This window comes from Saccopteryx bilineata, chromosome 2 (genome assembly GCF_036850765.1).
Source record: "Saccopteryx bilineata isolate mSacBil1 chromosome 2, mSacBil1_pri_phased_curated, whole genome shotgun sequence".
Taxonomy (NCBI): Eukaryota; Metazoa; Chordata; class Mammalia; order Chiroptera; family Emballonuridae; genus Saccopteryx; species Saccopteryx bilineata.
Genome location: NC_089491.1, coordinates 293459264 through 293747621, shown reverse-complemented (window position 1 = coordinate 293747621; position 288358 = coordinate 293459264). Strand labels below are relative to the sequence as shown.

At 37.9% G+C, this 288358-nt stretch overlaps 4 protein-coding genes and 3 non-coding genes across 12 annotated transcripts; 5 read left to right on the top strand and 2 right to left on the bottom strand.

The window, feature by feature from the left end:
- Positions 1 to 56711: 56711 nt before the first annotated feature.
- Positions 56712 to 56830, top strand: LOC136327352 (5S ribosomal RNA). The gene has a single exon (XR_010729598.1). It is a non-coding gene; the product is annotated as a 5S ribosomal RNA (ribosomal RNA).
- Positions 56831 to 129267: 72437 nt separating this feature from the next.
- PDC (phosducin) lies at positions 129268 to 142740 on the top strand. The gene is made up of 4 exons (XM_066255137.1): positions 129268 to 129351; positions 136658 to 136743; positions 138630 to 138781; positions 141817 to 142740. Exons 2-4 carry the CDS (start codon positions 136683 to 136685, stop codon positions 142339 to 142341), a joined length of 738 nt encoding a protein of 245 aa, XP_066111234.1. The 5' UTR covers positions 129268 to 129351; positions 136658 to 136682; the 3' UTR covers positions 142342 to 142740.
- A 25244-nt stretch (positions 142741 to 167984) lies between these two features.
- ODR4 (odr-4 GPCR localization factor homolog) lies at positions 167985 to 204570 on the bottom strand. 2 transcript variants are annotated; one of them, XM_066261357.1, is made up of 14 exons: positions 204395 to 204570; positions 201293 to 201412; positions 197048 to 197182; positions 193458 to 193553; positions 191557 to 191663; positions 190564 to 190600; positions 189673 to 189813; positions 188859 to 188954; positions 188056 to 188121; positions 184639 to 184767; positions 183926 to 184014; positions 179906 to 180093; positions 170108 to 170218; positions 167985 to 169427 (listed from the first exon to the last, which is right to left on the bottom strand). In XM_066261357.1, the coding sequence occupies exons 2-14, from the start codon at positions 201389 to 201391 to the stop codon at positions 169360 to 169362; spliced, it is 1362 nt and encodes a 453-aa protein (XP_066117454.1). In that variant the 5' UTR covers positions 201392 to 201412; positions 204395 to 204570; the 3' UTR covers positions 167985 to 169359. The 2 variants fall into 2 exon arrangements, with proteins under 2 accessions (XP_066117454.1, XP_066117453.1); XM_066261356.1 differs by having other exon boundaries at positions 204399 to 204548.
- A 32-nt stretch (positions 204571 to 204602) lies between these two features.
- Positions 204603 to 264361, top strand: TPR (translocated promoter region, nuclear basket protein). Of its 2 annotated transcripts, none has more exons than XM_066261350.1 (52): positions 204603 to 204785; positions 205154 to 205447; positions 206839 to 206943; positions 207668 to 207741; positions 209768 to 209864; positions 211097 to 211200; positions 211527 to 211691; positions 212135 to 212227; positions 212590 to 212670; positions 212752 to 212839; positions 213565 to 213705; positions 214121 to 214212; positions 214509 to 214706; positions 216600 to 216707; positions 217639 to 217865; positions 218478 to 218641; positions 219471 to 219604; positions 219691 to 219839; positions 221407 to 221569; positions 222997 to 223131; positions 223622 to 223762; positions 224741 to 224906; positions 225854 to 226020; positions 227198 to 227350; positions 227780 to 227896; positions 229384 to 229587; positions 229693 to 229877; positions 230300 to 230447; positions 232019 to 232156; positions 232248 to 232379; positions 233582 to 233712; positions 235267 to 235477; positions 236306 to 236449; positions 236830 to 237028; positions 237972 to 238177; positions 238375 to 238436; positions 239035 to 239243; positions 240260 to 240532; positions 240763 to 240911; positions 241542 to 241622; positions 244686 to 244880; positions 245697 to 245828; positions 246037 to 246127; positions 254547 to 254728; positions 255813 to 255881; positions 256003 to 256094; positions 257330 to 257436; positions 258688 to 258783; positions 258917 to 259073; positions 261608 to 261726; positions 263561 to 263656; positions 264226 to 264361. In XM_066261350.1, exons 1-52 carry the CDS (start codon positions 204716 to 204718, stop codon positions 264279 to 264281), a joined length of 7290 nt encoding a protein of 2429 aa, XP_066117447.1. In that variant the 5' UTR covers positions 204603 to 204715; the 3' UTR covers positions 264282 to 264361. The 2 variants fall into 2 exon arrangements, with proteins under 2 accessions (XP_066117447.1, XP_066117446.1); XM_066261349.1 differs by having other exon boundaries at positions 256000 to 256094.
- LOC136327428 (small nucleolar RNA SNORA66) lies at positions 214980 to 215109 on the top strand. Its single transcript, XR_010729646.1, has one exon. It is a non-coding gene; the product is annotated as a small nucleolar RNA SNORA66 (small nucleolar RNA).
- On the top strand, positions 219880 to 219983 carry LOC136327950 (U6 spliceosomal RNA). The gene has a single exon (XR_010730003.1). It is a non-coding gene; the product is annotated as a U6 spliceosomal RNA (small nuclear RNA).
- Positions 264362 to 264388: 27 nt separating the features above from the next.
- PRG4 (proteoglycan 4) lies at positions 264389 to 279162 on the bottom strand. 4 transcript variants are annotated; one of them, XM_066261351.1, is made up of 12 exons: positions 278973 to 279162; positions 276595 to 276717; positions 275248 to 275367; positions 272686 to 272859; positions 271686 to 271805; positions 268623 to 270266; positions 267919 to 267996; positions 266985 to 267121; positions 266536 to 266692; positions 265880 to 266077; positions 265316 to 265441; positions 264389 to 264578 (listed from the first exon to the last, which is right to left on the bottom strand). In XM_066261351.1, exons 1-12 carry the CDS (start codon positions 279046 to 279048, stop codon positions 264481 to 264483), a joined length of 3051 nt encoding a protein of 1016 aa, XP_066117448.1. In that variant the 5' UTR covers positions 279049 to 279162; the 3' UTR covers positions 264389 to 264480. The 4 variants fall into 4 exon arrangements, with proteins under 4 accessions (XP_066117448.1, XP_066117449.1, XP_066117450.1 ...); XM_066261352.1 differs by lacking the exon at positions 276595 to 276717; XM_066261353.1 differs by lacking the exons at positions 271686 to 271805; positions 272686 to 272859 and having other exon boundaries at positions 278973 to 279160.
- Between the last annotated feature and the right edge of the window lie 9196 nt (positions 279163 to 288358).

The window sequence follows — 288358 nt, the reverse complement described above, 5'->3', positions numbered from 1 at the left end:
TTCAAGGCTTTATGATCAGAAAATATGCTTGGTACAACTTCAATTTTTCTGAATTTGCTGATGTTGTTTTTGTGGCCCAACATATGGTCAATTCTTGAGAATGATCCATGTACACTGGAGAAAAATGTATACTCAGTCACTTTGGGATGAAATGTCCTATAGATGTCTATCATATCCAGGTGCTCTAGTGTTTTGTTTAAGGCCACTATGTCTTTGTTAATTCTCTGTTTGGATGACCGATCTAGAGCTGTCAGCGGTGTATTGAGGTCTCCAAGTATGATTGTATTTTTGTCAGTTTTTGTTTTAAGATCAATAAGTAGCTGTGTTATATATTTTGGTGCTCCTTGGTTTGGTGCATATATATTAAGAATTGTTATGTCTTCTTGATTCAGTGTCCCCTTATCCATTATGAAATGGCCATTTTTGTCTCTGAGTACTTTTCCTGTCTTGTAGTCAGCATTATCCGATATGAGTATTGCTACACCTGCTTTTTTTTGGATGTTATTTGCTTGGATTATTGTTTTCCAGCCTTTCACTTTGAATTTGTTTTTATCCTTGTTACTTAGATGAGTTTCCTGTAGGCAACATACAGTTGGATTTTCTTTTTTAATCCATTCTGCTACTCTGTGCCTTTTTATTGGTGAGTTTAATCCGTTTACATTTAGTGTAATTATTGATACTTGTGAGTTCCCTATTGCCATTTTATATCTTGCTTTCTGTTAGTTTTGTGTCTTGTTTGATCCTTCTCTTTCGTTTTTCTATCTTTTGTTTTTATTTGGTTGTATTCCATACATCTTTCCTCTGTTGCTATCTTTTTTATCTCATGTGCTTCTGTGGTGGTTTTTTCAATGGTGGTTACCTTTGAGTCATGAAAAGGGTCCCTACCCTGTTCATTGTAGCGAACTATTTTGTGAGTACTTTTGCACTCCATCGTCCTTTGCTACTGTTAATCTCCATCTTCTCCCCCTCTTTCTTTTTGTTGTTGTCACAGTTTAAATTTGGTTTTATTGTGTTCTTCTTGGAGCTTTTACTTGTGGCTCTGTTTTTTTTTTTGTTCTTTGTATCTGATTGGAGAACCCCCTTTAGTAATTCCTGGAGTGGGGGTTTTCTGATGATAAATTCCCTCATCTTTTCTGTATCTGTGAATGTTTTTATTTTTCCTTCGTATTTGAAGGATAGCTTTGATGGGTATAGTATTCGTGGCTGAAAGTTCCTCTCTTTCAGAACTTTAAATATTGGGGTCCACTCTCTTCTAGCTTGTAGAGTTTCTGCTGAGAAATCTGATGATAATCTAATGGGCCTTCCTTTATATGTTGTATTCTTCTTTTCCCTGGCTGCCTTGAGAAATTTTTCTTTGCTGTTGGTTTGTGTCAATTTCATTATGATATGCCTTGGAGTAGGTTTGTTGGGGTTAAGAAAACTTGGAGTTCTGTTTGCTTCTTGAACTTGAGGCTTTAGTTCTTTCCACAGGCTTGGGAAGTTCTCATCTATTATTTGTTTGAGTATGTTCTCCATTCCATTTTCTCTCTCTTCTCCCTCTGATATATCTATTATTCTTATGTTATTCTTTTTGATGGAGTCAGATAATTCTTGTAGGGCTATCTCATTTTTTTTTTAATTTTTGAGTCTCTTTTTTCTTCTCTCTGTTGTGCCTCAAGTTGCTTGTCTTCTATCTCACTAATCCTCTCTTCTATCTGACTTGTTCTATTAGCTAAGCTTGTTACTTCGTTTTTCAGCTCGTGAATTGAGTTTTTCATCTCTGTTTGATTTGTTTTTATAGTTTCAATTTCCTTGGACATATATTCTTTGTGTTCATTGAGTTGTTTTCTGATCTCCCTAAATTGCCTTTCTGTGTTTTCTTGTATATCTCGGAGGATTTTTAGGATTTCTATCTTGAATTCTTTGTCATTTAGCTCCAAGGTTTCCAATATATTAAATTTTTTCTCCATAGATTTTTCCTCATCTAGCTGTGTTACCTCTCTTTCCTTTGTATCCATGATATTCGATTTTCTCTTCCTTAATGGCATCTGAGGGTGGTTTTGTTGATAGTATTAATGAGATTTAATAAAGAATAAAAAGTTAAAAAAAATCGAAGTTGTTTTTTAAAAAAAAATTAATAATGAAATAAAGAAAAATAAAATAAAATAAAAATTTAAAAAAAAGGAAATTATTCCCCCCCTCCTTTTTTCCTCTCCTCTCCTCTCCCCTCTTTCTTGAGAAAATCTTGTGGTGGACTGTGAATTATAACAAACAATGCCTGTGATGGAGGGCCTGAATTGGGGAAAAGTAATAAAGGGGCAAAAAAAAAAAAAAAAGAAAAAAAAAAAAGAAAAAAGAAAAAAAAAGAGCGTATGGACCCACAAAAAGCAAATAAGGAAAAAATTTGGGTCAAGAATAAAATGATTTGCTTTTAGGTGTTGGTTGTCTAAGAGTTATGATGAGAGGAATAAGAGGAAAACGGAAAAATGGGGGGACAAATTAAAAAATTACTATTGTATTTAGTGGAACAAGAACTAGATAATATGGATAGCCAGGGATGGGAGCACTGCTAGTGAGTTAAAAAGGTGAAGTAAAAACCCCCCAAAATGCCACAAACATAGGTTTGAGTCCCAGATAAGATAATTTGTTTGTTATTGAGGTTTGAATGAGAGGAGATGTAAAGGAGAAAGGAAGAAACTAATATAGAGGGAGAAAAGAAAGAGAGAGAGAGAAAAAAAGAGGGAACCACTAAAAGAAGAAAAAAGAAAGGAGAGAGAGAGAGAGAGAGAGTTAAGGGTTTTGGAGTGCAACCCTCATAGAGAGAAAGGAAGAGAAGAGAAAAGATAATGGGAGATGTAACACTTATGGGTAGTGTAGTTCAAGGAGAGGAGAGAGTAAGACCGGCAGAAAGTTAAACCACCAAATTGGAGGAGGAAAAAAAAGTATCAAGAATGAAGATAAGAGAAACAAACGAACAAATATAATAAAATGAGATAGGTTATAAAGTCTGCAGATTATTCTTGATTTTGAGAGGTTATCTTCTTGCTTTTTCTTTTCTCTCCCTCTTCCTGGTCGGTGACTCTGTACCCCGGGTTCTGCCCTTTGGCACGCTCAGGTAGAGGTTTGCAGTTGATAAGTCTCTATGGCAATGTCATGTATTGTGCTTTAGTCTCGTTGGCAGTCAAAGTTCATTAGCATTTATACCCTCCGACAGTGAGAGAGTCCGTGTTCCTGGAGCCTTTCTCCTAGTCTTTCCTTCCTCAATTAGTAGCCTGATAATCCAGCTATGGGGTTGCTGCTGCCTCTGCCTGGATAGTAAGAGGCTCAAAGAGCTGAAAACTCCCCACTCTATTTCCACTCAGCACAGGGCTCTGGGTAAGGCTCAGTCAGTCAGAGCTGCTAGCATAATCAGGTGGGCTTTCTGCCCACTCAAAGACCTCTGGCTCTGCCACTCTGTCCGGTAACACAAGCGGGTGCCCACTTCCGGGGCGCTTGGAGGAAACTCTCACTCACTGTCTGCGACCAGGATATCCGGCCAGCAGTCTCACGCTCTGAGTGAAACCCCCAACCTCAGGGAAAAGTTGCAGCATTGGAATTGAGTCTCGCTCCGTCCCCGTGAGCGGCTTTTGCAAGGCGCTGGGGCGGCTCGAGATTCTGCTTTGGCCCACACAAAGGCCTCTGACTCTGCCCCTCTGTGCGATAACATGGGCGCGCACTGCCGAGGCACTCGGAGGAATCGCTCACTCCTTATCTGCGCGCGCAAACCAGGATATGAGGCCGGCTGCGTTTCCCTCTGAGTGAAACACTCTCCAGCACGGAAAATCTCCACCGTTGGAATTAGGTCTCACTCCCTCCCGTGCGTGGCTTTCCCAGGCGCTGGGGCTGCCCAGAGACTCTGCCCTCGGCCCACAGAAAGGCCTCTGACCCTGCCTCTCCGTGGGGCAACACGGGCACCCACTCTCAGGGCCTAGGAAGAAATTCTCGCCCACTAACTGCGCACCGACCAGGAGACCGGGTAAAATGGCCGCTCCGCTTGTCTTTCTTTGTTTGGGTTTGGTGCGAGTGTTAGCTTGTATTGCCCGGGTTGCCACAGGATCAGATTTTCCTCGGCTTGGATCTCCGTGTCACAGCCTGGTTCGGCCGTTCGTGTCGCAGTCTGAATCTATTCACCCCCTTTGCCCGCCTCAGTTTCTATATTCACAGTTACCAGAGAAAGCCGCCCTGTTTAGGTTAGTGAGGAAGGCGGAGCATTTCTTACTCCCTATTTCCTTCGGGGTTTGGTTATATATTTAGCCAATTTTTCACTCAATCATACCTTTGGGTGTATTGCGAAGCATCTGGAAGCTCCAAGTATAGGTTTTTCTGTTTCTGGTTGAAGATCTTGTTGAGTTTTGGGGGAGATTTATCGGTATCGCTTCCTACCCCGCCATTACTCTGACGTCATCTGCTGTTCTCAGTCTTTTATAAGCCACAACAATATAAACATTCTGTTGACTGGATCAAAAATTCTAATAAAGTTAGATTAAGATGAAGGGGAAGAAGATGAATAAGAAATAAGAAAGCCGCCCTGGCCGGTTGGCTCAGTGGTAGAGCGTCGGCCTGGTGTGCGGAAGTCCCAGGTTCAATTCCCAGCCAGGGCACACAGGAGAGGCGCCCATCTGCTTCTCCACGCCTCCCCCTCTCCTTCCTCTCTGTCTCTCTCTTCCCCTCCCGCAGCCAAGGCTCCATTGGAGTAAAAGATGGCCCGGGCTCTAGAGGGGCTCTGATCACGACAGAGCGACGCCCCGGGTGGGCAGAGCATCGCCCCCTGGTGGGCATGCCAGGTGGATCCCGGTCAGGCGCATGCGGGAGTTTGTCTGACTGCCTCCCTGTTTCCAGTTTCAGAAAAATAAAAATTAAAAAATTAAAAAAAGAAAAAAGAAAGAAAGAAGAAAGCCAAAAACTCATCTGTATTACAGGAAATTAGTAGAGAAAATATAAAATTGACAAATTGTAAAAGCATGGTAGCTACAAATATAAAAATTAATCTTCAAAGAAAAAACTAAATGCTAAAGGGAGTTGTAATATTCAGGAACAATAATGGTTTGAATAGTTTTTCTCACTATAAGACTTATTTGATAATCAAATTTGGTGCATTTATAGTTTTAATAAAATTGTATTTAATTTAAAAATAAGTTACTTCACATCTTCTTGCTCACAGTATGATGAAACCTGAATATATCACTCTAGAGTAACACAAGAAAAAGAACAGGAAGAAGAATTTTGGAAGGGTGGTGATGATTATGTTGTTTCTAGATTATGTTGATAGGTTGGAATCAGCCTCATAAATCCAGTGGCCTGCTGGTCATTTTTTCTTGGTTGTCTTCACCACTACCTCAGGTCAGTCTTGCTAAAACTCACTTCATGACTATCCCCACCCTCCCTGGTACTCTCTCTCTATCAACTGGTAGCAGTATCATTAACCATTTACCTCAACCAAGAAATATAGAGTCACCCTTGACTATTTCCTTTAACTCATTCTTGACAGACATTTCACAAGTTCTGAGGACATTACTACCTAAAATTTTTAATATGCACCTTTATCCATTTCCACTTGTCTAACTCAACCTGTCATTATTCAAAGCCTGAATTACAATAGTCTGTTTACAGTTTTATCTCCATTAATTCTATCCTTTATTCAATCACCAAGTGATTGATTATGTTTTCTGCTCTACCAAGTTAGTGGTTCCTACACTTGGGTATGTACTTGTGCATGACCTATTTTAGAAAAAGAAAATACTTAGTGATGTTAGTGTAAGAGTAAAAAGCCTCGAGAAACTGAATAATTTAACAATAATAACAAATCAACTATTATTAGAACATCACAATTACATTCACTCATCCAATCAAAGACTAGTTACTGAGCATTCACTATTATGTGCCACAGGGTGCAGGGAATTCTACAGTGACCCAAGCACCAGAGTCCTTGCTTTCAGAGACAGACAATTAACCAAGAAACAAAGAGGTAACAATAAGTACTATAAAAATAGCATTTAAGTTTGTGTAGGTTATTTTATTGAGGGAGGGCAGTAGAGACCTCAGTGATTTGGTGGCAGCTGAACAGAGAATTGAAAGGAGTGAGAAAGGCATGAGGGTGTCTGAGAGAAAGAAGCTCCAGGAAAAGGAAACAGAATGTGTAAGCGTTCTGAAGTGAAACTGCTCGGAGTTTGAGGAACAGCAAGGAGTTCAGTTGGTTGGAGTGGAGTAAACAGGAAGGAAATAGTAGAAGATGAGGTCAGAGAGGAAGCCTTATGCTGGATCGTCTACCTCATGGGCCATAGTGAGGACTGGATTTCACCTCAAGGTGATGGAGATTCTCTGGAGGTTTTGAGCAGAGGTGAGACAAGCACTGTCTACCTATTGTAGATCTGTCTACTCTTTTGATTCATATATATTATAGTGTGAGCATCTCTTCTGTCTTGTTTCTTTTGACTTTGTAAAGAGAAGAATCTCAACATTTGTTGATTTTATAGGGTGAATTCAGAAAGAATAGAATAGCAGATGGAGGTCTTCAGGCCAAAAGGGGGTCCATTTTCTCTTAATGCATAAGCAGCCTGAGAGAGAGAAGACTGATTTTCTTTAGGGAACTTATTACTAATCAAGAGATGCTACTCACTTACAAATCTTTGACTTCACACTGAGAGAGCCAATATTAATATGCAAAAAGAACAGCCATCCCCTTTTCCACTTCGACTCTGGTTTATATTTGAAAGAATCCCTGAGTTGACTGTCATGAAGAGTGCCATGCCTAAATTATTTCCTTCCCATTGTGGACTAGTTTTTCCTCGTGTAGAAAGAAAGATGATAGATGTCATTTGCTGATTACACACTTTCATCTCCAAGACTCAGAAGAGAAATCCTGTTTTCTGATCTCAATAAAAACCAAGATGAAAGCCTCTAGTTGGCGTGGCTGGGATCATATATTCATCCCTGGCTCAGTCACTGCAGCTGTGGGAATGGATGAGTCACTCAGAGAGGCCAGATACACATCAGGTGGCCACCTAATCCTGGAGAGAAGGTGCTGTGATGACCTGAGCAGGACGGGGAAAGGAAGTTAGACTGAAGAAAGACATAAAATGTATAAATCTCTACTACATAGGGCATCCCAAATCTTTGACAATTTGATGGCCTGCCTAAACTTACAGCCTTATCTCCTACCACTTTTTAAAATCAGATCACCCTCCAGAAGTAGGGCAGAGTGGTTCAGAGAATGAGCTTTCAGGTTAGCAGATCTAGATTTACATATCAATTTGCAATTTACTAATTATAAGACCTTGGGCATTTTTTTTTCTAACCTAAGTTTTAGTTTCTTTATTTGTTAAATATGGTAAATAACGAAACTAAAGGAAACGGTAAAAAAATAACAATACTTGACATAAGGTCTGCCATGTAGCAGGTGTGAGATTGTAGGGGGTTAATAAATAGTCCCTCTCCTTTCCTTTCCAGTTGGTTTCATTTCAAGAGATACTCAGAAATCAGAAAGTGGAAATTCTTTTAAAATATGTCAAATCATGTATTTCCCATCTCACACGGAGTCAAAGCCAAAGTCATTCTAGGCCTACAAGCCCCTGCAACCATCTTCTCTCTCCCCATACCCTGTTACCTCCCTGTCCTCATTGTGCATGGGTTCCATGGTGCCCACGTTACACAGCTGCACTGGCCTCATTACTCAGGAACTCTCCCATTTCAGGTCCTCACCCTTGCTTTTCCCACTGCCAATCACATGTATGCACTCGAGGCACATGGATGCACATGGAGGCACATAGGGGAGGAGGCAAATGGTCTCTTCCCTCATCGGACAGACAGTCTAGTAGGGAGATGGGCATTAAATGCACAAACAAGTATGATATGAATACAAAGTGTGGTCAGTGTTATGATAGAAAATACTTGTATTCCTACTCCAAGAGAGAATAATAAGGCAGAGTTACTGAACTCAAAATGTTGGACAAAGGAAGGGCCCTGCAAGAAAAGGTTATTTAAGCTGGGAGTGGTATGCAAATAACATACTCTGAAAGTGCAGACCTTGTGCAAGACCATTATTCAGTGTAATAGAAATAGAATAATGAAGAGTTACCTGAGAGCCAAGCAGACAAGTGAACAAGGTCTGGAATGCTTAGTCACACCCAGTCGCTGGCAGATGGCAGTTGGTTCCCCTGGTTTTCAGATCTTTGAAATATACCACCAGCTTGCCTGTGTCTCCTGCTTCCAAATAACAGATCGTGGGACTTCTTGATAATTGCATGAGCCAATGCCTAATAGATTGTGTATTCAGTTGGTTCTGTTTCTGTTTCTCTGAAGAATCCTGACTAATACAACTGCTAATTAGACTACACACACTATTCAGTTTTCACTAGTTTTATATGCATTCATTCGCTTGTCTGTATGTGTATACTTCTATGCAATTTACCGCCATTTACAATTTCAGGTAGCCCCATCACAGCCAACATACAGAACTACTCGTTCAACTCAGGAGCAACAACTAAAATATCTAATTGAAAATGGGCAGAGCCCTGCTGGATAGCTCAGTTGGTTAGCGCATCCTCCCAACGCACAGAGGTTGCCAGTTCAATTTCCAGTTAGGGCACATACAGGAACAGGGGTCAAATACATGGTAATGGAAAAAGACTAGACTTTGGATAGTAAGGACAAAATAGAGTATACAGATGTATTATAAAGTTGTACATCTGAGTTTATATAATATTTTTAACCAATGTTATCCCAATAAATCTAATATTTTTTTAATGGGCAGAGTATTTGAATACATATTTTTTCAAAGAAGATATAAAGATGGCTAATATACATATGTACATATATACAGGTACATTAGAAAGCTGCTTAACATTACTAACCAAGGGGGAGATGCAAATCAAAATTACAATGAGATATCACTTCAAACCTGTTAGAATGACTATTATCAAGAAAAACAAGAAATAAATGTTGGTGATAATGTGGAGAAAAGAAAAATCTTATAGACTTACACTGTTGGTGGGATTATAAATTGATATAACAGTATAGGAAACATTAAGAAGATTCCTCAAAGTCATAATATAGAACTACTAAATAATCCAGCAATTCCATTTCTGTGTATTTCTATCCGAAGGAAATGAAGACACTAACTCAAAAAGGTACCTGCACCCTCATGTTCATTACAGCATCATTTATAACAGCCAAGACATTGAAACTGCCCAGGAGTCCATTGAAAGATGAATAGATAAAAAAAAAGGGGGGGATATATCTATCTATCTATCTACCTATCTATCTATCTATCTATCTATCTACCTATCTATCTATCTATCTATAATTCATCCATAAAAGAAGGAAATTCTGGGCCCTGGCTGGTTGGATCAGCAGTAGAGCTTCCACCCGGCGTGTGGAAGTCCTGGGTTCAATTTCCAGCCAGGGCACACAGGAGAAGCGCCCATCTGCTTCTCCACCCTTCCCCTCTCTTTTCTCTCTATCTCTCTCTTCCCCTCCCATAGCCAGAGCTCCATTGGAGCAAAGTTGGCTTAGGTGCTGAGGATGGCTTCTTGGCCTCCACCACGGCACTAGAATGGCTCTAATTGCAACAGAGCAATGCCCCAGATGGGTAGAGCATTGTCCCTTGGTGGGCATGCCTGGTGGATTTCGGTCAGGCTCATGCAGGAGTCTGTCTGCCTCTTCCCCACTTCTCACTTTGGAAAAATACAAAAAAAAAGAGGAAAATTCTATTCTGTCATTTGAAACAACATGGATGGATTTAAGGACAAAGCAAAATAAGTGAGATGAAGAAAGATAAATACCACTCTATCTCACTTATATGTGGGATCTAAAAAAAATAAATACTAAACTCATAAATAGAAAGAACAGATTGGTGGTTGCCATAGGCAGGGGGTCGGGGGTGAAACGCGTGAAGGTGATCAAAAGGTACAAACTTCAAGTTATAAAATAAATAAGATCTAGGGATGTAATGTACAACATAATGGCAATATTAGTAATAACATATTGTATATTTAAAAGTTGCTAAAAGAATAGATCCTAAAAGTTCTCATCACGAAAAAAAAAAAAGTGTAACTATGTGTGGTGATAAAACAAAACAAAACAAAACAAAACAAGATCCAGAAATGTCCTATCAGCATAAGGAACTCCTCATGCTCCTCTGTTACATCCATCTAAGACTCACTCTTGATGCTTGTCTCGGTCACGTGATACATTGCCGCTAAAATTAAACCCATAAACTAGCAAATGAGTGAAAAACAAAATCGAAAGTTTTTTTGTGAAGTGGAAAAGGGCCAGTGAGAAGACAGAAGAAGAACCTATGACCTCGAGGAAAAAGAAGGCTTCATTTAACAGACAATACCAGGAGTCCTACTTGAAGTATGGATTTATCGCAACTGGTGATTCTCACGCACAAAGGCCTCTCTGCATAATATGTGGCAACCAGCTAAGTAATGAGGCAATGAAGCCTTCAAAACTGCTTCGCCACTTGGAGACCAAGCACTCTACTTTAAAAGACAAGCTTTCTGAGTATTTCGAAAGAAAAAAGCATGAACAAGAAGGACAGAAACAATTACTGGTGGCCACTACATCAGTAAATGCGAGTGCACTGAGAGCATCATACTTGGTGGCTAATCGTATTGCTAAGGCTAAGAAGCCATTCACCATTGGTGAAGAATTGATCCTTCCAGCCACTAAAGACATTTGTCGTGAACTTTTAGGAGAGGCTGCAGTTAAAAAGATAGCACAGATGCCTCTTTCGGCTACCACCGTCACACGGCGCATTGAGGAAATAGCAGAGGACATTGAATCACAATTGTTGGAAAAGATTAATAAATCACCATGGTACGCTCTTCAGGTTGACGAATCTACAGATATTGACAACAAGGCAATGCTACTTGTTTACGTGCATTATCTTTATCAAGAGGATGTGCATGAGGATATGTTATGTGCACTCATTGCCAACCAAAACCACAGCCGCAGAACTATTTAAATCGCTGAATGACTATAGATCAGGAAAACTGAAATGGTCTTTTTGTGTCGGCATATGCACAGATGGAGCTGCTGCCATGACCGGAAGGATGTCTGGTTTAACTATTCGGATTAAGGAGGTTGCATCTGAATGCGAGTCTAAGCATGGTGTCATTCACAGGGAAATGCTGGCTAGCCGAAATATACCGCAGGAATTTAACAGCGTATTGAAGGATGTCACGCCCTTCACTCGCGCCTGTTCAAGCAGCTTTATGAGGAAATGAACGCGGAGCACAGACACCTTCTCTTATACACAGAAATAAGATGGTTATCCCGAGGGAGGTCCCTGGCCAGAGTATTTGAATTACGAGAGCTACTGCAGAGATTTCTCTCAGAAAAAAAGTCACCGCTAGCAGCACATTTCAGTGACGAGGAATGGGTCGCAAAACTCGCTTACTTGTGCGACATATTTAACCTCCTCAATGAACTCAGTTGGTCACTTCAGGGGAAAATGACAACTGTCTTCAAGTTGACAAAAAAAGTAGCTGCATTTAAAGCCAAACTGGATTTGTGGGGACGACGCATGAACAGGGGTGTATTTGACATGTTTCAAACATTCGCAGGAATTTGGGAAGAGAGTGAGCCCAAGCCTTCATTGTCCCAGCTGGTGCACGATCACCTGTATTTGCTTTTAAAAGAGTTTGAACACTACTTCCCAACCACAAAAGACCCACGAATTGCCAAGGAATGAATCCGCGATCCATTTGTCTACAAACCAGGTGAATCCAGCGTGTCTATCCAAGAAGAGGATCAACTACTGGAGATCGCAAATGAAGGCGGCCTTAAAAATATGTTCGAGACTACAACTCTGCCGGTGTTCTGGTTTAAAGTCATGGCAGAATACCTCGAGATCTCCACAAAAGCACTAAAAACTCTGTTGCCATTTCCGACATCCTATTTGTGTGAAGCGGGATTTTCTGCAGTGACAGCAACCAAAACAAAATTACGGAATAGACTGGACATAAGCAACACACTTCGGGTGTCACTGTCTCCCATTACCCCTAGATGGGACCGTCTAGTTGCAGAGAAACAAGCTCAGGGCTCCCACTGATTTAGCGTTATGTTTGTTGAGAGAGGCTATCTCTCATTCTATATAAACATTATAATAAATAACCCTTAACTTACAATATTCATAACAATGGTGAGTTGTATTTTTCATGCACTTTATATTTGTTTTTGTGTTGTATCTTATTTATAAGGCATGTTTAAACATTACCATAGTGACTGGAAAGTGTTTGGAGGCAGAGAGGATGTTACTCATGTTATGTTGTTGGTGCAATGTTAAGAGGACGCTTCTAATAAAGTTGCATATGGGTACACAGTGGATTCATGTTTATTTTTATTGTTGTAGGTTCATGATTGGTAGCAAGCCTGAACCTATCATATTACATATTGATGTCAGACATGAAACATCAGAATAACAAATTTAATAACAAAATTAATACAGAATAATGAGGATTTGCTCGCTCCTCCTTTAACTTAGCCCAGGGGTCCCCAAATTACAGCCCACGGGCTGCATGCGGCCCCCTGAGGTCATTTATTCAGCCCCTGCTGCACTTCCAGAAGTGGTACATTGGTGGTCAGTGAGAGGAGCATAGTTCCCATTAAAATACTGGTCAGTTTGTTGATTTAAATTTATTTGTTCTTTATTTTAAATATTGTATTTGTTACCATTTTGATTTTTTACTTTAAAATAAGATATGTGCAGCATGCATAGGGATTTGTTCATAGTTTTTTTTATAGTTTGGCCCTCCAACAGTCTGAGGGGCAGTGAACTGTCCCCCTATGTAAAAAGTTTGAGGACCCCTGACTTAGCTCAATAAATATCATAAGTTCAACAATTATATTTAAAAATACCACAGTTTTTACGCCGGTAGCATAATTTTATTTTGTGCATTTATCCGTCCCACCCTAAAGGCTGGTCCGTGAAAATATTTTCTGACATTAAACCGGTCTGTGACCCAAAAAAGGTTGGGGACCACTGCTCTAGTGCATGGCAACAAGAACTGGTGGGTCGTGAAAGCTGCTATACCATTCGTGATGAGCTTCCCATGGGACGTCACTCTGAGTCAACAGGACTTGACAAAGGGGGATTGTAAAATTCTCTAAGCACTAGTTCACTGGTATCTTTTTTTTTTTTTATAATTTTATTTTTTTAATGGGGTGACATCAATAAATCAGGATACATATATTCAAAGATAACAAGTCCAGGTTATCTTGTCGTTCAATTATGTTGCATACCCACCACCCAAAGTCAGATTGTCCTCTGTCACCTTCTATCTTGTTTTCTTTGTGCCCCTCCCCACCCCCTATCCCTCTCCCATTCCCCCCTCCCCCCTGTAACCACCACACTCTTATCAATGTCTCTTAGTTTCACTATTATGTCCCACCTATGTATGGAATAATACAGTTCCTGTTTTTTTCTGATTTACTTATTTCGCTTCGTATCATGTTATCAAGATCCCACCATTTTGCTGTAAATGTTCCGATCATCATTTCTTATGGCTGAGTAGTATTCCATAGTGTATATGTGCCACATCTTCTTTATCCAGTCATCTATTGATGGGCTTTTTGGTTGTTTCCATGTCCTGGCCACTGTGAACAATGCTGCAATAAACATGGGGCTGCATGTGTCTTTACGTATCAATGTTTCTGAGTTTTGGGGATATATACCCAGTAGAGGGATTGCTGGGTCATAAGGTAGTTCTATTTTCAGTTTTTTGAGGAACCACCATACTTTCTTCCATAATGGTTGTACTACTTTACATTCCCACCAACAGTGTATGAGGGTTCCTTTTTCTCCACAGCCTCTCCAACATTTGCTATTACCTGACTTGCTAATAACAGCTAATCGAACAGGTGTGAGGTGGTATCTTAATCCCAAACTGTCAAGTTTCAGGAGGCAGTGTGGGGAGGGAACCAGAGGTGATGAGCATGAGGCAAAGAGGGCTGGTCCCATTGAAATTTTGCATAGGAGGACGGGAGACGGGAGACCGGTGACAGGGGGAAATGGTGAAAGGAGAAGAGCATCACCTTTCCTGTGGTGCTGAAACAGGAAACATGACAACAGGGGAGTCACATACACTTCCCGTTTCCCTCAAATCCCCGGCGGTCAGACTATCGTATGACTAAGGGTATGCCCTTAGTACCATGCCCCTTTGGGCTTGCACTTTATGCCCAGCAATGGCCACTTAGTTACTGTTTTTGCAAAGCCATATATGGAAAGGGGAAAAAAAAGACAGTGTTTGTGCTCTGAAAAATTTAGAAGAATCTGTTCTTTTTAAGTCATCTCAGTTTCTATTTGAAGTTAGTTCACTTTAGGGTAGACAATTTGCCTCCTCCAGCTACTACATCTGCAGAAGAGAATAATCATATCTTCTATTCCTGAAGGCAATTCAAAAGGTCAAAAAATTTCTTGAATTGCCACTTTTACTATTTCATTAAAATACTGTTTTATCAAAATATTCTATTGAGGAAGAGGTTTTGTGAGGCTCTAGGTGAACAAAACTATTTTAGACACAGTCCCTGTTCTCAGTGGGCTCACAGTTTAACTGGAGAAAACAAATACTGAATGTATAAAGTATGAAAGATATACCTTATCCTAGCAATCAAAAAAAATTTTTTTTGGTTCCTGGACAGTCTCTTTTTCAGTAAATATTCCTGCATTCTACCTTACGAGCCCACTTGCATGGTCATCACCTTGATGGTCATCAGACTGTGGAATCTGACACTCCGCTCTGTGACCAAAGCCCTCCGTCCTTCAGATGGCTTGTCTGAATGCTCCCAATGCGATCACACCTGGACCTCCTGGGGTTCTCCAATCCTTCATATCTCTTTTCATTAGCTTCTTTCTGACTTCTGTTCTTTTCCAGAATAAACATAAAAGTTTATCACCTCAATAATTCTCTTACCAAAACCTTAAGCTCTCTTGTCCCTCTTTCCTTCCCCTTTCTTATAATAAATGGTCTGGAAGCAACTAAATATCCACTTGCTTCATATTTTCTCCACACTTACTCCATGCTCTTGACCAGAATTTAGATGAATAAGCCACACAGCAGAGAAAGCTGGTACACTTACAAATTCATGATTACTAAATTCAAATGTGCCTTCAGTAGTCCTGGTAACCCCATTGTGTTTCTCTGACCAACTTGCTCTTTCCTTTCCAACAGGCCTTTTCCATACCTTCTCTCTCTCTTCAGACTTCTAGCCTAGTCCCATTCTTCCCCTTGCTCCTTGGAAATGACCTACCTTCACCTTAATAGAGAAAATACAGGCCAGCAGAGGTGAACCTTAACCTTAACAAGTTCCTCCTCTCGTTCCTAGCAAACGTCCCTGCACCTGTGTCCACTACAGCCTCCTCCACTCTTATTTCAGCCAGTGTGCCCCTTCTGCTATTCAAGGCCTGGCTTCAACCCTCTTTTAAGCCCAACACCATCCATTGTCTCTTCTTTTTCCATCTTTGGCTTCTTCCCATAACTTTAACCCTTCCTATCAGCACTTAAACATGCATGTCCATTTCAGAACCTCTTCCCTGAATCTCATTTCTTCCCTTCCCATTACCACTCTTCCTCCTTTCTCTAGTTGACCATAAAAAAATTTTTTTAAACCTACAAAGTTTTTAATTTTGAGGGGTTTTGTTTTTTGTGAGAGGAAGGGAGATAGAGAGACAGATTCCCACATGCGCCGCGCCCCAACCGAGATTCACCTGGCAACCCCTGTCTGGGCCAATGCTTGAACCAATTGAGCCATTGACTGCGAGAGAAGAGGGAGAGAGGGGGAGGAGAAGGGGGGAGAAGGAGGGGAAGAGAAGCAGATGGTTGCTTCTCATCTGTGCCCTGACCAGGGATCAAACCAGGGCATCCATACCCTGGGCTGGTGCTTTGTTCACTGAGCCAACTGTCCAGAGCCACAAAGCTATTTTTCACTGTGATGACTATTGCCCCATGCCGGTCAGTCATGTCATCTCCCTATCTATCCCTTTTCTAGTAAAGACCATGCTCTCAGCTACAGAAGTAAGTATATGTCCCAGGCTTGACCAATGGAGGTCATTGTCTGGCCTTGGCAACTGATGACGGGGTCTGTGACCTGTGTAACTCAGGGCCCGATAAAGTAAACAGAAGCCACAGTAGTTATTTCAAAGAGAGAGGAATTAATTCAGGGAACTCTTTCCGTAAGCACAGAAAGGTTGAAAGAGCACAAAAGAGATCCATGTCTGCAGGTGCACAAAAGACCTGGGTAGGGCCACAGAAGTTCATGGGGGTGATCCCTGTCGATCTGGCACTCCAAGCTGTTGGGGAAGCTCTCCACACTGGAGTGTGGGCTTTTGAGGAGATGTGACTGACAGGTCATAGAGAGCCTGGGAGGTACAGCCTAGAAGGTCACGTGCAGCAGAACTACTGTTACTCCATCTGCCAAGGGGGGTTGTCCTGGGAGTTGCTGGTTCATCTTAGGAACTCAGCAAGTTCGGGAAGAAGCTGGAAGCCGGAACCACTTTGCCCTGCTGCCAGTGATGATCTGAGAACTTAAAAAAGGGAAAAGAAATTCCTTTCTTCCCCTCCTTTTACCTCCTATTTTTCCTCTTGTGCCTCTATTGATAAAACTTAGTAAGAAACTATTTTTTAAAGGAATCTGAGAAATGCAATTAGCTAAGTCCCAGCCCCAGCATCACAAAGCAAAATATAAAAACTTATTTTGGAGGATATATCCTATTATTTCACACCAAAGCAGTTAAAAAAAATGTCCAGGAAAAATACCATCTACTTGATAAATATTTAGCACTAATACTGATGTTCTCCTAACATTCAGCCAAGCTACCTGAATGTTTCAAGTTGCCATGAAACTTCTGGGGTTGGCAGGAAGAAATACAAATGACCAACAGATATATGAAAAGATGCTCATCTTCATTAGTTATTAGAGAAATGCAAGTCAAAACTACAATGAGATACCACCTCATACCTGTTAGATTAGCTATTATCAACAAGACAGGTAATAGCAAATGCTGGAGAGGCTGTGGAGAAAAAGGAACCCTCATTCACTGTTGGTGGGACTGTAAAGTAGTACAACTATTATGGAAGAAAGTATGGTGGTTCCTCAAAAAACTGAAAATAGAACTACCTTATGACCCAGCAATCCCTCTACTGGGTATATACCCCAAAAACTCAGAAACATTGATACGTAAAGACACATGTAGCCCCATGTTCATTGCAGCACTGTTCACAGTGGCCAAGACATGGAAACAACCAAAAAGTCCTTCAATAGAAGACTGGATAAAGAAGATGTAGCACATATACACTATGGAATACTACTCAGCCATAGAAATGATGACATCGGATCATTTACAACAAAATGGTGGGATCTTGATAACATTATATGGAGTGAAATAAGTAAATCAGAAAAAACCAAGAACTACATGATTCCATACATTGGTGGGACATAAAAACAAGACTAAGAGACATGGACAAGAGTGTGGTGGTTACTGGGGGTGGGGGGAGAGGGTAGGGGTGGGAAGGAGGGAGAGGGGACGGGGAGGGGGAGGGGCACAAAGAAAACTAGATAGAAGGTGACGGAGGACAATCTGACTTTGAGTGATGGGTATGCAACATAATTGAATGACAAGAAAACCTGGACATGTTTTCTTTGAATATATGTACCCTGATTTATTGATGTCACCCCATTAACATTAATAAAAATTTATATATAAAAAAAGAAACTTCTGGGCTTGGGTTAGTTTCTCTGCTTTCCATGACAACCATTGGGTGAGCTTTCTGCTGTGCTCATTCCAGTGCAGGTCCCCAGAAAAGCCCTCAGGAGTGTGTGTATACTGTTTTTCACAGCCCTGCATGGCAACAGGATTTGGTGTCTCCTTCATTTGAAAAGCTCCTTTCTGCACCTCTCCCAAGGCCCTCTAGAAGAAAAAACATTTTCCACACATTCTGCTTCGGTATCTTAGTAGCTGATTATGACTGCATGTTTGTTTCCAAAATACTGCCCGTCAAAACTTGTACAATTTGGAAGCAGGCATATGGGTTCAGTATGCGAAAGTCCGCATTTACATAAAAATGTATCTCCCTTTCCCTGCAGGCATCAAGTTGAAGTGCCCTGCCCTTTGGAGCCACTCAGGGTTTGAAGGGCAGGGCAATGTCAGAACACACTCATCCCTCCTTGGGATGGCTGAAGACCTGATGGTCTTAATGCTCTCTAAGGGCAAGTACGTCTTTTCTATTAGAAGACAGGGAGAGAAGTCCTACACCGCTTACTCTAAGAAATTCCTTTGGAGAACTGGCTGATGCTGTAACCTGCCACTGAGGATAAGATCATGCCTAGAAACAGTGCAAACCAAACAATCATGTAAACAAAATGCTCTTTATGAATAGCAAACTATACAGTGATTAACATCTGGTAATGTTGACTATGTAATAGATTTTCCAACTATGATATCGTGCCTCAAGAGTGTACCCCAGAGTGTTTATGGGTGTGCCCAAATATTGATCCTCTCCACCCTCAGGTTAGCTGGATCCCAGGCTTCCTTTGTGTTCTACCATGTCCCTTAAAAAAATTATAATGTTCTGTTTGTACCGTGATAGAATAGCAAAGAAGCCCTGTTGTAACTGGCCATGTTTTCCTCTTTTCTTTTTTCTTTTTGTGCCAGGAAATTCTGAGACAAATGTGAAGTTTGACTACATAATTATCAGAGTTAGGATATCGTCATTGTCTTTTCTCCCTTTGCTCTGATTTTCTATTTTATTAACCTCAATCCACATGTCTTTCATGCAAATAAATAAAATCTTTTGAAAAGTTATCCAGATAAAAATTTCTATTAGTGATATTAGAGAAGCTGAAATATGAAATGTAACCAGATATATGAAATGTGACCCTGACATACCTGCTTCATGAATAAGCGATCCTAGGAAGAAAAGTGGCTGCTGATGAAAATCATGTGCTAGACTGTAGTTAAATGCATTTTCCTACCTAATTCGCAGTTGTTTCTTCTACACGGTCAGTCGTGATATTGATATACATTTAATGAATCTTAAATCAACAATGTTCAGTTGACATGTGCAGAGTATTATTAAGCAGAAGCGCAGTTAACGTGGTGATATACAGCAGTGGGGGGGGGATGAAACTTGTGGAGCTTCCAGGATGAAGAACTTGAAACCGTTCACTGTTCTTTAAACAATCCCCTTGATTTTATTCTTCTATATTCTACCATCATAGAATCTCTCCTTTTCACTGCAATTTATTATAGATAGCATTACTGATCAGGTTTTGATATCCAATAAACGATGGTGAGAAATAGATCTACCATAGTCCAGAGTACTGAAATATTCCATGACTCCATTTCTCTGTTACTCTAGTACACAATGACATTGAGACACTATAAATTTGCCTAACTGCTACAAAATAGGTTAGAGTGAAGGTAAAATAGAAACATGATCAATGATGGAATTCATTGCTCATAGGAATTTTAAAAATTTCTGATCAAAAGAGGTCCAACTGTTCCTGGTTTTGAGTTCATAAATAAGCTCTATATGATGCAATAAAAAAGGAGTACTTTGTTAATGCTTTTTAATGTAGGGTACTACATAATTACAAAAATCAACTCTGTAAATCTGGATGGCTTAAATCAAAGAAAAAATGTCTACAAGGATGGATAGACTACATATTCTTTAGAAAACAGTCCAGAAATGTTTTTCTACCAAACTTCTTTTAAGTATAGAGTAGCAAAAATATGAGGTTTTTACTCATCAATGCTCATTAATCCTTGCATGTTCAGATAGTCAATGCTATATATTGAAAGAAAACCCATAGGCTTTAACAGTAAGCAGAGCTAGGGGCAAATTGAAATTCAACATGCATAATTTTAACTGGAACATAAGTCTAAATATAAGGATACTGCATCTCCCAATAAAGGTAATATTATATTTACATTTAGCCCTTTTCAAATTTTGCTTGTGTTATTAATGAGAACATAAATCTGTAACAAAATTTGTAAAGTCATCACTTCCCTTCCAAATGCCCAAATATCAAACATTAGTGTCATTTTGGACGTTGGAGAAATTACGTAACTTTTCTAGCCTTTAGTTTTCTTATATGTACAATAGAAATGATAACGGTGCCTACTTCACAGGGCTGTTTTGAGAATTTAGTAAAATTGCACCTGTAAGGCAATGATCACAGGGTCTGACACATACTAAAATATCCAATAGGTATTAGCTGCTAATATTGCTGTTGTGATCATTATTTTTATAATGATATTTAATATTATTCTGTCGCTATCATCTCTTGGTAATCTTATGTTTAAAACCATCTCAGATCCCAGCTGCTTCCATAATTTTCTTAATTTTTCAGTTTCAGTTATGAAGACTCTGAGTAATATCCAAATGATGATGGTAATGATGATGATGATGACAATAACTAGACAATGATGACAATAAAAATAAAGTCCCAAACAGCTTATTATGAATGATTATGAGAATCTAGAGAAAGCTTATATGGTATTATAGCCAAGAAACACATAAATGGTTCAATTCAGTCTTTGCCCAGTCATTCCTTCTCCCATGATTTCCACAAAGAAGAAATATGCACAGGATTTATGGGAAATGGCAAAAAAGTTACCAGTTCATTACGAGTTGGTTCTGTACTTAAAATCTAATGCAACGGTCCCCAACTGTTTTTGGGCCACGGACCGATTTAATGTCAGAAAATATTTTCATGGACCGGCCTTTAGGGTAGGACGGATAAATGTATCACGTGACTGAGACAAGCGTCAAGAATGAGTCTTACACGGATGTAACAGAGGGAATCTGGTCATTTTTTAAAAATAAAACATCGTTCAGACTTAAATATAAATAAAACAGAAATAATGTAAGTTATTTATTCTTTCTCTGCTAACCGGTACTAAATGGCCCACGGACCGGTACCGGTCCGCGGCCCCGGGGGTTGGGGACTACTGGTCTAATGCCTAGATCTCTAGTTAGCAAAAGTAGTAAATATGGCCTAGTGAAAAAGATTGCTTTAAATGCCCTTTCATCAGTTTAAACACAAATCCATTTCTCAGACTCTAACTTCAGGTTGACCACTTAGTACAAAAGACTAAAGAGGTGGGAGTTTGTGGATGCTAAGAAGGGCCAAGGAATAGGGCAGAATAGCAGAATAGCTGAGGTTACCTTTGGATAAGAACCTTTGACAGTCTCTCTGGCTCTTGCTTCATAGACCAAGAGGAAGAAAAACAGAGACTCACAATTAGGTTCAGGGCCTTATACTATATCATCACACCATCCATAAGTAAATGTGGTCCAACAATGTCTGAGATTTGCCTTCAATCAAGTCAATATTCCCTTGAAAGATTAATATTTTCTTGGAAGAAGAAACAAAAAATCCTCTTCTACTCTGTTTCTCAAACAGTGACTTTCAGACTATTTTAAAAATAAATAAATGAAACGTAACTTTACAACACATCAGGAAATGATAATTGCTAATTTTTTTTTAAAGTAATGACATTTTGAGTTTTTAAGCACTCCAGAAAATTATGTTTTTAGAAACTAGCTAGAGAGGCCCAACATTCAGAAACTATGATCTCTCTACCTAACACAAAAGCTCTGGATAATAGAAAAATTTTTAGAAAGACCTTGTTTATTGGTTTAGCTCTCAACTAATCAACAAAACATAGTGATTAATCATCAATGAGCCTGACCTGTACTGGCGCGGTGGATGGGGCTCAACCTGAACTGAGGTTGCCGGTTCAGGGCTCCAGGCTTGCCTGGTTAAGGCATATACGGGAATTGATGCTTCCTGTTCCTCCTCCCTTCTCTCTCTCTCCCTTTATCTCTCTCTTTAAAAATAAATAAGTAAATAAATAAATAATTTTGTATGAATTTAAAAAAAAGAGAAATAACCACAAAAATATCAATTAGTATTTCTATGTATATAAAGATAGAAGGCCTCCCTAGAAGAACATGGAAACTCCAAGAAAGAACAAAAGTTAAATGGTATGTGTGTGTGTGTGTGTGTGAGTGAGTGTGTGTGTGTGTGCGTGCGAGTGTGTGTGTGTGTGAGTGTGTGTGTGTGTGAGTGTGTGTGAGAGAGTGTGTGTGTATGTGTGTGTGAGAGAGAGTGTGTGTGTGTGAGAGAGAGAGAGAGAGAGAGAGAGATCATCATAATGATACTGGATAGAAACTAAAAAACCAAAACGATGACAAAAATTCACGTGGAAAATACCCTCCAAGACACTCGGTGCCCTGGCAGTCTTCTGGCTCATCAACCACATTACAGTCATAGAAATGATCCCTAAATATACCCATAATGGGCAGTTTTATTCTAACTTTTGTTTTGAATATTAAAAACATTTTCAAAAGTCCTACAGACTGTAAGGCAAGGTGCCCAAAAGTCTAACCCAAGATTTTCCTTATTTAATCACAGAAAATAAAAAAAGAACATTTCCGCCCATTTTTGAGTTGGTCTTGATTAGAGTTGAATCACTACAGTTTGAGTGTTTTACAGATTTCTGGAAATATCATAGTTCAGTAGTTCAATTTAAAGTACTTTTACATCATGAAAGGGAAATAAAATTGGCTCAGACTTCCTCACTCATTCATCCATTCAAGATGTGACCCTCAAGAAGACACTATTTATAGGGATATGGAGATAATTGATGCAGTGCAGGTAGAAAGAAGGTATGGGTATAAAGAAGAGGGAGCAGGTCACTCTGCCTGCGGGAAGGGGAAGAAGGTTAAGGAATAAGGAGAAGATGGACAAGCTGTTTCTAAGTATGACTAAGAGGACCAGGGGGACAAGGCAGGGTAGATTGGGCAGAGGTAGAGAAAAAGGCAACCTAGGTGGAGGGAAAATCTGTATACATGTATGGAGGCATGACAAAGTATGGCATGTTTGGAAAGTTGACAATCCTTTTCACCTAGAAATCACAAGAGAAATGGGGGGGGGGGGATGCAAGGGAGAGAATGGGAAGAAATAAAGGTAGAAAATTAAGCAGTAAACAAGTGGTGGAAATAACCCATAGTAAGAATCTTAAAATTGATTCTCTGATAATTTCTGAATGGGGAATTAGTGGTAGTTCATTTGAAGAATGTATTTTAAAATCAAGAAAAAAGACTAGTAAAGAGGCCATTGTAAAAATTAGTGTGCAACTGAACTTTAGCTATAGAAATAGAAGGAAGGAGATGTTTAGGAGATAAAAGAACAGAATAAAGGAATATATTAGATGTGGGGAATGAGGAAAGAAATAAGCTAAACTGAATCCCTAGTATGATATCAATTAATGAATTATTGAAACACAGGAAAGACTAAATTGTTAGGGTAATTTATGTGTTCAACTTTGCATATAGTGAGTTTGAGATAGTTTGAGATACCTCTGGGATAACCAGGTGAAGCAATTTCATTGTCAATTAAGTAAAGAGGTCTCAAGACAGGAGAGAGGTTTGAGCAACAAAGATTGGCGAGTCAGTGACATTTAGTTGGCTGTCTAGGCTATGAGGTTGAAAAGACAGCCCAGAGAGAAAATGTAGACAGAAGTGAATCACTGTCATTGCATAATAGCTGAGTCATCAGATGAGATATCAGTTCTGTCTACTGACTGTACTTAAAAGAAAAAAAAAAAAAAAAAAAAGGCTGGACAGGGCTAGATTGTCCCAAAAGGCGAAGAGTAATCTCTTTAGTGTCCCTCTGGCAAAGATAAAGAAGTTAAGTTTCCTGGTCTTTTGTTTATTTGTTTGTTTTGGTTCTTCAAATTCTTCCCATCCTTTCTAATCTCTTAGATTTCAGTGCTTCTACCTCATCAACTGCCTCTTTCATATGTGATCTCTCTACATAACCTGTCCATCCTACAACATTTTTTATAGGTCAGCCTTTGCAAATACAGTCAATTCTCACCATCTTACTCTCCCCAACCTCACCATACACACACCTCTCAAAAATAATCAATGAACTTCAGATGTTTTTCAGAAAGGACAGTGCTACACAGTGAAAAGAGCCAGTCTTTGGAGCTAGACCAATCTGAACTCAAACCCTGGTTCGTACAGATAGTATTATGTAAAACCATATGCAACCTACATTTTTGTAGGCTAAGATGATGGAATATCAGCAGTTTCATATGGTTGAATCTAACAACTTTGTGAGCCAGGGGTGACTAGCAAGTCAAAATAATCTCTCAGAACTTAATTTCCATTGTCTCATATGTTCATTGAGCCAGTGAGCCCTAATGGTCCCAAAGCTGCATTCTCAGGTCAGCTTGCTAACTTTGGAAGGAGTGAAAGATGGCTTTAACTAATCTGATTATCAATTCCTTCTTCCTAAGGTAGAAAAAAATCCTTCTCTTTGGGTTGAAGCAAAAATGTCCTGAGAGGAGGAAAGAATTTGGGGTCTAATAAACATAATTTGATGAATCCAATTGCTTAAGTCTACCTGCTCAGAGATGGAGAAGTTTTCTTTCATTTGCCCGTGGTTTGCTATTGATCACCCTACCCTTTCTTTACTCTTTTCCGAGAGGTACATTGCTTCTTTAGACACATAAAAGCTCTGAGTGGGATGAGTCAAATATTATTCAGACCTAAGAACTATTCATTTGCTTCAAAATGATTTAGTTTATTTCTTATCTCATTCCATAATTTGGATTTCATAGCTTAACTCTCAGAGGTAAAGCTTATTTCTAAGTTCTTGGGAGACAGCTCACTATGGTCTCATGTACAATTTAGTGGTGTCTGGACATTTTCAAAGCAGGAGTTCTGTTGAGGGGGGAGGAGCAATGGAGAGAGGGATATAAAACACTTAAGAGGAGTCGCTGTAGTTGAAGCAGGAGTAGCACTGGGAGCACAGAGGGCCCCTAGGCCTATCTCTCTCCCCCATGATGCACCTAGGGCCCCACAGAATACACCAGGTACCCCTTAGTATTATCTGAAGATCCTTCAGCTTATTCTTTTGACTGACTTTTTACCAGCATAGGCATGTGCATGTGTGCATGTGTCTGCATTATGTGTGTACAAGTATGTATCCATGTGTAGTTTTCATAGACCCAATATCAATGGAACAGAATCCATTGATAAAATATTATTCCATTCAATGGCACTTTAAAAATGTTAATGATAAGTTGGAGAGCTATTTATTAATGATGGCAAAACTTAAATTTAAAGATCAGAAAACCAGATATGGGCTGACCAGTAGTGGTGCAGTAGATAGAGTGTCGACCTGGGACACTTAACAACTAACAACTTTGTGAGCCAGGGGTGACTAGCAACTCAAAAATAATCTCTCAGAACTTAATTTCCATTGTCTCATATGTTCATTGAGCCAGTGAGCCCTGGACTCAGATTCAAAATCCCAAGGTCACCAGCTTGAGCACAAGCTCATCTAGGTTGAGTGCAGGTTCACCAGCTTGAGTGCAGGGTCACTAGCTTGAACTTGGGATAATAGTCATGACCTGATGTTCTCTGGCTTGAGCCCAAGGTCGCTGGTTTGAGCAAGGGGTCACTGGCTTGGCTATAGCGTCCCAGTCAATGCACATTTGAGGAGCAATCAATGAACAATTAAAAGCATCACAACTAAAAGTTGATGCTTCTCATCCTCTCCCTTCCTGACTGTCTGTCTGTCTTACTGTCTCTCTCACTTCTCTCAGAAAAATAAAAAAAAGAAGATAAAGAAAACCAGATGTGGATGTAAAAGGGGGACTGTAATAAATCTAACCTATGAAAGTAACATCACAGGGTGATCTAACCATAAATTCCTCACTGAGTAAGTCACGGTGGGTATTCACACCCCAGCCTATAACTTTTTATTAAAACGTTTATCTTTGCCTTAAGCATGCCCTGTCCATTGTCCCTGTGCATCTGGGTTAACACATCTGTGAAATGGCAGAACTAACTCTTTTTTCCCAACCCCTTGAAGACATAATCATTTTCAAAAAAGCCAGATAATCTCGTTAACTACCCTGTACCTTGCTTACTCCCATCTTCATGTAACTTTTTTTACTTTCCCTCCTAAATTCTCAGGTTAAAAAAAAGAAAAAAAGAAAGAAAAGGAAAAAACTGCAAGAATGTCCTTCTCCGGCACATTAGAGATCTGGCAATTGTTCTCAGATAGGCTCAAATAAACTAGTCTACGGGTTTGGACATTTCTTACGTCAACACAGAGTATTAATAAATTTAGAGATCTGTACACAGTTACTGTTCATTAAACTCCAAAACAGCATTCTCTCCAGCTCACATCCTGACTGTAGCTACTGTTTACTGATTAATGTTAAGTGGGCATGCAACTGTGTCCTGGTGCAGGAATTGACAAATTCAGACTCCTACAGTGGTTATTCTTAATCTAGTATAGGCTATGGGCTTCTAGAGGAACTAGATAAAAACTATAAACAGTTCTCTCCAGAAAGAAAATCTGCATGATTACAAAAACTCAAAAACGTTTGTATTGTTTAAGGAGGTGAGTAACCTTCTAAAATCCCTCATAAGATACTTATTAAAAGATTCTTTCTATCATAAGGAAAGTTCATCTGTTAATTGAATAAGACTTCATGGTAAGGCCCTGGCCAGTTGGCTCAGTGGTAGAGCATTGGCCTGGCGTGCGGAAGTCCCGGGTTCGATTCCTGGCCAGGGCACACAGGAGAGGCGCCCATCTGCTTCTCCACCCCTCCCCCTCTTCTTCCTCTCTGTCTCTCTCTTCCCCTCCCGCAGCCGAGGCTCCATTGGAGCAAAAGATGGCCCAGGCGCTGGGGATGGCTCCTTGGCCTCTGCCCCAGGCGCTAGAGTGGCTCTGGTCGCAACAGAGCGACGCCCAGGAGGGGCAGAGCGTCGCCCCCTGGTGGGCATGCCGGGTGGATCCCAGTCGGGTGCATGCGGGAGTCTGTCTGGCTGCCTCCCCGTTTCCAGCTTCAGAAAAATACAAAAAAAAAAATAGTGATGCTGGTTTAAAATTCAATTATGGTATCAGTAAAACATGCTAAGTTATTACTGCATGAACAAACAATCCCCAACTATAAGTGGTTCATAGTACAGTAAAACTTTATATCTCATTCACCTATGTAATGTTGATTTGCACATGTATTTGGTAATTGTTGTCACTTAGATACACAAGTTGATGGGGCAACACTTTCTCATTGTTGACACAGGAAAAGCCAGTGTGGTTTACCACACTCTTTCAGATTTTCTGAGTGGAAGTGACCAGTGTCCTTTCTACTCACATATCATCAGGCAAAGGAAGGGATACTGCGCATATGATTTTAAGAAGGAGAAGGGAAATAAAAGAGTGAGGTAATAAATATGATTGTCTTTGTTTCAAGAGTTAGCAGCTGTAGGTGTTATTCACTATTTCTGAGCATCTATAAACATGATCATCTGTTCTATTTCTTTGTAATCAAAGACCTTACATTTTAAAACCTTGATATGCTTCATAAGGATTCTCATCAAATATTACTTATAATACTTAAAATTTTTCTTGAAAGTTATATTCTGACTCAAACCTTCCAAAATTGGAAAAGTCAACTCCTTAGCTTTTTGGAACTGCCAGTATAAAAACACACCACCATAGTTTGGAAAGAGATGGCATATTTACTGTCAATTTTTATGAAGTAATTGAGTCAGTGATGCAAAACTTAGTGTTGTGGTGCTTGCTTTCTACCGCTCCTGTCGGGTGCTGACATAGGTAAATATTTGACTATCATGTCTTGTTGAAGTCATGCCTGGCCTTCGAATTCTTCTCATAGGACTTTGTGTGCATTCTGCACTTGCTCCAGTGGCCCATAATTGTCTACATGCCTTTCTGCTCTATTAGATTGTGAGCTCACTCATTCATTCATTAAACAAATATTTCATTTTAATGTATTTTATATTCCTACTCTTGTTTTTTTGTGTGTGACAGAGACAGAGAGACACAGAGAAAGGGTTAGACAGCAAGGGAGAGAGATGAGAAGCATCAATTCTTTTGTTGTGGCACGTTAGTTGTTCATTGATTGCTTTCTCATATGTGCCTTGACGGGGGGCTATAGCAGACTGAGTGACCCCTTGCTCAAGCCAGCAACCTTGCTCAAACCAAATGAGCCTGAGCTCAAGCCAGCGACCTTGGGGTTTCGAACCTGGGTCCTCTGTGTCCCAGTCCAACACTCTATCCATTGCGCCACTGCCTGGTCAGGCTTATATTTCTACTCTTAACACTGGGCCTAGCACAGATGGGAGTTGATAAATTATAAATAAATTAATTAAAGAAAACCTGTTTTATGATTAGTGTTATTTTTATAGTAGTAGCTGTTATTTATTGAAGGGAAGCCAGGATGCTTAACTAATTTATTAAGTGTTTTTCATATAGTCTTGGTTTCCTGTTAAATGTTTTACATGTTTTATCTCCTCTAATCCTCATAGTAGCTGTAGGGTATAGGCATTATTATTCTTACTAGATAGAATAATCTCTGTCCCTCTATTTTCAATTGCATCTAACTGGTATTCACGCCCGTCCTGAGAGGGTTTGTTATTAGAAGCCTTCCCTCCCCTGACTTATAGGAGTGTCACTCTGATATGGGTTGAACTGTGTCCTTCCACTGCCCTTCGATTCATCTGCTGAAGTTTTTTTACCCACCCCCACACCCTACCACTATTTCAGAATGTGAACTAATGGGAAATAAGATCATTGCAGATATAATTGGTTAAGATGATCTCATTAACTAAGGTAGGGTGGGCTTGTAGTCTGATTAGTATACTCATAAAAAGTAGAAATTTGAACAGAGACATACACACAGGGAGAATGCCACATGAAGGTTGGAGTTATGTTACCATATCTCAAGGGCCTACTAGAAACTGAAAGAGAGAGTTAGAAATGACCCACTCCTAGTTCCATCACAGGGAGCATGGTCTTGCAGACAACTGTGATTTTGGACTTTTGGTCTCCAGAATGATAAGACAATAAATTTCTGTTGTCATAAGCTATCCAGTTTGTAAGATGTTATTATGGCAGCCCTAGGAAACTAATAATATACGCTCTCAGTATCTCTTCCCTCCCACTCCACCAGCAACTGAAAGACTTTAATTAGTTTTATTGGAAGTATAGTGATCTGTGATGTAAGTAAAGAATCATATTTTCTCAACTCCTCATGAACCACATAACTCACTACTTGTATCCTCACAAAGAGCCTTTTCTACTTGTATATATGAAAAAATAAAAAATATCAGTGAGCTTCTTTCAACCTCCTGCTTCTCCATCCACAATCTCACATGCAGCTAAATCCACCTTTTGCTACCTTTCTCCAACAATGGAAAAGGTGTCCTGTTTCTCACCCACAGCCACTCCTCTCACATCTGGTCTAGGGTCCGTCCTTGTCCTCGTGAACCATCTTGCATTAGTTCTCTCTTTCCTCCTACATTTCAACTTCTCAATTCCCTCTTACTCTTTTCACTTAATTTTTAAATATTCCCAACTCTCTTACCTTAAAAATGGCAAATATTTATCTTTTTCTTCAAAATCTACTTTGCAAGAATACCTACATCTATCCTGTACAGTTATGAGTAAAGTTATTGCTCTAGACATGTACACCCCTGCCTCCTGATTCTCACATCCTCTTCAGCTCCCTGCATCCATCTCTGACTCCTCTCACTCAATGAAACACCATCACTAAGGTGATGCCTTGTTACTTAATCCAGTCACCATTTCAACCCCTTCTCACTGGATCTCCCAGCAGCCTTTAGCTCTGTTGGCACTTTCTCTCTTTTCTCAATGCTTTTGCTGTCGATTCTAAGACGACACAGTCTCCAGGTTTCCTTTCCATTCTACTCTCTGTTGGGAGTTTCTCTTCCTCTGTTCACTGCTTGAATTTGGATGGTTTCTGACCTCCACACTTTCCTTCCACGGCCCTCTTTCCCTTCATTATATCTTCTGCATTGGCTTCAGTTACCATTCTCTTGCTGATCATTCCCATATCTTAACTACAATTGTTCATGTTTTACTTGTGGTTAATTTGCAGTTAACATTTATTTCCACATTCTTCCAGTGTTTCTGTGTACCACAGATTACAAATTTTAAAAAAATAAAGTCCCTACTCCCTTGGTTCTAGAGTTCAATATGTGAATTAAATTCCACCAGGTAAATGCACCTGCCAGAGATTTGGAAGGCAGAAGTGGGTGAAGACCATCTTCTTGCTGCTTTGACAGCTTCTTCCAGCGAGCAACAGTGTGGAAGTTGGTTTTCCTGCATCACTGCGCCTGCTCCACGGATGATGAAAAGCAATCTGGCAGCAGCAGCGATAACTTCCTGGTTCGAGTTTCCTGATTTCTGCATCACAGGTACACGGGTGTGTTCTTGGACTCAAGATCTCTAGTAACAGTTTCTTCCTGGTTGTATCCAAGTTAAGAGCTTTCCTAGAAGGGCAATTCTGTCTAAAATCTATTTCTCCAGCTGATCCAACAATTTGTGAATATCCTTGAGTGTCACCTATTTATCTGGATTGAATCCCCTTCTTTCTAAAACAACTACAATGGTTTCTGCTTCATGCATTGAACTTCACAGACAGAGAATTTGATTCTTAGAATCAGGGCATTATTGCAACAAAACCAAGAATGGATAGTATTAGCTTGATGGCTGGGTAGTTGGTGACTAAAACACAAATATGGCAGAACAAAAACTTAAGGATACTTGTTTACTTTTTTTAATATAAGAGAAAATTTATTTAGAAAGTTACAGAAGCAAAAGAAGGGTCCTTGGAGCTTAGGAGAGAGAAATGTAGAGGTAACACACCTTGGGGGGAAGGAGAGGGAAGAGGAAAGGCAGAAGCATGCTCCCAGGGGTGCTTGCTTTACCTTGAAAAAACTTTGGAAAACTGTCACTTGCAACACACCAACCATATGTTAACAGAGCTTACAGTTCAAGTGGACATAATCGGAAACCCTCTTATCAGTGTGAGTCAGTTGCTTCTTGCCTGTCTTTCCAAAGCTGTAAGCAAGCCATGGGCGCGCCTACCATGAGAGGTGGTTCTGGCTGTGGAGAGGCGGGATGGGGAAACACACGCGGCCGCCCAGCCCTTCCTGGGCATCCCCAGTAAGACCTTCCAGGCAGATAACGGGAACTTGCTCAGGGAGAAACTTCTCACTGGCAAGCATCGGATGGAGAATGCCACCTCCCTACGCGAGGCCTCTCTTTCAGACAGCTTCAGTCCGGGGGTGAGTGGCGGTGTGAACAGAGCACCAGGTGCAGGAAATAAAACACCCGAGATGCCAATCACCCTCTGCCTGATGGCGTGCTTTCTGTGGTCCCTTGAAAACACAAGAAGCATACCAGAGGAATTTTATGGCTAAAATTAACTCGAAAGCCTGCCTTACAAAAGCCAGTGATTAAAAAAAAAAAAAAGAAAGAAAGAAAGAAAAAGAAATCTCTAAAGCAATCTCTGGATCCCCAACCTGCCCCAGGAGGAAGCAGGTGTGAAAGATGTTTTGCCTCTTAAGGAGGGCATAGCCCCACCACCCACTTCTGATAAAATCCCAGAAAACAGTGGAGGGGGGATCCCTTCCTGACAGCAGAGTCAGAGGCTGAAGGCTGAGTAACCCAACTGACTGTACTGTCCCGGTAGGGAGTTTTTCTAGTTTTGGGAATTAGAAAATCGCTAGACATCAGTGATTTCTACTGATGTCCATTTCTACGCATTTCCAATTCTTTCCTTTTCTGAATAGGAGTTTGTAATGCATTTATTTGCTTCCTATTCCATCTTTGTAGACTGGCTGGGCAGAAGTTTGTGGAGAAAATGTTTCTTTTTTTTTTTTTTTAAGCAAGAGAGAGACAGAGAGAGAGGACAGAGAGAGGGACAGACAGACAGAAAGGGAGAGAAATGAGAAGCATCAATTCTTCGTTGCAGCACCTTAGTTGTTCATTGATTGCTTTCTCATATGTGCCCTGACCAGACGGGCTACAGCAGAGTGAGTGACCTCTTGCTCAAGCCAGCGACCTTGGTCTCAAGCCAGCGACTTTTGGGCTCAAGCCAGCAACCATGGTGTCATGTCTATGATCCCACGTTCAATCCAGGGACCCCACACTCAAGCTGGATGAGCCAGTGCTCAAGCCTGCGACCTCAGGGTTTCCAACGTTGGTCTTCTGTGTCCCAGGCTAATGCTCTATTCACTGCGCCCCCACCTGGTCAGGCGAGAAATTGTTTCTTCAGTTTCTAAGTAGCAGTATCATTCAGATCCACATCAGCTCTTTCCGGCTCCAGGGCTGCAGCTGCCACCCTGTCTGCTCACCTACAGTGGGTGATCTCAGGGAACTACTCTAGCTTCCTGATCAAGAGGAAGGAGCAGACTTACAACGCCCAGCCTAATAATCTGAAGGCCTGCAATGACTCCCCTTTCGCTACAACGGGCTGATTCACAGCAAGACAGTGGGCGTGGAGCCCACAGCAAAGGGTTGGTGGTCATCAGGAACAAGATCTGGAGGTCCAGCCAGCGAAAGCCAGCCACCTCCTACGTGCAGACCATCACCAGCAGAATGTCCAGGGCAGCATCCGGCACATGACCCGCAAGAACAGGTAACACCGAGCTCTGCATTAACCCAAAGGATTCGAGTGTCTGCAGGGAATATTTACCTAAGTTTATACCTGAACTTCAGTTTGTATGCAAATCATAATAGTCACTTATCTCTCCAAAACAATGCAGAGATAAGGGGGAAAGCCCAAAGATGGTCAGGAGACCAAGGTGTGCATCTTGGTATGACCACGTGCAGGTCTGGTGTAAATCATTTATTGTCATCACCTGACAGAAGCTGGTGTTCTGGCAGGCCAGCAAGGTGAGGCTAAATTTAAGAAAGGTCGTGCTTTTAGGATGTTTTTTAGAAGTGAGAGGAAAGTAGGAAAACTGGTTAGCACTCACTTCTTTTTTCATACTCTCTGTGTTTATTTTTTTAACGTGCTTGTTTCAGAAACAATGATAAAAGATCCGAGGGATAAATAGAGTTTTGTTAAATGATTAAATTGCATTATGAACAACTTATTTAATGTTTCCCCAGTAGAATGATGGGGGGAGGAGGGATGTTTCCACTGAATTTGTCCTATTCAATTACTATATTAAGACTAAAAAAACTATTTCAAGGTCTATGTAGTTTCCTATTGGCTTTCATAAAAAATTTTTGTTTAAGTGAATGATCTATTTTTTTGTATTAGAAAAAAAGTGTTTGGCTTGTAAAATCATCATCAAAAAAAATTAATTCTTTCAAAGGAAGAAAAGAATGAATAAATAGTTTAAAAGAAAATCTAATATATTTGTTAAGAGCCATAATACATCAAAGTGAAAAATTCCTGTTTCCTTGAACAACTAGAGTGCAAGTTTATAAAATGCAAATTAGGTGGTCAATTTTCAGCAATTTTGATTCCAAACTGTTCAAAATACATAATAAGATGAGTCTATTATTTTCTTGAAATTTTCCCAATATTTCAAAAGTAAAAGCTGCGATCAAATGAATTTTCCTGATTAAACCAGTTAACCTAGTTCACTGTATCACTGTGTGTTTTGACATTGTATGGATCAGGCTTTTCAGAAGAGGAATTAAAACCTAAAAGAAGCATTGAGATCCACCCTGAGAGATTCCAGGTTTGACTCTACATTGAAAACAAGAGATAGAAGGGCCTGGCATCCCTGCCAGGAGCACGTGGGCAGTTCTGGCTTCTGTTAATGAAAGCACAGATAAAGCACGCTGTATAAACATGCTGAGCAACTGAATGTGTGGTTGCCCTAAAATAGCAACAACATACCAGTTGAACTGAATATCCCAAAAAGGACAGACAACATTTAAATGTTCCTAATTAGGGAAGGTTAAAATAAAATACTATCATTTTTTTTTCAAAGAAGCATCTTTAATCCAAGGGATCCCACTCAAAGAATGCATCTATAAAGTGATCCCAAAATGATTTTATAAGCAGTGACAGAAGAGCAGTAAAATGTGAGCCCACATCAGAAAAATAATTAAAAATCAGTACAGCCAAGTTCCAGAGACGTGGCGTCACGGCACTGGGATGTGGTAGGTAGAACTATTGTTCACTGGCCTACACTATGTTCAGAATTTGTGTTTAGATTTTAATTGCTATATGTCACCAAGAAATAGACAAACTAAGAAGCAGAGCTTTGCTGAGCCATAATGCCAAGGTGGGCAAGCAGATAAAGGGAATTGTAGAAGTAAGGTTGAAAAAAAGACTCAAAAGAAGCTTGCTTAAATGTTTTATCCTTGGGCGGCTAAAGAGAAGAGAAAGGAAAGAAGGGTGGGGGGTTTGATGGAGAAGGCTTTGAGATCAGTGTTTCAGGTTGTTCCAGGAAAAATGACAACTGGAAACCTTTCTAAATCTGTGACTCTTAAAGGATGTGATTCTGAAAAAAAAAGGAATAAATATATATATATTTATTTATTTATTATGTGTAAACTAGTTCTTAAACTTTGTTTCTTAAATTTTGACTTTATAAAACCCAGATATGAATTAGCTGAATTAATGTTATTTTGTTAAGATTAAATTAAATTAATTAGTTGCTTTATCTACCCACTGTTGGTTGTGATTTACCAGTCTTCACACTCAGTCTGAAGGCCTCTGCTTTCTGTTAGGCTTTAAACCTCAAGTCAGTTCCTTATGGATGGCATAAAAGGGTCTAAGGGCAAAATCAAGACCTCAGATGGGCTCTTTTAAAGATTTATTTCAAATTGCACAGAAGCAGCCTTGAGTCATCAAAACTGTGAACAAGTGAGGAACGCAGGAAGAAATAAAAGAAAGTATTTGATGTGGCAGTTTTGACATTGTAACAAGAACTTTTTCTGTTGTATTTTGGTAAAACCTTTAAAAAAAAACACTATTTTTAAAAATTATTCAATAACTTAGGCCACAGACACTTTCATCTCTACCCACACCTAAACCCCATCCTTGAGTTTCACCATTTGGATATAGGTTAAATTTGTGGAATGAAGTAAGGGTTAAGGATGGGGTAGGGTCAGGATTGGGGCTGGGGGTCAGATGAGGCTATACCTGGAGATGGGAGAAGAGACTACGTGGCTCAGGTAAACTCTGGTCAGTGATGGGCTGAGGGTCAGAGAGAGGTAAGCTAACACGTGTGTGAACCCATAGTGGAGCCATTACCCACATGGTTCGGTCAAGTACAGAAGTATGTATATATTCAAAGGAGAGCGGGAAAATAAGAATTCTGACTTTATTTATATTGTCCCCCAAATCTTAAGGAGGATTCCAGATTCTGCATAACAATCTTTAGGTGCTGAGTGGGTGAGACAGAACCATTTGTGGTGCACATGAACAGGGAAGAAAGCCTGAGAACACTCCCGTATCAATCATTTTTGGCTGGTCACTCAGACATTGCATGGTAACTTTATTTTTTTATTTTTATTTATTCATTTTAGAGAGGAGAGATAAGGGGGAGAGAGAGACAGAGAGAGAAGGTGGGGAGGAGCTGGAAGCATCAACTCCCATATGTGCCTTGACCAGGCAAGCCCAGGGTTTCAAACCGGCGACCTCAGCATTTCCAGGTCGATGCTTTAACCACTGCACCACCACAGGTCAGGCATTGCATGGTAACTTTAAAAGATACATATCTAAATTTTGTAGTTGCAAAATAGGTATGAAAGTCTGGATGCCCATGAGAACTCAGTAATGGTTAAGAGAAGATGATGAGAGTAACAATTCATTAGAAAAATTATAATAAACTATCCTCTTTATGACACCTGGTAATGGAAGCTAAATAGTTAAGAAGACCCAAAACTACTGACACAGAGAGCTGTAAAGATGTTTAATCTTGTCATAAAAGCATTACCTTGTGTCCAAAATTTGAAAATGTGATAAATCTTAAATATAAATCTGAATCAGGGACTCCTTTATTTAAGTACTTTGTAATAGCAATACTTCAGATCCACCTAATTATGCATTAATCAGCTTGGCTGAAGTGATAACTTAAAAGTCTCAAGGGCTCAAAGCAAATACCAAATTTTCCTCACATTACCTACCAGTGATTGTGGGTTACCTGCTGTGGCTCTGTTCCACGTGTTGTCCTCTCATAGGACCAGGAAGGAGCAGTCCCTATTTGGGACATGCATTCTTATGGCAAGAAGTGTTGAGCCTCATTTATGTTTTGATATTCAATCCAGGTGTTCCCTCTCTAGAAAGCTCTCTCCAGTTCCCTCTGGGTTGACAGCCTCTTCTAAGAGAGTCCTGTGCAAGGCTCCATCTTGGCACTCAATATACTGTATTGTCATTGTTAGTTCACTTGCTTTTATCCCCCAACAACTCAACTCCTTTCGAAAAGGGACAGTGAGTTGTCTCTGTATACCTAGCAACAACCCCATGTCTAGCAACATGCTATTCTTTTAATATTTTTTTCGTGCTATATTTTTAAATGATTGAATGAATAAAGAATGAGTTTGTGAGAGATAGGTGGAAGTCCTTTGAATCAGGAGATAAGTTTGGAGACTGAGAGTTTGGGAATCTTTTACCTGACATTTTTCTAGAAAAGCTCAAAGCTACAGTGTCTGCTACAGAGGAAGGTTAGTAAGAGTGGTGTAGGAGTATGAGAATTGTCTAAGATCTCAAAAAGTTACTACGGATAGGACCAAATAAGAATGGATGTGCAATATTTTTAACATAATCTAGGGCATTTTATAAAAAAATTTTAAGCTGTGAGCTTGCATTTTTGTGATTAACCAAAATATAATTTTATTCTAAATTTTATGAATGACCTCCTTATAAACAAATATCCCATATGATTTTATTGCCCACATATTCATTTGTATTTATGATCATGTTGTTATGAGATGGAGCTATTTTAATTATCCCTGACTTTATCAGACGTTCACTCAGAGAATCATGACTATTAGGGATCTATTTATTGTCTGTTTATCTATCTATCTATAAGATTTTTTTTTATAGAAATTTGACCTTATACATTGTGGGAGCTTATTATGAAGCAGTCTCTGTAAATCTCTTTCTATTAGATGTGGGAGCTTAAAATCAATGAGGCAGGCAGTCAAGGAGAAAAGATACTACAAATTAAGGAAGGCCAACAATAAGCTTATGGGGGAGAATCCCTAAATACAAGCTGGAAGCCACAAGAATAGACTGAAACTGGTGTTAATTCTTATTGCCTCTGCTGAGTATCCTGAAGTAGTTGGAAGCTTCACTATGGAGCTAAACAAACACACCTGTCCCAGGGGTCATAGAAGCTGTAGGAGGACCCAAGGGAAGGTGGAGAAGTTGTAGGTCCAGCCACTGACATACACAAATGAGTGTATGAGCTAACATATAAGTGATGGTGTGTGTGAGCTACAAAATAATTGCTGCTTCACTTCTACCCTCCAAAATTGCACAAGACTATCTCTTGTGTCTAATCCTAATAAGACACATACAAGAAAGGTCATTCTGGGAAATATGGTTCAGGCTAGCCAAGTTGACACATTACAAAGCCACCACCCTAGTTTTTGAAAATTAAGTTATGAATGATATGTGTATGCCAAGTGACATCACAGCCTTGGGTATAAATAATAACAATTACAATGTATTGGCTGAATATTTTCTGGTTCTATTATTCAGCATTAACTCATTGAGTCATCAAAACTCAGGGCCATAGTGACTACTATTGTTCCCATTTTCTAGATGTGGAAACCGAACCACAAAATGGTTTAAGTAACTTGACTAAAGTCATAGAGCCAATGAAGTAGTAGCAGAAGCAGAAATTAAACCATGCAGGCAGTCCAGCTTTAGAGGCTCTACCCTTATACCTTACACTCTGTCGGAGACAATGTGAGAAATCTCTAGCAGAATGAGCCAACAGATGGCAAAATGTCATCAAAGCCGATCAAGTGCAAGAGGACCTAGGCCACCCTAGTCAACCCTGATTTCCCATAATGAGCAACACAATATTGCTCCCCTAATTCAATTAATAATTAAATTTTGCTTGAATTTATTTTGTATAGATTTATATTAAGATTTATGTTGTGTAAAAGCTATATGGAAGGATAAGGAATTTATACAGCATTTATATTTGCATGCATAATTTTTATGATGAAAATAAAATCAATACGGCTCTCAACTAGTGAATGGTTCAACTCATACTGGGGCAAGCTGGGTTCCGGTCAGAGAAAGGAGATCTGAAGAGCCAACATCTACAAGCACATCATTAATAAATTAAAAGATAAGTCCACTAACAATAAATGAATGCATCCTTAGTTAAGCCCACAGACAAATGGTTTTGAAAATCCCTCACTTCTTACTAAATGAGAGATGCTTTTTCCAAATAATATTGTTCTTAAATTAAAACATGCATGCATTTTCCCTCGCCCCTTCACAAAGAGCCAGATTTTCACAACAAATGGCTTCTTCTTTGTCCCTGGGGGGAAAATGTCCCAAACTATACTCATGGAGGCAAAAGCAGTGAGAATCAAGGTACGTCAGGATGAGTATGGCTGTCTGGTTCGAGTCCTTCTGAGACTATTCTTGCACAATCCTGTCTGTAATTTAGCATTTGAAAATTAAAACGCATTTGGAGTTTTCTGTGACAATGGCTTTGTATTGCACAAGTCCCAAAGTGCTTTCCATCACTTACCCACTTCCCTTTTACAGATTGCCTACACTTCCTTTATGGCATGTTATGCGCTGGGAGACACATCTTGTCTATAACGCATGTCTCACCTGTCAAACACGGAAGAATCACATTTGGCATCAAGCCTGCTCCTAACAAACTCCCAGCAGCTCTATCCTGAAAATCTAATTTGTATATATGAAAGCCTTAAACTACAACTCTAAAAATATATTTAATTTTATATCAAGTGTATTATCCCCAAACTAAGGATCTTAAAAGGTTGGTCTGGAGATTATCTGTCTGCCGTGGCCCTGAGTATCCCAGCCTGAGTTGGAATCATGACCACACACACTGCGGGACCAGCCAAGCCCAGGTCCGCCACGCCTGCTGCTTGGAATCCTCTCTCTGTTACTGAGTCTGCATCAATTTCCCACAAGACTTTCCCAAACTTTATTACTTCCCCTTAATCAAATCAGCACCCTCCCCTTCTCACCAAATGCAGACAAGCCCCAGCCACTACTCTATCTTATTTCAAAACACCGTGGGTGTAAATGCACTTTCTTAGTCTTCATTTTAGTGTCGGGGAAAATACTGACCAGCTCAAAGGAAATCCTACCTTCATTCCACCAGGCAGTTCACTGTTTTTCCTTAAATGTTTCCACAATATAGTTAAGATTCCTTTTTCTTTCATTTCCTTCTTTTATTTCTTCTTTTTTTTTTTTTTTTTTTTTTACTTAACAACAGGTACTTCTATTGCCTCTGGTTAATTATAAAAGTTCTGCATTCTAATTCTCCCTTATCCACTATGTGACATTGTTCAAGTCACCTAATTTTTAAGATACTCAGTCTTTTTCTCTGTAATGTGTTAATTATATTAAAATATAACAATAGTTTTTAAAGACATAGCACATAGAGTCCTTATTACATTCTAGGCACTCTTATGGGTAAAAATATATTAATTTTTAATAATAGAGAAGAGTGATTAAATAATTTTTAGCAAATAATGTAGCCACTAAAAATAATGAGATATGACCCTAGCTAAATAGCTCAGTTGGTTAGAGCATCGTTTTGATACATAAAATTTCTAGGTTCAATCCCAGGTCAGGGCACATAAAGGAACAGATCAGTGTTTCTGTCTTTCTCTCTCTCTTTCATTCTTCTTCTCTCTAAAATCAATAAAAGTCATAAAAAGACATTTAAAATCAATAAAAATAAATAAGTTAATAAATAAATAAATAATAAAGTGTATTTTATGTCCTTGTTCCAAATTATAAAAGTATTTAACTACTTCTTGGTTATATTGGGTAACAAACATTGGGATTAGATTTCAACTGGGTATTCTAGAATTGCTTTTTTTTTTTTTTTTATTGTATTTTTTTCTGAAGCTGGAAACGGGGAGAGACAGTCAGACAGACTCCCGCATGCGCCCGACCGGGATCCACCCAGCACGCCCACCAGGGGCGATGCTCTGCCCACCAGGGGGCGATGCTCTGCCCCTCCAGGTCGTCGCTCTGCCACGACCAGAGCCACTCTAGCGCCTGGGGCAGAGGCCAAGGAGCCATCCCCAGTGCCTGGGCCATCTTTGCTTCATCTTTGCAATGGAGCCTTGGCTGCGGGAGGGGAAGAGAGAGACAGAGAGGAAGGAGGGGGTGGGGGTGGAGAAGCAAATGGGCACATAGGATGTGCCCTGGCCGGGAATCAAACCCAGGTCCCCCGCACGCCAGACTGACGCTCTACTGCTGAGCCAACTGGCCAGGGCCTAGAATTGCTTTTAAAATAAACCAATTTTAAAATCTTTTTAAAAAATAATGAAGTATAATAATATGGAATTGCAATGATAATATTATGTTAATTGGAAAATCAAACTTCAGGACAGTATGTATAACATGTTTATTTATATTAAACTTTACATTAGATATATACCACTGGGGAACAATCTTTTTCATTTTCTGTTACATGAGGTTTTAGAACTGTTTCTATATATTTCTGCATCGCTGATTCCAAATCTAAAATTTGTTTTTTGGTGCATGCTCTAGTTTTTATGCAATTTTAATTTCTTTTTGTTACAGTTAATGGGATGCATTGTTTTTTAAATTGGAGTTAAAGGGCAACAACTCTTGGATTGAACATAACCACACAGCAATTAATGTTTTACAAACATTACTTTTATATAATTGTAGTTGTTTTTAAATGTAAACAATTATTATCTGATAAAAACACCTTCTTGTTTTAAGATTGAATCATGGCTTCTTTGAGTAGGTGTAAATGTAAGAATAGTCCTGACACCTTCTGTTATATATGTGGCTGTTACACACTTCAACATCAAAGGCCCAATATTTCATCATTTGTGACACATGCATATATTACCTATTTTCAAGTTCCCCTTGGCGATCAAGACAAGAATTGGGCTCTTCGTATTGTGTGTCATGATTATGAGAAATGCTTCATGACTGGACAAAAGGAAAACGCAAAGGAATGCCTTTTGGTATTTCCATGGTTTGGCGTGAAGCTACAGACCACAGCAGTGACTGTTATTTCTGTCTGATTCATACAAAGGGTATTGGCAAGAAAAAATGGCATATGATTGCATATCCTAATATTCCTTCAGCAATACGACCTATCCCACACTCTGAGACACTCCCAGTTCCAGTTTTCAATGGTTTCATTTCTTCTAAAGACGAAGAAAGTGAACATGGTGATCAAGTGCATTGTGATAAGATGCATGAGGAAATGGTTTTAGAATCTCAAGGGTCTTCTGGTGCCAAGCAGTCATTAACCCCCCAGCAGTTTAGCCAACCCAAATTGAATGACTTAGTAAGAATGACATAAAAATTGTCCTTGACTTTCTGAAATAGGAGGAGCATAACTGGATCATTTGTGTGGATCTTAAAATGGGAAATTTCCTGCTAGGAAAACAGAGAGGTTTCATGAAGTATCCTTGCTTTCTGTGTTTGTGGGACAGCCAAGCTCAGGAGAAACACTGGACACAGAAGGAGTGGCCAAAATGTGATGCTCTGGAAGTAGGGATGCAAAATATTGTGAATGAACCTGTAGTTAATCGAGACAGGATCATTTTCCCCCACTTCACATCAAACTTGGCTTAAGGAAGCAGTTTGTTCAGGTTTTGAATAGAAAAAGTGAATGCTTTCAACATATTATTTCTGCTTTTCCTGCTTTGTCTTTAGAGAAAAAGCAGATGTATTCGATGGACCTTAAATTCGAACCCTCATACATGACAAAGAATTTGCCAGGAAGATGAATAAGGAGGAGAAAGCAGCATGGCAGTTACAAAGAACTTCCTTGGCAAGAAATAAAGCAGAAAACTATGAACTTCTGGTTCGAAGGATGCTGTTGGCTTTCTACAACATTGGATGTAACATGAGCATTAAGAATCACTTCCTGAACAGTCACTTTGATAAGTTTCCCGAAAATCTTGGAGCTGTTAGTGATGAGCAGACTACTGCTGGAGCACCCAAACGAGATTATCCTCAACAAGTACACAAACGCAAGAGCCACAAATTCTAATTTTTGCCTGAATAGAATTTAAATAAGTTTTGTGCTAATTTTATGATTAAAATACATGTTTTAATATGTTCTATTTTGAAATTGTAGACAAATTCTGATGCAATCATGTCTTTTAGTGTATTAATGTATTTACTGCATTATATAAATTATTATATTTTTACAAAGATGATGTCCAAGAAGACATTCTACTTCATTATATTAAATAAATGTTGAAAATTTTACAATAAGATGAAAACCTAAAATCTTGAATTGCAAAAAATCCTGTAGCTTATAGAGAAAACTAATGTCAGATTTGAGATCAACACACTCGAATTAGGTAAGAACAAGTGGTTTTGTGGATGCAACAAAAATTTTGTTTCCCAGTGTAATCATTCTCTTTATCTCTTTATACACAAGTATACACACAGACACATATATGACTTGAATTTTTATAAAGAATGTGTTTGTACAGCTGTATGGTTTACATTTTAAAATGAACATGAAAAAAATAAATTAAAAGAATGACTATAGAAAATAAATTATGGAGGAATGCAAGACGGCAGCAGAGTAGGTAGAAGTTACACTCACATTCTCCCATGTCCTAAATGGAATTATAACTGGATTACAGAATAATTAACTTGAATAACCAACTGAAGACTAGCTGAATGGAAGTCTTATAACTAAGGATTTACAGAAGAAGCCACATCAAAATGGTAGGAAAGGCAGAGATATGGAAAGAGCTGGCCCCATGCCCATGTGTGATGGCTAAGAATCTACAGGGATAACTCAGCTACAAAGGTTCCCCTGAGGAGTGTGGGCTCTCAACTCCACATGAGGATCCCCAGCCTGGAGCACTAGAGCCAGGAAGAGGAGCCCACATAATATCTGGCTGTAAAAATCAGCTGGCATTCTGTATGCCAGGGAGAGACAGGAGTCTGCTAGAAACCAAGGTGCTCTTGTACAGGGCTCAATGTCACTAATCATCAGATAAATGCAAATTAAAGCCACAATGAGTTATCACCTTACACTGTAGAGTGGCTATCATCAATAAAGCAACAAATAAGTGTTGGCAAGGATGTGGAGAAAAGGGAATCCTTGTGCACTGTTGATGAGAAATGCAGATTGTTATAGCCACTGTGGAAAGCAACAAGAAGTTAGTTCAAAAAATTAAAATTGGAACTGCCTTATGACACAGCGATTCCACCTCTGGGAATTTAACCAAAGAAACCCAAAACACTAAGAATATCTGTACCCCTATGTTTGTTGTAGCATTATTTACAATTGTCAAGATTTGGAAGCAACCCAAGGGCCCATCAATAGATGAACAGATTAAAAAAAATAGATGAGTAGATTTTAAAAAGTGGTCATACGTATATACAATTGAATATTACTCAGCCATATAAAAGAATAAAATCTTACCATTTGTGCCAGCATGGATGGACATAGAGTGTATTATGCTAAGTGAAGTAAGTTAGTCAAAAAAAGACAAATACCATATGATTTCACTTATATGTGAAATCTAAGGAGCAAAATAAATAAACCAACAAGATTTAAACAGATGCACAGACACAGAGAACAGACTGATTGCCAGAAGGGAGGGGTGTTAGGGGGACTGGGAAGTCAAATTGGTAGTTACAAAATAGTTACAGGAACGTAAAGCACAGCCTATTGGAAATATAGTCAATAATACTGTAATAACTACATATGGTGCCGGTGGTTACTGGAAATATCAGGGAAAACACTTTGTATTATATGGTAACCTATTCTGTGTACCTGAAACTAATATAAAATAATACTGACTGTAAACAATAAATGAAAAATTATTTTTAAAAAATCTTTAATATACATTTTTAAAGCAGAATGATTCATTGTATGTAAAAGAGAAGAAATGTAAGGAAGTGATTGATATTTTCGATCTGAGAAGGCACAAGAAACTTGTTTAAGTGCTGAAGTTAAGGTTGGAACATAGAGATTCTAAATAAGTAAAAAAGTTTGTAATTGAGCACTGAGATTAATGCACAGAAAGACATAAGTAATTCATTACACGTTTGGAGAAGAAACAAATCCTGTATGTTATATAATTCCTCTAATGAAGTGAGTAATGAAAAAAGAAGGAGAAAGGCCCTGGCCAGTTGGTTCAGTGGTAGAGTGTTGACCTGGCGTGCAGAAGTCCCGGGTTCGATTCCCGGCCAGGGCACACAGGAGAGGTGCCCATCTGCCTCTCCACCCCTCCCCCTCTCCTTCCTCTCTGTCTCTCTCTTCCCCTCCCGCAGCCAAGGCTCCATTGGAGCAAAGATGGCCCGAGCACTGGGGATGGCTCTATGGCCTCTGCCTCAGGCGCTAGAGTGGCTCTGATCGCAACAGAGCGATGCCCCAGATGGGCAGAGCATCGCCCCCTGGTGGGCATGCCGGGTGGATCTCAGTCGGGCGCATGCAGGAGTCTCTCGGACTGCCTCCCCGTTTCCAGCTTCAGAAAAAAAAAAAAAAAAAAAAAAAAGAAGGAGCTAGTCAGATAAGCCCATTTGACCATAATTTTATTTAAAAACCTCTTTTAACAAGATAAACACATTGTTGACTAAATTGGTTTATATTCTTATGATTTTTCAAATATCTATGTTGGGAAAAAGATAAACCTCTTTGCCCAAGGGAGTCAAATCTAAGCTGATAGCTCTCTAAGCTGTTTGTATAGTGCCTCAGGGTCAATACCAATTTTTAAAACAGAAATGAATGCTAAGCAACACCCATGACTATATTTCATCCACATGGATCTCAAGAAAAGTAAAAAGTGAAACCCTGGACAAGTAGGAATATGCTAGTTTCTCTATGTGCTAAGAAAGCAATGGTCTCAGCTAAATGCATTTGTTAAAAAGGGGCCTTACACATTAGTTTCCTCACATTTCAAGAAATCACATGTTTTCAGATTGACTACAAGGACACAAACTTATATCAGAATTTAATAAAATACTCAGTAAGTAGATTGCTTGTTACGTGTGACCATGTCCCTTTGGGGACATCAAGAAGAAAGCATCAAAGCTATTCATCATTTGACCTCTATGGTAAATACGGAGGACAGAGTTTACAATTTCATCATAAATATAGCATATTTCTTGAGTTGTCAAACTTGTCAAAAATAAGGAGAGACGATTAATCCTCTCATTTCAATACTTTGGTAAATCATCTTTTGGATCATGTCAGCAGAGCTTGGAAATTAACAAGATCTGTGCCTAGCACCAGGGATGGGACAAGCAGAAAACCAGTTGATACCAAGGCTTATTACTAGTACAAATGGTCAAACTTAAAAAGCTTTGCATCTAAAATTGTCTATTTCTTAAGAATGTGACATTTTCCCTTATTTTAGTCTAGACCAGAAAAATATATGGGAAGAGAAACTATTCAATTTATATTTGGAACATCCTCTGAACAGTTAAGAGAATAACAGTAAAAATAATATAATATTAACTAACATTTATTAAATACTTATGATGTATCAACATTTGTGTTAGTCTTCATATATTTGACTTTTCACAGAAACTCTTTGAGTAGAATTATCATTAGCCCACAATCTTTCTTTGGAGTTAACTAAAATAATCAAAGAACACAAATTTAAATAATATAAACTTTATCATATGGACTATGAAACTTAAAAATTAAAATTATACTGCATTGAGGCCCTGGCCAGTTGGCTCAGCAGTAGAGCGTCAGCCCGGCTTATGGATATTCCACATTCAATTCCCGGCCAGGGCACCCAGGAGAAGCACCCATCTACTTCTCCACCCCTCCCTCTCTCCTTCCTCTCTGTCTCTCTCTTCCCCTCCTACAGCCAAGGCTCCATTGGAGCAAAGTTGGCCTGGGCGCTGAGGACGGCCCATGGCCTCCACCTCAAGTGCTAGAATGGCTCTGGCGGCAATGGAGCAGCGCCCCAGATGGGCAGAGTATTGCCCCCTGGTGGGCATGCTGGGTGGATTCTGGTCAGGTGCATGTGGGAGTCTGTCTCTTTGCCTCCCCGCTTCTAACTTCAGGGAAAAAAATTATAATGTATTGAACTAGGTGTGATATCTTGTTGTATAAATAAGGGTAAAAGGTAGAAAATATACATATTTATATAACTAATACTTTGAAAACCTATACAGTGTGTCCGTAAAGTCATGGTGCACTTTTGACCAGTCACAGGAAAGCAAGAAAAGATTATAGAAATGTGAAATCTGCACCAAATAAAAGGAAAACTCTCCCAGTTTCATACCTATTCAGTGGAGTTCGATGTGGGCTCATGCACAGATTTTTTTTTTTTTTTTTTTGTATTTTTCTGAAGCCGGAAACGGGGAGAGACAGTCAGATGGACTCCCGCATGCGACCGACCGGGATCCACCCGGCACGCCCACCAGGGGGCGACGCTCTGCCCACCAGGGGGCGATGCTCTGCCCCTCCAGGGCGTCGCTCTGTTGCGACCAGAGCCACTCTAGTGCCTGGGGCAGAGGCTGAGGAGCTATCCCCAGCGCCCGGGCCATCTTTGCTCCAGTGGAGCCTCAGCTGCAGGAGGAAAAGAGAGAGACAGAGAGGAAGGAGAGGGGGAGGGGTGGAGAAGCAGATGGGCGCTTCTCCTGTGTGCCCTGGCTGGGAATTGAACCCAGGACTTCTGCACACCAGGCCGATGCTCTACCACTGAGCCAATGGCCAGGGCTCACGCACAGATTTTTTAGGGCGCCTTAGGTAGCTATCCCGTATAGCCTCTATAGACTCGTCACTGACTGATGGCCTACCAGAATGGGGTTTCTCCACCAAACTGCCAGTTTCCTTCAACTGCTTATCCCACCAAGTAAATGTTATTTCTACGTGGTGGTGCTTTGTTATAAACGTCCACATCTCGACTAGCATGGCCGTGGGCTGCTCCGCTGTATACATGGTGTTACATCATCATCTGCACATGTGCACATGTTGCCACATCATCCTACAGAAACTAGGAGGGTTTTCCTTTTATTTGGTGCAGACTTCACATTTCTATCATCTTTTGTTGCTTTCCTGTGACCAGTCAGAAGTGCCCCATGACTTTACAGACACACTGTATTAGCCAGGTTAGAAGTAAAGTCCTTTCTTAAGAGATTCTACTTATCCTTATTATCATAAAATTCAATAGTTTAGTTTGTTTATATAAAATTCTTTTGACAGTATTAGTTATTATATAACTTTAACAGTGAGACCATTAATACTTGTTTCATTTCTTAAAGAAAATCATATTTACTCATGATATTGAGCTTTACGACATTTAGCCTTCCGATTATCATTGTTCTGATCTTATTAACCTGAAGAGTATAAAATCTGTCCAAGTTCTTCAAAGTTTGCCAAAACCATTTCCCTTTAAAAAATGTTTTTAATTTATTGATTTAGAGCAAGAAAGAGAAACACTGATTTGTTGTTTTACTTATTCATGCTTTCATTGGTTGATTTTTATATTACCTTGATCAGGGATTGAACCTACAACTTTAGCATATAAGGATGATGCTCTAAACAGCCAGGGTTCTGTTTTCTTAGTCAATTAAGTTATAAGGAAAAATAAATGGTGCTTATGGCAGAAATACTTTCAAATCACAATGAAGAATCTCGACCCTCTCAACATAACATTTGCTAAATCCCAAATTTATAGAGATTAAATTATGTTTGTTAGAGACAGCTGCAAAGGGGAAAGCTGTGGAGGTCACAAGAGTACTTTCTCCTCAGGCTTTGACTGCTATCACAGAACCAGTGAATGTCACAGCACAGAAAGACACCACCAAGAAAAGCAGAGAATAGCTATCTTTTCAAATGGACATATTGCAAAGGGGGAAAAAAAGCTTTTTAGAAAACTTCTGATTTATGTTCTCTACAAGATTCAATGGAATAGAGTTTCTATATGGAGTCTAGAAGTGAGAATGAGTATGATACCTGTGAGAAATTCCAATTGTCCATAGAGTAGTATCTGTTGAAATTTTTACTAAATGACTTTATAGTTGTCTGATTTGTTTGGTATTACATTGGAAAGTAATCAAATAAAGACCAATTTTAATACTCTTTATTTTTTTTTTTAATAAATTTTTATTAATGGTAATGGGATGACATTAATAAATCAGGGTACATATATTCAAAGAAAACATGTCTAGGTTATTTTGTCATTAAATTATGCTGCATACCCCTCGCCCAAAGTCAGATTGTCCTCCGCCACCCTCTATCTAGTTCTCTGTGCCTCTCCCCCTCCCCCTAACTCTCTCCCTCCCTCCCTACCATGTCCTCCCTCCCCCCACCCCTGGTAACCACCACACTCTTGTCCATGTCTCTTAGTCTCATTTTTATGTTCCACCAATGTATGGAATCATGTAGTTCTTGTTTTTTTCTGATTTACTTATTTCACTCCTTATAATGTTATCAAGATCCCACCATTTTGCTGTAAATGATCTGATGTCATCATTTCTTATGGCTGAGTAGTATTCCATAGTGTATATGTGCCACATCTTCTTTATCCAGTCTTCAATTGAAGGGCTTTTTGGTTGTTTCCATGTCTTGGCCACTGTGAACAGTGCTGCAATGAACATGGGGCTACATGTGTCTTCACGTATCAATGTTTCTGAGGTTTTGGGGTATATACCCAGTAGAGGGATTGCTGGGTCATAAGGTAGTTCTATTTGCAGTTTTTTGAGGAACCACCATACTTTGCTCCATAATGGTTGTACTACTTTACAGTCCCACCAACAGTGAATGAGGGTTCCTTTTTCTCCACAGCCTCTCCAACATTTGCTATTACCCGTCTTGTTGATAATAGCTAATCTAACAGGGGTGAGGTGGTATCTCATTGTAGTTTTGATTTGCATTTCTCTAATAACTAATGAAGCTGAGCATCTTTTCATATATCTGTTGGCCATTTGTATCTCTTCCTGGGAGAAGTGTCTGTTCATGTCTTCTTCCCATTTTTTTATTGGATTGTTTGTTTGTTTGTTGTTGAGTTTTATGAGTTCTTTGTAAATTTTGGATATTAGGCCCTTATCTGAGCTGTTGTTTGAAAATATCATTTCCCATTTAGTTGGCTGTCTGTTTATTTTGATATCAGTTTCTCTTGATGAGCAAAAACTTTTAATTCTGATGTAGTCCCATTCATTTATCTTTGCCTTCACTTCTCTTGCCATTGGAGTCAAGTTCATAAAATGTTCTTTAAAACCCAGGTCCATGATTTTAGTACCTATGTCTTCTTCTATGTACTTTATTGTTTCAGGTCTTATATTTAGGTCTTTGATCCATTTTGAATTAATTTTAGTACACGGGGACAGGCTGTAGTCGAGTTTCATTCTTTTGCATGTGGCTTTCCAGTTTTCCCAACACCATTTGTTGAAGAGGCTTTCTTTTCTCCATTGTGTGTTGTTGGCCCCTTTATCAAAGATTATTTGACCATATATATGTGGTTTTATTTCTGGGCTTTCTATTCTGTTCTATTGGTCTGAGTGTCTATTTTTCTGCCAATACCATGCTGTTTTGATTATCGTGGCCCTATAATATAGTTTAAAGTCAGGTATTGTAATGCCCCCAGCTTCATTCTTTTTCCTTAGGATTGTTTTGGCTATTCGGGGTTTTTTATAGTTCCATATAAATCTGATGATTTTTTGTTCCATTTCTTTAAAAAATCTCATAGGGATTTTGATGGGAATTGCATTAAATTTGTATATTGCTTTGGGTAATATGGCCATTTTGATTATATTTATTCTTCCTATCCAAGAACAAGGAATATTTTTCCATCTCATTGTATCTTTTTCGATTTCCCTTAACAATGCTTTGTAATTTTCATTATATAGGTCCTTTACGTTCTTTGTTATGTTTATTCCTAGGTATTTTATTTTTTTTGTTGCAATCGTGAAGGGGATTATTTTTTTGAGTTCGTTTTCTAATATTTCATTGTTGGCATATAGAAAGGCTATGGACTTTTGTATGTTAATTTTGTATCCTGCGACCTTACTGTATTGGTTTATTGTTTCTAATAATCTTTTTGTGGAGTCCTTCGGGTTTTCGATGTATAGGATCATATCATCAGCAAAAAGTGATACCTTTACTTCTTCTTTTCCGATATGGATGCCTTTTATTTCTTTGTCTTGTCTGATTGCTCTGGCCAGAACTTCTAGCACCACGTTAAATAAGAGTGGAGAGAGTGGACAACCCTGTCTTGTTCCTGATTTAAGGTAGAAAGTCCTCAGTTTTATGCCGTTTAATAGGATGTTGGCTGATGGTTTATCATATATGGCCTTTATCATGTTGAGATATTTTCCTTCTATACCCATTTTGTTGAGAGTCTTAAACATAAAATTGTGTTGTATTTTATCAAAAACCTTTTCTGCATCTATTGATAAGATCATGTGGTTTTTGTTCTTTGTTTTGTTGATATGGTGTATTACGTTAACCGTTTTGCGTATGTTGAACCATCCTTGAGATTCTGGGATGAATCCCACTTGATCATGATGTATTATTTTTTTAATATGTTGTTGTATTCGGTTTGCCAGTATTTTGTTTAGTATTTTAGCATCTGTATTCATTAGAGATATTGGTCTGTAGTTTTCTTTCTTTGTGCCATCCTTGCCAGGTTTTGGTATGAGGGTTATGTTGTCCTCATAAAATGTGTTTGGAAGTATTGCTTCTTCTTCAATTTTTTGGAAGACTTTGAGTGGAATAGGAACCAAGTCTTCTTTGAATGTTTGATAGAATTCACTAGTATAACCATCTGGGCCTGGACTTTTATTTTTGGGGAGATTTTTAATAGTTTTTTCTATTTCCTCCCTGCTGATTGGTCTGTTTAGGCTTTCTGCTTCTTCATGACTCAGTCTAGGAAGGTTGTATTGTTCTAGGAATTTATTCATTTCTTCTAGATTGTTGTATTTGGTGGCATATAATTTTTCATAGTATTCTACAATAATTCTTTGTAAATCTATGATGTCTGTGGTGATCTCTCCTCTTTCATTTTGGATTTTATTTATTTGAGTCCTGTGTCTTTTTTCCTTGGTGAGTCTTGCCAAGGGTTTGTCAATTTTGTTGATCTTTTCAAAGAACCAGCTCCTAGTTTTATTGATTTTTTCTATAGTTTTTCTGTTCTCTATTTCATTTATTTCTGCTCTGATTTTTATTATCTCCTTTCTTCGGTTGGTTTTGGGTTGTCTTTGTTCTTCTTTTTCTAGTTCCTTAAGGTGTGAAGTTAAGTGGTTTACTTCGGCTCTCTCTTGTTTGTTCATATAGGCCTGAAGTGATATGAACTTTCCTCTTATTACTGCTTTTGCTGCATCCCAGAGATTCTGATATGTCGTATTTTCATTTTCATTTGTCTGTATATATCTTTTGATCTCTGCGCTTATTTCTTCTTAGACCCATTCATTTTTTAGAAGTATGTTGTTTAGTTTCCACATTTTTGTGGGTTTTTCCCCCTCTTTTTTGCAGTTGAATTCTAGTTTCAAGGCTTTATGATCAGAAAATATGCTTGGTACAATTTCAATTTTTCTAAATTTGCTGATATTGTCTTTGTGGCCCAACATATGGTCAATTCTTGAGAATGTTCCATATACACTAGAGAAAAATGTATACTCTGTCGCTTTGGGATGAAGTGTCCTGTAGATGTCTATCATATCCAGGTGTTCTAGTATTTCGTTTAAGGCCACTATATCTTTATTGATTCTCTGTTTGGATGACCGATCTAGAGCCGTCAGCGGTGTATTGAGGTCACCAAGTATGATTGTATTTTTGTTAGTTTTTGTTTTAAGGTCAATAAGTAGCTGTCTTATATATTTTGGTGCTCCTTGGTTTGGTGCATATATATTAAGGATTGTTATGTCTTCTTGATTCAACTTCCCCTTAATCATTATGAAATGACCATTTTTGTCTCTGAGTACTTTTTCTGTCTTGTAGTCAGCATTATTAGATATGAGTATTGCTACACCTGCTTTTTTTTGGGTGTTGTTTGCTTGGAGTATTGTTTTCCAGCCTTTCACTTTGAATTTGTTTTTATCCTTGTTGCTTAGATGTGTTTCTTGTAGGCAGCATATAGTTGGATTTTCTTTTTTAATCCATTCTGCTACTCTGTGTCTTTTTATTGGTAAGTTTAATCCATTTACATTTAGTGTAATTATTGACACTTGTGGGTTCCCTACTGCCATTTTATAAATTGCTTTCTGTTAGTTTTGAATCTAGTTTGATTCTTCTCTTTTGTTTTTCTATCATTTGTTTTTGTTTGTTTGTGTTCCATACTTCTTTCCTCTGTTGCTACCTTTTTTAAGTCAAGTGTTTTTGTGGTGGTTTTTTTAAGGGTGGTTACCATTAAGTAATGAAAAGGGTACCTACCATATTCATTGTAGTACCCTATCTTATAAGTATTTCTGCACTTCATCGTCCTTTGCTACTGTTAATCTCCATCCTCTCCCCCCTTTTTTTCCTTTGTTGTCACAGTTTAAGTTTGGTTTTATTGTGTTCTTGGTGGAGCTGTTACTTGTGGTGTTGTTTTCTTTTGTTCTTTGAATCTGGTGGGAAAACCCCCTTTAGTAATTCCTGGAGTGGGGGCTTTCTGCTGATAAATTCTCTCATCTTTTCTGTATTTGTGAATGTTTTTATATCTCCTTCGTACTTGAAGGATAGCTTTGATGGGTATAGTATTCTTGGCTGAAAGTTCCTCTCTTTCAGGGCTTTAAATATTGGGGTCCACTCTCTTCTAGCTTGTAGAGTTTCTGCTGAGAAATCTGATGATAATCTAATAGGCCTTCCTTTATATGTTGTACTCTTCTTTTCCCTGGCTTCCTTGAGAATTTTTTCTTTGTCTTTGGTTTGTGTCATCTTCATTATGATGTGCCTTGGAGTGGGTTTGTTGGGGTTAAGAAAACTCGGTGTTCTGTTTGCTTCTTGAATTTGAGGCTTTAGTTCCTTCCACAGGCTTGGGAAGTTCTCGTCTATTATTTGTTTGAGTATATTCTCCATTCCATTTTCTTTCTCTTCTCCCTCTGATATACCTATTATTCTTATTCTTATGTTATTCTTTCTGATGGAGTCAGACAATTCCTGTAGGGCTTTCTCATTTTTTATTATTTTTGAGTCTCTTTCTTCTTCTCTCTGTTGTGCCTCAAGTTGTTTGTCTTCTATTTCACTAATCCTATCTTCAATCTGGGCTGTTCTGTTAGCTAAGCTTGTTACCTCGTTTTTCAGCTCGTGAATTGAGTTTTTCATTTCTGTTTGATTTGTTTTTATAGTTTCAATTTCCTTGGTAATATATTCTTTGTGTTCATTGAATTGTTTTCTGATCTCCCTATATTGCCTTTCTGTGTTTTCTTGTATCTCTCTGAGTATTTTTAAGATTTCTATTTTAAATTCTCTGTCATTTAGCTCCAAGGCTTCCAATATGTTAAGTCTTTTCTCCATAGATTTTTCCACATCTATTTGTGTTACCTCTCTTTCTTTTGTAGCCATAATATTCGATTTCCTCTTTCTTATCGGCATCTGAGGGTGGTCTTGTTGATAGCACTAATTAGAATTAATAAAGAGTAAAAAGTAAAAAAAAATAAAAAAATAAAAAAATAAAAAGGTAAAACACCCCACAAAAAAAACAGTAATAATTTATTATTTCCCCCTTTTTTCTTTCTTCTCTTTCCCTCCTCTCCCCTCCTCAGTGAAATATCGTGCCTATAATGGAGGGCCTGATTTGGGGTGAAGAGTTCAAGGGGAAAAAAAAAAGGGAGTAGGGACCTATTAAATGCAAAAAAAAAAAAAAAAAAAAGGAAGAAAATCTTAGACAAGCATAAGATGATTTGCTTGTAAGTGATGGTCAACTAAGAGATATAATGAGAGGGATAAGAGGGAACCAGAAAAAAGGACCAAAAAAGAATAATAAAGAAGAGAAAAATAATAAGTAAAAATCTGTTGTATTAAGTGGAGCGAAGACTAAATACAATGGAGACCTTGGGTTGGGAGGACCCAAAATGCCACAAAAATAAACAAACAAGAAAAAAAATAAAAACAAAAGCAAATAAGAAAAATAAAGCCAAAAAAAGCCTTGAGTCCCAAATTAACTAATTTGTTCGTGATTGAGGATTAAATGGGAGGAAAGTACAATGAGAGAAGAAAAAACGAATAGAAAGGAAAAAATAAGAAAAAGAGAAAAACGAAGGAAGAAATAAAAAGGAAAAGAAAAAAAACAAAATAAAGCAAAACAAACAAACAAAAAAACAAAAGAGGAGAGAGTGAGAGTTAAGTGTTTTGGAGTATAACCTTAAAGGAGGGTGAGGATGAAGAAGAGAAATAAAATGTAACACTCATGGGTAGTGTAGTTCAAGAAAAGGGAAGCATAAGATGGGTAGAGAATAGAAGGACCGAGGTGGAGGAAATAAAGGCAATAAGATAGAAGAAACAAACAACAACAACAAAAAAAAATTAGTGGAACAAGTTGTAAAGTCTGTGGATTTTTCTTGATTTTGAGAGGTTAACTTCTTCCTTTTTCTTTTCTCTCCCTCTTCCTGGTCGGTGACTCTGTACCCCAGGCTCTGTCCCTGTGTCACACTTAGGGATTTGCAGTTGATGGGATTCTATGGCAATGTCCTATAATTGGCTTTAATCTTGCTGGTAGTCAAGGCTTGTTGGCGTTTGCAGGGTCCAACGATGAGAGAGTTTGCTTTCCTGGATTCTCTCTCCTAGTCCCCCCTTTCTGAATTAGCAGCCTGGTGATCCAGCTATAAGGCTGCAACTGCTTCTGCCTGGGGAGTAAGAGGCTCAAAGAGCTGGGAAATCCCCACTCTATCCCCACTCAGTGCAAGGCTTTGGGAAAGGGTCTGGTAGTCAGGGCCTCCAGTGTAATCAGGCGGGGGTGGGAGTCAATTGTTGTCAAGGTGACTGTTCAGTGCCTATCATTTAGTTGGACCTCTCAACCCAGGCTTTCCACACTTTGTAGCCTGTTTTTGCTGGGAAGAAGAGGCACTAGTCTCTGCTTGCGACTAGTGTAGTATAGATCTTATTATCTGCCAAGTCCTTCTTGTTAGCGTTTATCCCTGAATATGGAGGCTCTATCAATCAGAAGTTGCCCCCGCCCCTTTAGCGAGAGGCACTAAAAAATATCACGCCTCTTGTCTTGGGTCGCTGAACTGAGAGAGATCTTAACAATTAGAACCGAGGGTGCACAGATTTCATGGGTTAAGCTAATTTCAGTGATTGGGTCGCAGCTGAGCTCCCGAAGGTATTTTAGGCTGCCTGCGCGCTCCCCTCCCCCAACGCTTGATTGTTAGCTTGAATGGCTGGGTGAGGTGCCCCGCCCACGGAGAGAATCCCCCAAGTAGGGGAAGACCACCCTGATGCCTCTCCCGCTTGCCCTGCCGCTGGCATCTGGATCGCACCAGGCACAGGATAATGGGGCACCCTGGGTGTGCGGGCCAGTAGGGTGCTCTGGGCGCGTGGAATGCCCAGGGCACGCATGCAAATGGGGTGCTCCGGGCACCGGTGGCTGGCGACTCTCACTCGCAGTGCGCGGGCCGCTGGGAACGTTAGCGGTGCTCGCTCTGCAACCGGACCTGGCGCGCGCCCGCGGCTGCTCGCGGCGGCTCGCGGCGGCTCGCGGCGGCGGCTCCCTGCAGCGGCTCGCGGCGGCTCCCGAGCATGGGCTGACTCACCACCGGCGCACAACCTCGCGGCTTGAATGAATGCCCCTGCGGTAGCTTCCTCCACACCCTCGTCTCTCAGATTCAAGTGATAACAGTCCTTTCGCTATCAGTTTGTGTGGAACTCCGGAATGCTCCGAGGACAAACCTTTCTGTTTCTAGTTGATAAATTTGTTGTGATTTAGGGGAGAGCTGTTGGACGTGCTGCTCACGGCGCCATTTCCGTGACGTCACCCAATTTTAATACTCTTTATTAAAGAGGAGAAGGATTCTTAAGTTTGACTCAAAGCTTGAAATCAAAATTTCAAACAATTTGAAAACAAAATAGCAGTCAATATATTTTATACAGGGTAAATTTCCTATGATGTTTAGTAGATGGGGATGAAATTTATTTGCAGTCATGATATGTATGTGCTGGATAAGACCTGTTTCATGCAGCAAATATCTAGTTTATAGATTTTTCACTCTAATAAATGTGGCAATCATTCATTTTAGAATTGAATCAACTGGATTAAGGCAAAATTAATACCTGCACATATTGCTTTAGGGTTCTTTTCCTTAGGTGTAGTATAATTTAGAGCTTCTTTTTGTTGTCATTGTTGTTTGTGACAGAGGCAGAGAGAGTCATAGAAAGGGACAGAGACAGACAGGCAGCAAGAAAGGAGAGAGATGAGAAGCATCAGTTCCTCCTTGCGGCACCTTAGTTGTTCATTGATTACTTTCTCATATGTGCCTTGACTGGGGGGGGGGGGGCTCCAGCAGAGCGAGTGACCTCTTGCTCAAGCCAGTGACCTTGGGCTTAAGCTGGTGAGCTTTTGCTCAAACCAGATGAGCCCGCGCTCAAGCTGGCAACCTCGGGGTCTCGAACCTGGGTCTTCCGCATCCCAGTCTGATGCTCTATCCACTGTGCCACTGCCTGGTCAGGCTGAGCTTCTTATTTTCTTTAATCCATCCAACCTATAGTATGGTTAGTATAGTTAATTTCTAGGGAATGGAATATAAGTGTGATGGGAAAGGTGTCAAACTATAAAATTGGCATAAGCAGGTCTATGGCCATACCACCCTGAACGCACCAGATCTCATCTGATCTCGGAAGCTAAGCTGGGTCGGGCCTGGTTAGTACTTGGATGAGAGACCGCCTGGAAATACCAGGTGCTGTAGGCTTAAAAATAAAAAATTGGCATAAGCAGGCAGATGTCTTTGTACATCACATGTATATTAGAAAGGCAATGGAGAGCTACCGAAAAAGCTTAAGCAGGGGACTAATGATAAACAGTTTGTGTAGTAGAAAGACACTCTTGGAAGCACAGTGGTGTGAAAGTTGAGCTAGGAGTAGTGGAAGAAGCTCATGAGTAAGGCAGTTAGTAATGAGAACCTGAAATAAGTAATTAATGTAAGAAACAGAAATTTGGAGCATATCTGGGAAATCATTACACACATAAATATATAATTGTATTTATTAGAATCTACATGTATAGTTCCTTTTTTAAAAAAAAACCCTGCTAATTAGCCATACAACCTCTCTCCTCTTTTCTTACTATATCCCCAAGTTTTGATGCCTCTCTGTGACTCCCCATGAATTTTTTTTTGACACTTCTGGTTTCTAATTCTCCCCAGAATGTTAACACACCACTTAACCATCATGATAGAGGAAAACTACAAGCTCTTCGAGGAAAAGAGCCAATTTTTGTTTGTTCCAAATGTTTTACTTTTTTATAGAGACAGAGAGTCAGAGATAGGGATAGACAGACAGCAACAGAGAGAAATGAGGAGCATCAATCATTAGTTTTTCATTGTGACACCTTAGTTGTTCATTGATTGCTTTCTCATATGTGCCTTGATCATGGGGCTACATCAGACCGAGTAACCCCTTGCTCGAGCCAGTGACCTTGGGTCCAAGCTGGTGAGCTTTGCTCAAACCAGATAAGCCCGCGCTCAAGCTGGTGACCTCGGGGTCTCGAACCTGGGTCCTCCACATCCCAGTCCAACGCTCTATCCACTGTGCCACCGCCTGGTTAGACCTAAATAGTTTTCAATTGTCTCTAGTAATACTAAGTACTCACTATATTTCTGTCGAATAAGTAAATAGTTAGCTTCCTTTCGATCACATTTGGAAAGTCTACTGTAGGTATCATCTGGAGTTCTTTGTTGTTAAATACAGAAACCATCTCCAATGACGCAAGGAATCAAGACATTGAGGGTTATAATAAGAAAAGAGGGTAAAAGTCCCAGGCTTGGTTAGCAGGTGTTGTTGTTTCTTTAATTAAGAAATAGGAGGCCTGACCAGGTGGTGGCACAATGGATAGAGCGTCAAACTGTGATGCGGCGGACCCAGGTTTGAGACCCCGAGGTCGCCAGCTTGAGCGTGAGCTCATCTGGTTTGAGCAAGGCTCACCACATTGAGCCCACGGTCACTGGCTCTAGCAAAGGGTCACTCAGTCTGCTGTAGGCCTCTGGTCAAGGCACATATGAGAAAGCAATCAACGAACAACTAAGGTGCCACAACAAAGAATTGATGCTTCTCATCTTTCTCCCTTCCTGTCTGTCCCTCTCTCTGTCAATACATACATACATACATACATACATACATAAAATAGGAGTACATTGGAAGGCTAGTTGGAGATCACAAAAATTACGGAAAGGCTAAGGAAATTTCAAGAACCAAAGCCAATCTTTGAGTGCAACATTTAGGAAATATCAAAACTTGATTGGAGCATTAAGACATCGACAATGAAATGAATAAGTCCCATGTTTTATCACCATGTTCAAGATCATATTAGAAAGAGCATGGAATTGGCACAATTTGTATGAAATGCCTAATTGTAATTAAGGCTAAAAATTCAAAAAGTCTGGGTACCTTAGAACACAGCCCAGACAGAGTGGAGTCTCTACAAGTACTTGTTCATGTTCAAAAAGTGTTCAATTTTCAGTTGAGGATGGCAAAACTGACTGATTATGTCCTGTCAGATTAGACACAAGGAGGAAAAGGTTAATTCCCTGAAAGTAAAATCTCTTGTTAGAAATAGAAGATTTCAGGCAGCCACAAGACAATAAATATTCGCTATATCTTTAAAATGCTAATACAGTAGTTTTCATTAAATTCAGAGTACTCAGGAAATAACATTTTTTTTAAAAAAGGGAAATTTCTAAGATTAAATTACCTTTAACAAAAAAACTAGGATATTAAACCATAATTTTCCCATAATTTCTTTATTCCCTCATTTCTTGAGTTTTCCTATTTTGTGCAAATTGGTGTGGCTTCTGAGATCATATTTATATGCCTTGCTTTGTCATTATAAATTTCAGCTACTCATACACTCTTTCCTATTCTTCTCTTTTTTTTTTTTTTAGACAGCAAGAAAAGAGGTTATTTTCTAGTATGATGATGCTCTTTCTCATGTCATTCATTCTACTTCATTGCTTCACTCTGGATTTTATTCTCCCCAGCACACACACAACCTAGCCCAGACACAGGTTATTAAACTTCGGGGTGTGGTGTAATAGTGAACATTTCCCCAACTGAGTCACATATAGAAGGCTAGTTTTTCTTACTAAAGTTTGACAATTTGCAATTTTGAAATCTTTTCCCTTTTCCAGGTCCACATAAAATGGGACGTGACAGAAGACTGTGATGAGTAAAATTCACTTTTTACAGAAATAAAAATGCTACATTAATGTATTGTTTGTGTGGTGTCGATATAACAGCTGTGAGATCTATCCAAAGCCCTGCAATTACTGATTATCATAATGTTACCTCTAACCTGGTGAGAAGTAACAGTGTGATTTAACACTAGACTATACAGGACCTGCTAAATGAGAAGATAAAATTTCTAGCCATGCAACACTGATATCAAGTACAAGAAAGTGTTTTGTTTTCCTCCCTTAGAATATAATTTGTTTAAACTCTCCAGAAAATTATGTGAGCTCTCATGAGTCTCTTCTGATTTGGGTGAAGGGAAAGTGGTAGGATTCTCTTCTTTCTTTTTTTTTTTTTTTTTTTTGTGTGTGTGTGTGTGTGTGTGTTTTTCTGAAGCTGGAAACAGGGAGAGACAGTCAGACAGACTCCCGCATGCGCCCGATCGGGATCCACCCGGCACGCCCACCAGGGGCGAGGCTCTGCCCACCAGGGGGCGATGCTCTGCCCCTCCAGGGTGTCGCTCTGCCGCGACCAGAGCCACTCTAGCGCCTGGGGCAGAGGTCAAGGAGCCATCCCCAGCGCCCGGGCCATCTTTGCTCCAATGGAGCCTTGGCTGCGGGAGGGGAAGAGAGAGACAGAGAGGAAGGAGGGGGGGTGGAGAAGCAAATGGGCGCTTCTCCTGTGTGCCCTGGCCGGGAATCGAACCCGGGTACCCGCACGCCAGGCCGACGCTCTACCGCTGAGCCAACCGGCCCGGGCCCTCTTTTTTCTTTTTAATTTTTTTTTTTAACTTACTGATTTCAGTGAGAGAGGAAGGGAGAGAGAGAGATAGAAACATCAAGCTGCTCTGGTATGTGCCCTGCCCCTTTTTTTCTTTAGTTAAATGAAAATAATTATATACCCTAGATTTAAAAATGGAGCAAGTTGAGCATTTCCCAGTTTAAACAAGGAGAAAAGTTATTAAAATAGTAATGACATGGCATTTTTTCTACCTGTCTCTCAGCCACAAATGGAGAGACCCCTGATTCTCCCTGCTCGGCCCTGGACGCGGAGGAGTTTGCCATGTTCATGCTGCGCGGTCAGCACACAATCCACAGGGCTTCTCCCCCTCCACTGATTGGTTTCAGCTGTGTCCTCTCTGACTGAGACATTCTCTCCCGCTTCTTCTATTTTCCAGGTATTGTGCCTGGTCTATAACTCACACTTGCTCCAAAAGCAACCACACATGGAGAAATTTCCCTTATCCTACAGATTTGTTACACTCTGTTGCATAGGATACAAGTAAGTGTTTGCTTTGTCCCCTCAAGTTTTAAAATGCACCTCTTTTTATCATATTCTTGGATTCTGGCACAAGTCTACGAGGCCAAGGGTAAAATAAAGGAACAAGCTCAACAGCACATCCCAGCTTTACTCAAAATTACCCTTACATTGTGACACTGACCCTTTGACATGGGACTGACTCGCTCTTTAATAGAATGACTACTGTCTCTGGGGGCCCCAGTCATGTATGCAAATAGACTCCTTTGGGCATTTCCAACCCAGTCTGAATCCTATAGGGAACCAAGGAGATAAATAAGCTCTACAAACTAAGATTTTTTGCTTCACAGCAAAGAGAAAATTCTCTATAGAATACAAAAGTGTTAGCACAGTAAGCCTCAAGTGTCCACCTCCATCCCGCATCTGGTTATGCTCTTGCAGACCATCCTGAGGAGGTCTCACTGTCTGATCCACTGGGACTTACCAACTTCCGTCTTGACCTCAGTGTGGTATATTTCATACCACCTCTTGAAAGTTTGCTCCCTTTCCTTGTTTTTGCTAGTCATTCTCTCCTGGTATTCTCTTTGCTGTGTTTTTCAGAATGGGGTAATGATTTCCATGTCTCTATTTCTAGTCCCGATCATTTTTATAGCAAGGAGAATATTTGTTACTATATACATATCTAACTGCTTATTATATATGCAAACCTGGGTTGTTTCAAAGCATCTCAATCTGACATATTTAAAACCAGCATCTATTTTCTTTTTTAAAAAAGATTTTATTTATTCATTTAAGAGAGGAGAGACAGAGAGAGAGAGAGAAGGGAAGAGAAGCAGGAAGCATCAACTCCCATATGTGCCTTGACCAGGCAAGCCCAGGGTTTCAAACTGGCAACCTCAGCATTCCAGGTCACCGCTTTATCCACTGCACCACCACAGGCCAGGCCAAAACCCGATCTATTTTGTATTCATATAGTTTTCATTATGTTTCTGTTACTATCACCATTCATGTACTTGGCTGTTTAAGGACCTCAGACAACTTCAGTGTTTCTTTCTCTATCAAACTCAACATCAGTTATCACACTATGCTGGTTATATCTCCAAAGTGCCCCTGAAATACAATCCTTGTGCATTCCATTGCTATAGACCCAATTTGGTCACTCACCATGTCTTAAATAATCAACAATACTTTTTGTCTAGTATCTTCCCATCCACAGACATCCTTAACGGTAACCCCAAAGTTATCTTTCAAAATAAATACCACTTTGTATTCCTCTACTCATTAAAACCTACTAATTTTATAGCCCATGACAGTTTTTCCAACCTGCCTACAACAAGTCTTTTCCCTTTCATATCATTCAAGCTTCCTACATTCTAGTCAAAGGGTCCATCCACCATTTTGGAAACAACACTATTTGCTTTTCTACCTTTCCACCTTGCTCCATGCTAGTAACTCTCCTGGAATGCCTCCTTCCCTTTTTCTATTAAGCATCTTTCATATTTGTATTTGAATTCCACCTTCTTTCTAAAGTCTTCTGTCACTGTGCCTCACAAACCTGTGCTCTCGGAGCTTTGCATTCCCTACTGCAGCAAATCATGCTTATATATTCCAAAGAGAGCAACAGCATCTTATTCTCATTGCCCAATGCACATCTGGAAAGAACCAAAGCAAGACAGCAAAAGCAGAGTAAACTAAAGATGTGGGTTTTTAAGTGAAAGTATATACTCAATGAATATTTTTGTTAAAGATTAGTGTCCTAAACAATCTAGGATTTTCAGCAAACAGTGCCTATTAGGAAGATATGGATTTAAGTAGTAAATGATAGTTAAAAAATTAAAATCTGAATTTTCTATGGATATTATGATTGCCATAAATTAGATATAATGGCTCTGATTTTACTTAATAATTCAATTGTTTATGCTTAAATGAAGTAATTATAATTCTCAAGGGTATAAGAAACTAAAATTGACTAACTAGTTAAGCAAAAAGGGGATTGTATCATGAGTAATCTATTTTTAATTGAACATAAGGATAGGCGTTGGCTGCCTCAAGTACAACTGAACAAGGAATTTAACTCAGACTCTCTCAACTTTCACCTTTGCTTATCTTTAGATACCTTCATTGTTCTTTCTCTCTCCTCCTCCTTCCTCTTCTCTCTCCTTCATGCTCTCTCTCCCCACAGTTGTGTTTTTCCCTCACTGTCCCCCTTACATTTCTTGTTTCCAAGTGTATTTGACAGAACATGACTGCCAACAGAGCCCAAGGTTGAAGTTCAGTCATTCAGTCAATAACTCTTCTCTCTTTTTCTAGCAATCTATTATCATATTCTTTTTGACCCAGTTTGGGTCAGGTGGCTACCTACAATCTAAATTATTACTATGGCTGAGAGCCAGAATCTTACTGTAGGAACAGCACAGCCCCAGAAGAGAAGGGCAACACCCAGAAGAAGAGAATGAAAGCTTACTCGAAGAGGGTCGGTGCAGTTTCTGAACAGCCAATCAAATAAGAGTTCAATTCACTCGGTCAAAACCAAAAGAAAAAAAAATCATACAAACCCAAAGCTAGAGCTTCAAATAATTAACAAATAAACTGCTTTCGGTTTTATCTCTTCTTTACCTGAGGTTTAGTTTAAATGCTTGTTGACATCATTATTAATATGGAATAGATGGATCAGAGAATATATTTTAAAAGTTGGCCAATCAACACCTGAATAAGTTGACAGAACAGAAGAATTTATTCTTTGAGGCACTATTCCCATCAAATGTCCAGGACAAAACTGTTACATGATCAATTACTTTTTTTTTTTTTGTATTTTTCTGAAGATGGAAACAGGGAGGCAGTCAGACAGACTCCCGCATGCGCCCGACCAAGATCCACCTGGCATGCCCACCAGGGGGCGATGCTCTGCCCATCTGGGACATTGCTCTGTTGCAACCAGAGCCATTCTAGCACCTAAGGCAGAGGCCACAGAGCCATCCTCAGCGCCCGGGCCAACTTTGCTCCAACGGAGCCTTGGCTGCGGGAGGGGAAGAGAGAGACAGAGAGGAAGGAGAGGGGGAGGGGTGGAGAAGCAGGTGGGCGCTTCTCCTGTGTGCCCTGGCCAGGAATCAAACCTGGGACTACCGCACGCCAGGCCAACACTCTACCACTGAGCCAACCGGTCAGGGCCTGATCAATTACATTTTGAAAAATCAGCATGTTACAGTTCTCTCCTGCAGAGTCACAATACATACTTGGTTCTAAGGGCTTTAGAGAAATAACTCTGTATACACAGCAGGAAATTGTTCACATTCTGAACTTATTCCTTTCTAATGATTTTTGAATTTATTGTTTTTCTGGTTATCATTTTATGTTATCTTTATGACTATTTCTGCTGAGCCACAAATCCTTTTATGTTCTTAAATCCAGTCCTTGGATATTCCCCAGACTTAGGATGCTAGGAGATTTGGGTTCATGAGACAATTTCCAGGCGGTCTGGGAAGTTTAGTGTGTTCACTCAGAGAAATTTAAAGTGCTCTCTCAGGAACACGGTTAGTATTATCACCTTTAATCAACCTTTTGTCTGAGTTCTTTAACAAATCCTATCTTATTTAAAGTTCTGGGAACTTTCTCATCCTTGTCTAATTCTGAGGCAACTGGGATTTTGGAGAAATTTGATGCAATTTAAGAATAATAAGCTAGTGTTCATCCTTAAGGGTTACAAATACATCTTGGTAAATATGTAAGAATGTTAAGTTCACTTTTATTTTGAACAAAGATTTTATTGTTCAAACTTTGGAACATTATTAAATCTTCATTATGTTGATTTCTGACAAGGAATAGAAAAAAATTTATCGCATAAACTATTTTTTATAGGGCAAGTGAGGGGCAATAAAACTGTCCACTACATTTTGAATTTCTCATTAAACTCCTGATCTAATGGGGATTTCCAACTCTACACACTCCATATAAAGCTTTACTTCTTTTAAATTTTTAAATAGTTTATATGTAAGGTGACATCTATTTAAAAGTTAGGCATGCATTATATTTCAACATATATTAAGTCATCATATTATAAAACATGTTGACACAAGGCCTATAGTGTCATAAGAAACTAAGAATTAATGTATTTTGCATTAAAAGGAAAATGGAATTTTGCCAAGACAGCTACAGTGGCAAGACAATTTTATAGTTAGGTTGAGTAGTTTCTCCTTTACTGGTGTTTGGGACAATATTACTTATGAGTCACCGAGCACAGAGAAGGATCTTAGTGACCTTGACTATACTCCTTGCCAGGTGTTTTCTAATATGTCATTTATAAAAAAGGGTCACGGGGCCATCCCACAATGTAATTATTTATTTGTGAGAAACTTAAAGGGAAATATTTGAAGATTAAAGATTGGAAAATCCCAAATGCTTCCATTGTGGTGGAAAAATCCCATGTAGCTGAACAAATAAATAAAGGATATATCCAAACAAAAGTCACAAATAAGTCATCATGTGATCATAGATATAAATCATGCCCATGTAAATACCGTAACACAAAGAAATCCATGGGTGGAAGGCAGAGAAGTATTTCTAAATATAAATATATTTACAATTAGTAAAGAAACAGGAGGCCTTTGCTATCATCTGTGCATGTGGCTCTAAAATTAAAAGGTATAAATGTAATTGCAAAAAAGTTTCCAAATAAAAATTAGGGTTCCTATAGAATCATGTGACTTCCTCCCTAATGCATTTGGAAATAAGTTGTGGTGGTTAGATTTTTCTGTCTCCTGTACTTATGAGAACTTGAATCCAGTTGTGTTCTTTCTGGAACTAAAAATTTATTGGCTAAACTTCTGAAATTACTTAAACCTCATCTGCACTTGAATCTAGGAACTTTTTAAATTCAAGTTCCTCATAATCCGAGTGTTGGAGGGTAGGGAAAGCAATTTTCCAATATTTATATGTTCAAATAAAAATATATTTGTTGGGTATTCCCTACCAGTGTTGGTACTATGGAAATGAAGGACAAGTTTCTTCTTCTCAGAGGGATCTCTTTCTACTGGGGAAATGAAGCAAGTAAACAAGTAGTAAATTTAAGCTACTTAACTAAACAGTGTAAGAGCTAAGAAAGAAGCAAATAAGGTAATATAATAGCATGCAATGTCTCTAAAAGGTGATGTTTGAATTCTGACACAGCTCCAGCCATGTGAAAAAAACCTGGGCAAATGGATTTCACACACAGGGAACAAACAGCAAATGCTAAGACCTCGAGAAGCAAAAGAGTTTTGAGTTTATTCTTGGAGTGGGAGAGAGATCAGAGTAACTGCACCATTGGGAGCAAGGAGAGAGGTGTGAAATGAGCCCGATGAAGAAGGGAGAGCCAGGGGTATTGTAAGGAGTTTGCATTTTATTGGCAATCCAATGATAAACCACTGAACTTCCTGGTTCAACTCATTGGTTAATATCATAAAACAAAATAATAACTATTTCAAGATGTCAACTAACACTTAAAGAAGATTTTTAATTACTTTTTGGAGGATATTTTTTTCATCGTGAAATTTAACATCGTTTCTTCCATTCTCTATCCCATTGCTGAAGATACAGGAAGTTAGTTATGAAGTTAGCTATAGCTCTTATTTTAAATGATATCATTTGGAAGATTAAGAGTTTATATTTTTTTTCTGGAGTGTTCTCTCCCCTATCTCTTATGTGGCTTTAGATTTATTAGCATGGAATGAAATGAGAGTTGTACATTCATTGATTCTAAATTCAAAGTGACCACCGTACTCCTATATTTCTGCTGGCCAATGATTGGTCCTAAGTGTCTTAACATAATAAGACACATTTTAAAATAAAAAAAATTGCCGCAAGTAAAAAAAGCTCTTTCTAGGAGCAAAAATTAATGCTGAAGTATTTATTAGAGATATCTGGCTTCAGTCTAAAGATCAGATGTCATTTACACATTCATAAAATATCATTTATCATCTCCTATTGGCCAAGAACGGTGATCTTTGTCCTGATGGAGCCTTTGTTTTACTTGACAAACAGAAATCACTCAAGTAATCATACAAACAGTTATAAATTGTCTTAGAAAAGACATGCAGTACAAGCGCCATGTCTAAGAGGGACTTGTCTTAGCCTGGGAGGGTCAGGAACATCTTCCCCACCCTACGGAAGTGCTTTCTGAGCTGAGATCTGAAGGAGAAACAGAGGTTAACCAGGTACACAGGAAAATCTCCCAGACAGGAAGAACAGTAAGTGAAAGGCTCATTGCCTAAGTAATGACTGTTATGAATCTCGAAAGGAAAGTGTTATAACTAGTTCAAACTACTAATTAAGTTTTCAGTAGAGCCTAGTCAGTTTATTAGTCATATTTTAAGCATTTACATTAAATGGCAATGTAATTTACTAGGCAACCATCACTGACTCCAAACAGTGGCATATAAACATTAAAAGTGAGTAAGAAACAGCACTGGTTTTTTAGTGTTCTCTTATCTGAAGCATTTGAACCAGAGCCTCATTTAAAAGTGTAAAGACCCATGCTTTGTACCGTATTACATGTTATTAGAGTACAGTATACAGAAATAATTGTGGGGAATGGGGAAATACAAACCCAGAATCACTGCTCTTTTCTCTTCTCTTCTATATTACTATAGGTGTTTGTCAAAAACATGATTCTCATCATACCATTCTTCTGCATAAAATCCTTTACTGGTGCAGAATTGGCTACAGAATAATGTGTCCTTATCAAGGCATTTAGAGGTTTTATGACCTAGCTGCTGACTTCCTTCCCAACTTCATTTGCTCCCACTTCCCACTGCACCTCCTGGGTTTTAGCCACATCAGCCACTGCAGAGATCCAGTTTCCACAGGTTGTGCTCTTTCTTTCCTCTATGTCTTTATCCAGACTCTGTCTTCTGCCCTGGGAGTTTCTTCCATGTATAGCGGACATGTGATTACCTAGCCACCATCTATTTTGAATAGCTACCCTGTTTTGGTTGAAATAGCCACACTTCCCTGATTGCTGGGGTTTAAGCTTGGCTCAACTCTAGCTAATCAGCGTGATTTTACACCCTGTGGACAGTTTTTCATTCAGAGGACCCAGTTAGAGACAGTGAGACATAAGGTGAGGTTTATGTGAGAAATATTTCCTGACTCTTCGGTGGGGATTCTGGAATTGATACCCTTCTCCTCTCTCATAATTGATGTGTACTTGGTACCCATTCTATAAACATGAAAATGAATCTTAAACTGAAGCAGAGTTTAGTAAGGCAGAGGAGTGAAGGGGTTACAACAGGTCCTTCCTTAAAGACATCACTGAGCTGCTGAAACAAGCCCACACCAAAGCTCACTGGACCTCTGGTCTTTCCAGTTATGTGAATCACTTTTATTGACATATTTTTTGGTACTTGCAACTGAAAGCAGCTAAATGTTATACCACATTTGGTCAACTAATAATAGGCCTTCCTTAATCTCTCAAAGTTAAACTTTTTTTTTAATTTTCAATGAAAGTGCCTTGTTTATACTCTATCAAAACCTATACAACATTGGTTTAATTATTATTAGTCTGCTTCCCAGAAGACTTTCATGTTATTTGCTGCATTATGAATTTGTTATAAGACTGGATGGACTCAGAAAGAGACTACCATCTCTTCCTAAATCACATGTATTTAATATGGAGTTTCTCAACCTCAGCACTACTAATATTTTGGGCCAGAAAAATTTTTGTTATGGAGGGTCAGTCTGTGCAATGTAGAATATTCAGCAGCATCCTTTGCCTCTACTTACTAGATGCCAGTAACATCATCCCCCGCCCCCAATTTTTGACAACAAAAAATGTCTTCGGGAATTGACAAATATCTCCCGAGAGGTAAAATTATTCCCATTTGAGACCTACTGACTTAACATAAAGTCTAAGAGTTTTGATTTTATTACAAACACGTTCTTGGCCTTTTGAGGCAAAAGCAATTTATCGAAGTGAATTCTGATAGATCATATATTCACCCTTTAATATAGACAGAAAGGGCTAATGATCCCACAAAGAGCAGAGCATATCGGTTTCATGTGAAATTGTTGGTTTGGAACGTAAAAAAGGTGTGCTAGGGCAAACTCCACCTTTCCTAGGGTAGAACGTGATCTCACACACACCAAACCTGCCTTTCTCATCTGCCAACCCCTCTCCAGAAATTTGGAATGGGTCATTTTCATCATTGGAAAAGGAAGGACCAAAAAGGGGAAATTTTCTTATATGTGAAAGATATATCATATTAGGTGCCCGTAACAGAGCTTGGCACCAAACTTCTTTCATCACCTCCTTGTTTCTTACACATACCCAACCTAATCCCCAAATAATTTCCCACTGACAGTGAGATCTTTCAAAGTGTTACTAATTATAAACTCCTTTAGAGGCAAGATGATTTCACTGAGAGGGAACATGCAGGTACTTGAGCCCACACAACCTCCTTGGCCTCGAGGCAAACGTTCTGTCTAACCGCCTTCTCTAATAGAATGATGAAACGGAAGCCAGAGAACTGAGTGAACCAAGCAGAAAACCTTGTTGGCTGGTTGTTTTCTAATAAATCAAGAATTCATAGAAATGATGCAAAACAAATGCACCTCAGTATGATCTGACATAACGATCTCTACTCCTTATCTTTGGTCCAAATACATTTGTGTTTATCCAATCACTACTTGAGTATATCATTTTGATAAGTGTGAAAATTAAGTAACAAAGGTAAAATTTAAAACTTAAAAACATATATTTTGACTTTTTTTGCCCTACCTCTGAGGTTGAAACAAACATCAATTTGCCTCTTAATCTAAGTAGTGTTTTAAATATTAATTTTTATTTTAGAATTAGCTTGGGGATAGATACTAAGTTTAAGGTTTTTTTTTTAATTTCACTAGGTTTCTGTGAATATTTTAAATAGTTACCAGAGCCAAAATACGAAACGATACAATAATTTCTCACTGTTCTGGTTCTATAGCCTGAGATAAAGGGCTGAGACTTTGCTCAGCTGGGTCAGAGCAGGCAACCTGCCTAGTCACGTACCTAGGAAGGCAGACATTCAAACCCTGGTTTAACACCAGATCCTGAATCTTTACCACTATTATATACTGACATTGCTCTTCTCAGCCCTCCTCCTCAAGTTTCAATTTTCTCTTTACAATCACCAATTAACCCTGTCAACATGTCAGTTTAAATATTCATTCTCTTAGAAGATGAAAGCAAAATAATCATGAAGCAGTTGTTTTCTTTCTGTTATCTGTCTTAGTTCCCTTACCCCTAAATGTAAACCTAGCTCTTCTGATTAAGAGAAAGAGAGAGATAATAAGGAAAAAGGAGTTTTTGCTTAGTATCATTTTGCTATTCTCCATTGATTATGAATTCAGGATACCATGAACATATTCTCCGAAGTTTCATGCTTTTAATATATATATATATTTTGCAATAAGGTAATATGTGTTATTATCTAATTTTGCACACCATTGAAGAATAAAGAGGTTCAATGTCTTGTCCAATGCCACACAGAGTGATAAGTGGCAGGACAGGGTGTAGACCCAGGTTCCCAGGCCCCGATCACCCTCTACCATGTGGGGAAAGCCAACACTCCTCCAACCCCACGCCTGCCACCAATCTCATGTCACTGTGTCACTGCGTTTCTTACTCTCTCATGAGGGTAAGTCAACAATTAAACGAGCCGTATGAAGTCCCCGTTGATAGCTCACAGTAGTATCTTCCTCAGTATGCTTATTAGTCACAGAAATCTTGATCTGCCTGTGAGAGCTAGGTGGGTATGCAGGTAGTTCTCTGCCACTGTGCATTGGCTTAGACATGGGACCCAGAAGGTGCTATGAAGGTTTAGATTGGATTTATATCTGCTCATTATAAAGAAATACTTTGCTGTCATTATGTATTTATTAACTTTCTGTATTTTCCTTTCATGATGGCTATACTGAGAAATATAGTCAAGTCAATTTCTCATCTGTAAAATAAGGAACTGGACCTTGCTCCCACCTTGTGGGAGAAGATTTTTTTTTAATGTTTTTTATTTATTTATTTTTTTTTTAAACATAACACAAGGAAGTTGTTAAAACTGGTGTAATAGCTCAATAAAATAAGTATTCCAGATTTTGGGAGGGACTTAGAGAAAGACAGTCAGAACCGTTCACCAGAATCCCTCCAACGTGATCATAGTGAATTAATGATGTGCTTTGTGAATGTGGTTAGCCAACGACATCAGCCTGATGGAGCTTTCTTGCTGCACCAAAATCCCATTGAGTTATTTGGTCCCCTTGGCTGATGAAGAACCATTAGGCAAGGAGCCCTGGCATAATCCAGAATGATGGGGTTTTGGGGAGGTTTTTTGTTTTGTTTAATTTTTTTTCTTTCTTTCTGAAGCTGGAAACAGGGAGAGACAGTCAGACAGACTCCCGCATGCGTCCGACCGGGATCCACCCGGCACGCCCACCAGGGGCGATGCTCTGCCCGCCAGGGGACGATGCTCTGCCCCTCCGGGGTGTCGCTCTGCCGCAACCAGAGCCACTCTAGCACCTGGGGCAGAGGCCAAGGAGCCATCCCCAGCGCCCGGGCCATCTTTGCTCCAATGGAGCCTTGGCTGCGGGAGGGGAAGAGAGAGACAGAGAGGAAGGAGAGGAGGCGGGGGTGGAGAAGCAAATGGGCGCTTCTCCTGTGTGCCCTGGCCGGGAATCGAACCCGGGTCCCCCGCACGCCAGGCCGATGCTCTACCGCTGAGCCAACCGGCCAGGGCTTGTTTAATTTTTAATTGAGGTCCTAGACAGTTTGCTCAGTGGTAGAGCATTGATCCAGCGTGTAGAAGTCCGGGGTTTGATTCCAGTCAGGGCACACAGGAGAAGTAACCATCTGCTTCTTCATCCCTCCACCTCCCCCTTATCTTTCTCTCTCTCCCCCTATTCTCGCAGCCATGTCTCAATTGGTTTGAGCAAGTTATCCCTAGGTGCTGAGGATGGCTCCACGGCCTCACCTCAGGTGCTAAAATAGCTTGGTTGCTGAGCAATGGAGCAATGACCCCAGATAGTCAGAGCACCTTTTGGTAGGGGTTTGCCGAGTGGATCCTGGTTGAGGTGCATGCAGAAATCTGTCTCTCTGCTCCCCTACTCTCACTTAATAATTAAAAAATAAATAAAATAAAATAAAATTTTAATTGGACTTATTGAGATGACATTGGTTAATAAAATTATGTTGGTTCCCAGTGTACAAGTTCATAATATATCAGCTGTACATCCTTATGTTCACCATCCCAAGTCAAGTCTCCTTCCATCACCATTTATCCCCATTTTTATCCTCTTCTACCTCCCCCCACCTACCCTTCCTTCTTGTCGTCACCATACTGTTGTTGTGTCCGTGAATCTTTTCCTTTGCTTAATCCTTTTACCTTCTGTACCCGTCCCCAAACCCCCTTCCCCTCTGACCGTTGTCAATTTGCTCTCAATATCTATGAGTCTTTTTCTATTTTGTTTGTTAGCTTATTATGTTCATTAGATTCTACATATGCGTGAAATTATAAGGCACTTGTCTTTCTCAGACTGGCTTATTTCACTTAGCATAATAATCAACAAGTACATTTATATTGTCACAAAAGGTTTAACATCTTTCTTAGCCAGTTCTTCCTGTCATTATTAAACCCAGAGTTTCTTTTACCACTTTCATTTAAGACATTATATTAAAAAAAAAAGTCAGGTATTTTCATACACTACTATTCTATTCATAATGAGATAAAATATCTGAGTAGTGGAAATCACCCACAAACACTGTATCTTGCTTATATACAATAGTGTGCATAAAATAAAAAAGTCTGTCTCAAAATCATCTTAAAAATAGTGAGCTCATTCAAAAACATGTTTTCACATCTGATAACCCAGGCACAGAGCCACGAAACTAAGAAGTCCTGGATCTAATAGGCAAGTTAAATACTGTATTTCCCCATGTAAAAGATGCACCTTAATTTTGGGGCCCAAAATTTGGGAAAAAAATGTATTCCATAAAGTTATTGAACTCAAGTTTTATTCATCATAAAATTCACACATCTCCTCATCACTGTCAAAACTCCCATCCATTAGCTTGTCCTCGTCTGTGTCTGATGATGAATCACTGTCTTCATGTATTGCCTCGTCCTCAGTTCCATCTATGGCATTTGAAATGCCCCACTTCTACAACCACTGTATAAGATGCACCCAGTTTTTAGACCCCAAATTTTTTGAAAAAAGGTGTATCTTATATATGGGGAAATATGATAAGCCATTCATTGAGAAAAAATTTGTGATTAGTTAGTACATACTTCCCTTTAAAATGTTATCTCATTTTGTTTTTAAGGAAAATATATACTTAGAAACTACAGAAACATAAAAAAATTATTCATAATCCTACCACCCCCCAAAAAAACCATGATTAATATTCAAAATCTGTTTTTGTTTGCACTTCCCATCATAAGATTATTTTGAAACATCTGTTCTAGAGGCGACGTTGATTTTAACACATCATCGGAGAACAGCTAATATTTGGCATATGAATGTGCAAGAGGAAGAACTGGTCATTTAAAAATACAGTCAATGTTTATTAAATTCTGAAATGTAATGTGAAAACACCGTCTGAAAAAAATACAGGGATGTTTCTTCTTTTTCTATACATCCACTCACATTTATTAGGTTCTTCCTTACCCCCAGCCACATCTCACATTCTCAATCATTATACAACATCAACTCTTATTTATTTTTATTGTTATTTATTTATTTTAGAGAAAGAGGAAAGAATAGAGAAAGAGAGGAATATTGATTCATTGCTCCACTTATTTATGCATTCTTTGGTTGATTCTCATATGTGCCCTGACTGGGGATGAAGCCTGCAAACTTGGTGAATGGGGACAACACTCTAAACAACTGAACTACCCAGCCAGGGCCATCAACTCTCATTTTAGCAACTGATTTTACATTTCCTTTCCAGTTTCCTTTGTTCACCCAAGATATAGACTTCTAGAATGGTGGTCCCCAACCATTTTTGGGCCACGGACCGGTTTAATGTCAGAAAATATTTTCACAGACCAGCCCTTAGGGTGGGACGGATAAATGTATCATGTGACCGAGACAAGCGTCAAGAGTGAGTCTTAGACGGATGTAACAGGGAATCTGGTCATTTTTTAAAAAAACATTGTTCAGACTTAAATATAAATAAAACGGAAATAATGTAAGTTATTTATTCTTTCTCTGCAGACTGGTACCAAATGGCCCACGGACTGGTACCGGTCAGCAGCCTGGGGGTTAGTCTTCCAACAAGCAAGAAACAAAGAAAATCCTGCTTTTATCTTGAAAAACTTTTTTTGTGCTTGACCTTCTCCTTGCCAATTGCCTTACTTCAGCCCTCTCATAATCTCTCCAAGATAACAGAAATAGCCTTTCATTGGTTTCCTGATAAACAGAAGACTTTTTTTATTCATACACAACATCCAGGCTACAATACCTGAGAACTTGCTGATTTTAATCCTTCATAATGGACCCTTTATCTTAAAAATAAACAAAACAAAAAAAACTAACACTCTTTGGCATAGAAATTCACAGCTGGTCCCCATTGATATCTTGAGTCTTATATGACCCCACCTATGCTTCTACCCCTAGACAAAGAGGATATAGCATTCTCAGGAACCATAAATGCATCCTCCGCTGAATATGCCATACTCTTTCACACTAGTACCTTTGATCATCTATTTCATTCAGCCTACAAATTTGTTCTCCTTCTTCTCTTCTCTACATGTATCTTCTTATACTATAATAAGCCCACTATAAATATCACTTCCTATATGACTTGATTTTCTTCCTCACTAAAACTTAACCATCCCTCTCTTTAGACTATAACACTCTGTCCATGGCACTTATATAATATTAATTTCAATATGGTGATAAAAGCACTCTGATAGAGATAAATAAATCATATAGTGGCAAGGAGAAAAGAAAATATATCTCTTGATAATCTGAGTCCTATAGATTGTATGTTCACTAAAGACAGTGACTTGGGGCCCTGGCAGGTTGGCTCAGTGGTAGAGCATCAGCTGGGCATATGGAAGTCCAGGTTTTGATTCCCGGTCAGGGCATACAGAAGAAGCAACCATCTGCTTCTCCATCACTCCCCCTTCTCTCTCTGTCTCTCTTTATCCCCATCCTGCAGCCATGGCTCATTCAAGCAAGTTGGCCCCAGGCACTGAGGATGGCACCATGGCCTTACCTCAGGAGCTATCAATAGCTTGGTTGCCAAGCAATGGTCCCAGATAGCAGAGCATCACTCCCTAGTCAGCTTTCCAGGTGGATCCCAGTTGGAGTGTATGTAGAAATCTGTCTCTCTGCCTCCTCACCTCTTACTTAATAAAAAAAAAAAGACAGTGACTTGGTTTTGTTAATTATCCATTTTAGACTTTTACTATTGACATATGGTGTGTGTTCAATATGCTTTTCTCCTTGGAAAAAAAGTTAATTACTAAACTTTACTGATGTTTTAACATTGTATTTCATGTATTTATATTTTTCTACAATTGTTTAAAGCTTTCAACCTAGTCTGACCACTTGGAAGACTATTAAATTCCTAGCAGTGAGGTATCCAAAAGATTTATACTGAATTAAATTTCTAAAAAACTAAATTAACTATCTTTACCTTGAAATCAGTTTCCTGAATTAAAGGTTTCATGATTTCTGTATAAAAATGCCAAAATTTGTGTAGTCATTACTCAGTTTATTTGGAATTGATTTGAATATGTTAATAATTGAGGGAATTTTTTCCCAGAGATGATGCATAAGGCTGATGAGTATTCTTGAGTTGACGCAAAATATTGAAATAGTTCTCATTTAAAGTTACAGTGAAAATCCCATTAGTTATATGGATCTCATTAGTTATATGCTAAAAATAAAGCAGAAAAAGCAACCAATAAACCTCACCATTTTAGAGTTTCCAATGTTATCATTGTTTATAGCAAATTAACAACCAGAATAAAATCTTAGCATTCTATGTATAATTTTTATTCCTTCATTTGAGTTAAATAAATAAATAAATGATGTAAAACCAGGTACATTCTATTGTTTTACAAACTTTATCTAAAGTTAATAGATTTTAATCTTTTTTAAAATCACTGGAAATTTTGTAAAGTGGCTTCAGGGGTTTGGAGGGTTTTTAGTTTCCTTCATCTAAATTTATAATCAATGCTATTCTCAATAATTTAGAATTTTTGATTGTATAACTTCAACTGAGAATAGTTTTCCTTTTTCTACCTAACACTTCTAATTAGAGTCGTTTGCAATTTGAAGTGTTTGATCATATTACTTTGTCCAGTGTCTAAAAATAAAGTGTGACATCTATTCTAAGGAAGCAATTCCAAACTAAAAAAAAAAAAAAAAAAGTGCAAAGTTGTTCATCACATTTTGATGTATTTACTCTACAAAGTTGAATATAACTTTAATAACTAAAAGTAAATACCATATTAGACTGAATGTGATATTATAGAATTTATGAATATAGCAATGTGAAAATGCTTGTTTAAATTAAAATTTTAAGAAAAGAATATAAAATTGTATGTTTATTATGATCATAAATGTGTAAAAGAAAACGATTATTTGGAGATGGATATCACTGGGGAACAAAATTTTTGTTGCATCTATAAAAACACTTGTTCTTACCTAATTCGAGTGTACTGATCTCAAATATGACATTAGTTTTTCTCTGTAAGCTACAGTTTTTCTGCAATTCAAGATTTTATATTTTCATTTTATTGTAAAATTTTCAACATTTAGTTTAACACAGTGGTTCTCAACCTTTGTAATGCCGTGACCCCGCAATACAGTTCCTCATGTTGCAGTGACCCCAAACCAAAAAATAATTTTGGTGGCTACTTCATAACTGTAATTTTGCTACAGTTATGATTCGGAATGTAAATACCTGATATGAATTATGTATTTTCCAATGGCTTTAGGTGACCCCGCCAGGGTCGTGACCCACAGGTTGAGAACCGCTGGTTTAACATAATGAAGTAGAATGTCTTCTTGGCATCATCTTTGTGAAAATATGATATAATAATTTATATAATGCATTAACTACACTAATACACTAAAAGATATGATTGCATCAGAATTTGTCAACAATTTCGAAATAGATCATATTAAAACACTTATTTTAATCATAAAGTTTGCACAAAATTTATTTAAATTCTATTCAGGCAAAAATTTGCGTTTGTAGCTCCTGTGTTTGTGTACTTGTTGAGGACAATCTCATTTGATGCTCCAGTAGTAGTCTGCTCATCACTAACAGCTCCAAGATTTTCAGGAAAGTTATCAAGGTGATGGTCAGGAAGTAAATCTTAATGCTCATGTTACATCCAATGTCGCAGAAAGCCAACAGCATCCTTTGAACCAGAAGTTCATAGTTTTCTGCTTTTTTGTTACCATGAAGTTCTTTATAACTGCCACAAAAGACTGCCATGCTGCTTTCTCCTCCTTATTCATCTTCCTGGCAAATTCTTCATCACGTATGAGGGTTCAAATTTGAGGTCTATTAAATATACCTGCTTTTATCTTCTCTAAAGACAAGGCAGGAAAAGCAGAAATAATATGTTGAAAGCATTCACTTTCTCTATTCAAAGCCTGAACAAACTGCTTCATTAAGCCAAGTTTGATGTGAAGTGGGGGAAAATTGATCTGTCTCAATTAACTACAGGTTCATTCACAATATTTTGCATCCCTACTTCCAGAGCTTCACGTTTCAGCCACTCTTTCTGTGTCCAACCTGAGCTCGGCTGTCCCACAAACACAGAAAGCAAGGATACTTCATGAAACCTCTCTGTTTTCCTAGCAGGAAATTTCCCATTTTAAGATCCACACAAATGATCCAGTTATGCTCCTCATATTTCAGAAAGTCAAGGGCAATTCTTATGTCATTCTTACTAAGTCTTTCGATTCAAGTTGGCTAAACTGCTGGGGGGTTAATGACTGAATCAGAAGACCCTTTAGATTCTACAACCATTTCCTCATGCATCTTATCAAAATACAACTTGACCACTGTGTTCACTTTCTTTGTCCTTAGAAGAAATAAAACCATTGAAAACTGGAACTGGGAGTGTCTCAGAGTGTGGGATAGGACATATTGATGAAGAAATATTAGGATATGCGATCATATGTTGTTTTTTCTTGCAGATGCCCTTTGTATGGATTAGACAGAAATAATAGTCACTGCTGTGGTCCTTAGGTTCACACTAAACCATGGAAATACCAGGCATTCCTTTTCAGTTTTTTTTTGTCCAGTCAAGAAGGATTTCTCACAATTATAACACACAATATAAGGAGCCCAATTCTTGTCTTGATCGCCAAGGGGAACTTGAAAATAGGCAATATATGCACGTGTCACAAATGAAGAAATATTGGGCCTTTGACGTTGAAGTGTGTAACAACCACATATATAACAGAAGGTGTCAGGACAATTCTTACATTTATGCCTATTTGAAGAAGCCATGATTCAATCTTAAAACAAAATAAGAGGGTGTTTTTATCAGATAATAATTTTTTACATTTAAAAACAACTACAATTATGTAAAAGTGATGTTTGTAAAACATTAATGGCTGTGTGGTTATGTTCAATCCAAGAGATGTTGCCCTTTAACTCCAATTTAAAAACCAATGCCTGCCATTAACTGTAACAAAGAGAAATTAAAATTGCATAAAAACTAGAGCATGCACAAAAAAATGCATTTCAGATTTGGAATCAGTGATGCAGAAATATATAGAAACAGTTCTAAAAATCTCATGCAACAAAAAATGAAAAAGAAATTGTTCCCCAGTGGGGAAACCTTAAGAAAGAGATGCAAAAATGTTAGCGATGGCTGTGTTCAATTGATGGATTTGGGGAGATAATTTTTCTCCCTTTATTTCCAAAATTCTCTATAAGGTTGTTTTATTATTTTCTAGGTTATATTGAGGGTGCGGTGAGGGAGAGGTAGACACTGTTACTGAATAAAAGGAACTAAGAGACAAAATTAAATATAATGTGTGGGCTTTGTTGTGATCCTAATTTGAATAAACTAACTGGAAAAGTACTTTTGGAGGGCAATTTGAGAAATTTGAATATGACTTGTGTATTAGATGTTATTAAAGAATTACTATGAATTTTGGTAGATATGACTATCACATAGAGTTAAGTTTTACAAAGGTCTTTATCATTAAAGATACATATTGAAATAGTTGTAGATAAGAGAGCATAATATCAATAATTAGTACAAAATGCTGAACTCCAGCAAAAAGAAAATAAAGTAGGGGAAAGATGATTGTTAAAATGTTAATTTCTGGAGCTAGATGATGAATACTAAGGGATTCACTAAACTATTCTTTCTATATGATTGAAAGTTTTCTGTATGATAAGAAATTTCTATAATAAAATGTTTTTAAGTCTAGTATTTTTAAATTAATTTTAATGGGGTGACATTGATAAATCAGGGTACATATGTTCAGAGAAGACATCTCCAGATTATTTTGACATTTGATTATGTTGCATACCCCTCACCCAAAGTCAAATTGTCTTCTGTCACCTTCTATCTGGTTTTCTTTGTGCCCCTCCCCTTCCCCCACCCCTCCCTCTTGTCCCCCTTCCCCGTAACCATCACACTATTGTCCAAATAAGTCTCATTTTTATTTCCCATCTATGTATGGAATCATATAGTTCTTAGTCATTTCTAATTTACTTATTTCATTCAGTATAATGTTATCAAGGTCCATCCATGTTATTGTAAATGATCCGATGTCATCATTTCTTATGGCTGAGTAGTATTCCATAGTATATATGTACCAAAGCTTTTTAATCCACTCGTCCTCTGACGGACACTTGGGCTGTTTCCAGATCTTCGCTATTGTGAACAATGCTGCCATAAACATGGGGGTGCATTTCTCCTTTTGGAATAGTGCTATGGTGTTCTTAGGGTATATTCCTAAAAGTGGGATAGCTGGGTCAAAAGGCAGTTTGATTTTTAATTTTTTGAGGAATCTCCATACTGTTTTCCACAGTCACTAATCATTAGAGAAATGCAAATTAAAACCACAATGAAATACCACCTCACACCAGTCAGAATGGCGCTCCTCAACAAAACAACACAGAATAAGTGCTGGCAAGGATGTGGAGAAAAGGGAACCCTCCTGCACTGCTGGTGGGAATGCAGACTGGTACAGCTACTGTGGAAAACAGTATGGAGATTCCTCAAAAAATTAAATCTAGTATTAATAAGTCTACTCTGTCACCAGAAAGCAGAGTGGTGCTGTCAATTTCTTACTGGTGCTTTAACAAGTTACCATAAACTTAGTAGTTTAAAACAACAAAATTTATTATCTTTCAGTTTTGAGATAAAAAGCACAAAAATCAAGGAGTCAGCAAGGGTGAATTCTTCTGGAGACTCTAGGGAAGAACCCATTTCTTACTTTTTATAGTTTCTAGAGGCCACCTGCATACCTTAGCTTATGGTCCTTCTTCCATCTTCAAGGCCACTAGTGAAGCATCTTCAAAACTATCTCCCCCCTCTTTCCCTTCTTCTCTCATCGCCTACAACTACGTCTTTCCCACCTCCCTCTTCTAAGAACCATTGTGATTATATTGGGTCCATCCAAATAATCCAGAATAGTCACCCTGTCTCAGGAGGCTTAATGTAATCACTTCTGTGAAGCCTGTTTTGTCATGTAAGGGAACATACCCACAAATTTAGGGAATTAGAATGTGAATATATTTGAGGGTTACTATTTGCCCTAATATATTTATACACTACAGTTGATTTATTTTAATTCTACATATCTTATAAAATATCGAAAATAGAGGTAGAAGTATTTATACAAAGTGAAAGAAGGTCAGAGTTAGGGAGAATATTGCCTTTCCTCCTCACGTTTCATTTATATGATTATGACTTGCCCTAAAGGATGTATTCTATAATTTGATTGTCTTCTTTATTTAACATCTACAATAGGCCATAAGTAAATGTATAAATATGTATAGAAAACATTTTTTTAAAAATATTGCCCAATCATAACAAATTTTGGAGTATTTATTATATAACCTTTTGTTTTTACCTTTTTATAAATTTGGAATTTATTATAAAGATTTGGAATTTTTTTTCTTACTTAATCTTATGTAATGACCATTTTCACATACAGTAATTTATTATTTTCAAAAACATCATTAATGGCTTTGTGATATCCTATTTGCTATAAATTATAAAACCATTTACTGGTACTTGTTTCACATTTATTTATTTCCTTAAGAGAGACTACTAAAAATAGCATTATTGAGTCAAAGAATATAAACAGTTTTTATGGTTTTAAAGTATGGCAACAAATTGCCCTCTTGAACTCCTTGGCCCTTTCTGTATGTAATTTAAAGTAGACCCAAAAAATAACTAATTATTACATACTATTTTCTTATAATTCATTCGTATTAGCAGCTCTGTGACTTGTTCTGGGTTTTTTTGTTTCTTCTACTTCTTATGTTTTATTTTTCTCATTCCCTTCTTTTTTTTTTTCTTTTTTTTTTTTTTGTATTTTTCTGAAATTAGAAACGGGAGGCAGTCAGACAGACTCCTGCATGTGCCTGACTGGGATCCACCTGGCATGCCCACCAGGGGGTGATGCTCTGCCCCTCTGGGGCGTCGCTCTGTTGCATCCAGAGCCATCCTAGCGCCTGAGGCAGAGGCCACAGAGCCATCCTCAGCGCCCGGGCCAACTTTGCTCCAATGAAGCCTTGGTTGCGGGAGGGGAAAAGAGAGACAGAGATGAAGGAGAGGGGGAGGAGTAGAGAAGCAGATGGGCACTCCTCCTGTGTGCCCTGGCCGGGAATCAAACCCAGGACTCCTGCATGCCAGGCCGACACTCTACCACTGAGCCAAGAGTCATTCCCTTCTTCTCTCTACCCAGCATATTTATAGATTCCAACATAACCAGTATGGAGATAAATGAAAAATAGTTTTTTAGGCAGTCAAGATTTACTCTTATCTTTCTTTGTAATGACAAAAAGAGATTCATGATAATGAATGGGTCAGGCCGTTAATCATTACTATAACCTAATCAAATGTTAATTGTTCATAAAAGTATTAAATTCAGACTAAAAATAAGTAACATAATTTTCCAAATTGAATATATTCTTTATGTCTTTTAGCAATGCTTTTTGTTTTTGCTTCTCTAGATTTCCTTTTGACCTCACTGTATCTATAGATCAAATATTTAAAAAACATATTCAGAATTAGTTTTAAACAATTTATAGCCCTGGCTGGTTGGCTCAGTGGTAGAGCCGTCAGCCTGGCGTGCAGGAGTCCCGGGTTTGATTCCCAGCCAGGGCACACAGGAGAAGCACCCATCTGCTTCTCCACCCCTCCCCCTCTCCTTCCTCTCTGTCTCTCTCTTCCCTTCCTGCAGCCAAGGCTCCATTGGAGCAAAGTTGGCCCGGGTGCTGAGGATGGCTCTGTGGCCTCTGCCTCAGGTGCTAGGATGGCTCTGGATGCAACAGAGCGACGCCCCAGAGGGGCAGAGCATCACCCCCTGGTGGGCATGCCAGGTGGATCCCAGTCAGGCACATGCAGGAGTCTGTCTGACTGCCTCCCCATTTCCAACTTCAGAGAAAAAAAAAATTTATAGTAGTCAAAGGTTTTAGACTTCCAATATTATGAAAATGTAAGGATTACTAAGAAAGGTAACATGACCCCGTGGCAAGAGCTTTGATTCAGAAGCTGGATTTATTACTAAGGACTGAATGACCTCCAAAAGGTCACTTGAAGTTCACAATTTCTCAATCTATAATATGGGGTAATATAGGATAGACATATATAACAATAATATAATGAAGATAATAGTATACTCCATTTTAATTAGTCAAATATATTTATTGAGTGGCCTTTTATATCCCCAGCATTGTTCTGAATACAATAAAAAAAGTGTGCATGGTCTCTAACTTTATGAAATTCATAAGAGTCTAATGAGGACAGTAACAAAAAGTATGATGCATGTGCCTGAGCAGTGGTGGCACAGTGGATAGAGTGTCAACCTGGAACACTAGGGTCTCAGATTCAAAACAATGAAGTCTCCAACTTGAGCACAGACTCATCTGAGGCTTGAGCACAGGCTCACCAGCTTGAGTATGGGATTACCGACATAATCCCATGGTCCACTGGCTTGAGCCCAAGGTCACTAGATTGAAGCCCAAGGTCTCTGGCTTGAGCAAGGGGTCACTGGCTCAGCTGGAGCCCCCCACTCAAGGCATATATGAGAAGCAATCAATAAGCCTGACTTGTGGTGGTGCAGCGGGTAAAGCCTCAACCTGAAACGCTGAGGTTACCAGTTTGAAACCCTGGGCTTACCTGGTCAAGGCACATATGGGAGTTGATGCTTCCTGCTCCTTCCCACCTCCTCTCTAAAAGTATTGAGCTTTAAAAAAAAAGTGAGAAGCAATCAATGAACAGCTAAAGTGCCACTACTATGAGCTGATGCTCCTCATCTGTCTCCCTTCCTGTTTGTCTCTCTCTTTCTCAAAAAAAAAAGTATGATGTATGTTTAAAAAGGCACTGGAAGGGCTGCTATGAGAGCTATAGAGCAAGGGGATTTAACTATGGAGGGAATTTCCTGAGATGAGAAGCTAAGAAAGACTAGTGTATTCACCTCACATGTGTCAGAATGGATATCATTGATAAATCAACAAAGAAGTGTTGGTGAGGGTTTGGAGCAAAGGGAATTCTTGTGCACTTTTGGTGAGAATGCAGAGTGATACAGCCACTATGGAAAACAGTAGGGAGTTTCTTCAAAAAGCTAAAAATAAAATGTCCTAATGACCCAGTAATTCCACTTCTGGGAATATATCCGAAGAAACCCAAAACATTAATTCAAAAGAATATATCCACCCCTATATTTGTTGCAGCATTACTTATAATACTAAGATTTAGAAACCTGCAAGTGCCCATCAGCAGATGAATGGATATGAAAGCTATGATACATCACACTGTTGGCCATAAAAAGAAGAAAATTTTACTTTTAAGAACAGCATGGATGGACCTAGAGAGCATTATGCTAAGTGAAATAAGCCAGTCAGAGAAAGACAAAGTACCATATGATTTCACTTATGTAGAATCTAATCAACAAAATGAACTAACAAGAAAAATAGAGAGACTCATAGATAGAGAACAGGCCGTCAGCTGTCAGGGGGGATGAGGGGAGTGGGTGGAGGGATTGAGCAAAAAAAGGACCACAAATGAAGAGAAAAAAACTCATGGACACAGACAACAGTGTGGTGATCGCTGGAGAAATGGGGCAGGGGGAGGTGGAGGAGAGTACGGGAATAAATTGTGATGGGCGGAGACTCGAGTTGGGGGCAGTGGTGAACACACAATATGGTGTACAGAAAAGGTGCTGTAAAACTGTGTACCGGAAACCCATATAATTTTGTTAATTAGTGTCACCCCAATAAATTCAATTAAAAATAAAAGTAATAAAACTTTTAAAAGAGTTAGCAATCTGCCTACAGAAATATAGTGAAGGAAACATGATTTATGTACTTCCAGAGTGTTTTAAAAAGTAGTTACCAACATTCTAGAACTTCAAGATGACAGGTTAAAAAAAAAAGTTAGATTTCCAGATTTCTTGAAAAATGAGAGGGTCTAACGCAGGGGTCTCAAACTCGCGGCCCGCGGGCCGCATGCGGCCCACCGAACAATTTTGTGCGGCCCGCAGACTAATCCACGAAGTTCAAAATATTTTGGATAAAATTAAGTAAGCCTAGGGTCCTACTTGTATTTTTCATTTCTCTAGCATCCTAGCTAGATATTAGCTTAGTTAACAGCAGTTGTGATGCGAACTACAGTTTCTGGTCGTTTTGTGACACTGAGTAAACTGCATCTACGATTGTGCTTGTTGTACTGATTTTTTTTTGTTTTCAACTGCAGTGAGAAAAGTGTTGCGTAACAGTTGCCTTTTGTAGACCTAGTGCGGCCCGCTGAACGGCTGTGATCTTGCTCTGCGGCCCACATGCTGAGTTGAGTTTGAGACCCCTGGTCTAACGCATGGCAGCAATCGGCCAAACCAATGCTTGCATGAGCATATGTGCACACCCACTGGCCACAGACTCCAGCCATTCTCTGGCCTGTTTCACTTTACACTCACCTGCTTCTGTCTGGATTTGGGTTTTTAATATCTGACCTAGAAAGAAGACTGTACACTGAAGAACAGAAGGAAGTCTTGTGCGTCTAAAGCACAGAGGCAAAGAAGAAGCATACTGGGAGCTGAGGCTCAAGTGGGAAAATGTGCCTGCCTGGGGGCTGGCCGGGTATGTTTCAGGTCTGTGAATACCACTGAAGAGTCTTAAGCAGGAAAAGTATATGCTCATATTTGGGTTTCAAAAATACTTCCCTGCCCTGGCCGGATAGCTTGGTTGGTTAGAGCCTCGTCCCGAAGTGCAGAGGTTGCCAGTTTGATCCCTGGTCAGGGTATATACAGAACAGATCTATGGTCCTGTCTCTCTCCTGCTCTCTCCCTTCCTCTCTTTAAAATCAATAAAATGAACATTAAAAAAATATATGTATACTTTCCACCTGACCTGTGGTGGCAGAGTGGATAAAGCACCGACCTGGAACACTGAGGTTGCTGGTTCAAAACCCTGGGCTTGCCTGGTCAAGGCACATATGGGAGTTGATGCTTCCTGCTCCTTCCCCCTTCTCTCTCTCTCTCTTTCCTCTCTCTAAAAATGAATAAATAAAATATAAAAATATACTTTTCTGTATTCCTGGAATACTTCCAGGTTCCTGGAAGCAAAGTGATAAAAGAATCGCAGAAGTACTTTGAAAGCTGAAGACGAGAAGTTTCAATTTGACTTCTTTTTCTTTTCTTTCTTTCTTTCTTTCTTTCTTTCTTTCTTTCTTTCTTTCTTTCTTTGTTAAATTTATTGGGTGACATTGGTTAATAAAATTATACAGACTTCAGGTGTGTAATTCTATAATACATCATCTGTATATTTTATTATGTGTCCACCACCACTGACTTATTTTTTAAGTTTCTCATGAAAACCGAGAAGGAATTTAAAATTTTGTGCAGACTAGGTTCTAGTCTGATTAAAAAAATAAAAAGAGTAAGGCCATTGTGACTAAATATTTTTTTTAGAGACAACAAAATAATAGTGAGTCATATCTTGAAAAAACATTAACCAAAATCATCCTAACGTGAAGGGGGAAAATCTTGTATAAAAATTGAAAAAACAGACGATAAAACCTGAGTGATAAAATAAGATTTTCCCGTATGTTACAGAAAAGTCATTGCCTTGCTCAATATGGTACATCCTAGTATTATTCAAATAAACTTGAACTCATACAGACACACTGAAAAGGTTATAACTCAGAATGACCCATGGGGCTTATTTCCTGTTAAATTCTAGCCCTGGTTCTGCTCTCTAATTCTGTTTGAATATGTTTCAGCAATGAATCATTCTGTCAGTCTGCCAGGAGTCTTTTCCACGGAGCAAGTGGCATGTACTTCACGTACTTTAGCAAAAACACAATTGAGAACTTGGCTTGGATTGCCCCCAATTACCTTATTTGCTCTTCAGAAATAAGTTGCACTTTTTTGTTTAGCTGTAATATGCCTCTCTAAGACTAAATGACAAACAGTGGAAGTTAATTTAAAACAACAAGAGAACATTATCCAGGAATGGCTTTGATCTGCACTTTGGGGACCTGGCCTCCTTCACAGGTCCACTGACTGGGAAGCATGTGGAGCTGCCTCCTGTGTCCAGGATGAGCCACCACCTTCTAGATCCAGTCTCCCGCAGTGTGGCCGATGGCATGTCTGAGAACACAGTACACACTCCCTTCTTGGTGATTTTTGTCTCCTAATGTATTAGCGAATTATTTTATTATTATATTTTCACCTACTCCCTGCCACCTGTTTCTCTACCTCCAGGCTCAGATCTGAATTCCATGAAGAGCTGCACTCTTCATGTAATGATGATGATGATGATGATGATGATGGTGGCGGCGGCTAATATGTACTGAGCTATTATGTGTCAGAGATTATTCAAAGTGTTCTTCATGCATTAACTCATTTAATACAATAACCATATCAGATAATTAGATAAATTATCCTTTTTACAAACAAGGAAGGGTGGGCCATGTAGTGGTGGATTTGAAAGAACTCTTGCTATTTTCCAACCCCACTTTAGCTCTAGAGCCCAGGATTTTAAACTCTACATTGCAAACATCCTGCTACACTCTGATTCACATTTCTTCCCTAACTCTATTAGAGGTGTTCTTTTCTGGGAGGCGTCTAGGCTCCTTAAGGACACATCCTATCAGTCTGTGAGTCCCAGTGAATACAGCTCAATAGCAGTGGCCCCAACTTCGCCTCAAGCTGGGATCCCTCCTTCTCCTACCTTCTGGGTAACAGTGACCCACAGACCTTCCTTCATCTTTCCTTCATCTCCATCAAGTCATATTGACAACTTGATTTTTTGCTTCTACTTAGTGTCCATATTGGAGATAGCATCCCTTCCTCATCTGGGGATGAGAAAATAAAGAATCCTCTCTCTTCACTGAGTCAAAAACAGGAAGCTAAAGGAAACCCTGTTTTCCACCTAAGTATCTTATGGAAGCTTGGCTGGCAGCAAGGACCATGTGTACCTCAGGTCCAGAGGTCCCAGCTGCAACTATTTCCCCCCAGAGAAAGCTGATTAAGCCAAATCCAAGGAGTCGTCTCTTGAATAGTCCTTCTCCTTAACCATCTCACTTGTATACAAGCAGCACATATAAATTGTTGAGTTCATCCATTTCCTTCCATACTCATCCTCAATAACCTTGTCAAGTCAAAATCATCACTCACCTGGATTCCTGTAAACAAGTCACCTGGTTTCCCAGACTCCCTCACTCCCACTATTTCATTTCATTTTTCACACTCTAGCCAAAGAATCTTCGTAAAATGCAAATCTAGTAAAGTTACTTCCTTGCATAAAATCCTCCAATGATTCTTCAGGCTCTTAGGATAAATCAAAGCATTTCAATTTTCTGGGTTTTTGTTTTGTTTTGTTTTGTTTGTCAATGATCTCTCCAGATTCATCTTTCATCATCCTTCCTGAAAGTGGCTCTACCTTTTCTTCTATTCCATCACTAGTAACTTCTCTTTGTTTCACTAAAGTAATACAGGGGTCAGTGGGCAAAAGTAGGTTAATAAGAATAGTAAATAAAGCAATAATTGATAAATAATCCACAACTATACTCAACTTTTGCCTACACTTGCATATATGTTTGCCTACTGGTGTTGGCACGTCTTTTCTCCTCCAACTCTCACTGTCCCTGGTCCTGTGTCAGGCTAACCTCTCCATGTTTCATGTGTTCTCATATCTCTCTATCCTTCCTCATTGTTTTCATGGCTGGTTACATTTTCATTGCTTTGCTTGTACAGTTTGCATCTCTGGCTAAACTGTAAGCCATGTGGGAACAGGAATAGTTTTACTTTGATGACTGTTGTGTCCCCAGCACTTATTACAGGGCCTGGCAAGTAACAGGCACTTGACAATCATTTATTGAAAGAAAAAAACACATGAATAACCTGCTACATTACAAGTAGGTTCCCAAAGTTCTATATGAAAGTTAAACTTTCAAATTAACATTTGGAAGAGTTTGCTAATAATTTGGGGGTTTATTCCAATCTGTCCATCAGTTTAAATAGGAAATAGAATGTATTTTTACACAATCATCTCTCCCCTTCTTTCCTAAAAAAATGCTACTAAGTGTCATATAAGTGTTATTTGATCAGATAAAAATATACAGTAAAACCATGATCCAAGGTAGAGAAGTTAGAAATGGTAATAGGAAAATTAGAAAGATTGGAAAATAGAAAAAAAAGTAAATGTTATTTACAAAGTATTATCTAATTATGTGGTGTTTATTGAATGCCGACCAAGCTCAGTATCTGAAATTTAGTAGACACATCAAAAATATGTGTTGACTTTCTTAATGGAGGGAATACCTTTTCAGAGCAGTTGTGTCCCAGTGTCCCTGAGAGAGAAGCATGCTGACCGTCAGCAATGCAGACACCTCTCTGCCTGCAGACTCAACACTAAGCACTAACTTTGGAAGTTTTGTTTGTAGCACTCTTGTGGAATAACACTTTTGTGGGATCTACCGCCTATAGTATTACAAGCTGTGACTAGGACAGTGTTCAAAGCATTGTGAGTCTTACAAAAGTTTTGGAGTTGTTCTCGTAGCATCTTTCTGGGAGGAGTGGTTGAGATAGAGTTAGCTATGTCCAGAGCTGGGAGCTAGAAGTAGTAGAAGAAATGATGAGCAAATAAAGTGGTAAATGTGTGAATGCCTATGTGGAAATCACCCAGTCTCCCTTCCCTTTTCCCAGATCCTGCAAATACTGAAGCGAAGATAATGAAAGCGGGAGAACTTATAATATGACACAGATTTGTGAGGACAAACACTTTCTGTAAAAAATGACTTGAAAAATGCTAACATGAGGCTAATCAAATAAAGCTGACTGTCTTAAATTCTCTAATCTGAGGACAGTCCCTGCTGAGGGCTCTGTCCCTCCCTCTTCCACCCTTAGGATTTGAAATCTTATGCCCCTCCCCTTTTAACAATTGTTTTCATATTCCATTGAGATATATAGATATATAGATATATAATTTTTTTTTTTTTTTACAGAGACAGAGAAAGAGAGAGAGGAATAGCTAGGGACAGACAGGAACGGAGAGAGATGAGAAGCATCAATCATCAGTTTTTCGTTGCGACACCTTAGTTGTTCATTGATTGCTTTTTCATATGTGCCTTGACCATAGGGCTTCAGCAGACCAAGTAACCCCTTGCTCAAGCCAGCAACCTTGGGTCCAAGGTGGTGAGCTTTTCTCAAACCAGATGAGCCCATGCTCAAGCTGGGCTCGAACCCGGGTCCTCCGCATCCCAGTCCGACACTCTATCCACTACACCACCGCCTGGTCAGGCCTGTTGATATATTTTTAAACTTTATTTTAATCCTGTAAATCCTTTCTCCTTGTGTCTTTCATGGGACTTTATATACTGAAAGAAACCTAGGCAGAAGACAGTATACTACTTGCTGTCTGTCTCAAATAGCAAACCTGATCATTTGTCCAGAATACAAAGCTTTGTTCTTTTAAACTTATATGCCAGGCATGTCATACTACCTTTGATTCTTCTGCATGCATTCATAGCCCTTCTCAAAATAGCACTCAGAAATCTATTCTTATAAGTAAAGAGAATTCCAAGAAGTGAAGTGAAACTAGAGGAGAGAATCCAAGTGTAGCATGTTCACAGAACACCCACACATCAACCAGAGCCTATTATTCGCCCAGATACATATAATCAGTGTCTCTTAAAAGCAAAGCAAAACAAGAAGCTCCGATTAACTTTCCTCAAAATAATATGTCTTGGGAATTCTCTCATTTTTTTCACAGAAAGTATTTGTCATAGAACCTGATGAAATTGCAAGGAATTTTTCTGTTCCTGAAAATTCAAATTTAGTAACCAAATTTAATAGCTGGAAAGAGACTAGATATCAAGCCAGAGTAGGGCAACTCTATGTCCTCGATTTCTATGTGAAAGTTCCACACAACTGTGTGACAACCAGATTTCAAAACAGGATATTCAGCCTGTGCTTTTAATAGTTATTTCTATTTTGCAGAGTAGAAAAATGCTCTAATTCTGCATTCATCGGGAATAAAGGTAACTGTTGTTGTGAATGCCCAAATTTGAGAACATGTGTTTACTATAAAGGGCAGCTTCTGCCAATGTTTCCAGAAAAATCACATGTACGTGTAATTGCTTCTAACTGTTTATACTGTTTACAACCCATTCATTCCCTCCTTTCAGTCTTGGTTCTGTTCCTACCATGAGCACAGGTTAGTAATAACTCAATAGCAGTTTTTACACTTTTACCTAAGGCACCTTCTCTTGCTGTGGGCCTCAGTCAAAGCTGGCAGCCTTCCCAGTCATCTGGTAAGTGGCCAAAGCAGGACACACAAAGTAGGTTCATATGCTCTTTCCAAGGTGTGCTAAGGATTGAGTCTCTTAAAGATTCTTGGTGGTACAGACCTAAAGCACAGTGACTTGTTTTTCTCTTAGGTGACATCTCCCAAGTGCATGTTGAGTGTGACAGCAGGATCTGACATCAATATGGTCTGGTCCTCCCATCATTCAAGTGGATTGACTGTATGAACAATTAGGGTCGGGAATTGGCTGCGGGATTTAAACATGACATTTTCTTTCCATGGCTTCAATAAGACCTCTGTTCACTTGACTTGGAATTTTGTTTTCTATTATGTGGTGGTTGTTCCACTCTCAATTTTTTCCTAGGAACTCATTCATAATCAAGTAGGCATAGACAGGTAGTAATCCAGACAGGCCAGACTGATGATTGCGCCAGCCACACTGCCTGTTACGGTCATGTCTCGTCGCTGCAGCCCCGCGCTGCTGCTCATGTCCATGCAGTATTTCACACAAGCATTGCTGGCCTAGTGAAAACAGCTGTTTTAAACAGATGTTTAAAAATGAATGCTGTAAGGATGTATCTGTACCCTTATAGGCATTCTAGACCTTCTAGATTTGGCTATTTCTATAATTTCTAAGATAAGATATTTTTTGTGTTCTAACATCCAACTTTCTTTGACTAATAAATGCATTTTTAAGTGTGTGTGTGTGTTAACCAAACAAACAGACAAACAAAAAAACCTGTTTGAATCAACCCAGTTGGTCTATTTCATACAGAATCTCTGGTACTTGAACCACATTGACAAATTCAATAAAACTCAAATTATACTGTTTCTTCCTTAGTCAAGCATCCACAAAATTCATTCCCACACATATTTCCCACTTAAGGGTTAGTAAACAGTGGCATGTTCCTGCCTGACATTTTCCTGTTGGGTAAAATTTTACTTTCTGCAATGAAGAGAGCATTGACCTGGGATGCTGAAGACCCAGGTTTGAAATCCCAAGGTTATGGGCCTGAGTACAGGCTCACTGGCTTGAGCATGGGATCACAGACATGACCCCATGGTCGCTGGCTTGAAGCCTAAGGTCGCTGGCTTAAGCAATGGGTCAGTGGCTCGGCTGGAGCACCCCGGTCAAGTCACATATGAGAAAGCAATAAATGAACTAAAGCGCTGCAACTGTGAGTTGTTTCTCATCTCTCTCCCTTCCTGTCTGTCTGTCCCTCCATCATCTCTCTCTCTCCCGTGACCTCCCTTCAAAATTTTTACTTTCCAAGATTGATTTTGGACTCTAAGGCATTCCAGGGTATAACTCTAATAATTGGCCTATGGATGAAAAGATATGGAACATAAGAAAAATTGGCCACTTCTTTCTCAAAGTGAATTCCCTCAGATGAAGGTATACAAGCACAAAAGGAAATCACTTTCAAACAGCAAAGAAGAGTCACGCTTCTGTCAAGACTCAGAAACAATTTATAGGGGTGTGAAGGTTCAAATTACTGTTGTGCCTCTAGTTCACTTTTTCCTAATGAATGCTTTTAAGCTTCACGGAAGAAATCTAGCAGAATTCTGATAGTAGTCCTTAGTGCTGTCCATCAATTATCTCCAGTTCTCATATTTGGCAAAATTGGACTTCCTTGCCCCCTGAAAGTTATAAAAGGCCAGATCACTTGCTTTGACCAAAAATAGATGAACAGAAAATATATGTCTCTCACTTCCCTGCAGAAGCTTTAAAAGCCATGTCAGACTCTCCACACTTTCTCTCCTTCTCTCTGCCACAGTCACCAGCAGTGGTCCAGATGGTGACTGCTGCATCGGCTGGGTCCTGGAGGGAGGGTGACGCGGAGCAGGACTGCCAAGCAGCCTACAGCACGTATGTAGTACGAGTGAGAAATAAGCCCTCTTGTTTTAAGCCACTGAGTTTCTGGGATTGTTTCATTACTACAGCGTGATCCAGCCTATCCTGGTCAAGGCAAGTCTGAGTTCTACTGGTAGTTAAAACTCAATTTGATTCCTGGCTCTCAATCAAATGTGTACAAAATAGAGGAAATTCTTTCAACATATTCATATAAAGTCCCTGAGCTTATGCCCATTTTTAAAAACTGATCATTTAATATTTTGAGCCTGTAATACCTTTGCTATTATCCATCTGATGCCCTCAGGTGTCTCCCTACTTTGCTCTCCTTGAAATCTTCACATATTTTATATTATTCCACGGTAGAAACTATTCTAAGTCCCCAAACTTTAGCTTTTACTGATATTTGTTTTTCCAGATGTCCTTAGGGGATAACTTCATTAGCGGCTTCATCAAAGGGCACCATACTTGATATCTCATCTTTCCCTAAGGATCTGTGTCCTGAGATTCCTCATCACTTATGTTCCTTGATTGAAAGTAGCAGACACTGACTCTGGCCAACTTTAAAAAAGGGGAGCTGGCCCTGGTTGGTTGGCTCAGCGGTGTAGCGTCAGCCTGGCATGCGGGGGACCCGGGTTTGATTCCCGGCCAGGGCACATAGGAGTAGCACCCATTTGCTTCTCCACCCCCCCCCCTTCCTCTCTGTCTCTCTCTTCCCCTCCCACAGCCAAGGCTCCATTGGAGCAAAGATGGCCCGGGTGCTGGGGATGGCTCCTTGGCCTCTGCCCCAGGCGCTAGAGTGGCTCTGGTCGCGGCAGAGCAACGCCCTGGAGGGGCAGAGCATCGCCTCCTGGTGGGCAGAGCATCGCCCCCTGGTGGGCATGCCGGGTGGATCTCGGTCGGGCGCATGCAGGAGTCTGTCTGACTGTCTCTCCCCATTTCCAGCTTCCGAAAAATACAAAAAAAAAAAAAAGAGGGAGCTTATTGAAGAATATTAGGGCCCCACATAGAAGACACTAAGGTAGGAGACAAGACTTGGCATGAGAAAGAAACAGAGGGAGCTCTCAAAGAGAAAAAATGAAGAAGGAGGAGGAAAGAACTACCCTAAAGCTGCAGTAGCGCTGTGGCCATAAAAGACCTCTGGCCTTTCTGTCTGTCCTTAGCAGGACTAAGACTCTAAAGGTCCCATGAACTGAGCGTAGATCCCAGGCTCACCTGTTAGCAGTTCCAGTGAGTGGGAGAAACACATGGACCTGCAATTCTCTCCCAACATGATTATACACAGTGGGAGAGAAGTAGATCCTCAAAGAAATCAGATTCTACTAAGGAGAAGAATGGATGCTTATCAATAAGAATACCAAAAAAGATAGTTGTTCACTAGGGAAGTGAGAAAAGGAGAGAGTAATATAGGCTTTAATAAAAGAAAGGTTCATGGTTTCATCCTGTTATTAGGTAACTGTAAGCACTCCAGAAGTATTCACTTGACGAATGCATTTTTTTTCTTGCAGAGTCATGTAATTAAAAGTAATTTGGAATATTACAAACCTTAGTTAAAATCAGGGTCTGTCATTTAATAAACAAACATTTGGGGGTAAGTTCCTTAGTTTCTTTGAATCTCTGTTGCCTTGTAGAGCTGTCTGAAGTTTCTGAGTTAATATTTGCAGAATTTTTGGCTGCACTAAATAAACATTCATTTTCACTCCCTGGGTATTAGACAGGGTTCTTCAGGGCAATGAACTAGTAGAATGTGTGTGTATATGTATGTGTAGAAGGAGATCTGCTGGAGACTCAGAGAAGAGTCAACGTTGCAGTTCAAGTCTTAAGGGCTTCAGGCTGAAGACTCTGGGAAAGAGTCAATGTGTTGTTGCAGTTCAGATGCAAATGTCTGCTGCAGAATTTCCTCTTGCTCAAAGGAGGTCAGTCTTTTGTTCTCGTCAGACATTTAACTGATTGAATGAGGCCCCTTAGGAGGGTAGTCTGCTTTATTCAAAGTCCACCAAGTCAAATGTTCATTTCACTCAAAAACGTTCTAATATAAACATCCAGAGTAATGTATCATTACATATCTGGGCAGTGTGGCAAACTGACACACAAAATTAACCATCACAGCCCAAAAGATGTTATTATTCAGGAAAACAGTTTTTCCTTCCTTCTCTGTATTCAGTAAAACACTTTATAAAGCTGTTAAAACCAACTGAGAAAGAGTTGGCTGAGACTGGGCCTATGGGAACGATAGGGGTGGCAAGTGTGAGACATGGAGCAACAGGTCCCAGAGGGTAGGTGCTCAAGCCTTATCCCCCAGGGAGTCCTGCGCTGTCACAAGAAACAGATATGGTCAGGCCACCAAATAAAATAACATTCACCAACAACTCCTATTAACAAATCTTGAACCTGATCAAAAATGAGCTGATCATCTGCAAGCCCATGAATGCCCATTCCTAGAACAAAGCTGAAATATCACCCTGGCCCCAGTGTAGGACAGGCATACAAATACAGATAAGTGAAATGCTGACTGCCAATATTCCAATGCATGAGGATGACATAGATAAGAAACACACAATTTCTGCAAGGACTTCTCAGGAGATACATTGAATCCAAGAAGACTAAGAGCTATCTTAACATGGCACATATCTGGGGATGACTGAACGTTCAAAATCAAGATTCTCATGAAATACATCCCCAGGTTGAAGGTGGTTGGATTCCACAAGAGGCTCTTGAATGACCCTGCTCTGCTACAAGTTGCACATCTAGGCCAAGAAGGAAAAGATCATTCAGACTCTGCCCAAGGAGGAAGAATCTAAGAAATAACTGTTCTTCTCTTTTATATGTACATAGTGGCCTCATCAATAACAGATGATCCAAAAATGCAAGCCTTTATCTGGGGAAAAATGGTTTTAAGGAAAGAAACAGAACATCTGAGGAATTTACTAATATTAGTGGTCAAAATAATATCATTTAGTGAAAATCAATGTAATATTTAAGCTTAACCATGTAATACTGCTATTATTTGACCACTTTTGATTTTCAAAATGGCCATTTCTTATGGTTCTGTTTAATACGTATAAGAATCAAGGTGAAGCTATGGTATCATCAGAAAACACCCGTCCTCTAAGTTACATCATCATTCTAAGTCCAAGAAAATATATGTAGCTGCTAGTCATGAAAGGGGAACAGAATCAAAACTTTAACCCTCACAGTTCGACATTATAAAATCAGGCCCTGGAGATGAGTACAACAAATAGTAAAAATAGTGCTGGTGCAAAGTGTTAAAAGGGATCACAGATGTTCATACAATGGGAAGAACTCCCTCTTGAAAGCTAGAAAAGTGGTTAGGCTAACAAGGGCAAGTTTATTTATAAGCAAGGGTTGGGGATTGAGGGATGAGAAATGCGTATGTGTGTACACGTACCTGTAAGTGTAGGAGTATGTATGTTGATGTGTGCAGCAATATTATGTGTGTGAACGTGTGTATGTGGGTAGCAATAGATAGATGTGTGTGTATGTATGTATAAATGTAGGTGTAAGTATACGTGTGTGTGGTAAAATTTTTCAGTCATGATGTTGACATTACAAAGAACAAAATGCTTAGGCCTTGTCATCTTGTTATGTAGGTCCAGGTGCTGTCCTAACAAGGTATAGGTGAGGTCATTTTTTACTTTCGTGATTGGAATGAGATTCCATAAAAGAGGAAGTTCAGTCCGCATTACCTCATTCCCTCATTAGCGTAGGTAGGAGTGAGGAGCCACTGTGCCACCTCACCCGCAGGTGTTGTAAAGTACCAAAAGTTACAGAATCAATATTAATGTTTTAAGAGGCTTAAAGAACATTTTATTAATTTGAGTTAAGGTGTGCAGAGAAATTTTGTAAATGATCTCTGTACCATATGATTGGCATAAAACCAGGATGGCCCTTAGCATTGTATTATAAATGCAAAGGGGAGGAAAACATGGATTCCCTGACACCTGTGGGGAAAGTGGTGAATGGCTAGCCAGGTGCAGGAAGAGAAAAGCCAAAATAAACCTTTTCTTATAGCAATGAGCCATTTGCGGGCATTTGTCCCCATGGAAACTACCTCTCCCATGTGAATGCATATAGTTAAGGTGTGTGACTCTGGACAAAGAGATGGAGGATAAACATTAGAAAATATAGGAATGTCTCTTAATATGTAGAGAGACATCTTTCTATCATTGTGTTGACTTGTAAGTTTTGTTTTCTCCAAAATGATGTATGGCTTGCAAATTGAACATGGTCCTATCACGTTAAAGGACATATGACTATAACCAATAGTGGTAAAGGGCACCTAATTGCAATTTTTGCTTCTGTACTTCCCGCTTGCAAAACTATAAAAACTAAGTAGAACAAAGGGCCGGCGCGGTCTCCCTCAGATTTCTGTTGGAGTTGCCACCGCTTGGCCAAGCTAGACAATAAAGCTTTGGTGTGGAATCGATGGATTTTGTTCATGTCTTCAATGTTTCAAGTCCCTCCAGATTAGGCTTAACAGGGGCTGTCCTGAGCTCTCCCACAGACACACAAGCCAGAGGCTGTATGGCGTCCTTCTTCCTTCCTTCACCATCCCTCGACATGTCTTCATTCCCTCTTTTCCTCGCCTCCTTCCCAGGAAACATTGGCCGCCCTCCCCACGGGAAAAGCTGCTTCCGCCCTGGGACCTGGTGACTTCTGTGCCTTCTCCCTCGCTGGCCGGGGACTTCCTCCGGAAGTGGTGCACTGTTTCCTCAGGGTACATGAAACCTGATGAGATTTCTCAGTTAAACTGCTTTACCACTTTGTTTTGTCTTGTTTTGTGCTTTGCCACACAGCTTTCATCTTTTCTCGGTTGTATGCATTCCTTTTAAATAAGAAGGCTTAATGTGTGAATTGTTAAATTAATCAGGCAGAAAAAAGAATATGTAATTCTACAAAGCCTACTGGCCTAAGGAATTCTTAAGAACGGCATCATGTTTCTCCAAAGCACTTGTTATCTAAGCCTGTTACTTCACAATGATTGTGGCGAATAGCGTTCACAGTCTAAAAGATTAGATTCAGGAAATTAAAGGACGGCCAAAATCCAAGAAAATATCCTGTTTTAGAAGCGGCACAAAGAAAAATGCATCATGTTAGTATTGGACTATAATCCCCAGATTATGAGTCTGAGTATGACCTTAACTAGTTTTTCTTCTTTCCTTTTTTTAAAAAAAAAATATTTATTGATTTTAGAAAGAGGAGAAAGAGAAAGAGGAGGGGGGTGAGCGGGAAGCATCAACTCTTAGTAGTTGCTTCTCGTATGTGCCTTGACCCGGCAAGCCGGGGATTTCGTACCAGTGACTTCAGCATTCCTGGCCGATGCCTTATCCACTGCGCCACCACAGATCAGACTCAGTTAAAGGATATTTTACCAAAATTTGAATTAATTCATGATATAACAGATTCAAAAATGTCAAATTTCGAGTGAACTTAACAAATATTTAGCATTTATTATGTGCCAACACTGTGAGAGAAATAAATGTAGTATAAGAGAGTAAAGCTTTGAGGAGTTCAAAATTTTGGGGGGAGAGTAGAAATTCCAATTTTGGTAGCTTCCTTATGAAGGCTTGGTTCACAAAGTTCCGCCAAAGCTAGACATTCCAACACACTTAACTCACGGCTTCTGAGACTGCTTTAAAAATACCTATGCCAGGAACATGAACACACCTCTGAAAGCAACAAGAGAAGTAGCCATCAGAGAGAGCTTGCAGCCCCTGCTTGGGTTCTGCAAATATTGAAAAAACACCACCTTGAGTTCCAGAAGGACAAAAATGTATATTCTTTCAACCAGTTTCTCTCACACACAGGCGTTCCAATCCCCAAATGCTCTCACATCTCTCCTTCCTGTGGTCATCATGACTTGGGATCCTGGATCATTCAGTCAACACTGCCAAACGCAGGAATCTGTTCTCTTGGCTTAACTAGGTTGACAACACTTGACTTTGACTTTGCTACTGTAGGTTTCAGAGCAGGAGGGTTCAGTTGATCCTTTCCCTTCTGATTCCACAGGTTCCCATCACATGCGATTCTATCTGACTGGGCGAGAATTGTTGGAAATTTGACACTAGCGGTTAAGAAATAGAGATGGTCTGCTGCCTGGTCAACACAATTATATTGTCCTTCCTGAATAACAGAACAAAACAAACTAAAGATTTGGCTTTCAACCTAGGGAACCCTACATATAGCGAAGAACAAAAAAGTGTGTGTGTGTGTGTGTGTGTGTGTGTGTGTGATTAAGGACAATTAAAGGAAAAAGAAACAATAACATTGTATTGAATAAAGTATCATGGGAAAGGGGGTAAAAGAATGGTCAAAATGGTATGAAATATGAGGTTTCCTGAAGGAAGAGAAATGCATTCAAGATAAAGGAAATGGGATGGGCAAGAAGACATGAAAAAAAAACTTACTAAATTTTATACAATCTTAATTTTTATATCCCTAACAAGCATATAACAACTTTAGAATACAACAAATTCTGGAAAAGGATGTTTATTTATTTACATTCCTCTTTGATTTCATGCAGAAGGGAAATAAGAATAATACAAATACAGACTTGAATGTTAATTCTGAGTAGTAGTTTTACTTCTGAATTCTAGATTTTAAATGAAATCAACATTGGCAACATGTAAGTTAAACTTATAACATTGGCACAACCTTAATTTGGGAAGAATGATTGAGTTGGCCTTTTGACTTAAAAGCAATATTTTACTCCTTTCCTCCCCCCCCCTTTTTTAATAGTATCTTAAAAATTTAACAAATATTTATGCTGTATATTTTAGAAAAATGATAGATGATTATGTTATGGTATATCAAGAGCACAAATTTCATCTAACTATAAGGCCTAGATCAGTCCAAAGTGAAGCTGCACAGCCATAGGATTGAATAAATCTTCGTTAACTGAGAATGTTAAAAAATGAACTAGCTAAAAATTTAGAAGAGTCAAATGAATTGTTAAGGGCTGTCCTAACTTAAATTCTATGATTCCATGGTGCTAGCTTAGAGTTTTCCACATGGGCATTCTCCTTTGTTCATACAGAGTCTCCCACAGAAGTCAAAATTCCACTTGTCTTCAGCAGTGAGCTCCCTCCTGACACTGCCTAGCATTCCACAAGTTTGGCTCTAGAGGCATCTATATCCCAGCCTCTGGAACCCTTATTAAACTCTTAGATTCCTAGGTCCCATCTCAGACCTACAAAAGAAGAATCCTTACCAGTAAATCCCAGAAATCTACATATTTAACAAGCTTTCTAGATGACTGATACAACACTATAATTTGTGAACCACTGTTCTAATCCTTGACATTCCTGCTGAAAGGCAGACAAGGAAGGACTGTTGGCAACTATATAGTCATCTGTTCCTTCAGGAGTGAGTCAAGCTTACAAGCATCTCAAACACTAGTTAAGCATCCAACTAACCACCTTTGGAGAGTAAATTTATAGCATGTAATATCTTCCCTGACCTTTCCCTTACAAGAGACAGCATTCTATTTTCATGGACATTACAATTACTAACAGTAATCTTTCTCAAGATTCCTTGTCTCACCAAAGAACATTGAGTGAATAAGGCCTCAGTTATCAGTAGTGTCTGGTCAAGATTTAAATCTACAAATATTTTAGTCTTTTTTATTGTGATGTGCTTTTAGAAAAGAACACAGTATTCAGATCACATCTGCAATCTAAACCACAGAACACAAGTTAGGAAATCCAAGGGAATTAACTCACTTATCTCCATTTTACTGTACAAACATTAGCTAATTGATTATATTATCAAACCATAACTGTTTTAACATCTGTCTTATGGTTTATAATGGCATAATCAAAATTTGCCATTAGAATCTCACCTACCATTTTTCCATTTCAATTTATTTAAGTGCAAGCCAAAGATTTAATTATGCTATATTGAAAGTACAGAATTAATAGTAAAAATCTGGCTAACCTGGGCTAACTGAGGGAAATCTAGTCTAAATTGATTAAAAAGATTAAGCATTAAGCATTTTATAAAATATTATTTTCAATACTGTATAGAATATAAAATTTCAAACATGAATTGCTAATAGTGAGCATATAACCTTTTTAGAAACATGGAAGTAAAGAAAAATCATCAATGTTACTTAAGTTTTTGAAAATTCATTCTATAAACAGGCCAGGTCCATACATACATGTTCTTGTATATGAACACTCTAGAAAAAATACATAAAGGTAGGCACAATAAATTGTCACTAAGTTCTAAGAGATAAAAAAAATAGATTCTAAATAAAATTCATGTAATAGAACATTAAGAACATTATATAGTCACTAAAAATCATACTTTCAAAGAGTAATAAATAACATGGGGAAATGTTAATGATATAATGTTAAATAAACAAGTGAGACATAAAACCATGATTCTATGAAAAAATGTATGCATAGAAAGGAATATTGGAAGAAAACTCTTCAATGTACAGTGCTATTCTTTACTTGGAGGCATTACATACAGGTTTACATGGGGTCTGATTTGTGTCATCAGGGTCACCATCCTTCTGATATACTCCTGTTCATTCCTGTACTTCTTAAAGTATTGATTTTTGAAGCCCCTAACAACATCATATTCCACATGTGTTTTAATACAATAGAATGATCAGTTACTGTGATCTGACTATTCTTTAGACAACCAGAGATGCATCTATTTATTGACCATTTACTCTGTGCCAAGCACTGGGAACACAAAGATAAGATTCTGCCTTAAGGAACTGAGAGTCTAGTAAAGGACAGAGATAAAGAATATTCTGATAAAAAGCATACAAGGTACTGGATGAGTACTGTATGTATAGGGGCACAGATGAGAGCAGGCGATATTTTTTCTAGGATTTGGGGTAAGTCAGCTGAATTCTGACACATGAGTCAGAAGGGCTTTGATGTCACACCTGTTAAGTGTGATGCATGTGAGATATCCTTATGGAACTGTCCAGGAATCAGTGCGAGACATGAGAGTAGATTTGGAGGTGAGACATGGAGAAGAGAATTTGAGAGCCACCAACACATGGGTGACAGGTAAAGCTATGAGAATGCCTGGAGTTAGTAAAAGTGAACATGAAGCAAGAAGCAGGAATTTGATCTTGTCTGTACTGAAAAAGTACGAAGCCTTCAAAAACATTAGTTCATTGTGAAATTAATTAAGGGAAGTTCAAAGAAAGAGTGCCCCATGGATAAAAGGTCAAGAAGAAATGGTCAGAGATGTAAAACAGAAACCCAAACAGAGCTGATGAGGAAGCCTGGTATGGAGTTTTTAAAGGGCAAGGGTTGACAGTACTAGGGGCCCAGTGAGGTGAGACATGAAACTAACTCATTGGGTATAGAAGTGAGTTTCTCTGGGTGATGTTTGCCAGAGCAGTTTCAGTGAATCTATGTGTGTGCTTGTGGGGTTGGGAAGGTAGAGGCCAGGGGCACTAAATTTAAAAATAAATGAGGATAGACAATTCATAGAGAGGAAATGTATATGAAAAATAAATATATATTTAAAAATTGACTTCTTCAATATGTAAATGCAAGCTAAAACCAGGTATCAGTTCTGCTTACCAAGTTAACAAAATATTCTAAAAAAGTAACACTCCATACTGACAAGGGTGCAGCGAGACAGCACACACTGCTGAAAGGAAAATACTGTATTCTCCACTTCTCCTGTCCTCTACCTGGCGTAACTGACCACCCCTCCCATTGTGGTCTCCTGGTCTACTACCTGTAACATTTCATTGCACTATATTCTTCATGTATAACTTTCTCTTTATTAGGCTTATAAGATTTTTGAGGCTAGAGACCCCATCGGAGTAATCCCTGTTCTCATTAGTCCCCATCTCCCACCACAGTGCCTAACACATGGGAATTAAGAGATGTTCCTTAAGTAAATTCATAAGGATCAGAGTGCTTGTTCTGATACAAGTTATTCTAGCTGAAATGGGCAAAATCCCCCCCCCCAGTTTAAATGTTATCATTCAAAGAAATTAAGCTAGGAAAAGTGGGTTGGTTCCTTTATGAAATTCTAATGATATCTGTGTAATCAGATATATAGGTGGGGACATATACAACGTGTACCATGTGTATCCACAAATATTGATGCTGTCCTGCCCCTCCTTCCACTTCATTATGTTAATATTCTCAAGGTAAGTACTTCCATCTCATCATCCTTTGAGTATAAATTTTAAAAGTGATTCAAAGCTTCCTAGCCACCCCTCTAATGTTCAGCTGGTGTCTGACTAAACCTATGTATAAAAGGTTGATTGAAACTGATGAAAATGGAAAGAGTATAAATTCGCTTGGTATGTGAAGTGGGAAAATAAAGCATGAGTAGCCTTTAGTGTATTTTTTATGTGCTTCATATTTCCTAAACTGTAATTTTAATGAATCATCAGAAGTAATTGTGTCTGTGTGTACTATTCAGGGAGTCTCAGGAAAAACACAGTCATCACTGCGCCCTCAGGAACACGGGTGTAAGACTTCATGATGCCTCTTCCGTGAGGGCTGCAGCGTTATCGCATCAGTGTTACCTGGTGCTCCTCTCTAGGAGGACCAACACCACCTGGAGAGGAAACTGAACCAAGCCAGCTTCTCCAAAGAACTTGGCAATTTCCTTGAAGTATGCCAAAACTGTACTATTCATCCTTGGCTTGCTTGTGAATATACTGAAATGAAAACAACTTCTCTAATTAGGCATTACTGTCCTTTATGTGCTAAATTGGTGGTGCTCAACCAGGGGCACTTCTACTCCCCAGGGGACACTGGCCATGCCTGGGGACACTTTTGGTTATCATAACTCAGGTTTGCAGGGGTGAGAGGTTGCCACTAGCAGCTAGTTGATAGGGACCATGGGTATGGCTAAACACAGTGAACAGGGTAACCCCCACAACACAGAATTATCCAGTTAAAAATGTCATCGGTGGTGCTAAGGCTGAGACACCCTGTGCTAAAGGATAGGACCTGTATGACTTTCAGAGAGCTCTCTTCATCTGCATCCCAGTTGAGCTACCACCCCTTTCATGAGGCCTTCTGTCAACCCGCCATACACCTGCATGTTACACTTTCCATAATTTAGGTTTCATTTGATGGTGACCAGTCTCAAAGATTTTTTTTGAGGAATCAAATCTTCATGTTCATTGCTGATTCTCTTCTCTTCCTTTTTCATCTTCGGCTTGCGTTTTAAGACAAATCAACAGACGCTCTACGCTTGTTACCTTCCCTTTCCAAATTTTCTTTTTTTTCAAGTTTTTCAGGAATTTTACTGTAATACTGGTTTCATAGATAATAAGTTTTAAAGTGGGAAATAGAAACTGACTATTCCATTGTTTTTTCAGCCAAAATGTTTGAGTAATACTTTTAGTAACCCATATTGCCAGTGTTCATTGTTTGGTCATTCTAATGAGCTTAAAAACAAACAAAAAGGCTGATTTTTGGCTTCTGATCAGTCATGTAATTTTCCTTCTATTTAAAGTCTGAAAATTTGGCTTCCTATTTCTAATGTCAGGAATTCGTGTCCCCATGAGCCAGTCGGGGTAAGAATGGGAAACATAGGGAAGGGAAAAATAAAATAAAAAATTTAAAAAAGCTCTGAATGAAAACTAATAGTTGAATGAAATCCATTAGCAACACTTCTATGAACAAAGTGATTTTTTTGAAAAAGAAAGGTATTTTAATAAGGCACTTTCCTTTGGTCATTTGTTTCTCATTCTTGAATAAACTTAATTATGTTTGTCATGTACAAAAATAGAAACTATAAATGTAAGGTCGGTGGATAATGGGGGATGGTCACGTGGGGAACCCAGACCAGCGAACTTTGGCTAGGACCGCCCACAACCAAGCGCGCCAAAAGAGGCTTCACAGGAACCCTTTGGAAAAAAGCGACCGTCTGCCAGCCAGTGAGATTTCACCATGTCATATTAGCCTGACTTCCCTAGAGGGACCCCTTTAAATATCTCCCCCGCGGTTTAATCCTTGCGACTTCCCTGGCCTCCATCTTTCCTCGGGGCCAGGGAACCTTGCTGGGTGGGATGCACTGTACTCAATAAAGCCTTTTGTTATTCCACACTTGGTGGCTCTGGCCCCTTTCTTCCTTCTCATTGGGGGAAAATACCTTACAATAAATACATATGAAAGAGTTTGCCAAGGATGTATATTGTTATACAAAATGATATTAAGGCTTTTGATAATCATTCTTATATTACCTACCCATTGTTTTTTAAGGGAGATAACCAGGTTACTTGGTTGTACATTTGTAATAAATGAAGAGTCATAATGAAAAGATCTGAATTTGCCTTAGGCTGAAAGAGATGATATGTGACAGTGTCACCAGCAGAGGCCAGCTAGATGATAGTTTTCATTTGAACTGAAATCTACCTTCCTGTTACTTCCATTTTGCTCATCTTCTGAAGCAACACAACCAAGTTCTATCTGTTTTCCTCTGAAAGTTCCTTCGGATACTTGAAGACTGCTGCCCTCTTTTTCTGGTCTTGTCTATGAACTCATTTGATACATGAAATATCTAGCCTAACCAAAGACAAGAAAAATTCAGAGAGAAAACACTGTAGAGTGTTGACACTTGAGTGTAACCCAAGTCTTTTGGGATTTAAATACAATCAGACTTAAACTCCAATCCCTATATGTTGAAGTGAGCCTCCTCTTTAATGGTGAGAACCTGAGACTCACTTTTCTCCTGGTTACCCTGGCTCACAGCTAATGTTTTTAACGAGTATTCAGTCATGCTTGATTATTGCCTTATGTGATGTTCTTTTTCTCTTCTGCCTTGAACACGAACCTAAACACGAAACACAGACACTTTTCTTGCATTTTCCCAAAATCCAATCACATAAGGCATTTATGTTTGTATCAAACTTTATAGTAATTAGTGGGGCAACAAAGATGTTTACAGTATAGCAATGCAGATGATAAATATCTATAGTAGGCATCTTTGTAAAATTAAATAGTAAACATCCAATTTAGCCTCCTGACCTTTTAAACATTATCACATGGATTTCATCCATTCTTTTAGCCCCAGCATTTACCCATTACATTCTTAGCCTTGACTTCCACCCTGTCTCATTACCTCCTGTTGGACAGGGTCTGGGTTCAATATATTTGCATTATTAATGGCACCAATATTACACTGGTCATCCTGGCTCAAAACCATATCAGAGCATCCAGGTGACCCTTTCTTTGCCATTAAATACTGTCTACTGTCACTTTAAATTATAACTCGCATGTAACCCCATGCTTTCATTTGGCCATACCCTTTTCAATATACATGTGGCTTTTGCTTTCAGTCTTTTATGAAATCCCTCATACCACTGCCAGATTCAACTCCCAAAGACAGAGAATTCATAATTCCACCTTTGCCCCAAATCTCAGACCAGACCTGCTGGGTTAGGTCCCACCTTTACAGGTCAGAATCACATCAGCTTGCTTTCTCAAAAGCTAACTAAACACTTCTCAATACCAAACCACTATCTCCTTATTAGTCCTCCTCCAAGGAAACACACATTTCTGCTTCCACAACTTTGTCCATAATGTCCCCCATTGTGGGCTACCACAACAAAGTACCACAATAAAAGTGGCTTAGATAACAAATGTTTTTTTCTCAACAATCCTGGGGGCTAGACTCTCCTCTTCTTATAAGGATAGCAGTCATATTAAATTAGAGCTCCACCCTAATGACCTCGTTTTAACTTTCTCTCTTTGAAGTCCCTATCTCCAAATATAGTCACAATCTATATTTGGGTCAGGACTTTAACATATGAATTTTGAGAGGTTAAAATTCAGCCCATAACATCAACCTAAGTTTTTTTTCTTCCTCCTTCTCTTTTCCATATTTCAGCAATTCTTAAGGGCACGTTCAAATCCTTCTTCCAGTCCTACCATCTAATGATTCTTTTTTTTTTTTTTTTTTTTTTGTATTTTTCCGAAGCTGGAAATGGGGAGAGACAGTCAGACAGACTCCCGCATGCGCCCGACCGGGATCCACCCGGCACGCCCATCAGGGGGCGACGCTCTGCCCACCAGGGGGCGATGCTCTGCCCCTCCAGGGCGTCGCTCCATTGCGACCAGAGCCACTCTAGTGCCTGGGGCAGAGGCCAAGGAGCCATCCCCAGCGCCTGGGCCATCTTTGCTCCAATGGAGCCTCAGCTGCGGGAGGGGAAGAGAGAGACAGAGAGGAAGGAGGGGTGAGGGGTGGAGAAGCAGATGGGTGCTTCTCCTGCGTGCCCTGGCCGGGAATTGAACCCGGGACCCCTTGCACGCCAGGCCGACAATCGACCACTGAGCCAACCAGCCAGGGCCATCTAATGATTCTAACTCAACTTTTTCCCTCTTCTTCTTCTAACCTCTGACATTATTCACTTTGGCATTTGCATAGTTCCACCTGCCGGGGTACAATTCTTCTGTCTCCAGATAATTCAAGCTCTTTTAAGCTAAGTTCTTGATAGACACTTACTGAGTAAGGATTTGAAATTCAACAATATTTAGTTTCCTCAATCAGAATGGTCTTTTTTTCAAAAGACCTTTCCTCGTCATATTTACTTTGATATTGCTTTTATAACAGCTAAGTGCCTACAGAATAAAAAGTCACTACTCTGTTACCAACTAAAAATCAATGGTTCAGGTGTTTGAGAAGAAAAATTTCTCTTCTATACAAGTACATGTGAGATATTTCCACTAAATCTTAAACTTTCTAATATTTTACCCACTTAAGTAACTTCTTCAAACATATTTTTTTCCAAGATCTTTGTGACCAAATACCATTAAATATAACCCCAGCATCTCACTCAAATTCTTTCTTATACATTAGGCTCTGATACTTAGGATTTTTTAACTTAAAAAATTCAGCATTTACCTCATGAATAAAATGCAAACTAACATTTATATTGCACTTATGTATAGAGTATATTTAAACCTGTCTACCTGTATTGTCCCATTTAGTTCTTAACAAGTCTAGAAATGCATATTATGATTCCTACCATTTTGTATTTGAAAAAAATTAAAGCAAAGAAATCTTAAATAACTTGCTCAAAGTATTATGGTGTATTAAGTTAAAGTAGTCTAATGCTAGTGCCCAGTGGTTTAACTACTACGTATGATTCCATTTACAACAGGAAAGAAATCTTTGTCTCTCTGTAGTGTCCTTTTCTATTTTTCTCCCATCCAAGTACTAACCAGGCCTGACCCTGCTTAGCTTCCGAGATCAGACGAGATCGGGCATGTTCAGGGTGGTATGGCCGTAGACCTTTTTTATTTTTCTATTAGGTAATTTTATTTATCATTCATTTTTAATCGAATGTATTGGGGTAACACTGGTTAACATAATTATACCGGTTTCAGGTGCCCAATTCTACAACACATCCCCGTACACCCTCTTGTGTTCATACCCCCAAGTCTAGTCTTCATCTATCATCACTTATCCCCCCTACGCCCTCCTCCAACACCCCCATCAGCAATCACCACACTGTGGACCATATCCATGAGTTTTTTCTTTTGGTTTTTTTTTTTTCCATTTTTGCTCAATCCCACCACAATCCTCACTTAGTGCTCCCTACCCCACCAACAGCTGTCAGCCTGCTATGTATGAACCTGTCTCTATTTTGCTAGTTAGTTTGTCTTGTTCATTAGATTCCACATGTGAGTGAAATCATGTAGCACTTGCCTTTCTTTGACTGGCTTAGTTCACTTAGCATAATATTCTCCAGGTCCATCCAGGCTATCTCAATGGGTAAGGTTTCTTTCTCTTTTATAGCCATGTAATATTCCATTGTATAAATGTACCACAACTTTTGTATATGCTGACTGGTATGTGGACTGCTTCCAAATCTTGAATATTATAAATAATTCTGCAATGAACATAGGGTGTATATGTTCTTTTGAATTAGTGTGTTGGGTTTTGTTGGGGTGTTTTTTTTTTTAATTCCCAAAAATGGAATCACTGGTTCATATGGCATTTTCATTTTTAATTTTTTTAGTTAACTCCATATGGCTTTCCACACTGGCTATACCAATCTGCATTCCCACCACAGTGTATGAGGGCTCCCTTGTCTCCACACTCTCGCCAACACTTGTTGTTTGTTGATTTATTGATGATAGCCATTCTGACAGGTGTGAGGTGTTATCTTATTGTGGTTTTTAATTTGCATTTCTCTGATGATAATTTATGTTGAACATCTTTTTGTGTGTCTATTGGCCATTTGTATGTCCTCTTTAGAAAAGTGTTTATTCAAGTCCTTTGCCCATTTTTAATTAGATTATTTGTATTTTTGCTGTTGAGTATTATAAGCTCTTTAAGGATGTAAAAGACCTGTACTTGGGAAATTACAAGACACTGAAGAAATAATTGAAGAAGATACAAATAAGTGGAAACAAATACCATGTTCATGAAGAGGAAGAATTAACATAATTAAAATGTCCATATTACTCAAAGCAATCTATAGATTTAATTCAATTACTATCACAATACCAATAATGTATTTCACAGAACTAGAACAAATATTCCAAAAATTTATATGGAACCATAAAAGACCTCAAATATCCACAACAATCTTAAGAAAGAAGAACAAAGTGGATGAATTATGTTACCTGCTATCAAACCATACTACAAGGCCGTAGTAATCAAAACAGCATGGTACTGGCATAAAAACAGACATATATATCAATGGAACAGAATAGAGAGCCCAGAAATCATACAAATATGGGCAAGTAATATTTGGCAAAGGAGGCAGTACAATGGGGTACACATAGTCTATTCAATAAATGGTGTTGGGAAAATTGAATGGATACATGCAAAAAAAAAATTAGAACACCTTCTTATACCACACAGGAAGAAACTCAGAATGGATTCAAGACTTAAATATACTTAAAACCATAAAATTCCTAGAAGAAGACATAGGCTGTAAAATCTCAGACATTTCTGACAGCAATGTTTATTCTGATATCTCTCCTCAGGCAAGGATGCAAAAGAAATAATAAACAAATGGACTACATCAAACTAAAAAGTTAGTAGTGTTCTTTTTCAAACCCTAAATTTTATATTTATAAATTATTTTCCTAATATAAATCACATCCTTTGAGAAGGATTTTTAATCATAGAAAAATATGATTAAGTATATTTGTTCTAATATTGTCACCTTGTGATTCAATCAGTTGAGCAGTATATATATATATCCATTTATATGTTCTTGAATTTTGTGGTGTCCTTTGTAATCAGTTCTCTGATTTAAGGTCAAACCAGACAGCTGGCCTGTATGAGATTATGCTGCCCTCATGTGACAGACATTGTGAACTGCAACTGGAGTGGACTCCCAGAGGAGATTAAGAAACCCAATTCGGAGGAACTGAGAGGAGCTACTTCCCAACTGTTCACTGACCATTCTCGAAGTGGAAGACTATGCAATTAGTGCAGGTACTTACAATACTATGTATTCACAGGTATTACATACATTTACAATTCAGTAGTAGGAAATATCAGAAACGCTCTCCTGTGAACTCATACTAATGGAGAAAGTTAATATATTAAATTAAAAATTATATTGAAAAATACTGAAAATTCTCAAAATTTCACCAGGGGTATATGTAATATGCCTATTTGATTATACAACCTGACAAGGCCTGCCATTTTTAAATCTTAATCTGGAAACATATGCTTTAAATATACACTTAAATCCTCTATTCATAATTACAAGTATGGAAAAAGCCCGTGTTGATGAGATAAAATGGGAGAGACCGTGCCCTTCAACAAAACCCAAGGCAGGTCTCCAGAAGGGTCCTCTTTTCCTCCTTGAGAAACAGTCTGTTGACTTGCAAAGGCAGTGCCCAACATTCCCCGTTGGTCCTAATCCCACATGACAGTCTGTCTCACTGAATGTGGAGTTAAAAACTAGAAACAGAGCATCAAAATTCCACCCTGGATGATACTGGCAGCTCTAGAAAATGCGACTCTGAGGCTACTGAAAGTCCTCCAAATTATCCCTCAAACTGGCCGGCTTCCTGAGCTGAGGATTCCTGCCATTTAATACATTTTTTTCTACTGACAACATGATGTCCCTGGCAATTTGATTTTGAAATATTAAAATGCAGCCTGATCTGGAGACTATCAATCACAAATTCTTAAGCATAGATGGATTTATCAGAATACTTAGTGTCAAAAGACAAGCTAAATAAGACTTGTGAGAAGAGGTGTGGCTGCGGGCGTGTTTTTGGGACAGGATGGAAGGTGACTTAACCAAGAGAAGACAAGCATTGACGGGGCAAGGGGGACAAGGCTGAAACAGGAAGGACTACTTGAGAATCTTTTTTTTATTTTTTTATTTTTTATTTTTTGTATTTTTCCAAAGCTGGAAACGGGGAGGCAGTCAGACAGACTCCCGCATGCACCCGACTGGGATCCAGCCGGCACGCCCACCAGGGGGCGATGCTCTGCCCATCTTGGGGCGTCGCTCTGTCGCAATCAGAGCCATTCTAGCGCCTGAGGCAGAGGCCACAGAGCCATCCTCAGCGCCCGGGCAAACTTTGCTCCAGTGGAGCCTTGGCTGCGGGAAGGGAAGAGAGAAACAAAGAGGAAGGAAAGGGGGAGGGGTGGAGAAACAGATGGGTGCTTCTCCTGTGTGCCCTGGCCAGGAATTGAACCCAGGACTCCTGCACGCCAGGCCGACGCTCTACCACTGAGCCAACCAGCCAGCGCCCTACTTGAGAATCTTATGTGGCACTGGCCTTGTTGACCAAAACGAAACTACAGAAGTAATCCTATAAGGAGGAAAAATTTTTTTATCAGAGTTTACAAGTTAAACAAAGGGTAAACAAAAATTTGTTTTAAAGGACTTTGATGACTTTACCACAAATAAATTCTCACCTTTTGAAGATGAAACGTTCTGCACACAGAAAGACCAAGCGATGCTAAAATGCCGACGTCTCCGGCCAGATAGCAAACAGATGGTTCCGTCCCTGCTCCGCCAGCAGTAGGGAAGGGCTTCACTGTATTTCCAAAGAAATTTATATCTGTTCACTTTATATCTTGAAATGTTTAGAAAAAAACTAAAATAATTTTTTAAAAGGAAAAGGAAAGAAACCAACAACCAAAATAATGTACAGCACTGCCAAATAAAGAAAAGGAATTGTGACTCTCTTGAAATCAAATTCTAATCCTCCCAAATCATGAAGATGAGCAGTGGGAAGTTAGCCAGGTAAGTGATGATGTAAATAAGTTTTCTTCTCTGCGTATCTGAGAAAGAAGTTGGCAGTTGTTCCTTTTGTGGCAACTTGTTCCAGTTTACACACATATCTGCAGCATAACAGTTGTTCTTTCCACGTGAAATATCGGTACAGTATCTGCCCTGATATCCTGGTGAGCCACTGCAGGATGTCAGTGATTTATGATAGCCTTTGAACATCGAGAGAAAACATTCTGAGATTCTACTTTACATACCTTCTGCTTAAATTCTTCTTTTGTGTGACCAGGAAGGACCCCAAGGAACAGCAGGAATACAGATGTAGATGTGGGGGGAAAGAGCGTCAGACTGCTTGACTGGCTCTAACATCTGAACCAGGGCAAAGACAGCAGCCGCAACTCTTTCCAATACAGTGCCCGACACTTGGTCCTCTTAGTCTCTACCCTTTCTCCCACCAAAAGACAACATACATTAGGTAAAGGATCAGTTTTTTATTTCCGATCCCTAAGGATGTTATTCAAAAAAATGTCCTTTAGTAAAGACAAGGTGGCACACTAGCCAATCGAAATAGATCCTGGATGTACACAACAGGTCTTGGGTGACCGTACAGTTTTCTACACCCTCTTGTTCACTCTCAGTTCCATTGTTCATTCTTCTTAGTTTATTTCAATTTTAATAAATAATTGTCATGATTTAGAATAAAATCTATGTTTTGAAAACAAAGCCAAAATAGTGTTTACAATTATAGCCAAAAAAAAAACTACTTATCACTTAGTGAAGCTTATGTTAGTCATAGAGCCACATAAAATATTTAAAAAAAGAAATTCAAACAAGAATTTATAACCATGACACTATCAACATGGTCGGTTAACATATAGATTTCTTCTGATCACACTTTCATAGCACATTTACCATAATAAAACATATTAAGAATTTTAAAGTGGAAAAGAAGAATATTTATATAGACTATACAAGAAGGAATACTAAACATCAGATGTAGAAATAGTACTAGAAAAAGTCAAGACATGTACAACAGGAATGAAAACAAAAACAAAAACCTTATCTGATGTCAAGTTAATGTTCAAGCCCTGGTTTCAATTCTGATTGCCTTCTGGATCTGAGCAACTCAACCTCTCTTACTCTGTTTCTTCATCTATTAAACAATAACAGCTCTCCCTCCACTTGGATTGTTGTAAAGATCAAAACAAAACTCTGTCAGTAGAGGTACACAGTGTATTATTAAAAGTGATTTAATATTACCTAAGCATCAGAATAATAACAGTAATAATAATAAGCTAAATCCTAACACAGGTTCATCATTTATCCAAGAAAGTTGTTTTCTTCATTTACTGTGCCTTAAGATACTAGAAATGTGACAAGAATGTAAAAACTTGACAAATGCTTTAGGGATTAACCCAGGATTCAAAAGGCAGTAGGCTAGACAATCTCTCATATCACCATGACTACACCTTGGTATCTCACAACTGAAAATGAACGTTATTTATAGACAAAGCCGCCCAGTTAATTCTCATAAGAGGATTTAGAAGACTGCCAATCAAGGAGAAGGCCCAGCAGGTAGGGTTTACTGAGCTGATAAACAGGTTCTGTCAAAGCATTTGTAGAAGTGAATTCTAGAATCACTGGCTCTCCCACACCCTCTTCTTAATCCAAAAATATTTCATATATATATATATCCTCCATCTGAAAACAAAAAAGAAGAGCCTGGTATTGAATAGATGTATTTCACCGAAAATATACTGTAGATTATACAGAGAATATGTGTATTCTATACACCCAGATTTGGGAAGTTGTACTAAGAATTCAGAAAGCTGACTGTTATTCTCAAAGGTATCTCAAAGTAAATTAATTATATTTCTTTGTCAATTATAACAATATTCTTCTATATCCAAACCTGACTCTTTCCTTAAGCTCCAGGCCCAAATTTCCTTGTGTATTTAGGACAATCTACCCGGACCACCCAAAGACACTGGAAACATCACTGTCCTCAAACCTCCTTCATGAGGGTGTGGTCTCAGAATGGTATCACTATCATTCTAACCACCTGGTTAAAACTTCACATCATTGTTAATCCCTTTTTCATCCCCACTCCCACTACAGCCATTAGTAATAAAAGCCTTGGGTTTCTAGCTCTGAAATATCTTTTTTATTCATTCAGTCCCCTATTCTATTTCTATTGTCACTGCCCTAGTCTAGGAATTCATCAAATTTCAACTAAATCACCTATCTGTACAACGTCTTAACTGTTCTCATTGTCTCCTCTTTCCAAATGTATTGTATACTTTTCACATTTCTAATGGAGAGTCATCTAAACAGTAAGGCAGCAGGAGTAAAAGTCCTTAGCAAGGCATTTAATAATCTAGGCCACATCGGTTTTTCAGATTTATTTCTAAATTAATGTCTTTGCAAACTCTCTTCTCCAATCATACCACACACTATTATTATTTCTTGAATGCTGTATGCCATAGTTTAGGGCTCTTAGTAATGCTGTTCCCTATATCTACAAAGCTCTTTTCCCTCTTCTCTAAATAGTAACATATTATTTATTTTTCAGAGCCAAGTTCAGGTACTTCTTTTTTCACTTTCTCTCGTTTGGGCTACACCATAACACTAAGAGTTTACCATTATTTCCTATGCCCTTATAAAGCCTGGTTTGTATTCCTAAAACAGCTCTTCTTTCACACATGCATGTGTTTTTCTCACTAAATTGTACATGAGATACTGTCAGCACGTCATTTTTAGCTTGGTATTTCCTATGACCTCTAGTAGTGTGTGTGTGTTTTATCCATCACTAGCTCACTGCATGTTTATCAAAAGTAATGACTACCATTAAAGGAGTGCTTATTATGTGCCAAGCTCAATGTCCAACATTTTCACTATATTAATCAAGTCACTCAATCCTCAAAATAAATCTGAAGTAGATAATATCAGCCCTGTTTTATAGTTGAAGTAACAAATATCCAGATAAGTTAAGCACCTTCCCAAAGGGGACTAGTCTAGAGTCAGGATTGCCGCCAAGGTCTCTCATAATGTATAACTTGTGCCCTTAATATAATTATATATAGCTCTGGATAGTTAATAGTTAACCACTAAAATAATAATAATAATAATAATTGCAATAGATAAAAAGGCTGCAATATGAATACTGACTAAAAATATCAAGAAGCTTGGTGCCTAAAAGGGACCATAAGACTATTTTAAAGATTAAATAAATTGAAGTATGAAAATGCCTAGGACAGTACCTAGAACACAGTAAGAATTCAAACAAGTCTGTGAAGGATTTTTTTTTTCAGGTGTGAATAGTATAGAAAGTATACTTAAACTTATTCCCTTAGTCATAAAACCCTTGGTGTAGGAGACACGCTTTAAATCCATTATGGCTTGAATGTCAGGTAAAAGGAAATATTGTTTTACATTTAAACATAAATTTATAAAATATTTCTTAGTATATTTGCTATAAATGGAAAATATTTATATAAATATATTACCAAAATTGTTTGGAAAAAGTTATGATGATCTCATGGATGACATCGCAAAGATGTTTACGTACTTAGCTTTTGAAGCTGGTAGCATCTCCCACAGTGTGTTCCTCTCCCCCTTTGCTGGAAATAGAGCGCTGGAACCTTTAGATTCAGGGGTCCCCAAATTATGGCCCACAGGCCACATGCAGCCCCCTGAGGCCATTTATCCGGCCCCCGCCGCACTTCCGGAAGGGGCACCTCTTTCATTGGTGGTCAGTGAGATGCATCTGCATCCTGTGCTCCTGGAGTACTGTATGTGGTGGCCCTCCAACGGTCTGAGGGACAGTGAACTGGCCCCCTATGTAAAAAGTTTGGGGACCGCAGCGAGAACCTGGACCATGAAGTTCATCAGGCAACAATAATCATACCAGCTTCTAAGCATTGAGCAATTCTGCAGTTCCTATGTATCACTTCTTACTTTTCATAAAACACCTATGAAGTTGGTTTTGCTATTATTTGTGTTGTTGATGACATTATGATTATTCAAATGAGAAAAACAACATGCAAAAAATTTAAGTGATTTGCCCAATATCACACTGTGACATAACCAGAATTTAAGTGTGTGTCCATTTGACTCTGGAACCTTACCTCTTAATCACTCAGTCTGTTTCACTCAATCTATAGTCTACTGTTGCTTTGATTTTTTTTGTCTTCCTTTCATAAAGGGAAATTTTAGTGTGATTCATTACATTATAAATAGTAGCTTCTTTTTCAAAACTCTCTCAAACAAAACACTCACTGTCTAGGAGATCCGACTTCTTATAATTTAATACAATGAGCAAACATAAACAAATTATAATATATAGTCTGAATCCCAATACCATAAAACCAAAGGGTTCCGTGTACATTTATCTACCCACATAGTCTTTTCCTAGACTAGTACCAGCAGTGACATCACTGGGGGGCAGATTAACTTCACACCAGATGACTCTATGGTGATGTGTTCTGGGTATGGTTTTTATCTTGCTTTCCATAAAGGTCATATCTGTCATACATCAAATAAGGGGTTTTTTTTTTTTCAGAACTTCAGCTTTTTCCACATCAGCTACATTGTCCAGACTTTACATCTACATATTTGCATTGCTGGTTTCACGGTGATTCTCTTTCTCTAATGTGATATCTACCACTGCTTTCCTTATGATCTGGGCTCTTACTTTTTAAAAAATGATCCTGTAAATAATTGTTCACTTGAAAATCCCATCCCCTGTAGGAGACTTTAAGTTTTAAATATTTATGTTGGACCCGCTCACCGACATAACAACGTGTGCAATGAAGAGATACGCTCAGGCTTTACCATAAGCATCTCTGGACTCTCCTGTCTCTACCACATAAAGACGCAGAAAGATGACAGAGAAGTCAGAGGGTTTAATTTAACATGATGGTGGTTTAGGGCCCCAGCATCTGATGATGGTAATTAGAGATTTTTCTTGCCCAACTCAACATTTTGAAGTTGAGACAAAGCATTCATTTAAACCTAACTTTCAACCATTCATAAAATTAGAAGTTATTTTCATTGTTTCATCAGACATCTTAAATGATTATCCGGAAATGCCAGAGGTACCCACTAAAAGGCACTTTCCTCCTTAACTACTTTGGAGTGTTGTGTTTTGGGGCTGATACCTTCTCATCATGTTCAGCTTTGTACTTCTGATTCTTTGGCCAGCCCTAGAGCCCCTGAAGTCTAGAGCTATTCCAACGGGAGTTAAGATCTAGGCAAGTCAACTGTACACGCTCTTTTTATATATTCAGTCCAAAAAAATTCTACATATATTTATATATTATTTAAATTAAAATACAAAATGGCAACACAGTCGAGAAAGGTGTATATGAAAGAGAAACGATCCTTTTGTGAAAAATAGAACATGCTGCATTCTGGTTCGTGTGTACGGGCTCCACCACGTTAGCTGATTTTCATTTTTAGGTTTTGCTTTGTTTACCAGCTGGAGAAATACAACTTTCTCCAATTAAACATCTAGAAAATTTTGTATATATTGGTTTATTTTATTGCTGCTGTTAGATTGAGCCTTTAGTTTACCTTAAGCCACAATTTTGGTCAGGCAAAAAATAGCAAGGCATTTTCTCCTGCCCTCTACGTAGCATTTGTAAAGTTATTCTTATACTATTCTCTGCTAACATTTCTTCTGTCTTCCAGTAAAATTTAATGCCATCAATTCATTAAAACAAACAAACAGACAAACAAAAACATTCAAGGTACATTAATCAGAAAGGAGATAATACTTTTCCAAACATACTAGTGGTAGTAGGCTGAATAATAACCCCCAAAGCCATCCAGGTCATGTACCTTGGGAGAGACCTATGAATGTTACTATCTATGGCAAAAAGGATTGTGAAGATGTGATTAAATTGAGAATTCTGAGATGGAGAGATTTTCCTGAGTAATCCATGTGGACCCTAACTGTAATCACAAGTATCTTTAAGAGAGAAGTAGAGGAAGCTTTGACTACAGAAAGGAAGAAGGCCATGTGATTACTGAAGCAGAGATTGGGATGGTGTGGCCAGAATCCAAGGAATGTCTGCAGCCTCTAGAAACTGAAAGAGGCAAGGAACGCATTCTTCCCTGGAGCCTCCAGAGGGAACCAGCCCTATAGACATCTTGATTTTAGCCAGTGGTGGGATTCAAATAATTTAACAACCAGTCTCTGCAACTAATGACCATTTTAAGTATAAAAAAATATATACCGCAAGGTAGTTTATTATTTCAGGCATTTAATACCTAAATAAGAACAATAAAAGAGGTACACAAAACTAGATTATAAGAGTTTAAAATATTAATAAAAAATATTAAATAATACCTGCCAAAAAACAATAAAGCTGTTATTTAAGATATTTCCATATTGCTTCTTGATTGGCATCTTCACTTGCAATTTTTTTCACCTGTGGACAGAATGAACATGACTACAGATGCTCAGAATACCCTGTTGCACTGATGAACGTTAAAAAAGAGTAAGGAATGTAAATTTGTGATTTCCACATTGGGCAGCTGCCCAGGCACACATTTTAGAAAAAATCCTGATTTCAAAAGCCATTCTGACAACCAGTTCACTGGAATCAACAAAAAAATAGGAATTGTTCTGTCAAACAGGTGCAAACCGGCTGAATCCCACCACTAATTTTAGCCTCATAAGACTCATTTCAGACTTCTGGCCTTCACAGATGTAATCAAATCAATTTCTGTTGTTTTAAACCAGAAACTTTGTGGTAATTTGCTATAGCAGCAGTAGAAAAGTAAGACAACATTGTACATAGACATGCCTGCATTTCAGAAAGAGGAAAATTATCATAAAGTATGTTCAAGTCAATTTACTGACCTTTCAAAACTAGTATTCTCAAAGATAAGACCCTAAACAAGGGAACTCTCAGTTTCTGGTCCGGCTTATGTGACTCTTGAAAGATGCCATTCTGTTCTAACAAGTAAAAATTGAAAAATCTATTGACTGTTCTTAGCTCTGTCAGAGAGAACTGTTGTCCCCAAAATTGAGCAGAGAGAATGGCAGTTAGAATCACAACTTACCAGAGCAGAAACTTCCAGAAACGAATACGAGTTGTCAACTGATTGTCATTGGTGCCAAATCAATGCCAACATGACTCACCAATTTGGGATACAGTGAAAAGGAAATTTGATTCAGTGCAACCAGTTCAACTGTGATACAGCATGGCTGCAGAGATGTTTTACATCTTAATTCTGTAACAGCACAGTTGTGAGGCAGCCCTGGCCCTTGGGCAGGTGGGGGAGGCAAAACCCCTTTGGGTTGGAGACAAGCCAAGCGAGGCAGAGGCATAAAGACCGAGGCGTTCGCAGTGGGCGAAATCCCTTTACAGCTAGACAGCTCTGCTCTGCTCCGCTCTGGTCAGGTTCGGCAAACTGCCTTTAGAGGGTTTTTTTGTTTTGTTTTGTTTTTCTCTCTTTAGAGGTCCTTTCAGCACCAGCCAGGAAAACACAGTCTTCGATAGAAAAAGAAAGTATGCCCCACAACCCAGAGAGTAGCTGACTTATAGAGAGAGAAAGCCCCGCCCCACTCCCTGATTGGAATGTCCTTGTGCAAATGAGGACTCCAAACTTTCAGTGTTTGATTGATCCAAATAACACTGTCCTGATCAGCCGGGATAGAGCCACTCTGATTGGACAGTGAGGTGCTACTTGGTGTACAGCTGCACAGTTCTGATTGGATAGGGAAAGTCTCAGTTTTATTGGTTGAAGCACAATTCCAGGAATTCCTTTTTAAGGGTTGGCTCCACCACAGGAACACAGCATAGGTTCAGTGCTGGAGGCCGGCAGTTTAATGCAGGCTTTTCCCTCCAGTGCAGTTTTAGTGAGAGGCTCCTGTTTAGAAAGGTTGCCAGACTCTGTTTTTTGTTTCTTTTTGAATTTGAGCCCAGTTAGCCATTAGGAGACCTTCTGGTAGGTTTCTTCTAGTTTGGGGTCAATACAGGGTAAGAATATTTGAAATGCAATTGAAAAATTGCTAAAGGCTCAGCGTAGACAAGTCTGAGTGTTAAAAATTTGAGGGTGGACCCCTGTTTTAGGAAGTTTTACCTTCTGGAGCTCTACTAGTTTCTCACAGTGAATATAAAGAAAAATCCCTGTTGGCTTCTGATTGCAGAATGATGAAAGAAACCATTTTGAAATATGCCAAAGTATTCTGTTTTGTTAACAAGACCTGTGATCAAGAGACTCTATTTTACTGAAGCCTGCCCCACTTGGGTTTACTCAGAGCCTAATTGACCCCCTTTAGCGTTCCATTGACCCCCTTTAGGAAGAAGAGGAAGATACTCAACTCTAGCCTCCTTCCACCACCTGTCCCACCTAAGGTGTGGGAGTGGGTGACAGAGAAACCCTTGTAAAGTTCCCAGTTCTTAGGTTTAGGCTCACTAAAAGACTGAGACCTACCAGATTTCCTCATGTATAAGACGCACCATAATTTTGGGGCCTGAAATTTGGGGGGAAAATGCAACATATAAAGTTATTGAACTCAAGTTTTATTCATCATAAAACTCATACAACTCCTCATCATTGTCAAAACTCCCATCCATTAGCTTGTCCTCATCTGTGTCTGATGACGAATCACTGTCTTCAACAATGAGCATAAAAACAAGCGTCAAAAAGTGGGTAATGCAAGTAAAAAAATCTACAACCACTGTATAAGACGCACCCAGTTTTTAGACCCCCAAATTTTTTGAAAAAGGACGCATCTTATACATAGAGAAATATGGTACACTCAGAACTGTAGAACACTTCTCCTCCCCCACACTTTACCCCCATAGCACTAAAGTTATTTACCAGAGTTCTTTTCACACAGTGCATCATGTTGCACTTTCAAGAAAACATTGCAAGACATACTACATGGCAAAATGCATAGTTTGATGAGACAGAGGGAGTATCCGAACCAGTCTTGGATGTGGAATAATCAGATTGTGAATTTAAAAAAATCATAATAAGCTAAGTGCTCCAAATGGGAAAAGTAGACAAATGCAAAAATAGATGAATAATGTAAGTAGACATATAGAAATTCTAAGAAAGAATGAAAAAGAAGTTACAGAAATTGAAAACACTGTAACAGAAATAAAGAATGCCTTTGATGGGTTTATTGGTAGACTGGACATGGCTGAGGATATTCAATATCCTTAAATACTGAGAATATGTCAATAGAAACTTACAAAACTAAAAAATAAAGAGAGAAAGATGGGGGGTGGGAAAGTAGAATATCCAAAATCAGTGGGACAAGTGCAAAAGAAAACAAAGTCCTAGCTAGTCAAATCATATTCAACTGTAGAAAATCAAAGATTACAAAAAGTTCTTGAAAGGAGCTAGAGAAAAACACACCTTAACACCTTACCTATAGAGCAGTAAAGATAAGAGTTATATCCAACTTCTTCTCAGAAATCATGCAAGAAAGAAGAGGGTGAAATAAAACATTTAAAATGTTGAGAGAAGAAATGAATTGAGATATTTAGAAAAATTAAAACAATGTTTTTATGTCAGCCATGAAGGTAAAAATATTTTTCAAACAAAACTATAAGAATAAAAGAAAATACGAGCAAAATATGAGAAAAGAACACCTAAGAATTGTGAACCATCTATATTTCAATCTTTAAGACTGCTTCTTAAAGTAGAAACCACAAAATATTAGAGATGCTTAAGTGGCGACTACCACACAGATAGTAGTTATACGAGATGCTCATCATGGAAAAGAACCTACATCTACACAGAAAAAGTAGTTCCTGTCGGTAACACAGTGCATAACTGTAGAGAAAAATATTATAATACCTTAGACTTACTGCTCACTTACCGTGTATAAATTTCTTTACATGGATATTGGCTCGTTTAAAGGGATGAACACAACAATTCCTGAAGCCACACAAGTGGTGAGCCCAGGCATCCTGGCTGCAGAGTCTACATCCCAAGCACTGGGCTGTTTCCAGTAAACCCTAAAATGGAACTTTATTATTTTCTTCCCTATCTGTATGTGCTTTCCATGTAAGTAGGTTATTACCATGTAATAGGTACTAGTTTGAAGTACCTATTCAAATGACTATCACCACTTAGGCTTAAAGAAGACAGACATATATTTTCAACACCTCTAATTCAAATTTGTTTTTATTTTTTCCAAATAAAAAGAACTTTATTTGAAACTCTTTAAACCAGATTATTTTCAACTTCTATTATCTCTTGAGACTGAATTTCATACAATTTCTAACTTCTGTATAAAGAAAGTTTCTTGCATTAATTTGCTTAAGCTTATTTCTTTAAAACTTAAGGGGGTGTTTCTTATGTTGAATATGTCCATATTCCTAAGACCCAAAGCCTACAAGATTTTATAAATGACAAGTATATCTATTTTAAGGTAATATTTTCCCAGTTCCTAAGATTCTATTCAAAATGTTTTTTGCTCATATAAGCACTCATATAAGTGCTTCCAATTACTTTGATATTGATTATAATTTCTCTGGAAGTTTTCCAGCTTTATTATTTCTTTTTTAACTTAATCTTATTTATTTCTAATGTGGCTGAATTATGTGTTTCATACTAGAGCAAAATAATGGGCTTTGTTTTAGTTCTTAAACCATTCCTGATCCTACTCATTAATTTATTTGTTGCAAGGATTATAAGCAATTTGTTGACCAATTATTTAAGAAATAATCACCAATTTTAGGTTCTTCAGTATAGTGAAATACAATTTTTTTTAATTTAGAGAGAGAGAGACAGAGAGAGGGACAGATAAGGACAGACAGAAAGGGAGAGAGATGAGAAGCATCAATTCTTCATTGTGGTACCTTAGTTGTTCATTGATTGTTTCCTCATATGTGCCTTGACTGGGGGAGCTCTAGCTGAGCCAGCAGCTTCTTGCTCAAGCCAGCAACCTTAGGCTCAAGCCAGTGACCTTTGTCTTAAGCCAGTGACCTTGGATTTCAAGCCAGCGACATTTGGGCTCAAGCCAGCGACCATGGGTTATGTCTATAATCAAACGCTTAAGCCAGCGACCCCGCACTCAAGCTGGTGAGCCTATAGTCAAGATAGATGAGCCCGTCCTCAAGCCAGTGATATTGAGGTTTCAAACCTGGGTCCTCTGCATCCCAGGCTGACACTCTATCCACTGCACTACCAATTGGTCAGGCTATCGTGAAATATAACTGAGATTACTTTCTCTAAAATGCATCAATTCACCAAAAACATAAGAAGATCCTGCTATGCACAAGGCACTGCTGAAGCACAGAGTTGACCGTAGAGCTAATAATTTAGTGAAGAAATACTAAACAAGTACTACAATGAAAGCATCAGATAAATCATCTCCAAGTCAATATATCCTTTACTCATTGAACATCAAATGTACTTGTTTTTCTAAGTTTTGTCATTCTTGTCTGGGTCAAAAATGAACCTCTTGGCCCTGGCCGGTTGGCTCAGTGGTAGAGCGTCAGCCTGGCATGCAGAAGTCCCGGGTTCGATTCCTGGCCAGGGCACACAAGAGAAGCGCCCATCTGCTTCTCCACCCCTCCCCCCCCTCCTTCCTCTCTGTCTCTCTCTTCCCTTCCCGCAGCGAGGCTCCATTGGAGCAAAGATGGCCCGGGCGCTGGGGATAGCTCCTTGGCCTCTGCCCCAGGCTCTAGAGTGGCTCTGGTAGCAACAGAGCAACGCCCTGGAGGGGCAGAGCATCGCCCCCTGGTGGGCGTGCCGGGTGGATCCCGGTCGGGCGCATGTGGGAGTCTGACTGTCTCTCCCCGTTTCCAGCTTAAGAAAAATACAAAAAAAAAAAAAAATGAACCTCTTTTCTTATCTAACATTTTCTTTATCAACTGCTCACGTTTCAATTAAACAACTGTTATATAATTTAGCTTAAAAGAAGGAGGAGGAAAAAGAGAAAAATGAGAAAGGTAGATTGAAGGAGAAAAAAACCACTGAGATAACATTTGATCTAAAGTTTATTAATGGTTTTACTATTAGTTCAATGAATAAATAACTATGGTAAAGGTAGCTAAATTATAGACTCACGATTATATTTAACGTCTGCTCAGTTCCAGAGAGTTGAACTACAAAGTAATTCTAACTTTATGAGAAGTATTTTTCTTAATACAGAAAAGTCACCTTTTCCGGGTGGGGTATTTAACACACTACACTATGTGTAATAGCACTGACAAGCCCTTTTCCCACACATTTTCCACCAGCAATTTGAGGTTCAATAAAATGTAAGCCCTAGTAAGTCAACTACATATTACAGAAGTAATGACAAGTAAAAATTCAATGATTCAATAAAATAACTCTTCAATGTTATTTTTATTTATTTTTTTATTTTTTTCCTTTTTTTTCTCTTTATTCTCTCGTTAGCATTTACTGCCAGGCATCTCTACCAATGGCTGGTCTAACTTTACTTTTATACACACACATTAAGTTACAATCACATGATATTCAGAATACTTCAATGTTATTTTTATATTGGTTACATTTTTAAGCCAAAATAAAAAGAAACATGGAGCTAAAAGAAACATAATCCAATCCAATAAAACAAATTGTATATCTCTTACTTATTTTTTAAGATTTGACTATTAACAATATGCAGATCCAATAAAAAAACATAAATTTTACTAATAGGTTCCAAACTATAGACTCAAAATGAAAATAAAATATTTAGGTAAAAACTCCAAAAGATAAATAATACAAATACTTTTTACTAAGTATGTGTTTACTCCTTAAAAGCCTGATCATATAGATGTCTCAGAATGCAAAATTAGTTACCCACAAAAGAAATGAGTCTTGAATATCCAGAGTAAAAAAATAAGGTTTTAAGAAGTAAACACTGAAATTATTTGAATTACATCAGAAGAGAAAGGATACATAGAAATGACAGAAACAAAGGAAGCAGAAATAATAATGGATTATTGTCTGCTTATTGTGCAACAATTACTGGTGTGTGGTTGACAGATATTAAATTCTCACACTGAGTGCTGCAAGTCAGTATTCTTATCATTTAACTATAGAAAACTGAAGCTCAGAGATTGTCACAACAGTAAACAAAGAGACCAGGGCTTCTCTTACTATAAAATAATGTTTTTAACCATTACTGTATAGTACCTACTTAAGCAAGCAAAAAAAAGTAGAAAGTATTCACTCTTAAATTTTTGGTGGCTTTTTATTTTGAGATTAATTCAAGCACTCCTAGGATTTATGGTGATAAGAGACTTGACTTGGGGTGGTGCACACACAATACAATATACAGATGACATATTATAAAATTGTATACCTGAAACCTATATAATTTTATTAACCAATGTTACCTCAATAGATTCAGTTTTTAAAAAATAAAAAAAAGTCTTTTCCAGAAATAAAAAAAAACACAAAAAATAGAATGAGAGAGAAAGATAATTAAATTGTGATAAAATGTTAACAATTGGGGAAACTGGGGAAAAATATGTTAAAGTTCTTTGTACTGTGCTTGCAACTTTCATGTTTGAAATTATTTCTAATTTAAGTTACAAAATCTAAAAGAGTGTGTATTTTTATATATAAATATTTTCCCTTACTCAGAATCATTAGAAAGCAAGTTGAAGATATGATGCCTTGTTACCTTAAAATACTTCTATGTGTATTTCCTGCAAAGATCAAGACCATTCATAGCCAGGGTATAGTTGCCAAAAGCAGAGGACTAATATTGATATAATACTATTATTATATCTACAGACCTTATTCAAACCCACCAATTGACTTAATAATGTCCAGGAACAGAGCCAGGAGGTACGATAATGCAGGATCCTATAATCCAGTATTATGTATTTCATTTAGCTGCCATATCTCTTTAATCTCCTTTGAACGGAAACACTTCTTCCTTCTCTGTCTTTCACAACTTTCTCATGACAAACCAGTTACTTTGTAGAAGGTCTCTAATTTTTGTTTTGTCTAGTATTGCCTCCTGATGAGGTCCAGACTTGGCATTTCTGGTTAGAATTCCACAAGAGTGATGCTGTGTCTTTCTCAGCATCAGACGGTCCATGATGTCAGTTCGTCTACTTGCCGAGGATATGAACTAATGACTTCAGGAGGTAGCTCTTATCAGATTTCTCCACTGTAACCTGTTACTTTCTTCTTTGTAAGTAATAAGTAAATCGTGAGGCAGTACTTTGAGATTGTGTAGATATCCTGCTCCTCCTCAAACTGTCACACAATAGTTTTAACATCCATTCATGATTCTTACCTGAAAGAAATGTTACCATGATAGTTATTAAAGCATAGCAGTTGGAAACAGTAAAAAAAAGAAAAAGAAAAGAAAAAGAAATATTCAGGTCTTGATTGGCTATTCATATAAAGATGTGTAAAGGTTGGTTTTTAAAACCACTTGAGGGCCTGACCAGGTGGTGGCATAGTTTATAGAGCATCAGACTGGGACACAGAGTACTCAGGTTCCAAACCCCGAGGCTGCTAGCTTGAGCGCAGGGTCACTGGCTTGTGCGTGGGATCACTGGCTTGAGCGTGGGATCATAGACATGACCTCATGGTCGCTGGCTTAAGCCCAAGTTTGCTGGCTTGAGCAAGGGGTCACTGGCTCTGCTGAAGCCCCCCTGTCAAGACACATATGAGAAAGCAATCAATGAACAACTAAAGTGCCACAACAGAGAATTGATGCTTTTCATCTTTCTCCTTTCCTGTCTGATGGTTCCTATCTGTCCCTGTCTCTGTCTCTCTCTCTGTCTCTGTCACACACACACACAAAATAAAATATCACTTGAGAGAAAAAGAGATCATGGGAAGAGCTTTGTGGTGTAATTGAAGTTGTGCTTCCTGCTGGTGATACTGCTGTAGTCAGAGGTCTGGCAGCTTTTTCCTTGTCGTTCTTACAGAAATACAGACATGAAATACATAATTTATTATTAGAAAAGAAATATTTTAAAATAATAATTTTTTTGAGTAATAGCACATTTCTTTTTTAATTTTTATTGAATTTATTGGGATGACATTGACTAATGGAATTATATACATTTCAAGCATATAATTCTATAATACATCATCTGTGTACTGTATTGTGTGTTCACCACCCAAAGTCAAATCTCCTTCCATCACTATTTACCCCCTTTATCCTCTTCTACCTGCCACCACGTGCCTCTCTCCGTGGTGATCACTGTACATACTGTTCTCTGTGTCTATGTAACTTATTTCACTTAGCATAATGCTCTCCAGGTTCCTCCATGTTGTCACAAAAGGTAACATTCCTTCTTCTTTTTTTTTTTTTTTTTTTCATTTTTCCGAAGCTGGAAACGGGGAGGCAGTCAGACAGCCTACCGCATGCACCCGACCGGGATCCACCCGGTATGCCCACCAGGGGGCGATGTTCTGCCCCTCTGGGACGTCGCTCTGTTGCATCCAGAGCCATTCTAGCACCTGAGGCAGAGGCCACAGGGCCATCCCCAGCGCCTGGGCCATCTTTGCTCCAATGGAGCCTCGGCTGCAGGAGGGGAAGAGACAGAGAGGAAGGAGAAGGGGAGGGGTGGAGAAGCAGATGGGCGCTTCTCCTGTGTGCCCTGGCCGGGAATCGAACCCGGGACTTCTGCACGCCAGGCCGACGCTCTACCGCTGAGCCAACTGGCCAGGGCCACATTCCTTCTTCTTTAAGGCTGAGTAGTATACCATTGGAGAGCTACCCAAGTTAGTCCATATAGAGCTACTGGTACATCATTACTTCTCATTGTTGCATAATAACTACTAAGATTATACCATAATCTATTCAGACATTTCCTCCTTTAAGAAGCTTCTCTTGGGCCCCTTGTAATTCATTATTGTGACTCTTGCTCTTTGGGGGTAGGGGATAGGGGGGAGGCATCTGCTATGTAAGAAGTCTAATTATTCTGGGACTGACATGTGTAGAGAAAAAATATCAACGAGTCCTGGCTGTTCTAGCCCAGGCAACATGGGACATGTGAATGAAGCAATCATTCTGTTATTATTGTTCAACAGTTGCCATGTACAAAAGAATCAAGGTCCCAAGCCTGTGGTCCCAGTGAAGCCATTCCAATCACCCCCAGCCTTTGGAGCCACTTCAGGTAGGGCCCCAGATAAGATGAAGTATGGACAAATCATCCCTGCTGTGCTTTGACTGAATTCCTAACCCATAGAATTGTGAACATAATAAATGTTGGTTGTTTTCCAAAAGTAAAATTATTACCATGACTGTTGCTACATAATAATTGCCCATCTACCTTCAATATCATTGGATTTTTCATTTGAAATACTTAGTTTCACTTGCCTCTGTTTGCATTCCATTTTATAGTTCCCTCATTCTTACTGGCTTTATATTACTCTGTGTGTTTAGTTTACATGTATAAAATATTATCATCGTGCCCTGGCCGGTTGGCTCAGTGGTAGAGCGTCGGCCTAGCGTGCAGAGGACCCCGGTTCGATTCCCGGCCAGGGCACACAGGAGAAGTGCCCATTTGCTTCTCCACCCCTCTGCCGCGCTTTCCTCTCTGTCTCTCTCTTCCCCTCCCGCAGCCAAGGCTCCATTGGAGCAAAGATGGCCCAGGCGCTGGGGATGGCTCTGTGGCCTCTGCCTCAGGCACTAGAGTGGCTCTGGTCGCAACATGGCGACGCCCAGGATGGGCAGAGCATCGCCCCCTGGTGGGCAGAGCGTCGCCCCCTGGTGGGCGTGCCAGGTGGATCCCGGTCGGGTGCATGCGGGAGTCTGTCTGACTGTCTCTCCCTGTTTCCAGCTTCAGAAAAATGAAAAAAAATAATAATAAATAAAATAAAATATTGTTAGAAAAGTCAAACTGTACAAAAATTATACTTGGAAAGGAGTCACTCCCTCATCCTTAATTTTTCATTTCTATTCATTCCTAGTAGGTAGCTAATCGTATTGGATTTTTGGATATTCCTTCCTGTGTTTCTTTTTTGGCAAAATTACACTCATGTAATTGTTGTCTCTCGACCATCTGATGCATCCTGCAAACTATAAACTGACTACTCTTAGTTCATAGAATGTTCATTCTATGGGATAGCCTTGAACTGACATCTCATTGCAAAAGTCTAATTTCTGAAGACTGTAATAATACTTTTGGTAAGCATCCCCCAGGTAAGCATAGGCAGTCAATAATTTGTTGATAAATGAAAGTTCATTGTTTAGAATGGCACATGGAAGAAGAGCGAAATGACCAATATAGTGGAACAAAGACTAGAAAAGATACAATAAAGCAGAGGTCATTAACAGTACTAAAGACCATATTCAAACTGCTGAGACTTTTTGTTTTTAGCTAGATAGATAGATAGATAGATAGATGATTTTAATTTTAATGTATGAGACATTTCAAGGCACAAAAAGGGACAAGAAAGTAGTTGGTGAGTTTAAGAGGAAAAATGTACCTACCAAATGTTGTTGAGGAGTTATTACAGTTAAATCAAGAGAAACTTCTTAATCAGGAAAACTAGCTTTTTTCTTTTAGAAAATGGCAAAAATAGATAGCAGTTCATGCTGAAAAAGAAATAACATACAATGGGTGAACAAAGATTGCATTTACCACTGGACTTGAAGCTCTTTTCTTTGTCTATTTTTGCCTTAGTGTTCATGAATAGCCTTTGTTAATTCCCTTATGTCAATCCTATTACTGGTGCAGAGCTATTTCTGCAAGGGTCATCAATATCCAGGATCTTAAATCTGAGCTTAAACCTGTCCAAGTTCAAGAGGAGTTCTGTGTACAAAGATTCTTATCCACTGAACATAAGGACACCACGCACAGAGAACCAAACTGTGAGTCATGGATAGTCTTCCCAATAATATAATTTTTAAAATTTTACCTTTAGGGAAAGAATAACGATTTCACTGTTTATATAATATTGTGTATTCTTTTTAAAAATATTGCAAAGGAACATTAACTTACAATTTTACTATAAAGACAATTAAATATTTGCACTAGACATCTTCATTAATGAAAATTCAGAATAAACACACAATTTTGAGTCTGATAATTCTAGAAAGTTGAAATAAAACCATGAATAGAGAATTAATTTTGAAATTTAAAATTCTCCAGTCCTTCCATTGAGTGAAAGGAGAGTTGAAGGAAAGAAATGAAGATTCATTGCATTTTGTACTTGGAAAATTGACTCCTATGCTGTAAAAGGGAGTATTACATTCAGCACTGAACTCTCTCAGACTTCTGAATCATTTAACTAGTCGTGTGTCCTTGGGCTTTTTCCTTAATATTACATTTTCTGTTGTTTTGTTTGTAGCCTTTAAAGTAGAAATAATAATATTGTTTCAGAAGCTTACCTCAAAATTTATTGAAAAAAAATAATATTTTTAAAAGAAAAGAATACAGGAATTTTTGCTGCTATTTGTTAAATTTGGTGAAATATTTCTTTCAGTTGGTTTTATTTTTCTGCTATTTTGCATGCATGGAGGTGATTATTAATACAGTAAGCTTTACAGTTTGTGTCATGAAAATAAATGAAGTAAGACTTTCTTACTGTTTTCCCATGAAATATTTCCATTAGTTGCAAAAATAGCTTTAGTAACATCCATTTTAAATACATATTTTTTACCATTATTCATGTGACTTAGAAACACTTAACATTAAAAGCTAGAAAAAAGTTTAGAAATCATCTTATTAAGGTGATTTTTTGCCTAAATATTATAGTTATAAACTGGATTTGATATTACGTAAGTTGTCAAAATATATATAAACCATTAGCAATAATGTCTATAATGGAATTCAAACCATATGTGTTAGAATAATGTATATATAAGATATTAAGATATTCAGAACAAGATATCTGCTCTGAATTTTCTGGAAGATCCTGACATTTCTATTTTCTTCAGAATAAATAAGAGAATATTTGTATGTAGTAGGAGCAAACCTGGGTAAGTTTAGAGTACATACATCTATAAACAAAATTTATATTAATTTGACTGTATCTATTATAAATATTTGGTTTTAGTGTTTCAAATTTTTAATTATTTACTAATTATTTTTATTCAATACCTATTAAGTTCCTACTACTAACTACTACTAAGTATTAATAGGTTCTACATAATACATTTTACATTATTTAGTCCTCACACAGCCTTTGAAGTAGAGATTGTTATTACTCCAATTTACAGATATAAAAAATAAAGCACAGAGAGTTTTAGTGATTTGCTCAAGTCACACAGCCAGTAATTGGCTACATTTGAGTCCAAGTGTTCATGTGCTTATACAGGGTGGGGGGAAAACAGGTTTACAGTCAGGGGTATGCAAAACACAGAGTTTATTCATGTATTATTACTTACTAGTTATTGTATTATTTTTCATGGGAATCACTGTAAACCTACTTTTGCCCCACCCTATATGCTAATCGTTATGCTATTCTGACACTTGGAAGCATTGAAAATGCATGATTCCTGCCCACAAGCTTAGTTCCTCCTTGGTGGAAGAAGTATGACGTGGGCAAAATCATTAGAGCTACACGTATGTTTTGAGAGATAATGGAGGTCTCCACAAGCCAGTAATAACTCCCGTAACTCCCATGATTGGACATGGTGCTGTCAGACCTATTTGATGACAAATCCCTCCCCCCACCACCCCCAATCATTCTCTAGTAAGGAAGAAAAGACAGAGGACAGGCGTGACAGGTTTAAAACATCTGACATTAATATATTAGCTTTGGTGAGAACATTAGCCTGGTTTAGCTGATCAGATTAGCTCACAGTCACCTTGGAAAATGCAGGAGAGCAGAGAGCTAATGAGATGTGTGCTTAGAGGTAGAGAAAGGTGGACCACGAAGCCCTTTCTTCGTGGGGAAGAAGGTGGGCAGCATACAGTGTGACATCTTGTGGGGCACAGATCAAGACACAGAATCCAGGTTTCCGTCAAAAGTGAAGGGGAAACACAACTTCTCTAGATGTCCCCCACCTAGCAGTCTTGATTGGTTTCAGATAGGCCTTAGAGATAATTTGCTAGATTCCACTTTAGTTGAATTAAAAATTATTTTAATCAAGCACTTTTCAGTACTTGATTCCCAGTTATTGGTACCTCATGGCCAACCATGTTCAGATACAATAATGTCATTTTTAGCACAGTATTTTCTCTGGGACAGCATCTTATTTTGTTTCCAAAAGGAAACATATGCATTCAGGTATAAGAAGGAAGATTATTTGTTTTCCATTGTACAACAAAAGAACTTATTTTGAAAATTTCACATTGGAGCTACTTCAGTGCTCTTTGTTTTCTGTGTTTTTATGTTGATGGAAAGAGTCCATGCACGCCATTGGTAGAGAGGTAATTTGAATGCTTGGTTACTTAACCTTTTTACTCTGTACTTAGGGAAACCACTCTTAGCATACGTCATCTAAAACCTTTCATTACAATTTTTTATAAAAGAAATGAAGACACATTTATCTGAACCTCAGAACTACTAAATAAAATGGAATAAATTCTCCTGAGCCATCTTTCCCCTGGCATCCATGCCTTTTATTTCTCAACAGAACATAATAGTTATTGAAATTATTATCATCAAGACATCAGAACAAGCCAGGCACTGGCCAAGAAAATAAGTGGCATTTGTATTACCTGACAAGCAGGGGCTTCCTAGCCTATTATTATGGTAGGATCTTCTGTGCTATCCCAGCATGTGGGTCCAGCTGCAGGGAAGGAGCGAGGGAAGAATCCACAAAATGGACTAGTTAATCTCAGGTGTGCCTCATTTCCCTAACTGTTATCCATACAGGACAGATGGGGAACCCCGAGAAATCCCATCGCCAGAGCCTTAGGACGTATGGAAAAGGCAGGTCACGCAGGCCCAGAGCAAACACAGTGGCCAGCACCTACATAATTTAGATCATTCTTTACAAAAGTCAAAGCCAAGTGCTATAGAGTGAGTTGTGTTCCCCAAAATTCATGTGATGACTGGCCCCCAACGGTAATTTTTTGATATAGTAGTCCCTCTTATCTGCAGTTTTCTTTTTATGGTTTCAGTTATATGTGGTCAATCACAGTCTGAAGAAATTAAATGGAAAATTTCAGAAATAGACAATTCATAAGTTTTAAATTGCACGGTGTTCTGAGTAGCGTGATGAAATCTCATGCCATCCCATGTCATCCCGCTCTGTGCCACTTGGGATGTGACTCATCCCTTTGTCCAGCATTTCCACGCTGTACATAAAATATAATGAGATACTTAGAAAGAGAGGAAGAGAGAGACCACGTTCCCACATTCACAAAACTCTTTTTCACAGCATACTGCTATAATTATTCTACTTTATCATCACTTACTACATCTAATTCAAAAATTAAACTTTATTATAGGTACGTCTGTATAGGAAAAATCAAATAATAGAATATATAGGGTTTGGTACTATTCTTGGTCTCAGGAATCTTTGAGGAGGGAACTACGAAAGCAATCAATAAGAAAGTAATCAATGGCTAAATGAAGTTGTAAGGGTGGGGCCCTGATCCACAGGATTAAGTGTCCTTACAAGAAGGGACACCAGAGAGCTCCCTCTCTCTCTACCATGTAAGGACACAATGACAAGGTGGCTCTCTGCAAGCCAGGAAGAGAGGCTTCACCAAAAGCCTACCCTGCCAGCCTTTGATCTGGGACCTCCAGCCTACTAATTGAGAGACAATAAGTTCCTGTTACCTAAGCCTCAAAATGTGTAGTATTTTGTTGTAGCAGCTCAAGCAGACAAAGATACCAGGAAACCATGCTCAGTGTAATCAACTCACTCTGCGGCTTTTTTTTTATTCAATATTTTACAGACTTATAGAACACTTTACTGTGTGTCAGGATCTAAGCACCTTCCAAATACTAATTCAATTAATTTTAGGATACTGGTGCAAATTTTGAAGAAGATAAATTATTTGATGACAGGAGATATTAACAGGAGTATAGATAAAATACTATACTGAGTCTTTCTCTACATGAGCAAATATGCCTCATGTTTCAATATGTTTCTTCCAAATTCTGTCTCTGTTCATTGGCTCTCCCTGTAGTAAAAAAAAAAAAAAAAAAAAATGGATTTCACCAATCTTTGCACTTAAAGTAAAATAAAGGTATTAGGTCAGAATGGACTCTGCGTTTTACTAAGTAGGTAATGCAGCTGACTTAAGTCTTAAGATTTGTGAGTGCCATGCTAGGAGAGTTTCATTCCTCATGCTTTTCAGAGCCCAGGGAAATGCCTGGGATAGTCTATTCTTAACAGATACTAATTCAATCAAGTTTTCCCCAAGTAACTGGATTATCTTTTCAATAAAGAAATCCTTTGAAATTGGCAAAATTCCTTTCATAGAATGAAATTTCCTTTTTTGTCTACAGTGCTAGAGTGACAACTAGGTTGTCAAGAAGCAAGTGAGGCTTATGTCTCTTCAACATTTGAAATAAAATTTTTTTAGATTTTTTTAAATCTTATGTATATTTATTGTAAAAAGTAGCTACGCCAGATAACCATCTACTCTTTTTTTTTTTCCAGAGACAGAGAGAGAGTCAGAGAGAGAGGGATAGATAGGGAGGAGAGATGAGAAGCATCAATCATTAGTTTTTCGTTGCACATTGCGACACCTTAGTTGTTCATTGATTGCTTTCTCATATGTGCCTTGACCATGGGCCTTCAGCAGACCTAGTAACCCCTTGCTCAAGCCAACGACCTTGGGTCCAAGTTGGTGAGCTTTGCTCAAACCAGATGAGCCTGTGCTCAAGCTGGCAACCTTGGGATCTCGAACCTGGGTCTTCCGCATCCCAGTCCAATGCTTTATCCACTGCACCACCACCTGTTCAGGCTATCTACTCTTGCAAAACAAAAGAGACTGCTTGAATCTCTACTTTTTTGAGGACTAGACAGCTATTGAAATAATCAAATAAGTTTCCATTATTCTTTTGAAGCAAAGCAATAATATTCATTTTTCTTAGATGCAAAAATTATTTTTATTAGGCATTTAAATTTTTTTTATTAATTGATTTTAGCAAGACAGACAGAGAAAGAGGAACACTGATCTGTTCCTGTATGTTCCCTGACTAGGAATTGAACCAGAAACCTCTGCACTTTGAGACCAACTGAGCTATCAGGCCAGGAAAGCAAAAATTATTATTAATTGCAGCAATTAAAAGAATGAATTGTGGCCCTGGCCGGTTGGCTCAGCGGTAGAGCGTCGGCCTGGCGTGCGGGGAACCCAGGTTCGATTCCCAGCCAGGGCACATAGGAGAAGTGCCCATTTGCTTCTCCACCCCCCCCTCCTTCCTCTCTGTCTCTCTCTTCCCCTCCCGCAGCCAAGGCTCCATTGGAGCAAAGATGGCCCGGGCGCTGAGGATGGCTCCTTGGCCTCTGCCCCAGGCGATAGAGTGGCTCTGGTCGCGGCAGAGTGACGCCCCGGAGGGGCAGAGCATCCCCCCCTGGTGGGCAGAGCGTCGCCCCCTGGTGGGCAGAGCGTCACCCCTGGTGGGCGCATGCGAGAGTCTGTCTGACTGTCTCTCCCCGTTTCCAGCTTCAGAAAAAAAAAAAAAAAAAAAAAAAAGGAATGAATTGTTACTCTCTTGACAGCTGTTTCTTGAAAGCTTTTTCTTGTTCAAGTGAATAAAATTAAATTGTCCAAGACCTTTGACCTCCAGTGATTCTGGGTAGAGACTTTAGTGAGAGAAACAATACAATTTTGAGACCAGTCCAAACATTGAAAGCAGAAGCAAAAATAAAAAGGAATTATGACAGTTTTTGTTTGCCATTCTGTGTCTTAGGAAAGTACCAAACAGACTAAGTCCAAGGCTGAAGTGTAAATCAATAAAAAGGCAAGCTGGATCACAGCATAAACTGGATGATATCAATACTTAAAATAATCACTGGACAAATGAGGAGCCGCATCAAAGAATTGATACTTCTTATCTCTCCTTCTTGTCTGTCTGTCCCTCTCTCTCTCTCTCTCTCTCTCTCACACACACACACACACACACACACACACATATACTTAAAGCTGACTTTGAAAGAGACAAAGGGAAAAGATAGAGAAAGAAAAAAGTGTGAAAAAATAGCATATGCACTACTAGTAAATCTTCCCTGGTTTGAAAATGTCAAGAAAATCACAACTATATGGACCCCCTAGAGAATATGTTAGTATGTGTAATAATAGAGTTTACCAGATAATGGAAAGATAAATAAGCAAGTAGGTTGGATTTGAGTGTGAACTAAGAATAAATAGGTTCTATATGAGGGTATCAAGGAGTTTCTGACAAATATAATTCCATGTGCTTTTGGTAGATTTTGTGATATATCTTACAGTGTCTCAAAATTCTATAGGTATAATTATGGGTTGTTTGCATTTGCTTGGTGGGTAACATCCCCAAAACTTGCTAAGGAATGAAGAGATGTTATGGTGTTAAATTTTGAATAGCGCTATTCCTTAGCTCATCTTTCTTTAATGACAATTCAGAAGTTGAATTTGTCAAACCATATTGAGAAAAAGTGGCTTGATGGTAGCCTGTTAATTTTCATTATAGTGTAATGGTTTAAGATTTAGTTCTAAAACCAATCCTACAGCCATTCCTTGCTCCACCACTTACTATGTGATCTTGAGCAAGTAACTTAAATTCCATCCTTCAGCTTCCTCAGTGATAACGTGACACTAATACTTGCCCAAGCCATACATGGTTGTGTGAGAATGAAATAGTTTTTGACACTTAATACAACTGGAAAAACTACCTGACACATAATAAATGTTCATAGTAGATAAGTATATAATTGTTATTAATTAAAAATTTTATTATATAAAATATTGGGATATACTATTATGAAATTCAGTAACAAAACAGTAATAAAAAAGAAAAAATCAGTAATAAATTATGTTTACTAAGTACATAGACCTAAACTGAAGAATTTTTAAATTAAAGAAAACAAACTATGAATTATATAAAACCCATAGGTCCAAATATCTTTAATAACATAAATGTTAGTGTCTTTGTACAAGCAGATAGAAACATACTAAATACTTCATCATTGCTAATAATCATTAATTTCCATGGAGCCTGACAGCAGAAAAATATCTGTTTGTTTATTTATTTATTTCTCATCTGTCATCACTTCTTTGTTCATCCTATAGATTATATCAAATCTAATCCCCCAAAATGGAAGAAGCCAAAAGCCAAAGTTTAGAAGAAGACTTTGAAGGACAGGCCACACATACAGGTAAGCAAAGCTATAGGAAGAGAACTAATTATTAAATTTAAATTAAATAGGGAGCCTGACCTGTGGTGGCGCAGTGGATAAAGTGTCAACCTGGAAATGCTGAGGTTGCCGGTTTGATACCCCGGGCTTACCTGGTCAAGGCACATGTGGGAGTTAATGCTTTCTGCTCCTCCCCACTTCTCTTTCTCTCTCCCCCCTCTGTCTAAAATAAATAAATAAAATTAAAAAAAATAAATTAAATAGGGAGAGCTCTAATGTTCTTACTGCCACTCTTTAGTATGATGTATGTTATACCTTTGAGTGGTCTGATGGAATCATTTACAAATAATTGAGTAGGTAAATTAATTTGAGATCAAATATTTTACAAACAGTTTTATTTAGATGTCCAGGAATGAGAAATTTAATTATAAACACTAATTATTGAGAACATTGGAAGACCTCCCTCAATACAGTAAAATCAAGCCATTGTCCTCTCTTTTGATTTCTCCCATTATGAACTTTCTTTACAATTATAAACAATGGTAGAATAAAAGGTTAATGAAGTTTTTAATTTTTTGACTATGAAAAAGAAATAATAGAGGTAATGATAAAACATTCTTAAATCAATATTCCTCCAAAAAACCTAAGACTTACATTTGCCATAGGAAAAATGTGGAAGCAACAATAAGCATCAAAAAGAAACTGTTTAAGTAAATTAATATCTATACAATGGAATACCATAACTCCAGTTTTTCTTAAAAAGAAGCATCTCTTTAATGTGCATAGATGGAAAAAAATATCTGAAATATATTATGAAGTAAAAAAAAAGCAAGGTTAAAGAAAGTATGCATATTACTATTTCTTTTAAAGGCAGAAAAAAATATTCTCTTTTCTGTAAATATAAATACATTATGCTGTGCATATTTTGTATGTGCAAAACACATATCTGAAAGTGAAGACATCGCAAGTAAACCAAAAACAGTAATTGCCTGAACATAATATATACAGGGGTGGGAAAATTAGGTTCACAGTTGTATGAAAATTAATATGATAATAAGTAATAGTATGAGAACTGACTGTGTTTCGTGTACTCACAATTGTAAACTTACTTTTGCTCCATACTGTATAAATAAATTTATATTAAAATTATATAAATAAAAATTATTAGGAAATATGTGGAGAAAGAAAAAATACATCCACATATATAATAACGATATTAAAAGTACGGATATGGCCAAGCTTTGGTGAAGAATGTATGAAACTGCCAAGTTTCAAGAATTTAGATCTTCTTCCAAGCACTGTTATTATTTATCAGGGCAATTGAACGTCAGCATTCCAGTTGTATCATCCTTGATTTAAATCTGCAAATCCTATCCTTTCTATAGTGGTAAAATAGTCTTAGAATCTTATAATACAAGGAATAGGATGGTTATGTAACGATTTTCTTAAAGCATTTTTGTGTTGTTAATTGAGGTTAGGCTTCCTTCTGACTTTTTTTTTATTTTTTATGTGCTATTGTTATTGTTGCTTTGTTACTAGTACGGTGCCGATTTTAGTTTGTGGCTGAAGCTCGTTTCTTATATCATAAAAGTGCTATTTTTCTAAAATTGTAGCTTCCTCTCTATACATTTAAAAAATATCTTTACCCCCAAGATTTGACAATAGTTCAAAGTCCATAATTTCTATTTTCACTAATGCAGATGTACAGAGAGATTCTTTGCCAAAACCCATTTAACAGGACTAGCAGGAGAACATTTTTATGAGGATGGTCAGAAATTTCAGCCAAAGCAAGATGTTTGTTTCTGATACAGAAGCCTATTCTCATGGCAGTATTTACACAAATTTCAATTGTATAAAGTCCTTTTGAAAACAAAAAGGGAATAAAAAGGTTTTAAATTGTATTGCAGGACCCAAAGGAGTAATACATGATTGGAGAAAGTTTAAATTAGAGAGCGAAGATAGCGACTCAGTCCCGCAGAGCAAGAAGGAGATTCTCAGACAACTGTCTTCGCCTCAGAGTAGGGACGACAAAGACTTGAAGGAAAGAGTCAGCAGGAAGGTAAGCTAAGGAAAAACCAGTAATAAATCATTTACAGTGTGTAAACATGAATCACGTCTTTTTTACAGCACAATTGCATTAATCTCACTTACTTACTTGTTATATAATATGTATGTCTATGTGCATAAAGAGTAACATTTGGGTATCAGAGCGGTGACATTATTTTTTTCCTTTGGCTTTTCGGTCATTTTTGAATTTTTATAATTAGCATGTATCAATTTATATAACAACAACAATATTAAGAATAGAAACCATAGACTGATTTTCACTGCAGGAAAAATCACTTTAGTAGATGACCTCCAAAGCAGTGTCCATGCGTTGTCATATATTGATTCTTAGTGAACACCCTTGCTTCCAGGCTGGTTGGCCATTGTAAACATTTTCCAGTCGAAGATCTGATTTTCAGGTTTTGGTTCCTTCACTGCGTCATTAAATGATGTGGAAGAGACAGTCAAATTTTTCCATCTTAGGAACTGTAACAACACCTACTCTACTTGCTTTGAAGGGATATGGAGAGAGAGAAAAAATGTAAAAGTGTTTGGAAACATGTAAAATGCTACACAAACAGGAGACATTATAACCAGGAAAGATGTACTAAGGCTAATCTTTAGAAATGTATATAAATGTCTAAATATCTATAGACCTGAATATGTAAATGGAACAAGTTCTCAGAAAAAAGCTCAAACATCAAAGTAAAAATTTGTGACAAAATTCACAGAACCAGAGTAGCAACTTAAAATTTATACAAAACATTTAACAGCTTTTAGCGTTAAAATAAGTTAAATTGAAACAATAATCTTAAAGCAGAAAAAAATAATAATACAGTAAAAAAAAAGAATGAGAACATTAGAAAAATATAGGAGGCAGAAACAAGAGAAGGACATACGAAAGCATCAGATACCTTTACTTAACCTTAACCTGAATCCCAGTATCTTCTGTGAAATTCTGTAATAATACCTACCTCATAGGTTTGTTGTGAGGACTGAGTAAAATAATCTATGTAAAGTGCCTAAGACATAGATTTTTTAAAACATAAATACCAGTGTGGTTTTTGGTGTTGTTATTGTTTTTGGTTTTTTGCCTTCTCAATTATCTACTTTAAATATAGTCAGCAGTTGCTGTTTGAGAGGTAACTTGATGCTAAGGCTGATTGACCCCCTGGGAACTGTCCAAACTCCGTGGATCTGGGCTGCTCCACCTCTCTTTAGAACGTTTATTGCTCCTTTATACCCTGTCTTCTCCTTCCTCCACCTCCTTTGTTTAGTGTGGTGGCGGTGGTGGTGGGGGGATGTATTTTTAACACTCCATTGAATAAGGTGATGATAACATAGCTATTAAGAAAGATTCTGCAAGTAATTTTATTTTCCAGCGGCAGTGATAAGTAACTGCCTTGGAAGATGAAAGTTAGGTCATTTCTCACTGTAGTCTAAACCCGTGGATAGGAATGGCTTAGAGGGCTTGTTTAAATGTGCCTCACTCAGCCTCACCTTTACAGGTTCTGATTTGATAGATCTGGGGTGGAGCCCAGACATTTGCATTTCCCAGAACTCCTCAGGTGATGCTGAGGCTGCTGGCACAGCACGGACCTCCTGGCTAATCTGATAAACTCTAAATAGCAGTAAAAGCTGTCTTGGTTGAATTCCAGTCTACATATCCAAAAAAAAAAAATAGTTAATGATATGATATAATCTTTTAACAACTATTGTGGAGGAGACACTAATGTCTAAAGGCATTTGTTGAGAACATGTTTAAATGTGTGTGTGTGTGTGTGTGTGTGTGTATTTTAATAAAAGTCATTCCAGAGTAGACCTTACTGAGTTATTCCTTTATCCCATACAAAGTGATGGGTAATTTAGTGGCATGTTTCTGACTGACATTGTGATCATCTCATGGCCCAACTATTTATATATTCAGCAATATTTATGTATGCATTTCTATCATGAAATAATTATTGAACACTTATTATGTCCCAGACACTATAGCTGCAGCAGATATTGAAGAGTAGTAAATGAGACAAATAAAATTCCTGCCCTAGTGGAGCAAAATAAACAAAGAAACAAAGTAGAATCAGACTCATAGATACAGAAAACAGACTGACAGCTGTTAAAGGGAAGAAGGGTTGGGGAGTTGAGTGAAAAAAATTAAGGGAATTAAGCAAAACAAACAAACAAACAAAACTCATAGACAGACAACAGTAGGTGATTACCAGAGGGAAAGTGTGTGCTGGGAGGTAGAAGGGGGTAAAGGAGGGGAAATGGTGACAGAAGGAGACTTTATTGGGTGGGTGAAAACACAATACAATATATAGATGATGTATTAAAGAATTGTATACCTGAGCCTGGCCAGGCGGTGGCGCAATAGATAGAGCTTCAGATTGGGATGCAGAGGATCCAGGTTCAACAACCCAAGGTCTCCAGCTTGAGCACAGGCTCATCTGGTTTGAGCAAGGCTCACCAGCTTGAGCCCAAGGTGACTGACTCGAGCAAGGGGTCACTCAGTCTGCTGTAGAGCCCCCCCCCCCGTCAAGGCACATATGAGAAAGCAATCAATAAATAACTGCAATGAAGGTGCTGCAATGAGGAATTGATGCTTCTCATCTCTCTCCCTTCCTGTCTGTCTTTCTCTCTGTCTCTCTCTGTCTCTGTCACACAAAAAAAGAATTGTACACCTGAAACTTTTATAATTGTATTAATCAACATTCCCTCAATAAATTCAATAAAGTTTTTTAAAAGAAAAAATAATATTAGACAATTAAACAAATAAATACATAATACCATATCAGGTAGTGTTTATTGCTATGAAGAAAAACTAATCTCATATAAGGAATAGAAAGCAAAGGGCAGGGACTCTTTTAGGTAGAATAATCAGAGAAGGTGACATCTAAACAGAAGCTTGAATGCTGTAAGGGAGAAGGCCACCTTGGGGGTAGAGGGCACAGCAAATGCAGACTCTTTGAGTTGAGGATGGGTTTTATGTGTCTAAAGAATACGAATTTCTGGCTGAGCAATCTCTGTCATTCTTTCATTTATTCCCAGATGAGCATTCAAGAATATGAACTAATCCACAAAGACAAAGAAGATGAAAATTGCCTTCGTAAATACCGTAGACAGTGTATGCAGGACATGCACCAGAAGCTGAGCTTTGGGCCTAGATATGGGTTTGTGTATGACCTGGAAAGTGGGGAGCAATTTCTGGAAACCATTGAGAAGGAGCAGAAAATTACCACGATCGTTGTTCACATTTACGAAAACGGCATTAAGGGCTGTGATGCCCTCAACAATAGCCTAGCATGCCTTGCAGCTGAATACCCTATGGTCAAGTTTTGTAAAATAAAAGCTTCTAATACAGGTGCTGGGGAGCGCTTTTCCTCAGATGTACTCCCCACTCTGCTCGTCTACAAAGGTGGGGAACTCATCAGCAATTTTATTAGTGTTGCTGAACAGTTGGCTGAAGAATTCTTTGCTGGGGATGTGGAGTCGTTCCTAAATGAATATGGGTTACTACCTGAAAGAGAGATACACGCCCTAGAGCAGACCAACATGGAAGAAGAGATTGAATAAAGGTTCTTTATGTCAATATCTCATATTTCTCCTTTACAGATTGAACACTGATTTGGTAGTACCCGTATTCCTTTAGAGAATACCAAGGGTGGACATGGCTATTCTAACGTGGTAACAAAAACCACATTGGCACTAAAGTCATGTGATTAGCCTTTCTTAGTATTAGTACTCAAATTGAGATAATGCTTTAGTTTAAAACATTGTAGCCATCAGAAACATGTTAGCAGACAAAGAGAATATGAATAAAATTGTGACAGTTTTCAAAAATCCCTTTCAAGTTATGTGTTAGCTTTTCTACTCCTTATTTTTTCTGCAGTGTTATTATTCAGACTTTACAAAATATATTATTAATTATCATTTTGCCTACATAATAAGAATAAAGTCTCACGAGGAAATAAATATTCTATTTGAAGTCTATTTTTTTTCAAGCATTATAACATCAAGGCCCTAAAAACATTGTACAACCTAAAATACAAAAAAAAAATTATGATTCAGAATGATCTTTTATTTCAACCAAACTAATGCAAAGAAACGTAGAAACATTGTACCGTATTGAAGTTATTTTTAAAAAGTATCAATTATAAATAAAAATTCAGAAATTAAAACATTGTACAACCTAAAATACAAAAAAAAAATTATGATTCAGAATGATCTTTTATTTCAACCAAACTAATGCAAAGAAACGTAGAAACATTGTACCGTATTGAAGTTATTTTTAAAAAGTATCAATTATAAATAAAAATTCAGAAATTAACCTTACCTATGGAAGGAAGGCAGTATAGAAGCAAGGTCTTTTTATTCTTTGGAAAAAAGAATAACATTTAGTAGTAATAATAATTATAATGATTTATTGATTACCAGTGATAAGCTATGGGCTAGTAATTCATATATACCATCTCTAATTCTTCAACACAATCCTACAAATAGGTACTATTACTCTCATTGTATAAATATGACCCTGAAATTCAGAGAAGTGGAAGTTCTACTTCTAATTCTCCTAAAACACTCGGAAACCTCTGCTCCTACACAAACACATGAAAATACAAACTAAAGCTTGAAAAATATTTTGAAATACATGAATGGGCTGAAGAGCAAGATAAGAGAAATATCTAGGCGTCTGAATCAGAATGGAAAATAATGGTGAGTAAGAGTCATAGCGATATGGACTGTAATTGAAGACATGCTGCTTGATAAGTAACCAAAATGGGCTCCCTGTGAGGAGTGAGCTTAAAACAGGTTTATATATTTTCCCCTGGTGGAATCAGATACTTGTAAATAGTGGATAATTTAAAAACTCATTATGTTGAAACCCGATACTTGTCTACAAATTCTAGTCTCCACTCTTCTAAATTACTATGTTATAGCTTCTCCTCTTTGCTTAAACCTTTTCTACCATTTCCCCCCAGTTTAAACACTACATTTTGTTCATAATTCATTGAGAAAACAGAAGTTATCCAATGAGCCCTACCCTATCTCTCTACAATGTGCACCTACCTACACGCGAACAGTTTCCACTGCCAGCGCCACGGAAGTGCTCACACAGCTGTCCAAGGCCAGCTGATCCCATGATGCCCTGCACCCTATCCTTCCCAGCATACAGTAACATTTCTCCTGCGATTAAATGATTCCCTCTCTCTCTTTACATCATCTGTTTCTTGTATTATTCATATTGGCTTATAGATGAATTTTTGTTTTTAAGACAATTTTAAATTTTATTTATTGATTTTAGAGGGCTAGGGAGGGAGAGAGAGAGAGAGAAGTATCAATTTTCTTTTCTGCTTATCCATGAGTTTGTTGGTTGATTCTTCTATGTGCCCCGACCAGGTATCGACCCCACAAAACCTTGACACATCGGGACAATGTTTTAAACAACTTAGCTGCCCAGCCAGGGCATAAATAAGTTTTTTAATTATCCACTATTTACAATGCCCACCTATAATTTAAAATTTCCAGGTATTCCTCACTTCTCTGCTTTTCTTTACAATTATGTCTCTCGAAAGAAGCATCTAAAGTCACTATCTTTGTTCCTCATCTCTGATTTTTATCCCACTCCAATCAGACCTTATTGACAAGTCCCCAACATATAGTTGCTGCAATAGGTACTGTTTCTGCTCATGAATCAAAAATTCCACCTTCTAGTCCTCTTTCTTAATTAAGAAAGGCATTTTAAATCTTCTATGGCCTACTTACAAGTTGATGCATATCAAATGGAAAAGTTCTAGGAGAGAGATAGCAGGATAATTTATGTAGAAAATAAGGAGCTTTTAAAAAGTAAACATGGCCTGACCTGTGGTGGCGCAGTGGATAAAGCGTCGACCTGGAAATGCTGAGGTCGCCGGTTCGAAACCCTGGGCTTGCCTGGTCAAGGCACATATGGGAGTTGATGCTTCCAGCTCCTCCCCCCTTCTCTCTCTCTCTCTCTCCCTCTCTCTCTCCTTTCTAAAATGAATAAATAAAATTAAAAAAAATAAAAATAAAAAAAAATAAAAAGTAAACATGTTTTTGCCTATCAAGTAATTGCTAACAAATTTATTAATCCCTTAGGTCCTCTGTTAGGAAATTACTAGATTTTAAAAAACCATAGCAAAAAAAGGAGAAGGCTAATATGAGATTTTTGTAATTAAAAAAGGACAATTATTTAGATTGACATTAATTCCACGGACTGATATAGTTAATTCTTTAAAAAGATGATGGAAAGGCAGCGAGAAAGGACAAACAGGTATCTCAAAAGAGAACAATATTTTAAGGATAAAGCATAAGTTCATTTTGATCACTAGTCTTTATTAACCACAAAAGAGCACAGCTTTGTAGGCCCAGGGGTAAAAAATTATAGCTATACAGAGCAAAGAAGAATAAAAACGGGGGCTTTAAAAGATTCCTGTTCAATGAAAGCTTCACTCTTGTAAGAAATAACCAACTATGCATTAATTGAAAATAAAGAGCTAGCAAGCTTAAGCAGGACTAAACCCAGGAATGTATTTAACCCATAATTGTCAAAACAAAAGTAACTAGGTGGTACTGTTGTAGGGAGTAAGTGATGATAGCAACCAAATAAGCACTTGGTGACTAATGGAAGCCACAGTGACACTTTGATGGTAACACTTGCCAGGAAGGATCGGACAAAGGCAGGATTTGACTAGAATATTTGAAACCAGCTGCTGCTGAAATCCTGGGTTGCAAACTCCCCTCGTGCAAACACTTAATCTGCTATTATAGCAGCAGGAAGAGAGGAAGAGCTCATTTTTGTCTCAGCAAAAGAATAGCGTTTTATATGTAAAGGTTTAAAATGTCATAACATGTCTTATAACAAACCACCCAAATAATACTGGAATGGACTTGAAAGAAAAGCCAAGAGTGTTAGTTGTAAAATAATATGAAAATCATAAGAAAATATATAAGGAATAGCAAAATTACCTTGGAAAGTGCAAAGCTCATTTACTCATTCATTCACAAAATATTTACTGACAAATTACAATGTGCTGTGCTGTGTCCTTGACCTTCAGGGGTTCAAGGTAAAGACAACAGATGCTTAAACAAGCAACAGACGATAAATGCCTCCATATTTGTACCTCTCCCTATGTCTATATTAGTAGTGGTGTTTATTATCCTGAGCACGGGTACCAGACTTCCTAGGTTTGAATTCATTCACTAATTTTGTAATCTTGGACATGTTAGTTAATTTCTCTGTACCCATATCCTCATCTGTACAATAATAATAATAACTGTTCATCCTTATTGGTTTGTTATGAGGAAAAAATAAGTACATAGAGTACACTACTTAGAACAGTGCTTGTCACATGTTAAGTCTTACTCAAATGTTAATTATTATGGTTATTATTACTAATGGACACATATGAAGCAAAATGGTACACAGAGTACATAGATTAAAGATCTTAAAGATATGATTATATAAATAAAGATAATTTCAGAATTTGGGATGCAACTCACCTATCCCAAACATACCACTCACATTCCTCTATAAAAGACCTTATTAAAAATTCTTTATAGTCATCAGAGTAGTGGCATGGTAGGAAGCGATACCAATAAATCTCCCCCAAAACTCAACAAGATCTTGAACCAGAAACAGAAAAACCTATCCTTGGAGCCTCCAGATGTTTCACAATACACCCAAAGGTATGGTCGAGAGAAAAATTGGCTAAATATATAATCAATCCGCGAAGGAAATAGGGAGTAAGAAATGCTCCGCTTTCCTCACTAACCTAAATAGGGCTGCTTTCACTGGGAACTGAGAGTATAGAAACTAAGGCGGGCAAAGGGGGTGAATAGATCCAGGCCGCGGCACAAACAGCTGAACCAGGCTTGGCACAGAGATCCAAGCTGAGGAAAAACTGTGCCTGTGGCAACCCAGGCAATATGAGCTAACACTCGCGCCAAGCCCAGACAAAGAAAGACAAGCGGGGCAGCCATTTTCCCCGATCTCCTGGTCGGCGCGCGCAGATAGTGGGCGAGAGATTCCTTTGAAAGCCCTGGGAGTGGGCGCCCGTGTTATCCCACAGAGGGGCAGAGTCAGAGGCTTTTGTGTGGGCCGAAAGTGGAATCTCTGGGCTGCTCCAGTGCCCTGAAAAAGGTGCAGACGGGGAGGGAGTGAGGACTAATTCCAACACTGGAACTTTTCCGTGTGGGCGGGGGTCTCACTCAGAGGGTGAGACGGCCGGCCTGATATCCTGGTCTGCGCACGCAGATAGTGAGCGAGAGATTCCTCTGAGTGCCTCGGCAGTGGGCGCCCGTGTTATCCCACAGAGGGGCAGAGTCAGGGGCCTTTGCGTGGGCCAAAAGCAGAATCTCCAGGCTGCCCCAGTGCCCTGAAAAAGCCGCACATGGAGGGAGCGAGAGCCAATTCCAATGCTGGAACTTTTCCGTGCGGGCGGGGCTTTCACTCAGAGTTTGAGACTGCTGGCCTGATATCCTGGTCTGTGAGCACAGATAGTGAGCGAGAGTTTCCTCCAAGTGCCCCGGGAGTGGGCGCCCGCCCGTGTTACTGGACAGAGTGGCAGAGCCAGAGGTCTTTGAGTGGGCAGAAGCCCCGCCTGATTATGCTAGCAGCTCTGACTGACTGAGCTTTACCCAGAGCCCTGTGCTGAGTGGGAATAGAGTGGGGAGTTGCCAGCTCTTTGAGCCTCTTACTATCCAGGCAGAGGCAGGAGCAACCCCATAGCTGGATTATCAGGCTACTAATTGAGGAAGGAAAGACTAGGAGAGAGGCTCCAGGAACATGGACTCTCTCACTGTCGGAGCCTATAAATGCTAAAGAGCCTCGACTGCCAACAAGACCGAAGCACAATACATGACATCGCCATAGAGACTTATCAACTGCAAACCTCTACCTGAGCGTGCCAAAGGGGCAGAACCCAAGTAAAAGAGTCACCAACCAGGAAGAGGGAGAGAAAATTAAAAGCAAGAAGATAACCTCTCAAAATCAAGAATAATCCGCAGACATTATAACCTATCCCATTTTATTATATTTGTTCATTTGTTTCTCTTATCTTCATTCTTGATATTTTTTCCTCCTCCAATTTGATCGTTTAACTCTCTGCCAGTCTTACTCTCTCCTCTCCTTGAACTACACTACCCATAAGTGTTACATCTCCCATTATCTTTTCTCTCCTCTTCTTTTCTCTCCATGAGGATTGCACTCCAAAACCCTTAACTCTCTCTCTCTCTCCTCTTTTTTCTTTTTTCTTCTTTTAGTGGTTCCCTCTTTTTTTCTCTCTCTCTCTTTCTTTCTTCTCTCCCTCTATATTAGTTTATTCCTTTCTCCTTTACGTCTCCTCTCATTCAAACCTCGATAACAAACAAATTATCTTATCTGGGACTCAAACTTATGTTTGTGGCATTTGGGGGGGGGGGGGGTACTTCACCTTTTTAACTCACTAGCAGTGCTCCCATCCCTGGCTCTCCATTTTATCTAGTTCTTGTTCCACTAAATACAATAGTAATTTTTTAATTTGTCCCCCCATTTTCCTGTTTCCCTCTTATTCCTCTCATCATAACTCTTAGTCAACCAACACCTAAAAGCAAATCATTTTATTCTTAACCCAAATTTTTTCCTTATTTGCTTTTTGTGGGTCCATACCCCCTTTTTTCCCCCTTTATTACTTCTCCCCAATTCAGGACCTCCATTACATGCATTGTTTGTTCTGTTTAGTACAATATAATTCACAGTTCACCACAAGATTTTCTCAAGAAAGAGGGGAGAGGAGAGAAAGAAAGGGGGGGATAATTTCCTTTTTTAATTTTATTTTATTTTTCTTTATTTCATTATTAATTTTTAAAAAACTTCAATTTTTTATTTTTTTTATTTTTTATTCTTTATTAAATCTCATTAATACTATCAACAAAACCACCCTCAGATGCCATTAAGGAAGAGAAAATTGAATATCATGGATACAAAAGAAAGAGAGATAACACAGATAGATGAGAAAAAAATCTATGGAGAAAAAATTTAATATATTGGAAACCTTGGAGTTAAACGACAGAGAATTTAAAATAGAAATCCTAAAAATACTCCGAGATATACAAGAAAACACAGAAAGGCAATTTAGGGAGCTCAGAAAACAACTCAATGAACACAAAGAATATATTTCCAAGGAAATTGAAACTCTAAAAACAAATCAAACAGTGATGAAAAAATTCACAAGCTGAAAAACGAGGTAACAAGCTTAGCTAATAGAACAGGCCAGACAGAAGATAGGATTAGTGAAATAGAAGACAAGCAACTTGAGGCACAACATAGAGAAGAGACTCAAAAATTTAAAAAAATGAGATGGCCCTACAGAAATTATCTGACTCCATAAAAAAGAATAACATAAGAATAATAGGTATATCAGAGGGAGAAGAGAGAGACAATGGAATGGAGAACATACTCAAACAAATAATAGATGAGAACTTCCCAAGCCCGTGGAAAGAACTAAAGCCTCAAATTCAAGAAGCAAACAGAACTCCGAGTTTTTTTATTGTTTTTTTTTTTTTTTTCTGAAGCTGGAAACAGGGAGAGACAGTCAGACAGACTCCCGCATGCGCCCGACCGGGATCCACCCGGAACGCCCACCGTGGGGCAATGCTCTGCCCACCAGGGGGCGATGCTCTGCCCATCCTGGGCATCGCCATGTTGCGACCAGAGCCACTCTAGCGCCTGAGGCAGAGGCCAAGGAGCCATCCCCAGCACCCGGGCCATCCTCGCTCCAATGGAGACTTGGCTGCGGGAGGGGAAGAGAGAGACAGAGAGGAAGGCGCGGCGGAGGGGTGGAGAAGCAAATGGGCGCTTCTCCTATGTGCCCTGGCCGGGAATCGAACCCGGGTCCTCTGCACGCTAGGCCGACGCTCTACCGCTGAGCCAACTGGCCAGGGCTCCGAGTATTCTTAACCCCAACAAACCTACTCCAAGGCACATCATAATGAAATTAGCACAAACCAATGGCAAAGAAAAAATTCTCAAGGCAGCCAGGGAAAAGAAGAATTCAACATATAAAGGAAGGCCCATTAGATTATCATCAGATTACTCAACAGAAACTCTACAAGATAAAAGAGAGTGGACCCCAATATTTAAAGTCCTGAAAGAGAGGACCTTTCAGCCATGAATACTGTACCCATCAAAGCTATTCTTCAAATATGAAGGAGAAATAAAAACATTCAAAGATACAGAAAAATGAGGGAATTTATCATCAGAAAACCCCCACTCCAGGAATTACTAAAGGGGGTTCTCCAATCAGATACAAAGAAGAAAAAAAAAACACAAAGCCGCCCTGGCCGGTTGGCTCAACGGTAGAGCGTCGGCCTAGTGTGCGGAGGACCCGGGTTCGATTCCCGGCCAGGGCACATAGGAGAAGCGCCCATTTGCTTCTCCACCCCTCCGCTGCGCCTTCCTCTCTGTCTCTCTCTTCCCCTCCCACAGCCAAGGCTCCATTGGAGCAAAGATGGCCCGGGCACTGGGGATGGCTCTGTGGCCTCTACCTCAGGTGCTAGAGTGGCTCTGGTCGCAACATGGCGACGCCCAGGATGGGCAGAGCATCGCCCCCTGGTGGGCAGAGCGTCGCCCCTGGTGGGCGTGCCGGGTGGATCCCGGTCGGGCGCATGCGGGAGTCTGTCTGACTGTCTCTCCCCGTTTCCAGCTTCAGAAAAATGAAAAAAAAAACAAAAAAACCACAAAGCCACAAGTAAAAGCTCCAAGAAGAACACAATAAAACTAAATTTAAACTATGACAACAACAAAAAGAAAGAGGGGAGAGGATGGAGATTAACAGTAGCAAAGGACGATGAAATGCAAAAGAACTCACAAAATAGTGCACTACAATGAACAGGGTAGGAACCCTTTTCATTACTTAAAGGTAACCACCATTGAAAAAACCACCACAGAAGCACATGATTTAAAAAAGATAGCAACAGAGGAAAGATGTAAGGAATACAACCAAATAAAAACAAAAGATAGAAAAATGAAAGAGAAGGATCAAACAAGACACAAAACTAACAGAAAGCAATCTATAAAATGGCAATAGGGAACTCACAAGTGTCAATAATTACACTAAATGTAAACGGATTAAACTCACCAATAAAAAGGCACAGAGTAGCAGAATGGATTAAAAAAGAAAATCCAACTGAATGCTGCCTACAAGAAACTCATCTAAGTAACAAGGACAAAAACAAATTTAAAGTGAAAGGCTAGAAAACAATACTCCAAGCAAATAACATCCAAAACAAAGCAGGCGTAGCAATTCTCATATCTGATAATGCTGACTACAAGACAGCAAAAGTACTCAGAGACAAAAATGGCCATTTCATAATGGCTAAGGGGACACTGAATCAAGAAGACATAACAATTCTTAATATATATGCACCAAACCAAGGAGCACCAAAATATATAAGACAGCTACTTATTGACCTTAAAACAAAAACTGACAAAAATACAATCATACTTAGAGACCTCAATATACCGCTGACGGCTCTAGATCGGTCATCCAAACAGAGAATCAACAAATATATAGTGGCCTTAAACAAAACACTAGAGCACCTGGATATGATAGACATCTACAGGACATTTCATCCCAAAGTGACTGAGTATACATTTTTCTCCAGTGTACATGGATCATTCTCAAGAATTGACCATATGTTGGGCCACAAAAACAACATCAGCAAATTCAGAAAAATCAAAGTTGTACCAAGCATATTTTCTGATCATAAAGCCTTGAAACTAGAATTCAACTGCAAAAAAGAGGAAAAAAATCCCACAAAAATGTGGAAACTAAACAACGTACTTTTAAAAAATGAATGGGTCAAAGAAGAAATAAGTGCAGAGATCAAAAGATATATTCAGACAAATGAAAATGACAATATGACATCAGACTCTATGGGATGCAGCAAAAGCAGTGATAAGAGGGAAGTTCATATCACTTCAGGCATATATGAACAAACAAGAGAGAGCCCAAGTGAACCACTTAACTTCCCACCTTAAGGAACTAGAAAAAGAAGAACAAAGACAACCCAAAACCAGCCAAAGAAAGGAGATAATAAAAATCAGAGCAGAAATAAATGAAATAGAGAACAGAAAAACTATAGAAAAAAATAATAGAACGAGGAGCTGGTTCTTTGAAAAGATCAACAAAATTGACAAACCCTTGGCAAGACTTACCAAGGAAAAAAGAGAAAGAACTCATATAAACAAAATCCAAAATGAAAGAGGAGAAATTACCACGGACACCGTAGATATACAAAGAATTATTGTAGAATACTATGAAAAACTTTATGCCACTAAATTCAACAACCTAGGAGAAATGGATAAATTCCTAGAACAATACAACCTTCCTAGACTGAGTCAAGAAGAAGCAGAAAGCCTAAACAGACCTATTAGTAGAGAAGAATTAGAAAAAACCATTAAAAACCTCCCCCAAAATAAAAGTCCAGGCCCTGACGGCTATACCAGCAAATTTTATCAAACATTCAAAAAAGACTTGGTTCCTACTCTACTGAAAGTCTTCCAAAAAATTGAAGAAGAAGCAATACTTCCAAACACATTTTATGAGGCCAACATAACCCTCATACCAAAACCAGGCAAGGATGGCACAAAAAAAGAAAACTACAGACCAATATCTCTAGTGAATACAGATGCTAAAATACTAAACAAAATACTAGCAAATCGAATACAACAACATATTAAAAAAATAATACATCATGATCAAGTGGGATTCATCCCAGAATCTCAAGGGTGGTTCAACATACGTAAAACGGTTAACGTAATACACCATATCAACAAAACAAAGAACAAAAACCACATGATCTTATCAATAGATGCAGAAAAGGCTTTCGATAAAATACAACACAATTTTATGTTTATGACTCTCAACAAAATGGGTATAGAAGGAAAATATCTCAACATGATAAAGGCCATATATGATAAACCATCAGCTAACATCATATTAAATGGCACAAAACTGAAGGCTTTTCCCCTTAAATCAGGAACAAGACAGGGTTGTCCACTCTCTCCACTCTTATTTAATGTGGTACTAGAGGTTCTAGCCAGAGCAATCAGACAAGACAAAGAAATAAAAGGCATCCATATCGGAAAAGAAGAAGTAAAGGTATCACTTTTTGCAGATGATATCATCCTATACATCGAAAACCCCAAAGAATCCACAAAAAGACTACTAGAAACAATAAGCCAATACAGTAAGGTCGCAGGATACAAAATTAACATACAGAAGTCAATAGCCTTTCTATATGCCAACAATGAAACATTTAAGAACGAACTCAAAAGAATAATCCCCTTCATGATTGCAACCAAAAAAAAATAAGATACTTAGGAATAAACATAACAAAGAATGTAAAGGACTTATATAATGAAAACTATAAACCATTGTTAAGGGAAATCGAAAAAGATATAATGAGATGGAAGAATATTCCTTGTTCTTGGTTAGGAAGAATAAATATAATCAAGATGGCCATATTACCCAAAGCAATATACAAATTTAATGCAATTCCCATCAAACTTCCAATGACATTTTTTAAAGAAATGGAGCAAAAAATCATCAGATTTATATGGAACTATAAAAATCCCCGAATAGCCAAAGCAATCCTAAAGAAAAAGAGTGAAGCTGGGGGCATTACAATACCTGACTTCAAACTATATTATAGGGCCACGACAATCAAAACAGCATGGTATTGGCAGAAAAATAGACACTCAGATCAATGGAACAGAATAGAAAGTCCAGAAATAAAACCACATATATATAGTCAAATAATTTTTGATAAAGGGGCCAACAACACACAATGAAGAAAAGAAAGCCTCTTCAATAAATTGTGCTGGGAAAACTGGAAAGCCACATGCAAAAGAATGAAACTGGACTACAGTTTGTCCCCCTGTACTAAAATTAACTCAAAATGGATCGAAGATTTAAACATAAGACCTGAAACAATAAAGTACATAGAAGAAGACATAGGTACTAAATTCATGGACCTGGGTTTTAAGGAGCATTTTATGAATTTGACTCCAAAGGCAAAAGAAGTGAAGGCAAAAATTAATGAATGGGACTACATCAGACTAAGAAGTTTTTGCTCAGCAAGAGAAACTGATAACAAAATAAGCACACAGCCAACTAAATGGGAAATGATATTTTCAAACAACAGCTCAGATAAGGGCCTAATATCCAAAATATACAAAGAACTCATAAAACTCAACAACAAACAAACAATCCAATAAAAAAAATGAGAAGAGGACATGAACAGACACTTCTCCCAGGAAGAAATACAAATGGCCAACAGATATATGAAAAGATGCTCATCTTCATTAGTTATTAGAGAAATGCAAATCAAAAGTGCAATGAGATACCACCTCACACCTGTTAGCTATTATTAACAAGACAGGTAATAGCAAATGTTGGAGAGGCTGTGGAGAAAAAGGAACCCTCATATACTGTTGGTGGAAATGTAAAGTAGTACAACCATTATGGAAGAAAGTATGGTGGCTCTTCAAAAAACTGAAAATAGAACTATCTTATGACCCAGCAATCCCTCTACTGGGTATATACCCCAAAAATTCAGAAATATTGATACGTAAAGACACATGCAGCCATGCAGCCCCATGTTCATTGCAGCATTGTTAACAATAGCCAGGACATGGAAACAACCAAAAAGCCCATCAATAGATGACTGGATAAAGAAGATGTGGCACATATATACTATGGAATACTACTCAGCCATAAGAAATGATGACATCGGATCATTTACAGCAAAATGGTGGGATCTTGATAACATTATATGAAGTGAAATAAGTACATCAGAAAAAACCAGGAACTGAATTATTCCATACGTAGGTGGGACATAAAAGTGAAACTAAGAGACATTGATAAGAGTATGGTGGTTATGGGGGGAGAGGGAAGAGGGAGAGGGGAAGGGGGAGGGGGAGGGGCACAAAGAAAACTAGATAGAAGGTGACAGAGGACAATCTGACTTTGGGTGATGGGTATGCAACATAATTGAAAGACAAGATAACCTGGACTTGTTATCTTTGAATATATGTATCCTGATTTATTGATGTCGCTCCATTAAAAAATAAAATTATTTTTTAAAAAAAGAATAAAAGAGGTATACAAAACTAAAAATAAATAAATAAATAAATAAAGGTGTCCCCCCGAGGGGGAAAAAATTTTCTTTATATTTGAATTAAAAGAGAGACATTTTTAAAAACTGCCATTTCAAATGGACTGTAGATACCACAACAAACATGAATTAAATTAATTCTGAAAACAGAAGTACAGAATAAACAGTAACAATATAAGAAATTTATAGAACTTTTAGGAGTTTTATACTGACTTTATTGCACAATACAATTAAGTTTATATAATTAGTTGTTTAAATATATCTAGTAAACTATTATGATGAAAATTTGATATTTTTTTTGTTCTCTTTTTCAAATATTCTACCAAAGTTTGAGTGTCTAATATATAGAGGGAATTATGTTAGATAATTGAGGCGAGTGTCCAAAATGGGCAAGATATAGTCATTCCTTCTTCTCGGGGGATTTACAAAGCTAGGAAGGGAACACACACATCCCTGAAATTAAAAGAGATGGGAACTTATTTTTGTTTATTTATATACTGTTTCAGGGCTGATATCCTGGAGCCTGGTTGATAATAGATTTTAGGGAAGAAACTGTCCTCTTATGTCCCTCGGATTAGCAAACATTCTCCATCATTATCCAGTCAGTTCTTCTCACTTTCACTACCAAATCCCCTTTAGAAATCTTCAATTTCCATGCACCATTCTCTGACGACAGCCAACTAGCTTTCTGCTCTCTCGATCATTTACTCCCACCCAATACACATGGTCTTTAAGACCTCCGATTCTGCAACCTTCCATTTGTAATACTTTCACCATTTTCAGTTTCCATTCTTCCTATGCAGGGTAGACACCAATCCCCTTCCTGCTAGCATATTCCATATTGTTCGTCACTTTATTCTTCCAAAGCACTTGTCTTTTAAATTTCCAAATTTCCAAACATTTCAACTCAAGTTTTGTAGCTTGTTCAGCAATTTCCCCTTTTATTTCCCACAGCCATTATTTCCCACCCTTATTATTCCGCCTCGGTTTTCCGCTTCCCAATCCTTCCCCCTCTGAACAAATGGCCTTGCCTTCAACATCACAGGAAGAACTGAGCCCACACAGCATGAAGTTCCCCAGTTATTTAGCCCACATGCATTAATCCATCATTCTCTACTCCATTGTTCACAAAGACGTCTCTCTGTACAAGGCTAATTCTGCCATCTGTGCTCTTGATCAGATTATATCACATTCAACTTTCACAACTTTGTTGCTTATATTATATAATGTTATCTTCCCATTCTACATCAGCCTCTTACAACCTAAAAACAAGTTTCTGGTTCTGCAGAATTCTCAGTAGCTGTGATGTTCTCTATTGTTTCTCTTTCCCTCACTGACATTCTATTATTTAAAAAATCCATCCCCTTAACCTTTTCTGTCTTCCTTTCCATTTACTTCTCCACTCATCTTCCTCCACCACTCCACTGAAGGTGATTCTGATAAAAAGCAACAATGGCCTCCCTGCCAGGTAGGCTACTGGCAAGAAGCAGAGTGCAAGCAGAAAAGGTAGGATTAAGACAGTTTAATAGAGAGGCTATTTATAAGGTGTAGGCAGGAAACTAACAAGAGATGAAGACCACAGACCTAGCCATAGGTGAAAATGACTAATTACCCCACAGATCGTGAAGGGTAAAAAAACCAGTGAGACATGTCGCTACTGGAAAGGAGCTGACCAACAGGAGCCTTCGCTTTTTGGAGAGAACATGGCCCTTGCCAATCTGTGATCCAGCATGGAGAGAGATAGGACAATAAATAATGGGAGTTCTCTGCTCTGTCTTCAGTGCCTTCCATTGCCCAAAACCAACGACAGCAGAGGGCAAGGGAAGGCTGCTGATGAAAAGTGTAAAATCAACCTCCTTGGGCACAAAGCAGAACAGAGAAGGAGAGATAGTGCATCTTCAGAGGCGAGTGGAGAATATCCAACACAACTACCTTGTCACCAAACTCAGTCTCTACAGTACTCATCTTACTTGATTTTTGGCTCCATTGAATACTGATGACCACTCTCAAGTTAAAATCCTTTCCTCACTTTGTTTTCATGATAGTGCTACCTTGATTCTTCTATGATTTGAAACTTTTCTTTCTCTGTTTTATCTTTGGTCTTTCTTCTTTGGCATACTTATGTTCTCTTGGGTTATCTTTCTAGGCCCTTTGTATTCTGCTATCCACTTTAATGGCTTTAGGTACTACTGATACCAAAGTTCTGAACCATGCTACTATTGATATTTTGGGCCATAGAATTGTGGGTCTTGTCCTGAGTATTGTAGGACATTAGCAGGATCCCTGGTCTCTCACCTCAAGATGTTAGTAGCACCCCACAGTTGTGACAAGTAAAACTGTCTCCAAACATTGCCAAGTGTCTTTTGGAAAGCAAAATCATCCCCAGTGAAGAATTTCTTACCTCTACCTATAAAAGATTTATCTTCTGTCTCCTGAGTTCCATGCTGGTGAAAACTTAATCACTCATCATCTTTTAACTGGACTACTGTAACTCAATTTCTTAACTTGTCTCCTTGACTTCCAGTTTTCACATTGGACACCAGAATGATTCATAAAAGGTTGTGGATGGGTGAGAAAATGCCGAGGTCACCAGGTCATGCAACTGAGGGTCTCCTAGAACAACTGTGAAATGAATACAAAGAAGTAGAGTTGTAAACATTTTAACATCTACTCTGAAATGTTTGAGGATATAAACACCCTTCTTGATGACCTGTGACTTGTGGGAGTGAAGTGGCTGAGTACAGAAATAGTGTACCTCCCATTAGTAGAAAATTATATTCTTTAAGAAGAATATAAATTTTACAGCAATCTTTCTTGAGTCAATTTTCAAAAGTTTGATCTCTAATTGAAACTTTTAAACCTGAAAAGATTATAAACACTACTATGGTATTGACATAAATCTCAACAAAGGTATGGAGATTTTATGACACTAGTTATTACTTTTGTAGCAGTTAGATTTATTTCAATAACTCTAGAACCTTTAATAAGAAAATTATGAAAAGTTATTTATGAACAAATACATTTGTATACCTTGTTATGAAAATAAAGTACTTCAAAAATAAGTTGAATGCTAAATTCCTGAAACATATATGAAGTCAAAACACAATGTAAATCATGATTACTAAAGAATTCATGTGAAGGCAATACTATCCATGCTTTGAAACAGTGGCTTTGGAGACCCCAAATAACATACCTAACATTTTTATAGTGTACTATAATATATAACAATTTCACAATTGACTTATGAGTTATGCAAAGCAATGGTTTTAATATGTTCAGTTTAAAGATGGAGAAAAATTTTCTCCAGCTTTACTGAGGTATAATTGACAAAGTTATAAAACATCTAAAGTATATAATGTGATGATTTAATACACACATACATTGCAAAAGGATTTCACCTCTTCCCAGTTAATTAGCACAAAGGATGAAGTGATTGAAGTAGTTGTGGTTAGTTGACTTGCACAGGTTTATACAGCTAATAAGTAACATACAATGTTCAAACTTAACCTTGGGTCCGTCTCCCAATCCTAATACCTAATATCATACCCCTTACCTAGCAGCCTTGAACACAAAAAATACAGTAATAACAAAATTTAGGATTCTCTAAGATTAGAAGATCTTTCTTAATATATTTCAGATCCATATGTCAATTCTTTTTTCTCTTTATTTTTATTTTTTTTATTAAGTGAGAGGCGGGAGGCAGGGAGGCAGAGAGAGACTCCCACAGGTGCCCCAACCAGGATCCACCCAGCAAGCCCCCTACCAGGCAATACTCTGCACATCTGCGGCCGCTCCTCCACAGCCTACCTATTTCAGCACCTGAGGCAAGTCCTCAGCACCCAGGGCCATATCGCTCCAATCATTTGAGCCATGACTGTGGGAGAGGAGGAGAGAGAGAGTGAGCAAGAGACAGAAAGAAAGGGGAGGCTAATGGAGAAGCAGATGGTCACTTCTCCTGTGTGCCCTGACTGGGAATCGAACCCAGGATTTCTGCACTCCAGGCCCATGCTCTATGACTGAGCCAATCAGCCAGGGTCCATATGCTAATCCCAATTCTTTAGGGGAAAACCCCCCACAGAGTTATCAGATAAAAACACAGGTTCATAAGTCTCATAACTCCAACAACTAATGCAGTGACCATGGCCCCAGCAGAAAAAACAATTATATAGTAACCGCAGTTTTCACTTATGAAATTTACTTATTTGGGCAATAGCATTCAAGAAAAACATTAAATTTTATATTTGAGGTTCTCCTTTATAACAAGAATCAAAGTTGTTGTTTTTTTATCTTTCAGGGTTTTTTTTTGTTTGTTTTTTTACCATAGTATAAAGATGTTACTAAAATTTTATTTTTATAAAACCAGGTGTTTCACCGTAGGCAATTTTATTTCTCACTCCGAATTCCCAATCCCTGAACACATACTAGCTTAACAAAAACAATAACTCATTTTTAAAGGTTGACGTTTATTCATTGCTGACAACACATAATTATCTTCCATACAGGGTTCCTGTTCTAACAAATTACTGCACTTTCAACAAGCAATAATAATCACGTGAAATTGAATTTACCAGGTAACTTGAGTGACAAATATTCATAGAATAAACTGTGCCAGTCCAATGGAAGCATAAGACTACCACTGCACATCTACCTTTTATTGAAAATCAATACCGATATCATTTTTGCCTATAGTTTTCACTACGTTGAGCATTTAAGGGGAAATAGAACTTTTAATTTTACTTTGTTTTTGCTTTTGTTTTGGAAGGGGAATGGGGAGAACCTTTAAACCCCCTTTGTCTTTTCCTGTGGTCAAGCAGCAGTGAATTGCTATCCAGTTGAAACTAGAGTGACTTTACTAGTCTTCTCAGTTGCACAGTGAAAATTTAAAGTACAAAGATTTCCAAACATAAAAATACATAATAACAAGAAACGTAAATGATATAAAATCACTAGTTAAAAGGCTCATTTTGTCAAGTTAGACTTTTAAAAAACCCAGTTACTTTCTGTTTAAGAGATATATTTAAAGCATGAGGATACCTCCCTGGCTAGGTAGCTCAGTTGGTTAGAGTGTCATCCTGGCATATTGAGGTCGTGGGTTCAAACCCCAGTCAGGGTACATACAATAATCAACCAACCAACAAATGCATAAATAAGTGGAACAACAAATGAATGATTTTTTTTCTCTCTCTCTCTCAAATCAACCAATACATTTTTAAAAATAATAATGAAGCATAGGATACAGAAAAGTTGGAAGTAAAATGATGCAAACACTATAGCAAGCTATGTTTAAAAAGAAGTACCACTAATTTAATATCAGTTAAATGAGCTAAAGAAAAAAAAGCATTACTAAATACAGAATGGTTATTCCATAATAATAAAATTTTACCAGCAAGATCTATCATTTTAAACCTATATATACCTAAAAAAATATGATAAAATATACATGGTACAAATTGGTGTAGTACAGGGAGAAAGTGACTATTCCATCATCAAAAATTTCAATAGAGTTCTTTCAATCCTTAATAGATCAAGTAACACAAAATTAGCATCAGTGTAGCATTCCTTCCACATCTTTGCCATAACCTGGTTCTTCAGAGATACACTTTCCCTTTCTTGCTTTCAAATGTGACTGATTATTCTTTCAGAATCCAAATTTTTCTTGGAATTCTCCTTTGCTCCAGATCTTTATTCCCATTTGCTTCTGTACAAAGTCTATGTACTTTCTAAAAAGCTCTATATCACCTTTCCTCCATTCTTGTAACTGTCAGATACTGCCTTTCTAATCACTCACCCTTATTTATCAAAAAGTAGATAGAGTAACTCACACAGCCCTCCTTTGTTCCAAGTTCTATTATCATTCTATGCTAGCAGACCACCTGCCATAATCTGGACTCTGTTCCTTGACCTCTATTAACCAACTTCACTTTTGCCACTCACTTCATTTGCTATCATTTAGGTGTTCTTTCTTCCCAAACCACCATTCCAAGATTTTGATCACAATCATGTCTTCTTATTTGTCAACTACTATGAAAATTTTGGGTCTTATTTGTTCTAGCTCTCCACTGCACTGATGTCTTTTCATGATATTTACAATTCATCAAAGTATTCTCTCTCTCTCTCTCTCTTCCCCCTCTCTCTCTTCACTTCCTTTTTTATTTAGGTTAGACTTCATGATTCATCATTTAAATAATGTTCTTTGAACAATATTCTTGCCAATAGCATAAGTTCCCTAGCCCTTCTTTGCTTTCAACTTATTTTTTAGAAAACATTTCCAAATACTGTTATTCAACTTTTCTAGTCTTTTTTTTTTTTTATTCATTTTTAGAGAGGAGAGAGACAGAGAGGGAGAGAGAGGAGAGAGAGACAGAGAGAAGGAGGGAGGAGCTGGAAGCATCAACTCCCATATGTGCCTTGACCAGGCAAGCCCAGGGTTTCGAACCGGCGACCTCAGCATTTCCAGGTCGACGCTTTATCCACTGTGCCACCACAGGTCAGGCTCAACTTTTCTAGTCTTAAATCTGGAAAGACTACTAGGTGAAAAAAATCACATGATTTTATTCCTTTATAATTACTAACCTAATCCTACTATGTTTCTTTTGTCAACTTGATTTCCCATTCTTTGCAACAATATTTTAAATCTTAATTCTCTTCTTTCTTTACTCTCAGCCTTCATAGAAATTTGAAAGCCATCAAACGAAATCATCTTCGACTTTCCACTACAAATCTACAAGCCCATATACACCTGCACCGATTTTCTCTCTCTAAGCTTGTGTACTAGATGTTCCTTCTTTCATTGCCAATAGCTGCCTATGCTTTAGAAACTATCCCCTCACACTTTCTCAGGAATATTATACCCACATTTTCCTACTTCTTATACAGCCATTCTTCTTGCTCTATATACTCAATCACCTTTTCATCATTTCCTTGTATGTATATGCCCCACTGGCTGCTAGGTTTAGCAAGTCACTTTCCTGATCCTCAGTTTCTGTATTAAAAGAGCATAATAAAAATGAAAATACTTTGTAAATTGTAAAGCACTATACAATAAAATGACTTAGTTTGATATCGTTAAAATTGTTCCAACCTAAAAGTCAAAGGAATTAAGCAACTCCTCAAAGTTTTATTGTTTTTTTACTGAACAATCTAGGGGTATTAACTACTCAATTCTCCATAATCATTAGCTATTATTTAATTTATAATTGAAATCTAGGAAATATTTAGTGCCAATGTGAAAGCATAGAAATATATTTTTAAACCTTGCTACTTTTGTTTAGATATAGATATTGCAGACTAGCATCTTAGTTATTGATATTCAGAATTTTAATCATGAGGACAGGCATCTGGTGTGTATCTACAACTAAATTGGATTTGACTAAAATAGAATCTAAGAGCTGATTAAACTACCTCATCCCTATCATTAAATTCCCCTTCACAATTTTGTTCACAAAAGATTTCCTAAACAAACTGAACACATTGAGTGAACAATCTTTTCCTAAATGATCACCTTTTTAATTAAGAATTTTTGCACAAGGCTCTTTTGGGATCTGATTTTCAGGAATTTCACAGTACAGTATAAAGTCTAGCTTCATTTGATGACTTCTTCTAGCTGGCTAAGATCAAATATGAGCAGCAGATGAACTAAGTAAGAAACTGTTTAGTTTTGGAACAAACTTTATAGGGAATATAAAGAACCCAGAACACTTTGTCCAGCCAGCATGATATTCTCATGGAGAAAATGACCTCTGGACAGAGATCAAATCCAGGAAATTATTAGTAAAACATAGCATCAGGGTAGGTTAGGATCAAGAGTTGTAGGTGTAAAAAATCCTTTAAGACTTCACAAATATTTAAATCAGTTCCTCAAAGACCTACCCCTTAGCTAGACAAAGACTTCTAAGAACCTGTGAGCATTTACTGTAGTCTACTTAGCTAGGCAGTGGGTATCTGAGATTCCTCAGGGTGCTGTTCCTTAGCACCATCTCGGCTCAAAGTAAAGATAGAGGCCTGTCTTGAATAGATCTGTGGTGTGCCTTTTGTCTAATGGAGGGCATTATGATTTGAATTATAGGAAATACACAGTATCTTAAAAAGAATTTCATAAATTTAGTCTAAAAGAGAGAAACAGTTAAAAATGAAAAGGCATTGTGGGGCCTTCAACCTTCAAAAAGTAGGCATCAGGTTGAGAAAGCTACTCAGCCTCAAACATAAGCCATATCTTATGAAAAAGGATGAAAGTAAAGACTCAAAATTTCATAGGAAGGAGCCTTAGATCTGAGGACCACTCTCAAGGAGAATTAGGCCCTAATCAACATACATTCGCTCCTTCTAAATCATGATGAATGAGACACATGTGCCCAACCTAGTTTAGAACTGTTATGGACAATTCAGTGTTTTGTGCCTCTCATCTTCCCTCTTTTTCAGTAAGAGTGTCTACTGCCTACCTTGTCATTTTATGCTAGATGAGCATGGGGAGGAAAAAATTTTTCTAGTTAATGTTTTCAGCTGTAGAGTAACTGCGTAAAGATGGATTATATGTACCTAAAACTGTTTTAAATGATGAGATTATAGGCCTTGAACCTGAATTGGATACACTGACATGAGATTTTTAAGGTGTTTTGGGAGGTGGTGAGTGCATTTTCCACGTCAAGAGTGTAAAGTGTTATAGCCAGAGAGTACATGAACTAATCTCCAAAGATGGCTGCCATCAAGCCATTTTATTCTTATATCTCTATGCCCATTGAGAGGTAAAGGTTCTTTTGCCCTTCCCCTTTAACCGAAGCTGCTCCTGTAGGTTACTTTGACTAATACAATGTAGAGGAAATGATGTTCTGAGACTTCCAGGCTAAGGCCTCAAGAGGGCACAGTTTAAATATGTCTCTTCTTGGAATGCTCATACTTGGGATGCTTCTTCTTGAGTCCCAGGCATCATGATAGAAAGAACCCCAAGCCACATGAAGAAGAACTGAGGGGTCAGCTGACTTCCCAGCTGACAGCCAGCAACACCTGCCAGCCATGTGTATAAGCTAGCTTGTATGTTTCTAGCTCAGTCAAGCTCCTAGAAAACTGTAGCTCTAGTCAACAGTGCGTGGAGCAGAACCACCCCCCTGATCCCTGTCAACTAAGTGTGAGAAAGAAGAAATGGCTATTGCTTCAAGCCAGTTCAGTTTGGGAATGGTTTGTTAGTAATAGACAACCAAAATAATACATACATTAACGCCATTAAGTAAATAAAATTAACATCAAGAAACCCATTTCAAATCAAGAACTAAAACATCACCATATTGCTTCCTCTCTTCATTTGGTCCTCCTTGCCTTCCCTGTCTTGTCATCACTCACCCTGAAATTATAACCACAATCTGAATTTGTTACATCACTCTTTCACATTAAAAAAAAATTGTATTGCAAATATATGGATTTTTAGATACATACTTAACATAGTTTGAATGTGCTTGTTTTTTAAGCTTTATAAAAATTGTGTCACATTGCATGGAGGCTTCTGAGACTTAATTTGTCATTTTATTTCTCAAGCAATTTTCCTGCTAAATAAAATTACAAAACCAAACTTTTTTTTTAAATAATTGCTTAATGTTTATTAATTCTTACTGCATACAAGGCATTGCGCTAGGGTGCTTTATATATGCAAAGTAATTAATGCTCAATCCTATGAGATACTGTTTCTGCTGCATCACCCAATTCTCCAGTTGTAGTACTGATAGTATGTTTTCTTCTTTCATCTATGAAATTTTACTAAACTTGTAAATGGATGGTTTTTAAAAATTAACCTTTACCACTGACCTCTTATTTATCATTACCTATTTAATGTTAATTTTTTGAAATTTACTATGAATTACTTCATGCCTTGTACATGATCAATTTTTACTAATCTATAACGATTAAGAATATTCTCTAATTTTTATTATTCTAAGTATGTTCATTGAATCAATATTGTTAATTTAATCATTCAAATCTGTATTCACTTTTTACTCTGCTTGGATTATCAATAATTGAGAGCTGTTGAAATCTCCCACTGTTCAATTTGATTTAGCACCATAGTTCAGCAATTTTGAGATCATGGCCCTGGCCGGTTGGCTCAGTGGTAGAGTGTTGGCCTGGTGTGCAGGAGTCCCAGGTTCGATTCCTGGCCAGGGCACACAGAAGAGGTGCCCATCTGCTTCTCCACCCCCTCCCACTCTCCTTCCTCTCTGTCTCTCTCTTCCCCTCCTGCAGCCAAGGTTCCATTGGAGCAAAGTTGGCCTGGGCGCTGAGGATGGCTCTATGGCCTCTGCCTCAGGTGCTAGAATGGCTCTGGTTGCAACAGAGCAACGCCCCAGATGGGCAGAGTATCACCCCCTGGAGGGCATGCCAGGTGGATCCCAGTCGGGCACATGTGGGAGTCTGACTGCTTCTCTGTTTCCAACTTCAGAAAAATACGGAAAAAAAAATTTTTTTAGATCATTTTGTAGAGTATATGCAAATTTAAAATTGTTATATATTCCTAGAGAATGGATCCTTTTGGTAAAAGAAACCAAGTTAAAAATTTAACTTCAGTAATAGTGTTTTGAGTTGTAATCATTAGGGGTTAGGAAATAATTTGCTTGCTATTCTTTCGTAATGGTTCCCTGGTCCCCTTTGAAATGTGGGGAGAAGTTTGTCTTTGCAGGAAGGCCTGGGATGCCTCTTTAGAAGCAAACATCTAGGAGAAGTCAAAGATTAGAAAAGGGGGATAAATCACAGTAGTTTCTTGTCAGGGTTTAGTCGCAGAATATTCTGTAGAGTTAAGGCCCTATAGATAACTAGGAACTTAGTTCACAAATCTTAAATTTTACTTTGTCTCCCAAGGAGAGCAGGGAGTATCCTTTGCAGATGATTCCAACACAAATGGCTCTCAGAAGCGCCTGACCCTGATGTCCCACAGATAGCACCAAGGACACCAATTGTACCGGTGATGGATCTATGCTAATTGGACCTGTGCTAACATCAGAAGACTTTGCCAAGAACTACCACAAACCAGACTCCCACCTCCTGCACACTGCTACATGACTAACTGCATGCTTTTTCTTTTGTTTTTTTTTTTTTTTCTCTTTTGTGTGTGTGTGTGTGTGCATGTGTGTGAGACAGAGAGAGAGGAACTGATAGGGACAGACAGGAAGGGAGATGAGAAAAATCAATTCTTTGTTGCGGCAACTTAGTTGTTCACTGATTGCTTTCTCATATGTGCCTTGACCGGGGGGCTACAGCAGAGCAAGTGATCCCTTGCTAAAACCAGCAACCTTGGGTTTAAGCCAGTAACGTTGGGCTTCAAGCCAGCGACCATGGGGTCATGTCTATGATCCCACGCTCAAGCCAGCAACCCCGTGCTCAACCCGGATAAGCCCATGCTCAAGCTAGCGACCTCAGGGTTTAAAACCTGGCTCCACTGCATCCCAATCCAACGCTCTATCCACTGCACCATTGCCTGGTCAGGCCAATAAATCACTAACCCTCTCCCAAAGTGGATAAACTGGTCAGTCAGCCAAAACTGTCCAGGCAGGATTTGAATACATTGTAGGTTCCCTGCCTTCTCAGGTTGCTGGCAATCTGAGTAAAAGCCACTGTGACTGATTGGCAGTGATGGGCAACTTGAACCCCAGCTTGTTCTAACAACATTTTCACATTATTTAGTTGCTTTCTCCATCTTTAACACATCATAAAGTCTAATTTTAACATCACTAAAGCTATACATATTTTTGCTATTTGACTCATTTTTTAAAAAAATCCAGGCTATAGCAAGATTAAAAAAAAAAATGATCTGTTGTTTTAGTCTGATTTTAATTATCTTTCTCCCTCCTCCCACCCATACTTTCTTCCCTTTTTTGTATTAAGTTAGTGACTTCCTACTCCATGTTTTTTGGGGTTTTTTGTTTGTTTGTTTTAGGTTGTTTTTTTTTTTGTATTTTTCTGAAGCTGGAAACGGGGAGAGTCAGACAGACTCCCGCATGTGCCCGACCGGGATCCACCCGGCACGCCCACCAGGGGCGACGCTCTGCCCCTCTGGGGCATTGCTCTGCCGCGACCAGAGCCACTCTAGCGCCTGGGGCAGAGGCCAAGGAGCCATCCCCAGAGCCCAGGCCATCTTTGCTCCAATGGAGCCTTGGCTGCGGGAGGGGAAGAGAGAGACAGAGAAGAAGGAGGGAGGGGGTGGAGAAGCAAATGGGCGTTTCTCCTATGTGCCCTGGCTGGGAATCGAACCCAGGTTCCCCGCACGCCAGGCCGACGCTCTACCGCTGAGCCAACCAGCCAGGGCCCTACTCCATGTTTTAAACTTTACTTCCAGAATGAGTTAGCCCATATCTATTCTTTAGTAGTTATTCTTGAAATTTTACTACACATATTAACATAATTTTAAAGTTAAACAATATCTTACCTATTTTGGAATAAAGCACCTCACAACCCTAATTCTAATTTCCCCCTCATAAGCTATTGTTTTTCAATTATATCCCATTTTAAAAGTACACATTGTTTCATAAAATGTTTATTTAGTTTTACATTTGTTTGCAACTTTACTTCTTGTAAACACTTCATTACAACTGTTTTCCATAAACACTTGATTTACATGTTTATCATTTCATTTGGTTACTAGTTCTTTGATTTCTAATAATCCTTCTGAAATCCTTTTCCTTCTTGAAGATAATCCTTTTGCAGTCTTTTTAAGGAAGGTCTGTTGATGGTAAAATTTGTATTTCACCTGAGCATGTCTTTATTTCCGTCTTGCTTGGTACAAATTCTAAGTTGATCTGTTTGTCTCAGAATTTTGAAGATGTTATTTTACCATCTTTTGGGTACATTGTTGCCATTAAGAAGCCCAATCATTTGCCTCATCTGAATCGGTCATTTTCCCCCTTTGATTGTTTTTAAAATCTTGTATTTGGTATCTTGCAGTTATATTATATTAGGTTTAGGCATGAATATTATCTATATATGCTTGGGATATAGTGTGCTTCCTGAATTTATGAATTCATGTTTCCCCATAAATGTGGGAAGTTATTTCTTCAAATACTGCCATTTCTCTATCCTCTATTCTCTCTCCCTAGTACTTGTCGTCTTCATAACTCGTCCCTCCATACCTCTTAGCATTTCTTTCTTCCAGTTCATTTCTCCTTGCTGCGCACAGGGCCATCTCTTCAGATCTGGCTTCTGGTTTATTCACTGCCTTTTCAGCTGAGTCTCATATAATAGTCAACATGTCTAAGGTTTTGTTTTTTAAATTTCAAGTAACACTTCTCACCTCTAGCAGCTCCATATGTTTTATTTTGCCTCTCTGCCTTTGGCTCCATCTTTCACGTATGTTGGTGATGAGACCTTGGAGAATTAATCAAAAATTGGTTATTTCTTCAGGTTCTTTCTCATGTTGGCTAGTTTCAACAGGTGCCTGGTAAGCTCTAGTCATTAAAGAATATTGTTTTACTTTAATCTGTGAGAATCCTGGGCCTCTACCTTGCTTTGGCTAGGAGTCACGGAGTACTACAAACTGAGGGCCACTCAACTGTTCTAGCGAGAGTGGCATCTCAGATTCAGTTTAATCTCCGTGGTTCTGGTCTGAGGCAAACGTGTCAGGCGGTGCTGCAGTTGGTATCTGCCGTCTGAGCCACCACAGTCCACCTGGATGCTTAGTCCAGTAGTCACGATTCCCAACTCAAAATGTGTTCACTTTTGTGGGGAAAGGAAAATAAAGGTATGGTTCTTGGAGCTTTCCCCTACTTTCTTTGAGCTTATTAATGCATTCAAAGGTAAATTTTGATTCAGGATCTAGGTGTTTTGCAGTACCTAGTCTAATGCACTGCTGGAAGAAAAGTCTTATTTCATATAGTAAAACAATTATGATACACAAAGGTGAGGAAGCACATGATTTATGACAATCCTTTCTGATTCACTCCTGGAAAGGTTTCCTAGCCCTTGATCAGAACTCGATCAATTTTGGAGCTGATTTACATTACAAAGGTCCCACAGTATGAACTCACTCAGTAGGTTGCGGCCCCACTTCTGTAGAAATCTCTCCTGTTGTTCTATCACTAAGATATTCTGTCAACTCTAACTATTCAAATTTTCAATGTCCTGATGAATAGGGTGTCCAGATCAAGAGGACTAAAATCTGTGAAAATAAACCATTACTTTGAACATTTTTAAAAATAGATACTAATTTGTTACATGCAACTTCCATCTAGATAAAATAACTTTATTTTTGGAAGCCTGAGCCAGTAGAAGCAGGGCTAAACAAGGCAGCTGGTGATTTCATTTTAGTCAGAAGCACACCTAACAGGCGTTTGGCAGCAGATCTGGCTGCTATTGTCTGGAGTGCAGAAGGCTTGCTTGCGTCTTTATTATCCCTCATGCTGGTTGGTGTTCTCTGGGTGATCAGGAAGCCATTTCTGCCTCACCCTAATCACTGAAGTAATGGAAGGAGATGCCCGCAGCAAGAACTGCAATGCCAAACGCTGCAATCACACCTAAAAGTAAACAAAACACAGAACAGATACAAATGAATGAGCAAAAGATGGTATTCAGGACTTGAGTTTTCTTGTTACTATAAAATTATTGTTCTATTTTATTAAAAGTGCTAGATTAAGCCAATATTTACTGAGTATGGTAGAAAGTGCTAGATTCTGGAGATAGAGTGACAAATAATGCATTATTCCAAGTGCCCCTAAAGATGACATTTCCTATTAACTTTTTTGGTGTTTTTAGAAGAAAAGCATGTTGCGTTTTGGAAATCAATTAGTATAGGAGCACCAATGCTCTCCAAACTGGTGTTCCCAGGATGCATTGCAGATTTTGATATCTGTTCTATGAAAGAAAGTTATATTCAAGTCTGGAAATTTATAATGCACTTCAGTACTTTAAAAGCTCCAAGAGAATGTGGCAGTCACTTTCACATTTTTCAGACTTACGGATCAAAGAACATGTACACTATTGTTTTGTGGAAAGCAATTTGAGAAATGATTTATAAGTATAAAGATTTTTGACTGTGAGCCAAAAATTTTAGTTGTTTTTCTTGTCACTTATTAAACTTAAGTTAATTATGTCAACTCCTTGTACCTAAGTATATGGGTGTGTGTGTGTGTGTGTGTGTGTGTGTGTGAGAGAGAGAGAGAGAGAGAGAGAAGGAAAGAGAAATAAAATAAAATACCTATGTTTTGTCGAATTTTCAAGATTACTGTAGTTTTAATTGGTTCTTTTGGTTGTTCATCATCTGTGTTGTCCAATGAAGCTTCATTATTCATAGAGGAACTCATACAAGCTACAAGAGGATAATAATAATGAATCCTATTGTAGTTTTGACAATTAATCATTTCAAGTAATTAGGTACTAACAGTAAATAGGGGCCTGAACAGGCGGTGGCACAGTAGATACAGCATTGGACTGGAACGCAGAGGACCCAGATTCGAAACTCTGAGGTTGCTGGCTTGAGCGTGGGCTCACTAGCTTGAGCACTGGGTCGCTGGCTTGAGTGTGGGGTCTTTAACATGACCTCATAGTCACTGGTTTAATCCCAAAGGTCAGGTCGCTGGTTTGAAGCCCAAGATTGCTGGCTTGACCAAGGGATCACTTACTCTGCTGTAGCCCCCCAGTCAAGGAACATACGAGAAAGCAATCAATGAACAACTAAGGTGCTGCAATGAAAAACTGATGCTTCTCATCTCTCTCCCTTCCTGTCTATCTGTCCCTTTATCTCTCTCTCTGTCAAAAAAAATAAAAATAAAAATAAAGGAAATAGGGGATCAGCCAAACAGCAGCCCATGGGCCACACTTGCAGTGCATAGGCCAGAACTGATGTGTTCCACAAAACCTAAAATATTAATTATTTGGCCTCATACCAAAAAGTTTTCTGACTCTTGATCTAACACGAAATTTGAAATATACAAGTGAAAAATGGTAAAAAATGTGACCTTAAAACAGCTCAATGTTAACCAAGGCAAGCACATTATCTCACTTTGCAGATGGAATATAAAGCCTGGGAAGTTAGTGCATATTTGAGGGTCATGGGCAGTAGACTGAAGATTCAAATACAAGTTTTCTTGCTATTCACTACGCTGACAATAATTCTTGTTTACCTGAATTTATTTAACACTGACTAAAAGTGTTTGAACTGAAAACATTCTTAGAGATCACAAACACCAGTGGTTTTAATTGTATGGATTTAAAATGCCCTTACAGTGTGTATGTGTCTCAATATACTAGCACAGTCTCACAAGGATGACACATAAACTTACTGAAATAGATACCCAGGATACCAAAATGGATGAAAGAAAAATAAAAGATTGTCTACTTCTTATTAATTTCCCATGAAGAAAAAGTTGACTGTCATTTTCAGAAATAATCCTCAGTAACTGCCTTGTGAGGATCAAGGAAACCCCCATTTTTATATCCTCTTAGCATAGGACTGAAATACTTTAAAAACACACATAATATTGTTCTCTTTTTTCCCTATTCATATCAAATTAGTTACAAAGGCAAATAACTTCTTATCAACCTGTCTCTAGGGCTCTTCACTCTCCTATATTCTAAAGCTTCTTGTTTTCTTTTGTGTGTGTGTGTGTGTGTGTGTGTGTGTATTTTTCTGAAGCTGGAAACGGGGAGAGACAGTCAGACAGACTCCCGCATGCACCCGACCGGGATCCACCTGGCACGCCCACCAGGGGGCGATGCTCTGCCCCTCCGGGGTGTCGCTCTGCCACGACCAGAGCCACTCTAGTGCCTGGGGCAGAGGCCAAGGAGCCATGCTCAGCGCCCGGGCCATCTCTGCTCCAATGGAGCCTCGCTGCGGGAGGGGAAGAGAGAGACAGAGAGGAAGGAGAGGGGAGGGGTGGAGAAGCACATGGGCGCTTCTCCTGTGTGCCCTGGCCGGGAATCGAACCCGGGACTTCTGCACGCCAGGCCGACGCTCTACCACTGAGCCTACCGGCCAGGGCCGCTTCTTGTTTTCTTAAAAGCCATAAGACCTTAGTTCCTTCCTCCATTAGCCTATCAGCTCCCAACTTCCCCTAACTTCATCTAGAGGTCAAAAAATTGAATGAATACAATTTTATTCATGTTAATAAAACACACTCACAGACATACGTAAACCTTGGCTTTTTAATCTGCAAATATCACTGCTAAAAAACTTTTTCTTTGGGTCACTAATATCCTTCTATCAGGCAACACATAAAAATATTGGCTAAAGCATGAATTATACAAAATTCCTAAAGGAATATTTTTTTCTTGAGCGCTTGTATACAAAGAGCACAAAAATGGTTTCATTTGTCATGATATATACATACATTATATACATTTAACACTGAACTATTATATGTGAAGATCACATTCTAATAGGTCAAGTCTTCTGCATAAATAATTTACTTCTTTAAAAAAAGACATCCTATTGCTTTGCTATTTCCATCTTTAAATCTGTCAAAATCCTGTGATTTGATACAAATTCAAGATAATTTTACTGAAGCAAAGCAATTTTCAAAGATAAGAAAAGCCTCGTAATAACTATTTGTGGTTACTTTTGGTGAGGGCTTATAAACTCTTAATTCAAATCTCAGACACTATGTTATTTTATCAATACTTTAATATGTTATCCGAAACTCAAATGTAAGTGACATGTGATTAAGAAATCAGACCTTAACTATGTCTTACAACCAGGTATATTAACTTCAAACAAATCTCAAATTAATCATGTAAGGAAACAACTTTCTTGAGCAACTGTTAACAAAAAACAAGGGTCATGATGAATACATGCTAAGTTGTTGATATGTTCCATTTCATTCCAAGCTGTTGATAGGTGAGTAAGGCTATTTAGAAGCTTTAAGCAATATATTAGGACTTGAACTCTTGGTTAGCTGTCTTCTTCTCCACCTCTGAATTCTAAATTAATGAGGTTTCACTACAGTAAGTGATTTAGCCATAAAAATACATCGCCAGTATAACTTTTTCTTTATAATTAGCATGTTAACCAAACAGCAAAAATTAATTTTATTTCAGATATCAAAACAGAATTGGCAAAATGAGTGTCATCAGATTTTAAAGGCGTGTTTCCAAAATTTTAGCTGATACTGTGGATTAAGTACCTCTGAATTATTAAGTTAATATATACTAAGAGATGACTAATACATATAAGAAGTTTTAAAGCCATAGTTATCCCTCACCTTACATGAGTCATTTGGACAAATTGTTCTTCATCCCTTAAGTCATTTAAAAGTATGTTATTTTAAGATCTGTATTTGGCAAAATATGTATTTATACATAGCAACTACTTGGCAACTATATTATAGAACAGAAATTATTAAATAATAAGCAAATAAGAACATGGAAAACTTAGAAATTAAAGGCACATACTTATAAAAAATTTAATGCTAATTGTTTAGTAATTTACTTTAATTTTTAAATATTTAACTCTATTTTTATGGTTTATTTTATATTAAAAAACTAGGAAAATCTATGCATGGTACAATAAATTACTTTTACACTTTAATATTAACATTTTTCATTATAATTAAGGAGTAATTACTTTAAAGCCTTATAATAACACTAGTTAATATGCTGCATTTATGTAAGTTTTTCTGTTTAGAATGCATTTCCCCTAACATTTTACTAAAGTCTTGTATCAACCACAAGAATCTGGGGTTAAGAGGGGACTTGTTTAAGGTTATATGGCTGTAAATTACAGACCAGGACTCAGCTAAAATAATCTCTTGGTAAAATTATGCATCTAATATTTTTTAGTAAATTAATAAATGAACAAATGAGTGAATAAGTGAATCTAATTATAAACCAATAGGATGTTTATGTAAAAGCATTTAATTTTTCTATTAAAATGTTTTTTTCACCCTATCCCATAATTTGGGAATGTGACATTTCATTATTAAGAATATACTGATCACTAAATAATTCCTTCTAACTTAACAAATATTTGATGAAGCAAAACTAATATAATTGTAGACCAGTCCTGTTCTTGTGGCCACAGCAGAACTGATGCCAGTGTTCATTTCCCAGAGAAGCCTGGAGTTCCTTTTACTGTACTCATCCTTCAAAATGAACTCAATGCTGCCTGATCTGAGAAGTTTTTCCTGAATCCCTTACAGGTACAGTGCCTGAGCTAAAAATTATGGTAACTCGGCCCTGGCCGGTTGGCTCAGCGGTAGAGCGTCGGCCTGGTGTACGGGGGACCAGGGTTTGATTCCCGGCCAGGGCACATAGGAGAGGCGCCCGTTTGCTTCTCCACCCCCCCCCCCCTCCTTCCTCTCTGTCTCTCTCTTCCCCTCCCGCAGCCAGGGCTCCATTGGAGCAGGGATGGCCCGGGCGCTGGGGATGGCTCCTTGGCCGCTGCCCCAGGCAATAGAGTGGCTCTGGTCGCGGCAGGGCGACGCCCCAGAGGGGCAGAGCATCGCCCCCTGGTGGGCAGAGCGTTGCCCCTGGTGGGCGTGCCGGGTGGATCCTGGTCGGGCGCATGCGGGAGTCTGTCTCTCCCCGTTTCCGGCTTCAGAAAAATATGCGTTGGCCTAGCGTGAGGAGGACCCGGGTTCGATTCCCGGCCAGGGCACACAGGAGAAGCGCCCATTTGCTTCTCCACCCCTCCGCCGCGCTTTCCTCTCTGTCTCTCTCTTCCCCTCCCGCAGCCAAGGCTCCATTGGAGCAAAGATGGCCCGGGCGCTGGGGATGGCTCTGTGGCCTCTGCCTCAGGCGCTAGAGTGGCTCTGGTCGCAACATGGCGATGCCCAGGATGGGCAGAGCGTCGCCCCTGGTGGGCGTGCTGGGTGAATCCCGGTTGGGCGCATGCGGGAGTCTGTCTGACTGTCTCTCCCTGTTTCCAGCTTCAGAAAAATGAAAAAAAAAAAAAAATACAAAAAAAAAAATTATGGTAACTCTCTGTTCATTCCACTCTCATCACATTAACCATCCTGTTTTTGAATAACCCATTTCTCTGTATTCCCCACTATACTGTGAGCGTCTTGAGAGTCAGAACTATATATCTGAACTCTAGAACCCTAATGCCTAATGAGTAATAGGCAATCAATAAACAGTAATCAAGCACTCACTCAGCTGAGATTAAGTTTCATAAGCAAGGCAGCCCTAAAAGAATCATACCTACCACATTAAAGCAGTACCTTCAATACATTCTATGATTCTAGAAAAATACATAATGCCCTTTAGGAACATTAGGTTTGATATAGCACATACCTTATAAACTTTCCAAACTGCTGTTTTGTTTCTTTTGTCCTTGTAATATTAAACTCTTCCTACTCAGTTATTCCATCTCTACACTAGACTGCCAGCATCAATAAAGATTAACAGGAAATAATTTTAAAATATAGTTCAAACATATAACAAGTGCTAATATTAAAAGCTTATAAAAAGAAAAACTCACAAGGACAAATGGATTAATATTTATGCCATCTAAGATTAAAAAAATATTTTAAAATACTTCATAGTTACTAAACTAATACTTAATATGGCATAAACAGTGCTAATGATAAAGCTTACCAAAGGAAAGCTGAGAAACAGGATGTTTACTATATATAAATACTAAAAATAACTCAACATAAAATAACATTCAAACTTGATAATAGGTAAGAAGTATATTACCTTGAGGCTAAAAATAAATCTTTTAATTATTTATAAGAATAGTTCAAAGAATTCATATGATCATTCAAAACCATGGTACTTTTAATATACTTGGGATTATATACTGTATATTATAGAGCATCAATTTATACAACAGATATGTGCTTTCAATTAACGTGAAATATAAAGAGTAATAATAAAGAATTTTAAAATGCAAAGAACTTCCTAAAATTTAAAAATACTAATGTCAAAACTTTGCTATGGTGGATTATAGGATATTGCTAACCAAAAGTCAAAATAGGTTTTTTTCTAACTGAATTATTAACCAAATCACTGGAGACCCTAAACTTCTGGTCATTAATCTTGATTAAATTCTTAGTTATTCTTAGAACCTTATTTTATGCTCTGCCTAACTAATAATGCATAAGCATTCAATCTTTCAAATCAGACTACAGGCTTCTTAAGGAAAGAAATCTGGTCACTGATTTGTATCTATCACATTGCCTTGAACAGAGCAAGTGCTTAATGAATACCTTTTAAGTAGACATACTAAATGCTATAAACTAGAATTAATATTTCTGGAGCAATGTTTTAAACGTTTCACACCCCTTTAAATGTTCTGAACTATTGAGCGGGAGAGCTATGGCTATTAGTTCCTTTTAAAATCTTCATCAAGCTCAGCACTGTGCACTGTACAAATCCTGAAACCCTATGTCTGGAGAAGCATAAGTTTATCATTTTTCAAGTATAAAATAAGTATTAAAAAAAGACATGCTATACTTTCCTAAAAATGACCTATTTAGTACATGTCGGTCTGTTGGTAATAAATATTTATGAATGTCTATCATGTTTTAGGCATAAAGATCAGGGAAATAATCATTCTAGGTACTTACTTCCAAAAATCTTAGTTTCATGAAAAATTATACTGACATAATCAAGCTAAAATTAAACCAGGATAATGTAACATCATTCATTTAAGAAAAAAAAATTTAAGTGACAGAATTAAGAGGCCCAGGCTAAAATATGTATCTAAATCATGGAAAGAAATAGCCTTATAGTTTATATTGGCTAGATCTTACACAAAGGTAGTAAAAATAATTGTTAGGAAAAAAAAGTACAGACGTACAGACTCTAGGACTAAACTGCTTAACTTTAAGCTCCACCATTTGCCAGCGATGTAATCTGGCAAAGTTACCTGACCTTTCTAAACCTCAAGTCTCTCATCTGGAAAATGGAGCTAATAATAGGGTTGTTATAGGATTAAATGATTTTGTATTTGTAAGGCTCTATAAACAGTGTCTAGTAGGTTCTATATAAATAGCTAATATTGGAGTATTAGGTTCAATTCAGGGTAATATATAATATATATTTCAAGAAAGGGAAACCAGAGTGTATTTAAAGAGGTAGGTTTTTTTTCTTTCTTTCTTCTTTCCAAGCGAGAGGAGAGGAGATAGAGAGACAGTCTCCCGCATGCGCCCCAACCATGATCCACAGGACAACTTCTGCCTGGGGCCGATGCTTTGCCCATCTGGAGCCATGCCTGAAACCTAGCTATTTTTAGCACCTGAGGCAGAGGCTTCACGGAGCCATCCTCAATGCCCAGGGCCGATGCACTTGAAACAATCAAGCTATGGCTGTGGAAGGGGAAGAGTGAGAGGAAGAGAGAGAGAGATAGAGAGAGAGAGAGAAAGGGGAAGAAGGAGGGGTGGAGAAGCAGATGGTCACTTCTCCTGTGTGCCCTGACTGGGAATTGAACCTGGGACATCCACACGCCAGGCTGATGCTCTACCACTGAGCCAACCGGCCAGGGCTAAAGAAGCAGTTTTAATTTAATCTTTCTTAAGTCGAGGACCCTTTGAAAGCTATAGATCTTTTCCCCAGAAAAATATTATACAATTACTTTCAAGTGATTTGTGGATCTCCCAAAAGCCATCTATGACCTGACAGGTTTTGGACACCACAAGTTACAAATTCCTAATCTAGAGGAAGGCAAGCAAGTGGTAAGAAAAAATGAGTCCTGAAAACTGTAATAAAGAGAATAGTTAAAAGTATGTGGGAATTTCTGGCTCTAAAATATTTAAGATGTGACAGTTGCTCTCAAGTTTAAAGCATGTTTCCCAAAAGAAGTACTAATGCTTTACTGCTCCAGATCACTAAACAAAGTGTAGGTTACAGGAAAGAAGATGGGTCCTCAGAATAAGGAAGAATAGAGTCTAAATACCCATAGGAACACAGATTTCAGTACAGTAAGATAGAGGATGAACTACATCAACTCTAACAGTCCCATATAAAATGCATTCAGATTATAAAGAAGAGAAGAGAATGAATGGTGGGTACTAGAGAAAGAAGTGCACAAAACAAACAAAAATTCACAAAACTGCAGAGATACTGTAGTCGCTAATATGGGAAAAGAAACATTTTGAAAAGTAGCGAACATTTTTATCAATTTACTTTCAAAATCTCTATTAATTAGAGAATATGCTATAGCTCTAATTTTAAAAATAATAGTTTTCAAAAAATTGAAACACAGCTGCTGCTTTAACATCAGGTACTGAGCAATTTGGAGTGTCCCTCCCTACCCCCCTTTAAGCTTACTATTCCACATCACAAGTACTGCTAACCTAGAGTTGTTAACAAACCTGGTGGTCTCCAATTAACCTGAGACTTGACTGAGAGATTCACCAGATATTTGCCTGACTCACCATACTAACAAGAGAACTTTGAATCAAATACTCTACTACTGTGAGGGGTAGGAAACAGTTAAGCAACAGAGGAATAACTAAGAAATTAGAATTAGAAAAAGGACTTAGATACTGCTATATTCAAATTTCATAAACATCCATACTCAAAAGTAACCTAAAGGCCTGACCAGGCGGTGGCGCAGTGGATAAAGCGTTGGACTGGGATGCAGAGGACCCAGGTTCGAGACCCCGAGGTCGCCAGATTGAGCACGGGCTCATCTGGTTTGAGCAAAAAGCCCACCAGCTTGAACCCAAGATTGCTGGCTCCAGCAAGGGGTTACTCGGTCTGCTGAAGGCCCACGGTCAAGGCACATATGAGAAAGCAATCAATGAACAACTAAGGTGTTGCAACGCGCAATGAAAAACTAATGATTGATGCTTCTCATCTCTCGCCGTTCCTGTCTGTCTGTCCCTGTCTATCCCTCTCTCTCTCTGAAAAAACAAAAACAAACAAAAAAGTAACCTAAAGACTTTCTACTATGATACCAGAAATTTCATAATTGATAAATGGCTATGTAATCAATAATCAATGATATTTATAAATAATTATTTCTATCACACATTTTCAAATGTTTCAGGAAGTCTGTCATATATGTACACATTTATTTATAAACATGTTTTCACAGCCCACTCTCACTGGAAACAAAAACAAAAATGAAGCAAAGCAAAGCAAAACAAAAAAGTAGCCTTCCAGAATGTAATGTCAAATGTGAAAGTAATGGTCGGGGAGAAAATGCATCACACAATTAACATAATATAGCAAATCTATGCTCTACTAAAAATAATGATCTGATTTTTAGAACTGCCTATTGCAGCTTAGCACTTCAATTATATGGGGGGGGGGGGGGGATAGGAAAGTAAAGCCAAATAGTATAGAGAAGACATTTAATAAAGTATTTTTAAAAACTTTTGTAACATGATGTTTAACCAAGTAATTAATCAAAATAATAGGTTTTGAGAAAACTTTTCTTATAATAAAGGAAATACCTTAAAACCTTAGATTTCCACCTACTTAAGGCTACACTTGTTTTATGAAGATTTACTAGGCTTAGAAAAACCTTTAGTATGTTAAATTTTGGTACAATTTTCCAGGAAAACACTGGCTACATGTTATATATGTGAAAACCAGACATATTTTTAAATGCCTCAGAAGTATCAAACAATTAGCTTTTAGGAAATCTAAAGGCCCTGGCTGGTTGGCTCAGCAGTAGAGTGTTGGGCCAGCACGTGGAAGTCTCGGGTTCAATTCCCGGTCAGGTTACACAGAAGTGACCATCTGCTTCTCCACCCCACCCCTTTCCCCTTCTCTCTCTCTCTCTCTCTCTCTCTCTCTCTTCCCCTCATGCTGCCATGGTTTGAATGGTTTGAGCAAGTTGGCCCCAGACACTGAGAATAGCTCCAGGGCCTCACCTCAGGCATAGAAATAGCTCAGTTTCCAAGCAATCGAGCAGGGACCCCTGATGGGCAGAGCATCACCCTGTAGGGCGCATGTGGGAGCCTGTCTTTCTGCCTCCCGGCCTCTCCACCTCTCACTTAATAAAAAAAAAAAGGAAATCTAAAGACATTAGACATTTAAACTAGATGTTTCATGGGTTACCTTAGCAGTAGTCTAATCAGGTTCTTAGATAACATATAATTACCTGTGTTTATTTCCTCTGCAATTTCCAAATCTTCTATTTGAATTCTATGATCTAACATCTCTATAAAATGGTCTCTGATTTCTTCAGGTGACTCATCACCAAATTTATAATCACATAACATTACTGAGGATCCCGGAACAGGGACAAACACCCGGTGAGGAAGGATGTGAAACTCTTTTTTGGAATCTAAAAGAAGAAACATTATCAATATTTAGATAGTTTTGTCACCGGTATCAGTGATATATATTTTATAAGTATATAAAAAGTATCATACATCAACAGAAATAAAACCTAAAAGTTATTTTCATTTTCTAATTAACCTGGTATAAAACTGCTCATACTAAAGCCTGCTGTACCTTAATACCCCTGGCTTCTCTGCAAGGGAACTAGATGATACTCTTATGAAACATAAACTTATCACTGCCTTCAATCTGAGGAGGTTATTGATTATATATTCTTGTATTATCTACCCTCCTGTGTAAGAATACCCAGGAGAGAATTCTGTCTCTGATCCCAAGAATTGTTATTTTTGTTGTTCCTTTTTTTTCACTTTACAAGTACTAAATTTTATAAATAAGTTTCCCTTTTCATGCAAGTTTGGAGCCAAATTAGTATCCATTTATACCAATTGTATAGAATACAACAGCATGCATTTTTGTAAATGTATGTACAAAATAATCTCACCACTGACTTCATCTTATAAGATGCTAGTAGCACCTTATATCAAGCATATGTAATGACATCAAGATAGATATTCTGTATATTAACCTCACTACCAATTTCATCTTGCTTTGTTTTTATTTTCCCTTTTCCTCATTTCCCAATTTCTAACATCCTCTCTGGCCCACATAAACACAATTATTGTTTGGTTCAACACCATGATTATAATGAACTATCAACAAAGATTAAGATCTTGTGCATAGAATGACTTCTTTCAGTGATGGATATAATTTATTTATTTATTTATTTTTTGTGGCCTTTTGTGACTGGCTTATTGCACTTAGCATGTTTTTTTTTAATTAATTAATTTTAATGGGGTGACATTGATAAATCAGGGTACATATGTTCAGAGAAAACATCTCCACATTATTTTGACATTTGATTATGTTGCATACCCCTCACCCAAAATCAAATTGTCTTCTGTCACCTTCTATCTGGTTTAATTTGAGCCCCTCCTCTCCCCCAACCCCCTCCCTCTCCTTCCTCCCCCAGTGATGGATATAATTTAAAAAGCTACCAATGTACAAATCACATAGAAAAGTAGGGCTCAAACTTTAACAGTAACCTATTTACTAACCAAGAAACTACTGGTAACTTTATATAACTACAAACAGAAAACAAAGGATGCCTGTCAGGAGAAATGCAATGACTTAAATTATGTGTTCCTGTCATATTCTGTTTATAACCATTCTGCTTTCATATGAGAATTGGAAAAACAATTTTACTTTGACCAGACTGCCGCCTAGCTGTAAGATTATATTACTGCAATTTGTATTGTAGCATATAAATTGTCCACACACTGACATTAGGAATATATTTATATTATTTGGGGCCACAGTTTCTTGGAACAGATTAATTTCTATACCAGGGGTCCCCAAACTACAGCCGCGGGCCACATGCGGCCCCCTGAGTCCATTTATCCGGCCCCCGCCGCACTTCCGGAAGGGGCACCTCTTTCATTGGTGGTCAGTGAGAGGAGCATAGTTCCCATTGAAATACTGGTCAGTTTGTTGATTTAAATTTACTTGTTCTTTATTTTAAATATTGTATTTGCTCCCATTTTGTTTTTTTACTTTAAAATAAGATTTGTGCAGTGTGCATAGGGATTTGTTCATAGTTTTTTTTTTATAGTCCGGCCCTCCAACGGTCTGAGGGACAGTGAACTGGCCCCCTGTGTAAAAAGTTTGGGGACCCCTGTTCTATGCTTTCAACGATGGCTATAATGTGTATCTGTAATTAGTATGTAAAACTTAAAAAAAGATTTCAACTGCACTCATTCTAGCTTTGCCTACAAAAGAGATAAATATGCTTGCTATAAATCAAATGTTAAAGAATTGGTTGCAATGAACTTAAAGTACTCATTAAAAAATAAAAAGCTTTATAATTTTCAAATTAAAAAGTTAAATTAGCTATTTATTATCTAAAAAAAAAGACCAAGTTTTCTAGTTGGTCTGAGGTTAAAAATAGGAGGAAGGATCTTTTAAAAAAAGACACATCTTTAAAAATATTCTAAAAAATAGTCCTTTAGGAATATTCCCATGCTAGAATATCTAGTTCAATATTCTTTGAATAAGTTTAAAACAGAAAAAAATTTAGGCCAATATGATAAGAATTGGGTTTCTGCTGATTAATAGATTCCTATGTCATACTGAAGATTATAGCAATTTTTTATAAAATAGATGATATCTGAGCTGACTCTTAAAAGATAAGTATGTGTCTTCATGGGGCTGCATGCAGCCCCATGTTCATTGCAGCATTGTTCACAGTGGCCAGGACATGGAAACAACCAAAAAGCCCGTCAATAGATGACTGGATAAAGAAGATGTGGCACATATACACTATGGAATACTACTCAGCCATAAGAAATGATGACATCGGATCATTTACAGCAAAATGGTGGGATCTTGATAACATTATATGAAGTGAAATAAGTAAATCAGAAAAAAACAGGAACTGCATTATTCCATACGTAGGTGGGACATAAAAGTGAAACTAAGAGACATTGATAAGAGTGTGGTGGTTACGAGGGGAGGGGGGAAAGGGAGAGGGAAAGGGGGAGGGGCACAAAGAAAACTAGATAGAAGATGACAGAGGACAATCTGACTTTGGGTGATGGGTATGCAACATAATTGAAAGACAAGATAACCTGGACTTGTTATCTTAGAATATATATATCCTGATTTATTAATGTTGCCCCATTAAAAAAATAAAATTATTAAAAAAAAAAAAGATAAGTAGCCACTTGTCTGAAGGGATGAAAAATGCCATCCAGCAAGTAGAACCATAACCACAGCCAAGAGGACTGGGAATGTTCTGAGAGAACAAGCAATATAAATGGACATGGATGTAGGAATAGAAGAAAGTAAGAGATTTCAAAATTGACCTCAGTTTTCACAGGGAGTAGGTCATTTACTGACAGTAAGTTGGACAGGACTGAAAGGAGGCGGACAGAATAATAAAGATCTGAAATACTTTAAGATCTCTTTTTACTTAAGTAAAAAGAGTTCTTATGATTTTCTTACTGTTGTTGAGATATTAAGTTCCTTCATCTGGATAGCCATAATCCAAAGACTATATTTACTTTAAAATAAGGAATGTAGGCCCTGGCCAGGTAGCTCAGTTATTTAGAGTCAACCCAAATATGCCAAGGTTGCAAGTGATGTTTCTCTCTCTCTAAATTAAAATCTGAATGGTAGGAAGGTGAAGACGAATGTATTGTTTTAAAAGGCATACTCAATGTTAAAATTGTCTTTCTGAATAATTATTTTTAACACAAATTACTAAATGGTAAACTGTGTTTCACAAAATATATAATATAAATAGTTATAATAGGTTATGACACCATGACCCAGACTTTTTTAATCTAAAAAGTCTGTTAGAGTACACAAAAAATTTGGTGAGAATAAGATATCAATTCACATATACCAAAAATTAATGCCTATTAACAATCTATTACATAACACTCAACACTAATAAATTTGATTATGAATAAATTCTTTCAAAAAAACTAAAATAAATATTTAAAGAATTAATTTTAAAATGTTAACATAGTTTTTCAGTCTGGCAGAAATTTTTTTAAAAATCTTCCCAGAAATGTTAAATGTTGACAGGTTTGCTGTTGTAAGGTGTTCACAAGCGCTTATTGGTACAACTGAAAACTTTCATTTAATAGAAAAATGTAAAAGAGAACACATTGTTATTAAAGACAGATATAGGTAGTTATATAGGCGACATATCTATTATATCTTGATGTCCTCTTGAACACAGGCAATAAAAATACTTAATTTTATACTCATAACTTTTTTTTCTGGAATGTCATTCAAGAGCAGATCCTCAAATAGTATTTCACAACGATCAGCCACTGTATTCAATATATCTCTCTTCACTGCCTAAAAAAGCAAGACAGAACAAATCACAGTAAGAAATAAAACCTGTTACTTTAGATCTGTATTATTTCATTACCAAAAAAGCCTCCCTTATGTGTTTTCCCTATATAATCATATCCACTAACAGAAATGATACATCATTTCTTTTTAAATGTCTACTTAACTTAACATGCTTATTAACAAATGAATAGTTTAAAGCAAACTTACCTACCTAATCTAAATAATAAAACCAAACAGCAAATGCAACTTTGCAGCTAAACAAGAACGCTAGAGCTCTGAACTAGAAAATGTGTAATATGACAAGTGCCAGTAGTCCTTTTTAAAGTTTCTGAATCATATAGATTACAGAACACCACCTAATAATTCTTTCAATGAATATTTTTCCTGTTATTTAAAAAGTCCAATTCCCTTAGAAGAAATAATTTCCAATGTACTATGGAGCACTTAATCAACATGTATAATCCTGAGGCCAACGACTTGGTACAGTTGTACTGCCCAACCAATTGGGCCTCTATTAGTTAAAATTAATAATTATGAAATCAGAGATAGAATAAAATAACACTTTGGGATTTTTGAGCAGTTACATAACACACTGTATTCTTCATGTGCCAGCTGCCTCTTCTGTACCTGCACAGCGTCTTTGACCTTGGGTTTACTGCTGTGAAGATACGCTCTGCATTTCACAGTGCCCTTCAGGTTCACAGAGCCGCTGCAGATCTGGACGGTGGCTGTGGACCTGTGGTCTGAATTCAGGAGCTGAAAGACAAAAATCACTGTAAGTTCTCATAGCCAACATTATATTAACTATATAAACTACATTCATAACCATATGAAATATTTAAACATTACAGAGGCCATTTCATAAAGAAGAAATTTTTGACTGAACCAAATGGTTGAAAATATTCTCCATAAATTATTAAAATGCCTTCATATTTCTTCTTATAAGTTATATTATTTTCTGTGTATTTTGAATATAGTCTGAAACTAAACACAACTATCTCTAAATTTTTTCTTACTGACATAACCATCCAAAGTACCAATATTCAAATCATTATATTCACTAAAATACATAGTATTTGCAGATTACCCAGATAAGTATTAGGATGAAAAGATATATAAAGAAGAGATGATCTAGCCGTGGCCGGTTGGTTCAGTGGTAAAGCATCAGCCTGGCATGTGGATGTCCCAGGTTTGATTCCTGGTCAGGACACACAGGAGAATCACCCATCTGCTTCTCCACCACACCCCCTCTCATTTCTCTCTCTTTCCTTCCATCCTGCAGCCATGACTCGATTGGAGAGAGTTGGCTCCAGGCGCTGAGAATGACTCCACGGCCTCCGACTAAGGTGCTAAAAAAAAAAATGGCTCCGGTTGCAACAAAGCAGCAGAGCAATGCCCCAGATGGGCAGAGCATCACCCCCTGGTGGGCTTATCAGATGTAAATGAATGAATGAATTAATTAATTTTAAAAATTAAAAAAAAGACGAGATTATTTAACAGGAGTTATATGGCATGCCATGTAAGATTTGCAAAAAAAATAACTGGAATGCAAAGCAGAATGTGAAAAATATGGTAAAATTATAAGGTACTCATTTATTTATATGCTTCCCACTCAAACCTTTCTGACTGAAGTAATGCAACCTGCTCCACAGCAGGAAAGAGCCAGTCCACTAGGCCTGTCAGGAATTGTATCAGCGCTCAGAGCGGTTATTTTCATCTCACCAGTCCCCTCTTTTTTAATCTAACGAGTGTTAGTGCATACTTGGTTCTGAGATGTGTCACACAGAGTTTTAACCTTAACAGTTCAGTAAGTGCCAAAACAAGAAGAGTTTTGAAACAATGACTGTACTACGAGGCCTATAACATCACAATGGAAATAAAAATGATTTTTTTAAAAATCCCCCAAATGGACCAAACAAGTATGTTCTAAATATGCCTGGAATAAATCATTCAACAATAGGTCAATCCTGAAGAACAAAAGCAAATCATGCAACTTGTGAACAGTGCTAATCGTATGTGTGCAATAAAGAACAATCAGGAAGTGGTGGGACTGACTACAACCAAAATAAAAGAGCAGCTTAGCACTGCAAAGATACATCAACACAACTTGACAGAGGCTGAGGGGGAGGAAGGCAGCACCAAGCACTTAGAGACTATGTATTATATATTGATCATGTTCAAGTTTCCAGCTGGCTGAACAGTGGGATGATTGACAAAAATATACTACACTATATATAAAAGATCACAAAAATTAACTCATGATTATTTGTGATATTATCTTCCACTTTTCTCTCTGTATTTCCATTTACGAATCTCCCACTGCAAATTTATATCACTAAACTAAGGTCACATAAGCATAACTAGTAAAAAGCATGTAGGTAAAGAAATAGCATAAACAAAGGATATTTCTAAAAAATAAAATAAGCCTGACCAGGCGGTGGCGCAGTGGATAGAGCGTTGGACTGGGATGTGGAAGGATCCAGGTTCGAGACCCCGAGGTTGCCAGCTTGAGCACAGGGTCATCTGGTGTGAGCAAAAAGCTCACCAGCTTGGATCCAAAGTCACTGACTCCAGCAAGGGGTTACTCAGTCTGCTCAAGGCCCACAGTCAAGGCACATATGAGAAAGCAATCAATGAACAACTAAGGTGTCACAACGAAAAACTGATGATTGATGCTTCTCATCTCTCTCTGTTCCTGTCTGTCTGTCCCTATCTATTCCTCTCTCTGATTCTCGCTCTGTCTCTGAAATAAATAAATAAATAAATAAATACATAAATAAATAAAATAAAAAGGAAAACAAAAGATTAAAAATACTTTTAAATTATTGAGATGAGAAATTAAGAACATATGTTGAGTGGCACAAATCCAACGACAATTTAGTGCTCCTCTATTGTTGCTAAACACAGAATGAAAAGAAGAAATTAAACTATCCTCATAAATCTATTTTATTAAGTTAAGAGAATACAGAAATACTAATAATATTTGTTTCAATATTTCTAGTATAATATTGAAATTAAAACTTTTCTAAAAATGTGTGTGTACATTTTACCATTTTCAAGGAAAATTTCAGGCAGGATTAAAATCAAAAGCATGCATACTTTTAGGAATAATTAGTGTCTTTAACTTCTTATTCTTCAAGACACCCAATTTACAATTTCTGAAAAAATGTGTAACTTACAACCACCATACAAAAATATAAAAACTGCTAATACAGTGTGATTTTTATGAAATCAGAGGAGTGTGCAGCTAATTCAACTTAAGTGTATGACAACTCTTACTACATCTGTACACACATCTTTTACTTTTAAGTTAGGAATTATAACTGTGCTTGTAAAATATACAACCCAAAATATTACACACATACATATGTGTGTATGTGTGAATGTACGTATGTACAAATACCTACATTTAAATGCTGTCAGCTTTATGTTAAAATTTTAATGGTCTTGAGCCAAGAGGGCCAAATCAGTTTTATCATAATAATTTTTCTTGGGAGTAACTTTCCTAGAACTGGATGTTTTTTACATTCTCGTCTATCTCTAAAATTCTTAGACTCTATGGCCCTGGCCGGTTGGTTGGCTCAGTGGTGGAGCATCGGCCTTGCATGCAGGAGTCCTGGGTTTGATTCCCGGCCAGGGCACACAAGAGAAGTGCCCATCTGCTTCTCCACCACTCCCCTTCTCCTTCCTCTCTGTCTCTCTCTTCCCCTCCCACAGCCAAGGCTCCACTGGAGCAAAGTTGGCCGGGGCACTGAGGATGGCTCTGTGGCCTCTGCCTCAGGCGTTAGGATGGCTCTGGTTGTGACAGAGCAAAGCCCCAGATGGGCAGAGCATCGCCCCCTGGTGGGCATGCCGGGTGGATCCCGGTTGGGCGCATGTGGGAGTCTGTCTCCCCGTTTCCAACTTCAGAAAAATACAAAATAAATAAATAAATAAATAAATAAAATAAAATTCTTAGACTCTCTAATTATCAGCATGAAAAACTTTCATTAAGGTTATTCTTAAAAATAACATTTTAGATAAGTGGGATTTTAAAATACTTACCAATGGTGTTAGCATTCTAACATCAAAAGAATGACTAATTGCTTGAGCATTTCCTCTAGATTTTTTCTGAAAAAAAAAATTTAAAATAGATTATTGAGATTGGAATGGAATGTAAAAGACAATTTAAAAACTATCTGACACATACTAAGTAACCTCGAGGAAAAAGTCTTAATATTTGTTTTATTTAAGCTTTTTCTAAAGACATGTAATTTATGTATTCTATAGCAATCCGTGTACACTGTTAAAAGCCGTGATTGCCTCTTTTATTCCCTAAAGCGAGGATTGGAAAACCATGGTACGCGGGTCAAATCCAAACTACCACCAGCCTTTATAAATAAAGTTTTACTGGAACACAGCCTGCCACGACCATCCATTTACATGTTATTGGTGGCTGCTTTCATGCTACAACATAAGAGCAGAGTAACTGTAACAGTCACCAAACGGCCCTCAAAGTCTAAAATATTTACCTTTCGGTTTTTTACATCAAGTTTCCCTACCCTTGCCCTGAAAGAAGAGATCACCAAAGTGTCTCTTTGGATCAAAGCTATTTTAGAAGCCCTTATAAGGGGCTTAAAATGGTGAGACTTAGTCTTCAAATTGCTCTCAGGGCAGGATTCCAATTATTTCTGAAATAACCTCCCATGATTTTCTGAAGAAAAACATCTGATCTTTACTTTAAAAGACCTTAAAAATAAGAAGTAGATGAAAACTGTTTTCATGAAGGAAAAGACCAAAGAACTAAAAGTCGTCTTTTATTTTTCCTTAACACAATTTCATAAGTAAGATTATTTTTTGTAACTCACCTGTCCTTCTAGTAGGTCACAATCTTCAGCTTTAACTTGTCCATTAATCAAATAAACACCATTTTCTATTTGCTTGGCCCAGCGTGTAAGTCCATTCTTAGAAGAAACACAACAGGGATATCTTTCAGACATGATACCATCTCAAATACACTCCCTAGAGTTGACTCTTTCCACCTCATTCTCTGAAGCAGTAAAAAACTCTAAGTATCAGTCTTATGAACAACAAAAAAAGTACATCCCCAAATTTTGGCACCTTACTCATACTTAATAATAGTTTTTCTAGTCTTTATCCCAAACTACCATTCATAAGAGGAGGCTTAATAACGACAGGACCACAGTCAAATAAATTCAGTAATTCCCATTATCTTTTAAAAATGTAAAAAAAGAGAAAGAGCCTCAAATATATATAACAGTATTAAGGAGGAAAAAACAAGCAACCTCCATTTGCCTCCTTCAATAGAAATGAGATATAAACAAAAGATACAGAAATTTTTAAAAAGGACTGAAAAAGGGAAAACAAAACTAAAGATCAAGAGAAAGCAAAAAGACCCAACAGTGTATCTTCTTACATAACTATATTTTACAATGTACATAATTATGTTAATTAATAAATATTTATGGAGCACCCATTATACTAAATATATAAGTATTATGACATTGTCCTACCACTAAATTTGTACTCAGTGGTAATTAGTTACCCCTAACAACATCATATTAGAATGCAATTTTTGAGGATAATAAAACAAATGGCAACAAAATAAAAGCAGATTGCCTATTTAGCAATCACTACAGAAAATTCATTTTCCCCTGATACCTTTGTATTTTTCTCCAGAGGATAGCCGACAGAAGTCGCAGACAGTGGGATGTGAATATTAACATGAACTGTACACTTGAGAGAAGGCCATGAAGTTGATAGTCCACTTTGATACTTCCAATCCGCTGGTTTTGCTGAACTCTTCAGCAGTGGGAAAGGGGGGAAAACATACAACATGTGATTTAGGTCATCGTCTGTACAACCTAATAACTCATATGACATGATAGCAAACATATTTGGCCAAATTCTTTCATCAAAGAGCAATAGGTTACAACTAAATAAAAATAAAGCATGCATTTAAGTTTAGTAACTTTCAGAACACTGAACTGGGCAGCCCCTCCCCCAGCAGTTGGCTGGGAAAGGATCAGAAAGTCCATGTTTAGAATTCTGACAATCCTCTAGTTCTCATCTGAAGCTTCTGACATGAATCACATCATCACTGAGTGACTACTAGGTGCCAGACTTTCCCCTTTCTGTCCATTCCTTGCCAACAGAATTCTGCAGTTACTTTTTCACACTGCTTTTAAACACTTTAGTAAAATGTTACTATGGATTCGGCTGAGTATAAGTAGCATGATTAGTGGGCAAGATAGCTATAAGAGTCCCACATGCTTTTACTATCAGCCTCTCAAATATAATATTCTACACACATAAACAAATACACTAAACACATAAATAAGGCAAGTGGAGCTTAATAAAAATTTTAACAATTAAAAAAAATTTTCCTTGTCTGTAATGAAATTAACCCTTCAAAATAAAAAACTATATGTGGTTTTGGACATCAATAGGAGGAGATAGCATTGAAAATTATTAAAACTAAATAAAGAACTGAGTTTTATTTTTAAAACTGTTTGCAACACAGAAAACTCTTTAAAGAGCCATTTTCCTTACCTTTGGATCGTGGATATCATAAGTTCGACAAAGTATTCTTTACTGATTAAGGATAGAAATGACCCAAAAAAGAAGTGATTCTTGAAAATCAAAAGACTAAAAATAAAGTGTAAGCATTAAAAATTTTTACAAAATCATACTTTACACATTTAAAGATATATGTGTGTGCACATACACACACAAATTGCTCTATGTTGTGGTGCTTTAAACTATTTCTTAATGCTTATAAATCCTGCTAATCACAATAAGTAAAATAAGAGCAAACTTTTCCCCAAATTCCCGGTATAACAAGTAGGAGTGCTGCTTTGGATGGAGTTAAGACTAAGAATCTACTGGGTCAAGGGGCCTGTACATGAAACTTTCTAGTTAAATAGCCAAAGAAATTAAAAGGCCAGCTTCTGAACTGAGTCTTTGCAAATCCTAATTCACTGGGCCCTTGCATCGCTTCACTCCCTTGCAAGGCTGTCTGTCTCTTACTTGGGAGGCATTCTCACCCTGGCAAGATGCAGAGGAAAGATGTTAAGGAGGCCCTATGATTGGCATTTAGTGTCACCTGATCTTGGCTAAAGACATAAAAATAACTTGTATGTCCTAACTGTTCAGCTTAGTGCACCTGCACTTTGAATTAAACATTTTACCAATAGCAACTGGAGATGAAAATTTAATATAATAAAAACATGACTCTGCCTAAGCTGTTAGTTGCGGCATCTACCTCTGCAGGGGACCTACTGTGTTGGGGCAGATGGTTGGTAAACAGCTCCCAATCTCCAGTCCCTTGCCATGTCTCCCAAACTCTCTGCAACCCCGAGACATGATTAACATTATTGCTATTATTACGATTGCCAGTATTACTTATGTGTTACTTACAGAGAAACTTACAAACTATGCCTATTTTTAGAATAATGATTTAAATAAATGTTGGGGGGGAAACTTGCAGAAACAGTATTTTGATAACATACACTTTCAAGACATAAACACCTAAATAAAAGATACTTTTTTGTAGAAGAGCAAATATGAAGTGTTACTCGATCTGAGACTTCATCCTCTATGAAATTCCACAGTCTCTTTTTATTCATAGCTTTTTCTGCAGCAAATACTAGCTGAAACAGAAGAAAACATACATCAACTGAATGCAAAATGAGAAAAGAAAAGTGAGTATGGAAAAAAACAATTATGTTTTCAAGCCCCCATTGAGGTTTAAAATTCTATGATTCTACCTACTTTTTTGTAAAGAAGAAAGAAACTGATTATTAACCATTTGGGTTTCATTTACTTGACAGTTGGTTTTTAAATAGAAAAATATAACCCATCATCAGTAAGAATCAACTGGACATAAGAAATTCATTTTGGGCAACTAACATTTAAGTGAAATACAGACTAAAGACTGTGCCTTAATTAAACTATAAAAATAGAGCATGTCATTCATTTGTCATTTCTTATTTAAATATCACAAAATATTAAGGGCAATACATAAGGATACATAAAATATAGCAGTAATGTAAAAGTGAAAAATATCAGAAGTAGCCACACATATTTATGTCAGAAATAAGAATTATAAAAGTGCATCTTTGATATGGAAAAAGGAGTCATAAATTTGGCTCTAAGCTTTCTCACAATAATGTGCACAAAGAAATCTAATCTGTTACCTAATTCACATGGTCCACGAAGCTGAAAACAACTGATTAAAAGAGGCACAACTTTCTTCATAATGATATTTAATAATGACCTTTTGTGAAACACTGGCAAGTTCTATCAAGTCCTTTCATACAGTGTCCTCAATGCTGCCAATGGAAACAAAGTTAGATTATTCAAACTTAGTCCTTTCTAACGTGTCCTGGGCCCCTTCAGAACAGAGATACAAAAGCAAAAGGAAAGAGGGCCTCGCTGTATCCCCCTTCCACTGAGCCCACACTCTCCCCCATTCACCCAGTCCCACCACAAAAGGGGCACGACCTATGCTATTAAATACATAGAGATTTAGATCATATTCCAAAATGCTAAGGAGACTGAGTAACTATGAAATATGTATTTATTTAAAACAAAAAAGGAGGCAGAAGGTTGAATAATTTGCCAGGGGAGGAAAATAACTCCATTTTCTTCCGACTCCCTTAGGTACAAATATCAAGTTTGACGGTGAGACATTTGACAGCACAGGTTATAAAACTGTGAGACTCTGTACCATGGAATTCTTAGCTGCACATTTTTTAGTAGAAAAAGATTTGGGGTGATTCTGTGGGGTTTTGCGCTTCCCAGGAATATGGAGTCCCCCTCTCTCTTGGGGTGGGAAATAACTTTTTCAAGGTTCACTGGGATCTTAAATACGAAGAGATATAAAAGCTGGCTGCAGAGTTTGCATTACGTTTTCAAGGGAAACAGTTTGTAAACCTTCACATTCATCTCTATATCCAGTTCACTGATGGAGGAATAAAACAAAAAACAGAATTCATGATACACACTCTGTCCAGGAATAAGGACTAAGTATCTGATTATTGTTCCTTTATGTTTTACTCTCATAATACTGAGAGAATTAAGCAGGTGAAAAATCACAAGACCTATGAATTTCACATTATAACAATAACTTGGAAGTGAATGGAAGGTCTAGCTAGCAGAATATGCTATTGTGTGACAAAAAAGTTAAATCATTATAGCTTGTTTCATAATAGTAAAATGAAAGAATATTTTAAGATGTGTAACTCTGATTGAAAATATAAATATTGACATTTATTACACACAGCATACCAAGTAATTGGGTGGAAAAGCTATTTCATCATAATCTCAACATAAAGATTTATGGAAGAGTAATCTAAATATGCTTAGGTCATTGTATATGTGTATCATCAATTAAAATAAGATATAACTTTGACACATTAAGAACGTTTAGATTTCAGACTTACCCTGCGCAGGGTGTTTTGAAAATCATTCCCTACTTCTAGAGTTGTAATAATAAATACTCCAAGAACTAAAAGTCCTCCAGGTAGCATTCTGGATACCTAGAAATAGAAACATAGTATTAACTAACAGAACATCTGGTGCTATATACAATCTTTGTGTTTGAGAAGCTAAATATTAAATCAGAAAATAACTACTTATCGCCAACTTTATGCATAGCATTGAGGCAGAAGTGTTGAAACACTGGTTAAAATACTGAGAAATGGATAATGACTAGGGGTCATCATGTATACAATCTTCCTAGAGTATCCTGAACTTTTACCCTAAAATTACCTTAGAAATAAAAAACAATTTAATAGTAAAACCCATTAGCTACATAAACAAACCCCTTTTTCTCATGAGATCAAAGACTGAAATTTCTTGAATTTTTTCTTTTCTTTTTTTTAGAGAGAGAGACAGACAGACAGAAAGGAAGAGAGGGGGCGAGGAGACAGATGAGAGGCATCAACTTGTAGTTGCTTCACTTTAGTTGTTTATTGATTGCTCCTCATACTCTTCTTAAATTTTTTCAACGACTTCTGCTATCAGCTAAATACTAATTTCGCCTGTTATTTCAGAATCAAAAACCTGGCTAATCTGATACTCAGGGCCTCCCTCATCTGACACCACTTTCTCTGAAATATTCAAATACCCACCAGTCAAGAACTTTTCTGTTCTCCATATGCACACACAGCTTCTTACTCTGCACCTTGACTCGGCCTGCTCCCCCAGGCTGAGCTGACTTGTTCTTATACTTTCGGTACCTTACTAGTTCATCTGGGAAACCCTTAAGGGAAGAAATAATTCAGAACTACCTCTGTATCCCTTTAATATTAGCAGAATACCAGAACCTGAAATTTGAGAGGGAGTCTGACTTGAAAATCCACTGTTCCCTATTGTCTAGGCTTACCTCAATTTTTGAAATCTACTTACTAATATAATTGAGCATTTATGCCATTTCTCATTTTTCTTTACTCTAAAATAATATTGGTTAAAAATCCTAGCAAGTCTTTCTGTGTTTATTGGATTATTTATGATAAATCTCTTGAGGTGGATTACTAGTTTAAGAAGGTATGCATATTTTTAAAGTTTTTGATACATACTACCTGTTTGTCTTCCATATTTTCCTTCACATGACTGTAGCTACTTCTTTATACCAAATAATTTCTTTCTACCATCTATACTCAGAGATAAGCGTGCTTTGGTTATCTCTTGTATAGTTAATATATGCACAAACTGATCACAAGGTTAAGTCTTCAGAAAATTAGATACCATAGTATAATATATTGGTGTAGTATCTGCTGGTGGTTCCCTCTGACTTCAAAAATTCTCTTTACTATAGTAACACAAGCTTGATGTACAAAGAATCAAGTTCATATTTAGCATGAGGCACCTGCATACTTTTTTAAAATCACCAACATAAAATGAACCATTTCTTTCTAGAGGCAAAGAATGTAAATTTATTTTGCTACATAAATTTTATGTTTCTGTATGTGTCTACACATATATTTATATATAAAATATATCTCTAAAAATAAAATAAAATAAAAATCTCTCTCTATATATATTAAATGTACATATACATACTCACACATACATAAACTCTTGGGAAATTTAAATTTAAACTAATACTTTTATTAGAACATGGTATTTCATATTTCTTAAATTTTTTTATAACTACATACCACCCCTCCCATTACAAACACATACAGATAAACGTGTGTAAAAGATTTAAAGTTGATTGGAGAAGAAAACAATTCTTTTACCTTATTCTAACATTCTTTATTAGATGACCTAATCCATTCAATAACTAGTTTTAAGTAAATTTAAACATCATTTCCTTTTCCACCCCCAAATCTGTTTCCTGCTCTTGTAACAGCAACACCATCTTCCTAGAAACCCAGACTAAAAACCTCAGTAATTTCTATCTCCTCTTTTGCAATATCTCTCCACTCCCCAACTACTTGGTCACTAAATCATCTTGATACTAGCTCTTTCTTTGAAATGTTTGGCTAGAACTTTTAGCTTACTACTTTAGTTTATTCATGGATTCATTTATCCAATATTTTGGAGTTTACCTTATACACCACGAAATTACTGTGCTTGGCACTAAGAATATAGGCATAAACAAAACAGACATTACCACTGTTCCTCATGAAGCTGAGTCTAGACTCATATTATCTTTTTTTGGACTATTGCTATAACTGTATTTTTTCTGTTCTGTCTCCAGTCTCTCTATTCTCCATTTATACTATACTAAGGCATTAAACTTATTTTCTGAATTACTGACAGACCAATCATATTAATTCCTTCTCAAAACGGGGAGCTCTGAAAGTCTACCACAGAGGTATCGTCTACCAAACAAACCCCTCACTTCTTAGGGTGGCACTCCAAAACCATCCATAACTGGCCCTTTACAGCCTTATCTCTAACTCCATTCTCTTATATATACCCTGTTTCAATCATACCAAATCGCACGCTACTCTTCTAACAAATCTTTCAGGCCTTGGGGTCAGTTAGGCATTCCATGCTTTGGGCACTCAATTTATTCTCTGGCTTTTACTGGCAAAGTCCTGTTCATCTTTCAAGTAGAGAGCCTTCTATGAAGCTGTCTGAATCCAGCCACTGGCAGGTATTTAATCACCCTCCTCTATATTCCTGCAACACTTTGCTATTTTCATCTCATTCCTCTTATTACTGGTTTGAGTAATGTCTTTCACTTTTGTTAAAATGTATATAATTCTAAGAATATATATATATTTTAAATTTAACCATTGTTTTATTGTCTCAGTGCCTAGGTTAAGACTTTAAAACAATGCGACTAGAAACTATATTATCAATAACTAGTATTATTATAAAGTAAGGAAAAATTGGAAATAAGCTAAATGACCAGAGTAGGAGATAAGTTAAAAAATATGATGGATAAAAATTAACAATAGAAAAGCATGGCATATAAGATAAAAAAGTGAGACTGGGCCCTGGCCGGTTGGCTCAGCGGTAGAGCGCCGGCCTAGCGTGCGGAGGACCCGGGTTCGATTCCCGGCCAGGGCACACAGGAGAAGCACCCATTTGCTTCTCCACCCCTCCGCCGCACCTTCCTCTCTGTCTCTCTCTTCCCCTCCTGCAGTCAAGGCTCCATTGGAGCAGGGATGGCCCGGGAGCTGGGGATGGCTCTGTGGCCTCTGCCTCAGGCGCTAGAGTGGCTCTGGTCACAACATGGCGACGCCCGGGATGGGCAGAGCATCGCCCCCTGGTGGGCAGAGCGTCGCCCCTGGTGGGCGTGCCGGGTGGATCCCGGTCGGGCGCATGCGGGAGTCTGTCTGACTGTCTCTCCCTGTTTCCAGCTTCAGAAAAAAAAAAAAAAAGTGAGACTGCCTGGGTTGAAATCCCAGTTTCACTACTTATGCTGTTATCTTGGGTTTCAAGTAAGAAAATGCAAGTTGTAAAAACTTAAGAGTGAGTACTCTGAAATCCTAGTCTAGTCTGAGGATAAAGTGTTTTTATTCTGCCTGTCAATAAACACAAACTTAACTATGTAAGGATAAAATTATGATACCTGGTTAGCATGTTCTGAGGCCCATTCTTCATCCAAATTATCCAACTTATCTTTGGGATGTTTGAGGTTCTCATTTTTTTCCTCTTTGGGTGGTGTTCTAGTGGCAAGAATCACATAATCCTTTTGTGAAGAACACTTAAAAACAAATCAGAAAAGCTTATTAGTGATATCAGACTAAGGAATGTAAAGTCTTATGACATGCAAAAAGAGTAGCATTTATTTTATTTTATTTTTTTATTTTTTTCTGAAGCTGGAAACAGGGAGAGACAGTCAGACAGACTCCCACATGCGCCCGACCGAGATCCACCCGGCACGCCCACCATGGGGCGACGCTCTGCCCACCAGGAGGCGATGCTCTGCCCATCCTGGGCATCGCCATGTTGTGACCAGAGCCACTCTAGCGCCTGAGGCAGATGCCACAGAGCCATCCCCAGCGCCCGGGCCATCTTTGCTCCAATGGAGCCTTGGCTGCGGGAGGGGAAGAGAGAGACAGAGAGGAAGGCGCGGCGGAGGGGTGGAGAAGCAAATGGGCGCTTCTCCTGTGTGCCCTGGCCGGGAATCGAACCCGGGTCCTCAGCACGCTAGGCCGACGCTCTACCACTGAGCCAACCGGCCAGGGCAAGAGTAGCATTTATAACAGCTTAGGTTGTTAATATCTATATTATAATGGAATCTACAGAAAAACCAATTTTCATGAAGAACCTTACAATACTTTCCTCACATGTTCTCTTTTAATATATCTGATATTAGCTCTTATTTATTTGACATTCAGATGTGAATTATATCGTGGTCACTGAAAAACAGTTTACTGGGTAAGTAAATGACTGCATTTAAACAAAAAGATAATAAATATGTTTGGTCAGTTCTCTGGTTATTATACTTACTTCTAGATAATTTGAACAGATTGGGTGGTTCAGTAAAATAAAGCAACAAATGCCCATACACATCTGACTTTCATTGAAATGACAACAGTAACTAAATAGTAAAAAGAAAACAAACAATACAAAGAAATGACAATAGCCCTGGCGGGTTGGCTCAGTGGCAGCACATTGCCCTGGCATGTGGATGTCCCGGGTTTGATTCTGGGCCAGGGCACACAGGAGAACCGCTCATCTGCTTCTCCACCCCTCCTCCCACCTCTCTCTATTCTCCTCCTCTCCTGCAGCCATGGCTCAATTGGAATGAGTTGGCCCCAGGAATTGAGGATGGCTCCATGACCTCTGCCTCAGGCACTAAAACATGGCTCTGGTTGCAACAGAGCAAGGGCCCCAGATGGGCAAAGCACCGCCCCCTAGTGGGCTTGCTGGGTGGATCCTGGTTGGGGCACATACGGGAGTCTGTTTCTGCCTCCCCTCCTCTCACTAAAAGAAAAAATAGAAATGACAATAGTGTGGGATTTGTACACGTGTGTCCACAGAAGAACAACGGGATACAGAATTAATGTGATATCAGATTTATGTTCCTCAGTTTTGGTACTACAGTAGTCAAAGGTGGGAAATCCAATAATAAACTTAGGGAACATTGAATAGCTCAGCCTTGGTACAGTGGAAGTTTCCTATGAAGAAAGAATAAAAATGAGGCTGATAATACAATCTAGGATGGTTTCATACTCAGACATGACCTGAAATTCCCATCATTAGTGTCATCCTGGACCAGAAAATAAAGAAAGAGAAAATATTTCTACAAAGGTTATTTCCAAAAACTTACATTCAAATGTATGATACATAGGAAAAGGTTTGGTGCTGATTAGAAAGCTCTTCCTTCTCTTAAAATCTATGACTTTGAAAAGAAAATGACCCTAAGGGTTCCTATAGACAAACCTGAGGGAAAGGAGAGAAAAGTGATGAACCCTGGAGTAAAGAGGAAAAAGAAACACGTAGAAGAGTGAAGCGGAAGGAATGAAAAGGCAGCAGGAAGAAAGACCGGCAGGAAGGTCCGAAAGTGTGGGAGACTTATGTGTAAGAAGCAGTCTGTGTGCAGTAAGGGAAGTCTGGAAGAGGGTATTTCTCACGACCTTTATCTTTAGTGATCCTATCTTTCTCTAAAATTTTTCTTCCCTTAAATTTTTAAAAAAATAATAGGAAGTAAGGCGGCAGTCTAATGAGAGGCCTCACAGGATGCTACTACCTGGTTGAGCAGTGCAGGGTCTGTCCTCTTGTCTTACAAGTTAAGGAATCAGATTGGTGACCATCAAGGGGTGTGACTACCTGAGTCCTCGGACAGTGCCTTCTTTAGAAGCAGGTAACACTGGGCATCGGATTGTAACAGGAAGTAGCTTGGGAATGTGGACAGAATCAGAACAAGGAAAGGTCCTTACGGAATTTGAATACTCTAAGGTCCCATGATAAGATATCCAGCAATAAAATGGTCACAATAGAGTTTTATTTGCTACTAAGCCTCAAAATCAAGTCCTTGGGCCATAGTGTACTTTCTCTTAAATAATGTTTAGATGGATAAAGGCAGTTTGTCTACGTAATTCTTTTTTTTTTTTTTTTTTTTTTTTTTTTGCTGTTGTTGCTTTGTACTGCTGACCAGTCCTCCTTGCTTATTCACAGTTTTTCTTCAATTATAATAATAAATCAGTTGGGGCTTATGCTTTTTAAAGAAACTGTTCAAATCTCTTCCATTTTGTGTTGATCTTTTTTTTGTGACAGATAGAGAAACAAAGAGAGGGACAGAAAGGGACAGACAGACAGGAAGGGAGAGAGATGAGAAACATCAGTTCTTTGTTGCAGCACCTGAGTTGTTCGTTGATTGCTTTCTCATATTTGCCTTGACCGGGGTGAAGGGGCTACAACAGACCGAGTGACCCCTTGCTCAAGCCAGTGACCTTGGGCTCAAACCAGTGACCCTGTGCTCAAACTGGTGAGCTTTCACTCAAGCCAGATGAGCCCACACTTAAGCTGGAGATCATGGGGTTTTGAACCGGGGTCCTCTGCATCGCAGTCCAATGCTCTATCCACTGTGCCACCACTTAGGACATTTTGTGTTGATTTTTAAGGCTTAACTCTATGAGGCAAACAGAATATGTCTGATTTTCAAATTCTCTTAACCGCTTCCCCAACCTCTCCAACGAATCAACATTTTAAAAAATAAGGTACTATACTATGTAACAAAATACATGACCACTGTTGCTAAGTCTGAGATAAGACACAGTACAATGGGAATAAAACTGTCAAAAGCTACTTCTGTAAAGAACTGAACAACCAGGAATTAATAAAGATCAGAAGACAGTATAAAACACCTTGAAAATACAAATAATGTGGTCAGTAAAAATTCTAATTTTGGAGTTTCCACAGCATAAAATATTTTTACATTGTCAAAAGACAGTGTGTTCTGACTTAAAGAAATCTGGGCCCTAGCCGGTTGGCTCAGTGGTAGAGCGTCGACCTGGCGTACAGGAGTCCCAGGTTCGATTCCCGGACAGGGCACACAGGAGAAGCGCCCATCTGTTTCTCCACCCCTCCCCCCTCCTTCCTCTCTGTCTCTCTCTTCCCTTCCCACAGCTGAGGCTCCATTGGAGCAAAGATGGCCCGGCGCTGAGGATGGCTCTGTGGCCTCTGCCTCAGGCACCAGAGTCGCTTTGGTCGCAACAGAGCGATGCCCCAGATGGGCAGAGCATCGCCCCCTGGTGGGTGTGCCAGGTGGATCCTGGTCGGGCGCATGCGGGAGTCTGTCTGACTGCCTCCCCGTTTCTGGCTTCGGAAAAATACAAAAAAAAAAAAGAAATCTGGACTAGGTTTGTCTTAACTGCTCCACCGTTTATCTCAAAAATCCACTTGGGCCTGACCAGGCAGTGGTGCAGTGGATAGAGCGTCAGACTGCGATGCAGAGGACCCAGGTTCGAGACCCCAAGGTCGCCAGCTTGAGTGCGGGCTCATCTGGCTTGAGCAAAGCTCACCAGCTTGGACCCAAGGTCACTGGCTCAAGCAAGGGGTTACTCGGTCTGTTGAAGGCCCATGGTCAAGGCACATATGAGAAAGCAATCAATGAACAACTAAGGTGTCGCAATGCGCAACGAAAAACTAATGATTGATGCTTATCATCTCTCCGTTCCTGTCTGTCTGTCCCTGTCTATCTCTCTCTCTGTCTCAGTAAAAAAAAAAAAAAAAATCCACTTGTTATTTACATCTTCATTCCATTTCTCCATCCCCTAACCCTGAGTTTATTGTTGAATAGCATATTTCAATTCTAAATAAACAGGTAATTTGTTCTGTCAATAAATACACCCTGAGAAATACATACCTGTCCTATTAAAAGTCCGGAGACAAAAGATTTTCCTTGGAGATCGAGGTTTGAAAGATACTGGCCAACAGTCTCTTCTACAATGTAGGTTCTTCCCATTATGAGAATTAATTCAATCTCCTAAATTATAAGAAAAAACATATAGTATTTTTAAGGAAAAATATATATATAACTTGCAATGTTTCCCTTATGGGGAAAGTAGAGAGAAATAAGTGGTACTACCTCAATGCTACCCTATGGCTTGCAATGACTGCTTATTAAAGACAGTTTTCTTATCTGCAAAGTTCAAATGTAGCTTCATAATTCTCAACACACTGCTGCAGTAAATGACTACTAATCAACCAGGGTTGATGTGAGAGATGAAACTTATTTCCAGACCCAGGAAAAGGGAAAGGCCAGAATTAGTCAACAAGCCGGTTTCTATTCCAGATGTCCTACTCTCTAGTTGTGTTATCTTTGATAATCTATTGCTGAGCTTCAGTATGCTCACTTCTCAAACACAAAATATAACTTCGCTTTGCTCACTGGGAGGTAGAAATAATCAAATGCATTTCCTCAGCAAGCATACTGTGAAGAACTACTACGTGCTACGTGCTAGAAATTGTACGTGGGATGGTGGCACAAAATAACATTTTATCTCTGCTTGTGAGTAACTCATAGTACAAGACCTACTGAAGTAGATTAACAGCAATGCAATAATAATAAACGTCTTTAGTTTCTGCTGAAACTAAGAAAGGTAATGTAACTTGCCCAAGTGACAAAGCTGGTAAGCGATAAAGGTGGGATTTAAACTCAGTCTGGATCTAGAATCCACGCCCTTAAATATTATGCTCATACTGAGGAATCATATTCTGTCTCTCTACTAAACCATTACTAAGGGTAACTCTTGACTGGGTGAGAACCAGTGCATCATTTTTACTGATTTGTTCTCCTTTGATTTGATTTTCAGTAGCTAAAAACCAAAGATGCTAACTAGAAGAGCTAGGCAGTAATGAATAAGCTCAAGGATTTCATGTGGAGTGTGGGAGACAAAAATGTAAAAAGATGATATTCAAAAATGATATAAAATAAATAAAAAAGACTGTAGGAATACAGTTGCAACATTTTGAATAGAGATAATGGTCATTTTGAGTTCTATAGAAAATTTCAATCTTAGTACAGCAAAGTCAAGGTAACTATAGATGTGCTGGGCTGCCTTATGACACCAGTAAACTGCCAGTCACAGTGATTTTGGATTAGCCAAAAGTAAAGCCCAGATAACTGGTTCCAGTTTGAAATGGCCTACTGGATTGTTTTGTTTTTTGTTTTTCCAAAGAGCCTGTTCAGTTTTGTCTCAAAATGCCTTAAATTTCTTCCTACCTCTTTTCAGACAACCACAGAAATAAGTTGGGTTTGCACACAATTTTGGTTTAGATTAGGTCTAGAATAGTCTGTCTAAACCAGTGGTAATCAACCTGGTCCCTACCGCCCACTAGTGGGCGTTCCAGCTTTCATGGTGGGCAGTAGAGGAGCAACCAAAGTATAAATAAAAAGATAGATTTAACTATAGTAAGTTGTTTTATAAAGATTTATTCTGCCAAACTTAGCAAAAATCTGACATAAAGTACTTGGTAAGTAATTATTATTATATGCTTTAACTTGCTGTAACTCTGCTTTATAAATTTTATAAAGTAAAGTTACTTCCCTACTTTATACACCAGCATTACTGTGGAACTAGTGGGCGGTTAGAAAATTTTACTACCAACAGAGATACAAAAGTGGGTAGTAGGTATAAAAAGGTTGACCACCCTGGTCTAAACCATTAATGCCTCTATAAAGTTAAGGGCTTTCGACTTTTAATATTGCCTTAAGGTATTCATTTCTGTATATTAAACTTTATTCTACTTTATCACATTATTCTACTCCTTTCCTTCTGGCCTAATAACTCCTACAAGAAACAGCAGTGACAGTGACTCCAAAGTTATGGTATGTAACTTTCTAATCTTATTTTTTCCAAGGTGCCTGCTGGCCAATTAATGCATAAGAAATTGTATTCAATAGGAAGATGATAATGTATTAGGTTATAAAATCTGATTGAATATCAGATATTATTTTCTTCAGTGCTCTTTAAAACTTTTAAATACAGCCAACCACACTTTACAAAGGACACTACTAAAAAGGTAGATCTTGTCTTACACAGTTCAATTTTTCCTGAAATGTTTTGTCAGCAGGAGCTTTATAAGTCGTCCAAACACTGTGACTTGGGACATCTCAACCTCTCTGCACTCTGATTACATAATCCACAAAATAAAGGATTTGGATCACAGCAAGTCTGAAAACCTATCTAATTTCAGGATTCTGTGAGTTCAAATGCAAAATATATTCATTTTCCAAATGAGATCAATAATATGATAATATTGCGGGCCGAGGGCGTAGTCCACTACTATACATATCCACAACCTCAAAGTGTTTACATAAAATATTTCAGGGGTAAAAAAAATCAACCTCAAGCTTTTTACTGATATTTACAAAAGGCCTGCCTGCTACTGTGGGAACTGCAGGATGAATGACATTAGCGATGCTTTATTTTCAAGAAAAAAACTTAATAAACTATTTCAGATGAGCAATCAAATGTAATAATCTTCAGACTCAGCTTAGAAGTCACAGAGTATACCGATCTGGAACCAAGCAGTTCCTTATAGTGGCAGAGGAGTGATTTTTAAGAATGCGTTTAAAAACTTAAAACAGTTTTTTTATTTTAAATACAAATGTAAGGCAACATTTTCTGCAATGTTACCTTAAAACATAGAAACAAAGGCTGCATTCTAACTCCTCTTAGCTTCTTTTTAAAATCTCCTTCCTGAAAAATGAACCAGGCTCCCTAAATTCCTGTTGGATCACTGTCACCCACCCCAACACACACACACACACACACACACACACACACACACTTAAATGGCCTTTGTTTCGAACAAGGTTTGTCGTAACTTGGATTCGAATCTGTTGTACCTGTCTGTCCATATGTTTCCTACAATCCGCTTCTTTGCTCCTTAAATAAGAAAGTTGTGTCCAAGTGCACACACACAACGTTCACACACGATTTACGCCCTTAGGCGGACTCACCTACCTGCACACGTGGCGGACCAGCCGGTCAGTCCGCCTAAGAAGGTAGTTCAGGGTTCAAGTACCAGCCTCTGCGCGCCTGCCTCCCCTCCGGCTCCCACGGTCAATGAATTCATCAGAAAGCGACGCACTTCCCACTCCAAATCCAGGGTCTCAGGAGTGCGGTGACGCGGACTGATGACGCGTTGCTCGCCCCCCCTCCCCCCGTCTTCACTGCAGCGGCTCCGCCAAAGCTACTGTGGTCGCCACCCCGCCCCCTTTCGGGCACCGTTGAGAGTGTGGCGTTAGCCCGGCGCCTGCCGTCCGGCCCTGCCGGGACCGATGCCCTCTAGTGGCTCTGTGTCTAGGAGCCGGCAAAGAGGACCATCCATGGCATCCCGAAGCTTTGACGGTAAGGTTGCTCTGCTTTTCAGAAAGGAACATGGGATGACGGTACTATATGGCGCCCCCTCGCGGACAGTGGTCACGCGGCCGGAATAGGAGAGCTGGCGGGCGGGAGAAAGAAGGAAGCTAAACCGGAGTTGGGGACTTGGGCTCACCAGAAGCATAGAGGAAAAAATACGTTTCCCAGAGTTCTGCGAGGCTTGAAGCAGGTGGAAAGGGGAGCCGGAAGTTCGCGTGCAGGTCCGGGTCAGAGGCCTCTCCTGAACTCGTATACCCAGGGTGCACAGCGGCCAGCGGCTGCGCGCGCATGCGGGCGCGGGCGCGGGCGCGGTGGCGCTTTTCCTGCCGCGGTTCACATCGGACTCGATTTCCCAGGGTCCCGCCGCGGGAGTCTCCGGCGGGCGGGCGCGCGCGAGTTCCCGAGCGAGGTCGCGGCAGAAGTGGCCGCCCAGGCCTCTGCGTCCTCCAGGTCTTCTCCTGTCTCCGTTCCTGTTGCCGCGACCCCCTGTCTGAACGACATGGCGGCGGTGCTGCAGCAAGTCCTGGAGCGCCCGGAACTGAACAAGCTGCCTAAGTCCGTCCAGAACAAACTTGAAAAGTTTCTGGCCGACCAGCAATCCGAGATCGATGGCCTGAAGGGGCGGCACGAGAAGTTTAAGGTGGAGAGCGGTGAGTACGACGCTCTTCCCGCCCGTACAGACTCGCACTGGGCACGACTTCCCTGGGGGCATCACCTCCTCGGCCCCCCAGGGTCCCCGAGGCCCTGTCTCACCTGCTCCTCTCAGTTTGATGGAAGGAGACTTTTTGTTTGTTTTTGTAAATTTGAATCCACGTTTAGGTCCGTTTTCTTTGTAAGTAGGGTACATCATGTAACAGGTTGTGACGATTTGGGTCTGTTTACACTGGACTAAAGAGAATCTGCAACCCCTGTCTGAGCCTAGTGTCCCCTGTCTGTAAGTTGTTCGTAAATTAGTGGTAGTTTCCGCTCTTTTCTGGGCACCTGCATGCAGAGGCCTTTGTCCAATTGACGGCTTCATGCACTTGTTTTTGAGTGTGTGTCCTTCTGGTCCGATAACCAGCTGGATGTTCTCAGAAATGAATAGGTGCCCAGGACGGCGTTGGCAGAGAAGTGAACTTGCAGTAAATACGTTTAATATATCGGACTTATTTCTGAAGGTTGGAGTTTCATAGAAAATATATTAAGACCTATTGTTAATACCTGCGGTAGACCCTCAAATGAAAAAGTACGGAGATAGCGTCTTGAACATCCTTAGCATAGGAAGTACCATTAGTAAAATACAAACTCCCTGTTGTGTGTCTTGGCTGGCTCTACCAGTTGCCTGGGGTGATTGGTACTGAGTTTTGCTAAGGGGATTGAAAATTACAAATAAATATTTACTTCAAGAAATGGAATCATCAAGCAGAATTAATGTTGAATATTAATTTCCTGAGTCCCAAAAATGAATCTCGTACACTGCATACTGCCTTCTATTCACTAATGGACACAAATGTTGAGTGTCTTGGATGCACTCGATACTGTGTGAACAGCACATATCAAGCCCTTTCCCGTGGTAAGGTAACCCATTTCTTTTTACTTAAATTTAATAATGTTATACTTTTAGGTATTATTTTAGCTATTTTAATACAAGCCTTTTAAAGCAAAGCAGGTTTTAATATGAATAATTTTTTGTTGTTGTTTAATAAAGCTTTTTGGATGCTTTATTCTGAGAAGTCTACTAATGTGTGGGGAAAATGCTAAGATAAGAAAGACATGCTACCTGCGGTGAAGAAGTTCCTAATCTTAGGGGATAGACCGAAAAGCAATTTGTAAAATCCCCTTGAGGCCTTGTGTTCTTTTGTCCTGTACTTGTAAGTCAATTGAAAATATTCAAGTCATGTTAAGTGCTTGATGTATTTACCTTTATTCAAATTCTTACTAAGAGCGCAATTCCAATACTATGTCTGAAGTTTTAAAATGAAGCTTATTAAAAATGAGTAGCATTATGGAAATAGTGTGTACATGTGTGTTTGATGTTATTTTCTTCTCTACTCTTCTGTAGAACAACAGTACTTTGAGATAGAGAAGAGGCTGTCCCACAGTCAGGAGAGACTTGTGAATGAAACCCGAGAGTGCCAAAGCTTACGGCTTGAGCTAGAGAAGCTCAGTGAGTAATTGCATCTGTATAATTTTTGTGAAGTGTTGAGATCTTCAGACATCTTTGCATGCTTTGTAAACATTTACTTTATGTGAAGTGTTGATTAAGTGTCATTGTTTTCATTTGTGGTAATATTTGGGTTTTTCATTCTGTAATAATGTAAAAAAGCATAGGGTTTAAATTTCCTAATTACCTTTATGTGTTTAGAAGAAAACTATAAAGAGATAGAGCCTACTGTGAGTGGACATTGTGGGATTGACAATTCAGTATCAAGCATAATTTTCTTCCATGTTAAAGGCTCTGTTTACAGTGATAACTAAGCTGAATTACAGTTAAGGTATCTATTAATGTGCTTTATTCTGTATACATTTTATGTAGTTTAAATGTTAATATTTTTTATCCAGTTCATAAATATAATTAACTGTTTTTATAATTGACTTGGAAGATGTCATTAAAAATAAGGATATTGGTAGTTGTATATGCTTTTCCTATAAATGTTGGCTAGAATGAACACAAATGCAGTTTTGGAGATAAGATAGTGTATTTTATAATTTGGTCTAAAAATATAGTGAGTTTTGGATGTATTTTTGAATTTGGAATACAGTGTATAACTCACCCTTTTTGAGGCTCAATTTCTTAATTTTAAAGTGTGTATGGGTGGCAGTTGGATAAAAACTTGTTACTGCAAGTTTTGAGCCTTTGTGTGTATAATCATGGTATTTCTTTTATCCAGATAGTCAACTGAAGGCACTAACGGAGAAAAACAAAGAGCTTGAATTTGCTCAGGATCGCAATACTGTCATTCAGGTAAACCTCATTTCTTTAAGTAACACTAATTGTAAACATGATACTGGAACAAGTTTTGTGTGTTTTTTTATATCCTGATTTTATTATTTAGGCAATGGGAAGATAAAACATGTTCTATTACAAGAAGCTACTAACAAAATCATGTATACATAAGTTTTTTTTTTTGTACTTTTTTTTTTTTTTTTCTGAAGCTGGAAACAGGGAGAGACAGACTCCCGCATGCGCCCGACCGGGATCCACCTGGCACGCCCACCAGGGGCAAGCTCTGCCCACCAGGGAGGTGATGCTCTGCCCCTCTGGGGCGTCGTTCTGCCGCGACCAGAGCCACTCTAGCGCCTGGGGCAGAAGCCAAGGAGCCATCCCCAGCGCCCGGGCCATCTTTGCTCCAATGGAACCTTGGCTGTGGGAGGGGAAGAGAGAGACAGAGAGGAAGGAGGGGGTGGGGGTGGAGAAGCAAATGGGCGCTTCTCCTATGTGCCCTGGCCGGGAATCGAACCTGGGTCCCCCCGCACACCAGGCTGATGCTCTACCGCTGAGCCAACTGGCCAGGGCCTACATAAGTTTTTTAACTAGATCTTTTATATGATATTTTTATTGATAGATCAGACATCAGTTTTACTCATTAGAATATATTGATACTTGATATTTGAAAAAAAGAAACAACTCGGAAGCTCTTAAATTGTGATGTTTTAAAATTATTGTTAAGTCCAGTGCCATAGAATTAGACATAGGATAGAGGTTCATAGATTCCTCCACCCACTCACCCACTTAGCTATCTGATCTGCCTTGCATCTTTCCTTTCTCTTAGAAATGATCTATTTAATACTTATTGTCACCCAGGCATTATTTCAGGTATCATAATACAGTTAGGGATATGATCCATCCATCAGAAATCATTTCCTTAAAGTAGTGATATGAATAACAGATTGAATGAGATTACAAGGATTGTTGACCAGTTTGTCTAATAAAAGTGATCATACCCAGTGATTCTGCACCCAGATAGAACTTTAGACTCTTCCCGTCATTTTTTTAATTTTGCGTTTGATTTGAGGTTGAAAAGTACTTGCTATGTAAAAGAAACTTTGCATAGGAAAGACTAATAGATTTGATCCATTAGAAATTTTTTTACCTCTCCATGTTAACAGTAATATTTATCTCTTTTTTATTTTTTATTTTTTGTATTTTTCTGAAGCTGGAAACGGGGAGAGACAGTCAGACAGACTCCCTCATTCGACCGACCGGGATCCACCCAGCACGCCCACCAGGGGCGATGCTCTGCCCCTCCGGGGCGTCGCCCTGTCGTGACCAGAGCCACTCCAGCGCCTGGGGCAGAGGCCAAGGAGCCATCCCCAGTGCCCGGGCCATCTTTGCTCCAATGGAGCCTCAGCTGCGGGAGGGGAAGAGAGAGACAGAGAGGAAGGAGAGGGGGAGGGGTGGAGAAGCAGATGGGCGCTTCTGTGTGCCCTGGCCAGGAATCGAACCCAGGACTTCTGCACGCCAGGCCGACACTCTACCACTGAGCCAACCGGCCAGGGCCTATTTATCTCTTTTTTTATTTTAAGAACAGTCTTTACCTTTGGCATGGGTGGCTTGAGGTTACTACTTACAACTCAAACGTACATTAATTACCTTTGTCTTGTTACAAAGGTAACTGATTGAATATATTAAGGGTTTTAGGTTATTCTTTTTCTAGGGATCTTTCTTGAGAAATAATTTGAACCAAGGTATAAATGTGACAACAAAAACTAGAAATAAAATAAATGTCTTACAAAGGTATGTTTAAGTAGGACACTTCCAAGTGGTAGTGTTCTTCCAAGGAAAAATATTTTTAAGAATCCAAAATATGAACAAAAATGTTGAGAGTATATGTAACTTTTAAACTTTTTGCTGTATGAGTTATATGAGAAAAAAACAGCTATTTTAAACTGCATCTAACATTAAAGTAACAATTCTAAATTCAGGTTCCTGTATTTATTGATTGATTAGCTTGATTTTTCTTGTTTATGTATTATGCTTTGTATGACAGAGCCAGTTTACAAGGACAAAGGAAGAATTAGAAGCTGAGAAAAGAGACTTAATTAGAACCAATGAGAGACTATCTCAAGAACTTGAATATTTAACAGGTATGCAGAAGTGCTTTAGCCTCTAATGCCACTCTTTTCTTCTCTGTCAGTGCTAGGAGTTCATCCCTGTCCATCCCTGTAGTTGGTGTTTATTCGTGATAGCTCAGAATAGAGCTCAGGGTAATAGCCTATTGTTTCTCCCATTTACTTATTTAATTTAGATCATTAACAAGTATTTAAATAAGTGTCTAGACAAGTATACAAATGAAAAACATCTCCAAATACATGCTTACAAAAATTAGGGGATATTTCAAAGTGAATATGAAGTGATAAAATATCTCCTAATTTTTGTGAGCAGTGTAGTAATTTGGACCAAGATTTACTTCCAAAAATACTTAATACAATGTTAATTGTAATATCAAATTGTAAACAGTTTAATGTTCATTTATAGAGGCTGACCTCCTTTATTTCATACATTTACTTTTGCTGGTATGAGTTTCCACAAGCATTCAATATAAGAACCTAAGAGGAGGTTCTTTTACAGGCTTTAAAGCTTATAGGTTTAAAAAACATGCTGAAGTAGTTAGGAAGCAGGAATATAAAATATATTTAACAGACTATAGTATATAATACAGTTGATACATTCAGTGAACATGACTTTTATGCATTTTAAAGGTACCAAGTTCCCTTTGGTTACTTTTCATAACAGTTTTGAAAAGTTATTTCTGTTGAAGAATTTTCAAATACTTATGTTGCTATATAATATTGTATTTAATTAGACTTTCCTAGTCTTAGAAAAAAGTTACTTCAGAGTATTTATTGATGTTGATTAGCTGGTGGGTAGGTAAAATTGAAAGAATTTGTCCATACAAACCTGATGTAAGGAATGTAAAGAGAAGTAAGCATATGTATTCTGGTAGTTTTGAATAGAAAATCTCTATATGTGTCATTTTTAAACTTTTATATGTATCATTTTTTAACTTAACAAGTAGCTATTTGTGAAATTTTAATTAATCTTTGGTTATATGTGAGAAAAATTAATGTTAATTTTTTTGTATTTAACTTAAGATTCTGCATTTAAAATAATCAATATAACATAAATGTTTGGGTGCAGGAATCATCTATTTGTTAAAATTAAGTTTATAATTCATTATGGCAGAAAGAAATTAAAATAGAGGAGTTGAGAACTACTTACTTAGTGTTAAATGTTTATATTCCTAGATACATATTATTGATGTTTGTTTTCCTCTGTATATAATAGTTATTTTCAAATTCTCTTCTGACCTTGATAGAGGATGTTAAACGTCTAAATGAAAAACTTAAAGAAAGCAATGCAATAAAGGGTGAACTTCAGTTAAAATTAGATGAACGTCAAGCTGCTGATGTTTCTGTTAAGGCAAGTAACAAATAATTCCAAATGCATAACATACAATTTTTCTTAAAATTCACCTAAATTAAAATTTAGGCTAGTTATAAAAAAAGTAATTAAAGTGTGTCTTGTTTTTTACTGTCAGGGAATAAGCATTAAACAATTCTAATTGAACGCTTTTGCTTATGTGATATTTAAGTTTCTTGTTCTTACCTGATTGTTTTCTGTTAAGAATTCTTGCAGTTACTTATTACTCTTGTAAGGTAAAAATCTCCTTGTGTACCTTGGCTACAGACAAAATCTTTTAAGTAATGATGTCTTACTATAAATGTAATTTTTTTGTATTTCTTTAGCATCGAGAAAAACGTTTGGAGCAAGAAAAGGAATTGTTACATAATCAGAATACATGGTTGAATACAGAGTTGAAAACCAAAACTGATGAACTTCTGGCTCTTGGCAGAGAAAAGGGAAATGAAATTCTAGAGCTTAAATGTAGTCTTGAAAACAAAAAAGAGGAGGTATGTTAGTGAAATTTTATCTTTGTTTTGGTTACAACTTACATTTATATGCTAATTATTAAACATTTATTCAGTGGTGTACAAATGTAAGTGTATTATAGGATTAAGAGTCAAATATGGAAGACAGAACTCATAAGCATTTAACCTGGGAAATTAGTAATTTTAAATAGAATTTATGATATTCTTTGACTGTTGGTACTATCACTCTCTTATGATACATCTTTCCTAAGACATATTTAAGTAGTGGTAAGGTTTTGTAACCTAAATCCAAACATGTTTCATGAGCTAGTATTTTTTGTTTTTTAAAATACTGTATTTAATATAAAATTATATTTAGGGTATAGGGAATTATTTTTTGCTTACTTGACAGCTAAACATTATGTCAAACTAATTTTAGTTAATATCACATTCTCCCCCCACCCAATACTACTTTTTGTTTCTAGGTTACTAGAATGGAAGAACAGATGAACAGTTTGAAAACATCAAATGAGAATCTTCAAAAGCATGTGGAGGATCTGCTGACCAAACTGAAAGAGGTGTAGTGACCACTTTAAAATGTCTCTTTTATAAATTAAAGAATTTATGAAACTTGTTATGATATTATTTTGTGTTTTAAACTGTTTCTAGCACCATAAAATAGGACACTTAACCTAATCAAATATAACAATTATATGCTATATCCAAAGTAATGTCTAAAACTGAGCAAGTCATTAAATGTTTTTAAGTATTCCACTTTTCAATAAAAATATTAATTTTATTCTTAATCTATGTCATGAGAACTGATTTTAATTTAGTGTTTTAATACAAACCTGTATATATATAGTTTTTTCTTTTTGATAAGGATTCTAAATTCATTTCAGACATGTCTGCTGTAATTGGTTTTTGTTTATTTTTTTAGGCCAAAGAACAGCAGGCCAGTATGGAAGAGAAATTTCACAATGAATTAAATGCTCACATAAAACTCTCTAACTTATACAAGGTAGGTACCCTGCCACACAGTTTAATGTCCTAATGTTACATTATTGGTTGTTTTGGTTAACATTTTAAGATTAAATCTTAGAGTGCTGCTGAGGACTCCGAGGCAAAGAGCAATGAACTGACCCGAGCAGTGGATGAACTACACAAACTTTTGAAAGAAGCTGGAGAAGGTAACTTTTCAAGTATGCAAATATTACTTTATTTTTAGATAAAAGGTACTTTTTTCTTTACCTTTGTGTAGATTGTTGGATTTAGAAGTTAAATTAACTTTATTAGTGATACAAACTGGCATAGAAGAAAGATCCTGGATTAAGATATTTTAAATATTTCCAGCAAATACTATATTTTAAAATATAGGTATTGTTTTTCTGTTTTATTTAGCTGATAACCTCATGTATCTATCATCTAATTTCTAATAGAAAGTTTTTTTTCCATTTTTAAAATACTTTGGTAAGTACATACGGGTTTATAGTTTGGATACTCTTACTCCATATGTAAACCTTACTTTTAAAGTATAAATATGTATTTTAATGTCTTTGATTACCTTATATTCTTTTTTTTTGAAATGCAAGTTATTTATGTATGACCTTTTTTAGTTATTTCCTATGTTCTAAAGATCAGATTAAAACCAGAGATACTTAGAGACACTTTTAAAATTTGAGGTCCCTTATTTTTCCTGTGAATAGGAGACATCAAAAGGAAAAATAGATTCACCAGGCCAGGACATTTCAGGAACTATCAGTAGCGCAAGAGCTTCAGGGGTAATAACTGTCAACCATAGCCTTTCTAGAATTTAATAGTGTCCGATGGAGAGGGAAATGACTGTTCTGTTACACTTTCTAAGCTCTAGCATTTTAATTTTATGTTTAAATATTGTCTTTTAAAATGTGTTTAGCAAATAAAGCAATACAAGATCATCTTCTAGAGGTGGAGGAATCTAAAGATCAAATGGAAAAAGAAATGCTTGAGAAAATAGGGAAGTTGGAGAAGGAATTAGAGAATGCAAATGACCTGCTTTCTGCCACAAAACGTAAAGGTATGGATTTAGATGCTTACTAATGGTTAGAAATACTAGAACATCCCTACATGGGTTTATCTTATTATTACTAGTAGAATTTCTCTGTTGTGTTGTGAAGTAGGAAACTCCATTGAACTAGATATAGCATTATGTTATTTTTAGTTTAAAACTAGTACTTTATGTAGGTTTACTGTATCAGATACAAGTACCTTTTGGTCATATTTAGTTGTATGTCAGTTGTCAAATAATTTTAACTATAATTGCTGCATAGTTGTTAGAATTGAGTTTTGTTACATTATTCTTTGATGTCATAGTTTTAAAATCTTTATAGGAATTTATAGTAATGTACAGTAGGTGTCATTTCTAACTTGAAAAAATATTAGTGCCTTCTGTTTGAAATTTTATCTATACAAATTTCTGTGTGTTGACATAGGAGCAATATTATCTGAAGAAGAGCTTACAGCCATGTCTCCTACTGCAGCAGCCGTAGCTAAGATTGTGAAACCTGGCATGAAATTAACTGAGGTAAGAGTAGTGTTAACCAGTGTCACCCCAAATAAGTTCAATCAAAAAAAGCGTTCAGATCTCTCTGAAACTTAATCCTCAGAAGAATTATCCTAAATATCATATTTTTAGGATATATATGAATATCATCTGATGTTTAATGTATCATTCTGGGAAAGGCTTTCTTGGTTCCTAATTCTGTGTAACACAGTGAATATTTCCATCAATGTGAGTGCTAACGAATGTTTACTGTGGAGATAGACCCTATACTTCTGTTGTTATGCCTCCATTTGAAACAAGCCCTCTTCTACTTTCAGCTCTATAATGCTTACGTGGAAGCTCAGGATCAGCTGCTTTTGGAGAAACTAGAGAACAAAAGAATTACTAAGTACTTAGATGAAATAGTAAAAGAAGTTGAAGCCAAAGCACCAATTCTGAAACGCCAGCGCGAGGAGTATGAGCGTGCGCAGAAGGCTGTGGCAAGCTTATCGGCTAAGCTTGAGCAAGCTATGAAGGTGGGTTCCATCCCTGAATTTTAGCTGTGGGGAAAATACATATAAGAAACAATAAATATATATAATAAAGCTTGTCACTACATTATGAAATACCTGTAATTACAAAATGTTGTACTTTTATTCAGCTAAAATTGTAAGAGCCTTTTACATTTTTAAATACATTTGGAGTTGTCTGTAGAGTTCTATAGCGGATAATAAATTGCTACTTCAAATCTATCTTTATAATAGAATGCTCCTTAATGTAGTTTAGTCATTTTTTGTCATTCAGCTGTGGTGCAGACTCGATCACTAATGGGGTGATGTTGCAGAAGTGAGGAGAACCAGGTTTGCTGAAATAATGTAGTGATAGAAATGAATTTGCCTCAGAAGCTCCTGAGGTGGTCCATTCTATCCTAGTACAGTCTTTAAAAAAAAGGTTGTGATACTTCTGTCTAGAAATGATAATGTTGTTTTGGCACAGGGAAGAACAATTTTATATTATTCTGTTGTTCCTTTACATATTAGAACACCAAGGAAATTAACAAATATCTTTCATCTCTTAAGATTCCCTTTTAACAGATAGTGATGAAATCAGAGTATTTATACTCTGACAATTTTGCTTTTGGAGTACAACTATTATTGAAAAATCTTAAAGATTTGTTGCATTTTTGAATTTGAGGAAAGTCAGTTAAATCAATTTGTATCTGTTCTATCTAAACTGACAATTTTTTTTTTTTTGAGAATAGTATAAGTAAATTGTATTGTCAGTTCAAACTTAAAATTTTGTTGCTGTTGCTAATACAATTTGGGCATCAATTTAATCAGGGTATGTTATCTCTTGTCTCTCTTGTATCAAGTGACATCTACCAGTCTTGCTTTGACAGAATATTGGCTTTTTGAATCCCCTGTCCTCATCTGGTTTGAAAAGTGGTTCCTTGGGTCTAATTAAATTTTGAGTTTCTCACTGTTGAGAGTGAGGATTTTGCCTGGTACTTATTGTCTCAAGAGGATAGATAGTGAGGTCAAGGGGCTTAAGAATCAGAAAATAGTAGGTGTTTATTGTGAAAAACCTATTTGTTTCTTCACTAATGTACCAGGTACAGTAATTAAAAAAAACATTATTTTTTATAACTGCCAGAGAATTTAAAGATAATTATGGTAGCTTTTTATTTTATACCTGAATCTTCTTCCACACAACATGTGTTCTACAGACTAGATTTTGTGATAATTATTTGTTAAACATTTTTAGGGTTTTATAAGTAAATAGCTTCTTTCCTTGACATCTTAATCCCATTTTGAACTCAGTAGATTTGCATTATTGCCATAGTTCTGAATATTCACTTGCTTCATTTGTTTTATCATATACTTGTTTCTTGTTTGTTTTATAGCCTTGGGACTGGCTGTTGATTCTTTAGAATTAATTCCTAATGTGTCTTTATAAAGACAATCAGGTCTTATATGCATCCTGCCCAACTTCTTTTACTTATTTGATATTTGTTTTCAGATAACTAATGTGAAGATGATTATCATTATAATATAGTCTTTGTTTTTTGTCTTAGTAACAAAACTTTAGAAATTATTTACATGGTGTCATTTGAATTTGGTGTGACTCTGACCTTGTAATCAAGTTAATTTGGGAGTAGTGGCACATTGCCCATTGTTGTCATACAGTGATGATCATTAGAATGATGAGCAATCTTTTAGAAATTAAGAAATAAATACATGTATCATATTTGTAGACTTTCTTTGAGGGGTTATTGTATTATATAGGTTATATTGTATGAAATGTTTTTAGTTTATAAGTTGATTACTATGATATTTGAACACTGTATATTTTGTTATTTGTATAACTGCTTCATTTGTATAGTCTTAGCAGGAAATAACAGAATTTTTACGTAAATTTACATTTTAAAGGAGATTCAGCGATTGCAGGAGGACACTGATAAAGCCAACAAACATTCATCTGTACTTGAAAGAGACAATCAGAGAATGGAAATACAAGTTAAAGATCTTTCACAGCAGGTTAGAATTTATTGTTTCTTTTCCTATTTTTTTTTACCCTAAACCATGGCCTAGTAATGTTTGAATCATTTTGCAGGTATCTGAGAACTACCACATACAAAATTTTCATTGGTTAAGACTACTGCTGTAGCATAATTGCAGTCTAGTCATTTTTCTTTCATAGACCCTGCATTTTTTCCTTTTGTTTTTAAGTGATGAATTTTCAGATTATACGTACTTGTTATAATAAATGAAATAATTCAAAGATAAAAGTTCTTTCCCCCCACCCCTGTCCCAGAGTATAACCAGATAATACACTTCTGTATACTCTTTCCTATCATTCTTTTAATATGTATGAACACACATGAGCATAAATAAACATACACATTTTCTTTTTTACAGATATAAAACCATGCCATGTTTATTACTCTCCTTTTTTCCTTTTTTTTAACTGAAGTAGCCCGAAATGTAGATCTATTTTTGTTCGTGTATTTTACTCTAATTTTTATTTGTGGGTTACATACATAAACCACACAAAAATTTTACATGAATGGGATTAAAATCTATTTTTCATGTTCTTCCCCATATAACACATACAGAAGAATGCAGGTGCAATCATACACTTGTACACATAGTAGGTATCTGTTTCTGTGTATTTTATTGAGTCATTGTTTTACAAAAATTTGAGCCATGCTTCTGGAAATATAATTTGGCTGCTTTTTAAAAACAGCCTTCATTACACACTTTTATAGAAATGAAAATTTATTTCATTAAACTTTTTTTCTAGGTTTTAATATCATTTTAATATGCTTGATATATTATCTATAAGATAATTTAATACCAGTTGATGGTATTTATAAAGTAATATTTTCCCTTGAAGATTTCTATTTTCTTCTAAATATTTCCAGAATTAAAGCCAAGACTATTAATAACATTAAAACTTTGTTTTTAGATTAGAGTGCTTTTGATGGAACTTGAAGAAGCAAGGGGTAACCATGTAATTCGTGATGAGGAAGTAAGCTCTGCTGATATAAGCAGTTCATCTGAAGTAATATCACAGCATCTAGTATCCTACAGAAATATTGAAGAACTTCAACAGCAAAATCAGCGTCTCTTAGTGGCCCTTAGGGAGCTCGGGGAAACCAGAGAAAGGGAAGAACAGGAAACAACTTCATCCAAGTAAGCTCTTGACTACCTTGGTTTGTTCAGCAAACATTTATTGAAAACTTCCTATGTACTCTCAAAAATGCTGGATACTGGGAATATAATGGTTAGGAGAGAAAAAAAAATGACAGCAATACCAAAAAAAGAAAAAGAAAAAAGGTGGAAGGGACTCTGTGGATGAGCTTGATAATAAGATGACTAAGTAGATCATTTTAGTTCAGTATGTTTAGTGCTATAGTAGGTGAAAGCCTACTTGTGGGCGCGTAGAGGTAGAGAAACTGGCCTGGATAAGGAGAACACATGGCTGTGTGGAGAAGGTATGTAGGAATTACTCAAACAGAGTAAAGAATTTTTTTTTTAATGTGTTTGGTGCTAGAGGAGGAGGAATGGTTATGAAAGCAAGTAGACTGGAATTTAGACTGAGTGGAATTGGTTTAATTTTTGCTAACAAATTTTACAGATGACTGATGAGTATCTGAGCACTATATGGTTCTTAACAGCAGTAGAAAAGAGAATAAGATGAAAATGTACTTAATACTAGATGGTAAAAATACTTGGTATATGTGTACACTAGAAATTATAATTGCGTCTAAATCTCAAAGAAACAGACTTGCGATTTTTTTTTAGAATTAGTGAGCTTCAGCTCAAACTTGAGAGCGCCCTCACTGAATTGGAACAACTCCGTGAGTCACGGCAGCATCAGAAACAGCTTGTGGATTCCATAGTTCGTCAGCGTGATATGTACCGTATTTTGTTGTCACAAACAACAGGAGTTGTCATTCCTTTACAAGGTAGGTTTGTGTGTCTTATCTTAAAAGTTGTCAAGTCGGGAGGGGGGGGGAATTTTTTCCAATATGCATATTAGGAAGCTAATTTTGCAACATAAGCAGTATGCACTCTAAAGATGGCTACCATATATGATTAAACATAACAGGTCATCCATTCTAAAGCATATACCATTGTTTAGGTTTTTTTTTTTTTTTTTTTTTTTTTTTTTTTCATTTTTCTGAAGCTGGAAACAGGGAGAGACAGTCAGACAGACTCCCGCATGCACCCGACCGGGATCCACCCGGCACGCCCACCATGGGGCGATGCTCTGCCCACCAGGGGGCGATGCTCTGCCCATCCTGGGCGTCGCCATGTTGCGACCAGAGCCACTCTAGCGCCTGGGGCAGAGGCCACAGAGCCATCCCCAGTGCCCGGGCCATCTTTGCTCCAATGGAGCCTTGGCTGCGGGAGGGGAAGAGAGAGACAGAGAGGAAAGCGCGGCGGAGGGGTGGAGAAGCAAATGGGCGCTTCTCCTGTGTGTCCTGGCTGGGAATCGAACCCGGGTCCTCCGCACGCTAGGCCGACGTGTTTAGGTATTATTAAGAAAGAAGAAAGGCTGCTGTTGAACAGTGTGCATCTTAGAATCAATGAACTATGTTTATTTTGGTTATATTTGTTTTAACATTTAATCTAAAAACATCAGAAATAATCTTAATAGGTTATTTAGTAATTCCTTGTATTATAATCTCTGATTTCATTTAAATCAGTCTAGCTTGTTGAATTTAGTAATTTTAAGTATTTGCAAAGAAAAGGTTACGTGATTTGTTTTATTTTTTTGCATTTTTTTTGAAGCTTCAAGCTTAGACGATATTTCTCTTATGTCAACTCCAAAACGGTCAAGTACGTCCCAAACTGTTTCCACTCCTACTTCAGTACCTATAATTGAGTCAGCAGAGGCTATAGAAGCCAAGGCTGCCCTTAAACAGGTAAAGATCACACCTTTGCACCTGTATTTTGGGTTAGGTTTTTCAAGAACACAGTGTCGTCATCTAATACTTTCTCTAATATTTAGTTGCAGGAAATTTTTGAGAACTACAAAAAAGAAAAGGCAGATAATGAAAAAATACAAAATGAGCAGCTTGAGAAACTTCAGGAGCAAGTCACAGATTTGCGATCACAGAATACCAAAATTACTACCCAGCTAGATTTTGCTTCTAAACGGTAAATTTTCCTTTGTTAGAAAATTAACGAAGTCTAGAACTTGCTTCAGCAGCACATATACTAAAAATGGGACAATACAGAGATTAATTAGCATGTCCCCTGCACAAGGATGACTCACAAATTTGTAAATCATTTCATATTTTTTAACTTTAGGTGGTAGGCACATAATACAGTATATACAGATGATGTATCATTGAAGTATACACTTGAAATTGATACAATTTTATTAACTAATGTCACTTCAATAAGTTTAATTTTAAAAAATCACATTTAGACTCTTTAAAAATTAATGAAGTCTAAGTGGTAGACTTCAGTATTCAAATGAATCAAATTCAAAGATTAATTCTTCAATACTGTTCCTTTTTTGTGAACCATAATGCAGATGAGAAGCTATGGGGGTGCTATTTTAATATTGGTTAATGATTCTCTTGGGCATCTGTGCTAAAGAATCTAGATAGTTATTTTTAAGATGGTTATTTTTAATGATGTGCTAGTTGCTAGTTTTCCTTCCTGAGATTGAAAGGCCTATTTTTCCGTAGGACTTGGTCATTTTATAAATGCACCAGAGGGTGAGTGTGATGTGCGCAAATTCCATTCAGCCATTTCTGATTTAGGTAGAAGATACGCAGGTACTAACTACATAGTTAATTTTAGAAAAATTCACTTTCCTAATCACTTAACATAGTAAATCTCATTCCATAGTTGTTAGCTCCATTGAGTCCCTGATAGTTTAACGAGTAGGACAGTCGTTGCTGTGTATGCAGGCTTACCTCAGAGATACTGTAGGTTCAGTCCACTGCGATGAAACTAATATTGCAGTACTACATGTCAACACAAATTGTCTGGTTTCTCAGTGAATAAAATTATTCCAACATGATACTGTAGTGTGTTAAGTGTGCAATAGCATTATGTGTAAACAAAATGTATCTACATTAATTAAAAAATTTATTGCTTAAAAATGCTATCCACCATCTGAGCCCTCAACAAGCCATGATCTTGCCTGGGAAGAGTCTTGCCTGGTGTTCATGAAAATGCAGTGTCTGTGAAGCGCAGTGACATGAGGGACGCCTCTGTGACGTGATCCAGCCATGTTTTTGTAAGGATATGGCAGGCAGTCACCTCTGTAAATTTCAAGTTTTGATCTTCCAAATAAAAAGCATTTCCCCCTGTGTTCTGGCCAGCCATTTTCTAAGATTTCAAACACATAAGAAAACAGGGTGAAGAGATGGTGGAAATGAATGGCAAAAATCTTATCACTAACCAAGCGTAAATCTATAAAATTACATCAGTGTGGTGGCTATCTGGTGTAGCAACACTATATTGGCATTATTTTGAATTTGATTAAAATTCTTGTAAATGAATAAGATTCAAAACCACTGTGTTTCTTTAGAATTTGAATTTAAATGCTATCTTTGGTGTTCAAAAAAAAGTATAAAGGTGTTATTATTACAAAACCACTTTGTTATGTATTTAATAATTTGAAATTAAACTAATATGAAATTCTTTAAGAAACTAAGCTAGGATATAGCAGTTCAGTATCTTATACAATTATTTTTATTCATATAAGTTATGAAATGCTACAAGATAATGTGGAAGGATATCGCCGCGAAATTACATCTCTACAAGAGAGAAATCAGAAACTTACTGCAACAACTCAAAAGCAGGAACAGATAATCAATACAATGACGCAAGATTTGAGAGGGGCAAATGAAAAGCTAGCTGTTGCAGAAGTAAGACCAGTTTCTCATCCAACTTGCAGTATAAATTGCATTTGACATTTGTGTTTTCGGTTATTATTTTGGTTTTACTTGTTGGTATGACAGATATTTGAGAGGTTTGTGTATTACAAGTGCTTAAAGTGTCCAAATACAATTGAATCTTGATCAACATGAGTTTGAGCTTCACAGGTCCACTTATTCATTAGTTTGCATATAAGTGGACCCAATATAAACCTGTGCAGTTCAAATCCATGTTGTTCAGGAGTCAGCAGTAGTTATATACAAGGTTGGAAGTCTTTGGGTTTTCACCTGTGTAATCAGTTGGTGCCCCTAACTGCCACATTGTTGACAGGTTAGCTATGTCCAGTTGTACATCAGCGGGGTGATAGTTTCTATTAAAACTGAAGGAAGACAAGTTTGTTTTTCTATATTAAGATTTCCTTACAAGTCTTCCATTTCAAAATTTGTAAATCACTCTTTCTGTAGCTACAACAAAAACAAATGAATTCATTCTTGCTCATTTCTAATATGACAACATAAAAATTTTATTAGCATTGAACTTTATTTCTGAATTTGAACATGAAAATAAATGTCGACCAGAAATTGACTTTACTTTCAGCAAAATACTGAATTCTTTGATGGCTAATTTTTATGTAGTGTTTTGCTTTTTTATGATGTTATCTTTTTCAACTATTGATTATTATTTATGAACTAAGTGAAGTTGCCCCACACTTTACTTGTTGAGAAAGAAACTCATGAGCCAAGTGATTTGCTTATTTTGGGGCAGTCAAGTAATATTAGTTGCTTGGGACTTAAACAGGTTTTTTCTAAATCTGTTGACTATATCTTTTGTTTTTTTTATCTTTATGTTATCATGTTCTCCTTTTGGGAATGCATTTTTTCTAACTGGTATAATTTATGATTGATAGTTTATGACTTACATGTAAATATGAGTACTTTGAGGATACTGATCTTCAAACCCCCCCCCCCCCACCCAGCTTCCATGAGACTCAGTGGACTCTTCATAGGGACAAAAAAAGTTCAAATACATCAGTCAGCAGTCTCAAACCGCTAGTACCCAAGCTACCTTCTAAAATTTGCATAATTTAATAGTATTCAAGTACAACTGTAGCATAATTTTGTTTCTTTGACTTTCATATTTCTTTTATGTTGTTATTTAAGGTTGATTTATTAGAGCAAAGTAATTATAAGTATTTGTAGTAATTATGAGATTTTTTCCTTTGGTCGATTGATGTACCCAGTTATTTTTGCTTCATATATCAATACAAGACTAAGGTATATTTTCTATAGGATGAAGAGCTAATAGTCTCTAGTATTAAGAAATACGGAGTCCTGAAGGATCACTTTAACTTTATAATTTTATTATTACACTTGACACATTGTTTTTCAACTTATTTTTCATTTGTGTTTTTCTCAAGGTAAGAGCAGAAAACTTGAAAAAGGAAAAGGAAATGCTCAAATTGTCAGAAGTCCGTCTTTCTCAGCAAAGAGAGTCTTTGTTAGCTGAACAAAGAGGGCAAAACTTACTGCTAACTAACCTGCAAACAATTCAGGTAACCAAATAAAAAAGCACACGTACAAAACAGTTTTAAAATTAAATAGTTTTAACATATTTTCTCACTCTTCTTAATTAGAAATTTTTTGTCATGTGTTAGGATGGTCATTGAATTTTGAGGTTTATTAATACATATCAATATTCTAAATAAAACATTGAAAGAGACCTGAAACTCACGCAGTTGGCAGTTTTCATCCTCAGGTTCATTTTTGTAGAATGTTGCACATTTTGTTTACAAGATTAAATATTTGCTTTTTTTTTTGCACTAAAATTTGAAGGAATGTGAATGACTATTGTAATGATTTCTTTCCCCTAGTAAATAGATATTTTAATATGTAAAATATTAAAGTGCCTTTCTTCGTCAATATCATAGATCTTAACTTCATGTAGCAATGGGTTGTAATCCTGTAATCCCCTGAATCCTTTTATTTGTATTATTTTTTTACTTTTTTCTTAAGCATAACCAAAACTCTTTTCTTTAACCTTAGGGAATACTAGAACGATCAGAAACAGAAACCAAACAAAGGCTTAGTAACCAGATAGAAAAACTGGAAAATGAGATATCTCATCTAAAAAAGAAGTTGGAAAATGAGGTGGAACAAAGGCACACGCTTACTAGAAATCTAGATGTAAGTCTGTCAGGATTCTGAATTTCTGGAGCTCTGTTCATATTCAGCCGTCAAGCTGTGTGTGTACACATTGCCATCTCAGGTTGAAGCATGGTTTTCACAAGACTTCTTACACACTCAAGTTTTTCTTGCCTCTTTGTATGCTTAGTCTTTTTATTGGGTTCCATACATTGAGTTTTATCCTTTTGAGTGTTGGCTGTTTTTGTATTCCTGTAACTCTTGAGCTGTTCTGGGATATAGTAAAGTTAATTGAAAATAGTTTGATTCTCTTGAGTTTTGATTTTTATGATTTATTAGGCCTAAAGCAGTGCTCAGTCTAGAACGAATTATTCCCCAATACTGAGGTGAGACCGTCCTGAGTATCGCTTCCCAGTATTTGATGGACTGGGAGTTCTTTTAGTCTGGCTACTGGGAACAGGCACTGTTGCTGACTCTGTGAGCACCACTCTTCACACCGGTCTCTTTGGATGATTGTTGACCCTGTCTGGGGTGGTTTCATACTCATGTGCTGATCCATTTTGCTGAATATTCAAGAAGGATCCTCTGCAAATCCCCAGGGTGTTCTTAAGTGGGTAACTGTCTTCTCTGATTCTTTGTGTTATAGATTCGAGCCAGTTTGACCTTCCTGTACTCCCAGTCCTGGGTTCTCAGTTCAGGGAGTCTGCTGGCCTCTGCCTCTCTTCCCTTTCCCTGTGCCTTAGCCTGGATACTCTTAAGTCAGTGAGCTAGGGAAATTGTAGAGCTAGCCTGTCTGTGTCCTGTCAACCCACATTGTGATACTGGTTCATAGGTTGTGTCTGTTTTAGTTTGTTTCTTTGTTTTGGGGCAGGGGCTATTTCAGATGGCAGGGTAACTGTGGTTTCTGTTACTCTATCTTGGCCAGAGTTTTAAAGTTCTATAAAAAGATTAATTTGAACTTCTAGTTATTAAAGAATTTAAAAGCAGTGTTTGTAGGGTTAATGTATTTTTATCTTTTAGGTTCAACTTTTAGATACAAAGAGGCAGCTGGATACTGAGACAAATCTTCATCTTAACACAAAAGAGCTATTAAAAAATGCTCAGAAGGAGAACGCTACATTGAAACAGCACCTCAGTAACGTGGAAGTCCAGCTTGCCTCTCAGTCCTCACAGAGACCTGGTAAAGGTAAACAAATAGTTAGGTCCATAGTAAAGTGTCTTTAGAAACATTTGTGACATCTATTACTTAAATAGCCTTTTGTTTGTGGATACTCCTGAAAGAAAAAACACTTTTACTCTTTATATATGTAGTGAAGCTCTGTTTTAGGCCTAAATTAATATATTTGGAGACTTGAAAGATTGAGAATAGTTCTGTAGGCATCTGACCAAAGTATGTTCTTTGTTTTCCAAATGCTGAAACCGTTTATTGATGTTTTAAAAATATTTCTCTTGAGGGCTAATATTTGAGTTTTAAACTCTCTTTTTGAGATGGGGCTACTTGTTAAATCTGTAACAGTAAGGCTCACTTAACAAATAATAGTTTGGTGTCTTTCAGAGCAGTAGTCCTAATTTTTGCTCCTTGATAGCCTCTGGGATTTGTTTTGTTAGATTTTGCTTCTGTTTGGGGAATTTACCATTTCAAATGCAAATGTGTCTAGATAATCTTTCTATATGGTCTTATCTCAGTGGAAGAGAAATGAAAAACAATATAATTGTATATGTGTGTATATATATTGTATGTATGATTATGTAATAGTACTCTCTTATTGATACTATTTGATAAAAAAAAACTTCAGTCTGTAATCTCTTCCTTTTCCAAGAATTTTAAAATAAAAATTGGGCTAAATGATTTAAGATTTTGTGTTTTAGATAATAAAATTTAATTATATTCTTTTATAAATAACATTTTCATAATATTTATAATAGCAGATTTCAAATATTTGGCTTTTTAAAAGCAACATAATGACTAAATCACTGTTTTATGTTGGTATTTATTATGGGTTGATAAATACTTCATAGATAGTTAAGTTCTGCCACATTTGAGACTTAATCCTAATTTTACAAACCCTTTGATAATAGTTACCTCTTTTACCATTAAAATCTTAATTTTAAGAAAGCTGTTAAATCTTTTAGGTCAGCCTAGCAACAAAGAAGATGTGGATGATGTCCTGAGCCAGCTTAGGCAGGCAGAAGAGCAGGTGAATGACTTGAAGGAGAGACTCAAAACAAGTACTAGTAACGTAGAACAGTACCGAGCAATGGTTACGAGTTTAGAAGAGTCCCTTAACAAGGAAAAACAGGTATGTACAATTTTGAATTCAACTTTAATGCATTTAATTTTTTTTTCTTTTAATTAGAAGCCTGACCCTGGCCGGTTGGCTCAGTGGTAGAGCTTCGGCCTGGTGTGCAGGAGTCCCGGGTTCAATTCCCGGCCAGGGCACACAGGAGAAGCACCCATCTGCTTCTCCACCCCTCCCCCTCTCCTTCCTCTCTGTCTCTCTCTTCCCCTCCCACAGCCAAGGCTCCATTGGAACAAAGTTGGCCCGGGCGCTGAGGATGGCTCTGTGGCCTCTGCCTCAGGTGCTAGAATGGCTCTGATTGCGGCAGAGCGATGCCCCAAGATAGGCAGAGCATTGCTCCCTGGTGGGCATGCCGGGTGGATCCCGGTTGGGTGCATGCAGGAGTCTGTCTGACTGCCTCCCCGTTTCCAACTTCAGGAAAAGAAAAAGAAAAAAAAAAAAAAAGAAGCCTGCTGTGTGTAAGGCTCTGTGGTAAAGACGTGTTGGACTGACATCCTTGCACTTACCTCTTAAAAGTGCTGGGGTCTAATCAGCCAGATAAAAACAACCCACAAAATTCATAAAACAGGGGAGGTGTGTTGCTGTAGGAAAGGTACAGACCAGATGCTGATGTGAACAGGAAGTAGGTGAGGGCAGTGAGGAATATTAATTGTGAATGTGTCTCTTTAACAATTGTGAAATGTTTTGAATATCATATTTTGTAAAAATTACTGATTTTTTCCCTCAGCATGTCATAGCCATAACTTGTTTTAACTAGAAAGATCACTATCTTATGTTGAAGGATACAAAATTCATTTTGGAGGCCAAAGCTATAGTCTAGGGCCACAGTTTTAAAAGACATTTGTGGTTGACAATATGGAAATCAAAATATGTGGAGGAGGGTAATCCTTTCAGTAGTAGAAAGACAGATTTGGCAAGTGGATATGGGGTTTGTGGGAGAAATGAGAATTGGAAATTTTACTTGAGAAAAGAAAAATTGACCAGTAACGAAGTTGAGAGGTAAATTATGCTTAAATGATTTTGAACTTGAAATCATTTGATGGGTTTTTGAAAAGAAAAAATACAAGGCAAACAATAATTTTAGTAATTTTCAAATTTAGTTTAGATTTAGATAGAATAATTGTTTGATTTTAAATGTCTATAATTTTTGTGTCCTACTCTTGGGCTGATGGTGAAGGTGACAGAAGAAGTACATAAGAATATCGAAGTTCGTTTGAAAGAGTCGGCTGAGTTTCAGACACAGTTGGAAAAGAAATTGATGGAAGTAGAGAAGGAAAAACAGGAACTTCAGGATGACAAGAGAAAAGCCATAGAGAGCATGGAACAACAGGTAAATTGGGTTATTAACTGTATCAGTCTTCTTGTGTGTGTGCGTAAGTACTTGAATGCTTTTAAATAACTCATTAGTTACCATTCGGGTTATCTCAACAGATACTGATTAAACTCATACCCACCAATTTTAGTTTTATATTTTACTTTGCTCTGTACATCAGTTCATGTTTCCTTTCAATATTTTAGACTATATGTTAGTAGGTCTCAGTACTGCTTTTTAGAAACCACGGGCTGAGAACTGACTGTTGGGAGTATTAGTAGGCAGGGAATATGGAGCTGCAAAATGAGTGGATTATATCAGGCTATAACTATTTTAATTTTGTAAGAAATCCCATTGGGTTAATTGGGCTTTTATAAATTTGTCTTTAAAGTTTTTAAAAGTAAGTTTGCAATTAACTCTGGTTTTAATCTTATTCTTTCCATGGAGTTGTCTGAGTTAAAGAAAACACTGAATAGTGTTCAGAATGAAGTACAAGAAGCTCTTCAGAGAGCAAGCACTGCTTTGAGTAATGAACAGCAAGCCAGACGCGACTGTCAGGAACAAGTAAGTGTTGCTCTCATAGCCCGGATTGATAAATGAGCTTTGACCCTAGGGAAATTAATGCATTTTGGGGATTGGTGAACCTTACAGAAATGCAAAGTTATTTCTACTTCTGTGGAACTTGGACCAAGATCATTAGAAAAGTTTAGATGAAGGCTAAAAGTACATAGTGTAATAGTCAATAACAAAACAACCTTGACAGGCCCTGGCCGGTTGGCTCAGCGGTAGAGTGTTGGCCTGGCGCGTGGATGTCCCAGGTTCGATTCTCGTCCAGGGCACACAGGAGAAGTGCCCATCGGCTTCTCCACTCCTTCTCCTCTCCTTCCTCTCTCTCTCTTCCCCTCTCGCAGCCAAGGCTCTAGTGGAGCAAAGTTGGCCGAGGCGCTGAGGATGGTTCCATGGCCTCCACCTCAGGTGCTAGAATGACTCCAGTTGCAACACCCCAGAGGGGCTAAGCATCGCCCCCTGGTGGGCATGCCGGGTGGATCCTAGTCCGGTGCATGCAGGAGTCTGACTGCCCCCCACCACAGCCCCTCTTCTCACTTAGGAAAAATACCAAAAAAAAAAAAGAAAAGACAAATGCGGGACAAATACAAAGATAGGAGTAGGAGATTAAATGTGTAATTGCTCTTGTTTGCAAACATTTTTTTTTCTACTTCAGTCCTTCCTTAGTTCTGATTGTAAAACTGTATTGTAAACAAGATAAATACCTTCCTCAGCAAAACAATTTTTAATACATTACTGAGGTTATGGACTTTTATACACCACACTTTACAGAGCTTTTCACTACTCTATACAGCTTAAAAAACAAAACCACATTATTTGTTGCAAGTACGTATATACATATAACCACATATGCATGTGTGATAAAGCTTTTTATAATTTTTTATGAACAAAAATGGTAAAACACAATTCAGAGTAATGGGGATTATTAAAATGGTAGAATGAGAAATGAATATCTGTGGTAATATTGCTAATGTTTCCATTCTAAGTTGTATATTAATTGCCATTTATTTGATTACTAGTCTTTATTGCTTATGTAACATGTATATGTACCCCAGTTACTTTAAAAGTGGAATACAGGGGGAAAGGCTTCAAGGGTAAATAAGACAAAAATGGTTTGTCCTTGGCTCATTGCCAAACAGCGTAACATTGAAGATTAAAATCAGAGGATGTTTCTGTACCACAATTTTTAAATTAATTATTTCCATTTCTCTTAATTCATGTGTGTATGCATGTATTTTACATAAGTGAGTTATATTTTGCTTTTATTTTATAAAATCTGTTCCAAATTGCTAACTACGTAGTCTTCATAAGTTTCATTTGGACTAGTTCTTCAGTAGATAATAGTATAACTTTTAGCTGTTCTATTTTGGTGTATTTATATTATCTCCACTTTTATTATTTTAAATAATGCAGTGTGCATCTTCTGTACTGATGAGCCTTAGGTTTTTAGTCTTTTGCGTCAGTGGGGGAATAATTTCTTTCAGGCTAAAATCGCCGTGGAAGCTCAGAACAAGTATGAGCGAGAGCTGATGCTGCATGCCGCTGATGTGGAGGCTCTGCAGGCCGCCAAGGCGCAGGTGGCCAAGATGGCATCACTGCGGCAGCATTTGGAGGAAACCGCCCAGAAAGCAGAGTCACAGTTGTTGGAGTGTAAAGCATCGTGGGAGGAAAGAGAGAGAGTGTTAAAGGTATTACTGTGCATCCTAACAGAATGCTCTGGAGAATCGAAAAGTTTGAGTTTCTCTGTTTAGTATGCATGAGAAAAACTATTATGACAGAGTATTGGCTTACAGGATGAAGTTTCCAAGTGTGTGTCTCGCTGTGAAGATCTAGAGAAACAAAACAGATTACTTCATGATCAGATTGAAAAATTAAGTGACAAGGTTGTTGCCTCTGTGAAGGAAGGTATACAAGGTCCACTGAATGTATCTTTCAGTGAAGAAGGAAAATCTCAAGAACAAATTTTAGAAATTCTCAGGTAAAGCCAATGTATTTTTGGTGCTTTATTTCTGTGATATAACAGCTGTAGTTATCTACAAATGTATACATTATAGGGGATGGTTGTGAGCTCTTTAGATACAAAGCTCATACCGTCTCTTATTGACTAACACACCAACTGCCACTCAATTAGTGGTCATTTTGAACTTACACAAGTATGCTCATGTAAATAAATGGCATTCAGTTAAACTTGCATGGGTTCTTTGACAAACTAAATGCCTTTCGGGTCATTTTTCAGATGAATATTTCTAAAGCCACCATTTATAATAAATCTTTCTCTCATTTTTAATGAAAATATAAAAATAGTTGTTAAAGTGAATAATCTTGTCATCTTAAAATTACTCAAATTTTGAAATATCATTGTCATGTTTTATTCAAATAGAATCTCATCTATTCTTGCAGATTTATACGACGAGAAAAAGAAATTGCTGAAACGAGATTTGAGGTGGCTCAGGTTGAGAGTCTGCGTTATCGACAAAGAGTTGAACTTTTAGAAAGAGAGCTGCAGGAACTGCAGGACAGTCTCAATGCTGAACGGGAGAAAGTCCAGGTATATATCCACGCGTGAAAAAAGCAGTCGTTAAATCAAGTGAAGAGGTCATTTTAGTTCCTAATAACATAAAATTTAATTTGAAATGAGCATTCTTCCTAAACTTACCAGTTTATTAAACATTATTAAACACTGATATAATATTGTGGTAAGAGACTAGTGGTAACCAGACTTCCTGGTTTCAAATTCTAACTTCATATCATGAGATGTATGCCTTGGGTACATTAACTTCCCTGCTTTCAAATGTCATCATCTGTAAAACTGGAATGGACATTAATAATGAAGATTAAGTGAATTAGTACACATGAAGCATTTAGAATCCTGTCTGGTGCATAATAAGTGCTTAAATTCCAGTTATCTTAATTTGTTGTAGTTGTCATTACATATCCATCAAAAGTCATTCTAGGATAACATGGTGGATTGAAACTGCTACAGAATATTTCTTCCTCAGCAAAAGATCAAAAAATAGCAATTATAAACCAAAGAAAGAAAAAGAAGATGCTATATAGTGAATGGATGGTCATATCACAAGCTTGACCCTTTAACCCTCACTAACACCCAAAATCTTATTGCATGACCTCATTCTAAGGACGTGGCAGTAATAACACCCCACATGGAAAGAAGGAAATCAGGAACTTGAATCATTTATCTTCTTTTAACTGATAGGTAGTTCGAATAACTGCTAGAGAGAAACTATTGAAACAGGATATATGAATTTACATTTTCAGGCAAGTTGAAAGTTTGAGAATTACATCACCTTGAGAAAACAATTCAAATTCAAATATATCCCCTTGTAGAAATAATACACAGATCCTTTAATTCAGTGGAGGAAAAGAGGCAGAATCAGGGTTTCTAACAAAGATGGCATATTTTTTGTTGTTCCTTTGGTTTATAGAAAGGCAAATAATACTTAAAAATGCCCAGTCCACAAACAGGTTTACGATGTGGGGGTCAGGGGAATCAACTCTTAGAGTCAGAAGGTCAAAAAGTACCACATTATATCAAAAATGATAGATTGTCTGCCCGCTGTGAATGAACGCTGCAGCATAGCAGCCATGAGCCATCGCTTTAAAAATGGTTAGGGAATGAAGTAACGTGTGAAAGGTGGATAATTACACCCAACGAGAACAGGAAGGAGTTCTTTACTGTTGACAAACTCTCAGTAAAAGTGGTCAAAACCAAAGGGATGAAACGATTGAATGAAATAAAAAAGAATTGCTGGAAAAGGGCAGGTGGGGGAAATAATTTTATTTTGGAATTATTAATAAATTCAGTCCACCAAGAAAAAGAAAGCAATCTGGATTGCTGTTTTCACCTAATGGTAAAATGGATTATTTGTTGGTGGGGTTTGTAGTTTCTTTTTTACTTTCACCTTTGTGATTTCTTACATTTGTTTAAAGTCTTTGTAATTAGCATGCACTGCAGAAAAATAAACATGAAATTTTCAAAAACTTGAGTTTTAAAAGTTAATATTTAAAACCTCACTTGTTGCAGGGAAGATTCAAACTGGTAGGAAAAGATAGTCTTTACCTAGTGGTAGACGATGTGTAAGCGTGTGTGAAATCTTCCAGGTAACTGCAAAAACGATGGCCCAACATGAAGAACTGATGAAGAAAACTGAAACAATGAACGTAGTGATGGAGACCAATAAGATGCTAAGAGAAGAAAAGGAAAGACTAGAACAGGATCTACAGCAGATGCAAGCAAAGGTTTGTAATTTTTTAATAGTAGAAGCATGTTTATTTTATTAAAATTATGAATTTTTATATCAGGTATTTTAAAAATTGGCATTATTTTCAGGTGAGGAAACTAGAGTTAGATATTTTACCATTACAAGAAGCAAATGCTGAGCTAAGTGAGAAAAGTGGTATGTTGCAAGCAGAGAAGAAGTTATTAGAAGAAGATGTCAAACGTTGGAAAGCACGTAACCAGGTAAATGCAATTAAACCTATTCCAAAAAATGGAAATGTTGATTTTTTTAAAATAGGGTAAAATTTAAGGAAATAAATTATTTGAAGAACTAGCAAAAATTTACTATGTTTAACAGTTGAAGTACAACATGGTACATATACATACAACTCAGTTTTTAAAATGTTTTTATGTTTTGTAAAAATGACTAATTTAGGTCTTTTAATTCTAAATTTAGGCTTTCACTTTTCTCTTAAAATACTTTTATATATGAAAAATGGATTTATAATTTATTGAAGCACTTAAAGATGGCTTATTTACTGGAAACCGTTTTTAGGAAGACAAAATCATTTCACAGAAGACAGTTAGAAACTCCAGCTCTATTCAGACAAAAGGTTGAAAGTCTGTCTTGCCACATCTGTTTTGTGAGACTTTTTTTAAACTCCTGAGCCAATTTTTCTCATTTGTAATAATGAGGGCAAAATACTACTTTTCATGTTACAAAAATTAGGTAATAAAGATAATGCCCTGGCATGGTAACCGTTGTTATCTAAGTCAGTCAGACTGTAGATCTTAAGAGACTATTTAATTTTTTATTTTTTTATCACAGACAATCTGAAAAGTCAAGGAAGGAGGGTGATCTATGCAAATTTACATATACAAAGTTGGGCAAGAGTAAGCTTACAGTTGTTTGTATGGAAAGTAGTAATACAACAGTTAATAAATAATAATAAAAGGGCAAAACTTATTTCATGTACTCAAAATTGTAAACCTACTTTTGCCTTACCTTGTATTCCTATTAAATTGTGCTGCCTTTTTTCCTAGTGAATCAGTTATAGTTGGGATTTTCACTTTTTACCCCTAGATTATAATGCATTAAGAACATTTTTTCTTTGTTAATGTCACTTAATGAAATTAGGTATTTAATATTAAAAGCTTGTAGATTTTTGGATCTCTTTGGCTCTATTGTAACTATTCTGAAGTGTTTATCTGTAACTATTAAAATATATATAATGAATAATAACATTTACCTTATTTTCCCTTTCCATTTTGGCTAGACTTTTTAGCTAGACACACTAGAGCTTTGATTTTAATTATCTTAGAGTTTGGTGCTTTGTTACCGTATATACAAGATACCTAATGTAAACATTACTAAGTGTTCTATTTAATCGCACATTAGTTTGATAAAACCTGTGAAACCCTGTTACACATTTTTGCTATTTTAGCATCTAATAAATCAACAGAAAGATCCAGATACTGAAGAATATCGGAAGCTCCTTTCTGAGAAGGAGGTTCATACCAAGCGTATTCAGCAGTTAACGGAAGAAGTTGGGAGACTTAAAGCTGAGATTGCAAGGTACAGGAGATCTTAACTATTTCAACCAAAAGGGTTTTTTGTTGTTGTTGTTTTTGTTTTTTTGTATTTTTCTGAAGCTGAAAACGAGGAGGCAGTCAGATTCCTGCATGCGCCCGACTGGGATCCACCTGGCATGCCCACCAGGGGGCGATGCTCTGCCCATCTGGGACGTTGCTCTGTTGCAACCAGAGCCATTCTAGCACCTGAGGTGGAGGCCATGGAGCCGTCCTCAGCGCCCGAGCCAACTTTGCTCCAATGGAGCCTTGGCTGTGGAAGGGGAAGAGAGAGAGAGGAAGGAGAGGGGGAGGTGGAGAGAAGCAGATGGGGCTCTTCTCCTGTGTGGCCTTGCCAGGAATCGAACCTGGGACTCCTGCACACCGGGCCGACGCTCTACCACTGAGCAAACTGGCCAGGGTCAATCAAAAGTTTTGTAATGAACTTATATTGTTGTCTTTTTAAAGATAAGTAGTTGAATATTAAAATTAATGTTTTTGGTTACTTTTTTAAAGATTTAATGTCAGTTCACATCATAATCTCTCTATATATGATATATAATGCTTGACAGCTTGCAATTTTTTTTTTTTACAGAGAGAGGGATAGACAGGGACAGACAGACAGGAACAGAGAGATGAGAAGCATCAATCATTAGTTTTTCATTGCACATTGCGACACCTTAGTTGTTCATTGATTGCTTTCTCATATGTGCCTTGACTGCGGGCCTTCAGCAGACCAAGAAACCCCTTGCTTGAGCCAGTGACCTTGGGTCCAAGTTAGTGAGCTTTTGCTCAAACCAGGTGAGCCCATGCTCAAGCTGGCACCTTGAGATCTCGAACCTGGGTCCTTGGCATCCCAACCCAACGCTCTACCCACTGCGCCACCACCTGGTCAGGCGCAAATTTTTGTTATATGTATTTTTTTTACTTGTAACAGTAGCCTAGCATTTTATCTCCGCTATAATAATATTACTTAATTTTTAAAATGAGAAAGCTAAAATTCAGAAAAGTACCTAACATTATAGTCAGTAATTGTTAAACCCATATTCTTTATTTCACGGTCACCTGATTTAAGTTTATGATAAAGTAGGGTTTAGCAAACCAGAATCCAGAGGTTTCTGGATTCAGCCTATAAGCTAAGAATGGTTTTTACAGTTTTAAAGCATTCTGTAAAAGGAAGAAGAACATATAACAAGGACTGTGTGCTCTACAAAACCTAATATATTTACTTGATACCCAATTGAGTGGAGTATAGATTTTGCTATCAGGCAGATGTGCATTAAAACTTATGTATCAACACTTATTACTGTGTAAAATTGTGCGTGTTACTTGACACTTGTAACTTGGTTTTCTTATCTCTAACATGGGCATTATGCCTTATAAGCAAATAAGATCTTTATAAAGAACCACAGATTCATAAGTTAAAGAGTTACTGTAGTGTGTGGGGTTTTTTTTAAGGATTTTTAAATAAAAATCTCAAGCAACACAATAAAAATGTAAATTAAAGGATTTTAAAACTTCAAAGTCTCATATACTTAGTCTTTGTTTTTTTGTTGTTTAGATCAAATGCATCTTTGACTAACAATCAGAACTTAATCCAGAATCTAAAGGAAGATTTAAATAAAATAAGAGCTGAAAAGGAAAGCATCCAGAAAGACTTAGATTCTAAAATAATTGATATCCAAGAAAAAGTCAAAACTATTACTCAAGTCAAGAAAATTGGACGTCGATACAAAACCCAGTATGAGGAACTCAAAGCGCAGCAGGATAAGGTATTTTGAAGTGATTTCCTTATGATGTGCATACTAATATTTATATATAAAACATATATAATTTTGATATACACAGATTATACATAATTTTATATATCAGGGTGACATAAAAATCTTGTATCTTCATAACTTTTATTATTGGTTTTTAGATTGTAAACTTGGGTCTAAGGTAATATATGATACCATGACTTAAGATTAGCTCTTAAATATGTCCAAAAATGCACTGTAAATTTATAAAGAAATTTTAATAAGTGCTAGGTATTTTAATTCAGTTTTTCAGTTTCCAGTATTGTCTCTTTTCAAAACTATGTGCTTATAACTCATTGTTGACTAAAATTGTGTATATCAAAAAATAATAGTCTTTATAATTAATCAGGTTGTGTTATGTACTTTTAAATAAGTAGTTAACCACCTTCAAAAAGAATTTTAAAATTCTTGCTAGATTTTGAATTAGCATTTTGTTTTTTATTCCTAGAGATAAAAGAACTGTATATTGACTTAATGACATATTTTACGTTTGTTAAATTAGAAAATATATAAAGGAAAAAAATTGAAAATTTCTTTTTGTGCAGTGTTAACCACTTTCAGTATGCTTTTCTTTACTTATGAGTAATTTGTCATTCTGAACAATTTATGTCAATGCATCTTCATCCTGATTAGCTGGTTAATATTCAGTTTTATGGAAAACCCTAACCTATTTGACTAATAACTTTTAGACATTAAAGTTGTTGCATAGAAAGTAATTTATGAGTACCCTTAAATTTCTTTGCATGAACTTGGGATTACTGAATATAAATGTGGGTATATTATTACTATTTTTTGTATTAGGTCATGGAGACCTCAGCTCAGTCTTCTGGAGACCATCAGGAACAGCATGTCTCTGTCCAGGAAATGCAGGAGCTCAAAGATGCCCTTAACCAAGCTGAAACAAGGTCAAAGTCACTTGAGAGTCAAGTAGAGAATCTGCAGAAGGTATGAGTATGAGGTAGTAAAAGGTGTACATCCCAAGTCTTGTTGAATACCTAAAGACATAGAATGGAATATTATTCAGTCTCAAAAAGGAATTAAAAAAGAAATCTATGTTAGGCATTGACACTTTCTCCTATCATATGGAAATATATATATATATATATATATATATATAATAGTTTTTACTTTGAATAACTCACGTATGTGGATAGTATCTAATCATCTTCAAGTGTTTGCTTACTTGTCTTGACCAGCATTTTATGTTTCTAAAGTTTATACTTCCATTTAATAAAAAAAAGTTTTACATTTTATGTTTGTAGGACATAGAGTTTATATCAATATGATTGATTTTACATAATAATTATGTTGTTTCCCTTTAAAAGACATTATCTGAAAAAGAGGCAGAAGCAAGAAATCTCCAGGATCAGATTGGCCAGCTTCAGTCCGAACTTGCACGGCTTCGTCAGGATCTTCAAGATAGAACCACACAGGAGGAGCAGCTCCGACAGCAGATCACTGAAAAGGAGGAAAAGACGAGAAAGGCTATTGTTGCAGCAAAATCAAAAATTGCGCATTTAGCTGGTAAATTTCTGTATACTTTTAAGTTTTGAACTTGATAGTAAAAGTTAATCGATGTGGGCTTAAAATTAAGTGGAAAGGAGAAAAAGTAAATACTATAAAATGATTTTGTGTGTGTGTTAAATAGTAGGTTTATTTAATTAGACACAAAATAGTACAGTCTTAATTTTCAATGGATGGGGATGTCTTTGACATATGAAGTCTTTCTTGTGAATTGGTAGTGAATAGATAGGAGTACTGCTGCCCTGCTTTGGTGTGTAACGGTTACAGCCTTTGGCTTCACAGTATACTGTCCAGAGGCCTTCTCTGAACTCCTACTTGGCATTGGGTCTTACCAGTCTGGGGACTTCTCTGTGTCTTCTTTCATTGAGGCCCTTCAGGGAAAGTATGTCAGTCTTAGGAGGAGCCCAGTGTTGCAACACTCAGGGCCGTACTGTACCTCACTGGCCAGACTGTTTACCAGGCAGAAAAATTACTAATTAGTTTGGGTTTTTAAAGAGCAGGGTTTTATAATGATCTCTACGCTAGTGTTCTAGCAACAAATAAGATAAAAAAATATGAAGTTGAATATATATATAATAGATTATATGAAATGAAAGTTTTGCAGTTTATAATATTCTTGTATTTGATAATAAATTGAAATATTAAAGTCCTTTTAAAAGGACCTGCTGGCTGCTGTTTATGGTAGATCTTTTATCTTTTTGAGGTCTTTGTTAGGAAAAGTTACATAATTTTATGTTAGAGTAAGTATATTTTATAATATACAAGTATAAATACAAATATGTTTAGAAGTTTGCCTATTGAGATGTACAGTTTATCAGAATTATTGTAAATGTAAAAATTCAGGAATGAAATCACATAGTACTGTTAGTATCTATTAAGCACATAAACTTTATTTCCAGTGTTTGATTATAATATTAATACAATCAAATGAATACTTCTTTAGGTGTGAAAGATCAGCTAACTAAAGAAAATGAGGAGCTTAAACAAAGGAATGGAGCCTTAGATCAGCAGAAAGATGAATTAGATGTTCGTATGACTGCTCTTAAATCCCAGTATGAAGGTCGAATTAGTCGCTTGGAAAGAGAACTCAGGGAGCATCAAGAGAGACACCTTGAACAGAGAGATGAGCCTCAAGAACCTACTAATAAGGTGATTAGCTACTTCTGTTTAAATGGCAAATCTTGTACATTTTACTTGAAGGTGTCTGCTGATTGAGGAGCCTTTATCAGTGAATTTTGTCTAAACCAAGATACAGAGAGAATTAACAAAAGTAAATGTTTTGATGGCATGGTTTAGTTGAGTCTTGTGGGATAGGCACAGTAATTCATAGTTTTCTTTTTATATAGGTCCCAGAACAGCAGAGACAGATCACGTTGAAAACAACACCAGCTTCTGGTGAAAGAGGAATGTGAGTTTCAGTTCTTTTATAGTCTGTCTTTCTCTTTTAAGGTTCAGGGAAGATCTTGTGATCTTTGGGGAGATAACAAATCTATACTACGTTTGTTACAAAAGTGTGTCTCATCAGGTGGAACTTTGTGTCAAGGAAACATCTTTCATCTTTTAGTTTGTGATTATTGTCTAAGAGGGCTATTGATTTTCTCTGTGATGTTAAGGATACAAATATAAGAGGCTGGGTTGAGACAGGAAAGTGAACAACAGCTGAGTACATTTCACATTGTCAGGATGCAGAGTATTTCCTGCACAGGTTGTAATGCTTAAATTCAAAACCTCTTCAATAAGAGCATTGACAGATTTAGTGAACAAAAAATATAGAACTGTACTGTCTCTCTCTCTCTCTCTCTCTCTCTCTCTCTCTAATCTGCTAATAGTCTACTGAAAGCAGTGTTAGGAAAAACAGAGTTAGTAAGGTCTGAATGCATATTAAGGTCATACTGTTGAACACTCCAGGAAATATCAGTGCTTCGCTTTCAATACAGTATATGTATATTCTTTATAAATAATATTTAGAGTAATTCAGTTATTCTTGTGTTTTCCTCTCTGTTAAGTGCCAGCACATCAGACCCACCAACAGCTAATATCAAGCCAACCCCTGTTGTGTCTACTCCCAGTAAAGTGACAGCTGCAGCCATGGCAGGGAATAAGTCCACACCCAGGGCCAGTATCCGCCCAATGGTTACACCTGCAACTGTTACCAATCCGACCACCACCCCAACAGCTACCGTGATGCCCACTACACAAGTGGAGTCGCAAGAAGGTAAGTAAAGTAATGCAGATATGAGTGCTGGCTGCTTGCCTAGATTTATCTGAGAGGATGACAGTAACTTTAAGGATAAATGAAGCTTCAACGGAAGCTAAAGTCAGGCATGATTTAAAAGTGGGCAGTTGTATTTTCAAATGAATACCTCCCAGGAGACATGTTAATGCAGCTGATTTCCTCCCTTCCTGCTTTATTGTGTTTTTAACTGAAGAAGGGGGCAAATTCACCCCTATAGTATATGGCGTGTTTTTCAAGGACCAGAATTTCCACTTGTAATGGCTAAGAAAGATGATAGGAAGTACTAAGTCACTAGTTGAGCCCAAGCATCACTTTTTCATTGAAATTGATCTTTTAATTGCTCTCTACTTGATTCCCATAGCATTTGCTTGCTCACTACAGCAATTATAATTCTACTCCATTAGAGGGAGTTCCTAAAGGGTATGAATTTTCATTATTTTGATCCTTTTATACAACCCCTAGATAGGTAGGTGTTTAGTAAAACTTTACTAAATACAATTTCCTTGGCTTCTTATCTAAATAAATGTTAGAATTTAGTGAATTATTCAAGTATTTAGGAATATGTAATATAAATGTACAGATATATTCGCTATAAAAGAACAGAATATTTCAGCTACATTCAGTACAATGATTTTCAGATATATTACGAATTAAACTTAATAGTAATTTTATTTCAATTAAAAATAAAATGATGCCTAGTAAAAACTCATATTTGACTCTGAGCATCTACATTTTATTTTATGTAGTTTTATATAATTTAAGTAGATCAAAAACAGTTTCAGATCTTTATTTTAATTAACTACTTTATCGGTCACATAGGCAATACAAAAATGCATAATGCATTACCTTTACCCTCTGTTTTTGTATAGGGGGTAAGAGATATATATACACAGTAAGTATGCAGAATGTCACCTATAACACAGACTAGGGAAGATAACCCCAGCTTTGGAAAGAATAGAAGCCTTAATACATTAAATACTGTAATTACTTTTCAGCCATGCAGTCGGAAGGGCCTGTGGAACATGTTCCGGTGTTTGGAAGCACAAGTGGATCTGTTCGTTCTACTAGTCCTAACGTCCAGCCTTCTGTTCCTCAACCTCTACTAACTGTTCAGCAGCAAACACAGGCTACAGCTTTTGTGCAGCCCACTCAACAGAGTCATCCTCAGATTGAACCTGCGAATCAAGAGCCGTCTCCAAACATAGTGGAGGTGGTTCAGAGTTCGCCAGTTGAGCGGCCTTCTACTTCCACTGCAGTATTTGGCACGGGTAGGATTCATTTTAGAATGAAGTGAGAGTAGGCCTGTGCATTTGTAGTTTCCTGGGTAGAATGCATACAGATGATTCTTTGTAAGCACTGTATGTGTCTTCTACTAGGTGTTAAGTGTATGGATGGGTTCCTAACAGTTTATTTCATGTTTAGTTTTATAAGTTAAGTGTGTCTAAATTGAGTTAATTATCATGCTCTAATTCAAGTTTTCAATTATGTAATTTCAAAGTCTCAGCTACCCCAAGTTCTTCTTTGCCGAAGCGTACACGGGAAGAGGAAGAGGACAGCACCATGGAAGCGTCAGACCAGGTCTCTGATGATACCGTGGACATGCCTCTTCCAAAGAAATTGAAAAGTGTCACACCTGTAGGAACTGAGGTGTGTAAAGGTCCTTCTGTTTGTTTATACTTCTATCAGTACAGCCAAGCTATTCCTCAGTTGCACCGTTATCAGGTGAATGGCCTATGGGGCCCAAATCCAGTAAACTCTTAACTTACTACACAGTTTCCCCTAACAATTCAGACATTGTTGCTTTTGCCTACCATGTTTTATATCCTTTGCATATCTTTAATTAAGTTCGTTCCCATTTCAATTTTAAAAATACAGTTACAAAATGTAAGTTGAATCCCCTTTCATATTTTTTAATTTAAAGAATAAGGAAGTTTATAGTCTAATGGACATTTTAAATTGTTACCTGCTATCTTTTTTTCAGATTTACCAAAATTATAGCCCTTTATTTTCTTTTTTGAGGATAAATTATAATGAATTGTTTTACTGTCAGATATTGAAACTACTAATTTCATTACCTTGTATTTAACTAATTCTGATAAGCCTAATTTTGTATTACTGAAGAGGAATGAGATTATATTTTATGAGTAAAATATAAATGAACATTTCAGATGTACATTTTATAAAATTACAGATGAGTTTTATGTTATATTAGGAGAACTAGCATAGCGCTTTATTCGTGAACTGATGTGAGTAACACACTTGTATATTGTGATTCAGGAAGAAGTCATGGCAGAAGAAAGTATTGATGAAGAAGAGACTCAAGTATACAACCAAGATTCTCAAGATTCCATTGGGGAAGTAAGTAAAATATATTTAAAATAACAAATTGTTGTTTTTAGTGAACAAAATTAGCTTTGACAATTGAATCATTATTTGGACTTTTTTTGTAATTGTCTTATTTTATAGTTAATGAAGTATTAAAATTACCAGTGCAATTTCTGCTTTTTTTTGCTCCTAATTAGTATAATACCTTCTGAACTTTATTAAAGAAATGTTTATTTATATTTAGCACAGATTTTCCATGCTAAGAGCTGTCATGAGTAAAGATTATCCAGGGCCCTGGCTGGTTGGCTCAGCGGTAGAGCGTCGGCCTAGCGTGCGGAGGACCCGGGTTTGATTCCTGGCCAGGGCACACAGGAGAAGCGCCCATTTGCTTCTCCACCCCTCTGCCGTGCTTTCCTCTCTGTCTCTCTCTTCCCCTCCCGTAGCCAAGGCTCCATTGGAGCAAAGATGGCCCGGGCGCTGGGGATGGCTCTGTGGCCTCTGCCTCAGGCGCTAGAGTGGCTCTGGTCGCAACATGGCGACCCCCAGGATGGGCAGAGCATCGCCCCCTGGTGGGCAGAGCGTCGCCCCTGGTGGGCGTGCCGGGTGGATCCCGGTCGGGCGCATGCGGGGGTCTGTCTGACTGTCTCTCCCTGTTTCCAGCTTCAGAAAAATGAAAAAAAAAAAAATTACTTCCATAAAAAGATTATCCACTCAGTTATTTGGAAGGACAAGTGCTGGTTGAGTCTTGAGTTAACCTGAATGTTGTTTGGTGATCTTGTATTGCTTCCCTTATTGAATTAAATTAATTCATAAAAGAAAATGCATTTATACACTTCATTTTTTTAAGTCTCATTGAGGCCTTTCTACTGACCACCTCACTAGTGGAAATGCATAGACTGAAGTAACAAAGTGCTAGGTTCCATTCCTAACTCCACCACGAAGCTGCATGACTGACTGGAAGCAGATCGTTAGTTCTCGCTAAGCCTCAAGTTCCTCATCTGTTGGAATAATGTAACATAATTTTTAATATTGTAAAATAACTAAAATAATACGTGCCACAGTTTAGGCACTCAAATTACTTTCCTTCCATCCCTCTACCCCACAAATTAAGAACTCATAATATAGTAATGTTAGTAGTTAACACAGATCTCATTACTGTAAGCCAAGTGTTATTTCTAAGAAATAGGCATTTATTAAGTAAATTAATCCTCAAAGCAACTCTGTTCTATAGATGGAAAATACAATGCCCAGATAGTTCACACTCCCATCTTCTCATAGCACTGAAGCTGGAATTGGAACTCAGGCTGTTTTATTTAGTTTTCTGTTGTCCTCTTAACCTTGAAACAATACTTCCTATCTGGATAAATTTTCAGGATCATTTTATTCAAAAATCTATTTTATCTGTATAAAATCAAGGAATTATCTTAAGCTAATCATAAGTAACCATAGATTGCAAGTAAATTTTACTGTCTTAGATGCATTGATTTTGCAAATTAATTTTTCCAGTTTTCCTTGGCTAAAAACAGTAAACTAAAGCTGTAGGGTGAATACACCACTGTAAATGGCATCTTTTTCATGTATCTTTCAGCAAGTATCATCTAAAGAGCATAATAATAATTTTGAAATAAGATGTGAACTTCTCTTTTATTTCCAGGTTTGTTTAAATTATCCTAAACTCCCTGCAGTTTTTTCTTGTGATTTGCAAATTGCCTGTGACTCAGAAGTGCCATTTGGCTTTTTGTTCTGCCATCTAGTACTGTGTGCTGAATGTTTAACAGCTCATTTTTCTGATTTCTGACAGTGAAGCAGATGTTCTTGCTAAGTGTCGCTTTTCTTGAAATAAGTATGTCACTTTGAGGTACATTTTAACTATACCACAGCTTCACTTTTTCCAAACTCAGCACACATAATCTTCGTGAATGATATAGTTCACAAGATGTTGTTCCTGGCTTATATAAAAGTAGATTTTTCTAAGTGCATGACTAAAAAATAGACATTTAAATTTTTATAGTAAATATCAAAAAATAAAGTTAAAGCCCTGGCCAAGTGGCTCAGTTGATAAACCGTCATCCTCGTGCTTTGAAGTGACAGTTTCAATCCCCAGCCAGGACACATACGGGAAGCAACCAATGAATGCACAGCTAATGGAACAACCAAGTGGAACAGCGAGTTGATCCTTTTCTCTCTTTCTCTCTATATCCCTGTCTCCCTCCTAACCTCCCTCACTCTTTCCTTTCCCTCCTCTCAATGAAAATTGTTTTAAACATTTTTTAATTAAAAAACATATTAAAGTTAAAATTATACTTTATTTGAGCAGCTAACAAAGTGGAATTGTGAGGACATAGATTAAATGAATTATTTTTATATCCTATCTTTAATGTGATTTGAAGGTTTAGGATAGAGTTTTGGGGGGTAGTAGAAGTATCTTTGTAAAAAGACAGTACTACTAGCTTATTTAGGATATTTTCCAGACTACTTCTTGTATTGGGGAAAAATTTTTTGTTGCAGACCATGAATTTCTGGCTTTGGTCTGCTACTGCACTGGAACCTAACCAGTTGGCTGTTTTTGAAGTTGAAATACGGGATAAGTGTAAGATACATTGGATTTTGAAGATTTACTACTAATTTTAAAATGCAGAGTATCTGCTTAATTTTTATATTGATTACATAATTGCAGTAATGTTTTGGCTCTATTGAGTATGTTTTTAAAATTTATTTCACCAGTGTCTTACCTTTTTAAATGACAATTAAAATTTTTTTAAATTGCATATGTGAATCACATCGTGACTCGTTATATTTCTCTTGTACAACACTGATCTACAATATCCCTGGTAGTTTTGACACACCTAGATCTGTATATTTTTTTCTCTTTTTTTTATTGAGCAATGAAATTTATAATAATTCTTGAGTAGGAAAACATTAAAGAAACTGAAAAGTTTCTCTTTTTTTACTTTTAACAATTCTGATTTTGAAAACTACATGTTGAAAAATAAAATGCTAGTAGTCCATAAGTATTCTTTAATCTTTACTTGGGTCTATAGAATGTGACTGATAGTTTTAGGCATATTTGACTTAAAATTTTTTTTATTTTTAAAGGGAGTCAACCAGGCAGATTACGCTCCGATGGAAGACGGTGAAGAGACCTCTCACTCTTTACAAGCAGACAGTGGAGCTCCGCGGTCAGAGCAGCAAACCTCACAGCAAGATGGGCAGGGCAAAGGAGACGATGTCATTGTGATTGACAGTGATGATGAAGAGGAGGAGGAAGAAGAGAATGATGGAGATCATGAGGTAGATTTGGGTTGGAATCACCTGTTTTTATACTGCTGGATGAAATGCTGAAATCCTCAGGACTGCTAACGCATCAGCCAGTCAGTTTTGATTCTCTCTCAGTGTAAATCAGTTATTTTGCTTTTCTTTTATCCTGATTAGCTTCTAAAGTAGTATTTTATAGTGAATTGAGTGTAGAACAAATGATGGAAAACTCTAGTTTTATAAAAAATTGTTAAGCACTTTAGGATTTATTAGGTTAGTTGAATTTAATCTTAAATCTTATTGATAAAGTGACTATGGATTTAATTATAAGATCTGTGATTTCTGAAAATAATAGAAACTAGGGTGTTTTTTTTTCTCATGGAGTGCTGTAGTTCTCTTCAAAAGAAATTGAGGCGTCATGTTAGTTGAAGTATATTTTAAGTGACACTTTTATTTTGGGAGTCAATCCTAAATTGACAGCTTCATATTTGAGATTCTGTCATTAATCACTGTGTTTAAAAGCTCATAATATAGTATAATTTCATCATCAATGCTATATTATAAATTTAGAATTAAAGTGGACTGCTTGACACTGTAGACATCCAGGAGCTTTAATCTTTGAACTGATCTCATATTAGCAATTGAATTTCAGAATGGATTATTACTGTACTACTCCTAGTAAACGCCACAGTTTTGATATTTGCTAACACGGTACTAATCCCATAACAACTTTCAGTACAGCTCTTGTATCCTGATCAACAAAGTGTCACATTTCTAAGCATGGTACCAAGATGTGCAGCACGTATGTGCCATATCTTAGGCCTTTATTTATACTTGTGGATTTCTTCCTAGGATTATGAAGAAGATGAGGAAGAAGATGACGATGATGAAGATGACGCCGGGATGGGAGACGAGGGTGACGACAGTAACGAAGGCACCGGTAGCGCAGACGGCAATGACGGATATGAGGCTGATGATGCGGAGGTAACTGCGTCAGGATGACCAACCATTTTAGGGGCTGCCTTAGAAAACTTACTGTTCTCCAAGGCTGTAAGAGGCCTTATTCTCAGAACACTCCAACTTTTTATACCTTTGGGCTTTTTTTTTTTTTACTGTGGTTTAGTTTGGTTAGTATTTTTTAAGATAATTATATTTGATTTGTTTGCACTTAGAATTTGTATTTTGTTTATAGGGTGGTGATGGGACGGATCCAGGTACAGAAACAGAAGAAAGTATGGGTGCAGGTGAAAGTAATCAAAGAGCTGCTGATTCTCAAAACAGTGGTGAGATTTTTAGTCTCTTTCTCATTGAAGATTTCTGGTAATATTTTCTAAATTAGGATTGCTTTTAATTATCACATAGGTAATAAAACTTGGTTAGTAAATTGGCAAGCAAAAGGTTGGCTCTTGTTCTAGCTCTGTCATTTTATTCTGTCATAAAATCTGCTATATTTATACCTATGAAGTATAATTATGCCATCATTTCTACCTCATTGGATTATTGCAAGGTTAAAATATTTTGAAATCTTTAGAGTATGACAAATGCTATCTGTTGTTGCTGTTCTTCCTAAGTGGAAAGATTAAATCAGGAACTTCTACCAGCAGTTCACAACCAGAAGAGGTCAGTCTAATCAAGCCACATGTTTCAAGAGTTGTGAGAATTTGAGCTTTGCAATATTGTCTGCTTTTCCAATGAATAAAAGACTTTTTACCAAATATAGAATGCTTTTTGTTAAATCTTTGAAACAATGAGTCCTGGAGGGCCGTTGAAATGTTGTAGGCAGTAAAGGATTATGAAATTTATAGAAAATAACTTTTACTTTAGAATCACTTTCAAATGTGTTTTAAAGAATTGGTGATTACCTGGTATAATATCCTGGTTTTATAAGTAATACTAAGCCAATGTTATTAATAGTAATGTAGTAAAAACCTTACATATTTAGACTAGTGGGAAGCAGTGTCTCCTGAGTTTTCATATAGGCCTGTGTATTTTAAAGTACATGTTTTATGCTCATTTGAATTAAGGAAAGTAAGAACAGGCAGTTTTCATTAAAAAATGTGTTGTTTTTCCATTTTTCTTTTAATTTTTTATTTATTGATTTTAGAGAGAGGAATAGGGGTAACAGGAGCATGAAACATCAATTTGTAGTAGTTGCTTCTTAGGCAAACCCAGAGTTTCCAAATGGCGTCGTCAGCATTCCAGGTCAGTGTTTTATCCACTGCACCACCACAGGTCAGACTTATTTATTTTAAGTTTTTAAGAGAGAAATAAACAAATGAACATTAAACAATTTAATGAAGAATAGTTTTTAAGAGAGATAAGGTAGGGAGAGATTAATGATACTCTGGATAATAATTTACCTTTTTAAAAACATTTTCTAGATATAAGATACATCTTTGGCCCTGGCCAGTGGCTCAGTGGATAGAATGTCAGCCCAGCATATGGACATCCCAGGTTCAATTTCCTGTCAGGGCACATAGGAGAAGTGACCATCTACTTCTCTGCCCCCCACTCCCCCTCTTTCCCTCTTCCCTCCCGCAGTCAATGGCTCGATTGGTTCGAGCATGGCCCTGGCACTTAAGATAGCTCAGTTGGAGCAAGCACATCAGCCTCAGGCACTAAAACTCAGAACTCAAGCATGGGCCTCAGATGCGTTGCTGGGTGGATACCAGTCGGTCTCACTATCTCCCTTCCTCTCATCTAAAAAAAAAAAAAAGCATCTTTTTTGTATCATGAGGTTGGAATATAGAGGGAAACTTTTTGCCTTTTGCGGAAACCAGAGTGTGCCTGACTCTTTGGCCAAAATTCAAAACATCAGAATTTGGAGAAGGAAAGGTTTATTGGTCAAGAAGGTGCCAATGGAGAAGATAGGAGACCTAATGGTGCCTCAGATCTATCCTGCTAGCTGGACTAAGTTAAGTGGCTGGGGGGTTGGGGGACAGATGCGGAGGTGCTCGTAGGGCATATTTTAATCAGAGGACCTTGGAACTTGGCCATTTATGGTAAAAGGTTATCCACACAGGATCTTTCTGGACAAGGGAACCTAGGTATCTGAAGTGGTTCCAGTGTTTAAGTTCTGGTTATGTCCTGGTCCTTTGGTGGCGAGAAAGAGAGGTGGGAGCAGGTGACACTTTGTTCCAGGTGCAGCTGAAGATCAAAGTTCTTTCTTCTGCTTAATGCTTTATGTATGACTTGTGATTTTAGTCTGTTGTCTCTGAAAAACAATTCAGTATTTCATTAAACAGGATAGGCCCATTTTGAGCTGTTTCTGTGTTTACAACCCCCCCCCCTTTTGCTCATTCCTTAATCTCAAGGGAAATGGGCAACCAGGTGTAGGTTCAGTTTAGAGGAGAGGACTAGCTGCCCACATGCCCCTCTTGTCCAGCTCTTACACTTCACTGCCTCTTTCACAGTGGTCCCTGAGCCTCGCAGCGGGGCTTTAGGGTATGTGGTTTAGTCGGACCACAAGAGTGGTAGAGGTAGCAGCAGGCCAGGATACCTGTGCCCTAATGAGAGAAACAATGAAGAGTAGCTTTTGTTATATCCTCAAACCACAGTGAGCTGGCTCGGTTCAGAAAAGGGGCAGTTTGAGTTCTCAAAGATTTTAAGTCACTAGAAGGATTCAGGATCCCATCTAGTTTACCAGTAGAAAATAAAACTCAAAAAATCAATGGACTGCACCAGAATCTAATATCCATAATGGTATATTGTAGTTCCTGTTGAAACATAATTTTCATTTTAAAACCACCTCATTTTTACTAGAGATAGCCAAATTAAGACTTATCTGCGAAATAATTCTAGTTTCAATAAATTTGGCCTATTTGTATAAGTTCAGCAATAATAGTAACTAACTATATAGGGGCCTTTAAATATGCTTTGCTGGAATTTTCCTAAGGAATATTCAGATTGAACTTTAAATAGCCTCCTAAGACTAAGAATCCAAGCTGTCAGACTTCTGCAGTATTTAGAGATTTGGGTAAGATGCTCTCTTTTCAAGGTTCCCAACATACTTTGAGGTTCTTACTTTCAATCTCCCAAGGAGCAACCTTAGTTCCTCACCTGGTAAGACTGCTGTGAACCAATAAGGCACCAGGCTGTTTTCCCAAGGGGCTTCAGTTGACTGTCAAAGTCAGTTTTGACTGCTCAAAGCTTTGGTTTTATCTGAGTCTGCATGTCTCAAAAATGACATTCCAATCAAAATCTTGGTAATAAAACCAGTTTCCAATTGTATCCTTTTATAGAGATAACAGATTCTTATTGAACTTAAACACAAATAATCACTTTACTATGAAAAAGAAAAATATGCCTTGAAAGGTTCTAGATTCTGGAGGGATCTAAAAGGGAGAAAAAAAGGTTTCGATTTTGCTAACAGGTAAAATTTACCAAATTGCTAAGTCATTGGTAGACAAGTTTCCTTTATCTGGAAAACAAAAAATTAATAAGTCATCAATCTCAAACAGAAAAGTCATAAAAATTATAACCATTATCATCAGTTTATTCAGTCTTGTGAAATTAAACTTGTTTTGCTTGAATCCAGTTTTTCTTGATAATTGCAAGGCTGCTTCTCAAGACTCACAGGGTTTGCTCAGGGAAGTAGTTGCCTCAATCACTAGACATTTTGGAAGGTCTACCCCAAATCAGAAGCATTTTCTAAGTTTCTTTGCCATTGTAAGGGCATCAGCCTTGTGACAAAAAGCTTCAAGTCATCCACAATACAAACAGAATAACAACATACCAAACCAAGTGGCAGGTTAATGAAGTCTAGTTTACATGTACCATGGTGGATGAAGGTGTGCAAAAACCAAAAAAGTGACAGAACTGAGTTAACCAGATAGCCATCTTGGGTTCCCCATAGCCCCATCTATTCATTTAATTACAGTCATTGTTTACCCATCTTAGTTTCTCTGATTTAGAAACAGACTGTTGCCATGTTACAAGAACATCATGATGGCAAAAGTCTGGCAATGAGGAGTCTTTTTGCAAAAACAGTATGAACTTCATCCACATTTGCTACAATTTGATACTCAGTTTTAGTCATTTTATTGTAGCCCTCAGTTTTGGTCACAGATATCTTATGTCAGGATATCTCAGATTTCTAGCAACTTCAAATATATTTCTGGACATTTATAACATATAAAGAAAGCTTAATGTTATTTTTTATTTCACAATACTTCCTATATAATTTCAACACACCAAAATAAGCCTTGTTTAATATTTCTCTTAAGAGAGAAAAACAAATCTTTTGAGAAAGTTTCAGGGGTCCTTCTGGAATATATCAGTTATTCCCAAGTCATGATGATTTATAATTTAAACTTGGGAATGTTTGTCAAAATATATCAAAAGGTTTGGACATTTGGCTAAGTAGTATCATAAGTCATTATTAAGTGACACTTAATTGTCCATTTAAAGAAAAATACATGCTGATGGCCCTTACAACAGAAGCACTACAGTGACAGGTACTTTTAACTTTAGAAGAGCTCTGGCTAAAACCATAACTACCTTATTTCACTGTTTCTTTAACTTTCAAGTGACATGAATTTGCTTTGGAAGATAACATTGTTAGTACCTATAATATGAAAATATGTACACTTTTTCTTTGTCATGAAAGTGTGTGTCTTTGGAACTTTTAGATTTTCTATAAAGGTCTAAAACTTAAAAATAAATCAAGAAGTTTACATAGCAAAACAGTTTTTACTGTTTATAGGAAATTCGCTTAAGTAATCAAGTACTTGATTAAGACAATATAACACAAAATTATTATGTTGTTTTTTTCTTCTTTTTCCAAGTGAAAGGAGAGGAGATAGACTCCCACATGCGCCCTGATCAGGATCCACCCAGCAACCCTGTCTGGGGCCGAAGCTCTGCCCATCTGGGGCCATGCTCGCATCCAAGCCATTCTTAGTGCCTGAGGGCCATACAGCCCTCCTCAGCACCCAGGGCCAACGTGCTTGAATCAATTGAGCCATGGCTGCAGGAGGGGAAGAGAGAGAGAAGAGGAGGATGAGGGGTGGAGAAGCAGATGATTGCTTCTTATGTGTGCCCTGACCAGGAATCAAACCCGGGACATCCATATGCTGGGCCAGTGCTCTACCACTGAGCCAACCAGGGCCAAAATTATTTTAATAAAGCATAGAATCTTTGCTTTCTAAGCAGAAAACTTTTCCACAGTATCAGTAGCAGACCAGTAGTCCTTTTTAGCAGAAGATAAAACCTTACTCATTTTGTATCAGCTTACTTTTATAATTAAGTTAACTTGTTTAAATTTATTTAATCAAGTTTGACCACACATAAAAACTTTTTCAGTATTGTTAGAATTGATAATGACTTAGATATTAAGTGAATATCCATCATTTAATTTAGCTGACAAAACTTGAAAAGTTCCAAATTACCAAAGAGGTTTAGAAAATCATTTTAAGTACACTTGTACAATATAATCATTGCTAAAGAGTTGATCTAAAAGAAACTTCTTAATCCTACTTAACATTTATTTCATTTACTTGCTCCTAAGTTTAGATTACTTAGGCAAATTGTATACCAAGTTATTTTTCTTGCTTACAAATTTGTAACAGAGATAACATGAACTTGTATGACTAGTAAACCCAGGTAGAATAAAAATACTATTTAATGCAGATGATTCTAAAGATATGCCTCCTTAACCAAACCACCTTAAAATCAGCTTTAATATCAAATATTTTCCCAGAGCATGTGATTCTGAAAAAGATTTGGGTTAGTCTGTTATATTTTTTTAGAACTCACATATAAGTACTTGTTTAAGCCAGTTTAATACAAATCAGCAATCCTATTCTGGGTAGAAATATCCTATATCTAGAACATATATATTGACATATTTAAACATACAGGTGAATGTAGACAGATCTCATAGCTTTTATTTTAAAACTAGCTTTATAACCTAGGTACAGTGAAAAACTCAAGAGTAAAACTGGATCCCCATGATGTGTCTGGCAGATGGACTGAGTTAACATTTTGCTCAGATGACCATGCTTTGCATGCTGTAAGATGCCTTTAAAGTCATTTTAAAATGATTACCAATCAAAGAATGCATTCCATTGTCTCCAAGAGGTGTGAGATCCTTTCCTTCAAGGTTGCCCCTGAAAGTGGACTTGTCAACAAACATGGACAACAGAAAATGGAAAGCCAGGTGTACACCATAAAGTTGGAAGGCTCAGGAGGTAAAAAGAGTGGCTTCAGAACACATGAATTAAAAGAGATAGATTTTCCCGGAGGAAGATGGAGCTGAGGTGGAGTCTGATGGCAGCTGTCACGTGTCTGGTGACGATGGGGGAGAGGAAGAACCACAGACACAGTATTACTCCTTAACTTTTAAGCCAATGAGCAAAGTATCCACAGAGCGTGATAAACACACCCAACAAGAATTAGTACTCTCCTAACCAGATCCCACGTCAATCAGACAAGTTACAGATTTCAAATTCAAGTAGCCAAACAAATGCAAGTGCAATGGTTCAAGAATCAGATAAAAGTTCGACAGTTTTTACCCTCTTCAACAGGATACCACAGATCTAAACAGTTTGGCTTATTCTAAGGGAAAATGGAGAAGCAAGTTCCCAGTTGTACACTTCGGGCCGACTTACCCTGCTTCCATATCCAGTCCATTGGCCGGCTGAGACACATAGACACGACAGACATGACGCAGTCTACCAAAATCAAAGAAACAACTGATTAAAGCCCAGCACCCCTGCTTCTGCTCTCAGACGGATACCCCCAACTAAGTTCAAAATCCAGAGAGCTTTGTCCCAGGGAGTGAATGCCCATGTGAGAGAAAGGGTTCCCAGCTGCGTGCTTACTCCCAAAATGGAGCAACTTCCTCTGAAACAAAACCAGTCGCATGCCAAAGCCCAAAGACATGTTCTTATTCCAGGTGAGCTGTGTGCCAAGGGCGCCAGTGCCTGTCCGGAAAGTCCCTTCTGAGCCCCAAGGTGAAACAGCTTTGGCAGCTCTTCCAGACTCACTGAGGGGAACCCCAGCCGGGTTGGCCTTCCACAAGCACCAGTTCCTGTGTGTCTCATGAAATTGTAACGGAGTCCAAAGTTTGTGTGCCCATGATTCAAAAAGCAAAAACTTTTATTAGAGTTTGGAGTAAGGAAAAGTTTATTGATTGAGAGAGATACCAACTGAGAAGTTAGGAGGCCTCATGGTACCTCATACCCATCTTGCTCACTAGACTAGGTGAGGGGTTTTAAGAGGCTAAGGGAAACAGTGCTGGTGGGGCAAGTTCATTTTTGTTTGTTTTTTTGTTGGTTTTTTAAATTAATTTTGGGGGCTTACATTTGTTAATAAAGTTATGGAGGTTCCAGGTGTATAAGTCTGTAATACATCATCTGTTATTGTGTTCACCCAAGTCAGGTCTCCTTCCATCACCATGTATCCCCTCCACACCCCCTTCCTCCTCACCCCACCTCCTTTCCATCTGGTAGCCACCATATGGCAAGGCTAATTTTAACTGGGAGGTCTTGGAACTTAGCCATTTGTGGTAATGGTATAAACACCAGATCTTCTTGGACATCAGATTCTCGGCATCTGAAAGGTTCCAGTGTTGAAGTTCAGTTATATCCTTGTCCCCTGGTTGGGGGCGGGGTGGGGGCTGAGTCTTTGGTTCCAGGTGCTGCTGGAGGTCAAAGCTCTCTCCTCTCCACATGCTTTGCTGCCTGACTTGAGGTTTTGGTCTGTCGTCTCAGAAAAGCCATGCAGTGTCTTTGAGGATAGGACCTTTCTGAGCTGAGTCTGCAGTTGCATTTTTAGGTATTATCTAAAAGTTAAGTCTTTTGAAGGAAAGTGTTCATAGCCATTTTTCCCAGTTACAAAGCATGTAACAGGTGCAAATGAAGAGCACTTTATAGTCAAGGGGACATAGGCCTAGCAGTCTGGTAAAGATTAAGTAGTGGATACACTGTATACCTTGCCAGAAGTTATAAAAATGCTTTTTCTGAGCATGTATTTTTGTATTGAAGAAATTCTCACAATAAGCTGTCAGGTTTAAGTACCAGTGTGGAATCTGAGAAACAGAGGCAGGACAAGCAGTGTCTTAGCCCAGGTCACAGAGCTCTTAACCCAAATCACAGGCATAGGGCTAGAATCTGATTCTAGACCTAACTAAGACTTTCAAGCTAATAATTCTGTGATGTCCTATTCAATTTTCCAAGTAGCTTCTGTTGTTTCTACCGTGTATGTGGAAGACCCAGACATCTGAAGGACCATTGAAATTCAAAATTTAGGAAAACCAAAATGTAAGAGTGTCAGTATAAGGCTTGTTCCCAATCTTCATCCTTTTTGAGTGTAATACTGATACCAGTGATCTGACCTCTAGGTAATTTGTCCGTTTTGATAATATGAATCAAAAGTTATCAAATTTTTATTTTTTCATGTGTTAAACTAAGTGCTTTATGTCTATTATTGAAATCTTCAGAAAAACCTTACATGTAGGTTACATTTGCTTCTTTAGCCAAATAAAGAAGTGGATTCAATGAGGCTAAGGGACTTGTTCAAAGCCATACTACTAATAATCACACACCCATGATCTCTGGGTCCACCATATCTTGCTCCTTTCCTTGTGAAAGTATTAGTGAGCTGAACACTTCTACTGGCGAGAATTATACTTCAGGGGATTGTCTTAAGTTATTTTGAGGCAAATTTAATAGTTCAAAATAAGCTTCTTTTTTCCTACAGGTGAAGGAAATGCAGGTACTGCAGAGTCCTCTCTTTCCCAGGAAATTTCTAGAGAGCAGCCATCATCAGCGTCTGAAAGACAGACCCCTCGAGCACCTCAGTCACCGAGACGTCCCCCACACCCACTTCCACCAAGACTGACCATTCACGCCCCGCCTCAGGAGTTGGGACCACCAGTTCAGGTATTAAAGTACTGGTTGTTCTGAAAATGGAACTTGGAAAAATCTGAATTTTTCTCCCTCTTCATTAATTACTACTATTTATTTACTGATTTAGAAACTAAGTGAACTCTAAATGTTTTGGCATATTTTTATAAAATTCTTTGAATGGAAATGAATCTCTGGGTCTTTTTCCTTGAAAAGTCTGGGCTGACAAAAAATTGAAAATATAGTCATAGCAAGTAAAAGTCTGGTCAATTTCTATAGGTTACAAAAGGAAAAACATTTTCTTGGATTTTAATTAACGTTAAATGTATTTTAGCAGCTGACCACCATCTTTTGAAGTTTCTTTCTCTAAGGTGCACGTGTTTTTTTAAAAAAAGGAAGTTTCTATTCTGCTTTAACATATCATTTTTCTCTGTTTTTTATAGTCGTGTTAATTTCCACTTTTAATAGTAATAAAAATGTGCATTCATGTAGCACTCTTTTGGATATCTCTTAATCAGAAACTCTTGCAGAAACAGCAGGAAAAGAATAAAGGCTCTATTAATAACCTAGACCCTTTGTGTACGAAGCATTGTCAAGTGGTGATTCTACTAAAATAAGTACCACTGCTGAAGAAAACCTCATTATGTGAAAATATAAAATCTTAAAGGACTGTGTATGGATCCTGTAAAATAAACCAAATCTATCGATTTAGAATTGTCTAAATTGAGAAACAGTTTATTTGTAGTTAGCACTGCTATTTGAACTCCAAAGGATAATTAGCCCTAAGATCCAAAGGCATACTTACTAATTAAAGAAATTAGTTACAAAGAAATATCAAAGATTGGTTTTAAATATTGGTTAATATTTTGTCTGTTGGTTAATAAAATATCTGTCTTTTGGTTAATATTATATTCTATATAATTAAATAGTCACTGTTTAAAACTGCTTTAGTACGAGTTTAGTAGCAGTTTTTCCTGAGAAAATACCCTGATGATTATTATATCATTGGCTAACAATTTGGTTATTTTTTTACCAACGTAGTAAGCTATAGCTGTTGATATTTGGTGTTTCTTTTAATGTCAGGTTCCTTTAAGTAAAAATAATTCTTTTCTTGACACAGAGAATTCAGATGACTCGGAGGCAGTCTGTAGGACGTGGGCTTCAGCTGACTCCAGGAATTGGTAGCATGGTGAGTACCTTCCTACTGTGTAAAATCAATTTATATGTTCAGAAGATAGCTCTGTAGTTGATGCGTATGTTCCTGTCATGCCTGTTTATTCAGTTCCTGCTTTCTGGTTTTGTTTCAGCAGCAGCATTTTTTTGATGATGAAGACAGAACAGTTCCAAGTACCCCAACTCTTGTGGTGCCACATCGTACTGATGGCTTCGCTGAAGCAATTCAGTAAGTTAATTAAAGAAACATTTTATGGCTGATCAGATCCTTCCCGTTTCCCTGTTAATTTGGTTACATCTGATTGATTCATTATTTGTTGAGACCTTCTGTAAAATGAGTTTTAAGGATGTAGTGTTGGGGAAAATTATATAGAGTTGAATGAAGTACAGTTGCTTCCGTCAGGAATTTGAGTCAGTGTAACATTGGTTAAGAATGCGGACTGTAGCCAGACCAGTGGTGGCTTGGGATTGAGAGTCAGTTCAGGATACTGAAGTCCCCGGTTTGAAACACCGAAGACACCGGTTAGGATGCAGGCTCATCGGCTTGAGCGTGTGGGGCCTATGCTTGCTAACCATAACTCACCTCAGCTAGCAGTTTGTAAACCAGTCAGTGTCAGCCGCTTTCCGGAAAGTCAGCAGGTGAGAAAGGGTCGCTCCAGCCAACAGCTTCTGGGAGCCAGCCAGTAGTCAGCATTCTGGCGTAGCTCAGAACTCATAATTTTTACATAAGAGAATAACATTATGGAGACAAATTTTAAAATCTACCTGAAAGACGGTGTCCTTAACTAAAACAGTAGTGAAGTGGAAAGGGAAATAGATTCAAGAGTTACTATAGAGATGTGATCCATAAACATTAGCAGCTGGCTGGCAAGGAAGGAAGGTTAAGAAGTGGCTAGAAGAATGAGACAATGCTGGTCTGTATCCTGGATTATGGGCAGGAAGATGGGTGATAGTGTTACTAGGACGTGTGGAAAACAAGTTCCTATTCGTCTTAGATTTTTTCATGACCTTGGGAGCCATCTAGTGAACTCTTTCAGATAAGAAGTGGGCTAGAGAGGTGACCTGATTTATCTAAGACTGAACAGTGAAACAGACTAAGTTTTGTCTCCTGACTTCATTCTAGCTTTGTTATGTCTCGTGTTGTTTGTGTCACTTTTACTACTATGTATTTACATAGAGATTTCTAGCAGATTCAAGAAATGTTAGGCACAATTCACGAGATGTGAGTTATTTATGTATAAATTATGTACATGGAAGTCATATATACTGTGAATTAATTCATATTGTTGCCAAATTCTTTGAGAGGTAGTTTTTAAATGTTTGTATAAGTCAAAGTTCCTTTTTGAACTTTATTTTCAATCTGTTTTCATTTCGTTGATGCTCATTCTTTCTGTATTCTTGATATGATTGTGGTTTAAATGGGGTAACTTTAATTTCATTATAAACTACCTTGTGTCTTTGTAGTTCCCCGCAGGTTGCTGGTGTTCCTAGATTCCGCTTTGGGCCCCCTGAAGATATGCCACAAACAAGCTCCAGCCACTCTGATCTCGGCCAGCTGGCGTCTCAAGGAGGTAAGCAGCTAAATAACAGCTTGGATCTCCCGGGTGTGCATGTATTTGGTAATAAACTATTCTGGTGTGATTTTTTTTCTTTTTTTTAAGTAAGCACATATAAATATTAAAAGAGTTAATATTAAATAATTCCTATATTGATTTATGGAAAAAGCTATACTATATTTACTGCTTACTAAACATTGCCTTAAATATAAATTTTACCTTGTCAACAAATTCTGAGTTTTTTTAATGTAAAAACCAGCTTTTACATTTACATCTCTTCTGGCTCCTAGTATAGCATCATACATGTACCAAGTACTTATAAATACTTTTTAGCCAGGAAATATACATAGATGCAACCAGCCATTTTAAAGTTTTTAGAAGGAATGCAACATATTTTCTTTTTGGTGACATTGAACATTTCTAATTTCGGTAAATGCATAAAACTAGTTAGGTATTTTCCATTAACATTGAAAATAAAAATAAAATGTTAAAAATATGTGGAATAAAATGAGCCCTAAATTAAGTAATAGTAATTGGTTATTTTGATATGAATTACCTTTTAATCCTCATTTGGTGTCCATTACTTCTGGGAAGCTGGTACAGCATTTTATGAATGAATATGGAATGAATGCCACTCTAATAATAAGCCCCAAACAAAAGGTGAATCTGCAGCCCTCGTCTCTGTCGTGTAGTATATCTTTGTCCCTGACAGGATAGGATGTTAGTTCTGATACAGCATGCCTCTACCCGTATGAAATTGTGAGTTGACTTCATATACATTCATTTTTTTATGTGGCTTGCTAGTATAGGGCAATTTCTGGTCTTGGAAGTCAGCTCCAGGCTTAAATTGGAATGCCACTACTTGCTTTATAGCTTTGGGAAAGTTAATTAACCTTCTTGTACTTCAGTTTCTTTCACTAAAAGGGCACTAATAATGCCTTGTAGTTTTGGTGTTACCTAGATGCTAACATAGTACCTAGTTTATAGTTGAGCACTCAGTAGAGAGTTAGCGTGTATGAAACTAAACAGCATTTTAGCTTTTCTTAAGGGAACTTATATTAGCGCTAGGGAGTTTGAAGGGTGTGTTGAAATTGTATTTACATTTTTGAGGGACTGATATTTGCTTGATGGGCTAATTATGGATTTTAACCAAATTGTGTGTCTCTGCTGATCAATTTTTTCTTTCATATTTTTATAAAATACCTCGTATATTGACACTCTTTTATGTTCTTACAGTCATTCATTAATACTCAGAATTGTCTTTAGGTTTAGGAATGTATGAAACGCCCCTCTTCCTAGCTCATGAAGAGGAGTCAGGTGGCCGGAGTGTTCCCACGACTCCCCTGCAAGTAGCGGCTCCGGGTAGGTCTCAGGCGGATGAGGAGGTTACGTGTTTTATTGGTAAAATGGAAGCTTGTGAGGCTTCTTCGGCTAAAAATTAAGGAAACCACAAATTTAAAGTGTTGATTACTTTTCTGTTTTTTTCATTTTGAAGTGAACGTGTTCACCGAGGGCGCTGCCAATGATGCTTCAGAGCACGCCTCTCAGTCGGTTCCGATGGTGACGACGTCCACCGGCACTTTATCCACCAGCAATGAGACCACGACGGGCGATGATGGCGACGAAGTGTTTGTAGAGGCCGAGTCGGAAGGGTGAGTGTTGACGCTCTAACTTTTGCTTGCTTTGGGCTTGCCAGGCTTTTGCATTTGTTTTCCTTTAGCCAGGAAGCAGTCTGTTGAGCTGTCTTTTCAATAGTTTCCTCTTAACAAAAGTAAACCAAGCCATACATTTTGAAAGACTTAATTTCTTGCATGTAATAATATTTTGGGACTTGCCGGTTGTTATTACAAAAGACAAATGTTATCTCCCTGAAAATTGCATGATATATTTATTCTATATTTCTTTAAAATCACTGGTACCCTTCCATTAATGTAGCTGCTTGATCTTTTTTCCCAGAAAGAAGTCTTTCTGTGAAAATTAGGAATATTAGGAAACGACTCAACTTTCCATTTAGTAGGAGGCTTTCAAGTGAACCTCAGTTAGCTTTTATTTATGTGCATTTAGAACATCTTACAAATTAGCCTGACCAGGCAGTGGTGCAGTGGATAGAGCATTGGCCCAAGACGCAGAGGACCCAGGTTTGAAACCCCGAGGTCACCGGCTTGAGCGCAGGCTCATAAACATGACCTCATGGTCACTGTCTTGAGTAAGGGGTCGCTGGCTTGGCTGGAGCCTCTTGGTCAAGGCACATATGAGAAAGCAATCAATAAACAACTAAGATGCTGCAACAAAGAATTGATGCTTCTCATCTCTCTCCTTCCTGTCTGTCTGTCCCTATCTATCTCTATCTCACTAAAAAAAAAATCTTACAAATTAGAATAATTATTTTTAAGATCTGACCAGATTTGTAATACATCTCTTATAAATAAAGTTTAACAGAAAGAAGTACTTCATGACAAATCATCTGGATTATTTTAAGACAAAGGCTGTAGACTGATTTAATGGGAAGAACTACTGGACAGTGGTCTTGGAGAAGTTTAACTTTGAAGGTGAAACCTAATTTTTTATTGATAAAATAAAAAGTTTCACTACTTTATGGTCAGAAGGATAGCTAGAAGTAGAACCCAGGTTTCCTAAGTAGAGCTCAAATATTTGGTTTTATTTGGCAATATTTTCTTAGAGTAATGATAGGCCAGTTCCAGTATATGAGGATGAAAGTAGTACTGTGCCCTAACATAGTACTTAGTTTTGAGGAGGCTCTAGACCAGCGGTTCTCAACCTGTGGGTCGCGACCCCGGGGTCGAACGACCCAAACACAGGGGTCGCCTAAAGCCATCGGAAAATACATATTTCCGATGGCTTTAGCCGCTGAGAAGCCACACTACTTAGGTCTGCAGCAGCACTATTCAGCTTGAACGCATGCATGAGGCCTCACACAGAGGAATCTGCTGTGCGGATTCTGCAGTGTAAAAGATCTGCCTCCTATAGAAGTCTATTGGGGGGGGGGGTGGATTCCACCTTTGGAATTTTTCTGCTCTAGGCAGAGTTCTAGCATGGAAAAAATTAAGCAACATGCTCTATATTTGAGTGGAATCTGCTGCGGCCTCCCATTGACTTGAATAGGAGAGGAAGAAATGTGTCGGAACTGCATTTCTGCAGTACAGGGGATCTCTCTTCTGCGGAATCCACGGGTCTCCCATTGAAGTAAATGAGATGTGGATTCCACCGCAGAAACCACTGCTTTATAGTGTGAAAGAGCCCTGAAAGATACCATGCTGTGCAGAAACTGCAGTGTATCCTATGACGTAGTTCACACTGTTCTATATATATAGAAAACTTGCCACTAATCTGGAAAAAACAGATCCATTAGTTAAGCAGCTATTTACAGAATGGTAGCCCCAATACACTAGGTAAGGAGGTCCATTAGTAATAAATATTTCTCAGTATATAATTAAATATTGTTTTTGTGATTAATCACTATGTTTAAATTATGTTTGATTTGTAGCAATGAGAATACATAATGCATATCAGGTATTTACATTCTGAATCATAACTGTAGCAAAATTACAGTTATGAAGTAGCCACCAAAATTATTTTTTGGCTTGGAGTCACCGCAACATGAGGAACTCTGTATTGTGGGGTCACGGCATTAGAAAAGTTGAGAACCACTGCTCTAGACCCTGCTGAGGACAGTAGCTGCCGTGCAGTCCATGCCATGTGTTCAGGTCACCTCATCTGTGACATTTCTATCCCACACAATACCTGTGCAAGGTGCACTCTCCACTTTACAGTGAAAGGGCTCAGAGTCAGAGCTTGTCCCACTGGTGGCTGACTCCAGCCCATGTGCTCTGTGCTTCCCACTTCAGCAGCACTGTTCAGCATCGCATAGTCATGAGAGCTATCTTTCAGGTACATTGTTGCTGATAATTACACCAGAGTTCACAGGTGATAAAAGCTGGAGCGGAGCCAGGGAGTCAACCACAGCGGCCTCATCTGCACCACTGCCCCTGCTGAGTCAGTGGTCTGTTAATAGTTAGGACTTGTGTGAATTAGTTCAGTGCTCAGTTCTGAATTGGAGTAAAGCTCTGCATTAAGTGATGAACTATGAGAAAGGGTTTGGAAGCAATAGGATACACTCCAGGATCAGTGTTGTATTTACTAATCAATTTTTGTTTTTCTTTCTTAGTATTAGTTCGGAAGCAGGCCTGGAAATTGACAGCCAGCAGGAAGAAGAGCCTGTTCAGGCGTCTGATGAGTCGGACCTTCCTTCCACCAGCCAGGACCCTCCCTCCAGCTCTTCTGTGGGTAAGTTCCTGCTGCTGGCTACGGTACAACCTGACATTTCAAATTTGTTTGCAAAAGACACTTTTAGTAGTAATAATTTGATCACCTTTTTTTTTTTTATTTAAATGCTGCTACCCAACATTTCTCATTTCTATCACTCTCCACCTTTTAACAGCTAGTAATTTTAAGTCACTGCACATTTCACTATAAGTTGTGGACAGTCATAACCTTTGTAGCCAAAATTAGAAAAATGTATAAATTATATAATTCTATGCTTTACACATAGTAAAGTATAAAAATTATAGCTATCATAATTGTTAATAATACAGTTAGTAAAGTTCTGTGTCCCAATTATATTCTGACATTCTGTGAGCATTGTCCTTTCTCAACAGAAGGGGCCCTAGTTATATCCTAGTCCTTTCTCAACAGAAGGGGCCCTAGTTATATCATACTAGAGTTTCCATGGAAAATACCGTTCTTGTTCCCTTTTCTGGTATAATGTGAAATTAGGATCTCTTTATTTCATAATATAAAACACTGAACTTCTCCATCTTAGTAATTATTTATTTGTTCAATAAATGTTTGAGTGCCTACCATGTGCCAGGCAGTTGCACAGAAAACTATGCCAAGAAAGTAACATTGAAGTTAAGACTGCAAAGAGGTTCGGGAGTGAAGCTGTGCAGTCATTTGGGGGAAGAGTGTTCTAGAATGAGAGCAATGGCAAATGCAAAGTCCATGAGGCAGGTGTGTGATGTGTTCAAGGGCAGTGTGGAGGCCAGTGTGCCGCAGCAAGGACGGGGAGAGATGAGCAGGTAGTAGGTGGGAGTGGGAAGGGTACATCTAGTAGATCATTGTAATTGCTTTGACTTGCATGGATAAAGCAGCTTTCGGAGGGCTTCAGGGAGCAGTGACATGATCTGACTTAGAGACTTAACGGTGTCAGTCTGGCTGCTCTGCAGAGGGCAGACTGGAAATGAGTAATGGGCAGAAGCAAGGAGAAACCTTGGGGGATAGTGCAGTACTTCACGGTAAAGATGATGTTATAGAAAGAATTGTGGAGTTAAGGTTGTGAGAAAAGGTCTGGGGAGATATATTTAAATTAGAGCTGGCAGGATTTCTGAAGATTGGATTTGCGATGTCAGGAAAAGAGATATGACTTGCAGTGGGTATATCATAATGGGTTTCTTCCTGTTTTTATTTGCCATCATAGTCCCCAACCCCTACCCTAGGGGTGATGCATGGGTAGGCACCAGGTAAATATTTATTAAATTAGTTGAGTGAATGAATGAGAAAAGTCAAGAACCTTTTTTCAAATAAAGAATTTTTTTCTGGCCCTGGCCGGTTGGCTCAGTGGTAGAGCGTCGGCCTGGCGTGCGGAAGTCCCGGGTTCGATTCCCGGCCAGGGCACACAGGAGAAGCGCCCATCTGCTTCTCCATCCCTCCCCCTCTCCTTCCTCTCTGTCTCTCTCTTCCCCTCTCGCAGCCGAGGCTCCATTGGAGCAAAGGATGGCCCGGGCGCTGGGAATGGCTCCATGGCCTCTGCCTCAGGCACTAACTAGAGTGGCTCTGGTCACAACAGAGCAACGCCCCAGAGGGGCAGAGCATCGCCCTGGTGGGCGTGCCAGGTGGATCCCAGTCGGGTGCATGTGGGAGTCTGTCTGACTGCCTCCCAGTTTCCAGCTTCAGAAAAATACAAAAAAAAAGAATTTTTTTCTTTTTATCCTTTTTTAATAACTTTTAAGTGTTGAAAATAAATGTACTCCTGTATTTTATCCCTGCATCTATTAGTTTTTGCCATTATAATCTTTTTTGTGTTTTGACTTGCTTTTTTGTGTCTTAATATTTTTCTTCTTAGATACTAGCAGTAGTCAGCCAAAGCCTTTCAGACGAGTAAGACTTCAGACAACATTGAGACAAGGCATCCGTGGTCGTCAGTTTAACAGACAGAGAGGTAAATTTCTGACATTTGACTATAGGATAGGATGTGGGATAGTAATAAATGGAACAACTTTTCTAATCCTTAAGTTTCCAACTTGTAACTTCTCTTTTTAAAATGTTCCAAGGATTGATTAAATAATTATACATTGCATATGCAATGTTGACTAACCTATAATTCCAGGAGACAGACATCTATACCATAGGTGTGTGATGAATATGTGCTTCTATTTATTTGTTTCTTCCTTGAATTCAGAGTAAGATTCGGAAAAGCTAGTGTTTAGTGCTGTGTAGTCATTTGGTACATCTCTGCCTATTACACTTTTCATACAGCAGAATAAAGCTTTGTGACTTTGTTCAGCTAGTAAAAAAAAATAACATTTTAAGATTTTTATGTTTTCTAATGTAACTATTAGAGAGTACATTCATATTATAAAAATATTAATCTAATTACAATGATTTTCATTGAAGAAGTGAAATATTTTTTTTGAAAATAATTTTTATAATGAACCAGGAAGATTGAATACTATAGTTTTGGGCTAAATTCTTAAAAGATGCATTCAGTTTGATTTTCTTCTCTTATAGGTGTGAGCCATGCAATGGGAGGAAGAGGAGGAATAAACAGGGGAAATATTAATTAAATGTCCTATAAACTATAATAACTGTGAATAAGATTGTCTAATCCATTTTAGTGTTATGATTGTCGAGTTTAAAAACATTTTTTCTATTTAAATCAATATACTTATACTTATCTCAACATTCTTTATTAATAAAATGTATTTCAGTGTCAAAATTTATTATTTTTTTTGTTTTGTTTTGTCTCTTCCTTTGCCCGTTGGTCTAAGGACAGTTGTACCAGACGTTGGACAGGGTCTGCCCAGAACGAGTAGTAACGGCTCTTGCTGTTCTGCTGGGCACATCAACGTTGTAGTATTGATCTAAATAGAAATCATTTCATTAATTAAGAGGAAAACAAACACTTGAACTTAAAGATAGATTATGTTATTATACTCAAAAGGCAGTGGTTATTTTAATATAAGAAATGTTTCTAATTAACTTGAACTTTCTGACGAAAAGAAAAATAATTGTTTTGACAGATTGACCTTTCACCTTTTAGTAAAATTAGATTTAACTCTCCTTTTTCAAAGTAAAAAATTGAGAAAACCAAGTTTTAAAATACTAATTCACTTGAGTTTGTTGTTGTTTTTTTTTAATTCCAATGGTCATTTTATAGACAGAATAACAGATTTCTAGATTTTTCAAAGAAAAATGTCTCAGGTAATATAATTTAATAAGATTCATTTTTCTGGCACTTCTTTCTTATCTTACAGACTGGGAAATGGTGCAAATCAGTGTAACTTGAAGGTAAACAGGGCCACCAATGATAAAAGCAAAATACTGTTTTCAGTAGCAATTTTTCTTAAGTAATTGGACATTATATCATAATTTACTTTTATCTCACAAAGAATAGGGCAGGATTCAATTGCAGTTTTTTTTCACTTAATATGCAAGTAAAGCAAAAAATGTCAGTTTTCTTCAGTGCAATTAGAATAAGCATTATTGTTCACTTCTCACCTTCAGTTACCATCGAACACTTGTGTATTTGTTTTGATTATATTTGTATTTCAGAGATTAAATCACATCTTTGGGCCACTATTAAGATTTTTTAACTCACCCTTAGAAAAGGCGTAGTAATCGTAGCCATCGGGTTTTCTGATGTTGGGCAGCGAGATAGCCGAAGTCACCACGCTGGGAAGTCCTCTCCACAGTGAACTCACTTTCACTTCGTTGTGGAGGAAGCCTGTGGATGGGATTAGAGAGCAGCTATTGGAGTCAGACAGGCCTGGTATGAATTCCAGTTTGGTCACATAGTAGCTCTGTTATCTTGAGTGTTATTTCATCATGTTGCCTAGTTTTTGCCTCTCTGACATGGTGTGAACACCTACCTTTATCACCATTTTGGGGGTTACAAATTTGTATATAATGTCCTTGGTAAAAGATACTTGATAAATGATACTCATTATAATTAAAAAACATCCATACTGCATTCTTTACCACAAAGAAAAAGAAAGGATTGATCTTTGATCGTTTACTGAGGCAAATTGATGTTTTGCATCAATAAGCTCAAAGTATTAGGGTTGTTTGGTAAGTATTATTAATAAGGCTTACTTTATAAGAAACTCAAATTACATCTACGTACTTTATGAGTAAGAATTCTTAGCACAGTAAAAAACATTACCTTTGTCTTGGTAAAGGACCCTCATGGGTGGCGAATAGTGAATCATGATGGTGTGTGTTTGAGGTCTGAGAGCCCGTTCGAAGCGACGTCTCCTAACCTGTGTTGTTTCTCCATACACTGGATAATTTAGAGCAGGCCGTCTACCAGTGCACTTTCTGTTGGGTTCCTGTCTATAAGTATACTGCTGAATTCTGCCACCTATTATGTATTAGAAAAACATACATAAATGAGCATTAATTTTAATCCCCTGAAAAAGATGGAGAAGACCTCTTACAAGGTAGAAGAAACAATGTTTTTCATAAAGTATGTCTTGACAATAATGGCTATTAGTCAGGGGTATCATAAAAATAATTACTAGACACTGCAATACTTGTGAATGAATAAAGCCAACAGACTGCATAGTTATATATTTAACTTTGTGTGAAAGTAAATGATGACATTCTTTATATCAATGACCAGAAAACAAGTAAAATTGTGATTTGCATGTTGTGAGATCTAAACACTTACTGCCCTCATTTTTTTTATTGAAAATATTTGATTAAGTATTAAATATATCTTTTGACAGTAACGAGTACTAAATGAAAATAGTGAATAAAATTTTCCTGGCAAATAAATTCTTGAATGTTGTATAATTTTGTCAATTGTGTGACACATACCTCTCTTGAAAAAATACACCGATTCAGGTCTGTCCTTATATTTTGGTATTGAAAGAGATGCCACTATCTTTCCAGTTAGTCCTCCAAACCCTTTTACGATTTGTTTGGGATACCCAGGATCTTGAATATCGTTGGTGAAACGCCAGTACTGAGAATCCTGATAGTTTAAAAGGACATGATGTCAACAGCTTTGGGGGGTTAGAGTTGAAAGGTTAGGAATTCATTCTTAGATTTAAGTATAAGGAGAAAGTTTTAACTTATGTATTTGAATAAGTTAACCATTAATGTTACTAAATTGTGTTAACTTAAATTTTGATTATAACTAAATTATATTTTATTAAATTTTGATGATAGAATGGTTCACTAAAATGTGAATGTGAAGCTGATTAATGTTTTTGTAATAAAGGTTAACTACTTGCTGCTTTCTCTCACAAAAATGTTTTTCTTACCTTAAAGAAGAACGTTTTTCCTTCACAGTTGCACCTGGTAAAAACAGTATCAATGGGGGAGGGGATACCCCAGACTTCAGTAATTCTACGAGGAGGAGATGGTGGACTAGATGGGCTTAGCATCCAGAAATAATGACCTAAAATTTAAAGTGACAGGTCAGCCTACAAGCTGAATGAATCTTAGATCAATCCCAAAAGAAACCAAAATGAAAATAAATTACCATGAAAACACTGAATTAGTTAACAAGCATTCTATGAATTGAACTTTACTAAGAACTGGACTAATATAGAACGAAGTATTCAAACATTTCTGACAGTAGATGTTTCTGAAGTCTGAAATTTAGCATAACTTTTGAAATATTTTCATTTGCCAGTCTCTCTCGAAAGAGCTTTCTGACTTTGTGACATACAGGAAGTCACTTTTCAATATCTTTATCTTTCAGAATTAAGGAGTTACAATTAGTGGGCTCCTAAAATCTGTTCAGCCTCTGCTGAGCAAATCTATACCTTCCTTTCAGATTCAATCTAAGTATAAGAAGACCAGACTGGCAGTCAGTATAGAGAATTAACATGTGACTTGTTCTGTGACTAAAGAGTGATGAGTACATGACAAGATGTTATTTCCAAATACAATAGAGCAAAGAAAATCTTAGTGTCATTTTATTTGATAGGAAATAAAATTTGAGCTACCTTTTAATTCCTAATGGTAGAAAAAAATCAGTATGATTTCATTCTCTTTGTTTCATTTGTTACTCTACTATGTAATTTTGTTAATCCATTATTTTGGAAATTACTCAGATTTTCATAAATTGTGTTCATTAATCAAGTTCCCCTTCAAAAAGCTCAACCCACATTACCATCTCCTATGGCTTTGGATCTCATAAACACCAAGAACAAAATGCTGGGCAGAAAAAGAAGTGTGTGCATAGCTCACCTCGGAATGCAACTAGTGTCCCGTTGGCCAGAGTTGTCAGTCCATCCACTGGTTTGCCATTGCATAAGTCAGTCTCATCTAAAACAACAAAATTTAAGTCAACAAAACAAAATGGGAAGAATGTTTTACGTTTTTTCAAACTCTCCCAGAGAATTTCGTTTCCTCTGTTCACTCTTTCCAAAGTTCTTGAACGGTGTACAGTGTGAGTTGCGTGTATTTCACAGGTTGAGAGAGAAGTAACATATTTCGTAATTGTCTTACTTAAAGGTGATGCTAGGTAGAAAGGGATGGACTGGAATGAGCCAGGTTACTTATCTTCAAGTAAATTATTGAATGTTTAATCTCAACATGACATTTTATCTTTTAGTTCTAATTGCCCTTTGGAATTGGTTTGAAAAATAAAGTAATATTGTAGGGTTTTGCTTTGCACTGTACTTTATTTTAGGATTCCCAACTAAATATTTTTGCCATTCTGTACACTGGCTCTGCTTACAGAAACACTGAGTTCCTAACATTGGGTCATTTCTTCATTCTCCATAGCTCAAATAATTATGGTCAGTACTCTGCTTGCCTATAGAGAAGCAGTAGAACTTCCCAAGTTCAGGGTTCTAGGTAATGCGTATCAAAATAAATTGGGTCATTCCAGTTCTGGTAGATTTACATTAACATTCCCAACTTTAAAGAATGAAAGTAGTTCTCTTTACCTGAAACCATGGGGTTGATGCCAATGCCTTGGCTTGGTCCTCTCACAATGATATCGGTGCCTGGAATAACTATAGGAGTTAGCACAGGGGGCCTGAGGATCATGTAAGGTTTTTCTCCTTCAGTAGCTTTTGCATCGTCATCCTTTGGATTTCCTTCATCCGTTTCTGAGTTATCTGGGTTAGAACTGGTGGTGGTTTGGAGCATGGCTTCCCCAGAAGGGGCAGGGTTCGGTGTAGGCACTGGTGATGTCATCTTTGGAGGAGATGGTGTAGGCTTTGGTTTTCTCACTTTAGGTGTTGTGTTTGGCTTTTTGGTAGAAGTGGGCATGTTGGGTGCTTTGGTTGGCTTTGAGGATTTAGGAGTTGTCACTTTGGAATTAGTAGCTGTATCTTCTGATACGGTTGTTTCTTCATTTGTATTCACAGCCTCTTCAGTTGTAGTAGTTGTCTTTTTTGTTGCAGTCATCTCTGTGGGTGCAAGAGTTGTTTCTTTAGGAGTAACTTTGGATGATGTCGTGGTATCCTTGGTAGTAGTAGATGTTACCTGCACGGTTGTACTTGTTACTTTGGATTCAGTGGCCTTTCCTTCTGCTGCAGTTGCTGTCTCTTTTGTGGTACTCTTAGATGTAGCAGTAGTAATTTCAGTTGTGGTGTGCGTGCCTTTTTCTGTTGTCTTATCCTTTGATGTAGTAGTCATTTCAGGTTTGGGTTCTTCGGGAGCCTTGGTTGTAGGTACAGCAGGCTCCTTGGGACTGTTTTCAAGAGCCTTTGGTGTGGGATCTACAGGAGACTCAGGAGTTGATGCAGCAGGGTCCGCAGGAGGAGTGGGAGGCCCCATGGTGGTAGCTGGAGTAGAGACCTCTGAGGGTGTTGGAGCAGGTGTCTTGGGAGAAGTTGGAGCAGGCTCCTTGGGGGTGGTGGGTTCAGGCTCCTTGGGGGTGGTGGGTTCAGGCTCCTTGGGGGTAGTGGGTTCAGGCTCCTTGGGGGTAGTGGGTTCAGACTCTTTGGGGGTGGTGGGTTCAGGCTCCTTGGGGGTGGTGGGTTCAGGCTCCTTGGGGGTAGTGGGTTCAGGCTCCTTGGGGGTAGTGGGTTCAGGCTCTTTGGGGGTGGTGGGTTCAGGCTTCTTCGTGGTGGTGGGTTCAGGCTTCTTTGTGGTGGTGGGTTCAGGTTTCTTCGTGGTGGTGGGTTCAGGCTCCTTGGGAGCGGTGGTTGTAGGAGTAAGAGATTTGGCTGTAGTTTCAGCTTTGGTTGTAGTTTCAGCTTTGGTTGTGGATTTAGCAGAAACTGATGTGGTTTCCGAATCTTTAGCAGATGTTTTTTCTGCACTTCGTGTCTCTTTAGATGATGTCTTCTCTGTTGCACTTGCTGAAGTCTCTTTAGTTGTTATAGAAGTCTCTTTAGTTTCAACTGTTGTCTCCTTATTGGCTGTCGAAGTCTCTTTGGAGGTTTCAGGTGGACTGGGTTTAGTTGTTGTTTTCACTGTTGTGATCTTGGAAGTTGTGGTAACTTGACTGCGTTGGGTGGTAGGCACGTCAGGAGCTGAGGTGGGCTTGAAGTCATCACTGTCCTGTCCACTTCCATCTTCATCAGCTGGTGGTTCTGGGGTGGGTTTCTTTTTGGGAGTTGGTTTCTTGTTATCTTTTACTAGAGAAAAAATTAACATCTTTTTAAGTAGGTTTATTTTGTCTTTAATAATGATATAAAAATCCCATTCTTATCACTGACTAGCTGTGTGTCTCTCAGCAGATTGCTGACCTCATATGTCTATTAGTTTATTGGAAAATGTTAAATACTTAACCTATCTTGCTGGGTTATTTTAGGGAATGAATGAGATAAGGGGGTGAAAAGCATGAGTAAAACTACAATTAATACATGGAAACAAGTGGCAAGTTTGAAACAACCAACTTGATCAATAACACTCATCCATTCACAGTAAAGCTCTTTGGCCTTCCCTTTCTCCATTTCTCTTATTCCTCATTGCTCAGTGCCCCCTTCTTTCCTCCTGAAACCCTAATTCCAACATCTTGTAGATTCACTGCAGCAATTACCTGAGACGCCTCTACAGCTACATCTAAGGGTTCTCCAGGCACTCCCATGGCCCCTGCTGAGCCCTGTTCCTCTACACAATGCCATTAGCTGTTCCCTTTCCTCCACCCAGTCCCAGAGACTATAGAGAGAGGATTAGAATGCCACGGCAGCAAAAAGACCCTATATTTAATAAGGTTTGCCATAGCAGCTGCCCCACGGGTGAACTACAGCGCCCCAGGGGTGCATCACTGGTGTGAGTTCCACTGAGCAACCATGTATTACTGCACTTCCATTGTGTGCAGGACTCTCTGGATGATTCCAAGATTAACTATCTGGCTATTCAGCTAGTCAGAAGCTTCAGGGGAAATCACAACCACCCAGGAAATAGTTCTTTAAAACTCCAGTATCCAAAATCCAGTATTTCCTGGAGAAAGAGAATATAGTTTAGAATTTCAGGAAATAAAAAGGAGAATAAAAGGAACCTCTTTGCAGGAGGTAATGGCCTGCTTTATAGTACATGGTCTAGTGCAGAAAAATCAGCCAGATAGGACGTCTAATTTATTAGGAAAATAATAAAGAGGATCTGAAAAATGTGAAGAATAATTTTGCCTTTCCCAGAAAGGTATAGAATTTAATAAATTAACACTTTAAAGCAGTATATGTGTTTGCTAAATAAAAGAAATCTGAGGAAGCAAAAAATGAAAACACAAGGAAGATAGAAGAAGAAGAAAGAAAAAGGCTATCAGGTAGACAGGAACTGGAATAGAAGACCACCGTCATCTCCGGCGCCATCCTGTGGTCTCACAGTTTCTGCTACTGCATCTTCTTATCCTTTACATTAAGAATGGTTTCTTAGTGGCTTCGCTCTAATTTCCTAGTAGGAAGTTTGCATGGGTATCTTCTGAAATAACTTACATGCCCCGCCCCACCCCCAAATATCGAAACGTCCTCAAAGCATTCTACCAACACCCACTACTTTTAGGCAATTTTTGTTATGGCATTGATATAGTGTTTGATCTGTATCAATGCTCAAACCTTTGGGTTTCTTCTTTAATTCTCTATTAGCAGCTGAATTTTTGGAAGACTTGAATTTCCGAATACTTGAAGAAGAAGAAGAGGAGGAGGAAGACTCTTGATTTTCAGAAACAGAATGTTCTATAAATCAAATAAAAAAGTTGATCACACCAATTCCAATTGTGATTTAAAGCAAAAAAGAACTGCCAGTCCAAATACAACAAAAAAGTGCTGTTTACTGATCTATAAATGTCTGTGTTCTGCCTTTACTGTAACAGTATGATGATCATCTGCCCTTCTAACCTAATTGTCATTTAAAAGCAAGACACCTGAGCTTATCACAGATACTAGCAATGCAACTGTATAACTTTCTCATATCTTACAGAATGTAAATATTCTGCAAAAAAAAAAAAAAAAAGTTTTTTTTTTTTTTAAACATTAAGTTCTATGTCTTCTGATTATTTTAACCTAGACCCATACTGGGTTCAGTAAATAACAAAAATAAATATCTGAGGGTTTATACTTTGGCTTATGTTTCAACTTAAAACAAGTAAACAAAAAGTATAATGAACCTTTAATGACTCTTAAGATTACCGTATTTCCCCATGTATAAGATACTTCCATATATAAGACGCACCTTAATTTTGGGGCCCGAAATTTGAAAAAAACAACGTATTACACAAAGTTACTGAACTCAAATTTTATTCATCATAAAATTCATGCAATTCCTCATCACTGTCAAAACTCCTATCCATTAGCTTTTCCTCATCTGTGATGACAAATCACTGTCTTCTACAGTGAATGCAAAAACAAGCACAAAAAAGTGGGAAATGCAAGTAAAAAATCTACAACCACTCTATAAGACGCACCCAGTTATTAGACTCCAATTTTTTTCCAAAAAAGGCGCATCTTCTACATGGGGAAACACAGTACCCTGTTCTAGGAGGAGTCTTATCAAAGCTGTCTCCTACAGGTTACTCATCTCAGAAACCTCCTTTGGTTAAAGCTGTCTTCTTCCTACCTTCTGTTATTTCCTCTGATTCTACAACTTTCTTAGTCTTCTTCTTGTCTGGTGATTTGGGTGAGCGTTTGGCAGGTGATTTGGGTGAGCGTTTGGTGGTTGATTTGGTGGGTGGAGGCGCTCCTGCAGGCGGGGGTGCAGTCTTTGAAGGTGTTGGTGAGGTGGGGTTGTGCACTGAGGCCAAGCAAGACAGGTCAGTTAACATCTTGTCTGTATTCATCAGCAACTCGAACTGCGAAAGCCATGGGTGCAGCTCGCTTTAAGAGCAGGCGCTGGTGAAAACCAGCGTGGGCAGGCTGTAGCCCAACACTAACCACTTCAAACCAATTAGATCTGAGGATGCATTGCCATAAAATATCAATTCTCAAATTGTTACACATTGTGACAGGGAGCAAAGGCTCAGGAGTGAGAAGAACTCCAGTCCTGGGCCTGCAAGGCTCTACCCAGGGACCTTGGGGGAATGGGCGAGTCCCTTCGGAACTTCGTTCTCTTGTTTGTGAGCTGAGATGTTTATTCTAGATGATTTCTGGCAGTACTTGTCTGTCTAAAAAATACCTGACTTTTATAAACTCCATCCCTGCGCCTGCCTTCCATGATGATCAAAATCATTACTGCATGTGGAAGAGAAATATATTTATAATTACATTGTTTGTTTTCATAGTCTAAATCGATGCCAATTTACCTTTCATTTATTTTTTTTTAATAACTACAAAAAAAGGTAAAACTTCCACAGCGCCACATTATACTTTTCTCAAAATTTTCTGCCTTTCCCCAAGTTAAACAGCTGTTAATGGTTTGATGCTTTTTTTTTTCCAACTTTTTGTCACCTCTCCTGTCACCTCTTTTCATGTCTAGAAGAGAAGACATGTTTTGATCATTAGGAACCAGAAGGAAAGGAGAGGGGACTTCTGAAAGACGGAAAAGCAGAACAGTGGGGACACTCTGGGTAGTAGACTGTGACCATAAATGCTGCCGCTCTTGCCAAACCTCTCTCTCCGCACTATCGCTGCAGTCTCCGTGAACTGACCACCGCAGCTCTCTCCCTCCTTCCCGCCCAGCAAGAGCCACACATGCCTCCCCTGAAGAAACGCTCTGCCTCATACCAGCTAGTGATCTTCAGCAAAACATTTAATCTCTCGGACTGTATTCTCATTTCTTCAATCCTTGGCATGTTATGACATTGAGATAGATAGATGCCTACAAGCAATCTTTCTAGCAATCTTGAAACACCTGAGTGGTGAATCACAAGATAACTTGGTTGTTACTTTTTAAAAAAATGAAGAATGGGAGCTCTGGGTGTTCCTTTATTTTCAGCTGGGACCCTGACTCTCTCTCTCTCTCTGTGAATTCTGTCCACGAAGCATTGCCTTTATCGATTTTCCCCATTGAGTTTTCCATAACCCTCAGGCACTCTGACCCACCCCTTCGTGGCACACAGCATTATCTTTAGTAACAGGTTCTCAATGCTTCATGGCTCTAACCACCCTTACTCCCCACCTATTCTCTGCCCAAAATGCATTCTTAGTTTTCTGTCTTTCAGCCAAAACAATGACCAGGGCAGTGGGTAAACAGGTCCCACTCTCCATGGGTCCTTCTGGAAGCGGCAGGTGCCTGCACTCTGAGTGTTTGATCCCCAGGGTGTCATCGCCTCTACTTTTGGAATGCTTTCCAGTGGAAACACTGAACAGTCGAGAAATGTCCCCCAGCTCTGCTGCTGATGCTCTCCACCCTGTTTCTCTCCTGTCCGGAAGACGCATGGGGTGCAGTCTTGTTTAAATAAAAAGAGAGGGTTATGCAAGCAATGCGTGTTTTCACTTCCTTCCACAAATAATGAACATTTGTTGAAAGAAAGGAATCCACTGTTTAAGTATGTTTCTAAAATCTTGTGTGTTTTTTGGGTAAAATTTAGAGAGTTTGATTATGCTCTTGGAGTACTCCTTCAGGACCTATGACCAGAGAAGATTTCAAGGCGGGCAGGGCTCTCCCCTTTTATTGATGATCACACACAGGCACTTGGGGAGAGACAAACGAGGTGACAGTCCAGCGGAAAGTGACATATGATGGACAGTTAACACATCCTTGGTACGTTTGCTTGTAATGTTAATGCCTTAAAACTAATTCATAAATTAACTAGTCCTGAGAAGCTGAAAGTGTTGATTCTCTCCTTCAATACACACTGAAAAACAGCAATACCAAGAGCACAGATAGCTCAAAGGACAGATGACTTTGTGGGGTCAGCTCCATTCAGGTGAGAAGAAATACATCAGGTGACTTAGTTAAGGTCAGTTTAACCCGGAAGCGAACCACAGCTGCAGGAGAAAGCATCTACACTCGGGCCCCATCCTCTGGTTACTCAACCGGCCACCTCTGTGCTCCGGGGCCTGGCCCGGGGTGGGGGGCTGTTGGAAGAGGCTCTAGCTCTTTAATTTATCTTGGTGAAACAAAATGCACGTGAAATAGCTTATCTGTTAGTAGAATCAAGACCTTAGAGGGACGGCGTGTTAGACATTCTTGGTGAAGCGAAGGCAGGTGCCCAGCTGTGGCTGGTGCTCTGATGCTTACCTTCTTCACAGAAATCTGCGTAGTCCGAACAGCACTTGCCGTACTTCTTACATTCTGAGTCACAGTCACACTCCCTCCCTCTTGCAAAGGACTCGAAGCAGCGGCCTTTACAGGAAAGCTCTACCCAGAGCAAAACAGAACATTACGGATTAATGACGCTGCAACCCCGGCCAGGTCTGGGGAGCCATTCCCCACCTCCTAGCTGACCAGAGCTCCCATAGTGCATTTCTAGGTCCTTTCTGCAGAATTTGGAAAGGGGACAGTTCCCCAAGTGGAGACAGCCTACGTCGAAAAAGAAATATGGTGCCTTAGGGAAACGTTTCTTGCCCTTCAAGGCAGACACCCCAGTGCTACCTGAGTCACTTACATGTACGGACAATGGAAAATTGGGAAATGTCTCATCAGTAGATTACCCTTCATACGACATCCCTCATCTTCTCTCCTCCTCACACCACTGCTTTGTAATAAAATTTTGTTAATGTTCAGATCCTATGATAATATAGTCCAAATAGGGCAATGTTTCAGCTCAAATTTATTTATAATGCAGAGACCTTTCGTATGACAAACTGGGCAAGGTGTAGAGTTGAAAGATTTCAGCCTAATCCATTGTCAATGGTGTGGACTATGTATGTAAGACAGGCCTCCTTATTTCAAAAAAAGCCTGGGTCACAGGCACAATGACTCCACCGAGGCCCATTTGACATAATTACCTTACACAACACATACATTATACAACAATATATTTATCAGCTTCACCTGCAAATTCTAGAACAAGAATAATTTTGAAACCATTTTCATTATAATTTTCATAAATACACAATGTTTCCTTGTTAACAACAAAATGGCTCAAAATGCATTCAAGTGAAATACTACTATTAATTGAAAATTCAGCCCCTTTGCGTTGTCACTGAAACTCATCATTAAACACTAATGCTTCATCTTTAAAGTACCATTTCCAGGCAATTTAGAAACATGTTAATATAAAAAAAAAAAGTCAAGTAGTAGATAAGATTGTTATATATCCCTGGATTCTTCTAGTCAAACTACTGAAGGGCCCTATCACTAAGCAATTACATCTCATATTTATTTAATGACTCCAGAGTCACGGTGTTAAGTCTCCATTTAACACAAGACCTTTTACTTGGCACTAGGCAGCACTTTGTGCAAGTGACAGATTTTCAGGCTCCCCGTACAGCTTTAACACCATCCTTAGTACCGCACATTGCAACATTTAGGCGAGGGCAGGGAAAGGCACTTGGACAGAAGGAGGGGAAACAGTGTAAGCACAGCGAGGGGACTCTCAAGAACAGCACTGCTCGACGGGGGCCGCCAGCTCTCGGGACTTACCCACAGTGCAGACTTTCTTGAAATCAGGGCAGCACTCCATGTAGTGTTGACAGTTATAATCACAGTTGCAGGGGGTATCTCTAGAATACCCTTCCCCACATCTCCCTGCACAGCTTGATAAATCTAAAATTATACAATATAGCGTAAACATGGCCAAACCACTTAATCGAAAGGGAGGGAACTAATGAGGAGGACAGAGCCATTGGGTGAGAGAGAATTTTATCTACTGGAAAAGGTTGGGAATGATAGATAGCAATACGTCCAGGTGAACCTTGCCTGATCTTGTACGAGACCCACTTTATTCTTTACTAGACTGAGAAGATAAATTCTCTTTTACTCCTGGGAGAGGGGTGGCAACCACTGTTCTACTGATGCTGCTACTCAGATGATGGCTTGTTGCCATTATTTGAGCATCTTTGTGCTGGGTACTCAGTCACATTATCTCTAATGCTTATGAAAATGTTGCCAAGAGAGTATGAATAGCTTCTTTTTAGAGCTAAGGGAACGGAAACATTGAAATTTTAGGAACTTGCTTAGAGGCACCCAGCTAGTGACTAGATCCAGTAGACATGGATTACAGGTCAGTGAATGCCTGTTAATTATTTGTACTGACCTCTTGCATCTCATAAATGTCCTAATTTGGATAATAAATGATATGGTTACCTTAAGTCAACAGTCCATCTAGAATTTAAACCCTGTTATATCTGATTCTAAAGCCTTAACTTTTCCCACCCATTCACATTCTTAATGATGAGTTTAAAGTGAGCTGGTCGTGCCAGCAAAAACCTTCCTAAGCTTCTTCTTCCTTTCCCTTTTCTTGGTGGGGGTAACTGGGTTCTTTAAATGTTGGGGAAGTCAGATGCTTACAACCACTGCTAAAATGATTGCAAAATAGGTAACTCTTGAAAGAGCATCTGGGTGTAAACACCAAGGTCATGAACGGAGTGTTTCTGGGTAAAATAAAACAAAGCACAATTATTGCCAAATATATTTTCCATATTATTTGGAAAACACCTTGAAATCCTCCCTGAGAGATAACCACAGAAACGTAACAATTGACTCCATCTCTGGAATAGGAACTGGCAGGTGCAATGCCCAAATCCACAGAGGGATGTTGAAACACGCTGAAAAAAATAAAAATCTCTAAATGGTGAGTCCAGGCGAGTTCAAGTCTTCACACGCAAATAAAACAGTAAATTTTAGGACAACTTTCAGAAGTTTTTGCATACATATGTGCACACTGCACACAAACTGCATATATAGTGTATGTATATCAATACATATATTATATATAAAAGAAATAAGGGAATGGGAAGAGGTTGAGAAGGCAAGACAAGCAGACAAGACGACATCTGAAGGTTATTCTTTCACAGTTAGCAGATTTCTGAAATAAGGAATCAACTGTCTTTGCAGGAAAAGTTTATTTTCATAGATTAAATATCTGTCCCACTCTTGCTATTTATTTTAACAACTAATTTTAAATTCATTTCCTTAAAGGAAAATCAAACCGTTTTAGTGAACAATTGACTCTATCACAGAGGAATGTGGATTAGGAGATGCAGCCAGTGTTGTGAGCCCGGTAATTCTATTCTGAGCGAGCAGAAGGCTCTGGCGAGACCAGCCCAGTCATTATTCCTTATGAAATATTTATATTTGCTTTCGTGCATTTTCCATTTTTTCTTATCTAAGCAATTCTGAAACTATGTTCATGGCAGGCAGTTATCTTTCTTGCTCAGGTTTGTGAGAATTTTAGTTATTTTTACTGGAAATGTCTATTTCATAAGTGTAATTTCACCATAACGATTGTGTACCTAATATCAAAGATATTCACGTCTGTGCAAATAAAATCCAGTCTGGATGGACAGTGCTTATAAGAAAGTATTTTTTTCAAAGACTAATAAAATGCCATTTCAAACATTGCAAACATTCATTATAACATGCTATCTATATCTACATTATACCCAAGTAAGTTATTTATCAATAATTTATTTGATTTAAGAGACTAGTTAAATTTCCTTGTAAATATGTAGGTTAAAATTATATGCCATTTAAATACTGTTCTTATCAGCTAATCACATGATATTGTATCATTTCAGTGACATCTGCATATTTTTTAACTTTTCAGAGAATCATGGGAATAATGAGTGCAAAAAGTATTCTATAGTAAAGCTTGGAACCTCTTGAAAGATTTCATAATACAGGAGAAAAAAGAATTCCCAAATGCTTATAAATGTTACATGTATTTTACAGATATATTCTGTATTAAACTTAAACAAATATACATTTTTAGAAACCTATTTCTTTTATTGTCATAAAAGTCAGAACTGAATGACTAGCAGTAGGTTGTGAAATATAATTATTTTGGACAGTGAAGGTACCTTGAGAAGAAACTTGCTGGGTCAAGAAAACAGAAAGCAGCAGCAACAGGTAAATGGGGAGTATCTTCCATTCCATGGTTGTTCTCAGGAACCAAGCCTTGAAAAAGAAAAGGAAAAATATCAGAAAATCACTCTTTCATAGCTCCAGGGCTTATGTCTGTGTTGCACACAGTGTCTCAGCAACTTTTAAAACGCAGTTTGTTGAGAAAACCATCCCATTCCTGAAGCAAGACTTTTTACAGTAATTGGTTTTCATTCTAAGCTTTTAGTAAATATTTAACCGTTGAATTAACTCTTACGCTCAGTCATGTTATTGAACATTTTAATTCTTTAGAAATCCCCCCAATAGAATACAAACTTATCTTACAGCACTATTCAAATTAAAACCTGTACTTACAGGGAAAGATTTAATTCCTATTTTTTGGGGAAAAAATAACCAACTACAGTAAAATTTAATTTAATAAACACAGGAGTTATTGTTCCAATTGTCCCTTAACTCTCAATATAAATACACAAGCTTCTGACAGGTGTGTGGCATGAATGCAATCTTTTCCAGACCTTCCCAACTACTCTCCTTACAAATCTTTTTTCAGATATCTTTAAAAGAAGTTTATCGCTATTGAATTGAACACACACTCAACTCCATGAAGCAAGTTAACTTTGACACTTACCGTAAAAGAATAGATGAATTTCTCCAGTGTCCTGGAAGTTTATATATCAGTGTAAAGGCACTGGGATGAACCAATTAGTCCAAAGGTTAGACAAAATCAACAGTGACAACCTATGAAATCAAGCTTTCCTCATTTATTGGAAGAGAGCCCAGATGACTAGACTTAGGCAACATCTGGAAAACACTTCCATTAAGAAAAATGACTACTACAAAATAAATTTAGATTTATTGGCCCAAACACTTTTAATTTTCTAAGTGAACAAGTTGTTCTGAGATGGTAAAGCCCTCTGGCAGGCTTTGACTAGTGTAGCGAAACAGCAAGTTGAAAATGTCAAATGCTGATATTATTTCTTTCTCATGCACCCCCACCCCTGCACCCCAAGTCTATCTAGCCAAGATCGGTTTTGAAACTTATCTAGTATTAGCTAGTGACATGTATTTTCTGAATTTACACTATTAAATCAAATGTACATCTATTTTCTTGAGTATTTTTGTTCTCACGAAGCTCAGAAAATATGCTCTAAATTACCTACGAGTGTATGATCCACCGTGTGGATTTTCTAGGTACCTTTACTATGAAAAAAAAAAAAAAAATGCTTACAAATCATATCCCTTCCTTAGTTCCTTTATTTAAGCATGCAGTGTTCAGAAAAGTTCTCTTAAAATTACTAATTTAGCTTCCTTGTCCCAGAGAAAATGTGAACGGTCAGCCTTCCAGAGCCAAATCTGGCTCAGCGCCAGGCGTTACCGCATTGTGACCCGCACTACTCCGTTCAAATCAATCCCATCTCCTACGGGAGGCCTCGCTTACATCCTGGCACCTCTGTGAAACCTTCTCAGATCAATTGCAGATTCATCACAGCCAGAATCACAGTCAACCAAGGTACTGCATTTCATTGAAATGATCTGTTCATCTGTTTCCTTTCCACCCCAACAGACTGATTTCCGCAAGGACAGTCAAGGTCTGTGCCTTAATTCTGTTTCCCGTGTATAGCCCAGCGCTTCCCCAAGGTTGTTCGACACAGGTCACTGAAACAAACTGATGTATCCCACACGCCACCGTGTTATGTATCCGTTGGGTGCTGCGTTTAATTATTACAAAATGCCTTCAAGTTGAATATAATTGCCCACATTTTACAAATAAGGTGAAGACCCACAAAGAATAAATTGTGACTCAGCTAAGAACACATTGGAGCAGGGGCCAAAAGGAAGATTTGAACCTGTGTCTTTTCATTTGTATTCCATCACACTCCCATTATATCCACCTCCCTTTCCATCAAAGCCATCCCTTCAGTACTATTAAATCTTACCCTTCACGTGCACATGTAGGGTTATGGTAACCTTGCAAAAACAGAAGTTATGACATAAGCATCTCTCGTGTTCCCACAATGCTTATTCTGGGCTACATGTATTATATATTGTACAAAGACAACTGAGCAATATCTGCTCACTTCTAAATCATTTGCTTTCTCTGGGAACTGCCTCCTCCTCTTTAGGGGCTTTTCCCTTTGAGTCACTTTTTTTTCTGTGATCTTGTCACACCAATCACAGCTGATAAGAGCAGCAGTAGGAACTGAACTAAACTGGGTCAGTATGTTCCCCTATCCTGGAAAGTAGCACGAGTGATTCAGGGACTGCGAGTCTGTCTAGGAAGATGTTTAACGTGCTCACTTCTGTCTATGGTCGAAAGAAGTAAGAGGAAGTTCGTCAGAAGGTAAAGAATGAAGCAGCCACGCAGAGGGAGGCAGAGGGAGTGCTGGTAGGTCTTGGTTGCTCCTTGTTCCTGAGAGCCAGGTGCCCTCTTGCTCTGTGTCTTTAAGGCCGACTCTCCCAGTGGGGCTGCAGCTGGCTAAAGACTTTCAGGTACTTCAAGTCACCAATCAAATCCGAGTAGATATTTGAAAGACCCTACTGGATGGAATTAAACCGAATTTTCTTAGTTCTTAATTTTATCGAGGTCAAGAGGGCTAGAAGCTTTGTAACCTTTTCAAGTTAGATCTTGACCTTGTTCCCTTACTATTATTTTTTTTTTACATACTAGGAATATCAAGGAATTAGATACAGATGTTCACACAGACACATACTCTTTAAACAAATATAAATTGCTTTCTGATGATTGCCTTTTAGAACTATCTGTACCATCATTTTCCTCCTTTTGCCAACTTCATTATAAAGATGAAAAATGACATTCTTAAACTGGTTAAATAATCAGCTTCAGTAATACATATTCTGAAGTTGAAGTTCTAGGCTTGGAAACTGACAAATAAAACAATACACACACACACACACACAATTATGGCCAATCCACTAACATTCTCATTGTCATCAAATATGTTTTGTCTGCCTAATAAAGTATGAAAAAGAATGAGAAACTTCATTAAATGTCACGTTCCCGAGGTTTAACTTATAAATACCTGATTTGCAAAATTCTATTAGGGTGACAAGGCTGTCTGGGTAAATAAAGTTTGCCCTTAAAGCATGAAAGCATTTTGTGTATTAAACAAATCTTTATAAACTGCACTAGACACTTCATTCTGTAATGATTGGGCCATTTAACCTTCCTATCAGTCACACAGCAATCATTCCACTAGGTTTAGGCTCTCCTTTTGAGATTTCTTTCTTTCTTTCTTCATTTAAATGGGATGAAGTTCCCGCAGGACTGGTGTTTAGTATGGCGGTGGTGGGGACAGAAAACAAGACGGAAAGGACATGACTAATGTTGGATCCTCTCCCCATCTTCGAGTGCGCCCTTGTGAACTTGTTTCTGGGCTTGGCAACCACACAGTGCTGCCTTCAGAGAACAAGCCCCTGTGTTTAGGGATATTTTCTCTGCAGTAAATTACCCCAGACTGTTGCGTCTTTCTACTTGGTGTGCTGTCTCCATCCCTGCTGTTAGCTGTCACTTTGTCCTAAACTCAGTGTGCCTGTACCTAGTGGCTTCTCTCCACCTTTCCACGGCTTTGATGTGCTTCATTTGCTTCCAGCGGCAGCCTAGGAAAAATTGAAGCGTGCCAGAAGAAAACCACAGATGCAAGCCGGCTCTTTATGGCCCGATTTTGGTCACAATGCTAAGTCAGTGTAAGTGGACTCGAGCAGTAGGGTAACTCTCAATTGGAGAAGAGACCTCGATGTGGGGACTAGCGTTGCCTATTCTGTCCGTGGCATTTTCGCATATTAGAATGGGTTGTGGCTTTTTTTCTGGATGTTGGTTGAAAGTCTGACCATTAGATAAGGAAAGTATTATTGCATTTGCTGTTGGAGATAGTAGCTGTCTGATAAGTGCTCCTGATTTTTTCTTCCTTTTACTACCTGCCATTTAGAGGCTACATCTCCCAGCTTCAGCTTCATGTGTCCAAAGGACTGTGTTTTCTCCAATGAAATGTGACTAGAAGGGTTATGTGTAACTTTTACTGTACTTTCCTAACAGGAAATTGCTTGGCCTATACTTCTTTTTCCACCTTCTTGCAGCCTGAAAAGCAGACATCAAACACCAGCATTGACCATGCAGACAAGAATGGCAGCCTAGGGCCCTGGCCGGGCAGCTCAGTTGGTTAGTGTCGTCCCAAAGTGCCAAGAATGTGGGTTTGATCCCCAGTCACAGTCAACCATACAAGAATCAACCAGTCATTGATTCTGGTTGAATGACTGGGACAACAAATGGATTCTCTCTCTCTAAAAAAAAAAAAAAATCAATTAGAAAAGAAGAATGGCAGCCTAGGGGTAGTATCCTTTATGGAACACACATGCACTTCCTCTGCCGGATGAGTCAGAGAGTTGCATAAAAGGAAATAAATCGCCATTTTATTTGAACAACTCTAACTTGGGTTGTTTTTGTTACTTCAACTTAGATATTATCTTAACATCAAAATCTCAATGCCTGACCTGTGGTGGCACAGAGGCTAAAGCGTCAACCTGGAAACGCTGAGGTCGCCGGTTCAAAACCCTGGGTGTGCCTGGTCAAGGCACATATGGGAGTTGATGCTTCCTGCTCCTCCCCCCTTCTCTCTCTCTCTCTCTCTCTCTCTATTTAAGATAAATAAAAAATCTTTAAAAAAATCTCAGGAAATTCCCAAACATGTATAGGAATCATATTCCAAAACTTGATTTGTATACTACAAAACAATGCATAGGAATGAACTATTAGTAATGGACTATTGATACTGGAAAGAGAAATAAACTGTTTCTACTTGTAGAGGACATGATTGTATATGAGGAAAATCTTGAGGAATCTATAAAAAGCTTAAAAACTAATGAATCTATCCAGATTCTATGATACAAGATCAATAATAAGATTTATATTGAGACCCCTTAAATGCACGAACTCAGATATGTTGTCTCTTTTGAATGTTCAAAGAATAAGTTTTTTATTTGTTTATTCATTCAATTTTTCTGATGAGTAAAAATTGCTCATTATATGCCAGCTCTAGTGTGACTACTGGGGACACATATTATGTATGCAAGATAGCACCTCTGGTCCCTAGGATTTCTCTATCTAGTTAGAGAGCCAAACATTTAAATTGGTAGTTCCAATCACCTGTGCAAAGAACAAGGCAATGTGGAAAACAGCTAGAACTGGTCTTTGGCATCAGCTGGACCACTGTTCAAATCTGAGCCTCAAAATGACCTACCTGGTGGGTTAATACATTTCTTTCGACTTACCTAGTCATCAGTTACCTTATCTGCAACATGGGAGTGATCATTCCTGTTATAACTTGGCACTGCTGAGATACAGAGAAGATTAGAGAGAATTATATTAAACATTAGTGACAGGTGCTTAATAAATTATAGGTGTTAGGATTGTGGTTATGATTATGATTCTAGCACTGTATACAACCTGCCATGGACACCTGAATGAGGACTTGCTCACACCACCTGAGGAATTCTTCATGGTAGAATGACGTGTAATCTATAGTCTGAAAGCTCCATGGCTAGGGAATGGGAAATATTACAAAGGTCATGATAATAGACAAGATAATATAGCTTCTCTTTTTCATTTTTCTTGCCTATTTGTCCTTTAGTTCTTGATAATCTGGCTTCTTCTTCCTGCATGGAACTAAACCATAGAAGATAAAAAATGAACTTGTAACCATACTAATATAGGCTTCTCCTAGTGCACTATTTTAGTAACCTAATAATAATAGGTAACGTGTTGAGCATTTACTTCTCACATGGCACATGTGCATGGCTTTTTTGAACCTCACAGTGATCTTAGGAGAGGATGATAATTATTAAACCCATTTTACCATTGAGATCACTGTCGCACAGAAGGTTAAGTAACTTGCTCAAGATCACAAAGCCAGAAAGCTTGTAAATAGTAAAGATAGTACACTGCTCACAAAACTTAGGGAATATTTTATCGCTTCATATTCATTTTAAAATATCCCCTAATTTTTGTGAGCAGTATATTTTAATGCGAGTCTAACTGCAAAGCCCATGATTTCTTTTTGTCTTCTTTCTTTTTTTCCATGTGAGAGGAGGGAAGATACAGACTCCTGCATGTATCCCAGCCAGGACTCACCAGGCAACCCCTATCTGGGTAGAGAAGCAGATGGTCGCTTCTCCTGTGTGCACTGACTGGGAATCAAACCCAGGACATCCACATGCTGGGCTGATGCTTTACCACTGAGCCAACCAGTCAGAGCTACAAAACCCATGATTTTAACTAATCCTATGGCCAACATGCAATAACATCCAAAGGATCACTAACTCCTATGTTTGTATTCCTATAAGACTTTATTTGTATTTCTAAAATGGCATTTTATACTTATCAATATCAATCTTTCCTTACTAGGTCATAAGCTTCTTACAGTTCCAGAATGATTAAATTAGTGTTAATTTCATAGCCTTTTTTCACAGCTGGTATACTTTCTTTTTATACAATTGCTAATTCTATATCTGCTTGTTGAATTCAACTTAAATTTACTGTCCTTTTAACAGCCACTTTGCCATCACATTTCTGTTCTCTAGCTCTTATCAATGTTCTGTGATCATTCTGGTCTATATTCCTTAGATTCCCGATGTCAAGGAAGCGTACTATTCACAGCTCAGACAAAAATCATTACAAATTTATTTTCACATAGCCAACAACATGAGTAATTTCCACATCACTGTTTGAGAGAAAGTGAATTGGGGTGCTATAATAACTCAGTGTGACAAATAGCTGAGAATTGGGAAATTCAGAGAGTGGGAGCAAAGTTTGGGTGTGGTCAAAGGACCACAGATAGGTGGGACAGGAGGGAAGTCTCCCAAGAGACAACTTAGGACATTTCAATGAGTCATCCTAAAGCGGGAATGCAGGGCTCTTTAAAGATACTGAGTATAATGCAGTTTTGGCTGATTGTACAACACTTCATAATAATCCTCTCTTTCCCTGAAGTGGTAGCAATTTCTGTCCAAAGGATTGACAGCTAATTTCTGTCTGCAGGATGGTTGCAATGAATTGCTCCCACTAAAGTTTTTATTAAGCTTGATACAGAAAACCTGATGAGGTTAAAATAAAACTCAACATTTCATTCTCTCTTGGTCCTCTTTGCTGATCCGTTACGAAATTAGACATCAGATCTTTACATCTCTGTGACTCAAGAGATGTTACTTGGACAAATTAATGGGTAAATGTCATTGCTAATATTAGAACTGGTCCTGCCTGTCCCTTGAACTGGAAAGAAGGGCCTTGGTATTCACAAGCCCCTGGGTTCTTCGTGTGTGTCAGTCAGACCTGCAGAGCGAAGGGATGGAGAAGGGAGATGGAACGTACGATTATTTATTTATCCTCTGTTTGTATCTGCTCTTTGCACAGAGCAGCATTAATGGAGGCAAGATCTTTTTGTCCCCCCAAATCATCCTCGAAGTAGGTGAGTGAAGAGCTCTGCCCTTTATGGAAGCTAACTCAAGGCCACAGTCAGGGCCCCAGAGTTCTATCAGGCTTTGGATAATACTTCCCCAAGCATGCACATTGAATGAGTACCAAGTAGGTACCCGGCACTTATGGTCATTAAAGCAAAACAAACGTAAATAAAAACAAAACGGTAAAGTAGATTTCTTTTTTTATTATTCCTTTGATAATTAAAGAAACCGAGCGTCCAACTTTTAGCGGCTTTTCCTATGAAAATGGCAGAAGCAGGGTTCCAGCCTACATTTGCTTGAAAATTATAGATAATTAAATTATAATTAAATATTAAATATAATTAAATATTATATTCCACATTCTAACATAAATTACTTTAGATCTTTAAAACAGTTTTTAGTTTAAAAGATAGATATGTCTTCCTCTTTCACAGGTAGGCTGTTAAGATGAATTCAGCAGAATATGATAAATCAATCTAAGCCTCAGATTTCCTTTTTTATTTAATTAAAAATATTTTAATTGATAAAAGGAAAGCATTCACCTATAATTTTACTACTTTAATACAACTATTTACATTCTTGCATATTCTCTTCCAGATGTTGTCTTTATGCAATGGAAATTTTATAAATATATTTAAGATCAATAATAGTTTTTATTTAATTTTTTACTTATTGAATTAGCAAATACATTTATGTTTTTTTCACAATTGTCATATTTTATGTAATACTCCATGTAGTTAAGATATCATAATTTAATTTTATTGAACTATTTCTCTATTATAAGACTATTTCTTGGCTATTTTGTAATAAAAATATACATTTAAATTTTTTCTTCTGTTAAAGAAAACTTGGAGGTTCTATATAGAAGAGATTTTTTTTTGGAGGTTCAAAAAAAACAGTCATAGAAACATCTTGGGCTTCAGCTGCATATACTTAAACTTTGGTTTCTAAAGAAAAATTTTATATCATGCAGTTTATAATGAACTGTTACTCTAAAATTTTTGTAATATACATATTATGATGTCTCCTCTCAGTGGCCAGTTTATAATTCTAGTCTGTTTAAAAGAGCCTCTTCTTGTCTAAATAAAATCCCTGGCCCTATATACCATAGCTCGTAGGGTATATATGTTCTTAAATCTGTCTAACTATAAAAATGAGATTGAGCATGCTTTCAAAATTAAATTGGATTTAGTAAATATAGGTGAGATACCATTAGGTTTAATCTTTTTATTTGGTCTTCATGATTATTATTTTAAATGACAGTATTTATTATTTCAACCCTTACTTAACAGTACTCTTATTATTGACCTCTTTACACGTTACTTCCAGTTCTTTTGCTTATAATTAATGCTGTAATAAATTCCTTTTTTTCCCATGAAGTTTGTATTAAATTTTACCTTTTATTTACTTATTTTTGTTTGTTTTTGTATTTTTCTGAAGTTGGAAACGGGGAGGCAGTCAGACAAGACTCCTGCATGTGCCCAACTGGGATCCACCCGGCATGCCCACCAGGGGGCGATGCTCTGCCCATCTAGGGCGTTGCTCTGTTGCAACCAGAGCCATTCTAGTGCCTGAGGCAGAGGCCACAGAGCCATCCTCAACACCTGGGCCAACTTTGCTCCAATGGAGCCTTGGCTGCAGGAGAAGAGAGAGACAGAGAGGAAGGAGAGGGGGAGGGGTGGAGAAGCAGATGGGTGCTTTTCCTGTGTGCCTTGGCCGGGAATCAAACCCAGGACTCCTGCACGCCAGGCCAATGCTCTACCACTAAGCCAACAGGCCAGGGCTAAATTTTTACCTTTTAAAATAAATGACTAAGAGTGGGAACATCTTTATGACTAGATAACTATTGTCAAATGATCTTGCTCTTTAGATT

Bases quoted from the DNA above. Each gene is read 5' to 3' on its own strand.
- TPR (XM_066261349.1), top strand. From the start codon at position 204,716: ATGCCCTCTAGTGGCTCTGTGTCTAGGAGCCGGCAAAGAGGACCATCC. The intron at 229,878-230,299 runs GTAAAGCCAATG...CTATTCTTGCAG, and splicing joins CAAATTTTAGAAATTCTCAG to ATTTATACGACGAGAAAAAG. The intron at 240,533-240,762 runs GTAGGATTCATT...GTAATTTCAAAG, and splicing joins CACTGCAGTATTTGGCACGG to TCTCAGCTACCCCAAGTTCT.
- PRG4 (XM_066261351.1), bottom strand. From the start codon at position 279,048: ATGGAATGGAAGATACTCCCCATTTACCTGTTGCTGCTGCTTTCTGTT. The intron at 271,806-272,685 runs GTAGGAAGAAGA...TTTGATTTATAG, and splicing joins ATCAGAGGAAATAACAGAAG to AACATTCTGTTTCTGAAAAT. The intron at 270,267-271,685 runs GTTTGAGCATTG...TTTTTTCTCTAG, and splicing joins ATTAAAGAAGAAACCCAAAG to TAAAAGATAACAAGAAACCA.
- PDC (XM_066255137.1), top strand. From the start codon at position 136,683: ATGGAAGAAGCCAAAAGCCAAAGTTTAGAAGAAGACTTTGAAGGACAG. The intron at 136,744-138,629 runs GTAAGCAAAGCT...ATTGTATTGCAG, and splicing joins AGGACAGGCCACACATACAG to GACCCAAAGGAGTAATACAT. The intron at 138,782-141,816 runs GTAAGCTAAGGA...ATTTATTCCCAG, and splicing joins AGGAAAGAGTCAGCAGGAAG to ATGAGCATTCAAGAATATGA.
- ODR4 (XM_066261357.1), bottom strand. From the start codon at position 201,391: ATGGGAAGAACCTACATTGTAGAAGAGACTGTTGGCCAGTATCTTTCA. The intron at 191,664-193,457 runs GTAAGTCTGAAA...CTTCTGTTTCAG, and splicing joins TTCAAAACACCCTGCGCAGG to CTAGTATTTGCTGCAGAAAA. The intron at 170,219-179,905 runs GTAATTATATGT...ATCCTCTTGTAG, and splicing joins TGCAGAGGAAATAAACACAG to CTTGTATGAGTTCCTCTATG.